The 288,358-nt window shown below is 36.7% G+C and overlaps 3 protein-coding genes and 1 long non-coding RNA gene across 20 annotated transcripts; 2 read left to right on the top strand and 2 right to left on the bottom strand.

Moving 5' to 3' along the window:
* Positions 1-60,279: 60,279 nt before the first annotated feature.
* On the top strand, positions 60,280-82,278 carry GLRX2 (glutaredoxin 2). 9 transcript variants are annotated; one of them, XM_056815675.1, is made up of 5 exons: positions 61,415-61,544; positions 63,355-63,572; positions 67,650-67,713; positions 76,183-76,359; positions 78,226-82,278. In XM_056815675.1, exons 3-5 carry the CDS (start codon positions 67,651-67,653, stop codon positions 78,355-78,357), a joined length of 372 nt encoding a protein of 123 aa, XP_056671653.1. In that variant the 5' UTR covers positions 61,415-61,544; positions 63,355-63,572; position 67,650; the 3' UTR covers positions 78,358-82,278. The 9 variants fall into 9 exon arrangements, with proteins under 9 accessions (XP_056671651.1, XP_007481053.1, XP_007481056.1 ...); XM_007480991.3 differs by lacking the exons at positions 61,415-61,544; positions 63,355-63,572 and adding an exon at positions 60,564-60,777; XM_007480994.3 differs by lacking the exons at positions 61,415-61,544; positions 63,355-63,572 and adding an exon at positions 60,734-61,085.
* A 1,577-nt stretch (positions 82,279-83,855) lies between these two features.
* RO60 (Ro60, Y RNA binding protein) lies at positions 83,856-121,543 on the bottom strand. Of its 6 annotated transcripts, none has more exons than XM_001367390.4 (9): positions 121,282-121,543; positions 111,845-112,508; positions 107,718-107,938; positions 107,405-107,551; positions 103,848-103,985; positions 96,848-96,964; positions 96,143-96,256; positions 90,638-90,784; positions 83,856-89,608 (listed from the first exon to the last, which is right to left on the bottom strand). In XM_001367390.4, exons 2-9 carry the CDS (start codon positions 112,422-112,424, stop codon positions 89,456-89,458), a joined length of 1,617 nt encoding a protein of 538 aa, XP_001367427.1. In that variant the 5' UTR covers positions 112,425-112,508; positions 121,282-121,543; the 3' UTR covers positions 83,856-89,455. The 6 variants fall into 6 exon arrangements, with proteins under 6 accessions (XP_001367427.1, XP_056671643.1, XP_056671644.1 ...); XM_056815665.1 differs by lacking the exon at positions 121,282-121,543 and adding an exon at positions 114,414-114,435; XM_056815666.1 differs by lacking the exon at positions 121,282-121,543 and adding an exon at positions 110,322-110,416 and having other exon boundaries at positions 112,380-112,508.
* UCHL5 (ubiquitin C-terminal hydrolase L5) lies at positions 121,066-175,016 on the top strand. Of its 4 annotated transcripts, XM_007480988.2 has the most exons (12): positions 121,066-121,204; positions 133,848-133,911; positions 136,255-136,370; positions 140,513-140,618; positions 155,714-155,839; positions 155,923-155,984; positions 156,068-156,198; positions 158,032-158,095; positions 159,482-159,584; positions 160,239-160,352; positions 163,997-164,095; positions 173,754-175,016. In XM_007480988.2, the coding sequence occupies exons 3-12, from the start codon at positions 136,345-136,347 to the stop codon at positions 173,796-173,798; spliced, it is 876 nt and encodes a 291-aa protein (XP_007481050.1). In that variant the 5' UTR covers positions 121,066-121,204; positions 133,848-133,911; positions 136,255-136,344; the 3' UTR covers positions 173,799-175,016. The 4 variants fall into 4 exon arrangements, with proteins under 4 accessions (XP_007481050.1, XP_056671649.1, XP_056671648.1 ...); XM_056815670.1 differs by lacking the exons at positions 121,066-121,204; positions 136,255-136,370 and adding an exon at positions 121,655-121,786; XM_001367339.4 differs by lacking the exons at positions 121,066-121,204; positions 136,255-136,370 and adding an exon at positions 121,763-121,900.
* LOC107651278 (uncharacterized) lies at positions 130,262-139,601 on the bottom strand. Its single transcript, XR_008916131.1, has 3 exons — positions 139,172-139,601; positions 133,288-133,406; positions 130,262-130,918 (listed from the first exon to the last, which is right to left on the bottom strand). It is a non-coding gene; the product is annotated as an uncharacterized LOC107651278 (long non-coding RNA).
* Positions 175,017-288,358: the final 113,342 nt, after the last annotated feature.

Genomic DNA, 288,358 nt, shown 5'->3' with positions numbered 1-288,358 from the left:
TAGAGAGAATGATTGTGGAATGCATTTTAGACATTATGCAGTTGTTAGCTCATGTAGGAGAGGAGTTTAATTGATGGGCAAAGACATCTAAAAAGTGCTGTTCAGCTTCATTTAATGCATCTCAGACTGAGATAGGCTGATGGCCAGTGAAGTGACTGGAGTCAACAATCGTGAATTTGAAACGTTGAAAGGGTTCCTCAGCATTTTGAGTTTCAGAGCCACCACAGCATCAGTGCCCTGAGAAGGAACCTTTGGAAACAAAGCTAAGCAGAAACTGAGCAGAAACATAATTCCTCTACCAAACCAAAGTGTAGAGAGAGGAGAACACTATGCCTGGGAGGTGTAGGGGGAAGTGTTTGCATTTTGTTCTGGCTATCCCTTAGTAGTAAACTTTTCACTCCTCAGGGCATTCATCTCCACCAATAAGGAAAGAATTCCATACCAAAGAATTTAGGTGTGAGCAATTTACATTCATCTCTAGGAATCAATCAGAGGCAAGAACATAAACAACTTAGTCTAATTGAAAAGGAAGAAAAAGCCTCAAGTCACTAATTGAAATCTAGGTCATAAGTATTGAGAATGGTTGAAAGAATTAAACACTTTTGGACCTATGGATTTCTGAGAGGGAGAATTCAGCAAAAACTTCAAAGTAACTGCTCTGAGAGTGCTTTGAACTTGTAGCCAGAGGGCAACAAAAGTGGGGAGAATGAGACCAGAGTATCTCCTTTACCCCAATCCTCACTAACCCACCAGACATTGGCCACTTTATTGGAAAGTATGGATCAATAACAAATTAGACTCATAAGCAAGACATGTTGGAAAGGCCAAGTCAGGGATAGGCACTTCATCACTGGAGCAGAAAAAAAAATGCAACTTCCAAGCTCTTTAGGAGTCATCATGACAGTGAATCTTATATATTGGGTATAAAAACCTTGGAAAAGGCAGTTAACCACTGTCTGCCTCAGTTTCTTTAACTATAAAATGGGGGTCATAATAGCATTTACCTCCCAGGATTGTTGTATTTGTAAAGTACTTAAAACAATATCTAGTACATAGTAGACATATAATAAATGCTTTTCTCCTTATTCCCTGACTCCAGACCTAGCACTCTATCCATGATACCATCTAGTTATCCTTCATTATGTTAATGTACCCTGATTCATTTAACCATTCTCTATTATTGAAAATTTATGGTGGATGGTTTTCTAAAAGACTCTTGAAAATGGAATGAATGTGCAATAAGTTCTTCTCTAATCAATGTACATAAAAAATATGAAGACTGGTGTAGGGTTCAAGAAAATCCCCCAAGAATAGAGACATGGAGACAATGCAAGTAAGCAAAGGATCACCATTTATTTCTAGTGTGCTACCATGCTAGGGCTGCTACAAAGAAGGAGCCGCATTGGCTTGGCTAGGGGAACACCTTTTATAGTATAGGGGGCTAGCATGAAATGTTGAACAATAGGATGTGATGATTTGGCAGTTGCAGCTAGCTGAGGGGTTCACAATACAGGGAGTGTCTCTTAGCTGCTGGAATGGTTATGCTGACTTGGGCAAGAGTTTACTCCTGGCCCCCAGAGGGAGTTTGTTCTGGCCTCCTTCATTCCCCACTTCTTCTACTGTACATGAAGAATCTTCCTCATGTGACCATATCCTCATAAAGGGATTCAGTGGGAGTCAGAGTTTGATATTGCTGGTGAAGGACCATAGTTGGACAGTATTAATGTGATCCTTGACAAAGGCTACTAGGCTATGAGGTGATTGAGAATGCATGGAACTAGCCCCGAATGATCAGCATAAAAGCAAAGAATCCTTACACTAGAAGTCACAAGGATGCAAGGGAGCAGAAGAATTTCCCTGTCAATAGTCTGCCCGAGTTTCTGGTGGTACAATGCCCATGTCATCTCCCCCTTCTCCAAATATCTAGGGGATTGGGGGCAATGGTCTCAGTATTCTGTAGCTTCTTCAGAGCTGAGAATGGTTGTAGAGCTGTTCCTGCCTATTGTTAGGAGAGAGTTATTGACTGTAGGCAATGTCCAGGGCTTCAGGCTGGGATAATTGCCAAAGTTAGAGTGGCATCTGGGTGACTCCCATAAGTGCTTCTACCTCATCAACAGCCATATTCCCTCTCTCTCTTTAACTCCTCCATTTCCCTGTCACAAACCTTCCTTTATCCCCAGTTCTTCAATCTTCCCTACAATCCCTTTAATTATTACAAACCCCTAAAAAAGTTCAAGTCCTCTTGTTTTGGCTCAAAATTACATCAATTCCACTGGTATCTGGTCTCTGACCTTGTGCTCTATAGGCACTATGCAGGGGCTCTGTGCTTCCTTAGCACTGTACAGTGGTTCTTTTGTATATTCCTTTCTTCTAGAATCAGGGGTCAATATGAGACCAGAGGCTGCACAGAGGTCCAATCTTGTGCTTCCTGGGGTTGTTCAATGCAAGGAGTGGAGGATTGCTGGGGAAGGAATGGGTTTTTCTGACTGAGCCCTACATTTGTTGCCCCATTGTTTTGAGGGGCCCGAGTTGGGCCCCATTTGAAGTTTCCCTGCTGCATGTTTTGAGGAGGCCTAGTAGGTAATAAGTGCCCATTACAGTGGTATCATGATTGAAAGTATTTGGGCAAATGTTAACCTTTTCTACATCTGTTACAGGGACCTGGTCCATAGTTGAATGTGGGTGGTGGGGTTCTGGTGGGTCTAATGTCACCCTGTGGGCATTCTCTCCAATAGTGCCCTATTCCCCCACATCTGAAGCACTCTTCTAGCTTCTGTATTTTTAATCACCTGAGGATATGTCTTTCCTTGGAGGGCTGCTGCTATGGCCACTCCTTGGACAAAGGAGGGAGTAAAATCCTCACAAGCCTTTACAAAGTCACTGATATTCCCTGATCTTTTTTACGTTTTGGAGCATCCCCTGGCAGGCTTTTTGGCATTTTCGTATACAAGCTGACAGATTACAATGTCAGCCGCATCCTCATGGGGGATGGTTCTCTTGATTTGCTGGATCAATCTGTCCAAAAAGTCTGCATACTTTTCCTCAGAGCTTTGTTTGATATTGGCCAGCCCTGAAGTTAGCCATTTTGATACTGGGATCTTTTTCCAGGCTTCTAAAGCACAAGTAGTACATTGGTACAGAGCTTTCTTGGACAGTTTAATTTGCTCTGCACAGTTTGTCCAATCATCCTCACCCAGCAACATATTTTTAGTGATCCTATTTCCCTTTCTTTTGTTGTTAACTGCTTCTCTCTTAGCGGCTTCTTCATATTCCACTTTCCAAAGGAGGAAATCTCCTCCTGTCAGACATGCTTTAGCAGTCTGATGCCAATCACAAGGGGTCATCCAGTTCCCTGCAAGGGTCTCTACTAAGGTTAAAGTGAATGGGGAAGTGGGGCCATATGAGGCACATGCTGTTTTGATTTCTTTAATCACTTTGTATGGGAGAGGTTCCCACCTGGGCTCCTCTTCACCATCTGAGTCTCCTCCCTCTGCATAAATGACCAGGTAGAGAGAGAGATGTCCATCTATTTGTGCTTTTTGTATTGCCCCCTGAAAACCTACAGTGCGGAGTGGGGGCGGAGGTCGACTTTGCTCTCCTTTTTCCTTCCTTTTCCCCTTGGTATGTATAGGGGGTGGGGGTGGCCTGAGCCTAACTGGAAAGTCCCAATCGGTGTTATATTTTGCTGCCTCTCTGGAGGGGAGTTTCTCGTCATTTTCCTCCTCCTCTTCAGACTCCTGGTCAGAGACTGAGACCCTGAAGATTTCAGCCCTGGAATTTTGCCTAGATAATAAGGGTGTTTTTTCAGTTGCAGACAAGTTTGAGAAAGTCTGCGCAAAGCCTCATGAGTTGGATCTAGTGCTTTGACTCCTCTTTCCTGTAAAGTAATCTTAATAATTCCAGTGAATAGCTTTCTTTCTTAAGATTCACTGTGTCCCATAGTGTCCCTTTTCTTCTCCTAACTTAACCTGTTCTGAAACCACTCCTCTTATATTGGGAGCCCTGGATTACTCCCCCTCAAACTATGCTCTATCCACAGGGGGGCCTGGGACCTCTTGGGGGGGGGGAGAACCTGATCCGTTCGAAACTTTTAGGGCAAGGGGAAGGGGACTTACCTAGCCAGGAATGGTCCTGTTCTGGCGCCAGATAATGTCACGGGCAAAGTCCACCCTTGCCCGAGACTCCAGGGTATCCCGACTGGTGGCGAACAATCAGTCAACAAAAATAAATGGAAGACAGCTTAATCATAACAGCCATGGGATTGCTTTGCATCTGACAGCTGCTCCACTTTCCCGATGTCTGATCTTTATTTTTATACCCATTCTCTTGGCATGCAGATACACAAAATCAAAGAGAGATAATTGGAAAAGTGATACATCAACTTTTAACAAATCACTTGATAACATTCTATATTCTTGTATTGTGATTACAGACAGAATAAGGTTGCACACAAGATAAATTATTTCTGTCACAGGTGGCTTGATTTTCTCATTACCCTGTGAGAAGTTTTGAGCTTACAATCAAGAAAAATTACGTATTGCTTTTTAATAAAATGAAATAATTAATCAGCAGTTCTTAGAAGACAATTCAACAATCATATCATGGAGGCTGAGGGGCCTGGGAACACAATTCAAATTTAGACTGGTGGCTTCTAGGGAGTTACTGATTTGTGTGATCGAGTCACTAAGGCATACTGAAGCTTGATGTACTTGTACTTATCGCTTGGGCCTCTATGATTGATTTATGTGCTGACTTCATGAGAATAGGCTTCTGTATGTGGGAAAGTTTTTGGCTTGGCCTGTAGCTGTGGTTTTGCTGGAAATTATGTACCTAAGTAAAAGTTAACCCATGATAAGTCTTTTTGGGATTGGGTTTAAAGGTCTGATCTTTTGATGATGTTTAGGAGAATTAGGGTACAGGTGTTTTGCTCTTGCATTATTTCTTTGGAGACTAGGGGGAATAATAATCATGTCAATTCATAGGTAAGGATCATTGATGAAAGAAGTCATGCAAGGGGGATAGAGTGGGCAGTCATATCTCGCCAAGGACCACTCTGTGGTCTCCCCGGCTACCATGCGTGACTCTGCCAACGCGTCGTGGACTGATGGCCCCCAGCACTAAATTCTCCAATAAAAGTTTGGGGATACATGCAGGTCTCTCTCTCAATACCATCAGATGAGCATGCACGATGGAGCTCATATTTTTTAACTTCTTGTCTCTGAATCTTTATTCCTTTGTCGCTCTTTCTCTCTGTCTCTCTCTCAATCTCTCTTTCTCACCTCTATCCATTTTGCCTCAGTTTCCAGTCTCTTTCTCAGGTGTCCATCCACAAAAATATTAATATGTAACTGCAGGAGGTTACGTTATGGTGCCCAACAGATTTTAAATCACCCGAGGAGACACATGGGGTTCAAGATTGGAGACGGAGCAGCAGACCTGCACATTGGCCAGTGAGGTGAGTTGCTGTTCCATTCTGGATTATGGGTCAAAGCCTGTCTTCTCATACTGTAAAGTCTTTAAAGCTAGGAATTAAGATCTCAGAGGCTTAGCTTCGGGCATTACTTAAAGTTATCTTGAAATGTTGTCCAGACTTTCCAGAACAAAGAGTATTTACTAAACCAGAATAGCATTTTATAGGGCAAGCTATGAAACAAAGTAAAAAAAAAAGACAATATTACTAGCAGTTTGGATCACATGGAATCTAGTCAGAATACTGCACAAAATGTAACTAAACAACAATGTTACAGAGTTCTTTGAGGAGACAATTCCTCACAAAAAAGCTATAAGAACATGATAAGCCATAAAAACTTTAGTCCATAAGTATCTGATGGCAGCTCAATTTAAAAAGACAGCACTTGTATGCTTTGCCTACCACAAAGCTGGACATTTTAAATGATCATGTCCCAAATTAAATCCAAGGTGGTCTTCTGAATTTTTCAGTGTCCCACAGAACAGCATTGGGTCACACCATGTCTACTGAGACCACAGGCCAAAACAACCAAGCCCAATAACCTACAAAATTTAAACTGATTGGCAGGATAATCCTAAGCCCCTTTAAAATTCAGGATATCAAAGAAAAGGCTAGTGATTCCCAAAAAAGGTAAAACAGGCAGAAATTTTGTTCTCCATCAAAGAGAGCTAGAGGCTTTTCTTTATCAACAAAGCTAAGTGCAGTTTTAGCATATCAAAAGGGGATTTGGGAGACTATAGTAAATTTCTTTAAAACAGTTCCAGAGAATTCAGCTCACCTATTGTTTAAAAGCAAAAATATCATTTCTCAGAATTTACATACTTTAAGCATTGTAAGGGAAAGATACAAATTACAACTAAATCCTTTCATATTTTTGCAATTGTCAATAACAAAAAAAAGTATACACCTGATTCTTTTTTCAAACATCTTTGCTAAATGATGGAGTTATTGTGAAGTCAAATTTAAAATCATATAGCTCAAATTTATATTGGACATAGCAAATTAAAAAGAAATAACTGATGATATTTCTTTATAGGGAAAGTAAAAAAATGTCTGATATTTTTCATATACCATAGTCTCTTTGGACAAGAGATATTTTATCTGTAATGAATTTTAGTCTAATTTTAGTTTAAGTATCACAGTGCAAATAGAATTTTTAAAGCTTTTAATTAGATATGAAGCTACATTTGCTGATCGAGCCAGGTGGCTTGCTTCTAAACCTATTTGGATCTTAAAAAGAAAATTACTCCAGCAGATTGACAAATTAATCCTGCCATGAGGATGGCATAACACCTTAAAAGTTTTTACCACAAGTACTGGAATTAGTCAACAGAAAAGTTAATACTCGGTACAATTGTTTAGATGACAAGCCTAAATTGGTCTGTGCTTCAGAGGAATTTGAAATATATCCAAATTTTAAATATGTAGGGGCAGTTGTTTTTCAATAGGACCTTAGGCCACTAAGAATAGAAATAAGTAGAAATTAAAAAAAAAAAACCTGAATGACTTTCAGAAACTTTGTATGAGGCACATTGACTTAGGCATTTTTAAAAAATTAAACACAGGAAAGCCGATATAATCATTAGTTACTTTAAAAGAAAATTATATACTTTTCTCAGCTAGAAAACTTACACCTGAGGCTAAGAAAGAAATGAAAAAACTTGATACAACTTTATCCAAAAACAAATTATTTAGAATTAATCATTCTCAAACTGTTGTAGCCTCCATTTTAACAATGAGACACACTCTCATTGATGCATTGCATCAGAGTGGACACATTACTCGATGGATTCAAAATTTTAACCAGTAGACAAAGTTACTTATTAGCTGTTTAGACGGGGCAGAATTACAATTTACTCAAATTACAAACATTGGTTCTGATACTTAGTCTAAACCCAGTGACAAGAATACAAGTTTAAATGTTAATTGTACCATATCTATTTTGGCAATTGAAGTTTGCAAAGTTTATAGGTTAAATTGATAATCATATTCTTAGTACCAAAATCTTGCAAATTATGAATTTATATATAATTGTTTTTTTAAAAAATAACATCATTGAACCTTGGTGCTAATGCTGTGAATATTTTCACTGCATCAAATCAGGAAAAAGCAGAAGCTATATATCAGACAGTCCTGCAATGTTGATACATGCCCAGTATAGTTTTTTGCTGAAAGCAGAGCTGACTGCAGTTAGACATATGCTTAAGATCACAGCACAGACTTGTAAAGTCATATGTGATTCATAGTATGTTGTTTATTCAGTTATTTGCTTAAAAGAAACTAATGTAAGATGCAGAACTTGTTCTGTTATTTCACATCACAATGAATACTATCTTGCAAAGTCAGAGTGAAAATTTTATAACACACATTTCGTCTGACATGAGCCTCCCTTGACCTATGTCTGAGGGAATTTCAAAAGTAAATGTCCTAGCAGCCACTGCTTTTTAGGAATCAGGTAATTCACACTTACTACTCTATCAGAGTGCCAGATCTATTGAACCTCAATATTCTAGCAAGTAAAATTACTTGGCAGTGAAAATTTTGTGGACTACATTACCTCAAGGAGATAACTGCAGAATTTTAAGACTTGCACAATTGTGGCAAAGGGATGCATTGTAATATGATCCTGTTGTAAAAATTGAAAAATAATATGTGATTGGACATAATTACTCTCATGATGTATGAGCTAAAACTCAAAATGAAGAAATATGCAATGTTATTGCACATCTTTTAAATAATCTTACACATTTGGCCATTCCAAAACAGTTTTTAAAAATTGGAATAACAGTGCTTCTACCAGCAATAAAATGGCTAAGTTGGACAAATCATGGAACATCTCTCATAAAATTGGTATTCCAGAAAATTCTTAAAAACAAGCAATTGGAGAAAGGGCTAAAAGAAATTTAAAAGTCCAACTTCAAAATCAAAAAGGATATTTTCAGTCACTTTCTAACTGAATAAGACCCAATAAGTCTTTTATTTAGTGTTGAGATTTGCTTCTATTTTCACAGATATCAGAAATCCATGGAAGAAAATCAGAGTCATCAAGCATTTCCAAAGAAAGCCAGCCCAGAGAGAGGAGAAAGCAGATTTCTGTTCAGCACCAACCACAACACAACACAGAGGGCAGACACCAGAAAAAACAGCAGATGAACAAACAAGGCATGACTGTAAGGATAATTTTAGGGTTGTGACCTAATCTAAATTGTTTTTGTCACCAGGGAATATCCCAAATAAAATACCCAAGTGATTTTTTAAATTTATGGTGGTTTAATTAATATAGAGGGAAGGAATTAAGGAGAAGGGAGAGGGAAAAGGTATAGGATTTCTCCCGCCTGGCCTGTGCCAGGGGAAGCTCAAAGTTCTTCGCCACAAGGTCCCTGAAGAAGATTAGTGGCTTTTTAAGATGATAGTGTTTTGGAAGGTAAAGGAGAATGAATCAGCCTAAACTCCAATAGAGCTCAGTAAAGATGACTCACCTGAACTAGGATACTCAGCTTCCTCCAGTATGGTATCAAGGAAAACTCACCACTAAACCCGGACAATGGCAGCCGCCACCCAAGATGCTGAAACACTCAGCACACTCCGCCAGCTACCTCTCCGCTGCCAGAGGCCAGAGAGAGGAAGTGATGTGAAATATATAGACAGTTTTTACATCACTTTCCTGAGTCTTATATGTACCAGTGATAGCTTAAGCTTGACTTAGGATAGTCCAGGGGTCTGTCAATTGTTTCTGATTTGTCATTTGCTAGTACATGCCTTTCATAGGCCATCCTCCTAAATACTTAATCCTTAAGTATGGGTGTAGACATTCCTATTTTTGTTAAGACTAAGTAGGGTGGAGTAATCTAAAGTTCACACAACCACTAACTTAGGGACAGGTCTAATGAACTATCCATACAGATGAACTTTTACTAAAAGGTAGTTTATCTGCAAAAGACTATTATTAATTTGCTTACAGACATTCTATTCTAAAAGTATATTATTGTAAGATCAACTCTTATCATGTACCTGAATACTTCAAATTGTATTTGTAGAATATGTAACTTGAAATTATTTTATTGGAATTGTTCCATGTTACTCAAATTTGATCAAAAAACAAATTGTACAATTAGTGTAAAAAATAGACTCGAATACAGGACTACAATCCCCATGAGCCTTTGCTCCACTTCCCCAGAATGCCTTGTAATCTCACCTGGGCCGAGATCGAGAAGGTATTTAAGTTGATTCAAAGGCTTTTGAGGGCTTTCGGCTGTTTTGGACTTCCATTTTGGAGCAGAGGCGTCTCTTCCATGATGTGAGGTTATTTTGTCTAGGCCTCTAGCCTAGGCACATGTTTCTTACTTGTATATTTTTTTAATCTTTAACCTTTAATAAACCTGTAAAAAATATAATACTCCTTGCAGAGAGAAACTAATTTCTACCTGCCTCAGTCTCCCCATCTCCCCTAAATTTTAACTGTTACAGTTTATGGCGACCACTAGATTGGATGAGAACTTCTCAAAATTTTTTTTAGCCTAGAGAATTTTTTTTAAAGCCAAAGTTCTCCAAGATGCTCTTTAGAAAACCATCTTGATCAGCTCCTGCCTGCGGCCCTCTCCAGCTCCTGCTTCTGCTCCTGGCCTCTCACCTGGCACCTGAGCTGTGCTCCAGCTCCCGGCCCGACCCACCCCGGTGGTCTGTCTCTCACCCATCTGGCCTCCGACCCAGCTGACTCATCACCCAGATCCTTGGAGCTGATCGCTCAGGACTCATTGCGACCAGCTGGTAACAGTATTGGCCATGTGGGCGGAGGGGAGAGATGAGAGGGAAAGGAGAACGGGCAATTTTCCCTTAGGCTAAGCCTCCACGTGGCTGGGGGTATTGGCCACTGCGGGATCAGAGAGGGGAAAGAGAGAAAAGACTAGAGATCAGAAACAGACTTTTCAAACAGAAACCTAAAAAGCAATGGGCTGTCTAAAAGGATTTTTGACTCTTATGGCAATTTCATTGATTTTACCTGCCTGTCAGGGAGCAGACTCAGCCCAAAGATTCAACTTTAACTTTGGGGAGGAAAATGGGTGGCCCAGCGTACTGGAAGCCAGGCCCAGAGACGGGAGGTCTCTAGTTAAAACCTGGCCTCCGATGCTTCCCAGCTATGGGGCCCTGGACGGGTCCCTTGGACCCCATAGCCTAGCCTTTACTACTCTACCTTCGGACAATAGACATCTAAATGGATAATTAAAAACAAACAAACAAACAAAAAAAAAACCCCAAGGAACTTTGAAGAGACTAAAGGCTATATTCGAAGGCATTTCAGACTCCAATGGTTTATACAAATCTCTGTATTCTATAGCATCGTTTTGTTTAAGATATAACTTTGTGATTTTAAGTTCATATATTACTGGATTCAATATTATTCTGCTTGAACTGAAGGTTGATTGAATTTATTTTGAATGTACTGAGTTTTAAAATTCTGTTGTTTTTCCCCTATAACTGTGTTGAACAAATATTATTGAATAAGCCCATATATGAAAAAACAGCTTTTTCTATTTTGCTGAGGATAGATGGACTTCAGAACTGGTTATAATTGTATTAACAACCTTTGGAATTTTAATGTGCTAAATACCTCAAATGATTTGATTTTGAGGGTTTTTTAAATATGATTTTTGGATTTTTTTTTAACAATCTGGTTATTTTTGCCTGCCTCTACCATGAGGTAAGGCCCATTAGCTGAAGTGAAATGTATTTTATAAACCCCCAACCTTTCCACATGTGAATGGAAGTTGGGGCAGTTAATCTCAGGGCATTTGTATCCCTAAAAGCCTCCAAAAAAGGAGCACCCCTTTATTTATGCTCTTCAGCTCACTACATTACTTCTACCAGAGTGATATATAGATTTCTTGATTATGTTCTAAACCCAAGATGAGTTTTACTTTGTTTTAAAAAATATGTTTAAATACCAAGGTTGAAAGATTGCTGTTTGTAAAAATTGTGACAAATGTCCATCAATTCATAGGTTTTAAAAATGTCGTACAGCAACTTATGTGAAATATGAAAGTGTGTTTGTTTGCTATTGTAATTAATTGGGCTATTGAGAATTTTGGGGATTTTGATATCTACATATTTGTGCTACTGTTTTTTTAAAGATGAAAAAATGGTTAACCTTGTTCAATTCATTTGCCTTCTACTCACAGTGATCATGGCCAGATACAAAGAGGAAATGGATCTCATTTTTGGTGAGAAAGCCTTGCATTTTATATTTTCTTAGCTGACACAAAGTGTCAATGATTATAAGCTATATTTTTGAATTTTTTAAAGCTCTTTTATTATTATATTTTTCTTGCATGTGCAATATACTTTTTCAGTTTTTTTTTATTATTTTTTCTCTCCTTTTTATATTTGAAGCACATGTCACCAGCATTAAGATTTTCTTTAACCTTTTGATTTTTAAGTTTAAGATACATTTGCTAAAGCATGCCCAAAAGGCTTGTGACTATAAAAATGATGCCACTAATTATTTAAATAAATTATGGGACTTTGCTTAATGATTCTGTCTGATTCCAGGACAAGAGATACACACAAGAGCCATTTCATAGGGCCAAAGAAAGGCCAATCTAGGATGGATTGATGCACTTCTAGGCCAATACAAAGGTCTTGAACCTAGTGTGAAGACTCGAGGTTACTATGTTTAACATGTGTTAAGACATAGGCTTTCCTTGTATCTACACTCACTCTGAAGATACTCACAGATGAGTATCCCCAAAACCTTGGCTCCTACTTGGCTTCTATAATCTGGTCCCTTTCTTTTCTGCCTCTCATAGTGTGGTACCTTTCTGTAGTCCTGGCACTGACTGGGTAAATGCATCATTACTTAGATCATTTTGATTGGGCCCTGATTGAAGGACCTGTTATAGATTTATTTTTCTTCTACTTGGAATTTTTACACATAAGACTTTGATAGTCTGTATTTTCATCCAGAAATTTTTCTTTTCTTTTGGATTTTCTGATGTCTTTTTAATATCTCTTGCCAATTGATTCATATACCTCATACCTCAGCCATGCATCCCTAAGTGATCCCTTTTTTTTTTATATCACCCTCTTAACGGGGGGAATGTAAAAAAAATCATTATTTAAATTGCAAAGTTTAAATTCCTTTTGAGAAGAATTTTAGGTAAAGAAGATGCTACTTCCCTGAATTCAGAAACTGAACTGTTGGAGAAGCCATCATGAAGAAGCCTCCAGACCACGAACTGCACAAAATGAACTTTGGGTGTGGTTAATGAACATTTATTTGCATGCATACTTTCATGCCAAAGGGGACTGCCCCCTAACTGGCTTTCTGTCAATGCGTCCAGTAATTATTGGTTTTATTCTTTTCTTTCTCTTATCCTCAATTATTGTAATCTTTAAATTGATTATGTTTTCATGATCCTTTGGAAAAAAATTAATTTTTTGCAAACGATCAAAGGGGGAAATGTAAAAAATAGACTCAAATACAGGACTACAATCCCCATGAGCCTTTGCTCCACTTCCCCAGAATGCCTTGTAATCTCACCTGGGCCTAGATCGAGAAGGTATTTAAGTTGATTCAAAGGCTTTTGAGGGCTTTCGGCTGTTTTGGACTTCCGTTTTGGAGCAGAGGCATCTCTTCCATGATGTGAGGTTATTTTGTCTAGGCCTCTAGCCTAGGCACATGTTTCTTACTTGTATATTTTTTTAATCTTTAACCTTTAATAAACCTGTAAAAAATATAATACTCCTTGCAGAGAGAAACTAATTTCTACCTGCCTCAGTCTCCCCATCTCCCCTAAATTTTAACTGTTACATTAGTAATGTTATAACAGTACATTGGATACTGTTCAATTGCAACAGAAGTTGATTATATTGTCCAAAATGTACATATGATAATTGTCTTAACCAGTTCATTCTATATTTGCAAAAAAGTATGTCTTTATTAGAATCAGACTTGTTAAAAAACCAATTTAGTTGGAAATTGCATTTAATCTTTTAAATGTAAAAGGGATGTAATGGTACCCTTGACCATCAATTACTTCTCCATCCCAGAAGGGCTATCTACTACTCCTATGCAAAAGCTTTTTGAGTGTAATGATAAAGAGTATACAGTATAGCACACCTTGGTTTTTGGAGATTACCAGGAGATAAAGACTATAAGGGACCCAACAGGATGATAACATTGGGTCATAGGTTTGCTTGTATTTCTAGAGATAATGGGAAGATCTGGACACCCACCAAGCACATCACGCCATTTCGCCCAGGACCAGGAAGAGAAGCAAACAACACAGATGACATTGATCACCTGCAGACCAGCCACACTCAAGACACACCTGGGGAAATGATCACTGGTGACTACACACATACCACTGACATTACACTTCTCTTAATTATGTTCACTATGATGGACACTTGTCATGCTGAAATCTATTGGTGTGTTATACATAATACCCCAATATTAAGAATGTTAACTTGGATGGACAAGCCCCCACTTGTGTATGTTAATGACACCAAATGGTGTTAAGGATAAATTTTAGGGTTGAGATTGAATATATTATTTAATGGGCACCAGGGATTTAAATTCTAAATCCCAATCAAATACTCCTCAGAATAGAATTTTATGGTGGTTTAATTACAGTAGAAGGAAGAAATTAAGAATGAGGGAGACAGAGGGGAAAAGGTTGAAGATCCACTCTGGCCTGACCTAAACCAGGGGAAGTTCAGAGACCTCAGTCAAGGGTCCTTCTCAGAAGATTAAATCTAGCGTGGCTTCCAGGTACGAGGCTTCCTCCAAGATGAGGGGCCTCCCTGGAGGCTGGTGCCTTCAGAAATCCAGGGAAAAAGGATTCAGCCTTAACACTCACCACATGTTCACCTAAGGGAAGCAGTCTCAGGTCTCCATGCTCCAGTCCTCCAAGTCAAGAACCACTGCAAAAAGCCGCCAAAGTCCCTCTCACAGGAAGTGACACAAAATATAAAGGCAGTTCTTTACATCACTTCCTGCATCTCACATGTACCAATGGTGGCTTAAACTTGGATCTGGACAGCCCAGGGGGTCATTCAGTTCTTTCTGATTTGTCGCTTGCTAGCACATGCGGGTCACAGACCATCCTCCTGTAAACCTTAAAATTTCACAGACTTATGAATGTTAAAAATTTTACTCCACACTGAGGAATCCTCCAATTCCCTACTTGAAATAATTCCCTACCAGATAGTGAGAACTCTACTTGAATGTGAAAACTCCTTGCTATGGGAGGACCTCCATTCCACCCCTACTTAAGACTGCCTTAGGGGAGAAAAATCCTTGCTATGGGAGGACCTCGATTCCACCTGTACTTAAGACTACTTTAGGGCAGAAAACTCCTTACTAAATAATGAAAGTACTTGAAAACCATACTTATAAAGGAAAGGAGTTCTTTGAGCCATGACTGTTTTTGGAATTGATACAATGGGATGCTAGGTGCCTATAAAGGTGGGGAAACTTGTAAACTACTTAGACCTAAAAGGTGAAAACTTACTCAGATGTTTTCTCTTAATGAAATTAGTCGACACAGCAGCATTTTTTCTCTCACTTATTAAAGAGATTAATCTACTCAGCTGTGAATTCAAAATGGGCTGTCTTTTGGAAAACATCTACAGTGATTGGTAGATGGAAGAACTTAGGGGAGGTGATATAGGAGATTTTGCCCTTAAAAATAAGAGCTCAGAGAAGAGCTGGAGGTCATTCTGAAACATTCAGATTGTAAACCTCAAATTTCCTTAGACTTATAATTGTTGAAAATTTCACCATTGGGATATTTCATACTTGGAAAATTTCTTACTGATAGTCTATTGGAATGGGAACTCCATTGGCATGGGAGGTTCCTTCTCTTCCCTTCTTAAGATTACTTTAGGACAGAAACCCTTTGCTGAACAATGGAAAGGACTTTGACCTATGCTTGAGCATAGAACAGGAATTTCTTTGAGTCTTGATTGATTTTAGAATTGATACAATGGAGATACTTGGAATAAATCTCCACCCTATTCAGTCCTAATAGGATTGAGTAAGGGCTGCAGCCTAGATCAAAATTTAATTATTCCAATCTCTACCATACTCAAGTTAACAGGATTTAGAAAGGGCTGTAGCAAAGGAGTATAGATTTAATCATTTGAAAAATATGACCTTCAACAGACATGTGCAAAAGCCAGAAACCTCTGGGCGGTCCTGGGTTAAGCAAGAGCCTCCATTGACAGGGAAATTGATGAAGAGTGATTGGTAGATGTGAGGACTGAGGGGAGGCAACTTGGATGGTTTCCTTAAAGATAGGAGGGTCTGGAGACTCGAGGAGGATTGAGTTTTTGGTCGGTGTGGTTCCTGGGCTCTGAGGAAGCTTGCTCTGAAGGAAGCTGAAGGTGGGGGCCTCTGAGACTGTTTCTCCATTTTGGACACGTGAGTGAAAGGGACTGATCTCTTTTCTTTGCCCCAGCTATCTAAGGGCTTGGGCCTTTTGGCCCAGCCTAAACAGAAGGGGTATTTAAGCCCTATTCCCTTCTCTCCCCTTTCTCTCTCTATATATATCTCTAATTCCTTTCTTGCTCCTATTGTAATTAAACTCCAAAAAAGGCTGACGGCTGACTTGAGTTTTTCATTTAGGAATTACATAGCTGATTCCTTGGCGAACTTAAATTAATATATATCAGTCTTTTAAAGTGATTCCCTTGTAACATTGTGGCTGACCACACGGGAGTCTAAAGAATCCTCTCAATAAAACTTTTTCTTTGCCTTTTTACTATACTGTTTCACCACTTAGTCCTTTTTTTTTAAAAAAAAAAAAACTTGGCTTAAAGACACAGCTGCTAGAACACGTGAGTATAAAAAACTTTTTCTCTTTTCTCCTTAAGTTAAATTGGAATCAGCAGTTTTTTTCTTTTTCTTCCCTTTAATCTTAAGGGACAGCTGGGTAGCTCAGCGGATTGAGAGCCAGCCCTAGAGGCAGAAGGTCCTGGGTTCAAATCGGACCTCAGATACTTCCCAGCTGTGTGACTCTGATAGACAGAAAACAGCTGTTTTTAAATCTCAGCAACAGGACTCTAAAGTCCTGGCTGGAAGAACTGTTTCTAAATATCCTTTCCCTTAAGGAACAACTTCCTGGATTAAAAAAAAAAAAACAAAACCCTGTGGAAAGTTTGTTGCTTTGCCCTGCTCCCCACGTGTTTTGTGAAATTACAAAATATACATATAAAAATGAGTACTACAATCTTTGACAATTATATGGCAGCTGAAGAAGTAGGGGCATTGAGGAATGAAGGATACCTCCAAATTTTTATATTAATAGGTACTGTCATTTTTGTACTCCTCAATACTATATTTAGAGATGAAAAAATAAAAAATATTGAGGATAAAATAAAACAAAATGAGGATAAAATAAAACAAAATGAGGATAAAATAAAACAAAATGAGGATAAAATAAAACAAAATGAGGATAAAATAGAAAATATTGAGGATAAAATAGAAAATGTTGAGGATAAAATAGAAAAAAATGAGGATAAAATAGAAAATATTGAGGATAAAATAGAAAAAATTGAGGATACAATAGAAAAAATTGAGGATACAATAGAAAAAATTGAGGATACAATAGAAAAAATTGAGGATAAAATAGGAAATATTGAGAATAAAATAGAAAAACTTGAGGATAAAATAGGAAATATTGAGAATAAAATAGGAAATATTGAGGATAAAATGGGAGATATGGAAGATAAAATAGGAAAAATTGAGGAAAAAATGCAAGCCCAATTAGAAGATCTAAAATGTTTCTTACAGGATCAATGGGCAAACACCCACTCTACCAGAAACAGACCTGTTTCTGAACCTTTGAATGAGGAAATTTCCTTCCCTGAAATAGAGATGGAAAACACCTTCCCTATAGCCCAGTTAACAGACTGCTTCTCTCGTGCAGTGCAAATCTTGTCTGAATTTAATCCCCAAAACCCTTCCCCTGCAATCCCAGCTTCTCATGTTCCTTCTCCTACAGAAAACCAAATTCCAATGCAAGGGAGATCTTGTCCTCCTAGAGAAACCTGTCCTTGTCAAACTGACCCACAGGTGCAAAATTCAACTAGAGGTCTGTTTCCTCTAAGAGAAGTACCTGAAATAGGACGAAATGGGGATGTGGTGACTTTAAGACATAGGATACCGTTTACTCCCCAAGAAATAAATGAATTTACACGAAATATCCCCACATATGAACAAGATCCTTTTCTAGTAACAAAAAAGATGGGAGACATATTTTTTCAATATAATCCGTCTTACAAGGACGTTGAGAGCTTACTACAGGCTTTTTTAAGTGAACGTGAAAAAAATAAAATAATTGCTCATGTCAACAAAACCCGGGGGCGTAATGCAGCACATTGGCCATCTCAGGATCCCGAATGGGACTATAATAATCCTGAGGACTATCTACAACTATACCGTTGTAGAGAGGCCATCCTCACGGCCATGAAGGAATGTGCGGACAGTACAGATAAGTGGATGGAACTGGAAAAAATTAAGCAAAAGGAAAACGAAACACCCTCCAGATTTATGGACAGAATTATCGAGTTTGGGGACAGATACTTAGATTGGGACTTAAATAAAGAGAATAGTTTAAGACAAGTTAGAAGAATCTTTGTAAATAATTCTTGCAAAGTAATTAAAAATTATTTTAAAACACAATGCCCAAGATGGTCAGATATGGACCTTGAAGAATTGCGAAAAACAGCTATATATGTTTTTAAGGGAAACGAAGAAAAGGAGAAAGAGAATAATGATGACATGGAGGAAATGAAGAAAAAAATGAGATGTGTAATAGATAGGATAACTAAATTAGAAAGTGGGCATGATAATGAACCAATGACAATTGCCCCTCTCCAGAAATCCAATTATCAATCCATTACTTGCCACTTCTGTGAGAAGAAGGGCCACAAAATGATGGAATGTAGAACCTTTCTTAAGATGTTTGGAAGGAATACACAGTTTAATAATGGTTTTAGAAATAATAACTATAGAAATTATGATAATGGTTATAGAAACCAAAATTCTAGAAATTATAATAATGACTATGGAAATAACTATAATGAATATAGAAATAAGAGCTTTAGAAACCAGAATTATAGAAATAGGAATTGGGAATTTAATGACAATGCTCAAATTGAAGAAAATTTTAATGATAATACTCAACAATATATGAGAAATGGCGCTCGTCCAAAAATTACTCGAGGTACTAATGACCCTCAGAGAGGTGCCCTTCAGGGGGGTGCCCAAGGAATATCCCAAACACAATGATGGTGCCCGGGGGGGGCTGGGGCACAGGAATCAGAGGATACAACCTTTGATTTCCCAGACCCTGATGTCCTACTACCCGTTGTCCCTATCCACTGCCCTCCCCATACTAATGAACCCCATGTTACCTTAAAAGTGGGTAATACCTATTATGATTGTCTATTAGACACAGGAGCTTCCTGGTCTGTATTAAAGAGAACACCTGATTTACAATGTTATTCTATTGGCTCAGAGAATGTAATGGGAGTATCAGGAATAACCCAAAGAGTTAAAAGACTTCCTCCTAGAATGGTGTCTGTAGGACCCCTAGAGGTACAACACTCCTTCCTTTTGATGCCTGACTCCCCTTTAAATTTGCTGGGGAGGGACCTTCTATGCAAACTCAGAGCCACAATAACCTGCTCCCCAGATGGCTCATTATCATTAGAAGTACCAGAGGAATCTTTAAATTTACTCCCTGTACTTCTCTCTGAAAACCAGGAGGCAAAAGAACCTTCCATTTTTGAAATACCTAAAGATATACCGGAGTCTCTTTGGGCCACATCTTCTTCTGATGTAGGCTTACTTAAATCTGCTGTTCCTGTGCAGATAAAAACTAAATCTAGCCCATCTCCTTCTATCCCTCAGTATCCCCTCTCAAAGGAGGCAATTGAGGGTATTACACCAGTTATTAACTCATTAATAGAACAGGGAATAATAATCCCTTGCAAATCTGAATACAACACGCCCATCCTGCCAATTAAAAAACCAAAAAAAGGACCTGATGGCAAACACATCTATAGATCCGTACAGGATCTAAGGGCAGTGAATAATCACGTTATAAAGAGACACTCCGTAGTTTCTAACATACATACTATTATTTCATCTATTCCTAGCACAGCTACATACTTTACAGTAGTAGACTTGTGTTCAGCTTTCTTTTCCATACCAATACATGAAAACTCCAGGCATATTTTTGCTTTCACCTGGAAGGGCTCACAATATACCTGGTGTCGGCTGCCACAGGGTTATGTCGAAAGTCCGAGCTTATTTGAGCAAATTTTGAGCCAAGACACAGACAATATAACATTTAAAAATAGCAAATTAATCAAATATGTAGATGATCTACTCTTGGCTTCAACAGATGCAGAAACATGTCAAGAAGATAGCAAACACCTTCTTTTGGAATTGCACAAAAGAGGACATAAAATCTCTAAGGATAAAGTTCAATGGTGTCTCCAAAAAGTAGAATATTTGGGATTCATCTTGACTGCGGGTGCTCGTTATATTTCTCCAAAACGAATTGAGAACATTCAAAAATTGAGTGCTCCTACCACTAAGAAACAGCTGAGAGCAATTTTAGGAGCAACAGGGTTTTGTAGACAATGGATTCCTTGCTATGGGGAAATCACTAAACCCCTTATAGCATTAACAAAGGATTCGGTTCCTGAACCCCTCAAATTAGAGCCTGAACACTTGTCAGCTCTAACAGATCTGAAAAAGGCTATCATGTCTGCCCCTGCTCTAGGCATCCCAGATTACAACAAGCCATTTACTTTATATGTGCATGAGCGAAGAGGAGTAGCCTCTGGTGTGTTAACTCAGACTTTGGGACCTTCTCAGCGCCCAATTGCTTATTATTCTGCCCAACTAGACCCAGTAGCAGCAGGAGCACCACCATGCCTTAGAGGAGTAGCTGCTACAGCCTTACTAGTAACAAAAACCGTTGATTTAGTATTGGGATGTCCATTAACAATAATGTGCCCACATGAGATTGAAGCATTATTGGTAAAACATAGAACACAGGCATTCTCGGATCAGAGAATTACAAGGTATGAAATAACCTTATTAAATAGTGAAAATATTACCTTGAAACGCTGTTCAACTCTTAACCCTGCCACCTTGCTTCCAGATTTACCCACTTCAGGAGAACCACTACATAACTGTGAAACATTAGTGTCCATGGCAGAAAAGCCTCGAGATAATCTCTTGGACACTCCCTTAGACAATGCAGATCTGATTTTATTTACCGATGGTTCCTCTTTTATGAGGGATGGCATACGTTACACTGGAGCTGCCGTAGTCTCAGAATTTGCCACTGAATGGTCAGCTTCACTACCTTCTAACATTAGCGCTCAAGGAGCAGAACTCATAGCTCTAAAACAAGCTTGTATAATTGCCAAGGATAAAAAGGCAACAATTTATACAGATTCTAGATATGCTTTCGGCATTTGTCACTCAGTCGGGATGCTATGGCTCCAAAGAGGATTTTTAACCTCAGCTGGAAAATCCATAGCTAATGCAGAAATTATTAATGAAGTTCTTTCTGCTCTCAAACTGCCTAAAGCCCTAGCTGTAGTTCATTGCTCAGCCCATACAGGTGGCTCTGACCCTGTCTCTAGAGGAAATGACCGAGCAGATGCCGCTGCAAAACTAGCAGCCATAGAAGGACCTGGATTAATTTTAACATTAACAACCACTGATAATTTAAATTTATCACTCTCCTATAATGAAAAGGAAGTGGAAAAATGGAAACAAAAATTTAAAGCAAAACAAATTAATGGAGTATGGGTGTCACCTGAAGGAAAACCCCTGCTCCCTAGAAGTTTCTATAACCAAATTTGCCAATCTATTCATAAAAATGGTCATTTTGGCACCCAGGGCATCGTGGACTCTGTCAAGAGAGTATGGATAGCCCCTGGTATAACTACTGTAGCCTCTAAAGTATGTTCAGCCTGCCCTATTTGCCAGGCATATAACCAACATGCATATCGTGGAAAAGCCTTTGGGGGACGTCCTCTGGCTTACACACCTTTTGAACATCTACAGATAGATTTCATAACAATGCAAAAGGCTGGACGTTATAAATTTTGTCTAGTAATTGTAGATCAACTAACCAGATGGCCGGAAGCATTTCCTACAACCCGAGCCACAGCAGATTTTGTTGCAAAGATACTTTTAAAAGAAATTATCCCTCGTTTTGGCCTACCAGCACGTATTGACTCCGATAGAGGGAGTCATTTTACCGATTCTGTCTTAAATCAAATATATTCTTGCTTGGGGATAACTCCAAAATTCCATGTTCCATATCACCCCCAGAGCTCAGGCCAAGTGGAGAGGATGAATAAAGAACTTAAGACTATGATTGGCAAATTATGCACTGAGACCCATTTAAAATGGCCTGAAATTCTCCCTCTGGCCCTATTTTATCTTAGAAGCAGGCCTAGAGGAGACTTACATATTTCACCATTTGAGATGCTTTTTGGACATCCGCCTATACAGGCTAAGCCTTTCTCCCCGGCTTATACATCGCTATTAGGGGGAGATATTACTATTGCTTCCTATATACAGGAGTTACAGCACAAACTACGTGAACTTCATGAATCCGGAGCTGCAGTACAAGCTGGACCATTAGACTTTTCTCTGCATGACCTGAACCCAGGAGATAAAGTTTATATCAAGAATTTCAAGCGAACTGGAGCAACTGAACCTTCATGGGAAGGACCATTCCAAATATTATTAACTACTCCAACATCTATAAAGATTGGAGAAAGAGACTCTTGGATTCACTGCTCACATGTGAAGAAAGCATCTTCTGCTGAGACTGATTGACTCTATCCTATCATATGAATTGTGACTCTATCTTATCATAAGAATTGGAGATAATAATCCATAGACAAATGGATGCTGGTTTTTTTTCTCTCAAGAATATATTGAATTACTGATTTTTTTCCTTATTTTTTCTTATTTCTTTTCTTTTATTTTTTTATCAGAATATTTGATTTTTTTCTCATTTTTTTGTCCTGAAGGTACACATAATTAATATTAATATTATTTTTTCCCTGCAGTAATACAAGTTAATATATATACTCTTGCTATAATATCAATATATGCCTAAAAGCTTTAAACTATGGGAACCTGCCATTTATTGATAAAATATTATAGGACTGTGATTAATGTTTGTGTCTGATTCCAGGAAAAGGGATAAAAACAAGGAGCACAGACTAAACCTGAATAGTGCCAATAGAGCACACATGAAATATTAAAGTGAGACTCAAGGTTGCGACGCTTAACTTATGTTTAAGTCGTAGGACTTCCTTGTATCTACACTCCTTTCGAAGTACTCAAACAAGTACAAAGCTTGACTATCATGCTGGCTCCCTATATCTCTGAAGGAAAAAAAATCAGACAAGGGAATGACATTTCCCCATCAAAATAGAATTCTAATTCTTTTCTTCTTATATTATGGCAACTTCCTGTAGTCTTGGCTACAAATGGCTAAGTGAAATATTACTGCATTCTGTCCTACATACTTGTGGGATAGAAATTACTTTAAACTGGACCTATACAAGGTCTATTTTGAGTTTTTCTTATGTTTTTGATTATTTTTTCTATTCTTTTGATAATTGACACATATACCCCCATAACTGAACATTGCATTCTGAGCTAAACTTGATATATATATATATATATATATATATATATATATATATTTTTTTTTTTTTTTTAAATACTTACTTCAGGGGGGATTGTATTTTAATTTAAAATCTAAGAATTTTTGAATTTTTTTTTTGTTTGAGATTTTATTTTTATAAAAATCCAAGACTTTTGTTTAAGATTTTACTGTTATAAAAAATTTTCAAAGATTTTGATTTTGTTCGAGAAAAGATCTTCAAGAAAGAAGCTTGAAACTTTTATATCCAGAGAATGAACTGTTGCAGAAAGATGCCAAAAACCTACACTTCATCAAGAAGATCAAGAATGAACTTTGGATGTGATTGATTGGACTGAACTTTTGATTGAACATTTATTGTAACATTTATGCCAAAAGGGACTGCCCCTAATTTGGCTTTCTGTCAAAGCGCCTAGCAAACATTGGTTTTGCTTTCTTTTCTTTTCTATTTCCTCTCTCACTATTCTAATTTCTCCTAGAAAATTGAATATTGTGTATATCTTTAGTTAGAAGTGAATTTAGAACTACAAAATGATTATGTTAAATGATCAATGGGGAGACTAGTCTCCCAATGATCATCAGGGGGGATTGTAAACCTCAAATTTCCTTAGACTTATAATTGTTGAAAATTTCACCATTGGGATATTTCATACTTGGAAAATTTCTTACTGATAGTCTATTGGAATGGGAACTCCATTGGCATGGGAGGTTCCTTCTCTTCCCTTCTTAAGATTACTTTAGGACAGAAACCCTTTGCTGAACAATGGAAAGGACTTTGACCTATGCTTGAGCATAGAACAGGAATTTCTTTGAGTCTTGATTGATTTTAGAATTGATACAATGGAGATACTTGGAATAAATCTCCACCCTATTCAGTCCTAATAGGATTGAGTAAGGGCTGCAGCCTAGATCAAAATTTAATTATTCCAATCTCTACCATACTCAAGTTAACAGGATTTAGAAAGGGCTGTAGCAAAGGAGTATAGATTTAATCATTTGAAAAATATGACCTTCAACAGACATGTGCAAAAGCCAGAAACCTCTGGGCGGTCCTGGGTTAAGCAAGAGCCTCCATTGACAGGGAAATTGATGAAGAGTGATTGGTAGATGTGAGGACTGAGGGGAGGCAACTTGGATGGTTTCCTTAAAGATAGGAGGGTCTGGAGACTCGAGGAGGATTGAGTTTTTGGTCGGTGTGGTTCCTGGGCTCTGAGGAAGCTTGCTCTGAAGGAAGCTGAAGGTGGGGGCCTCTGAGACTGTTTCTCCATTTTGGACACGTGAGTGAAAGGGACTGATCTCTTTTCTTTGCCCCAGCTATCTAAGGGCTTGGGCCTTTTGGCCCAGCCTAAACAGAAGGGGTATTTAAGCCCTATTCCCTTCTCTCCCCTTTCTCTCTCTATATATATCTCTAATTCCTTTCTTGCTCCTATTGTAATTAAACTCCAAAAAAGGCTGACGGCTGACTTGAGTTTTTCATTTAGGAATTACATAGCTGATTCCTTGGCGACCTTAAATTAATATATATCAGTCTTTTAAAGTGATTCCCTTGTAACAAGATTGAGGAGGACCCATTCTGAAACATTCAGATGGAGGAGGGAGCTGGTAAAAGCAGCTGAGATGATGCTGGCCTGGTGTCACTAGAATCCTTGCTTAGGCAGACCTTGTGGTGAGTGTTAACAGACTGACTGACTGATCTCTCTCTCTTAAGACTCAGGTCTAGGCCATGTTGGCTTAAGGCCCTTTATACTTATTTCCTTTTTCTCTCTTTCTCTCTTTTCTTTAATTTCACATTTGTATTAATAAAAATCTCTATAAAACCCAGTTGACTTGGGTATTTGAATAACTGGGAATATTTCCCTGGCGACCACCTTATATTTGATTTAAAAACCAAGACACTGTAGTGAAACATATTTTCTGTGGTCAAATTTACTCACCCTCTCTTATATCTATCACAATTTATATCTTCCACCATTTTAACTCACTATAGTTTATGGGCTGCATTATTTTAAATCTCACACTCCCCCACACTTAATCCTTAAGTGGGGGGTGTATACATTCCTGGTTAAAATACTAAGCAGGGTGGAATATATCTAAAATTCACAATGTCTACTGTACCCAATTTTAGCCAAAGATATTCCCATGGAATCATACGGGGCTAGCTACAATTATTCAGGTACTATTGTATACCCTTCATTTTGTATGTCTATATTATGTACTGACAAAGAGAATTCATTTTGTATACCTTGTAAAATTCAAACTTGGATTATAAGAAATGTTACTGATAACAATTATATAGGCATTGGCATGCTCTCATAGGCTCTCATAGGAAAAGGGGATAGAATATATTAATCACAACATAGACCTAGTAGCCCTGACAACAAAAAAAATGTGTTTAAATCAGGTAGAAACACTGCACAGGGATTTATAATGGACAGATTGTCCTGGTCAAACTCGTAGAAAGGTTGAGATGTAAGGTAAAATAGACTTTGAGATTTTTAATTGGGGACCCAAATCACATTGTAGATTTTATGTTCTATTTATACCTTCAGATGTAAATTAGAAGAAATGAAAGATAGCACATTCCATGAATAACACAGTATAAGATTGAAGAATTTACACAAGCTGATGTATTAGATCCCAGATTGCTATGGAAGCAGGTCCCATTCAAAACACTCAGTGAGAAATCATGGCTACAAACCAGTTAATTTGTCCATTTTAGGTCATTATTACAAATATAGGGATTGATTCCAAAAATGCCACTCACATTAACATCAGAGTTTTTAGTAGGTAGTACACTTAACATCTCTAAAAACAATAAGGGACTGTATGAGATTCAATGCTTAAACTGTTATCTATATCAATGTATAGATTCTCTGCATGATAATACCTATATAGCTGTTATGTATCAACCACCATTGGTGTAGGTACCTGTTAATCTTACAGAGACATGGGCATCTACTCCAACTGTTCATTTCGTTCACAAAGCATTTCATAACATTATGTATCACTCCAAATGTTTTATATTGACAATTATAGGAGCAGTAGTGTCCATCATTGCTATGATAAAAGCACTAACTACAGCACCAATTGCATTGACTAACTCCATATGTTATTATGGGATGTTTAAGGGGAAGAAACAAGAAGTAAACATATAGATATTTTGAGTTTATTCCTGGCGAAATGGGATAGGAATGAGGGAACATGGAGAAGGGAAATTTTTAAACCTTACCCCCCAAACAAATTTTCCTTACTAAATATCCTATTGACTAACTTCCCAAGTTAAATAAGTTAAGTCCCACTTAAGTAATATCTCACAAAATTGAGTCCAAGATGGGCCAAAGTGCAAAAGGAAAGATAACAGCTCCTGGCCAAGTAGATGAATCTTCCTTGTATTATCCAGTCCAGCTGAACTTCAGTCTGTCTGCAATAATCCTTCTCCATAGATGATGTCGTCCAAGGATCAGTGGTATCTTTTATAGTTGAAGTTGTAGCTACCAGTCACACTTACTTCTGCTCCAGAAGGAAAAGCCTGTTGTTAGTTGGGACAAACCTCCCCCAACCTCCTTGCTTGTGTAAAAATGGAGATTTGAACCCCGGACTTCAATTCCCAGAAGTCCTTGGTCACTTCCCAGAATGCTTTGTAACCTCACCTGAATTCTCACCTGGGTCAAGGACAAAATGGTATTTAAACTGACTCCGCCTACTGCTCCCTCTCTCTCCCTGCTTCCACTTCCTAGCACAAGCATCTCTTGAGATGTAGTGTAAGTGAAATTGAATGGGCCTTTTGGCCCTCCTAGGCATGTGCTTTCTTATTTTGTATTTTCTTTAATTCTTAATCTTTAATAAACCTCATAAAAATATAATACTTTTAGCAGAGAAACTAAAATTTTAACTGCTACACTTGGACTCTTGACCAAGGGTCCCATGTGGTTCTGTGTTACATGTCTCTGTAAATCAAAATGCAGTCTTTTCTTTTCATTAATACACATACAAAACCAAGGTTTTATACTAGAGTTTGTGTCAAATTCATCTGAACTGTGGCATAGACAACAAAGTCTTGACCTTGCTTTTAAGGATGAATTAGAAACTTTTAAAGATGCTGTATTTTGGCTAGGAAAAGAAATTGAAACTTTACACACTAGAATTATTTATCCATGTCATTTTAACCAAACAGGATATTGTATTACACCTTTAAAATATGATAATGTTTCATATGAATGGCAATCCATAGTACAGCACATTAAAGATGATTGGGGACATCATAACAACACATTGGATATTATACATTTGCAACAAGAAATTAATAAGTTAGACCAAATTGTGAGTAAGAAGCTGTAAAAATTGCTTCTAAATGGGAAGAAACTTTAGCTTCTATTAACCCTAAAAATTTGTTTGGTAGAATTAATATTACAAACATTGGCAATGTCATACTCTTGGTTGTTATATTGATTGATTTACTTATAGGATGCAAAAGAAGATGTTTATATAAAGCTTATATCAGAAATATGCAGCCAGATGTTGCAATGTCACCTCATTCTCATCATTCTCGTTGTTTACAAAATGATGCTATAGCGCAACAAACACACAGAATGTAATGCTTATGGGAATATTGGTACTTTAATATTTTGCATTAATTGTGGTATTAATGTTTTTGAAAAGTTTTTACATGCTGAAATATTTCAAACTGTAAGAATTAAATTTAGTCTCTAGTAATAAAAGTATTATATTTTAGGAGGTTTATTAAGGATCATTAGAAATCAAGGAATAAAGAAAATACAAAATAAGAAAACCATATGCCAAGGACTGATTAGCCCATGCAAAGCTTACTTACTACATCTTGCAAATGGCTGAGCAGAGAGAGTGGGAAGCAGAAAGCCAGTTAAATACTAATTGTGATCTCATCCAGGTGGAGACTCAGGTGAGATTATAGGGGAATTTTGGGAAATACCAACAACTTCTGGGGATTGAAGGCTAGGGTTCAAATCTCCATTTTACATTCCATCCTGGTCAACTTAAATGAGAGAAATAGAAATCACTTTTGAATGAAAATCCTTGTATTACATACTGGCTTAGCTAAAACATTGCCACATGAAATGTGAGCCATGTGACAAGGGAATCACTTTAAAGACTGATATATATTAATTTAAGGTCGCCAAGGAATTCAGCTATGTAATTCCTAAATGAAAACTCAAGTCAGCAGTCAACCTTTTATGGAGTTTAATCACAAACAGGAGGAATAAAGGAATTAGAGATAGAGAGAGAGGGGGAGAGAGAAAGGGGAGAGAAGGGAATAGGGCTTAAATACCCCTTCTGTTTAGGCTGGGCCAAAAGGCCCAAGCCCTTAGATAGCTGGGGCAAAGAAAAGAGATCAGTCCCTATTACTCACGTGACCAAAATGGAGAAACAGTCTCAGAGGCCCCCACCTCCAGCTTCCTTCAGAGCAAGCTTCTCAGAGCACACTCCAACCACTCCGACAAACTCCTCAACCCCCTCCCTGAGTCTTCAGACCCCTCTATCTTTAAGGAAACCATCCAAGTTCCCTCCCCTCAGTTCTCACATCTACCAATCCCTGTCCATCAATTTCCCTGTGCCAATGGAGGCTCTAGCTTAACCCAGGACCGCCCAGAGGTCTCTGGCTTTGCACATGTCTGTTGAAGGTCATATTTTCAAATGAAATCCTGTTAACCTGAGTAGGGTAGAGATTGGAATAATTAAATTTTGATCTATGCTACAGCCCTTCCTCAATCCTGTTAGGACTGAGTAGGGTGGAGATTGATTCCAAGTATCTCCATTGTATCAATTCTAAAATCAATCATGACTCAAAGAAATTCCTGTTCTATGCTTAAGCATAGGTCAAAGTCCTTTCCATTGTTCAGCAAAAGGTTTCTGTCCTAAAGTAATCTTAAGAAGGGAGGAGGAGGAAACTCTCATGCCAATGGGGTTCACATTCCAATAGTCAAGACCCACTATCAATAGGAAATTTTTCAAGTATGAAATTTCCCAATGGTGAAATTTCCAACATTTATAAGTCTAAGAAATTTTGAGGTTTACAGCCATGAGTTTAAAATTTTGTATTAATTTTAATTTTGTTTTACCTGACTATTTTTTCTGATTATTTTTCCCATATATTTTCTTTTAGGTACTCAAAATACATTGAAAGCAATATTATTTTTCATCCTGAAGGATAAGTTTACAATATCTATAAGATTTAATATACATGCTTACCCAAAAACTTGAGACTGTAGGATCCTGCAAGCATTTATTAAACTTCATGGGACTGTTATGAGTTATTGTGACTGTTTGCAGAAGAAGGGATTGCAGTGGAGGCATTGCACTTTGCCAGAAAGCCCAAGGCATTGAGAGGCCTAAAATCCATACGACATGGATAAATATCGGTTGCCAAGGACTTGTTGGTAAAAGGACACAGTGTTTTGACACCCTCAAACACAGGTCGGCCTGGTACCAAAGTTCCAACCAAATAGCTATGTGGCTGGCATCTTGGCTTTAATATCCCAAGGACTCTATGCATGATCAGACCAAGGGAAAGGAAAGACTTCCCTCTCATCTCAAATTATAGTCCCTCTCTTTAGAATTAAAGGTCTGGCAATTTCTTAAATTCCTGGATGAATATGGGTGAAATGCTATATTAATGCATCTGTCCTACAGGACTGTGGGACTGATATCACATTAATTCAGGATCACTAGTGAGTTAATGTCATTTTTATTATTTTTATTTTTTATTATTGGTCTTACATAAACTTTTTTGATTTAATTTTGCTATTTGATTTAGAATTCATTTTTTATTTTAACTTTTATTATACTCATTATTTTTATTATGTTTATTGTTGTTTTTGTTTAGTTTATAATTTCTTTTTACCATTATACACTCTCGTCTTAATTTTTAAACAAAAAGGGGGATAGGTAGTATACCAGGTATATTAGCATCTTGAAAGTATTATTGGTGTATTGATATTGTATCTTATGTGTTCATATACCAGACTCATGGTCATGTTACTTTTTGATTATTGTATTTCCAAATCTTTGGTCCAAAGGATGAAAGAATTCCTGAGCAGGACATTATTTGCCACAGGGTCCTAGCTCCCACCTTGTCAGATCACATTCCTTACCAAGTCACATGTTTGATTAACTTCCTCCTCTTTGATTACATGATTATCAATTGAGCAAATGTTAAAACCTATGCCATGCCACATGTTCATTAGCTACCTCCCACTCCACATTCCTAAATTCTCCAATAAAAGTATGGGGACAGTACAAATTTCTCAATACCATTAGATGAGCAGGCACGATGGAGCCCATATTTTTTAACTCCTTGTGTCTGAGTCTTTATTCCTTTGTTGCCCTCTCTCTCTTTCTCTTTTTCAAACTCTCTTTCTCACCTCTATCCATTTTCCCTCAGTTTCCAGTCTCCTTCTAAGATAAGCCCAAGTTTAGTGACTCTTTAGCGCAGTAGGCAGCATGTCAATCTCAAAAGCTGAAGATCCTGAATTTGATCCTCAGAAGGAGGGTGTAATATACTGGGAGAGGCTTCTGGAGACAAGAAGAGTCACCTGGCTTGGAGGATTTAGCCTCCACCTCAAGTGGATTGTCTTTACCTTAGGCTCCATTATTCAGTCTGAAACTGGTAGCTTGAGATTCCTTCCAGGGTGGATTCTCACAGGAACAGGAAACAAGTACAAACTTTGGAGTCTCTAACTTAAAATCTAGTCCTAAAACAGGGTTCATCAGATCTTACTAGGTTTAAAGTTTGGGGTTTCTAGATTCCATGTTGAGATGTGAAATATTTGATTATTTAAGTATAGTTATATCTTCTGCCAAGAATAGGATTGCTCTTCTCATCTTCTATGTTTGCCTCATTTCTAATGAATGTTTTTTTTGTAATTAAATCATTTTATTTATTTATCTTTATTTATTTATTTTTTGGTTATAATACTCACTTTATTTACCTCCCTCTCCTCCACCCACCCTCTCCACAGCCGATGTGCAATTTCATTGGGTATTACTTGTGTCTTTGATCAGAACCTATTTCCATGTTGTTCTTTGCACTAGGATATTCATTTAGAGTCTACATCCCCAGCCATATCCCATCGACCTATGTATTCAAGCAGTTGCTTTTCCTTGGTGTTTTTACTCCCACAGTGTTTCCTCTGAATGTGGATAGTGTTTTTTCTAGTAGATTCCTCCAAGTTGTTCAGGATCACTGCATTGCCACTAATAGAAAAGTCCATTACATTTGATTGTACCACAGTGTATCAGTCTCTGTTTACAATGTTTACAATGAAGCTCCCGCCATAAGCTTCTTTGTGACATATAAATTGCAGCATCCCAAGCATATTCACATCTATGAATCATAAATGACTGTATGATTACTGTATCTCCAAGCACAAGGTTTTACCAAAGGTTTGTGAATGTAACCTTGAAATGGCCATGTGGCCCTTGCCTAGGGAAAACTCATGAACATGATCGGAGCCTCCTTTGCGGTGGAAATCGAGAAAGCGCAGTTTATAATCTACACGCCCAAAAAGGTGTTACTCTCACCCCACTATCCAATCCTTATTGTCCATGCTTTGTAAACGTGGTTACTACGTGCTTGAGAATATTTCCCTAATCAGAGGAAGGCAATAAATACAGAGGCGGCAACCATGAATATTCCTCTTGGATCTTCAACCTTCCCTAGCAATCTCTCTGTCTGTCTCTCTCTCTAAAGCCTCTTCCCGAGGCTATGGCCCTTGTCCTCCTGCATTCCTTATCTTAATCTCCTCATCCACCTCGTGTTCCTTTATACTCATATTTTTCTATCAAGGAGAATATCATAGGTCTGCCTGCCTATTCAAACACTGATTTGTCTGCGTCTTTCATTCTTCATCCTGGTTCTCGGTTCCCTCTCTCTCCTCGGGTCCCATCACAAAGGTGAGCCCCTTCCCTTGTGGGACCCTGCTGGTCAGGGAAGTCCTTAAGGAACACCCCACATAAACTTACCCCCTTTCGTTTCTTTTCCCATTTCTTTTAGTATTAACCTCCTTTTTAAACTCTATTTGTACATATATATATATGTATTTATGCATACATATATTTATATACCTATTTATGTCTTGTTATTTCATCCTATACAGTTTGTCACTGTTCCCTCTAAGTATAATTCTTCTAGCTGCCCAGATGATAACAGTTTTTAAGAGTTACCAATGACCTCTTTTCTTATAGGGATACATATAATTTTAATTTATTGAGTCTCTTAAAAAAAGGTTTTTTGTTTGTTTGTTTTGTTTTTCTTTTTCCTCTCTTTTTTAGTTACCTTTAGATGATTCTCTTGATTTCTGTGCTTGGACATCAAATTTCTGTTCAGGTCTGTTTTTTTCTTTACAAATTCTTGGAATTCTTTTACTTTGCTGAAGGACCATACTTTCCCCTGTAAGAATATAGTCAGTTTTGCTGGGTAGTTGATTCTTGGTTGTAGACCTAGTTCCCTTGCTTTCCGGAATATCATATTCCACGCCTTTCGGTCCTTCAGTGTGGATGCAGCCAGATTCTGCATTATCCTCATCGTGGTTCCATGGTATCTGAATGACTTCTTTTTGGCAGCTTCTAATATCTTTTCTTTGGTCTGATAGTTTTTTAATTTGGCTATAACATTCCTGGATGTTGTCAGTTGGGGATTAAGTACAGGAGGTGATCTGTGGATTCTATCAATCTCCACTTTCCCCTCTTGTTCTAGAATATCGGGGCAGTTTTCTTGAATAATTTCCTGTATTATTATGTCCAGGCTTTTTCTTTTGTCATGGTCTTCTGGTAGACCAATGATTCTTAAATTGTCTCTTCTTGAACGATTTTCTCTGTTTTGTGAATGAGATGCTTCATATTTTCCTCAATTTTTTCATTCTTTTGGTTTTGTTTTATAGTGTCCTGCTGCCTTGTGAGGTCACTTAATTCTAGTTGTTGTATTCTGGTTCTTAAAGACTGGATTTCATCCCTGGCTTTTTGGTCATCCTTCTCCTTCTGGTCTGATTTTCTTTGGAGGTCATCTTTCATTCTCTTTACCTCATCTCTCATCTCCTTTGTCTCATCTTTCATCTTCTTTGCCTCATCTTTCATCTTCTTTGCCTCATTTTCAAGCTGGTTGATTTTGGCTTTCAAGACACTATTTTCTGTTTCCAGATAATTTATCTTAATTTTTAAATTATTTTTCTAGTTGTATTCAGCCTCTCTTAATTGTGTTTGGAATTGCATTTTGAGTTCTTCCAAAGCCTGTATCTGATTCACTGCGATTGCTGATTTATCGTTTGATGATGCTTCCTCCTCTGTTCCATTTGCTCTTTGTTCTTTGCCTGTATAGAAGCTGTCTGTTGTAATTTCTTTCTTCTTTTTCTGTTGTTTGCTCATATTTACCCCTTCTTTACTCCCTGTATTTGTCTGTGCTCTTCCTCCTCTCATTTTTTTTTTTTTTTTGGTTTTGGGGCTTTCTGTCAGTCTCCCTTCTTGGAGCTTTTACAGAAGTTCTCTCTGTGCAGTCTGTGGGGAAGGGGTGTTGGAGTTTGAGCTTCCCTGTCCTCTGGAGGCTTTTGATAGGATTAAAGTCCAGCAGTCTGTGGGGGAGGGGTGTTGGAGATTGGGCTTCCCTGACCTCTGAAGGCTTTTGATGGGATTAAGTTCAGCGGGGTGGGCGTGGGGGGTAGGGCTGGATGTGCCCTGAGATCAAAACCTCCTGGAAGGCTGGAGCAATATGGAAGGTCTCCACCACTCTGACCAGGCTGCCCACTCTGCACTCCCCCTCCAGTTCCTTCCCTACCACCTGTGTTTGACGCTCTGGGACTAGAACAGCCCTCCCCTCAAGGTACCCCCTATAGACAAGCGCCTTTGCCAGCCCAGAGGTTTCTGCTACCACTGGAGGCTTAGCTTTCTAGGTTGGGGGGATGGGTCCTGGGACCTTCCTTCTGCCTTCCCCTTAAACCCAAGTGTTCTTGAATTCTGGCTTTTGGGTGGCATACCTTTCAGATTGAGTCCAGTAGGAGGGTTCCTTGGCTATGTCTTGTTGTTAGGTTTGATTTTCAGTCCCCTGGGAGCATTCAGTTTGTGATCGGTAAGGAAGGGTTTTCAGAGGTCTGAACTTTTGCTGCTTCTATGCTGACATCTTGACTCTGCCTCTCGTAATTAAATTATTTTAGAGGAAAACATCAAAAATTCACTATAATACATAATCTGATACTCAAATAAAAATTACATATAGTCTACTAATGCTTCAAGCATTCAGAAAATGACACAATTTTCAATTCAACAAATACTTTTTGAGTGCTAAGTAAATCTCACAAGTACATGCTTAATGTCATCACTTAAAACAAAATCCTTTTTATGAAATTGCACTCTTAACACTGAATTTTCAGTTTCAAAAATTAAACAGCTGCTATAATAGCAGGTCCTGTACATCATATGCTTAATCATTTTGTATTGTCTTTGGATTGCCTTTTCCCCCCATTCACGTTCATTCCAAATTCTGAATTTATCTTTGAACTCTAGAAAATCATACTTTCAATAAAATGATGAGTGAGGTGAATAATATAAAATAAAATACTTAAGAGAAATTCTGATGAATTGTCCATTCAGCCCTTCACAGGCTGACCCTAAGTTTAGATGTTTATTGTGATTGTAAATATTCAGAAGCAACTGAAATGAAACTAATGATTGATGATAACAAATAGAATAATAATAGATAGACATTCATATCAAACTGAGCCAAGCAGAGGAAGATCTAGGAAAAAACAGATGTTTTACAATTTGTAGGAGATTTTGATATTAGAGATGCTTTTTCTAGTGCCTTGTGTTAAGGATTATTTGTAATCCTCAGTATACACCTATTTACTTATTTAGACCAAAGGAATTTATATATTTTCCACATAGGTAAGTAGTTCAACATTTATTATGTGCTAACCATATGTCAGGCACTGTGCTGGGGTGGCGAAGATACAAAGATTAAAAATGAAATAGTTCTTGTCCTTAAGAAACTTATACTCTCCTGGGGAGATACAAGAGTACAAAAAATATAATGTGGGATTTGAGAATTTATTGGCATCCTGGGATTTGTCATTCAAAAGCACAAAAATTCCCTTTAGAGAGACTGGAAAGTAATTTGGAACTATCACCATTTGAGTTGTAAGATGAAATTGAATCATACCCCAGAGTTCTTAAAGGAACACAGACTTCAAGACATAGACTGATAGTATGGATGGGGAACCTCAAGAGCTCAGCAACAGCAACAATGAGGGCCAGCCACCTCAACTTTGACCAGGAGTCAATGGAAGCCAAAAAATATCTGAAGCACAAGGACATCATAAGCAACAAGCAAATGAAGGAGTGCAAAAGGCCTTTCCTGTAGGCATCTCAGAGAAGAAGACTAGACTGAAGCTACCAGGTCTGAATACACTGTTCAAGCATTCAAGGAGGTTTCAATATAAAGATCTATTCTTTCTTCCACTTTTGCTCCCCATGATTATCTAGTCACAGAAATAAATGTTAAAGTATGTCAAAGAACTGTACCTTTGTATGAATGTTATAAATTTGGGAGCTCTGAGCTACTGTAATTTTGCCACCAATTCTTTATCTTGCATAAACTCTGTAAAATATCTGAGGAGACTACCTAGACTCATGGGAATGTTATAATGCTACTAAACTAAAAAATGAGATGTGTTCTGACAGAGTATGAATGATTAGATCTGCAGAGACAACGAAGGAAGAAAGTACATAGAGTAAGGAAATGTAAGAAGAAGAGGGGTAAGTCAAAAATGCTCCTGAGGTTTAGACTCAAGTTCAGGGAGTATTGCTTTTAGGAAAATTGATTTAGAGCTAGAATGGATGGTATCACTAACAGAAATGCAATTCCCAGGTAGTTTGTTAATTAAAGGGGGGAAAATGATAATGCTATCTTGAGGGAACAAGAAGGCCAAGGGAAAATTTATTTTAGTATTTGGAAGACCGATGCATGTTTTTAAGTAGAGTGGAAGAAGTCATTAGGAACAGAGTGATAATGACATATTTACATAGTGCTTTTAAGATTTGCAAATGTTACAAACATGCATTATTTTGGTTCTCACAACTATGTGATGTATAGGTCACTTGCACTATGATCCCTAGTTTTAAAATTTATTCTAATTAAATAAATTAATTAATTTAGAATTCTTTTCCATGGTTCCATGATTCATGATTTTTCCCAACCCTCTTCCCAGCCCCATTCTGGAGTTGACAAGTAATTCCAGTTGTTTATACATATATCATTGTTTAAAATCTATTTCCTTGTCATTCATATTTGCAGTAGAGTAATCTTTTACCATCAAAGCCCAAATCATATCCCTATCAAACCATGTGATCGATGATATGTTTTTCTTTTGCATTTCTTCTCCCACAGTTCTTGTTCCTCTGGTTTGTCCTGGGTCATTGCATTGCTGCTAGTAGAAAAGTCTATTATATTCGATTGTGCCATAATGTGTCAGTCTCTGTGTACAATGTTCTCCTGGTTCTGTTCCTTTTGCTTTGTATCCATTCCTGGAGGTCATTCCAGTTCACATGAAATTCCTCCAGTTCATTATTCCTTTCAGCACACTAATATTCCATCATCATCAGATACCACAATTTGTTCAATCATTCCCCAATCAATGGATGCTCCCTCATTTTCCAAATTTTTACCACCATTAAGAGTGCAGCTATAAATATTTTTTGTACAAGTATTTTTCCTTATTATCTTTTTGGGGTACAAACTCAGCAGTAGTATGGCTGGATCAAAGGACAGGCTGTCTTTTAAAGCCCTTTATGTTTAATTCCAAATTTCTTTCCAAAATGATTGGATCAATTCACAATTCCATCAGCAGTGTATAAGTGTTCCAATTTTGCCACATCCCTTCCAACATTTATATGATCCCTATTTTAAAGAGTAAACTGAGTTGTAAAATGACTTGCTCAAATCGCTAAATAGTGTCATTTGAACCCAGGTTTTTCCAGATTAATACCTTTTCCACTAAACTAAACTATGATAACATAATTAAGTAGGCATCTGGAAAAGGTAAAAGAGGATAAATGAAAATGGAATATTTTATTTTGGAAAACAAGTGGAAACTTTTCCATCTGAGAAAAACAAGGGGAAGATGCAGAGGAATTATGGTCAAGAAGCAAAAAATCGAGGTAATTCACATTGGAAGGCCAGGATTTCACTAAATTAGGAGGTAAGGTCACCTGCAGAGTAAAGGATGTAGGAGAATATAGTGGGTTTAGAAAACAAGAAGGAATTTTTGACATTACTTTTTGGGAATTTGATTGAACTCAACTAAATGAACTTGCTGAATAGATTTGAAGGATCTGGTTGAACTACATTACATGAACTTATTGTGGAACTAATTAGCTAGGTTTTTTCTTCTTTTCTCCAAGAAGGAAGGTTCAAATTATTACAAATACTTCATTTTAAAAAAGTTTTCATTTTCCCCCAATTACATGTAAAAAGAGTTAAAAACATTTTAAAAGAATTTTGAGTCTCTTAAGTCTCTCCTTCATTCCATTCTCTTTCCCCTTCTACCTAAGATAGTAAGCAATGCAATATCAATTTTATATGTGTAATCATGTAAACATTACAAATCCTTTAAAAAATTTGAATATTACTACTATCCAAAACATCTAATGTAATTTGATACATTATAATATACCATAAACTACCCTATCCTATTGTATGTGTGATAGAAACCACATAATCATATCAATTTAGCAGATTCAGTATGAAAAATAATAAGTCAGTATTTTTATTTTTTTTTGCTTTAAGAGATTAAGTATAATCTAGTTTTTGAGCATGTTTAATTTGCTGAAGGTGGAGTCTGTTATGCCCATACCAGGTGGGTGAGGTAGCCTCCTTGATTGGCCCTCTGTGTCTTTAAAAGCAGTACCCCCCCACCCCTGTGCAGTTCACTCTCTTTCCACCATCTTTCTCATTCCTTTCTTTTCTGCTACTTCTTGTGTTGACTTCATGAACTAAAAACAGGAGAGTCTTGCCATACTTCCACTCTCCTTGTTTTATATTAAAAAAGAATGAGTCTGGATGTGTTTGTTTTGGCTTTTGTTTTTTCCTCCATTCTTGCAGGTGGAAGGTGATAGCCATAATATAGGAGTTTGAACTATGAAAACTGTCAAATTTTCCACTAACCTCTGGTCTTTTTATCAGGAATGTTTGAAAGTCCTCTATTTCACTGAACATTCATTTTTTTTCCAATGAAAGATTAAGTTTAGTTTTGTTGGGTAAGTCCTGTTTGAAATCCTAGTTCCTTTGCCCTTTGGAATATCATATTGCTGGCCCATTTATTCTTTACTATAGAAGCTCCTGGGTTTTGTGTTATCCTGACTGTGGCTCCACAATATCTGAATTGTTTCTTTTTGGCTGCTTGAAATATTTTCTCCTTGACCTGGGGATTCTGGGATTTAGCTATAATATTCTTGGAAGTTATCCTTTTGAGATCCCTTTTAGGAGGTGATTGGTGGATTCTTTCCATTTCTATTTTGTCCTCTGGTTCTCAAATATCTGGGCAGATTTCCTTGATGATTTGTGTAAAGATGATGTCTAAGTTCTTTTTCTAATCATGGATTTCAGGTAGTCCAGTAATTTTTTTTTATCTCTTTTGGATTTCTTTTCCAGATCAGTTGTTTTTCCAATGAGATATTTCATATTTTCTTCTATTTTTTCATCCTTTTGACTTTGTTTACTTGTTTCTTTATGTAACATGGAGTCATTAGCTTCCACTTGTCTAATTTCCTCAGTGAATTTTTGTATCTCTTTTTCCAAAGGGTTATTAGATGTATAACATATTAGAAAATATATTAGATGTATAAATGTATATATTGAGATTAGATCCACCTCAGGGGGGGATATATTAGACATATATATATATATATATATATATATATGTTATATATATATATATATATTAGATGTATAATATTAGATATATATATATATATATAAGATATATCAATTGTGTATATAAGGTAAATATTAGATGTATACTGTGTATATATGGTTCTCATTTATTTTTAGCGGTATATAATGTGTATGGAAAGTTCTTGTTTATTTTCCTGTTTAATTTTTTGTGTGTCTAGTAATTGTAAGGTGTGTCTGAAATAACATCTTTAGGTTCTTATTTCTATAAAATATAATAAGAATAGGTTTTATTTATGTATAGTATGAATTTTGTGACAGTAATTTCTGTAACTGTAAATATTTGGAATTATATATTATTTGAGATTTGTAATGCTGCAAGAATTGTTTTGATTTTTTTCCTTTTTCTCTTTATTTTTCCTTATTTATAATATAGAGTGCATATTTTATTTAAACGATCCATTGGGGAGACAGATCTCCCAATAGATCTCAGGGGAATATGTTAAGAAGTTTTTACTAATTTCTACTTTTTATATTTAAGAGGAAAAGGAGCAATAATATTTTTTCAGCAAGAGACCCCCTGCTGTGCAATTTGGTATTTAGAGACCCCCTGCTATGCCACTTGTCAGTTGGTGACAGTTAAAAGGCTATGGATATTTGTGATTTGTAAGTTGCAGATCATTACAAAGGGCTTTTTGTTTCTAGCTCTCCTGGGAAGAGGGTGTTTTTAACAAAAAGATGGAAGCCTTCTGGCAAGTGTGAATTTCAAAACTATTCAACCCTAATCAGACCATTCTTTAGAAGATGTGATTTAGCTATTTCCTGATCAGTAACAATGGAGATACTTGGAATAACAGAATCAGGTCTTGGAAACTCTGCATTCTCCACCCTACTCAGTTTGACAAGATTTTTAAGGTCTTCATCAAACTCAAGATTTAATTTGTCTGAGGAGATGGCTTTCAACAGATATGTGCAAAAAAAAAGGACAGACCTCTGGGCTGTCCTAAGTCAAGCTATGTCCTCATTGGTACAGATGAGATGCAGAAAGATGGAGTAAAAACATCCATATAAGGATGTCACTTCCTGCCTCATGCCTCTTTCCCTAGAGAGACAACTTTGGCTGGCAGCGTGCTAAGTGTTCTGACATCTTGGAGTGTTGGATGGTGAATTTGCCCTGGAGTTAATTTCAGGTTCGGGCATCTTAGCTAAGCCTCTTTGGAGGTCAAGCTGATTCTTTCCTCCTTCATACTCAAACCCTTACTTTCTAGATCTCCTATCTTCTTGCCCAGCATTAGCCCCTTCTTTCCTCCTTCTTCCTAAAATCTTCTCTACTATATCAATTAAATCACAATAAAATTTGGCGGCTGACTTGAGTATTTTATTATTTGGGATTCACCCTTTACACAAGAAAAGTGGGAAACAGTTCAAAGAGAAAATAAGAGTCTGAGAACAATAACTCCCAATGGGAGAAACAGCTAGAAGCCATGAAAAGGAGGATAAACAAAACTGAAAAGGAAAATCAGAAGATTATACCTGAAAATCAGTTCTTAAAGAGCAGAATTAGACAACTGGAAGACAATGATCTTGCAAAACAGCAAGAATTAATAAAGCAAAGTCAAAAGACTGACAAAATAGAAGAAAACATAAAATATCTCACTGACAAGGTGACAGATCAGGAAAACAGGTCACAATGAGACAATTTGAGAATCATTGGTCTACCTCAAAATTCAGAAATAAACAGACACATTGAAATCATACTACAAGAAGTCATCCAAGAAAACTGCCCTGATGTTCTTGAACAAGGAGGCTAAATAGACATTGAACGAGTTCATAGAACATCCTCTACAATAAATCCTCAAAAGACAACTCCTGGGAATGTAATTGCCATGTTCCAGAGCTTTCAAGCTAAGGAGAAAATCTACAAGAAGCCATAAAGAGATAATTCAGATACCAAGGAGTACCAATCAGGATCACACAAGACTTGGCGCCTTCCTCACTAAAGGAGCACAAGTCCTGGAACATGATATTCAGAAAGACAAGAGAATTGGGTCTTCAACCAAGGATCACCTATCCATCAAAACTGACTATACACTTCCAGGGGAAAGTATGGGCATTCAACAAAATAGAAGATTTCCAAGTATTTGTAAAGAAAAGGCCATAACTAAGTGGAATGTTTGATATCCAAACACAAAGATCAAAAGAAACATGAAAAGGTAAATGAGAAAGAGAAGGAAAAGGGGAAAAATGTTTTCTTTTTTATTCAAGCTCTCTTCTTTAAGGGCTACAATTAGATTAAATTAAATATATGTATATACATATACATATATTAATATATGGGGAAATGTTATTTGTATCTCTCAAAATTATATTCATTATTATGGTAATTAGAATAGTCATTCACAGGAAGAGATTGGGGCATTAAGGGCTATAAGATAATATGCAAAAAAAAGGGAGTATGGGAATCAAAGATGGCACCAAGAGATACTTGAAGAAATAAAATAACTAAGATAATCTTTATCACACAAAGATATACATGGGAAGGGGAAGGGAAGAATACTCTCACAAGAAGGAGAGGAAGAGAGTGATAATAGGTAATACTTAAACCTTACTCTCAGTGAAATAAATTATGAGATGGAAGAGCATCTAGATCCATTGGGGTCTTGAATTCTATCTTTTCCTATAGGGTAAGTGAGAAGGGAAAACTAAGGGAGGGGTAGGCAGTAGGGAGTACAAAAAGGGAGGAAAAGAGAGGGGAGAGGGAACTTAACAGACCCCCCCCCAAAAAAAACCAAGAAGGGCACAAAAATGGAGGGGCCAAAAGGGAAGCATATTAAGGGAGGGGATTAGGGGGATTGATTAAAAGTAAACCACTGGTTCAAAAGGATATAGCAAAAAAAAAAAAGAAGAAGAAGAAATGACAGAACTAGGAGAGGATATCGAAATGCTAGGGAATACACAAGTGACAATCATAACCTTGAACGTGAATGGGATGAACCCATAAAATGAAAACAAATAGGAGAGTTGATTAGAATCCAAAATCCTGCCATATTTTGTCTACAAGAAACACACCTGAGGCAGGTAGATACTCAAAAGGTGAAAATCAATGGTTGGAGCAAAACCTTTTGGGCCTCAACTGATAGAAAGAAGGCAGGAGTTGCAATGATGATATTTGACAAAGCCAAAGTAAAAATAGATCTGATTAAAAGGGATAGGAAAAGTAAATACATCCTGATAAAAGGGAGTATAGACAATGAGGAAATATCAGTACTCAACATATATGTACCAAATGGTATAGCATCCAAATTTCTAAAGGAGAAACTAGAGGTGCTCAAGGATGAAATAGATAGAAAACCTATACTAGTGGGAGAACTGAACCTACCACTATCAAATTTAGATCAATCAAATGAAAAAAATAAATGAGAAAGAGGTAATGAAATCTTAGAAAGAGGTGAATGAAATCTTAGAAAAATTAGAGTTAATAGATATATGGAGAAAAATAAATAGGGAAATAAAAAGGAATACACCTTCTTTTCAGCAGCACATGGCACATTCACAAAGATTGACCATATACTAGGTCATAAAATATGCATACAAATATAGAAAAGCAGAAATAATCAATGCAACATTTTTAGATCATAAGGCAATAAAAATATCAATCAGTAAGGGTACACAGAGAGCAAAATAAAAAATTAATTGGAAATTAAATAATATGATTTTCCAAAATCAGTTAGACAACAAATCATAGAAAAAATTAATAATTTCATTGAAGAAAATGACAATGATGAGACATCCTTTCAAAATTTATGGGATGCAGCCAAAGCAGTACTCAGGGGAAAATGTATATCCTTGAGTTCATATATTAACAAATTAGGGAGGGCAGAAGTCAATGATTTGGACATACAAATCAAAAAACTTGAAAGTGAAGAAGTTAAAATCCCCAGAAGAAGACTAAATTAGAGATCCTAAAAATTAAGGGAGAAATTAATTAAAATCAAAAATGAAAGAACTATTGAAGTAATAAATAAATTAGAAGCTGGTATTTTGAAAAAACAAACAAATTAGATAAAGTACTGGTCAATCTAATAAAAAAAGAAAATAAGAAAACCAAATTAACAGTATCATAGATGAAAAGAAAAAAAAGAAAAAAGAAAAAATATATACCATAATTTGTGCAGTCATTCCCCAATTGAAGGGCATCCCCTCATTTTCCAATTACTTGCCACCACAAAGAGTGTAGCTATGAATATTCTTGTACATGTATTTTTCCTTATTATCTCTTTGAGGTACAAACCCAGCAGTGTTATGGCTGGATCAAAGGGCAGACAGTCTTTTAGTGTCCTCTGGGAATAGTTCTAGATTGCCCTCCACAATGGTTGGATCAATTCACAACTCTACCAGCTATGAATTAATGTCCCAACTTTACCACATCCCCTCCAGCATGCATTACTTTCTTTTGCTGTCATGTTGGCCAATCTGCTAGGTGTGAGGTGGTACCTCAGAGTTGTTTTGATTTGCATCTCTGTATTATAAGAGATTTATAACACTTTTTCATGTGCTTATTAATAGTTTTGATTTCTTTGACTGAAAATTGCCTATTCATGTCCCTTGACCATTTATCAATTGGAGAATAGCTTGATTTTTTGTACAATTGGTTTAGCTCTTTATAATTTTGAGTAATTAGAACTTTGTCAGAGGTTTTTGTTATGAAGATTGTTTCATATTTTGTTGCTTCCCTTCTAATTTTGTTTACATTGGTTTTGATTGTACAAAAACTTTTTAATTTGTTGTAATCAAAATTATTTATTTTACCTTTTGTGACTCTTTCTAAGTCTTGTTTGGTTTTAAAATCTTTCCTTTCCCAAAGGTCTGAAAATTATACTATTCTGTATTCACATAGTTTTCTTAGTTTCCTTCTTTATGTTTAAGTCATTCACCTGTTCTGAGTTTATCTTGGTGTTGAGTGTGAGATGTTCATACAAAACTAATCTCTCCCACACTGTGTTCCAAATTTACCAACAGTTTTTATCAAATAGTGGATTTTTGTCCCCATAGCTGGGATCTGGCTTGTCATAGAATGTCTTGCTGAGGTCACTTACCCCAAGTCTATTCCACTGATACTCCTTTCTGTCTCATAGCCAGCACCATATTGTTTTGATGACCACTGCTGAGATCTGGGACTACAAGGTCACTTCCTTTGCATTTTTTTTCATGATTTCCCTGGATATCTTAGATCTTTTGTTCTTCCAAATGAAATTTGTTATGGTTTTTTTCTAATTCAGTAAAAAAGTTTTTTGATAGTTCAATGGGTATGGCACTAAATAAGTGAATCAATTTGGGTAGGATTGTCATTTTTATTAAGTTAGCTCGTCCTACCCATGAGCAGTTAAAGTTGTTTAGATCTAGTTTTAATTGTGTGGAAAGTGTTTTGTAGTTGTGTTCATATAGTTCCTGTGTTTTTCTCGGCAGATAGATTTCTAAGTATTTTATATTGTCTAGAGTGATTTTATTTTGTTGTTGTTGTTGTTTTTATTTTAGACATTATTTTATTTGGTCAATATGAAACATTATTCATTGAATACACAGATCATTTTCTTTTCTTCCCACCCCTCCCACCACCACTCCCATAGCCGACGTGCGATTCCACTGGGTATCACATATGTCCTTGATCCGAACCCATTTTAATGTTATTGGTATTTGAGCTAGTATGTTCATTTAGAATCTATATCCCCAATCATATCCCCTAAAGCTTCTTCAGAGGGGAGAGAAGCTTTAAGGTAGGAAGATAGAGACAGGATAGAAGTTTTAGATACCACCAGGGGGATGACGGAGTCAAATTAGAGATATGAGTTGGCAGGAGTGAGTCTTTATTAATTTTCCATGAGCCACAGCTAAGCTCTGATCAAAGGACCCTTCCAAAGGCTTTTACCAGTCCAGAGATCCACATTTAATACCACACAGGTCAGAGAAGTGAATAGAGAAAGATTAAAGATGGAGCTTGGCCAGAGGCCAAGCTCCTGCCAGGACAGCCATCAGCTAGCCTGAAAGAGAGAGAGAGAGAGAGAGAGAGAGAGAGGCGGAGCTTGCTGGGCTACATATACCCTTTGATATGCAAATATACATAGTACATAGGGATGATCCTCATTGGTTAATGACAAAGCATAGGTGTGGTTTCTCTTAAGCAGGTGAGCACAAAGAAACCTGTTTTCCTGCCTAACCTGGGGGAAGCTGGCATCAAGGGTCAGAGGCCTTCCCAGCCATGTGCAATACTGAGCATGCTCAAGACTGAGCATGCTCTTTTTTAAGGCAATCTGCACATACCAACTGTTCCCCTTGCCCATAGCTAGGGGTGGACTGCTACATCCCTTCAGCCCCTTTGGTCAAACAGTTACCTTTCTGTCTATGATGATTTTAAATGGAATTTCTCTTTCTAATTCTTGCTGCTGAGATGTTTTGGAAATATACAGAAATGCTGATGACTTATGTGGGTTAATTTTGTATCCTGCAACTTTGCTAAAGTTGTTGATTATTTCCACTAGCTTTTTGGTTGATTCTCTAGGATTCCTTAAGTAGACCATCATATCATCCGCAAAGAGAGATAGCTTGGTCTCCTCATTGCCAATTTTAATACTTCAATTTCTTTTTCTTTTCTAATTGCTACTGCTAGTGTTTCTAGTACAATGTTAAATAATAGAAGTGATAATGGGCATCCTTGTTTTACTCCTGATCTTATTGGAAAGGCTTCTAGTTTATCCCCATTGCAGATGATGTTTGCTGATGGTTTTAGATATATACTGTTTATTATTTTTAGGAAAGGCCCTTCTATTCTGATACTTTCTAGTGTTTTCAATAGGAATGCATGTTATATTTTGTCAAAGGCTTTTTCTGTGTCTATTGAAATAATCATGTGATTTTTGTTGGTTTGCTTGTTAATATGGCCAATTATGTGGATTTCCTAATATTGAGCCATCCTTGCATTCCTAGTATGAATCCTACCTGATCATAGTGGATAACCCTTGTGATGACTTGCTGGAATCTTTTTGCTAGTATCCTATTTAAGATTTTTGCATCTATATTCATTAGGGAGATTGTCCTATAGTTTTCTTTCTCGGTTTTTAACCTGCCTGACTTTGGGATCAGTACCATGTTTGTGTCATAAAAAGAATTTGGTAGAACCCCTTCTTTGCTTATTCTGTCAAATAGTTTGTATAATATTGGGTTTAGTTGTTCTTTGAATGTTTGATAGAATTCGTTTGTGAATCCATTTGGACCTGGGGATTTTTTCTTAGGGAGTTCTTTGATGGCTTGTTCAATTTCTTTTTCTGGGGTTGTTTAGGTAATTTATTTCTTCCTCTTTTAGTCTAGGCAATTTATATTTTTGTAAGTATTCATCCATATCACTTAGATTGCCATATTTGTTGCCATATAATTGAGCATAGTAGTTTTTAATGATTGCCTTAATTTCCTCTTCATTAGGGGTGAGGTCTCCCTTTTCATCTTGGATACTGTCAATTTGGTTTATTTCCTTTCCTTTTTAAAATTAGACTGACTAGTACTTTGTCAATTTTATTTGTTTTTTCAAAGTACCAGCTTCTAGTCTTATTTATTAAATCAATAGTTCTTTGGCTTTCAATTTTATTAATTTCTCCTTTCATTCTTAGGATCTCTAATTTAGTCTTCATCTGAGGATTTTTAATTTGTTCACTTTCTAGTTTTTTTAATTTGCATGCCCAATTCATTGACCTCTTACCTTCTTAATTTGTTTATATATGAATTCAAGGATATAAATTTCCCCCTGAGTACTGCTTTGGCTGCATCCCATAGGTTTTGAAAGGATGTCTCACTATTGTCATTTTCTTCAATGAAGTTAATATTTGTTTCTAAGATTTGTTCTTTAACTAGCCAGTTTTTGAGTAATATATTGTTTAATTTTCAATTAATTTTTGATTTATCTTTCCATGTATCTGTAATAATTATTATTTTCATTGCATTGTGGTCTGAGAAAGTTGCATTTATTATTTCTGCCCTTTTGCACTTTTTTGCAATGTTTTTGTGCCCTACTACATAGTCAATTTTTGTGAATGTACCATGTGCTGCTAAAAAGAAGGTGTATTCCTTTTTGTCCCTATTTATTTTTCTCCACATGTCTACTAACTCTAATTTTTCTAAGATTTCATTCACTTCTCTCACCTTTTTCTTATTTATTTTTTGGTTTGATTTATCTAGTTTTGATAGAGGAAGGTTTCGGTCTCCCACTAGTATAGTTTTTTCTATCTATTTCACCCTTGAGCTCCTCTAGTTTCTCCTTTAGAAATTTTGATGCTGTAACAGTTAAAATTTAGGGGAGACTGAGGCAGGTAGAAATTAGTTTCTCTCTGCAAGGAGTATTATATTTTTAGAGGTTTATTAAGGATTAAGGATTAAAGAAAATACAGGATAAGGAAAATGTGCCTAGGCCAGAGGCCTAGACAAGACCTCACCTACATTATTGAAAGAGCCATGTCTACCCCAAAATGGAAGTCCAAAAGAGAGAGAGAGAGAGAGAGCTCAAAATCCTTTGCAATCAGCTTAAGTACCTTCTCGATCTCACCCACCTCAGAATTCTCTGAGATTACAAAGCATTTTGGGGAAGTGGAGCAAGGACTTGTGGGGATTGAAGTCCAGAGTTCAAATCTCAATTTTACCCTCCCCCTTTTGATCCTCTGGGAAGAAGTCCTTACCCAAAGGATCATTAAAACATAATCAATTTAAAGATTACAATAATTTGAGGATAAGAAAAAAAACCAATAATTGCTGAATGCATTGATAAAAAGCCAGTTAGGGGGCAGTCCCCTTTGGCATGAAAGTATACATACAAATAAATGTTCAATCAACCACACCCAAAGTTCAGTTTTGTGCAACTTGTGGTCTGGAGGCATCTTCATTATGTCTTCTCCCACAGTTCAGTTTCTGGGTTCAGAGAGGTAGCATCTTCTTTACCTAAAATTCATCTCAAAAGGAATTTAGGCTTTGCAATTTAAATAACGATTTTTTTTTACATTCCCCCTTTAAGAGGATGATTAAAAAAAAACAGGATCACTTAGGGATGCATGGCTGAGGTATGAGGTATATGAATCAATTTGTAAGAGAAATTAAAAAGATATCAGAAAAATCAAAAAGAAAAGAAATTTCTGAATGAAAATATATACTATTAAAGTCTTATGTGTAAAAATTCCAAGTAAAAGAAAAATAAATCTATAACAGGTCCTTCAATCAGGACCCAATTAAAATGATCTAAGCAATGATGCATTTACCCAGTCAATAGCCAGGACTACAGAAAAGTACCACACTATGAGAGGCAGAAAAGGGGACCAGATTATAGGAGCCAAGGTTTTGGGGATACTCATCTGTGAGTATCTTCAGAGTGAGTGTGGACACAAGGAAAGCTTATGTCTAACAATGTTAAACACAGTAACCTCGAGTCTTCACACTAGGTTCAAAACCTTTGTATTGGCTTAGAAGTGCATCAATCCATCCTGGATTGGCTTTTCTTTGGCTTTGTGCAATGGCCATTGTGTGTATATCTTGTCCTGGAATCAGACAGAATCATTAAGCAAAGTCCGATAATTTATTAAATAATTAGTGGCATCATTTTTATAGTCACAAGCCTTTTTGGGCATGCATTAACAAATGTATCTTAAACTTATATTACTGAAAAATCAAAAAGTTTAAAGAAAATCTTAATGCTGGTAACATGTGCTTGAAATATAAAAAATAGAGAAAAAACAAATAGTATATTGCACATGCAAGAAAAATATAATAATAAAAGAGCTTGAAAAAATTCAAAAATATAGCTTATAATCATTGACACTCTGTGTCAGCTAAGAAAATAAAGATTACAAGGCTTTTTCACCAAAAATGAGATCCATTTCCTCTTAATGTGTCCATTATCACTGTGAGTAGAAGGCAAATGAATTGAACAAGGTTAACAATTTTTTCATTTTTAAAAATACATTAGTACAAATATGTAGATATCAATATCCCCAAAATTCTCAATAGCCCAATTAATTACAATAGGAAACAAACACACTTTCACATTTCACATAAGTTGCTGTATGGCATTTTTAAAGCCTATGAATTGATGGATATTTGTCACAATTTTTACAAATGTAGCAATCTTTCAACCTTGGTATTCAAACTTATTTTTTAAAACAAAGTAAAACTCATCTTGGGTTAAGAACATAATCAAGAAATCTATATATCATTCTGGTGAAAGTAAAGTAGTGAGCTGAAGAGTATAAATAAAGGGGTGCTCCTTTTTTTTGGAGGCTTATAGGGATACAAATGCTCTGAGATTAACTGCCCAACTTCCATTCACATATTTAGAAATTTGGAAAGGTTGGGGGTTATAAAATATATTTCACTTCAGCTACTATTGGCCTTACCTTGTGGTAGGGGCAGGCAAAAATAACCAGAAATTGTTAAAAAAAATTCCAAAAATCATATTTAAAAAACCCTTAAAATCATTTGAGGTATTTAGCACATTAAATTTTTCCAAGGTTGTTATACAATTATAACCAGTTCTGAAGAAGTCCATCTATCTCTATGACAATTTTACAAAGGCAAAATAGAAAAACTGTTTTTTCATGTATGGGCTTATTCAATAATATTTTTTCAGCACAGTTATAGGGGAAAAACAACAGAATTTAACAGTAGTTAACTCAGTACATTTAAAATAAATGCAATCAACCTTCAGTGTAATAGAATAATATTCAATCCAGTAATATATGAATTTTAAATCACAAAGTTATATCTTAAACAGAACAATCAGGAAATGCAATAGAAATACAGAGATTTTTTATAAACCATTGGAGTCTGAAATGCCTTAGAACCTCCAGTCTTTAGGTTCCTTGGGTTCTTATCCATTTAAATGTCAATTGTCCGAAGGCAGAGTGGTAAGGGCTAAGCAATGGAGTCTGAGCGATCTGCTTGGGGCCACACAGCTGGGATGTATCTCAGGCCAGATTTCATCTAGAGACCTCCCATCTCTGGGCCTGGCTCCCAGTTCGCTGGGCCACCCATTTGCCCCTTCAAAGTTAAAGTTGAAACTTTGGGCTGAGTCTGCTCCCTGACAGGCAGGTGAAGTCAATGAAATTACCAGAAGAGTCAAAAGGTATACTTTTAAACAGCCCATTGCTATTAAGTTTCTGTTTGAAAAATCTGTTTCTTCTCTCTCCCTTTTTCTCTCTCCCCTGATATGATACCTCCTCCTGCCCCAGTCCACGTGGAGCCCAGGCCGCCCACGTGGAGTCAATACCCCCGTCCACTTGGAGGCTTAGCCTAAGGGAAAATTACCTGTTCTCCTTTCCCTCTCGTCTCTCCCCTCCTCCCACGTGGCCAATACTGTTACCAGCTGGATGCAATGAGTCCTGAGTGATCTGCTCCAAGGATCTGGGTGATGAGCCGGCTGGGGTCACGCTCGTGGCTCTGGGGTGCAGAAACAGGCAGGAAGGGCTGGGAGATCAGGTACCAGGTGATTGCAATCTTGGTTGAATCAGGTCTGGATGGGGGGGGGGGGGCTGAACGCCCGCAGGCAAAAGTGATTGAGCCGGGTGGGGTGGGCGGCAAACACAACAGGTCTGGATCGAGCAGCAGCTTTGCGAGGGTAAAAAAATCACCTTGACCAGAGAAACATGGCTTAAAAAAATTTCTAGGCACTAGATATTAAAACTGAATTTAAGATCAGAAAAGAAATCAGAAGATTGAGAGTTTTTTCTCCCAAAATGGTTATGCCAACTGTAACAGTTAAAATTTAGGGGAGACTGAGGCAGATAGAAATTAGTTTCTCTCTGCAAGGAGTATTATATTTTTTAGAGGTTCATTAAGGATTAAAGAAAATACAGGATAAGGAAAATGTGCCTAGGCCAGAGGCCTAGACAAGACCTCACCTACATTATGGAAAGAGCCATGTCTGCCCCAAAATGGAAGTCCAAAAGAGAGAGAGAGAGTGAGAGCTCAAAAGCCTTTGCAATCAGCTTAAGTACCTTCTCAACTGCCCACCACAGAATTCTCTGAGATTACAAAGCATTTTGGGGAAGTGGAGCAAGGACTTGTGGGGATTGAAGTCCAGAGTTCAAATCTCAATTTTACAATGCTATGCCAGTTGGTGCATACATATTGAGTACAGATATTTCCTCATTATCTATACTGCTTTTTATCAGGATGTAATTACCTTCCCTATCTCTTTTAATGAGATTTATTTTTACTTTGGCTTTGTCAGATATCATGATTGCAATTCCTGCCTTCTTTTTATCAGTTGATGCCCAATAGATTTGGCTCAATCCTCTTACTTTCATCCCATGAGTATCTACCTTCCTCATGTGTGTTTCTTGCACATGGTAGCACTTTGGTAGGACTTTGGATTTTAATCCACTCTGCTATTCGCTTGCGTTTTATGGGTGAGTTCATTCCATCCACATTCAGAGTTATGATTACTAGCTATGTATTTCCCAGCATTTTGATTTTTACTCCTGGTCCTTCCTTTTCTTCTTTCACTATTTCCTTCTACACCAATGTTTGTTTATAATCAGTCCTCCTAGTTCCCACCCTTATTTTACTTCCCTTTCTACCCTCCTCCCTTCTTATTCCCCCCTTATTTTCCCGTGTAGTCTTTTTAAAATTGCCCCCCCCCACCCTCTCCTTCCCTTGTACTGCTTCCCTCCACACCGTCCATTTTTTACCCTTCTACTCCCCTTTAGGGCGAAAATATATTCTCTGCCCCAATGGATTTGATTGTTCTTACCTCTTTGGGTCAGTTTCAAAGCATGTAAGATTTGAGTATTTCCTATCTCCAACCTCTTTACCCTTCCAGTGTATTGATGTTCTCCCCCCTCCCGCCATGAGCTTCTTTGTGACATATAAATTTACCCACATTTGGTTTTTTTCCCATTTCTTTTAGTATTAATGTATTTTTTTTAGCTCTGGTTGTATATATATATATATATATATGTATGTATGTATATATATATATATACACACACACACGTATATGTATTTATGCATGCATATATCTGTATACTTATTTATGTTTTGTCCTTTCATCCTATACAGTTTGTCACTCTTCCCTCTAAGTGTAATTCTTCTAGCTGCCTAGGTCATAGCAACAGTTTTTAAGAGTTACCAATGACCTCTTTTCTTACAGGGATACATATCATTTTAACTTATTGAGTCTCTTAAAATTTTATTTTTGTCATTTTGTTTTGTTTTTCTTTTTACCCTCTTGTTAAATTACCTTTTGATGATTCTATTGATTTCTGTGCTTAGACATCAAATATTCTGTTCAGGTTTGGTCTTTTCTATATGAATGCTTAGAATTCTTCTATTGTGTTGAATGACCATACTTTCCCCTGTAAAAATATAGACAGTTTTGATGGGTATTTGATTCTTGGTTGTAGACCTAGTTCCCTTGCTTTCTGGAATATCATATTCCATGCCTTTCAGTCCTTCAGTGTGGATGCAGCCAGATTCTGCATTATCCTCACCATGGTTCCGTGGTATCTGAATGACTTCTTCTTGGCATATTGTAATATCTTTTCTTTGGTCTGATAGTTTTTTAATTTGGCTATAACATTCCTGGATGTTGTCAGTTGGGGATTAAATGCAGGAGGTGATCTGTGGATTCTTTCAATCTCCACTTTTCCCTCTTCTTCTGGGATACCAGGGCAATTTTCCTGAATAATTTCCTGTAGTATTATGTCCAGGCTTTTTCTTTTGTCAAGGTCTTCTGGTAGACCAATGATTCTTAAATTGTCTCTTCTTGAACGATTTTCTAAATCGTCTGTTTTGTGAATGAGATGCTTCATATTTTCCTCAATTTTTTCATTCTTTTTGTTTTGTTTTATAGTGTCCTTCTGCCTTGTGAGGTCACTTAATTCTAGTTGTTGTTTTCTTGTTCTTAAAGACTGGATTTTATCCTTGGCTTTTTGGTCATCCTTTTTATTCTGGTCTGATTTTCTTTCAATGTCATCTTTCATCATCTTTACCTCATCTTTCATCTCCTTTGCCTCATTTTCCAGCTGGTTGATTTTGGTTTTCAAGACACTATTTTCTCATTTTCGTTCAAGTGCCTCTGTTTCCAGATGACTTATCTTAATTTTTAAGTTCTTTTCCCAATTGTCTTCAGCCTCTCTTAATTTTGTTTTGAGTTCTTCCACAGCCTGTATCCAATTCGCTGGGATTTCCAATTTATCATTTGCTGATCTCTCCCCTCTCTGTTCTGTTTGCTGAGTAGAAGCTGTCTATTGTAGTTTCTTTGTTCTTTTTCTGTTGTTTGCTCAAATTCATCCATTCTTTACTCCCTGTATTTGTCTGTGCTCTTGCTCCTCTAATTTTTTTTGGTTTTGAGGGCTTCTGTCAGTCTCCCTTCTTGGAGCTTTAACAGATCTCTCAGCGTCGTCTCTGGTGGAGGTTTGTTGGGGACTGAGCTTCCCTGTCCTCTGGATGCTTTTGATTGGATTAAAGTCCAGCAGTCAATGAGGATGGGTGTGGATCCTGGGCTTTCCTGAGTTCTGGAGACCTTTGATGGGATTAACTTCAGCTCAGTTGGACTGGGTCTGTTCTGAGTCCAAAACTTCCTGGAAGGCTTGAGCAAATATGGAGGATCTCCACAGCTCTGACCAGGCTGCCAGGTCTGTGCTCCCTTTGTAGTTCCTTTCCCGAGGTCTTTGTTGGACGCTCTGAACTTGGCACAGCCCTGCTCGGAAGGTAAGCCCTCCAGACCAGCACCTTTGCCTGCCCAGAAGTTCTTGCTGCCACTGGAGTCTCAGTGCTCTGGGTTGGAGGGGGGATGGGTCCTTGGACTTTCCTTCTGTCTTCCCTTAAACCTGAGTGTTCTTGGATTCTGGCTTTTCGGGGGGGTGTATCTTTTGAATTAAGTAAAGCAGGAGGGTTCCTTGGCTCTGTCTTGTTGTTCAGTTTGATTTTTAGTCCCCTGGGAGCATTCAGTTTGTGATCGGTTAGGAAGGGTATTCAGAGGTCTGAACTTCTGCTCCTTCTAGGCTGCCAACTTGACTCTGCTCTTTCAGCACTCTTTCTCCTATCTCTTTTAACTAGATTTATTTTTACTTTGGCTTTGTCAGATTCATGATTGCGACTCCTGCCTTCTTTTTATCAGTCGATGCCCAATAGATTTGGCTCAATCCTCTTACTTTCACCTTATGTGTATCTACCTTCCTCATATGTGTTTCTTGTAAATAGCATATGGCAGGGTTTTGGATTCTAATCTGCTCTGCTATTAACTTGTGTTTTATGGGCGAGTTCATTCCATTCACATTCAGAGTTATGATTACTAGCTGTGTATTTCCCAGCATTTTGATTTTTACTCCTGGTCCTGCCTTTTCTTCTTTCACTATTTCCTTCTACACCAATGTTTGTTTTTAATAAGTCCCCCTATTTCCTACCTTTATTTTACTTACCTTTATACCCCCGTCCCTTCTTATTCCCCCCTTATTTTCCCCTGTAGTCGTTTTAAAATTGCCCCTCCCCTTTCTTTCCCTTGTACTGCTTCCCTCCCCACCAGTCTGTTTGTTAGCCTTCTACTCCCCTATAGGGTGAAAATCTATTCTCTGCCCAAATGGATTAGATTGTTTTTCCCTCTTTGGGTCAATTTCAAAGCACGTAATAGTTGAATATTTCCTATCTCCAATCTCTTTACCCTTCCAGTGTATTGATGTTCTCCCCTCTCCCGCCATGAGCTTCTTTGTGACATAAATTTACCCACATTTGTTTCTTTTCCCATTTCTTCTGGTATTAAACTCTTTTTTTAGCTCCAGTTGTATATATACATATATGTATTTATGCTTGCATATATCTATATACCTATTTATGTCTTGTCCTTTCATCCTATACAGTTTGTCACTCTTCCCTCTAAGTGTAATTCTTCTAGCTGCCCAGGTCATAGCAACAGTTTTTACGAGTTGCCAATGACCTCTTTTCTTACAGGGATACATATCATTTTAACTTATTGAATCTCTTAAAATTTTTTTTGTTGTTGTTTTGTTTTGTTTTTCTTTTCCCCTCTTTTTAAATTACCTTTTGATGATTCTCTTGAGTTCTGTGCTTGGACATCAAATTTTCTGTTCAGGTCTGGTCTTTTCTTTACAAATTCTTGGAATTCTTCTATTGTGTTGAATGACCATACTTTCCCCTGTAAGAATATTTTCAGTTTTGCTGGGTAGTTGATTCTTGGTTGTAGACCTAGTTCCCTTGCTTTCTGGAATATCATATTCCATGCCTTTCGGTCCTTCAGTGTGGATGCAGCCAGATTCTGCATTATCCTCACTGTCTGAGGGACAGTGAACTGGCCCTCTGTGTAAAAAGTTTGGGGACTCCTGAATTAGATGATCTCCATTGCCCTTTCTAGGACAATCATATCTATTAAATTAACATTTCTTAGACTCGTGATTTCTTCTTAGGTTTTTCATTTCTAAATTCCTTCCTCATCCTTTATTTTTCTCTTTAAATTAAAAAAGGTAACAATCCAATCAATATTTCATTGTCCTGACAAAAGAAAATGAGGAATGATTAATTAATATTGTAATGATAAGGAAAGGGGAAAAAGATCCAGAGAATAAATACAATATTCAATACTACACTTTGAACACCAGGTGGCACTGTATCATTTTTCATTCAATCTTTAAGTAATAAAATCTTTGAACAATAGCATCCCACCTCCTATTAGAAAGCATTTTGTTTTTATTTCTTAAGTCTTGAAGGTCTCTGATATTATTAACATACCTATTATGGCTTTAAGAGATATGAGGTTAGGAAAAAATTGACATAAATTGGTTTATTCTTCAATGTACTCAGTTAATTTCTTTTATATTTTGAGTATCTCTCCCTCATCCATCAGGAAAATGAGGCAATAAAAATTATGGAACTTTCAGGTTTCCTTCCATTGAACCTTCCCTTAGCTTTCTTAAGAAGGAAGAGACAAAATTATATCTTTTACTTTTGGAGTGCATCTTGGAAAATTTTGTGAGTACATGGCCTGGGTTGTATGATGTAGGTTCTGGGAAGACTCATCTAATCAGAGGCTACAAAGACTGAGGGTCCTTCCAAAGTGTGGATTCTGGAGCTAAAGGGAAGCTTCAGGATGTAATGCTGGGGGTAGAGGAAAGCCAGAGTGCATCTGGGAGAGTTTCTGGGGGCACAATGCCCATGCTACCGCATAAGCTAGTTATCCCCCTCATGCCCTTTTTCAGTCTTCTTACATCTTATATATCACCATAATCTTTGATCCAGACACTAATCTCCTTGTCATTCCTCCAACAAGACACTATCTTAGAATTTTTTCTCTGGTTGACCTTCATTCTTGAAATGTTTCCCTTCCTTGTCTCTGCCTTGAGATTCCTTCAAGTCCCAACTAAAATTCCACCTACAGGAAGCCTTTGCCAATTCCTCTTAAATAGGAAATAATTAATGGAAATAAGGTACTAGAATTAAGAGGAATATGTTTTCAATGGAACACTTGAGGAATCTAAAAAAATTCCTACATACACCCTCATTTTCTTTAGTAGATAATAGATAATGCCAAATGATAGTCATTTCCATTACTTAGTTCTTACATTGGGTAGGAAGTTGAACTGACTGGACTTCTAGGTTTCTTCTGGTACTTAATTCATGACAGCAGTCCATGATAGTGTCTAACATGAATGTATTTGGTACTTAGAGCTAACTCATTTTCCTTTTATATTAAAAAAGAAAATTTTGTGATTTAAATTCTAAGTAATCTAAAAGTCATTACATAAAGTCATTCTAAATGTGATTCATGTCATAGCATAATGTTCTAAACACCATTATGCTGACTCATGGAAAATTATAGTGACAGAGTGTATTATTTTCATAATCTAAATTCTGAATTCCAGGGCTTAGTACAGTGCTTGGTACATAGAAGATACTTCAATGCTTGCTGACTTCATAGAATGTCCCTAAATTATGCTTACAGGTACAGGGTAATTGAAGAGCCCAGAAACTTATTAATCTACCCTGGAAGCTATCAAAGCAATTTAAAAAAATTCTACCCAAGTAGTTATCTCATTATGGTGAGGAACACATGAGAAAGAAGTTACTGATTGAGAATGTATGCAAAACTGAGGAAAGAAAGATATCTTCCTTTGAAATAGACATGCAAATATGCAGGCACTAAAATAAGACAACCAATTATCTGAAAAAAAAAACCCTACAGTTAACGTAGGCCAGTGATGGCGAACCTTTTAGACCATGTGCCATGCCTCCTTCCCCCCCTCCCACCCATGCCCTGCCTCTCTTACCCCACACAGGGGAGGAAGTACTTCCATTGGCCTGATGGACCAAGGGGTAGAAGTTATAAATGTCCTCAGGGAGTGTAGAGATGAGGAGGGGAGCAGCTCCAACCCTCTGCCTTTCTAGTAACTAGCATTGGGGAAAAGCGAGGCGGAGTGCCCACAGAGCACTTTTATGTGCCATCTTTGGCACCCATGCCATAGGTTCACTATCACTGACCTAGGTTATATCTATAACATGCAACAGCTCTTTCAAAACTGACCCCATTCTCAGGATAGAGTCCTTTTATTTTAATCCAGTACTCGGGCATATAATTATAGTGAAGACATTCTCAACCTTTAGGTTCTTAGAATCATGATTTAGAACTGGAAGATAATGTAGTTTGCTCTCCTTTCCCCTTGTGCATTTTTCAGTTGGTTGGGAAAAACAATAGCATTAAGGGGTAATATCTAGACTTGACTGTGAATTGGATTTAAGTGAGGCAGTTGCACAGTCTCACTCTCTCTTCTAGAATCATATAAGTCTAGTGCTAAAACAGGTCAGGATTGTTGATGGCTTGGGACTGTGGTGTTTGACCTTGACATATTGCACATTTGACCAAGTTCTAAGTGCTCGACAGTGCCTGTTTCAGCTGCCTTCATAGCCATTGAAACAAGTTGTTCTGATTGGTCCCTTCTGCCAGGAAGTCTTGGAACATCTCCCATGACTCACTGATAAATTTGAAGCCTATATGTTTCCCTCAACCTGGTTTAGCCCACCAGTCCAGATGGATTCCCAGGATGTGGCTTCTGTGGATCTTACAACTTTTTGGAGTCATAGGTGAAAGCTGGGTGGCAGGTGGATACCAGAGAAGGAAAACAGCTCTGAAAAGGGCTGGTAAGCCCTTATACCAGAAGTATTTGTCTTCCCTGAATATCTGGTACTATTTATTATACTTCATAATACTTATTAAAGTATAATTTTCTTCCTCTCTCCCCTCATTTCTCAATAATAACAGAATCTCCCTTGTAGCAAAGTAAAATTGAGCAAAACAGGTGTAAACCTCAAAATTCCTTAGACTTATAAATGTTGGAAATTTCACCATTGGGATATTTCATACTTGGAAAATTTCTTACTGATAGTCTATTGGAATGGGAACCCCATTGGCATGGGAGGTTCCTTCTCTTCCCTTCTTAAGATTACTTTAGGACAGAAACCCTTTGCTGAACAATGGAAAGGACTTTGACCTATGCTTAAGCATAGAACAGGAATTTCTTTGAGTCTTGATTGATTTTAGAATTGATACAATGGAGATACTTGGAATAAATCTCCACCCTATTCAGTCCTAATAGGATTGAGTAAGGGCTACAGCCTAGATCAAAATTTAATTATTCCAATCTCTACCATACTCAAGTTAACAGGCTTTAGAAAGGGCTGTAGCAAAGGAATAAAGATTTAATCATTTGAAAATATGACCTTCAACAGACATGTGCAAAAGCGAGAAACCTCTGGGCGGTCCTGGGTTAAGCTAGAGCCTCCATTGACAGGGAAATTGATGAACAGGGATTGGTAGATGTGAGGACTGAGGGGACGCAACTTGGATGGTTTTCCTTAAAGATAGGGGGTCTGGAGACCCCGGGAGGGTGGTTGAGGTTTTGGTGGTGTGGTTCCTGGGCTCTGAGAAGGCTTGCTCTGAAGGAAGCTGAAGGTGGGGGCCTCTGAGACTGTTTCTCCATTTTGGACACGTGAGTAATAGGGACTGATCTCTTTTCTTTGCCCCAGCTATCTAAGGGCTTGGGCCTTTTGGCCCAGCCTAAACAGAAGGGGTATTTAAGCCCTATTCCCTTCTCTCCCTTTTTCTCTCTCTCTATCTCTAATTCCTTTCTTACTCCTATTGTAATTAAACTCCATAAAAGGCTGACAGCTGACTTGAGTTTTTCATTTAGGAATTACATAGCTGATTCCTTGGCGACCTTAAATTAATATATATCAGTCTTTTAAAGTGATTCCCTTGTAACACAGGCAAACAACTCAACAAGTTGACCATGTCTGACAGCCTATGTTTCATATTTCTCTAACTGTATTCTATCACTTAGTTTGTACCACTGAAAGGAAGTACTCACTTTAATGAGATCACAGACTCTCTCAAAATATTTCTGGAGCAGTCTGTGAGCTACTCAGCTATTTTAGCATGATTTTAGCATGAATAAAATAGAACCTAGCTGGTTTAAAGCAGTGTTTCTGAAACTTCATGGAAATTTCTTTCTTTTGGTTTCCATAAAGTCCTTATATAATGTCTTTAAATTATACAGATAATTGCCTTATGGACAAAAGGCAAAGGATGTGTATGTATCTCTCCATAATTATGTACCTGGGTACATTACAAAACCCAAAGGGCTGTTATCATCATTGCTTGGCTTGGGAAATGACGTTTAAATTAAATGCCACAGTGTGTCTTTAGTCACATAGAAAATTGGTTGCTCTGCCTCCTCCCTTCCTCCCTCCCAACAAACAAAAATGAATGCTTCAAAGTTCCAAAGAACAAGTTTGGTTCCCCGGCAAAGAAGCAGCATTTATTAATCTCTTCCTTATTAGGTGCCTGCTACAGTGTTAAGCACAGAGTTAAGAAGACAGTTACTCCCACCAATTAGAAGAGGTGAAGTCCATGAGTGTGGAGTATTGCATATTTTCAATGTTGGGATGTCTGGTTTTGTTTTTTCTTCTTCCTTAGAAAAACTAGTTATAGGAGAGGTAGAGGCGGAGAGTTAAGGAGAGGGAGGGGCAGCTTGTTGTGGCAGTGGATAAGTGTCAGGATGAGAGTCAGGAAGACTCATCCCTATTTCAAATTTGGCCTCAGACACTAGCAAAGTGACCCTGGGAAAGCCACTTTAACTGGTTTGCCTCAGTCTTCTCGTCTGTCAAATGAGAAGCCAGACACGATTCAAAAGTTTGAACAGGAGAAAGCAAGGGAAAAAAGATATTGCTATTTACTTTTTTAATTAGCTTTTTCAAAGCATTATTCTTCCCCACCCTAAGCGCAGGCTCTGGCTGCATACAGTGGCTGTAGTTTAGTGGCCGACTCGGGTCCCAAGCTCGTCATCCCCGGACGTGGTCCAGGCCGAGAGTGAGTATCTCCTTCCTCCCACTGCCTCATGATCCGCCAGGAACTTGGTTCACTTCGCCCCAACAACGGAGAGAGACGCCAGCCTAGCTCCGTGGCCCGGCTCGCCATATCTGAGAAAGCAGCGAAGGCCAAATTCCTAGGGCGCTCGCAGCTTCGGCGCTTTCTCCGCCTGGCGGGTGCTGCTTAGCCGGTAGGGCACCGCGGGAGCGTAGAAAAACGTGGGATGCGACTGGGCGGAGCCATAGCGACGCCGACGCCTAGGACGGCGGCGCTGGTGAGAGATCAGTCTCAGCACGGAAAGCTGGACCTGGGGGCGGGGCGTCCCCCCGTCCGCTTCCCTGGACTAGCTTGGTCTATCAGGAAAAGGGGGCGGCGGGCTGTCTTCGGATCGGGGATTCGACGAACTCCCAGGGCCACGGGCCGCTGGAGGGTCGGGGAGGGGAGGCCGCGCCGCCGCCGAAGGGGCCCTGTCCCTCTCGGGCCATGTCCTTACGCTGCGCGGCGGCCATCTCGGGGGCTCGGCTCCTCTGCCAGAGCCGCTGGGGCTCGAACGCTACAATTCCGGTCTGGTATGGTGCGGAGGTGCGAAGGGGGTGGTGTCGGGGTGGGGGAGGGCTGGAAGTGCTGCGCTGGGTAGTGGGCTGCCCCTACGTTGAGGTGTGGTAGCCTCCGCGACTGGGGTAGGGGGATAAAAGCTTATAGCCCCACACCTCCGGGCGAAAAGCCCTCGCTGAAGTCGAGGGTAGGTAACAGCGGGGCGAGTCCGGGTGCCGGGGAACTGGGGGGTGGGACAATGGGAGTAAACGGCGTGCACCCCAGAGCTGGAGTTGGGGCGTGGGTGGGGGAGGTGACTACATAATTGTGGGTTTGTTCACGTAGAAGTTCTGAAGTAGTGTGGCGGAGGCACCTTTTCTCTCCCAGCCTCCTCCAGCCCACCCCTACCTCAGGACGCCAGAAACAGTCGGGGTGGGGTTTAGGGGGCACCACCACCCTCAAGATCTGTTTTATGGGCATCTGGGCGACTAAGAACTCCCAAGACAAGTAGGGGAAGAAGTTCCCAAACCCTTCCCACCCTTCTTTTTTCTTTCTCTGAACTAAGACTGGGAGGGGAAGAAGGAAAATATATTTTCTTATAGTTTAAATTACCCCTCCCCTCACCGTCACCCTTTAAAAGTAATAGCTAGCTAGTACAACGCTAATTAGCATTTATGTATTACTTTAGAGTTTGTAAAACCATTCAGGAGTTAGGAAGACCCGGGTTTAAATTGGGCCGGATACTAGCTGTGTGACCCTGGGCGTTACTTAATCTGCTTTATTTTCCTTCTCTGTGAAATGGAGGAGAATAGCATCTATCCTCCTACGGTGGTTTGGGGGATAAAATGAGATAATTTTTGGAAAGAGTTTTGTGATATTAAAATGCTGTTTATTGAAACGTTATATATGTTATTTTAATTGCTTAGTGCGGGAGGAGGAAATAGTTATTGTCATACTATTTATATGTGGCAATCCTTTGAGCAACTGTAGTAAAGGAGTTCTCTAGAAATGGGTCATATGGAGTTGAATTTCATAAACGATATCCAAGGGGAATCTGGAAGTGTTTTTTTTGTTTTTAAAGAAATGGAGCAGCTCAGAATTCCTGGACTGTGTGATAAAGGGACATTCAGGAGGGTTTGAGAGAGGGTTGCATTCATCAAGGCTTCAGTAAGGAAAAGGGACCAAAATGGGCCCTGTCTTAGGGGGGAAAACTTAGGCTCTTATAAAGTATCTCTTTTTATTTATATTTGGGGAGTAGAAGAAGAAAGAGAATGCCTACTGCTTGCAGGGGATAGTGTAAATGTTACTGACATAAGAAGACAAACACTTTGGTCTTGTTGTATTTCCATTGGGCTAAGATTCTGTTGTTTAAATAGTAAGTGTTAGAACGAACAATGTAAAGAGGAAATTGCCAGGGAAAATAAAGAAAAGATAGTAATGGAGCACCTTTAAAAGAGATTTAACTGTCCAGGTTTAGTTGACTTACAATAATAACCTCTGGTCCTGAAGAATGTTTGAAGATGAGATATGAAATATACTTTTTAACAATAAAAAAGTAGGAGAAGGCCTCAAGAAATTAGAGGAAAATGTTTGATTTTTCTAAAAGTCAGAAAATAATTGTATCAATAAACTTAACATCAATCCTTAATAGAATTCTAGGCCAGATGGTTTAGGAGTATTGACAGTGCATTGAGGTAAGAAGATACATACCCTTGGGCTTTAAGGAGCTAGATTGTCATCAAAATTGGAGCTAATAAGAAAATATGAAATGAATGAAATTGACTGCAGAAATAATACACTCTGAGGAGATGGCATGCATATAAGAAGTCGACTCTAAAGTATAGAAAATAAGTTATCTACTCAGTTGCATTATTACATATACACAGACTACTGTCTTGTTAGATTGTAAGCTTCTTGAGGATTTTTGCCTTTTTTTTTATCCTCAGTGTTTTGCCTAATATCTGGCACATGTTAGGCCCTTTAAAGATGTTTATGGAATGATTGATCTATATGCAGTCAAGAAAAAGAGGTAAATAACAAGTTGTAGTGTGTACTCTGCTGTGGTCATGGTGAAGTACTAATGCCAGTTCTTTAGACAGAAATTCTCTGGTTCTGAAGAATGAAAGAAGATGAGATATTTGGAATATCCTTTTTTTTTTTTAAACCCTTACCTTCCATCTTGGAATCAATACTGTGTGTTGGTTCCAAGGCAGAAGAGTGGTAAGGGCTAGGCAATGGGGGTTAAGTGACTTGCCCAGGGTCACACAGCTGGGAAGTGTCTGAGACCAAATTTGAACCTAGGACTTCCCATCTCTAGGCCTGGCTCTCAATCCACTGAGCTACCCAGCTGCCCCCTGGAATATACTTTTTAACAGTGAAAAATAGAAGGCTCCAGGAGATTAGAAGATGTAGCAGTCCACCCCTAGCTATAGGCAAGGGAAACAGTTAGTATATACAGAGTGGCTCAGAAGAGAGCATGCTCAGTCTTGCGCATGGCTAGGAAAGCCTCTGACCCTTGACCCCAGCTTCCCCCAGGTGAGGCGGGAAAACAGGTTTCTTTGTGCTCACCTGGCTAAGAGAAACCACACCTATACCTTGTCGTAATTTACTATTACCCAATGGCAATATACTATGTAAGTCATCAATATGTATTGTGCATATTAGCATCATATCAAAGACATTAAAAGCAAGGGCCACAGCAAGCTCCGCCTTCTTCCTCTCTTGGATCTCAGCTTTCACTGATGCCTGTCCTTGGCCTCTGGCCAAGCTCCATCTTTAATTCCTTTCCTTCTCTATCTCTCTCACCTGGGATCTGGCCTTCGGCCAGGCACTTTCCTTTCTCTATCATGCCTCCGACCTGTGTGGTATTAAATTTGGATCACTGGACGGGAATTAGCCTTTTGGAAAGAAGTCCACTGATCGGAGTATTGCTGTGGCTCTATTAATATTAATAAGGCCTGGTTTCTGACTCATTTCTGCCACCTCATATCTCTAACTTGACTCCACCACGCCCCTCGTGGTATCCAAAATTCTATCCTTCCACTATCTTTCTACCTTGGGGCTTCTCGCGGGTTTGGGAAGCCTCAGAAGAGAACAAATGTTTGGTTTTTCTAAGTCAGAGAATAAATTCTACAAACTGAATATCAGTAAACTTAACATCAGTTCTTTTTTTAATCCACAAAATTGTTTCATTTTTAAAATTTTTATTATTTGTAAATGTATTTAATTAATTCAGAATATTTTCCCATGGTTACATGATCGTATTCTTTGCCTCCCCCCTCCCATAGTCAATGAGCCACTGGGTTTTATATGTATCATTGATCAAGTTCTATTTACATTATTAATATTTGCATTAGAGTAATCATTTAGAGTCTACACCCCCAATCATATCCCCACGGAACCATGTGATCAAGGAAATGTTTTTCTTCTGTTAACATCAATTCTTAATAGAATTTTAGGCCAGATTATTATAAGATAGTTTATGAGTATTGACAGTGTAGAGTAGACAAATTTATTAATCTAAACTATTAGTGGAAAAAAGTACCTAGCAGTTATAGATTTCATTTAATTACATAATATATAATTTCATTTAAGATTTCATTATAATAATAGCTAACATTTATAGGAGTTTTGCAAAATGCTTTGCACCTGTTATTTGATCCTTACAGCAACCCTGTCAATTAGGTGCTATTACTATCCCCATTTTACAGATGAGGAAAGTGTCTTGCCCAAAGTTATACTTCTATTATGTATCTGAGGCAGAATTTAAGTTTCTTCATGACTCCAAAGTCAATCATTCTCTTTACTCAGTTACTTTGCTGCAGAAGAACAGGAGCACTTGAGAACATCCAACTACTTTTGCTTTAAGTTTATACTAGAGAAGCAACTAGTTTTTTTTTATTCATGAAAGATTAAAGAGATTATGAAATAGGGGGTTGGGAGAAATACCCTGATAGTAATGAGATAATAAGTAAAGGATTATTGACCTGGAGGATAGGCTCATGATTTTGGGTAATTGTGGGGAATCATGCTATGGTAACTTGATCCTTCCCAAGTTAAGTATGATTTTTTAGAAATTATTTTTAGAAGCAGAAGAATAGAAAAATAGGGTTAGCAGGGACTGGAAGCTTAAACTGAGTTATTAAATGATCAGGTAAACAATCTCTCTTCCCTCAATGAAATTGATTGCCCATACCTTGGACCTACAACCTTTAAAGATTCTAGAAAATGGGTGATTAGAGAAGGGGAAGATGTCCTAATTTTCAAAAAAGAAAACAAAGTGAAAACTGCAAACTATAGACCACATTCTTGGCAAAATTCTCATTTTAAAAGAAAAAAAAAGTCTGCCATGGTCCTTCACTAAAGTTGGAGTACCTCAGAAAACTTGCATGTGATTGTAGGTGGAGGAAGTCTATACCAGTAGAGAGCACAGGTTCTGGCAAGTCTTGTTATATTAGAAAACCTTTTGAAATGGGTTTGGTGAATGGCTGTCATCTGAGAATTAGTTTAGCCATATTTGTGAAATCTTGTCACCACTAAGGTGACTGGTAGGTGATGGTTTTGTCATTTATTTTTGGCCCAGGCAACTCATCAAACTTTTACTAAGGAATCTATTGGTTATAATATGCATCTACTAAAGGGAATAGCTACATGAGATCTTTTGAAGTTTTGAAGTTAAAGACTAATTTATTGGAATGCTGTGGGGATGTTGGTCCTATTCAACATTTTCATCAGTAATTGTACTTGAAGGTATAAATATGCTTATAAAATTTTCAGTTGACACAAAACTGGAAAGAGGGACAGCTATTATAACTGATGATATATTTTTTTTTATTATAATCTTAACCAACAAGATAAAATGGCTTTTATGTGTTGTTTTGGACAAAAAAAAATTCACTTGATAACCAACTTCCTTGTAATTATCCTCTACATGGTGGTCTTTTCTCAATTGAATTATCTTTAAGTTATAGTCTTCAAAAACTTATGCTTATTTCCATACCATAATAGAATTTTATGGAGATAAATTTTTTAAGTTAATTAATTTAGAATATTTTTCAGGGAGAAAATTTAAGAGATGAAAATTAAAGTCCTGGTTTATGTCTAAAAATCAGTGGCACAAGTACAGGAAGGAAAGACACTGGCTTAAAAAGGATCTCATGTTTTAGTTGACCTAATGCATAATATGAATTAGAGATACAATAATATAGCTGCTAAAAAAAGAAAAGAAAAAGTTGTTAAGAGAAATTTAGTTTTTAGATTATGGGAAAGTCAATCTTTACTATTCAGAATTGGTCATACGGCATCTGGAATATTGCTACAATGTGGATGCCTTTTTTTTTTAGTGCTTTCTAGAGTAGGACAACAGGATGGTGAGCTCAGGTTTATAAAGTAACAAAAAATAGTTGAAAAAATCTGTAATGTGTATATAGTTTGGAAAGGAGAGACATTTTACCCAGTTTCAAATGTTTAAAGGTCTTTCACTTAGAAGAAATAGCCTTGTCATATTGTTCTAGAGGTCATCACTGTGAAGTCTACCATGGGCCAGCTGGACAGAACCAGTTAGGGTCCCCAAAAGGTGGGAAGGAAAATGACACTGACACCATTGGGATCAGGAGGGCTAGAGGCACTGAGAGCAACCAAAAGTACTTTTTTGGAAGTTATATCTACTTTTATATGGTGGGAAAGCAAGCTGGGGATTTTGCACGTTTTCACTTATACAGTGAAGGTAAATGATTTACAAGTTTTGGACAAAGGATTTGGTTTACCTCATCCAATCTAGATAGAGTTTTCTATAGGCTCATAAATCAGTATGTCAGTATGTAACCATCTAACCCAGATTCCCAAAGAATGCTTGCATCAGTAGTTTTGGTAAGAACATTCAGTTATGCCGGCCGGATGGAAAAGGAGGGGTTTGGGGCCTCAGGTGAGTAGAGAGCTACGGGTCTAACTTAAGCTGAGCTATGGCTTTGGTTTTACTGAGGGTGTGTGCTTCCCAGAGCTTTGCTCCATGGGGAGGTCCTTGGGCTTTGCTTGCTACACATCACTAGGCCAATATTAATGGAAATTGAAGACAGGGAGAAGTCAATTCAACTTTAAAAACCACAACTAGAGCTGTCCAACAATGGAATGAATTATCACTGGTTCCTGAGAGGGAACTCAGATTCAAAAGAGATTTTAAAACAGTGGCTTTATGACTGTCAGGGAAGAAAAATCTCAACTCTTAGAGAATCTATAATTCTTAAGATGAAATTCATGATGTTCCAGTACGGGATCCTTTTCTCTTAACAGAACTCATGAGATGGTTTTTTTTTGGTTTCTTTGTTGAAATGATCACATCCAGACAGGCATCCAGTGTAGTATAGTAGGGTTAGAAATCAGAACATCCACCTTTCATTCTGGTTCTGTGTATACTCTATCTACCCTGTAGACTCATGGCAATAGCCCCTTTCCCACAGAAACTTCTGCAAAAGAAAAAAAGATGTATATAAAACTCTTCCTCTGAAAATTCAATATTAAACTGCTAAACTTCTACTTATATAAAAAGAAAAGTAAATTTTAGGATGAGAGCAAGTTTATTTAAGTTAATATGAATATGTGTTTTCTTGATTCAAGGATGGGAAACAGAACATCCTCTTCCATGGATAAATCAGAAATTGCTCCTATAAATCAGATCCAGGTGAGTACAGTTCAACATCTATTTTTTTTTATTACAAAAAAGGAATTCCATAATCTTAATTGATTTAGTGGATTTACTAAGTATTTCACTTTACGGCATTGGTAGGTTTAGCGAGGTATTTGGAAATTGAATAAATATTTTAAAATTAGTTACATTAAAAAATCTTTGAAGAAGATGAAGTCCTTAGAACTATTGAGTTCTAGACCTCAAGTAAGTAAAAATTAAGTTTACTAATGTCCTATACATTCAGATATCTAGATAAATCAAGTTGCCTCTTTACAGTGACCCACCTTGATGTCACTCTGGACAGCAACAAAACTGCCACTGGCTTTGTTCTAGTGTGAATGTGGAAGGCTTAATTAAGCTGATGCCTCTTCACTATAGTATCCTTTCTTTTGTCTTAGATTGTGTACATACAATTTTTGCCTCTTCCCTCTCCTGTCTCCCTTTTTTCCTTCTATTTTCTCTCAAACATATTCTTTTTAGTCTCCTCCCATTTTTCTCTTAATTCCATTAATGTATAAATGGCATATTGTACAATATAATCAGCTTAAAAGAGTTGTTAGTGTTAATGCTTGCATCGAGGACTTCCAAGTTTAACCTAAAGAAATTGAATCATAAAACATGAAACTAAGAAAGAACCTTAGAAATCAAAAATTAAAAAGTGTACTCTGTACCTGAGATGAAATCCATACTAGGGGTAGTCATACTAACCTTCACTTCAAGACCTTTAGTGATAGGCAATGCCACTTTCTCCCAAGGGAACTCATTCATCTCTAGTGAAGCTCTAATTTATTAGGGAGTTTTTCCTTAAATAAATTTTTAAATAAATCAAAATCTGCCCTTCTGCAATTTCTATCCATTTCTTAAAATTCTACACTGCAGAAGCAAGTAAAACACATTTATTTGTGGTTAAAAAGCTGTACTTGGAGTCAGGAAACCTTGAGTTCAGTTCCTGCCTCAGGCATTTAACAGCTGTCTGTGACCTTGGGCAAATCATTTAACCTTTCCCAGCCTCAGTTTTCTTTTCTTTAAAAATAGGGATAATATAGCATGTACTTCATAGGGTGGTGGTGAAGTGTAAATGAGATAATATGTAAAGCATTTTACAAATCTTAAAGCAATATGTAAATATTATTATTGTTACTTTGATACAAAATAATCTTTCAAATATTTGATGACAGTCATCAATACATTGTCTCAGCCAAGTGTAAGATTAAATTAATATCCAACATTTCAGGTATGATTTTCTTCAAATCAAAAATGACCAATTCCTTCAGCTATATATTATGGCAAAGTCTCTGATATCTTTATGATTCTGTGATCATGAACAATGATCTTTTTAATTGCTAAGTCTGATAACGTTTCCTCAGATTTCTTGAACTTTTGGTATCATTTGACATTGTTGGCCACTCTTTCCTAGATATTTTTCCTTAGGTTTTATGAAGTTTCTCTTTTTTTTTACCTGTTTCCTTTGCTCATTCATCCACATCACATCCCCTCATTGTGGGTGTAATCCAAGACTCTTTTGGTTCTCCTCTTCTTCCTATACTCTCATGCCTGTTGCTCTGGTTAGTTAACATTGGTTTAATTATGATTTCTCGGCATATGACTCACATAGCAGCCCTATTGTCTTTCTTGAACTCCACTAATATTTCCACCTGCTTTATTGGACCTTACAAAACCAGACTGCCCTAAAAACATCTTAAACACAACATGGATATAATAGAATTTCTCTTCTTTCATCTTCCTCTTTCCCTCCACTCACTTTTACAACCTCAATCTTATTGTCCATTCCTCCTTCTCTCTGATTCCACATACTCAACCAGTTGCCAAATCTTGCTGTTCCTACCTTCCCAAAAACTCTTTTGTTGCTCTCTTCTCTTCTTTTACATGTACACCACCCTAGTTCAGGCCTGTATTTATCTCTTGCCTTTGATAATTACTATGGCCTTATATTTGGGCTCTCTGCTTCATGTCCATCTACTCACACAGCTATCAAAGGAATTTTTCTGATGCCCAAGCCTTACTATATTATTCTCCTACTCAGGAATCTCCAGTGACTTTTTATTGCCTTTAGGACATAAATATAAAATCCTCAGGCTTTTAAAGACCTGCCTAATCTTGCTGAAATCTAACATTCTGTTTTATTAAACATTTTCCTTCTTAGTGGACAGACCTGGTGTAGCCAGACTGGAATTGTGCCTTCTCATTGACTTTTTACCTATTGTTGTTTTTTTCTACTTTGGGGTCTCTCAGGCCTTTAGCTGTGACTCACATAATTCCTTTTTTACTTTCAGAACTGAAGTGCCTCCTTTAAAATTTTTTTAAATTTAGTTTTAAAATATTTCCCAATTACAGTTTACAAAATTTTTCAATTACACATTAAAAACAATATTTAGAATGTTTTTTAAAAATTTTGAGTTCCACATTCTCTCTTTTCCTCCCTTTCCCCCTTCCCTTTCACTGAAAATGCAAGCAATTTGATATAGGTTATATATGTGCAGTTATGCAAAACATTTCCATATTAGTCATGCTATAAAAGAAAATAGACAAAAAACTCCAGAAAACAAAAAAAAAGTAAAAAAATAGTATTCTTTGATCTTCATTCACACTCCATCAGTTTTTTCTGTAGAGGTGGATAGCATTTTTCAGCATAAGTCCTTCAGATTTGCCTTGGATTGGGACAAATTCTGAGAGTTTATGAAAAAGAATATTGTCTACCTCCAGAGAAAGAACTGTTGGAGGAGAAATGCAGATGAAAACATATGACTGATTATCACTTGTTTATTTGGGTATATTGGGTTTGGGGTTGTTTGCTTACAAAAATGAATAATATAGAAATATGTTTTGCGTGATGATAGTACATGTATAATCCAGATTAAATTTCTTGTTAGCTCCTGGAGGGGGGGGGGAGTCAGGAGAGGAGGGAGACAATATGGATAATATGATTTTGTAAAATTTATGTGGAAATTTTTTATTAATATAAAAAAATTAATAATAAAAAAGATTTGCCTTGAATCTTTGTATTGCTGAGAATAGCAAAATCATTCACAGTTGATCATGTACAATATTTTGCCTTTACATTTTACATTTTTCTTTTAGTTTTGCTCAATTCACTTTTTATCAATTCATATCAATCTTCCCAAATTTTTCCAAAACCATCTTTCTTGTAATTTCTTAGAGTACAATAGTATTTCATGACAATCATATGCTGTACTTTGTTCAACCATTTCCTAGTTGATGGACATTCGTTCAGTTTCCATTAGAAGTGCTACTTTTTTTCATGAAGTCTTTCTCTTACTAGTGCTCTCCCCTGACAGAATTACCTTTAGTATATTTTGTACAGACTTTCATATATACATACATACTTAAGCAAACATTCTTAGCTTGCCCTCAAGGTTCTTTTATTTTTGTCATTTTGTATCCAGTATCTTGGACAGTACCTGATAGGTACTCAATAAATGCTTGTTGATTTTTTAATCATGATTCTCCTTCTCAGGACCTCCTTATAGTGTTAAATCTCTGTTCAAAACTGACACCAAATCAGAACACAGTAGGCCATATTTGGGCTAAATACAACAGATTATAATGGGCATTATTTTCTAACTTGTTGCTACTTTGCATCTGCTAATGAAACATAAGGTCTTTTTTCACTTTTTGGCTACTGTATCACACTGTTGATTCATATTGAATTTAGAAGTTACTCCCATATTTAAAAGGAAAAAAAATGACTTCTTATAAGTAATATTAAACAGTAATAGAATGGTACTAATTAACATTTGCTATTTTAATACGTAAAATGTAACTTTAGGTACCCCACCTACAGGACTCTTTATCATGATTTTTTTTACATTTGTTATTTATTTCTCCTATGTTATGAGACTCCTATATTATATATAGTCCTTTTGGTTCTGGTTTTTCGATTTGCTTTCTTTTGTGAGATTCTTTCAGATTTCTTTGTATCTTGGCTTCTTATCAGTCTTATTTGCATTGTATCCCTATTTCTATTGTGGACATCACTGTTCTTCCATTTACCAATATTTGCAACCTTTGAGGGAGGCATACATGGTTTTTCACATATCCAGTCAGTTTCTAAGTGCTGTCTTAATTATCAGTCAGTCAGTAGATTTTTATTAAGTGCATACTATGTGCCAATGCACTGGATGCTCTGAGAATATGAAAAGAGGTAAAAATACAGATCTTGCCCTTAAGGAACTTACAATATAATGAGGAAGCCTACATCTAAACAAATATATACAAAACATGCTGTGTACAGGGTAAATGGGAAATAAGAGAAGGAAGGCATTGGAATTAGGGTGCATATGGGAAGCTTTCTTGCAGAAGGTGAAATTTTAGTTCGGACTTATAGGAAACCAGAGAGGCCATTCAATAATTGAGAAAAAAGAACATTAGACCTATGGGAGAGAGTACCAGAGAAAGTATCTGGAACTGAGAAATTGAGTGCTTCCTTTATGGAACAGCCAAGAGTCTTGATTGAAGAGTATGTGGCAGGGGCTAGGTTGTAAGAAAACTGGAAATGTAGGAGGGGGCTAGGATATGAAGGACTTTGAATGTCAAACAGAGCATTTACTATTTGATTTTTTAGGCAATATAGTTGGTGGAGTTTCTTTATTTTTTTTTCCATTTGAATTAGTTTATTTAGTCAATTTAGAACATTATTCCTTGGTTACAATAATCACATTGTTTCCCTCCCTACCCGCCACCCACCCTTCCCATAGCCAATGCGCAGTTTCATTGGGTATTACTTGTGTCCTTGATCAGAACCTATTTCCATGTTGTTGGTGTTTGCACTAGGGTGATCATTTAGAGTCTATATCCTCAATCATATCCCCCTTGACTCATGTAATCAAGCAGTTGTTTTTCTTCGGTGTTTCTGCTCCCACAGTTTTTCCTCTGAATGTGGATAGTGTTCTTTCTCATAGATCCCTCGAGAGTTGTTCAGGATCACTGCATTGCCACTAATGGAGAAGTCCATTACATTCGATTGTACCACAGTGTATTAGTCTCTGTGTACAATGTTCTCCTGGTTCTGCTCCTCTCGCTCTGCATCACTTCCTGGAGGTTGTTCCAGTCTCCATGGAACTCCTCCACTTTATTATTCCTTTTAGCACAATAGTTTTCCATCACCAACATATACCACAATTTGTTCAGCCATTCCCCAATTGAAGGGCATCCCCTCATTTTCCAATTTTTGGCCACCACAAAGAGCGCAGCTATGAATATTCTTGTACAAGTCTTTTTATTATCTCTTTGGGGTACAAACCCAGCAGTGCTATGGCTGGATGAAAGGGCAGACAGTCTTTTATCGCCCTTTGGGCATAGTTCCAAATTGCCCTCCACAATGGTTGGATCAATTCACAACTCCGTTGGTGGAGTTTATTGAGTTAGGGGAATGACAAAAAAAGACTTTGACTTTTGGAAAATCATTTTAGTGACCAAGTAGAGAATGGATTGGAGTTGGGAGAGACTTGAGATAGGCCGACCTAGTCCAAGCATGAGTGGTGGCAGTGTCAGAGGAGGAAAGAGGGCATATACAAGAGATGCTGCCAAGATGAAATTGACAGGCCTTGGTAACAATCAGTGCAAATGGAGGTGAGTGAGGAATCTATAGTGAGTCATGGAGAATGGTGTTGCCCTTCTCATACACTTACTGTGTATAAGGTAGCAGGAAAAAGGTGAATTCTGTTCTGGACATAAAGAATTTAAGATGACTCTGGACATCCAATTCAGGATATCTTATAGGCTGTTGAAGATGTGAGATTGGAGTTCATTAGAGAGATTAGGGTAATTTAGGTAGATTTGAAAATCATCTGTAAAGAGATCACAATTAAATTCATGAGAGCTGCTGAAATCAAGTGAAGTAGTATAGAAGAGAAGTAGACCCAGAACAGAATTCTGAGGCATATTGTTCCAGTAAAGGAATGGTCATTTAAGCAGGAGGAGAACCAGGAGAGAGAGTAGTGTCCTGAGAACCTAGAGAGAAGAGAGCATCAAGGAGGAAGAGATACTGTTGGGCTGCAGAATGGTCAAGGAAAATGAAGATTGAAAAAAGGCCACTGGATTTGGCAACTAAAAGATCATTAGGAACTTTGGAGAGAGCAGTTTCAGTGGAATTATAAAGTTGGAATCCAGATTATGAGGGTTAGGAGAAGAGAAGGTGGAGGTACCTATTGTAGACAGCCTTTTCAAGGAGTTTAGCCATAAAAAGGCAGAAGAAAAAATTATTGGGGATGAAGTATCAAGTGAGAGAAAAGTTGAAGGGCAGGGAGAGATTGAAAATAAGTGATAAAAGTAGGGACAATTTATTGACAAAAGGGGCAATTTATTGAAGAAGACAAATTCTCATAAATTTAAAGTTAAAATGGGGACAACTAAGGAGGTAAAGTGGATAGAGAACCAGGCCTGGACACCAGAGGTCCTAGATTTAAATCTGGCCTTGGACACTTCCTAACTGTGTGACCCTGGGCAAGTTACTTGACCCCTATTGCCCAGCCCTCACCACTCTTTTGCCTTAAAACAAATATATGGTATTGGTTCTAAGACTTAAGGTAAAAGTTAAAAAAATAAAAGCAAGCAAACTGAAAAACAAAATTGGAAGTGACAGATCATCTAGTCCAGCTAGCTCATTTTGCAAATGAGTAAACTGATGCACAGAGAAAAGAAGGGAAGTGACTCGCCTAGGTAACAGGTAGTAGAAGGGCCAGGATGTAAATTCAGGTCCTCAGATTCCAAGTCTAGTATTTTTCTCCATACCAGTGTTGGCGAACCTTTTCTGAATTTGAGTGCCCAGAGGGGCAAATTCAGGCTAATTGTGAATCTTGGCATTACGGGAGAGAGTTGAGGGAGGAAGTAGGCCGCTGGATGGAGGGGTAGGGCATGCAAAAAATGTCCTCAGGTGCTGGGAAGAGGGAGACTAGAGCAGCTTCCCAGTGCAAGCTCTGCATCCTGAGTATCTTCGCCAATGCTACCCTATACCATATATGGTCACTACCCTACATCCAACTCTTTTCTCTTGCCTAGCCTCCTTATTGATATCTACTTGCTTGAAAATTTCCTGATTTCCTTATAAATTACTCTATTTCATTCACTTTTTGAATTGGTTAACCTGGCTTTCTTTGTTTCATATGTTTCATCTCCTATCCATTCCTTACACAAGCTATCCCTCTTATCTGGAATTAACATTCTTTCTTCATTTGTTTTAGAAATCTCAAAACTTATGATCTGCTGCATGAAGCCTTTTCTGATTCTCCCTACTTCTGTGTACTTCCTTTAATAATTTACTTAGTTAATTTTAATATGCATGTATGTAGATACTTGTTTTCAGTAGAATATAAGCTTCTTAAAGGCAAGCAGCATTTTAGTTTTGTCTTTATAGCCCCAGTAGTCCCAATTAGCACTAGTAGCCCTACAACAAATGCTTGATGATTTATTTTAGCATTTGATCATATTTTTGTTGTCCAGTCATTTCAGTCATGTCTGACTCTTTGTGATCCCCTTTAGAGTTCTTGTGGCAAAGGTAATGGAATTGTTTGCCATTTCTTTCTTCAACTTATTTTACAGATGAGTAACTGAGGCAAATAGTGTTAAAAGACTTGCTTAGGGTCACGCAGTAAGTGGATGAGGCCGGATTTGAACTCAGGCTGGCACTCTTAACCACTGTGCCACCTACTTGGCTTTCATTATGTTAACATTACCTCATTTATTTAATCATGCTCTATTATTTGAATGTTTAGGTTGCTTTTAGAAATGGACATTTAGGTTACTTCTAGTTTTTACCATTAAAATTGCTACTCAGGTGCTGAAGTGATCTTCCAAAAGGTAGGTTGGCCCATGTCACTCTACTTTACATCAAACTCCACTGGCTCCCTAATATTTCAGTTTGCCTTTTAAAGCCCTTCCTAATCTGATTACTTCCTACTTTTCCAGTCTTTTTAAACTTTACTTCCATCTACATACTCTTGCCTCCCTTATTTTTCCCCATCACAAGACCCTGTTTCTGTATCCCCAGCATGTAGCAAAGTGACTGGCATATATAGTAGGTACTTAATAAATGCCTCTTGAACAGATAAATTTTCTTTTTTTTTCATAACATTTTTAGAATAGATTCCTGACATTGGAATTATTGAGTTAAATAGTTTTGTAAATTTTATTTCTTATTAATTAACTTTTGTCTTAAAAAACAAAAACAAATTTGTACTCCTTCACTGATGAAAGTACCCTGTCTCTCACTCTCACCCCCAAGCACTTTTTGTTATTTTTAATTATTTTTTGCCATTTTGATAGGTATAAAGTAGAACTTGAAGAATGTGTTAGTTTTGGTTTCCACCTCTTTGATAATTAGTGTCATTAAAATTTAGCCTAGACCTCATCTTGAGAATCATTTTCACTACAAAAATTCTCTAACTAGAATAAAATAATACTTTTCATTATGTTTCATTTTTATAGGAAACAATTTCACATAATTGTGTAGTGATCTTCTCAAAAACATCCTGTTCTTATTGCACAATGGCAAAAAAGCTTTTCCATGACATGGATATAAAATATACTGCTGTGGAATTGGACATGCATAAATATGGAAGCCAGTTTCAGGATGCTCTTCTAAAAATGACTGGTGAAAGAACTGTAAGTAAATTCTTCAGATTCTGTATTCTTAAAAATATGAATTTTGATAGTATTTAATATGTGCTTCTCTTAGGACATGCTGCTTTGTGTATCATAGTTTTACTATAGCTCATCTTCCTTTCCTTCATTATAATCCTATGCCAGAGTTATCTTTGAATCTCTTTTAGCACCTAACATAGTGCCTGACCTATGGCAAGTCTCCAGAAAGCATTGAGTTGAATCTGTCGTTATACAGAATAGGTCCTCCAGTCAAGTAAGTGGAATTTTCCTGAGCCAACATGCTATTTACTATAATTAGAAGGCAAGATTGGGAAACTACACAGTTAATTCAATGTGTATATTTTTCTCCTGTCCTCTTTTCTTTGGTGAGAGGGTGAAGGGAATGCATCAGAAGTTCTCTCCTTAGAAAGAAGATCTTTGTGTGGCCTTTTAAAATCTCACAGTTTTTCCTCAATAAGTATTCACATGAACACTAGGCTCTATGTAATTTATTCTTTTGCTGCCTTTGGACAATTTTGTTATAAAGCTATTGAGGATACTATTAATTGCATTTTTCTATACTTTTTGTTTTCATTTTTTTCCCCATTTAACTTAACACAATTGAATTTATATAATTTATAGTAATGTTTAGCCAATCTTCTAATTGTTTTGGCCTCAGAAACTTACAGATTTTCCATAATATATAACTGAGGGAATTGGTGTCAATTCATTCAAACACTTTTGAAGATTTGGTTTGTGTGAGCCATTATGCTAAGGTGCTAAAAATGGTACAAAGATGAATAAGATACTACCCCTGCTCTTAGTGAGCTTTTAGTATGTTAGGAAAGAGAAATGTATATTCAAAACACCAATAGGTGCCATATAGGAGAGGTAAGTGCCATAAAAAAAAGTACTCAGTGCTGTGAGAATCAAAAGAAGATTAGGCTGTGGAGAGTTAAGGGATGTTAGTGAGTTGGAGGTTGGGGCATTTCAGAAGAAGGAGGGAGTGGGCAAAGGGGTAGCTAAGTGTATGGAAACATCAAATAAGTTGGCTTGATTGTAGTACATATAATATATGTGAGCAGAATTTTGAGAGAAAAATAGAAAGGTAGGTTGGATCAGATTGTGAAGGCTCTGCTGTGTATATATGAAGCATAACATTTATGTTATTTATGTGTACTTTTTAAACTGTAAAACATATAAAACATGGTAAATAACAAGAAAATAGATAGCATTCATATAACTCTTTTAGTTTGCAAAGAACTTAAATTATTTCATTTGATCCACAATGAGAGGTAGGTGCTATTGTATCCATTTTTATAGAGAACCTGAGGCAGACAAAGGTTAAGGGATTTATCCGGAATCCTTCATCTAGTTTCTGAGATAGGATTTGAACATAGATCTTCCTGACATCAAGACGGATGACATTTTTTTTTTAACCCTTACCTTCCATCTTAGAATCATGACTGTGTATTGGTTCTAAGGCAGAAGAACAGGAAGGGCTAGGCAAAAGGGGTTAAGTGACTTGCCCAGGGTCATATAGCTAGGAAGTATCTGAGGTCAGATTTGAATCCAGGACCTCCCATCTGTAGGCCTGACTCGCAATCCTCTGAGCTACCTAGCTGTCCCTAAGACTAGATAATTTCTAAGTGCCCTTCCATTTTAAAGTTTATGATCCTACGTGTAGAGATATATGTGTGCTTGCTTGCATTTATTTGTATACATGTGGAAGGCCTTTTTATAATGTGCTTTTCTTTTGATGTAAGAATTGTATTTATGTAAAATATTACATGTGATATTTTGATATTTTTAACATATAAGTTAGGCAGAATTATGTATATGTTACTGTAAAAAGATATAACTGACCTATCTTTATATTTTTAATAGGTTCCAAGAATTTTTGTCAATGGGACTTTTATTGGAGGAGCAACTGATACTCATAGGCTTCACAAAGAAGGCAAGCTGCTTCCATTAGTTCATCAGTGTTATTTTAAGAAGTTTAGATCAAAGAATTTCTGACTGTAATGTAGGCTCTCCTTGGCTGTGCTGGCAAATGTCTGCTTTTTAGTCATTTTGCTTATAAAACATTTAAATAATTCTTTGAAAATACAAAATCTTAATCAAAGAATAGTCTATAAAATGAACAATAAAGACCTGTGAAACCTACTATAAATATTCCTTTTCCGATAACACTTTCAGGTGAAGCTAATTTTTTTTTTTTTTGCAACATGGAGGCTGACACTTTGTAGCCTTAATTTTGTAATTTAATCTGAGAAACCTCATAGTGATGGAATACACCTTTTCTTAGAAAACATTAAAATATTGTTAAAACTCTTATTTGAAAACTGAAGTTAAGGATTAGGGATTTGCAGTCTCACAGATTCAATGGGATACCCTATTTTCTGTTAATACTTCCCAACCAGGATTTGGATACTAGATCTGATCATTGGCTATCCAACTTATGTGTAATGTGAGGAAAATAAAATGGGAATCAATCAATATATAATCCTTCTTTATTGTCTATTACTCCTGATCGTAGTACAACTAATTCGTAGACATTAGAGGGATATTGCTTTCAGTATAAGGTGTAAAGAACATTGTAATTATTAGACCTGTCCCCAAATAGAATGGGCTGTTTTGTTAGGAGGGGGTAGTTGGTTTCCCATGGTAAAAAATGTTTAGGTAGAGGCTCCATTACAATTTGTCAGTCATGTTGTAAAGATTTGCTTTGGATAGGAATTTCAATTAAAATTTTTATCACTGTATCTCAAACCCAGTCTAGTAACCCAGAGTTGATTAATATTTCAGCTTAAAACACTCCTTCAGGCCATATTTGAAATGCAAGAAGAAATCAATTTACAACATAAGGAAGAATATATCTTTATCACTTCCTATTTTATCAATTAGTTACACCACAGTCCTAGTTTGTTCAGTGTTTACTAGGTGCAAGGCAGGGTTACTATTTTAGGTTACATGACATCTAGAGAAGAGTTAGCTATACATGGTTAAGAACCCAGAGGATGAAAACAACTTTACATAAAAAAGAAACAGACTTCAGTGGTCAAAGAATGTTACTTCTTTATTCCTGATTACACTCCATTTAAAAAGAGGCAGCTTAGAGTAATCAAGATTTTTCTCTCCTCTTCAGATTTATTTGCACTGCACAGAAAACCCTGAAACACTCTGAAATTTATATAGTGCAGTCCTACTGACATTTATTAAGGGCTCTATCATTCATATGCAGCACTGTAACAGATGTTGGGAATACAAGGACAAAAATGAAGTAGATAGGCCCTGCCTTCAAGGACCTTATGTTTTTTTAGAGATATATGATAACTTGGAGAGGGATGTGAGAAAGCCCTTTACTACTGAAGATCAGGGCATTAAGAACTCTTCGATATTCCAGGAAAAACTTTCAAACATCAAACAGCTTTGCTGTTATGGTCAAATATGAAGGATTTTATTCTCTGCCATTGGTTTAAAAGCAATAACACTAGGCATTTTTCATTCTGCAAACCCTAAATTTTTTTTTAAACCCTTACCTTCCGTCTTGGAATCAGTATTGGGTATTGGCTCCAAGGCAGAAGAGTGGTAAGGGCTAGGCAATGGGGTCAAGTGACTTGCCCAGGATCACATAGCTGGGAAGTGTCTAAGGCCACATTTGAAACTAGGACCTCCCGTCTCTGGACCTGGCTCTCAATCCAGTGAGTCACCCAGCTGCCCCTAAACCCTAAATTTTTTCAAAAAGCTAACCTGTTCTTAGATTTTACAATATTCATGCAATTTGAAAAAAATCCATAATGAATTCTTAGAACAGCTTTTAATTTTATATAATCTACCTGTAATTAGCTGGGCCTAGGGTGGCAACAGTTATTGCTGAACTTTGCATTTCATCTCAGCTCTTCTTTACAGATTAATAAGAATATTAATAAGAGGGTTTATAGATCTCTATAGATGTTAGGAAGGAGGGAGAGGAGATCTGTGTATTCAGATGGGGAAAAAAAATTACAACTTTATTTTGATTAACCTCTTAACAAAATTTTAGCATTTCCTTCAGTTAAGAATTTTATTTCTTTTATTTTTTCAAACCCTTACCTTCCATCTTGGGATCAGTGCTGTGTAACGGTTCCAAGGCAGGAGTGGTAAGGGTTAGGCTAGGTTAAGTGACTTGCCCAGGGTCACACAGCTGGAAAGTGTCTGAGGCCGGATTTGAACTCAGGACCTCCCATCTCTAGGCTTGGCTCGGAATCCACTGAGCCACTCAGCTAGCTGCTCCACCCCCCACACCTACACCCTCAGTTATGAATTTTTTACAAAACATTCTGAGAAGGATCCATCGGTTTTACTATTTTACCAACAGGGTCCATGAAACAAAAAGGTCAGGAACCCCTGATCTTCATGAATGTTATTCTCTGATGCTTTTGACTCCTGTACACAAAGTGTATTTTGTTTTGTGTTGTGGTGGGGTGGTTCTATAAACATTGAAACATTACAGTTATTAAATCTTTTAAATTCATTCTATCAGAATTTTAGAGCTGAAACTCCAGAAGTGTCTTCAGTGTCCTTTATTGAAGGTATAAGGGGGACCTTATACATGATTTGCTTAAGGTCATCCAGCTATTTGAGATTGTTATGCATGTCTCCTGCCTCCCAGGCCAGTGTTTGTTTGTTTTTTGCCTTATACAAAGTGTCGCTTATTGATAATATTTTCAATTCTCATATTGTTAAGAAGTGAAGTTTAGGAGATATAATATATTCTTTCAAAACATAATTTGTCTCATTTATTATCAACCAATTTTGTTTTTACTTAAAATATGAGTTGAAGGCAAGAAGTGAAAAACTCTTATTAGAAGAGGAAAGTATTACCAAAACAAAATTTTAGCAATAAAGTAGAGGGACAATAAAATGGAAAAGATGAACTGACATTTATATAAAGTGATTTCTTACAAGGCTGTGAAAGAGAAAAGAGAGAAAGAGTAAAGTAAAACTATTATCTATGTGAAATAAAATTATTTTCTTATGGTAACAACCAAGTGTTAGAAGTAGTATTTAAATCCTACATTGGGGGGACTTACATCAGGAAATCAGTTTGCCTAGTTTTTTCTACTCGGGTATCACGTTATATTTACATACTGGGGGAAATACTGTTTCTAATAACGTATTCAATAATAAAAATTGATGGTCAAATTTCCTTCAGTTGTTAAACTTTCATATGGAAAAGGATTATTCATAAAGAAAATTGTAATTTTCATTTCTTCCCTTTTCATATCATTAGCTATAACTAAAATATGGAACTATAGAAACAGGTTTCTAAAGGAATTAAACTGGCCTAAATCTTAAATATTTTTCATTGTGTTCAAATGAACACTAAATTATATAATTGAATGGGTTAAGTGTTCTAGGGTCTAGTTTCTAGTCCCAGGGTATTACCATGAACTCAGAAGAAAGGTTAATTGGGCACATATCCCAAAGGGTTTATTTGCCGATAGGTAATGGTTTATTCTTATATGTAAAACAACCTAAGAGAAGTTTTTTATAGCTACAAATCTATTTCATAGCTCTTCAGTATATTTTATTAAACTTTTTTGTTTTCTCAGAGGAATCTAACTTAACTGCCCATTAGAGCTCATGCCATCTGCCTGGGTTCAGTAATTGTATTTTTATTATTTTATTATGCATTCCATTCTTTTTCTCTTATTTAGTCATTATCGCACAATAAAGAGTGTCCCAAGCCATATTTTCCAGTAAAATTCTTAGATGGATTCTAGGTGACTTGTATGGTTATAGAATATTATTATGGTGTATCATGTGTTCAAATTTCTTAACATGAATTGCTATGCAAGGCTGTTACCCTTTTTATGAGACAAATTTGAATGTATTTAAAATACTAAGCACTACAAATATTTCATGAGAAATAAAAATAATTCATGATGTAGTTTATTCATTGTTCATCTGAAGTTCTACAGTAAATGTGTAAACAACTAGCATTTCACAAAGGTTTAATATTTTTTGCCCTACTCTCTAAAAAAGGAATGGTTTATTTATTGTTGTGTTTATCTAGTCAAGGATGAGAAGAGGTATATTGAAAGCCCTAAAGTATCTTAAGAATTATTCATAATACCACAATTAAGACATTTATTTTCTTGGGGAAAATATGACAATTGAAGGTAAGCTAACTTCAGAGGAAACTACAAAGATTTTTTAAAGCATTAATAATCAAATTAGGAAGAAACTCCTTACAGAATTTACAATCTAAATGTGTACCTTAATTTTATTGTCAAGATTATGTTTGGGTATAGCTTTTTAAAAAAGATTTTAAGCTATTTCTACTTTGAACAACTTAACTTTTTAAACAGTTCCTTTTAATTAACTGAACCACTGGCCTGTCTTTTTTTTTTAATTGCAGTTGTCACATTTTGCTTAGATTTTAATTTTTTCCAGCATAGCTTTCTTTATGTGGTTCAAAGTTGGAACGTATACTTTTTTATACTGATTTATACAAGTAATTTGGAACAAAAGGTAGTAAATTGCTTTCTAAAATTCATTGGTCTTGGAGATAGGCTTCAAGAGAGAGGGTATACATGCAGTTCTGATAAATCATCTAATAATCATAATATTCTGCTTAAAATTAGAATTATATAAAGCAGTAAAAAAAATTCACACTATTGAGTGGTTCTTGCATGTAAGAAAATTGTGTTAATATAAGACACTACCCTAAAATGAAATCTTTGAAAGGGGAAAAAAGCTTAGGTTACATGACAAAAATATGCAAAGTTACTGTATAAAACACATTTCAATGAAAGTTAAAATTTTCTTGAAACTCAAAGATTCTAGTAATTCTTATCATTGTTGTCTGTATTTTTTCATCACCCCTCTTTTCTGATCTTTTCACCAGGAGTACAAGTTTAATAAAAGTCAGATTTGGGGGGTGGGGGGGAAAATGTGCTTGTGTTTTGACCAGGCTAGTGTATGCAAAACACTAAAGTACAGGCTTGCCTGCTATAGGGGTAAGTAATTATTAGTCCTCTAAATTGAAAGTTTTTTCCAGTTATTACACAAAATTTGCCTAAATTTAAAAGAACTTACTTAAAGTTCAATAACTCAGCAATGCTAGGTCAACATTTTTAAGGCAGTATATGGTTTGGAGAGACACTTTGACGGTTCTTCTCACCACTCTGAAAATACTTGAATTTTAAACTTGTAACATAAGAGCAAAAGTGACAGTTTTTGGAAAGCAACATCTTATACAGCATATAACTACCAATTCTGCAGAACTAGATTCTTATCTAACCTTCTTGACAGGCAACGGAAGAACAGAAACTCAAGAGCATGATCTGCAGGTGCCTATTCTGACATACACATTACTCATATTCACTTGCATATACACATTCAGGATTACTTAATGCAGCAAAAATCTTATCCAAATCTGCCAATATTTGCCCTGTATAGCAATCATAATTTGTCCTTTTAAAGGGCCATAGTTCCCAAAATAATTACCATTTATAAATGAATAAAACTTGTTTTCATTTAAAAACTTTAATAAATGCTTTGAATTAGTATTTAACTTGCATATTCCAACAATTATGTGTGACTTTTATCAGTTATCAACCCCCACTACCCTGAATAATCAAACAATAGTGTTAACTTTTAAAAAAACTATATGATTGATGTATTTTTGTGTGTTTGGTTACTCAAGTTATTTTGATATAGGTTTTGAGCAGAGATGAGACTCCATTTGAGGAAGCAGAGGAAAAGCTTATCTTCTCTGTAGTATGAGAAACAATAGCTTACACCTCAATTTCAGAGGATTAGCTCATAACCCTGTTACAAATTTCCCAACCTAACTTTCCATAACTTATATGTTTTTAGTGTTCAGTAAAAAGTATTTTATTACACATTTATCCAAAAAGTACAGTTAACTATTCCCTTGTTCCCATATCAGTTTACCATGAAAAGCCACACATGATTATGACAGTATCTTTTCAGGAAAAAATTAAAATGATTTGGAAATAGGAAGATGTTTGCTTATGTGATTTTTCTCATGCCCTAAAGTATACAACATGAGCTTGCTGAGATTTTTAGGATAGGAAGATTTCCAAGTACTGGCTATTTATGCAGGTTTTTATTGAAAGATCTTAATAATGACGAACACAATTTATAAATGCCACTTAAAGAATTATTCATGTAAGTTCATTTCTGGGGCAGAGTAATGTTCTTAGAGGATTGCTTCTACTTTTTTTCCAAGATGACTTGATTTTAAGAAATTCTGGGAAGCTATTAACTTACACTATGCAATGAAATGCTATCATAATTTGATTTAGGGATAGAATATATTAGTCCAGGTTTTCTCCAGTAGATTTGCACATTGTTCAGAGATTGCCAGTATAAAACTAAATGTTAATATTTTGCATTTTAAGGCATTTAAATAGTCCTATAAAATAAAACTTATAATAAGCTTGCTAAAAATAAAATTAATTTACTTTCTGATCCTCATGTACTACATTATAATTGTGCATAACCCTACTAGAGCAGGGTTGGAACAATATATCACAAGGGAAATGTTACATTTTTTTAAAATAAGAGGGTGGGAATGGGAACTGGTATTAAGATAAAGAGAGGACTATCACTAAGAGGTAGAAAAGATGAAAGGTAGGAAAGATTTCTTAGTCACCAAAGACTAGAAGTATGTACAATAATAATACAAAGTTATTATTAATATGGTTTAAACTTTTTCTTTAAATTTACAAATTTTAAACTGATAATACATTTTTGTATTCACAATACCCTTTAACAAAAATATGTCATGAAAACGTTGAACACAGTGTCTTTTCACTAGTTTGCTAAGATATAGTGGTATGTTTAAGGGGCATTAGCTATAACTTAAGCTATATTCAAATTCTACTAGAGGTGACAATTTTTACTTTTAAAATATTTTTATATTTATATTCACTGTCAGATCCTAAACTTAATTTAAAAACCTGGGTCCTTCATCCAAAGATAAAGAACCACATGATTCCTTCTAAATTTTGCATAATTTTTCTGATTTAATCACTGCCCAAACTATATGAAATAAAGATTAAAGTTCCTCAAAATAACTTGCAGTTTAAAGATTAAAATTTAAAATCAAAAGATCAAAGAAGTATTTTCTGATGGACTGTTCCTCAATCAAAATTTGAGTCCTTGATTCTAGTTGAGTAGATTGGGCATTTTATTTTTATGCTTCCACCCCAATCCCAGTAGTTGGCATATAAAAATGATTTGTTAGCCAATGCTCACCTATATGACAGTACAGAACTTTTATGACATTTTTCTATTTCATTTCTTATTTTTCAAAAGGCCTGTTTAAGGAAAGTGGTTTTCAAAGTACACTGCCCATAAATTTCAAAAGGAGAACACAGACTATTTTAAGTGCCAGAATTTATATAACAAAAATTAACAAGTGTTGTAGTTACTAAACAAAATTATCTAATACCATTAAATCAAAACACTTATTGTGTTCACACACAAAAAACCCCCTAAATTACATATCTAAGTATTATAAAATAATGAAATAAAACTGTCATGACCTGCCTAACCACCCTATAGGTAGGGTTAACAAAAACCTAATAAAGAATAATTAAACTATCTCAGTGATGCAAGGGACAAATTACTTAACTTCTGTACCTATTAACTTGTCTATAAATTAAAGAGGCAGAAGAATTTGGACTAGAACTCTTTCTAGTTCATTCTAGCACTAAATTTTTATTATATGGCTTTGTATATAATAGAGTTCCTATCTGAAAAAAATTCTGCTATAAAACAGTGGTCCATCCACTAGGCTTGAAAACCTTTTGTTGGAGGCTGGCATGGGGTCCTACTTCACTGGGAAGGATGTCAACAACTTTTTCCTTAAACCTAAATTTGTCTTTTTGCAGCTTTCTTATTGGTTCCCAGGTTTGTCCTAAGACTAAGCAAAACAAGTTTTACATCCCTTTACCATATGACAATTCTAAATACATTTTTAGATGGCTATCAAGTTCCTGTCTTTGTTTTTCCAAGACTACTTCTCCAGCCTCTTATTTTGATAGATTATGTTTGCTTTTCATGGGAGTATTTATTTAGTACCCTAGGCAATATAGTATTTAAGATGGTAAAAATATCATTTTTTCTCCTAATTGAAGTAAAGTTAAAATTATTAAAAATAGAATTTGTGCCTTAGTATCTTTATTACAGTGAGGTAAAGTTAACAGGATCTTGTTATTCCTATAAACACATTCAAGTCCCAAATTGCCAACATGAATTGTTAGGAAATTGTAAGAATAACATGGCTGTTTAATATTGGCTACAGATTTATCAACACACAACCACTTTCTCTTTCCCCCTCTTTTAAAACACTAATCGAAGTGATAGTTTCCACCAAAAAACAACTTGACTGTCACTAGGAAGCCCCCTCCCCCCAAGGTTTTAAAATCAGCTTAAATGAATTTTCTGGAAAGACTGGTTCTCTTAAAAAAAAATATTCTCTATGTCATGATCTCTATAATTTAATCACTTTAGACTGATGTAAATATTTCCCAGGGTCACAAATTATTTCACTGAATGAGTTTAAATAATTCTTTAAGATACTCAGATACTAAAAAAAAAACATTTTACATTAGAAATAAGATCTTTTTTTTTTTATACCTCATGTCATTGACATCTCTATAAGGAGTAAAGTCATCCTGTATTTCTAGCTTTTCAGCTTAGGGAGCTATACTTATAAAGTAATTCTAATAACTAATTACAGGGGGCAGCTAAGTGGCCCTGTGGACAGAGCACCAAGCCAGGAAACTGGAAGTCCTAGGTTCATATCCTGCCTCTGCACTTCCTAGATGTGTGACCCTAGGCAAGTTACTTTTAACCCCCATTGCCTAGCCCTTGCCACTCTCCTACCTTAGAACCAATACACAGTATTAATTCTAAGACAGGAGACAGGGGTTAAAAAAAAGAAAAACTAATTACATCTATCAAATGTTCTTTAAATCCTATCTGGATAGAATGAAGTCTTAGGTATCAAAAACATCTAATATGTAATCACTTAAAATCAGACAGAAGGCTAAAAACCCCAAATACTTTAGAAATATATCTTAAGAGTTATGATGTCAGAAGTATAAAAAGTAGCAATGCATTTTGAGAAGGAGGTTTTCCGGTAACAGCTTGATTTACTAAAAATATGGCCTATATTCTCACAATCTAGGAAGACAAAGTCTGACAGGTTCTACCAATCTAGAAAGGCTTTTAGATGCCTGGTGATGCCCTATCTAAGGACCAGCTTAACTAAATGCAGATAGACTCATCACCAGGCTGGTTGTAGCAAGGAAGATGATTTTTTTTAGCCATTCTCTCAGACTCTGCCTGGTAATTAACTGATAGACTGTAATCTATTTTGGTGGAGAGAGTACTCATACCAATGGAATCATAAAGTATTTAAGAAATATGTTTGACCCTTGCAAAATTGCAGGAAGTGTTTAAAATTGCTGTCAGACCATCTTAAGTCATGGTTGCTATAATAATAGCTTTATCATGGCTCTAAAATTACTGTTTTGAAAAAAATTTTCTAAAAACTAGGAGAAAAAATATATACTACAATAATGCTGTTTGATCCCACCAAACACATACAAATCTAATGGCTAATTGGAAAATTAAGATCTATATTTGCTAGTTTTATTTCTTGCACATTAATTAAAAAATGAAAAATTAAAGTTTTAACACTGAGACTACTCTTGGAATAATCTTAAAATTATGAACAATAATGTTGAGAACTTCAATAGTTAATTTAAGATGAAGGAAAATTTCCTATCAAGATTATTCTTTAGCACACTTTGGTGTACTAAATATAAATTTTAGTTACTCAATTTAAAAAAAATTTCCCTGAAGATGACAGTGATAACCTATTGCTTTATTCATAAACAATGATTGGCCATAAAGTCCTTTGCAAAACATTTAAACATCACCTTTATGCTTATCTTTCATCAAATATTTTCTAAGATCAGAAAACAATTTACTACATTTGTGTTGCCACAAAAAGAATATCTGGCAATAGGAGATTACTAGCTATTTTACACATTGTAGGTTATTTAAAATGCAATTAGCTAATACTAGTTAAGAAAATCATTTTTTAAAACCCAGGAAAATGTTAAATATCTGAAGATTACTTTTAAATTTTAATAGTTAAACTTTGATGATTATTGGAATTGTCAAGACCAACTAAATTAATTTTTTGTAGTCAATGTAAATATGTGAACGTTCTCATAAACTAGAGTAACAAGTGTTTTTCTCCTCTAAAATACAATTCCTTATTGAAATATAACTTTGTACAAAGCCTCTAAAGAATTTGCCATTATTTCTGATTACCTGCCTTGCATTCTGTGAGTGCTAATTAGAAATTTTTAAAAGTTAATTTTCAACATGTATGAAAACTACTAACAATGTGACCTTAAGAGATCACACAAATTATTTTTGAGGGTGAAATGTAGCTCTGATCACTTCATCAAGTTTCTTGGTGTGATCCACTGGCTCCTCCCCCCACCCCCCCTCCCAAGTAGAAAACTTTACAAATCATTTTTATATTCCATCACAGTCACATGGTCTAGTGCACCCAGAGAGTATATTCAGCAATTGGAATTAAATTCAAACAATGGAAGTTTCATTAAAAGTTATTCTTTTCAAATGAGAATGCAGAAAATTTTAAACACAGCTGGTACACAGTATGATGTAGGACCACTTCGATTTTTGGCTCTCACCTATTAAATAGTATTAATGACTTTCTAAAGCAAAAGTATTCTTCAGTGAATGCATCAGGAGGCAAACTTTTTCTTCTTCTCTTTTAAGCAGAAGATGAAGATAAAGTTTTTCCAGTGAATTTAGCAGTAGGTACTTTATAAAATGTTGGTTGAGTTTAATTTATTAGCAGTTTAAATTACATGTAGTAGATAGGAAAGTAATTTTAGGTTTCTTACTTTCCTTTTGAAAAAAAGTTATAAAAGGTTAACTTTCTGATTTGTCATTTTTTCAGTTGATTAAGTAACTGGTAATTAGGTCTTTGTATCAAAATCCACTGCCAGCAATGGACCTGAAGTGAAGTGCTGGTGCCAGAAGATTAAATCACATCCATAGTGAAATTTCTAATTACATCCAGAGCTCCTGTGTCAAAGCCACATATATCCAACATGCCTCTGTCATCTGGGTCTGCAATGGTAAAACCATTTGAGGTCATTCCACAAACAATCAATTTAGCTGGAATATCCATTTTCTGTAGAAAGAAAAAGATTCATAGGGCAAAATTAAATAGATGAAAATTTTGGTTATTTTAAATAAAATTTACTTTCTACAGTATAACTATATAGTATGTACAATTTAAACTACTTTAAAACTCTTGTACAGATCTAAAGAAGTCTCTTTAGAAGTTCTCTTCCATTTCTAAATCAAACAGCCTTTAATAAGTCATTGAATTAGGTATTTTTGAAAATATGTCAAAGTTCTAGAATTCTGATTATGTAACAATGAGAAATATCTCTTATTATCTTACCATAAGTTTTTTATGCTTTTTTATGACTAACCTCTCTACAAGTGTTTAAGTTGCAAAAGTTTTTTTCTTAATCAAAAAAGTCAGTTATTTATAAAATATTTAAATTATTACATATTATTTGAGGCAGACAGGTCACATAGCTAGTGTCTGAGGCTGGATATTTAACTCAGGTATTCCTGACTCTCCATTACTGCACTATAGTGAAATTTATTCTGAATGCCTTGGTTTTATGCAAGCCTTTTTGCACATTCCCAAAATCCTATTTGAATTTATCATGCATCTTAAAAATGATTAAAATAAGACCAGCCGAGTTAGATGTATTTTAGCGACAATGTTTTAAGAATGGCTACAATTTTAAAAAATTTATCAGACCCAAGAATTTTTTTTATATATCTGCCTAGTCTAAAGACAAAACTAACATTATTGGAATACTATTGCTTTCCTACAAAACTAAGCAAAACTATATACCATCATGCTTTAAAAAAAAATAACTAGGGGGGCAGCTGGGTAGCTCAATGGATTGAGAGCCAGCTCTAGAGACAGGAGGTCCTAGGTTCAAATGTGACCTCAGATACTTCCTAGCTATGTGACCCTGGGCAAGTCACTTAACCCCCATTGCCTAGCCCTTACCACTCTTCTGCCTTGGAGCCAATACACAGTATTGATCCCAAGACAGAAGGTAAGGGTTTTTAAAAAGCAACAACTAATTTCAGGATTAAATGTTATAAGACAAAATATCAGAATCCAATTTACCATTCGGTAATCCCTCAAAGCGACAGCAGGATGGACACTTCCAAAATAGGTCTCATTATCAGTGAAAACAATGAAGACATCAGCAGCTGTGTTTGTCTTCTGAGCCCATATCATGGGAAGAGAACAATCAGTACAACCCATTGGAATCTTTAAAAATGAAGAACATTAAGCGTAAGTACCTTGGAATGGTAAAGGAAATAGAAATTCATCTAACAAATTTGTAATAATTTCACTTACTAATACCTAAGTGCCTCAACTAGGGTGTGATGTTCAAGAGAACTAGTTTATCTGATCAAAGAGGATATATTAGTTTATTATTTAAGATAACAGTTTAGTATACCTGTTGTCATATTTAGATACACAAATTTATGAGCCCTTTCAAGAACCATAATAAAATTGCCTTTATGCCAAAACTAAAAAAAAAAGTCCTCTAATACTCCAATAAATCTATATATTAGAATTTTGAATAACTTTTAAAAAACTTGTTTATATAGCTTCTGTTTGGTTTGAAGGCAGTAAGACGAAGTGACATAAACAGAAAAGAGGAAAATAGGTGAAACGATTAGGACAGCATTTCATCTTCATTCCAGTATGAGATTTCTTCATATTTAGTTCTCCTTGCTTACTTGACTGCTTCTCTACTACCTACAAATACACTCATGCCTTACTAATATTTTTTAAAATCCTTACCTGATTCATTCATTCCTAGTAGCTATCACCTCAAATATCTCCTTGATTTTATGGTCAAACTCCCTGATAAAGGCCCTCTACAACTGATATACCTCCACTTCCTTTTCTCTTACTCTCTTAACTCTTTTGCTGACATCATGAACTTGAAACTGCTCCATCCAAAGTTGCCATTGATCTCTTAGTTGCCAAGTCAAATGGCCTTTTCTCAACCTTCACCTTTTTTGGCCTCTCTCCAGTCTTTGACGTTGTTGAGTGCCCTCTTCTCCCTGATACTCTCTTTTAACGTTTTCATTACACTGCCCTCTCCTGGTTCTTTTACTTTTCATTCTTCTTGGCTGAATCTATCTAAATAACACTCAGTGGGTTTCCCTCAAGATTCTATCCCAGACCTTCTCTTTTTCCTCTATTATTTTACTTAGAAATCTTATCACCTCACATGGATTCAATTATCATCTCTGCTTATGATTATCATATCTACTTATTCAACTTCAATTTCTCTTCTGACCTTCAGAATTGCATCTTCAACAGTTTTATTGTATGTCCAGCTGACATCTAAATTCAACATGTCCACATCTGAACTTGTTATCTCTTCCCCCTAAGCCCTCCTCTCTTCCCAACTTTCCCTTTACCACCTGTCATTCTGATCACTTAGACTTAAACTTAAGTGTCACCCTCAACTCATTCTTTCCACTAATATCTAATCTATTGCCAAGGCTTGCTGATTTTATCTTCCTACCATGTCTTATAACCCTCCCCTCCTTTTTTCCTCCAACATTAATCTCTGTGGTACAGGCCCTTGTCACATTATACTTGGCCTTGAGCAGTAGTTTGCAGGTTGGTATCCCTGCCTGGAATTCTCTCTACTGCCCCCGCCAGTGTCAGTGAACTTGCCCCTCATCCTTCACTCAACTGTAAAGCACAAACACTGAACAGATTGCTCCTGTAATCAGTTAACTCATCCCTATTACCTCTGGGATCAAATACAAAATTTGCAGGCATTCACCAATCTTCATAACCTGGCCCCTTCATTTCCTGTCTTTTGACATCTTTGACATCCTTCAATATACTTTGTTACAATGATATTGGTCTCCTTGCTGTTTCTCACAAAACTCCCAAATCCCAATTCTAGGAATGTCATTGGCTATTCCATATATGTGATTCTCTCCCTCCTCATCTCCAATTTTCAGGCTCCCTTGATTTCAAGTCCCAGCTAAAATCCTATCATCTCTCTTCCAAACCCTCCAGTGACATGCTTCAGTTATTTTCAATTTATCTATCTTGCTTTTATTTAGTTGTTTGTATGTAATCTCTCCCATTAGACTGAATCAGAGAAGAGTCTGGTTTTTACCTTTTTTTGTATTCCTAGAGTTTAGCTCTATCCTTGGCCCCTAGCTGATGCTTCATAAATGCTTGCTGACTTGATAAATTCCTTGGTCAAGTACTTATCTACACAAACCTTGAGAAAATTCTAGTGAGTACTGTCACATTAAAATGTAAGGACTACAATAGCTAGTTGGTAATCCTAACTATCTTTTGTAGGGAAATGGGTGTCAACAGAAATGCCTACTTTTGAAAATGCAGTGAATTACATTCTATCTATCTATCTTTAACCCTATAATTAAATTGTTCATCTCTACACTATCTTCTACTATAGAAGCCCTTGCTCCTGCTGTCTTAATGGAACTCATTCCTTGATAAATCCCAACCCTGAATTACTCCCATCACCTGCCTCTTCTATTACCTATTCACCTCCAATTGAAAGGAGCTGAAAGAATTCATAAAGACCGAATAGATTAGGTGCAACAGGAATTTGTTATTAGATTATCCCTCTCCCCAAAGAAACTATTCCATATTTATTCTTTCTTCAAATCTCCCCTTGTCCCTTCCCTCTCAGTGGAGGATTCTGTCTCTTTACTGAGAAAATTTTGCCATGTAGTCCAAAACTGCTGAGCTATTTTTTAATATTAAAACTCCTTGATATTTTTTCCTTTCTCTTAGTCTGATAAAACACTCCTCCTCCTTGATAAAACCAAACTGTCTAAATGCCTTTGTTCCTATCTCCCATCTTTTCCAGCAGAATCCTGCACTCCCCTCCCCCCACTCTATTTTTCCTCCCTTTCTGAGCCAAACTCTTAGAAAAAGCAATTTCTAGTCATTGCCTTTATTTCCTTACTTTTCACTTCTCATCTCTGCAATTTGGCTTCCAACCACAATATTGAACAAAACATCTTATTTGAAAGTCATTAATGATTTGAATGTTAGAACAAATGTAATTGTCTTTTTCAGTCATCCTTTCTCTTTTTACTGCATTTGAAACTACTGATGACCTTCTCCAGCCTAGTTTCTGTGACAATGTTCTCTTCTAGCTTTCTTCTTGCCTTCCAGACCATGGTACGTGTGCATTTAAACTCTTTTGAGCTTTAGTTACTCATTGTCAGTTTTCTATTGAATGTTTCAAAATAGATGTCCCAAGACACTTCAAAACTCAATGTCTAAAAACTTACCTTTTCTCATAAGCTCAAATTTCCAAATATCTCCCAGGTCTGTAACCTCAGCACTGTCAACTTGACTCTTCACTTGCCCTCAAAACAGAGCCAATAAATTTCCATACATCTACTTTCACAACATTTCTCATATCTTCTTTAATTCAGATCTTATTTTTAAATTGGATTACTGCAATAACCACTTAATTGGTTTCTTTTTTCAAGTCTCTCCCTACTTCAATCTATCTTCCACAGAACTTCAATCTATCTTCCACAGAACTGTCAAATTTTCTTTCATAAGTGCAAATCTAGCTATGCTACTACTGTACTCAAACAGGTTCATAGATTTAGAACTGAAACGGACCTCAGAAACCAGCAAATCCAACCCTTTCACTTTTAAAAAATTGAGAAATTTGAGGCCCAGAGGAGTTGTTTACCTGTTCAAGGCTGTATATATATATATACTACACTAGGAGTGGGATATGAACCTAGGCCCTTCAGTGGCTCCCTACTGCCTATAGAGAAAATATAAATTCCTGTTTGGTTTTCAAAATCCTGTACAACTTGTCCCTAAACTTATCATTTCCGGACTCATTATCTGCCATTCTCCTTTCTACATTCAATGATACAGCAAAACTGGCCTCCTTTCTGTTCTTTATACAGCATTTCTTCTCCTCTCTCTATGCCTTTGTACTAGCTGGTTCTCATTCCTAGAATGTATAGTCTTCTTTCTCTACCTCTGCCTCAGAGAATTTCTCACTACTTTCAAGATAGAACTCAAGCATAACCCTTTCTATATACTTTCCTGAACTCCCACCTACCACCTTGTTCAACTTCTACTACCTTCCTTCCTTTACTATTTTGCATTTTTAAAATATTGTGTGTATAGATTGTCTTCCCAAAAGAATATAAGGTCTGATAAAAGTATAGATTGTCTTAGAGGAGGCACTAAATAATTTAAGTACAGTCATCCCTCAATATTCCAAAGTTTCATATTCATGGTTTTGGTTAATCGTGGGTTGGCAATAATCGGAGATTTGGGGCATACTGAGGAAAACTTTAGAACATACATAAGTAAACAAAAAATGTCATAAATGCATAGATACTATATATTATTAATCTATTTTTATAACTTATAAGAATACATACATGAATTTACTACAAACAGTTAAATTAATAAAAGTTTAGTGTGCTAAAGAATTACCTAGTCTTTGTGAATGCCTCCTCTTTGTCTACTATCCAGATTCAAGTTCTGTGATTTTTTTCTTCTATCTTGTGCTTTTCTTTCTTTTTTTTTAAATCCTTACCTTCCCTCTTGGAATCAATACTGTGTATTGGTTCCAAGGCAGAAGAGTGGTAAGGGCTAGGCAATGGGTCCAGGGTCACACAGCTGGGAAGTGTCTGAGGCCAGATTTGAACCTAGGACCTTCTCTCTCTAGGCCTGGCTCTCAATCCACTGAGCTACTCAGCTGCCCCCTGTGCTTTTCCTAAAAGAAGGAAATATATGAAGCAGTTGCTGAAGCTACACCAGTGACTTTGAAGCCTCTATATAGTGTATGAGATACTAATTTCTCTAGTGCAGAAACTTCAACTTCTTTATGGGTACAATGTAGTTATTTTGTGTGTTAAATATGATCAGAATTATTAAAACAAAGGTTTGGGATAGTCCCTAGAGTCATTCAGTTTTCCACATTCACATATCCCAAATCCTCATGAAATTAAGGGATAACTGTATTATGACCAATTCTATATAATAGTGTCCAGTATTTTGTGCGTATTATTTCTATATTATGAAAAGAGGTAAGTTGTATTCCACAAAACAAAGAAACATGACACAGTGGCTTTGTATACCTGTAATTACCCTGTAAAACCCAGCTTAACAGAATGGTAAGGCCAGTAGATCTCCTGAGCTTGGACTATAATGGGGTTAGCCACTAAGGTGTCTACACTAAGTTTAGCATTAATATGGTGATCTATTCAGGAGTGAGGGTGGGAGGAAGAGAGCCTGAGTATGAAGTTCAGGTTGGAAGGTCAAAGCTACTATGGTGATTAGAGGACGGGCCTGTAAGTAGCCTCTGTACTTCCAGACTGGAAGAGATAGGGATACTCAGTCTTAAAAAATAAAATAAAGCAAGAAAAATTTTGTTTACAGAAACTTACTCATTAATTTTAAGTACCTGAATTATTATGTGTAGTGCCCCGTATACACAGTTGAATCTCATACAATGGAATCTGTTTATTAGTCAAATACTTTTTTATTCTTAGATAAGATTTAATAATGAAGTGAATTATACTCACCTTTAAAATATTATTCATTGAAAATATTGCCTACCTCATCCATAACTTTCAATACTTGACATAAAGTCATATCCACAGTCACTGGGCATGGAACCATTTCATGTGAAAATGCAATTATATGAGAATCTTTTTCTGTTCTTGCAACAACCTGAAAAATCCAATTATAATCATATTTAGTATATTAGGAAGGTTCATCAATTACCACATAAAAAACGCCAAACTGAATAATAAGTACATTTGAAAGTGCTTTTACATTTATGGTTTCATCCTGCATGGCAAATAGTATTTGGAAGGCAGCATTTCTTCCACTTATTGATAATGATACTGAAAATTAAAAAAATTAAATGACTTACATCATTGGAGTTGTCTAATATTTAGATAGTGACAGAATCAGTAGTAGAATCCAGGTCACCTGAATCCTAGTTTACTACTTTTTTCCAAGACTAAGTATATTAAGTTGTTTTTATGAGTATCTAATTCTTCAAAAGTATTACTAACATTTAATTCCTTACTGTTTAAAAAGTATAATCTATAAACCATTTACTACTTGAATTTTGTTGATGTAGCAAAGACTTGGCTTGACAAAATCCAATGAAAAGTATTTAACAATATTCATAAAAAAAGCAAGTAAGCCTAATTTAATCATATCAATTCACATTTAAAAATAATTATTTTTGCAACCTGGATAATTAAAGATTTTACAATAGAATAAAAGCTAAAAAATATTAATCTTTCTCACCATACACATTGCTGCAGCAACTGTACTAGCACTGAGTATACTTCCCAAAACTCTTTGGTCCATGGAACCACTGACATCAACAGCTAGCAAGAAACGTTTTCCTGTTGGCTCGATTGTCTAAAAGAGAAAAAAAAAATCAGATATTAAACTACACAATTGCCAAAGGGATATTACTAAAGCATACACTGGTCTAACTATTATCAATCTATATTATTCAAGAGGCTCCAAAAGTTCCCTCGTTTGGTATTTAAAGCCCTCTAATATCTGGCTCCAGGATATCTTTCTAGGCTAATTGCAGGGCTACATGCTCTTTTTCATATACAAAATTCCACCCTTCTAACTTTGTAAATTTGAACAAATGACAGTCATCTGTGCTTATAACTCCTTCCTTACTTCTGAATCATACGATCTCTAGATTCTTTTATGGCCCAATTTAGATTTAAACTACTAGATTCTAAGGCCTTCTAAGTCCCCCTCCCCCCAATTACTTTCTATTTATCTGTGTGAAGCTCTTAAATATATATATATATATTTTAAATTAAACCCTTACCTTCTGTTTTACAATCAATATTGTGTACTGCTTCTAAGGCAGAAGATCAGTAAGGGCTAGGCAGTGGGGGTTAAGTGACTTGCCCAGGGTCACACAGGAAGTGTCTGAGGCCAGATTTGAACCTAGGACTTCCCATCTCTAGGCCTGAGAGGCTCTTTTTTTCACTCAATAAAGTGCAAGCTATTTTGAGGATAATGATACATTTTATCTTTGTATCACCAGCAAGGTATCTAACATATAGTAAATGCTTAAATAATTTTAGAATGCATGGATGGAAGATGGATTTGTTCTGTGCTTGATCTCAGAAAACATAAATCGGGAAATCAGGCAGAAGTTACAGAGAAGGAAATTTTGGCTTGATGTAAGGAATAACTTTTTAATGAATTAGACATCATGAAAAGAGTTAAGGTGCCACCAATGAAGACAGAATTAAAGTAATCATTAGGAATTATTTTGATCAATTATATGCCATTAAAACCAATAATCTAATTGAAATACATGATTTTTTTTTCAAACTCTTACCCTCTGTCTTAGAATTGATACAAATATCAGTTCTGAGGCTAAAGAGTATTAAAGAGTTTAAACTGGAGTTAAGTGACTTGCCCAGGGTCACATAGCTAGGAAGATTTGACTACAGGTTCTCCTGACTCCAAGCCTTACAATCTATCCACTGAACCATCTAGCTTCTCCCAAAATACAGGAATAGTTACAAAAATATAAACTGCCCATATTAGCAGAAGAAGAAAACGAACACATTAGTAACTATAATTTAAAAGAACACACTGAACAAGCCATAAATGAGCTCCCTTAGAAAAAATATCTTCTGGACCAGATGGAATCCCAAGTGAATTCTACTATATAGAAGAAACAATCCCAACATGATGTAAAATATATGAAAAAATAAGTAAAGAAGGAAATCTTTTCAAATTCCTTTTATGACACAACTATGGTTTTGACACCCAAACTAGAGAGAAAAATTTTCCTAAAGAATAGATATGTAAAAATTAAAAAAAAAAAACCCAGAAAGGAAATATAGTATGTCACAAAGATCATAGACTATGACCAATGTAAAAATGGAGATTTGAACCCCAGACTTCAATCCCCAGAAGTCCTTGCTAGCTCCCAGAATTCCCTCTAATCTTCCTGAGTCCTCACCTGGGCAGAGAGCAAAAGGGGTATTTAAACTGACCGTACACGCGGCTCTCTCTCTTGGCTTCCGTGTCTAGGGCGCTTCTAGGGACAGGCGGCTCTCTACCTAGCTGGCAAGATGTAGGTTGCATGTGCTTTCTTATTTTGTATTTTCTTTATTTCTTAATATTTAATAAACCTCTAAAAATATAATACTTTTAGTAGAGAAACTAATTTTAATCATAACACCAGCTGGAATTTATGTCTGGAATGTAGGGCTGGTTCAATATTAGGAAAAAAATCCACATAGCTGACCAGAAAAATAACAAAAAAATGTATCAATAGGAGAAAAAGTTTTTGCGAGAATAAAACATCCAATCCTTTTAAAAACTCTAATGTTTCTAATAATATAGGAAATGGAGCTTTTCTTCAAATGATAAGTAGTATCTGTCTAAAACCAAGAGCAAGCATTATCTATAACACAGATAAACTAGAAGCCTTCTCAGTAAGATCAGGGTTGTGAAAAGTAAGGATGTCCATTATCTCCACTATTATTCAATACTGTATTAGAGATGCTAGTTATAACAATTAGGCAAAAATAAATTTAAGGAATAAAAGTAGGCAATGAGGAAACAAAACTTTTACTCTTTGTAGATGATATGATGGTATATTTAGAATCCTAGAGGTTCAATTAAAAATTAAACATTTAAATACTTCAAGAATACAGGGTTTCATACAAGTGGGTACTCTACTATTTACTAATGCAGATTATAACTTATCTACAATTTATTAAGAGGTCTTTTAGAGATCCTTAGGCCAAAAAATGCATCCTGTGGCAAACCTGGTTAATAAGTCTCTTTGGAACTAGCCAGGCTGGGCGTCAGACAACAAAGTTCATCATGGGGCTCATACTCAAAACATAGCTTTCAAGAACCCAATTACCTCCACATTTTTCAAGGGATGTCAGAGCTGTAAATTACCTTAGAGGTGACTTTATTGCAAGAAACTGAAGATATGACAAAGACACTAATTATAATTGTTAGATAGTTTCACCAAAGTCAAGTTCCATCCTCCTCCCCTACTTCACAATTTCATCCTATAAATATAAAATGAAACTTAAGAAGGCAGAATCATTTTTTAAAACCTGAACGTAAACATTTCTTCCTACGTAAATGAGACTTCGGCGAAAAAGCAGGATTTTTATTCATGACGACAGTCACAGAATATTTACTAACAATATTATTGGTGTTTTCAATATAAGAGTAGATAGTCTGCCATTCATTACGCTCTTAAAATAATTCCCAAGAAGGAAATGAATTAATATATGAAGAAAACTATCTAAGCCATCAGTAAATAATATGTAAAAGATATTTCTATTTATTTATAGAAGTTCCATAGAGTTCTACTTGAACTGTCTCTGGTGTGGAATTTGCCTTAGGTTCTCTAAGGTATCAAGTATAGTACCAGCAACATAGTGCCTATTTCCCAAAGATCAGTCTGGCAAAGTATTCAGATACTTATCACCAATGGGCTATACAATGCCAACCTAGGACAAAAAAAAGGAAAAATGGTCCTTACTCCTGAGTGAATTCTTCTCAATCAATGATAATGCAAGGGATAGAGGGTGCTAAGTATAACATTTTTAAAAGAGTTTATAAATATTACTTAAATGTAGATAAATTACAGCTAAAAAGAACTATAATTTAGTTTCTCTTGGGAGAGACAAATAAAAGAAGTTGGTGGAGTTGATTTTACTATACATCGAAAGACAAGAAATATAATTTTATGGGAAACGTAGTCATTTTGTATTACAATTCTCATAAGTAAAAGTGCAAAAAGACCATCAAAAATAAATGCAAATATACACCAAAATCTGTTGGAGAAGATAACAAAATAGAGAAATTACATGAAGAACTTAAGATTCTCCAAATTTATTAACATATATACTCTCATACTTGATAATTTCCATGCAATGATCCTAACAGATCAGGATATTGAAAAATGGGAGAAAATATGGTTCTGGAATAATGAACAAGAGATGTCAATGATTTATGAAGCTACATAGAGATCTCAGGCCTATGCACTGTGAATATTTTTCTAAGAAAAGAACTGAAAATTGCTCAACATGAAAAACATCAAGCAATAGCACACAAAAAAATAAAACAATTATATTAACAGATGGAAAATTATATTCCTGATGGAAGAGCTGTTCTTTAAACAGTTGTCTATGTAGTGAGTGAGACTGATGACTTATTGAAGCAAAGATGAAAATTAAGACAAAACTAAAATAATTTTTTAGGAAAAAAATGACATGAAAATTAAAACAGTTTTGACAACTTATTTTATGTTATTGACCCTCTCAACTCAAACCAGAAATAGGAGGAAAAGACATTGACATCCACTATAATGATATCAAAGGAAAGTTTAACTGATCTAAATCAAATGCCATAATAAGATTTTTTAAAAGCCTATCTTGAAAAATACTTGACTTACTTGCAAAACTGGAGATACAGCATCCAAGAGAAATGACAGTTTAAAACAAAGAAATGTTTGTAAAATCTTATGAAATGGAAGCAGTATCATCTCATAAAACAAGAAGCTGTGGAAAGGGACCTAAAAGTCATCTAGAGGACATTTAAGGATGAACCTGAAAGGAGGACAACAAAAAAATATAGAAAAGATCTCCAACAACTTTTAGAACAAACTCTTTTCACCATCATGGTTAATAGAGCCACCACATTTGGCCTCTTTAAAGTCCTCAATATATTCACAGAAGTAGAAATGGTACTAATAAAAACAGACAGAAAAGCAACTGTACTAGTCCCAAGTATAAACCAAGGAAGCTCACTCATGGTGATGACAATCTTGAGAAATGGAAGGATTGAGTTTGTAGGTATATGAATAATGAAAAAAAGAAAAGAGGAGGAAAACTGTCTCACACTTTTATCACCACAAAAAAAGGCAACTTGAAAGAATGTTAATAACCAATGGCCCAGGGCATCTAGGTGGCTCAGTGGATAGGCAGGCTGGAGATAGAAGGTCCTGGATTCAAATGCTATCTCAGATACTTCCTAGCTATGTGGCCCTGGGCAAATCACTCAACCCCAAATGGCTCCCCCTTACCTTGGGAACTGATACTTACTATAAATTCTACGATGGAAGGTAAGAGTTAAAAAAAAGATCCATATGTCTACCCAAACTTTATAAAATTTTAATTATAATATCAATACAGACACTAAAGGCACCTTGATGAGGGTATTAGAAAGAAACAGTAGCTAGGCTTCTACAAATAATGTTCAACAATAAACCATATCACTAGCATTATATAAATGGCTGAAAGATAAGATAAAAGATAAGATACCACTATCTTTGTTTACTGATTACTTTTTTAAAAATTATTTGATTAGGTAGGGTAAAAGATTACCTTAAAGATTCTCCAACAAAAATTTCTTTTATACATTAATACAAAAAATTATGTAAGGTGCTTTAAAAGATATTTAAAAATTGACAAAAGTTGTTAAAGCTTTGATTATTAATAACAAGTAAAGTGTAAAATAATAAAATACCAACTGTTATGAGGTAAATTAAATTGCAGAGTTCAATTTGAGGAGCAGTTCCCTAAAAATAGTGAGGTTGTCCCATCATGTTATTTACAGGTGGTACTTGTGTTGATGATATCAAGCCCTATAAAACTGCTGAGCCTTCTAATCAAGACCCATAATCACACTAAAGAATTTGGTCTAACAGCCTACACACACACACACACACAAAAAAAACAAGTTGATAAAGAATGCTTATTGTTCAGACTATGATTTGTAGCTACAGGGAAGAGCTGTAGAGTTCATCCATCAGTATGCTCATCCTGGCTAGAAATGACAAACAGCAAATAAGCTGGGCTCAGAACTGAATAAGAGGAAGAGTGAAGGTTGAGTGGCTTTTGGGAAACTGCAAAGCTCTTTTAATGACCCTAAGCTTTTCTGTGAAACAAAGGCCTATCTTCTTAATATCATTTCCCTGGTGATATTGTATGGTTATCAGGTACAGAATATGACAATCTGTAAAGAATTAAATTGAGGCTTACTAAAAAGACAAAGAAGAAGCACATGTTTGGTGTGACTAGGATACAATAAATTATAAAAAAGGCAGTATGAAGATGTCGCTAAGAAATATGCACATGAAAAAGATGAACTGTCATATGGTAAGAGATAATAGAACATACATACATATATATATATATGTATATATATATATATATATTTTTTTGTTGGTGTCCTCATAATGTCAAGAGAAAGCAAGGAAAGCTCCAAGCACCTTAGATGGTCTCAAACTTAAGAAAGAAGATTAAGATGCAGGAATTGAAAAGCTTCAGTCTACATCAATGGAATGAGAGCCACATGGATAATATTGCACATCTGACTTCAGAAGCACCGATTTATAATTTCTCCTTTGAATTTAAAAACATTAATTTGCCAAGGTTAAATAATTTTATCGACATTAAATATGAATTAGCCAATCAGTATTTTGAATTTTAGTATTGACATTTAAATTGGCATCCCAAGAGGGAAAATTTTAGGAGAATATTTACACATTTGGGGACTACCTTTAAAAAAACCTGACATTACCTCTTACCATTCTGTGGGACAACAGTAGCACAAAAAAGGTATCTTCTTAAAGTCTGGTTGCCAGGATGAAACAGAATATTTTATCATGTCAATATTTATCAGATTAGAAGCTAGTTAATTAAATGTAAAATTCTACTTTACCAACTTAATTTCATAATGGATCTATCCTAATATTTTAGCATATCTTATAGCAATTAGGCATATTTCAAAATAAGTTGTTAGAATACTTGGTGCAAAAATTATGTATTTTAAACTGACTTGAAATCTAAAAAGTACTTTGTGGGCAGGCAAACTACCTTTAGAAACAAAAACAAAAATTTTAGGAGAGAAATCATATATTGTATTAACTAAAAAATGTTTCATCAAAATTATTTAACTTTACAGTTAAAATTTACAAGTGTTGGGGGCAGCTAGATGGCTCAATGGATTGAGAGTCAGGCCCATAGATGGGAGGTCCTGGGTTCAAATATGACCTCAGACACTTCCTAGCTATGTGACCCTGGACAAGTCATTTAACCCCTCATTGTCTGGCCCTTATCACTTTTCTGCCTTGGAACAATTACATGGTATTGACTCCAAGATGGAAGGTAAGAGTTTAAAAGAATTTTTTTTACAAGTGTTAGTAATGGTATTTCAGCAATATTAAATAACATATCTTTACTATGTCTTTTTAAAAATTTGAGACAAATAAAACTATTACCTTAAATGTTTTATAAAATGCAGTATTCAATGCTTTCAAAATGTCTTCATCAGGAAGCCACTTCAGTTTTCCTCGGAGCCCATGTCCTGTTTTATATGTTTTTAATGCAACTAAAACATGGAATGGATGTATACGAGCCTATCAATAAAATAAAGACATTTAAAGATCATGAATGAAACTTTGAAAGTAAAAATAATTATTAAGATTATGTATTCCTCTTTAATTTTATATCAGTGTTTTAGGTCAAGTAAATGCATTTGTTTATTCTGAATGAATTCCGTTTGCTCAAGGAACTTGAGTGGGAGTTGAGGAAATAGATGGGGGAAGTTGTGAGTGAGAATATGATGTGTACATAAATATAATGTTGAATGCAATAGTAGCAAAGGAGAGCCATGTAAAGTTATGAAAAATGAATGTCTACCAATTCTAGATATTTGGGGTTGATGAGTCCTGAATATGAATGACAGTCTCAAGTGTCAAGGACCTAATACAGATAAAATTCATCAAAGAATAGATGAATTTAAATGTTTCTACCTTAATTTTTAAAACCTTAACTAGAAAAATGGATTTTATAATAGCAAATTAATAAGGGGGATGAAATCTTAGATCACTGACTATAATAAGCATGAACGGTTTTCAAAGTTTAATAATCAGTTACTTCAAGAAATAGCTTGTAAGAAGTACTAGAGATAACAAGGGTGGAATTATTTAATACTCATGAAATGTGAAGATAAACAGAATTTGGAAGTTGGAAGAGATCTTAGGGGTCATCTAGTCCAAACACTCATACCATGTACAATGCACAATCTCTACAATACCATACCTGTCAAGTGGCTGTCTATCCTCTACAGGAACACTTCCAAGGTAGAGGAATCCTACAACTTGAGACAACTTATTCTACTTTTGGATAGATAGAACTATTAGATATTTTTTCCTGATGTCAAACCTAAACTGATCTCTCTACAATTTCTATCCATTGCTCCTGGTTCTATGCTATAGGAAAAACAGAACAAGTCTAATCCCTTTCTCAATGAGACAGTTCTTCAAATAACTGAAAAGAATCCTTCCTCAGTCATTTCTTCTCCAGGCTAAATTTACCTAGTCCCTTCAACAAATCCTCATGACATGAAATCAAGTGCAGTGACAGTTCTCACTGCCCTATTCTGGAAAGTATCCAGCTAATCCTTGTTCCTCTTAAACTGTGGTGCCTAGAAGTAAAAAAAAAAAAAACAAAAACATATCCAGAAAAGATCTGGTAAAAGTATAATCTAGTGAGACTATTACTACCTATCATTTGGAATTGCACTGCCTACTGAATTAGGTTGTCTGCCGTTTCACTTTACTAATACAAATGAAGCCTGTCCATTTGACCCCCAATATTTTTTCAGAATAATAGTTATGTACCTATGTCTCTTTCATCTTGTAATTATACTGATTTCCTATACCCAGATATAAGCATTTACAGTTGTCGCTACTGAACTTTAATTTATTACATCCTGTCTAATGCTGTGGCCTGTTAAGATTCTTTTGGATCTTGATTCTGTCATCTACTATGAATAGCTATCCCTCCCATTTTTGTGTCACTTGCAAATTTGATGAGCATTCCACCCAAGCCATTGTTAAAAATGTTACTAAATAGTACATATCCAAATCATTTTTTTTCTGTTTCAACTGCCAAACAATACACAGAGAGAAAGAAATAGAGAGGGAGGGAGAAAGAGAAAGTCTGTATAGCAATAACAGTTAACAACTGTTAGCAACTACAATGTGTCAAGCACTGTGTTAAATGTTTTATAAAGATTATCTCATTTGATCCTCACAACACCACTAGCAAGTAGATACTAATAATATTCCCATTTTACAGTTGAAGAAATTGAGGCAAATAGCTGTCAAGTGACTTGCTTAAGGCCATTGTAAACCTTAAAATTTCTTAGACTTATAAACGTTGGCAATTTCACCATTGGGAAATTTCATACTTGAAAAATTTCCTATTGAGAGTGGGAACTCTATTGGAATGTGAACCCCATTGGCATGGGAGGTTCCTCCTCCTCCCTTCTTAAGATTACTTTAGGACAGAAACCTTTTGCTGAACAATGGAAAGGACTTTGACCTATGCTTAAGCATAGAACAGGAATTTCTTTGAGTCATGATTGATTTTAGAATTGATACAATGGAGATACTTGGAATCAATCTCCACCCTACTCAGTCCTAACAGGATTGAGGAAGGGCTGCAGCATAGATCAAAATTTAATTATTCCAATCTCTACCCTACTCAGGGTAACAGGATTTAGGAAAGGCTGTAGCAAAAGATCAAGATTTAATTATTTGAGAATATGACCTTCAACAGACATGTGCAAAGCCACAGACCTCTGGGCGGTCCTGGGTTAAGCTAGAGCCATCATTGGCACAGGGAAAATGATGGACAGTGATTGGTAGATGTGAGAACTGAGGGGAGGGAACTTGGATGGTTTCCTTAAAGATAGAGGGGTCTGAGGACTGAGGGGTTGGTTGGAAAGTTTTGGCTCTGAGTGGTTGGAGAGGTGCTCTGAGAAGCTTGCTCTGAAGGAAGCTGGAGGTGGGGGCCTCTGAGACTGTTTCTCCATTTTGGTCACGTGAGTAATAGGGACTGATCTCCTTTCTTTGCCCCAGCTATCTAAGGGCTTGGGCCTTTTGGCCCAGCCTAAACAGAAGGGGTATTTAAGCCCTATTCCCTTCTCTCCCCTTTCCCTTTCTCTCTCTCTCTCTCTCTCTCTCTCTCTCTCTCTCTCTCTCTCTCTCTCTCTAATTCCTTTCTTCCTCCTGTTTGTAATTAAACTCTATAAAAGGTTGACAGCTGACTTGAGTTTTCATTTAGGAATTACATAGCTGAATTCCTTGGCGACCTTAAATTAATATATATCAGTCTTTTAAAGTGATTTCCTTGTCACACCATATATCTAATAACTATGACTGGATTTGAAATGGAGTGTTTTGCTGACTCCAGGTCCATCATTCTACCTACCCATTGTGCCATTTAGCAGCTTGGTACATATTTTACCTTTGGGGGAGTCACTTAAACTTCTCAGGGTTCTAATTGGGTATCAAACTCAAATAGAAAGATGGCCTCTAATGCATACATGAAGATCCTTGAGGGTTACACACTGACTTAAGTTTTAAAATGTAACATTATCTATGTTTTAATATATTTCCCAATTACATTTTAATCTGGTTAAGGTCAAACTTTGGAATATATAGGTCATGTGGCCCACATTGTTTGGCGCCTCTGCCCTAGGCAAAGCTCCAAGATTCTAAATTGCCGAGAAGGTGTGGATGTGATTTGGTAGGGGGTTTCCTCATTTAGTGTTAGCAGTGAAATCTTAACTCCAATAATTCCTATCTCTCCCCTCTTCCCCTTTAAATAGATATAGAACCACAGAATAAAGAAGTATCAGAAAAGCTGGCCGAGTTTATGTCCATTTAGAATCATAAAGACACAGAACTCTATTTAAGGAGTTTAACATCTAACATCTAACATTTTTATGGTCAGTCAAAAAGAATTCAGTTTTAAAAATCTTTACCTTTTTTAAAAGTTTATCATTACACAGTCTTTCACATACTGAAGAAACTTCTGAACTTCCTGGCTCCAGCACTGAATTAGCTGTCATCTTCCCTAAATTCCTCAGCATTGCAGTAAGAGGCATCTCCTGTAATAAGGCTTTCCACACCTGTTACATTTATATGAATAGACATAAATAAATGAGAGAAAAGCATCCATTCACTTATACCTAGATGACAACAGTATTAATGATGTAAATGGTTATTTTTGAACATGGAAAAATCAGAGTGCTATATAAAGTTCATTTACTGAAAATCATAAATTGATTTACTTACCTCTTTAGATTTTAGATGATTAGTCAGAAGATGTTCTCTAACTAATTTATGCTCTTCTATCAGATGAATCACTTCCAATTCATCTTTTGTGTGCTTCACTCTCTCCACAGCTTCCAGATATTTCAGTAATTTTTCAGTCTCTGGAGAAACAGCCTTATCTTTATATGCTTCTTGCACCTCCTTCCAACCCTTTGTAATATACTTGGTCACAATAGCAAGTCCTTTAAGAAAATGAGAAAATTATAGATAGTATGTGAATCTAAGATTAGCACAGGAATAAATGAAAGACCATACAAATAAATCAATGACAGAGATCTTCAAAAAAGGTGCTACCCTTTATTTTTACCTATACAGAAGATTTAAGCAATTAAAGATAAACTAATTAAAATATTCAAGAGTTTGGTAGTTGGTATTTCCTAAGACGCAGTAATCCCAGGATGGTTGGCTCTGCGTAGTTTTTGTGACCATTATCTCCCTGGTTCTGATTAAAAGACCTTAAATACTACTCAGGTAGTTTTGATTATTTTTCAGGTTAAGTTATTATTAACTGTGCGTTTCCCTCCATCTTATTTTTTTTCTGTTTATCCCTTCTGACTTTTTAATTTGTTGCTCCTCAAAAGTTTCTTTTGCTTCTGAGTAACTGCCTCCCTTAATACACCTTCACTTTTATTATTTCTCTCTGTCTCCTAATATTTATTATCCCCTTTCTCTTATTTCCCTACTAGGTAAGATAAAGATCTCTCTCCTCTCCTTCTTCTTCCATTTCTTTTTTAAAACAATTCCAATGAAAATGAGACATTGCCTACAACTCCCTCCTTTCCCCTCTAAAAATAAAGCTTTTTCATGTGTGCCTCTTTTATGTGAGAAAAATTTCCCAATTACACTTATCCCTTCCCCCTTCTCCTAGTGCATTCCTTTTCTCAACTCAACATTTTTTTGGAGGTCTATAACAGCAGGTGTTCTACAGCCTATCTAAGGGTGTTAATATCAGCTTATCTTTGTGATTAAAAACTATATGTAAAGTTAAAAAAAAGATTACTTTTTATGTTTACTCTTTCAGGTTTCATCTCTAAGGCTATATATGCCAGAATAATAAGAACGATTGATTTAAAAAAAAAAACAACACATGCTTTAGATTTCACAAGCCCTAGAGTTTTCCTTGTTTTTCTTCCTTGAAAAGAACCAATTCAATAGAAGCTGAAATCAATACACAATAAAGCATTTACTATGTACCAAATATACTTGAGTTGAAATAGATATGATTAAAAGAGTTAGAGGCCCAACCTTCAAAAAACTTTTAGTCTAGAAAGACAGTATTACTTTGACACAAATAATACAAACTAGTATACCAATTATGTTAGGCCAAATGGTGGTCTGTGAAGATCATTATGAAATGGTGCATTAGGGAGATATGAAAAAGCTTTGTGAATGAAATTTGCTTCTTCATTTCTCTTTGGATTCTACTTCTGACTGGTCTGTCCTCTTTCACCAACAGAACTCAGCAACTTTCTCACCTTGGAAGATTAATCTTACCCTTCTAGTCCCTTCTTCCTTTGATAGATCAGCTCCTTTGGGAGCTTCCATTTTTAATAAAGCTGTCCAGGGCATCCATGTTCAGTTCTTTATTCCCACTTGGGCTCCAATTCTCCAATTAAAAATCCAATTTTACCCTAGATTCTATTTCTCCCACCTTAAAGCTTTGTTTATATATTGACTTTCCAAGTAGTTTTATAAATGCTTATTGACTAGACAATGTATCATTTGAGTTGTACTTTAAGGAATAAATAGAACTTTAAGGGAAAGTTAAAGTGGGGAAAAGAGAAGAGGCATTCTAGACTTAAGAAATAGCCAGAACAAAGGCACAGAGGCAGAGAAGTGCTGAATGTTTATGGTTGATGGTGATCAGTCTTGCTTGGTTGCAGTTTTACATAGAGTATGTAGAAAAAAATATATGAAATAAAGATGGTGAAGTAAAGGGTTACTATATTGTAGAAAGCTTTGATGCCAGGTACAAGAGTTGAAACTTTATTCAGAAACAGGAATCCATTGAGATTTAATAGTTGCTAACTGAGCAAATCTGTTTTAATAGTAGAGTGAAAAATGGATCAAAAAGGGATGAAAGGACAGTGTGTAGAACAGGAAGACCCAAATCACAGAATCTCAAGAGTTGGAAGTCATCTAGTTAAAACTATTTACCTGAAAATAAATCTCCCTTTATAAAGATAACTGATGTTTATTTATTTTTTGTTTGATGATCCTCAACCCTTAGGTAGCTTCATTCTACTTTCAAATGGCTGTTAGATTTTCCTAAAATTGGACCTAATTCCGCCTCTGAAATTTCTATTCATTGTTTCTAGTTCTCCCTTTGACAATAGAACAAATTGTTTTTCTTCTTTATAGAGTAGAAATGGTATCTAGACTTAAGATACTTAAAGTGAGTTTAAGTGACTTAAAGAAAACCATTTTTGTTGCTGTTGTAAAATCACTGTCAACTCATATTAAGCAGTCCCATCAAGTTAGGGTTAAGATGGATTTTTAACCAAAGTCTAAGACTTTAGGTTCATACCTATATTTCATCTAAACAGTATAGAATTAAGAATGTACCTCCTGAAGTAGAGCTGACTTCACTGGGAGAGATTTCTTTCCAAGCTGACATTGACTACTTTAGGACTGGCTATTCCAATAGTTATGAATCCACCCTAAATAAATGAGTTAACATATATAAAGTGCTTTGCAAGCCTTAAAGAATTATGTAAATGATAGCTATTATTATTAGCCATGTCTATACTATATCCCCATCTTTTCCATAATAGCATAAAAGACTCTTACATTGCATAGGTAAACTACTAAAAGCAGCATGGCATAGTAGAAAAAGTACTGGATTTGCTGTTGGAGGACCTGAGTTCAGGAATTTATTATCTTCCTGGCCCTCATCTTCATCTGTAAAACTGAAGAGGGTAAGATGACCTTTAAGGTTTATCTTCGATGTTTAAATCTATAATTCTCTTTAAAAAAAAAAAAGCATTTTTATAATCTACTATTATAGTGACCCTATTCAAATGAGGTAAGTTTAGCATTACCTTTTCTTTTCTTTTTTTTAAAACCCTTATCTTCTGTCTTGGAACCAATATTGGCTAGGCAATGGGGGTTAAGTGACTTGCCCAGGGTCACACAGCTGGGACATGTCTTGAGGCCAAATTTGAACCTAAGATCTCCCGTCTCTAGGCCTGACTCTCAATCCACTGAGCTACCTGGCTGCCCCTGCTTTACCTTTTCTTGATGAAGTTCTTTTGTGATCACTACTTCCTTTCCCTTAGTCACTATACCTTTAATAACAAATTATATAATTCTGCCAGGAGCTCAAACTCACTGGCCAAGTTTGCCAACTCTCTTCTGTCCTTTTGTGAAAAAATGCAGCATGTGCCCTGCTCCCACCCTGTAGCAACTCTCTTTTCTATGACCTTTCAAATATCACTAATATTAGTCATATCCCTTTAGTTCTTTCAATACTCTAATTCTGAGGTTTGGGTCAGATGATTTCAACTACTTAACATGGGGAGAGAGTGAAGGGGGACCTAGATGCTGCCTTTCTATTTTCTAATTCATCTGAAGTGGTATAATAAACACAGAATTGGGCTTGGAGCTAGTAGGACCTAGGTCTAAATTGCATCTATGATATATACAATCTACTGTTACCTTGGACAAATTCCTTAATCTCTTAGTATTCTAGACAACTTTCAAAGACTAAATTGCAGAGAAGTTGCTTATCTGTATTGAAAGTGGTTACATTATTTAGGATTTCCTTATGAACAAAAATGCAGGATTAGTCCCTATCCATTTAATTTACTTTTAACTTTTTTTTTGTCCTTTTTAATCCAAGGTTTTTTACTTGGGAAAGAAGCAAAATAAAAAGTCAAATAGCTACATTATTACTTTGTTATGTGTTATCAAGGTCTCATCTACCCATAGGAAGGATCCTACCCTTTGATCCTCCTTGTTTTTCTCAATATGGCTTTTAAAAAATGCTATCCTTACATATTCATGCCTAATAAAAATATATCACATTTGTGCTGTTTGCTTCCTTTCATTAGGACAAAATTAAAATACTAAAAATGAAACATTCTTACCTTCATTAGAAGGTTTAAGATGAGACAATCTTAAGAGATCTTTGTGTGACCAGCCATTTCTTTGTTTATATTTTGTTATAGCCAGGGCAACTGCCATGCCACTTTTCCCATTATACCAGTCTGCTATGGCTTTCCTGAGGGCATGGCCCCATATACCACATTTCATGCTTTCCTTTAGATCTTTTTTAAACTGAATAAACGTGAAGAGGTGAGTAGGTATTTGACAAACTTCAGGAACTGCTTTAAATGCTGCTTGTTTTGTGTTTATATCAGAACACTGTGAGCAAATGGCGAGAGCAAAAAGCATTGGTTCCTGCTTTGCTGTTCTCCCTTCTTGACTAAAAGTCTTTATTTCCTGAATCACCTCACATCCTTTGCCATCTTCAATCAGTCTAATTAAAGCTTTGGCATTTTCAAGGCCCAATTTCTGCTCTTTGATGTAGTAAGTACCACCTTCAGAACCAAAACATAAGAAACGGTGTAGTCGATTCATGTCTGTGACCTGCCATACATAGCCACTGGCAGAATTGGTCACCTGTTTCTCATTCAGTGGCTGCATTTGGTTTACTGATTCCTCCATCCTTTTCTCTTCTCTTCTCTTCTCTTCTCTTCTCTTCTCTTCTCTTCTCTTCTCTTCTCTTCTCTTCTCTTCTCTTTAGGAAACCTGCCAAGAAGACCACAATGTTACAAGTGGAATATAAAATAGCAAAGCTCAAATATATAAAGTATCTTCAATTCTTGCTTATTTTCATTTACATACTGGTACATTCTAGGAACTTAGAACACTTCAAATAAAACAGTGAAGCCATATTGTACAGCAGAGCCATTCCTAGCAAAAGCACTCCTAGGTGAGGTAAGTACTATTATCTCCATTTTACAGATCAGGATATTTCCAACTTCACTTGACCACCAAAGGAATCCATAACACAAAAAATGGTTAATAACTCTTATTTTAGGATTATTAAAAAAAAAAGATTAAATACAGCTGACTTTCTAAACCATGTTAGTTATCTAGTGTGCTCAATAAATGTGTTGAATATCTAAACATCTGAATATTTTATATGGGTTATGGGAAGACCAGAAATTCTTTGTTTTAAAAAGCCCTTTCCTTATAACTTTTATTGGATTCTAATGCCTAATAAAAGTAAATATATCAACAATGCATCTGAATCAAAAGAGATGTGATAGTTTGACAATGAAAGTTTAACTTTGTTTTAGATAAACAGGTACTAAGAAAATTTGGTTAGGACACCTGCCTTTCCTCTGAAATTACCTTCCATTTCCTCTGTACATATCTTCTATTTAAATGGTTGTCTATTTAACTGACCTGCCAGAATTTTTTTTTAATTCTTCAAAACTCATCTTAGGGCCATCAGTCAAAAATAATCCTTCTTCTGTAATCTCAAATATATTTCTTCATAACATACAATTTTAAAAAATGTTTACATTTGTTACATTAAAATTCTCAGTTAAGTCCCTCCCTCAATCCTTTCGTCTAACTAGAGAAGGCGTCATTTGACAAAAAAGACATATGCATACACACACACAGAACTTATGTCTTGTTTGTTTCAGTTTGCCAATTCTCTGGAAGTGGACATATACCAAGTTATTCTTCAAACAGTATTTCTGTTACTGTATATATTGTTCTCTTGATTAAGCTCATTTTACTGAATAATTTCATTTAGGTCTTTCTGTGTTTTTTTTTTCAATTAACCTCATCATTTCCTATGTAGTAGTATTCTATCTCAATCATATGCCACAACTTGTTTAACCATTTTCCAATTGATGGACATCATCTTAATTCTAGTTCTTTGCAATTACAAAAAAAGCTGCTATATTTTAGAACACATAGATTATTTTCCTTTGTGATTAAAATTCATGTTTTATAATCATAGGTTCTTAGATATAGTACTGGAAGAGACCTTAGTATTCTGTCTAATCCAATTTCACTTTCAATTTTAGATGTTGCAGTATAAAGAGTGATGCACACACTCGGGGAGTGAGTCACAGAATCTAGGTTTGAATTATGCTTTTGCCACTTACTTCCTGCAGTATCCTGAAAAAGTCACAAAACCTGTCTGAGTCTATTGAGGAGGGATTACACCTCAAAAGTCCTTTCCCTCTAGAAATTTATGAGCCTATAATCCTGACTCTAAATTCAGAACTCTACTATAAAAAGCTGTAGCAGAGTGTATTATTCAAAAGGAGAAAATCACAAAAACTAACAAGACAGGACGATTATTTTTTGAGCATGAATATTTACATAACACTAGTACCAAGTATATGGAAGCATAAAGAAAAACAATCAAGTCCCAAGAGTCTGTACAAAGGCTTTAATTATACTAAATTGTTACTGTAAGAAATTCTTCATAAAACAAGTTTTGTTTATTGGAAAATATTTTTTTTATTATATTAAGATTTTCCTTGTAAACACATTTGTCCCTTTAGTTTATAATTTTGCTGGGGAGGCAGAATACCTGTATATAAACATCCAAAGCATATGTTAGCAGCATGGCACAAAGGCAAGAATTCTGGATTTTGAGTCAGAAGGTCTGTATACAAATCTTACCTTGTATTAATTATGGGAACTCAGGCAAGCTGATTAACTTCTTTTAGTCTCAGTTACTTCATTTGTAAAAAAAAAATATTGTGATGGTAGTTGACATTTATATAGCATTTCAAGAATTGCAAGTTTTATAGTATCTCATTTGATCTTTACAAACATCCTGTCAGTTATGTACTATTATTATTATTATTCCTATTTTGTAGATGAGAAAACTAAGCTAGTTAATAGCTGTAGGATTTGCTCATAGTTAGCAAGCTAGTTCAAGAAGGGAAAGCAGTTCAGCAAAATTAATTGAAACATTGACTCCAAAAAAATATGTAAAAATCTATATGCATAGTGTGGAAAGGAAAACTGGGATTGAGCAGCCTTCCTTTGTGAATGTGACAGGAGGGGGAGGGGCAGTTGGAGTGGGAGAAGAGGCTCCTGGGAGAAACTGCTGAAAAGAAAGGTCTTTGCCCTCTGAACTCTACTAAAAGAGGAGCTAGGACCCTATGTCTGGATCCCAACCTGTGGGAAAAGCCTTGCTTCAATTTCCCTTACCCAGAAAAAGAGAGAAGATTCCTGAATATTTGAGAGTGTCAACTAGAGGAAGACCAAAACAACTGCTGCTGAAAGGGGCTGATCTCTTAACTTCAAGGGGTCACCCTGAAGATCCTTTCCATTCATGACCTTCCCAAGAAGGACACTTGCCATCTGTTTACTTAGGATAGTGATTAGAGAAGGAGAAAGAGAAGCTGAAGCTGAGCCATTTTGGCTCAGCTGAAGAAGAAGCAAAGACAATCTGTAGGGTCTCCAATTCCCACAAACCTAACCCCTTTCTTTTATTACTAGATTAAACCACTTTATAAAATAGAATCTTGCAGTCAGATTCGAATTGAAGGAAGAACAAAGAAAGAGAGGGTGGTGGACTAGGCTAGCCATTTAGCCTTGGCTAAACAACTAAAGCCAACAGTAATATTCTGCCTGTCAGACAAGGGGGACTTCTGGGGTTTCAAATACCAGTCAAGCCTTGAAAGAAGTAAACTCCATTATTCCCCAGAAGTCTACTTGACCCTGTCATCCTTAATTAACATTACCCAGGGGTACCTCTGTTGTGGGTTGAGTGTGAGGGAATTACAAAGATTATCTCTCAGCCCCTGTGGGTACACCTTCCCCTTTACCTCACCAGCCCTCCCATTCCCTGTGACAAACCCTTCCTTACCCCCTTGGTACCTCAATCCTTACAATAGTCATACCACAAGTACAGAGGGGAAGATGTTACAATTTCTCATCCATTTCTTCTTAGGAGCCAACTTCAGTAAATATTATGTATATACATATATGTATACAGATACATATAATTCAGTTTTTTGCTGTTGTTTTGTCACATAGTCTTGTGTATATTGCTACATAGTCTACTTAGGATCACAAAGCTAATAATAGTAATAGTCTTAAGTTGGATTTAAACTAGAGTCTAACATCAAGTTGACACTCTACCTCCTTCGTCACTTAAGTTGTCTCTAATGAGAGGGCAGGGTTCAATGAACTGAAAGGTCCCTTCCAGCTCTAATATAAGATCTATGAAGCAAAATAACAATAAATACCAACTGAGAACAATATCAGCTGAGAACATTATGGCTAATAATTAAGGATGACTGGAAGTTATTTATAAATGGTATTGTAGAGGCAAAAAAGGCAGAAGGGTGACAACGAGTTCCAGGAAGACATGCAAATACAATGATAGGGATGAATACTTTGCTAGTAAAAGATTATCTTGGTAGTAGCAGTTAGATAAATTAGGGTGCTGGGAAAAACAGAGTTGGTAAAAGATCTTTAATAATCTGTTTACTTTTTTTAACCCGTACCTTCAATCTTAGAATCAATACTATATATTAGTTCCAAGGCAGAAGAATGGAAAGGGCTGGGCAATGGAGGATGACTTGCCAAAGGGTCACACAACTAGGAAATATCTGAGGCCGCATTTGAACCCAGGATCTCCTAACTCCATAGCTATCTATCTACTGAGCTACCTATCTGCCTCCAATAATCTCCTTAATTAAATGAAAAATTTTACTTACCTTCATTTCCAAATATTTCCTCTTACCCAAAGAGTCAATTTTTATAACAAGAAAAGGGGGGGACGGACAACTCAGCAAAATTAACACCTCATCTCAGTCCAACAGCATATGCAAAGATATATACAATCTTCCACCTCGGTTAATGGAAGGTAGTACATTTTCTCATCATTTACCCTGATTTTTGTTATTTTCCTATTTAGGTTGCTACAGTCATTGTGTATATTATTTTCCAGGCGTGCATATTACTGTTAAGTTCACACCCCATGCTTCTTTATATTCATTTTATATGATAGTAATATTCCATTAAAGTAACATATCACAATTTATTCCTTTCTGAAAGGCTAGGAATCTGTTTTTAGTTAACATCTCTAAAGTAATTTTAACATTCAGCTATATATTTTAAGGCAAAAATTTGGTGTCTTTCAATATTAACTCCTTATTTTAAAAGCCTCTCTTAAAACAAAAGTACTTTTAAAAATGTTTTTGAGGAGAAAAATTTAATTGTTGAATTGAAATTTTTTTTTCTACTGTGATTGACTCAAATTCAGGTCTTCCAAATGCTGAAGCCAGCTTTCAACCCCCCATACCATGTTTTACACAATTTAAAAATTGTGATTTTTAACACCTTCTACTCCCTTTTCCAACCACAACCATTTGACTATTTTCCTATATTTTCCATTTCCAAACACCCTTACTTACCCCTCAATGTCACCCTGCCCATTTACTCCCACTATTGTTTTTACTCACTTCACTTCTTGATTTTCAAACCTCAAGTTCCCTAGAAAACCTATTTTCTTCTAAAAGTTGTGGGGTTTTTTTAGTCCTGCAGGTGGCAATATATCTATTATAAAAGTTGTGTGTGTACACACACACACACACACACACACACACAAAGATACACACATACACAATTATTTTTTGTTTTTGTTTAAAAGATTTCCATGGCCAAAAAATTCTTCACCTAGTAGTTACCCTACCAGGGATTAACTTCCCACATTTGGCTAGAATAGTTCTTGGGAAGTAGAAACACAGTCTATTACCAGGAGTATATTCAAAGTTATTAGCATTATCAAGCCTCCTGAAACTTATATTGTGCAGATTTTAAGAACCCAGGGTCTTCCTTCATGTCATGTCAGAGTGAGGTTGTGATATCTGAGATAATTTTTACTGATTTAATATTTTTTGTTAGTCACAGGATCAAAAATTTAGAGTTGTAAAGGACTTTAGAGGCCATGTAGTCCAACTTCCACATTTTAAAAATAAAGATACCAAGACCTAGAGGGGATAAATGTCTTGTCCAAGATCAATTATATACATAGCTAGTAACCAAAGTGGGATTTAAAATGACTCCAAATTGTTCTTTTTTTTTTTACTGTATCATGCTGCCTCTGTGATATTATATGCCCCATCTACTTTATGAAGATATGAGAATAAGGTGTTATGTACAAAATATCTGAATTTTTTGGAAGTTCTATATTTGTACTATAATTATTTATTGAAGTGAACTAGGAAATAACTTAAGAATGACATCTGTCTAAAAAAACAAAAAACAAAAAAGAAAATCTGATTAAACCAAAATGAGAAATAACTGTCCATATCTATTCCTCTAAAAATAGGCAAGAACTGAGATAATTTCTTGCTATTATTAAAATTTTGCTATCCCCAAAACCAAGAATTTAAATAATTTTTGGGTTGACTGTAAATTATGTACTCTGTTGATAAATAATTCAGGGTTTTAAAAAATAACATTTCTTTTGAAAATTAGCCTTAAGACCTCAATCTGATGCATTATAAACTATATGTTTATATATGTGTAATAATTAAAATTGAGGCTGCTAGTAGCTTTATAACTTCTGTGGATCTTTTTATTTTTTAATTTTTAAAAAAATAAAAACCCTTACCTTTCATCTTGGAATCAATACTGTGTATTGGTTCCAAGGCAGAAGAGCCATAAGGGCTAGGCAATGGGGCAGTGACCTGCCCAGGGTCACACAGCTGGGAAGTGTCTGAGGCCAGATTTGAACCTAGGACCTCCCATTTCTAGGCCTGGTTCTCAACCCACTGAACAACCCAACTGCCCCCTGTGGATCTTTTTAAAAGATGGTACCATGATCCTTTTGGGGGCATTACTCTCCATAGTCTCTCTTGAAATCTGTACTCCATCAACAAAAAAATCCCCAACTTTTCAAAATAAGCCTAATCCATCCATTGGTCATATCTGAAAATATATGTCTCCACTTACAATCTGAATCCCTCACCTATTACACAGGCAAGAAGTGGATAACATGATTTACATCTGGTCCTCTGGATGATTTACTTAGTTTGACTAACATTAAAGTTATCAAATTGGTATGGATAAGAACACAATCTTTATAAGTACATTTAAATATGAAATAAAAAGAAACACATTAATATTGGTGATGTTGACAACCAAAGAAATAAACAAGGAATTATCAGTAATCTATGGATTTACTAGTATTCATGGCCATTTTTGTATTCCAGGTTGTGATATTCCCCAGTTCTAGGCAAACTTCCCCCACCATAACTGAGTAAATGAAAACTAAATTTATTGTTAGGCTAGGCAAAACATATTTAGGAAGGTAAATGATCCATCCTACCTTTACTCATCCTAATGTATTAAGGTGGTGACTACATAAAAGATTGTTAAAAATGGCAGATAGGGAAAGCAGTGTGACACAAACCTATATTTATTCATTCCTTCTGGACCCAATTCTTTTACTCTCTGGTTAGCCTCATAATCATCAGGCAAGGAGAGAGAAGGGCAATAAAAAGAACAGAGGCAATATGATGGAGCAGTGGACAACACCATTAATCCTATAATTAGATAACCTACTCATGGATAAGCAGAAGATTGTTTAAAATAGCAAAGTCATTAATTTTTCTTTGAAGTTGGCATGTAGTTATTCTAACAACTACACCATCCTAGAGCCCTAATAAGGATTTTCACTCTTGCCAGTTTAAAAAAAAACTTTTTAAAAAATAATGGATTATGAATGAAATGCTGATTTGGATAGTAATTACTGAGATTTTCCCACTGTGGTACATATTCTGCATAATCAAAGTTCTAAGTAGTTTAATTCTGTTCATTAATTTTTAATGGAAACGCATAGATCACAATTAGTAAAAACAATACACATGCAATGAATCTGTTTGGAACTCTCTTAGTTTAGGACTAGTAGATCTAGTACAAACAAGATACAAACGGGATAAATTAGAGATACTCTTAGGAGTAATGAGCATTATGGCACTAGCAGCTAAATCTTAGGGAGCTGCTTCAGGTGACTTGTCCAGTCACATTCCAGTATCACAAACCATATCTGAACCAAAGATTTCCTGCTTCTAAATCTAGCTCTCTCTCCTAAAACTTAGCCAAGCTACCCTCACATAAAAAGCTGGTTTACAAATTCTGGAATCTCAGCTACCAAAATCCTACAGGATTTTAAGCATAATAATAACTAGCTAGTCTTTTTTTCTTAATCCTTACTTTCTGTCTTCAAAATGCTTCCAAGGCAGAAAAGCGTAAGGGCTAGGCAATTAGTGTAAAGTGATTGCCCAGGGTCACACAGCTAGAAGGTATGAGGCCAAATTTGAACCCAGTACTCCTGACTCTATTTAGGGAGCAACCTAGCTGTCCCCTATTCCCGAATATTTATAAGTGTTCTGAATCATCAGTAAAATTTGTTTTCTTAAGCTGAGAATGGGGGTCACAAAACTCTTATCTAAGTTCTAAGGTCCAGGTGCATGGTATGCAGGACCCAGAGTCTGAGGCTGAAATATTACTTCTCACCCTGGGCAAGTCACTTGTCTGACTGTTTCATCTGTAAAAAAGGCAAGAAAAACACATACCTCCCAAGGTAGGAGTGAGGATCAAATGAGATAAATTTTGAAAAGAGCGCTAAGTAAATGCTATTTTTATTTTAAGCTATTAAGGCTTAGAACAGCACCAAACATTTTTAAGGTTGGCTCCCTAAGGCAGTGCTACGCTAAAATCCCTTGACGAGATTTTAGATTTATAATTCAGTTTTTGCAAAGAAAGGGCCCTTTCTCCATAACTCTCAGGACCTTTAGAACATAACTGCGCGGATAACTTTAAAGGAACGACACACCAGACCGTGGTCATTATCGGTCATTTCGATTTTAACTTCTATGAAGAGGTCATTGTTATTTTCTGCAAGAGACTGATGGAGACGGTAAAAACTCTAAAAAAAAAATACCAGACCGCTCCGTCACTTCCATTAGGCATCCGGCCACCGGCCAAAGAGATGTCCTTAAATCAAAACAAGCGCACACGCGGCGCCACCCCAACGCGGATCTCTTTAATTTGGACTCCCGAGAGGCCGCTGCAACAGCAACGCTGTCGGCACCGCCCGCCTACCCGTCACGAGCCTCGGACAAAGCCGAGGCCCCTTCTCCCCCATCCCCCATCCCCCATCCCCCCCCCCTTTCCCTCTCCTCGGAATGGCGGCAGGCGCAGGAGGTGGGGAGTGACCGCCCCGCTCCGTGGGAACGTAGGCGGCCATGGCCACCGCGGGAGGCCCGGGCCCGGACTAGCAGGGCTCAAGGTGGTCTGGGTCCATAACCGACGACCCTGGCCCTGACCCAAGACGACTTCTTCACTACGCCGAAGATCTAGACCCTCTCGTCCACGCCCAGTCGCTGCTCGAGGGACGACCACCCAGCAGGAGGCCAGGCGGCCGCCAAAGGATGCAGACCAAGGTGCGCGGGTCCCGCGGGCCTCACTCCGACCGCACAAAGCCCCTCCAGGGGGGAGCCGCCTCCCGTAGCTTCCTCACCTGAGCGCCGCCGCACAGTCAGACAGGGCGCCTCAGGGCAGGCGGCTCCTCAAAGGGGCGCCCGGCCGAGGCTGGCCTCTGTGGGAAGCAGCTATAGAGGCGGCTACGCCGGCAGATGTTTTCCCTTTCCCTACCAGATTCCGTCCCGCCCCCTTTCCCCCCACCTCTTTAGAGGATCCCGGATGTTACTTCTTCCCCCCCCCCCCCAGTCGAAATCCTTCCCCCTCTTTTGCTCAACCCCTCCCTCTCCTTCTCTGACAGCTACGGGTCGTGAAAGGGGCCTGTCTTAGATTGGAACTCGATTCCGCGTTTTAGGCTAGAGTGGCCCTTTGCAGGCTAGGGTGCTGCAGATGACGGGAGCCCCGAAGGTTGTCGGGAAGGAAACGCGCTGACGTGGGGTGGAGGACTGCCGCGGCGGATTTGCTGAGCTCGGAGTCTGCCGCGGGTATTTGGGTCGGTGTCGGGCGGCGGCGGCTTGCAAGCAGCTTCCCAGAGTTGAGAGGCGGTGAGAGAGAGGAGAGGAGGAGAGGAGCGGCTGGGGCCATGGCGGGCAGCGCCGGGGAGTGGTGCCTCATGGAGAGCGACCCCGGGGTCTTCACTGAACTCATTAAAGGATTCGGTGAGAGCGGAGGGCACCGCGTAGCCTCTGGAGCCTGGGAGGAAACCAGGAGGAAGCGGCTGAGGCCGCAGCCCCGGGACCCGGCGTGAGCTTGACCCGAAGCTCCAGCTCGGGGCGAGGACTGAGCTTGGCTCCTCCAGGATCCTTCCCGCTCCCCGCCCCGGGCCGGGGCAAGGTCCGCGGCGCCTTCTCCCCCCAACCCCCACCCCTTGTCCCAGGCAGGTCTTTTTTTCTTCATCTCATTTCACTCTGGACCTGGGGCAGCCCCGGAATCTTCCCCCCCATGGCTGTCGGGAAGGCGGGTTCTGGGTTCGACAATCTGCCCCGTGGTGGGGCCCTGGACAGGCCCACGCCCGGAGGGAGACGGAGCGGAGTATTTCGGGATGAAGCCGCCCCCTTTAGACTTCCTGGCGAAACTGCCTTCGGGACTGACTCTGTGCCCCTCTGATGCCCCGCCCCCTTTCTCCTCCTCTTCCTCCTGCTTGTGATGCAAGGCCTCGTGGCCAGTTTGGTCTCGGGGAGAAAGTGATCTTCCCGCCCCTGAAAAAAAAGTTTCCCTGCCTCACTCCTGCAGAAAGCAATCTGCTAGCTCTTCAGCCTCATATCTTCACCCCCTTAGTTAAGGCCTGCCTGGGTTATTTTTAACAGCATTCTAATTGGATTCTCGATTCCATCACCCTAATTTCTATCCGTCTTCCCATAAAACTTCCAAAGTACTCTACTTTTAAACTAGTCAATCAACGGGCCCAGTGGTTAGGGACCTCTGGACTTGGAGTTAGGAAGACAAGTCACTTAACTTCCCTATCTCAGTTTTCTCCAACTTCCCAGGGTTGTGAAGATAAACTAGATAATATTTGTAAAATGCTTTGCAAACCATAAGTGCTATATAAATGCTATTACCAACAAGCATTTATTTAGTAGCTCAATATGTTAGCCACTGTGCCATTAAAAAGAAATAGTGACAAGTACGTTATAATAAAAAAATAATATCAAGCACTTATAGTATTTTAAAGTTTGCAGAGTGCAACAATCCTGGGAAATAAGGACCATTATCCTCATTTACAGATTAGAAAATTAAGACCGGAGTTGGCTAGGTGATGATCCCTAGGTTGTACAGTTAATTGTCTGGGGTGGATTTGAATTTAGGTGTGAGAAAAGTGAAATTTACTGACAATGCTAAGTGCTGGGGAACTGAAAAAAAAAACAAACATCAGTCATCAAATTGAGGATTTATGTGTCAACCACTGCTAAACCCTGGGAATACAAAGAGAGGCAAAAATAGAGTCCCTCTATTCAAGATATATACATTCTAGTGGGGAAAAGGACATTTAAGTAATCACATATACAAAATATATATAGAAAGGTGAAAGATAGTCTTAGAAGACACTAACATGGGGGAATTGGGACAAGCCACCTACAGAAGGTGGAGTTTAAAGGGAAGCCAGGAAGGCAAAGGGTGAAGGTAAGAAGGGAGAGAATTCTATGCATAAAAAATTCGAGTTACCATATTAATCATTTTTTCAATAACATAGTGGTTATTTCCTGTAGAATAAAATACAAATTCTTTAGTTTGGTACTTAAAAAAGCTAGGAAGCACAATGAATAAAGAGGCAGGAAAGAAGACTTTCTTGTGGACTCAAGTCACTTAACACCCATTGCCTAGCCCTTGCAGCTTGTTCTTCTCTCTTAGAACTGATACTAAGACAGAATGAATGTAAGGTTTTAAAAAAGAAAATACATTATAAGCTGGAGAACCTTTCTTTGTAGGTTTATATCTTAACTCATTATTAATAGAGAAATTCTTTGTAACATTCTTTGAGGCAAATTGTTCTCCAAATTCAGCATTTTTGTCTTTTGCTTCTGCTATTACACAGGATATCCTCAATGCTTGATTGTACTTCCTCTATTCCATCTATTAGAGTCTGTTTTCCTTCAAGACTCAAAATTAGGACCATCTCTCTGAAATCTTCTGATCCCACTTATTGCTGGTGCTTTCTCGCCCATCAACTGGCCTTGTATAAATTCTCTTGTTTATCTGTATCCTCCAGCAGAAAATAAATTCCTTGAAGGCTCAGAATGATTTTTCCTCCTTTGTATCTTCAGGGCTTAAGCATAGTGACTTGCACATTGAGAACCCAGTAAAGCTGGAGCTCCTTATATTAGATTGATTGGATTCTCTACATTATATATTTTACTTTATAAACTCTTGGTTCCAATTTTTCTTTGGGTTACAAGTTTATTTAAAATGTTATCTTTTTCTTCAGGCCAAATTCTTTTTTTTTTTTAATTAATTAGTCAATTTAGAACATTATTCCTTGGTTACAAGAATCACATTATTTCCCTTCCTCCCCTCCCCCCACCCTTCCTGCAGTCGATGCACAATTTCATTGGGTATTACATGTGTCCAGGCCAAATTCTGAACTGTTAATTAGATCACTTTGTGCTAAGGCTAAATTCTCATATTGATGTCTGAGACATTTACTATTATGATATTTTAATTGTTAAATATACTTTGTGAAATATATATATAACAGTGGTTTTTAGAGGTAATTAAGTTGGTACTGGAAAACTTGAGATCATTAAATATCAAGTAATTTGCAAAGACAGGTATGCTTTATTTCATGCATTAAATATGTTTAAAATTTCATTTGCCAAATTATTGTATGCAAATGTAGTATATGAGAGGCTAGATGCTAGGGGTGGGAAGGCCAGTTAGATGAATAGATGAAGTGTAAAACATTCCTACCTTCAAAATAATTTAAATCCTATAAGGGAGATGTATGTACACAAATCACTATAGGAGGTATGTGGTATTAAAATAAGACCACTTAACATTTTTTATTGATATCTTTTGTTTTTATGACATTCATTTCCAGATATGTGTATGTGTTAAGAGAAGGGGCAGGGGAATCAAAGGTCTTTATCAGACGGGAGGGCATCAAAGATACAAGCTGAGCCTTTTCCCCAAGTGAGGACAGGGTCAGGGCCTTGCCACAGGCCTGTAAGGGGGTCTCGCCAAAGGACTTTTGCCAGATCAGATGTGTGGTATGTGGATGCCAGTGGCGATCAGCAGCAGAGCGCCCCTCCTCGTCTAGAGTGAGGAAGTTAAGAACAAAAAGTGCATGTGCAAGAAGCAGGGTCTGATTGCCACACAGTGGGTAAAAGGTCTCTTGGGTCTTAAGTTTGAAAAGGGTGTTCTTGAGGGTTTGGTGTGCACGTTCAACAATACCTTGTCCTTGTGGGTTGTAAGGGATACCTGTAACATGTTTTATGCCTAACTGGGAACAGAATTGTTTAAAGGCCTGGCTGGTGTAGCCAGGGCCATTATCTGTTTTAAGGGAGAGAGGTTCCCCATCATGGACATAGCAAGGAACATATGTTTGATAACGTGCTTTGTGGCTTCGCCAGATTGCGCAGATGCAAAAAGAAAGCCGCTAAACGTATCAATGGAGACATGGACATACTTGAGCCTAGCGAAAGAGGGGACGTGAGTAACGTCCATTTGCCATAGATGGCCGGGGAGAAGACCTTGGGGGTTGATCCCCAGATGGGGTTCAGGCAAGAGAGTAACACAATTCTTGCAACCTTTAACAATTGACCTGGGCTGTTCCCTGGTAATTTTGTAGGCCAGGCGAAGGGTTTGAGAGTTGAGGTGGTGCAGTCTATGTGCCTCTGTTGCAAGGGAGACAGGATCTGTTGAGGGATGGGGAGAGGGGGTAGTCGCGGTAACCAAGGCAGCTAAGTGAGTGTGTTGATCCGCAAGATCGTTCCCGAAAGACAAAGGGCCTGGGAGGCCGGAGTGGGCACGTATGTGACCCGCGAAAAAGGGACGGGACCGCCGTCTAATGGCTTGTTGAAGCTGGGAAAAAAGGGAAAAGGTAGCGGTTGTTGGCTGAACAGCGGGAACAATCTCAAGGCGGAGCAGAGATTGAACAATGTATCTGCTATCCGAGTAGAGGTTAAATGGGGTAGCAGGCAGGGAATGGAAGACAGTTAGAGCAGCATAAAGCTCTACCAGCTGTGCGGACTCATAGGGGGTTTTGATAGAGCGGGGGCGGTTATTCATAACTATGGCGGCAAGGCCAGTTTTAGAGCTGTCCACAAAGACCGTGGGTGCCCCCGGATAGGCGAGGATCGGGTTTGGCATGTAAGTATGAAGGGGGTAAGAGAGAAAAACTGCAACAATTTATTACTGGGCATGTGGTTGTCTAAGATGCCCTGGTAGGTAGATATGAGTATAGCCCAATTATCATTTTGAGATTTGAGCCAGTCAAGCTGCTCCTTGTTATAGGGGGAAACCACATGGTCAGGGGAGCGGCCGAAATGCCGGGTGGAGAGACGGATGCCCATCATTGCTAATCGGGCGATCAGGTCAGGATAAGGGGCGAGAATCTTCCGGTTATACATAAGGAGGTGGATCCAGATGAGGGGAGAGGGATCTTGCCATAGAAGTCCCGTGGGGGAGAATTCAGTGGGAAAGATGAGAAGGTAAAGGGGAAGGTGGGGAGAAAAATACCCAATGTTCTGTGTAGCTATAGCTTGTTCTACTTTCTTAAGGGAAGCTTCCCCTGCTGGGGTTAGGGAACGAGGAGAGGAGGGGTCAGCATCCCCTCGAAGGATGTCTTCCAGAGGGCGAAGGTCCGCCTTGGCGAGTCGTAGATAGGGGCGTAGCCAATTGATGTCCCCTAGAAGTTTCTGGAAATCATTAAGGGTTTTGAGAGTGGAGCGTGTGAGTGAAACCTTATGTGAAAATAAGAAGTCAAGCTCAAGACGGAATCCCAGGAAGGTGAAGGGGTACTGGGTCTGGACCTTGACAGGGGCTATTCTAAAGTCACAGGCCTGAAGTGTGCATACAATGGTCTGAGCTATAGTCTGTGTTAAGAGGGAGGATGAAGCTGCTATCAGGAGGTCATCCATATAATGAATGATGTAAGCTGAAGGGTATCATGTTCTTACAGGGTCAATGGACTGAGCTACAAACTTTTGACATAAGGTGGGGGAGTTAGCCATGCCCTGGAGGAGAAGGGTTGGGCCCTATGTGATTAACTACGGGGATGGAAAATGCGAAGCGGGACTGTCGGCTGGGTCAAGGGGAATGGAAAAGAAACAGTCCTTGATATCGATGACTATTTTACTAAAACCTTTTGGGATGGCAGTTGGAGATGGAAGGCCTGGTTGTAAAGTCCCCATGGGAAGCATAGTTTTATTGACCTCTCTTAGGTCCTGCAAGAGCCTCCATCCCCCAGATTTCTTTTTGATAACGAAAATGGGTGTGTTCCAAGGGAAGGTAGAAGATTCGAGGTGACCCAAGGAAAGTTGCTCCTGCACCAGCGTTATGGCAGCCTGAACCTTCTCAGATGTTAAAGGCCACTGATCAATCCAGACGGGAGTCAGATTTCCATGTAATTTTATCAGCCTGGAGTGCAGGAGGATCAGTGGCCCTTATGAAAAATTTTGCAGCCCCAGACCTTTCCTGTTCTTATGAGGTTGAAAGGAAATGGGGTAGGGGAGGCCTTGTTCCCTTTTTCCGAGTCCCTTTCCTGGAAGGTATCCAGATTTTAACATCATGGTGGTGACAGGGTCACTAGGGCTAACCATGAGAAGTCGCATTTGGGCTAGGATGTCTCTGCCCTAGAGATTGACAGGAAGCCTTGCAACTACATATGGGCGGGTAGTGTCACAATTGCCCTCAGTATCTTGCCAATTAAGGATCTTAGAGCTCTGAAGGGTGTCTTGGACTTGGCCTATTCCTGATAGATGGGTAGATGAAGGTTGAAGGGGCCAGGAGCGGGGCCAGTGAGCCTGAGAGATAACAGTGGAATCCGCTCCTGTATCTAGTAATCCAGTAAAGGTTTTCCCTTCGATTTTCAACTGGAGAGTGGGCCGGGACTCAGTAAGTTGCTGCACCCATTAATATTAGAGGAGCCTGGGGAGGAAGGGCCCCGTGTGTGGGCTACCGCAGGAAAATTGCCAATCATGGGGAGGGGGAGGGCTTGGGCTAAGCGTTTGCCTGCAGGGATGCTAACAGTGCCATGTGGGGATTCTATGATAATTTTTATTTCCCCTGTGTAATCATTATCGACAAGGGTGGGATGTATTACGACACCTTGCAAAGTGGTGAGTGCTCTACCTATGACCAAGAAAAACATACCAGGGGGTGGTGGTCCGAATTTGCCAGTAGGGAGGACTATTGGGCCCTCTTCAGGTGTCAATATTCTGGTGGTGGAGGCACAGAGGTCCAGGCCTGCGCTACCTGCTGTGGCTCGAGTAAGGGAACTGGACAGGGGCTCCCGAGGGAGCCCCGCATCCCGTTTCCCTGTACCGGGGGAAGTATCTGCCCATCAAAGGTGGTTCTGGATCGGCAGTCTCGGGCCCAGTGCCGGCCCTTCCTACACTTCGGGCAAATGCTAGGTGGTGGTTTAGGGGAGGCTATTATTGGTGCGGGGGCCTGCCTAAGATTTTGTCCAGAAGGGCATTGACGTGCAAAATGGCCAAGTTGCCCGCATTTAAAGCAGTTACGGGGGGTGTTGGGGCGAGAGGCCTGAATGGCTGCCCCGATGGCCAAAGAGATGGACTTGTTTATTTTGTGATCATAAGCGTCAATATCATTGCATAAGCAGATCATCCCATCTAGATCAAGATCTCTTGCTTTTCCTCTTAGGGCGGCCTTACAGGCAGAATTAGCATTTTCGATTGCCAAATGTCTCACCATCGGGTTATCTGCTCCATCTTGGCCCAAGACCCTTTCAGCGGTTTCTAAAAGTTTTGCAACAAATTGAGCATATGGCTCATTGGGTCCCTGGAGAATTTTTGAGAGGGGTGCTGTGACTGACCCAGTGGCAGGAACTGCCCGCCAAGCAGCCATAGCGGCATGTGCAGTTTGCATGAGCAAGCCAGGGGGTAATCTCATCTGCTGGTTTTCTAATGCAAAGCGGTTAAGGCCGATGATTTTGTCAATCGTCCAAGTGGCTGTCTGGGCATTTTTTAAGTTAAGTTTAGCCTGATTTTCTGCCCTTTCAAGGAATTCTGCCTTCCAAATTAAGAATTGTCCCCTGGAGAGGAACAGACTGCACTACCTTGGACCATTCGGAGGGGAGCATGTGTCCTTCTCCTCCAAGCCCCTCCAGAATGGAGAGCGTAAAAGGAGCGTTAAGGCCATAATTTTTAACAGCTGAATGGAGGTCTTTAATGTTTTTGAATTTTAATGTTTTATAGATCGGAGTACGGGACTGTGGGGAGCCAGAAGTATCAGCCCCCTTAGGGTTTTCTCCTTCTGTCTCATTTCCCTTGGAGTCAGAGGATTCGTCAGAAGGGGGGAGGGAAATGTCTTTGGGTAGAATCTGATCAGCCTGTTGTTGCCTAGTAACAACCGGGAAGGCGAGAGTGGTCTTATCTTTTAATCGAGGTGGCTTGGACTTAGGGATCAGAGGCCGGAAAATATCTATTTGCAGATCATGTAATTGGTTAGTTAATGTATGCACCTCCTTTTGAAGTCCTAGGAAATTTTTAAGTTCAGTAACTTGCTGGTTGAGTTGTTTTGTGGCCTCTTTAAGATTCTCAGAGCCAGGGAGTACGGGGAAAACAGGAGAGGTGAGGCTGCCGCTGAGATTGTACGGGGGAGACTTGTTTTTACACTGCAGGGGGGGCCTGTTTTCCAGGCGATTACTGTCCTGATAGTGGGCGGCCTCTTCTTCTAGCTCTGTCTGATAAGTGGGATTAAGTATGTCCTCTGATTCAGGGTTTGTATATAGAACAGGATAAAGGCGGGGTTTGGATTTGGAAGGGACAAGGGGTTCCCTAAGGGAGGAATTTTCAATTGGTTCATCTAAGAGGGAAGGAGGGCGTTTGTCTTTTTCTGGTGTTATTTCCTCCTCCTCAATTTTTGTTTTATGGTCTAAGATAGCATCTTCAGCTAAGCTAAGGAGGTGGGAGACCTGTTTATTAGTGTCGGCTTCTTTAAGAATATCACGGATTAGTCCGTAGTAAGAAAAATATTCATCGGAGATCTCTTGGCCTGATTTTATTAGGCCGTTCAGTTCTTTGCCCACTTTGTTCCAAGTAAGGGGGTGAATTCCCGGGCCATGTAGAATGAGCCAGGGACAACGTTCCTCTATAAAGCAGAAGAACTTAAATAAATTTTTCTTTTTTACCCTAATACCTCTCTCCCTGAGACTATTTTTTAACTCTTTAACAAATAGAGTTTCTTTTGAGAGTGTCTTCCCCATCTCATTCATACAATTATTACATACGCTTCCCCACTTTCTCGCCAATCCTCTCGCGAGGGTATGGAAACGGATACTAATGGGTCAACACTCGTGAGCGTTTTGAGGGCTCAGTCAGAGTCGGTCAGGCCGAAGCCTTCCACTCACCCCAGAACGGGATGGACCACGTCGCTTGAGCTTAGGCGGATGGTTTAAACCCCCATCAGGAGATCGCCCTGTTACTCGTATGCGAATCGTGGACTGAGTTTTCCTCTCCTCTCTGCAATCATACACACAGTCACACACAGTCACTCTGGGGTAATCACTCTCAATTTTTTATGCCTATGGGGGATGGGACGACTTACCCTTATCTCAAGGCTGTCCGTTCAGCCTCTACCGTTACTTTGTCCGCGGAATTTGTTTCTCAGTCATCCGGTAAGCTGTCTTACTCAAACCCCAACACGTTGGGCACCATCTATATCCGGAGCCGGCCGGATGCAACGGTGGGGTCCGTGAAGCAGCCACCTAAAAAGACCATAGGGGGAGAGAGGGGAGACCAAGCACGCAAGAGAGAGACAGAGTCTGTCTGATAGTGTCAAGGCTCATTTATTGCAGGTGCAGGGCAAGAATATATATCCTTGAGGTGGGGGGGGGGTGGTGATTAAGGACGGTTTGTACCAGGAGGTAACGTGAAGAATTGTTATGGTTTGTGGCCGTTGGTCTTAATGACGCCAGTTTTCAGGAGGTAACTTGTTTGTTCAGATTCCAAAAGATCTTTATCTTGTTCCTGGTCATGAGTTGTCCCCAAATATGGTCTCTGACAAGTGGGGAAAAGGACATTTAAGTAATCACATATACAAAATATATATAGAAAGGTGAAAGATAGTCTTAGAAGACACTAACATATGGGGGAATTGGGACAAGCCACCTACAGAAGGTGGAGTTTAAAGGGAAGCCAGGAAGGCAAAGGGTGAAGGTAAGAAGGGAGAGAATTCTATGCATAAAAAATTCGAGTTACCATATTAATCATTTTTTCAATAACATAGTGGTTATTTCCTGTAGAATAAAATACAAATTCTTTAGTTTGGTACTTAAAAAAGCTAGGAAGCACAATGAATAAAGAGGCAGGAAAGAAGACTTTCTTGTGGACTCAAGTCACTTAACACCCATTGCCTAGCCCTTGCAGCTTGTTCTTCTCTCTTAGAACTGATACTAAGACAGAATGAATGTAAGGTTTTAAAAAAGAAAATACATTATAAGCTGGAGAACCTTTCTTTGTAGGTTTATATCTTAACTCATTATTAATAGAGAAATTCTTTGTAACATTCTTTGAGGCAAATTGTTCTCCAAATTCAGCATTTTTGTCTTTTGCTTCTGCTATTACACAGGATATCCTCAATGCTTGATTGTACTTCCTCTATTCCATCTATTAGAGTCTGTTTTCCTTCAAGACTCAAAATTAGGACCATCTCTCTGAAATCTTCTGATCCCACTTATTGCTGGTGCTTTCTCGCCCATCAACTGGCCTTGTATAAATTCTCTTGTTTATCTGTATCCTCCAGCAGAAAATAAATTCCTTGAAGGCTCAGAATGATTTTTCCTCCTTTGTATCTTCAGGGCTTAAGCATAGTGACTTGCACATTGAGAACCCAGTAAAGCTGGAGCTCCTTATATTAGATTGATTGGATTCTCTACATTATATATTTTACTTTATAAACTCTTGGTTCCAATTTTTCTTTGGGTTACAAGTTTATTTAAAATGTTATCTTTTTCTTCAGGCCAAATTCTTTTTTTTTTTTAATTAATTAGTCAATTTAGAACATTATTCCTTGGTTACAAGAATCACATTATTTCCCTTCCTCCCCTCCCCCCACCCTTCCTGCAGTCGATGCACAATTTCATTGGGTATTACATGTGTCCAGGCCAAATTCTGAACTGTTAATTAGATCACTTTGTGCTAAGGCTAAATTTCTCATATTGATGTCTGAGACATTTACTATTATGATATTTTAATTGTTAAATATACTTTGTGAAATATATATATAACAGTGGTTTTTAGAGGTAATTAAGTTGGTACTGGAAAACTTGAGATCATTAAATATCAAGTAATTTGCAAAGACAGGTATGCTTTATTTCATGCATTAAATATGTTTAAAATTTCATTTGCCAAATTATTGTATGCAAATGTAGTATATGAGAGGCTAGATGTGGGAAGGCCAGTTAGATGAAGTATAAAACATTCCTACCTTCAAAATAATTTAAATCCTATAAGGGAGATGTATGTACACAAATCACTATAGGAGGTATGTGGTATTAAAATAAGACCACTTAACATTTTTTATTGATATCTTTTGTTTTTATAACATTCATTTCCAGATAAATCCCCCTCCTCACTAGCCATCTTATATGATAAAGACGTTTTCGAAAAGAAAAAAAGCCAGTTACTATATCAGTCATGACAGTAGATTAGTATTCAATACTGATACCTCTCCCCCTCACAATACTATTGCTTCAAAGAGGAGAGGGAAGTAAATTTTCTCTACTTTTTACAGTTCAATTTTTTAAAAAATTCCTTACCTTCTGTCTTAAAATCTAACCTTTCCAAGGTAGAAAAGCATTAAGGACTGGGCGATTTGACTTAAATGACTTGCCCAGGGTCACACAACTAGGAAGGATCTGAGGCTAGATTTGAACACAGGATCTCCTTTCTCCAGCCCTGGCTATATCCATAGAATCATCCAGCTGTCCTAAAAGATCAGTTTTCCTGAATAATAATAGAAAACTTCTGGAAAAGTTGGCATTTGATTTAGACATTGAAGGATGGTCAGTTTTGATAGACTATCAAACTATTGGCCAGAGGGTTAGTAACCACTTCCTAGTCTAGTGGGAGCTTCAGTCTCTGTAAACTTGTTTCTTAGCCTTCCTTTTCAGTATGTTAGAACTTGTTAATTCTTAGATGCCTTGGTCTCTCCTATTCTTACCTTGGTTTGACCCCAGGAGGAAGAAGACACTTTTGAGCTCCTCTGAAATTTATGCTGTTCTGCACTGATACACCTTTTCCTAGAGGTGTTATAGAATTCACATCCTAGAAGTTCTCTTAGTTAAAGTATATTCATCATTGATTTATTAGGACTGGCTCTACTCAGTGACGAAGCTAGTCTTTATGATTACTTTTTAAGGTAGTACCTTCATTTTCCTTATGGTCATACGGCTTTGGTGGAGGAGATAATCTTTTTTGACTTCTTCTGCATCATTTCAATTCCTTCTGGCAGCCAAAACAGTCATACTCTCTTACTCTGATAACTCTTTACTCAGATGTTTCCAAGGAAGAAATAGAACATTTATTTACTTTTAGTAAAGAACCATATTATACATAATTCTTATCAAAATAAGAAAGCTATTCTGTCATAAGAAGTTGAGGTAGGTTGGTAAGAAAATGATGGCTAAAGATTGATAGGGTGCTTAATAAAATCATTCTTTTTTATGATTATGTGCTTTCATTTGTTACATATATTCATGTTGGGAGGAGAAAGTAGTATTTAGCCTTTATAAAAAGTTGATTAATGCTCTGAAAGAATTTTAGAAATCTGGCAACTTTCGTGACCATCAATTTTGGTGGAAATTGTAAAGGATGATAATGCATATTGAAATAAATCATATACATAATTTAAAAATTATTTTATCTTTAATTTTTGTGGTTAATGTTATTTGTAAACTTTCCGAAAATTTTTTTTCCTTTATTTTAGGTTGTCGAGGTGCACAAGTAGAGGAAATATGGAGTCTGGAGCCAGAGAATTTTGAGAAATTGAAGTAAGCTTTTTTGGGGGGATGGGATTTTAACATCCATCTAAAATGAAAAAGTACAAATCTGACTTGATAATTCATTTTAGTAAGATGTATATATGTGTGTATAAGTTTAGATGAGTATATATTGTGTGTGTGTGTGTGTGTGTGTGTGTGTGTGTGTGTGTGTGTGTGTGTGTGTATCCATTATAGTATTATAGTTGCAGGCCCATGTTTTTAAATTCCATAGGATGAACAGTCTCGACTTCAAAGTTCATTTTTTAGAACTTGAAATTTATTTTCCATATTCATTTATTCATTCAACAAATTTAAAGTGCCTACTTTATGCAGAGCATTGTGCCAGGCACTGAGAGAATCACAGTTTGATAAAACATAGTCCCTGTCCTTATGGAGCTTAGAGTCTAGTAGGGGAGTAATATACTAGCATATAGAAAAATGCAATATAGAATATCACATGACTGGTTTGGTAGAGAATTGAATTCCTGCTCTGAAATGAAATAAGAAGAAAAGTTGATTATTGACCAGTGGAAAGTTTCACTGAAGAAATGGCTTTTGAAGAATACTTTAAAGATTGGCTAGGACTTAGAAAGACAAAAGGAAAAAGAAGAGCATTCCAGACATAGGAAACAGTTCATTGCCTTTACCTTACAAAACCCTCTCATCCTAACTTCTTCATTCCTGTTAAGAGTACCACCTTTCTTCTAGTCAGCTAGTTCACAACTTCTGAGTCATCCCCTTCTTTATCATCCTTTATCTACAGACAATTGGCAAAATCTTTTTAATTTTACCACCATGAAATAGCTTGCATTTTTTTCCATTCAGTCATCATTATATTTCAGTCCTTCATTTGTCTCTCTCTCACCTGGACTTTTATAATAGCCTACTTTAATTAAAAGAAACAATTTTTTCATCTCATTTTCCCCCCAGTTAGTGACTTTTGCAATACATTTTTTTTTAAAAAGGAAAAAAAATGGCTTAATAAAACTTACCAAAACCTCAGCCATGTCTAGTGGTTTATGTAATATTCCATATCCATAGTCCTCCCTTACAAAAGCCTCCTTTTAATTGGTTTTTCTGTAGCTGGTCTCTTTTCCAATATATAATTATCAAATTGATACTTCTAGAACACAGATCTGACCATGCCGCTCCCCTCCTCAAGAATGTCTTATATCTACAATAAATTACCAATTCCTCTCAGGTTTTTAAAGCCCTTTGTGTTGTGGTTTCAGCCTACCTTTCCATGGTTATTTGTACATAGCACAAGCCTGACATTGCAGCCAAATGGGCTAGTTTGTCAGTGCCTGCACCTGATCTTCCATTCTTGCCTCTGTAACTATGTGCCTTTTGAGGTGTTTGCCCCATGTCTGGAGTGCATTGCTTCTTTCCCTCCACCTTAGAGAATCCTCAGCTTCTATCAAATCTGGGCTCTGGTGCTGCTTCCCACAGAAAGCCTATCCTGTTCCCCCTAATTGCTAATATCCTTTCCCCAAGAAATTGCTTGGAATGTATTTTATACTTAATTTGCTGTGAATGTGTTATTTTCCCATAATAGGATGTAAGCACTTTGAGGGCAGGGGCTATTTTGTTTTTGTCTTTTGAATTCCTAGTGCCTAGCTCTGTGACTGGCATTTAGTAGACACTTAAACACTTATTGGATTGAGAAAATGCACAGATATGGGAGAGAAAAGCACATGGCACATTCTTGGGAATAGAATATGGTCCAATTTGTTTGGAACATGAATTGTGTTGAGGGGAGCAATCTGAGATGACGCTAGGGTGGCAGAATCAATTGGGACCCTGAATGCCAAGTAAAGGAGTTTAAATTTCACTCACTAAACCATAGGCAGCTACTGAGAGTTTTTGAGTAGTGAAATGTAATCAGAGATATACAAATTTCAAAGTTGGTAGAGACCTTAGCAGCCAACTAGTGCAACCCATGTCTTAGAGAGCATCCCCAACAGTGTCCACATGACAAGTGATCATCCTTCTCCCATCAAGAATTCCAGTGAGGGAGAGAGCCTGATAACCTGCTGAGGTTTCTATTCTGCCTTTGCAAAGCTCTGACTATTAGAAAGTGCTTCCTGACTTCAAGTTTACTATTTTGGAAGTTATTGGTTCTGTTCTCTGGGGTTAATCAGAATGAGTTTAATCTCACTTTCATATAATAGCCTTTCTAATACTTGAAGAGAGGCATCAGGTTCCCCCCTGAGTCTTCATGTTAAATATCTAGTTACTTCAGTAGATCCTTATATGAAATAAACTTAAGGCCTTCTTAAGGGCTTTGAAAAGTTATTCTCCTGTGGACATTCTCCAGGCTTAACAATGTCATTCTTAAATTGCGGCACCTAGAACTGAACACAATACTCCAGATGTGGTCTGACCAGGGCAGAGTACAGCAGGACTAACTCTTCCTTATTCCTGGAAGCTGTGTCTCTCTTAATGCAGCCTCACAACAGCTCTGTGAGGTAGGTACTATAGGTGTTATTATCCCCATTTTACAGATGAGGAAACTGAGACTGAGAAGTTAAATGATTTGTCCCTCAATACACAATCAGCAGATATTCAAGTGCTAGGCACTGGGGATACAAAAACAGGAACGACAAGGAGCTTACATTTTTTTGAGAGGAAACCTCCTGCACACAGAAAATTAAATATAAAGTATATACAGAATAATTTCTTGGGGGAATATCTTAACAACTGGTGAGATTAATAAAGCTTTCTATAGTAGGGGGCACTGGAACAAGCTTTGATGGAAGTTGTGGCTTCTATGAGTTGGGGGTAAGGAGGGAGACCACTCCAGTAGGGAATGGGGTAGAGCCTGTGCAAAGACAGGAAATGGAATGTCTTTTACAGGGAACCACAATCCATTTTGACTGAATGTATAGGATATAAAGGGGAGTGATGTAAAGAAATCTGAAAAGGTGAAACCGGTGCCAGAAACAAAGCTCTTTAAGCATTAAACTGAGGAGGTGTTGTTTTAACCTAGAGGTTTAGGGTGTTACAGAAGACTCTTGAGAAGGGGAATGATATGGTTAGACAGGTTTTTTTTTTTTGGAGCAGCATTGTCAAGGTTGAATTGGAGGAGGAAACACTTGTAGGGGAGATCAGAGAGAAGCTGCTGCAATGATGTAAGTGGGAGGCATGAAGCCTGATATAGGGGAGGATAGCTGGGGATAGAATGTGGAGGTAGAATGGGCATGTGGTGACTGAATGGACAGGATGAGTCTTTGATGTGAGCCTAGGTGACTGGAGGAATGGTGGTACCATCAATAGAAATCACAAAGTTAAGAGAGAGAGGAGGGCTGGGGTAGGGAAGAGAGAACAAATTTTGTGTTGGACATGCTGAGTTTGAACTTTTCACGAGCATGTCAGTGTCCCTTGTCTATATTGCCCTGGTTGAAAATTTTTAGTAGCTCTCTATATCTGTAGGATAAAATGTAGATTCCTTAATTTTTTTATTTAAAGACCTGCATCATTACCTGGTATTCATTTAAAAAAACAAACCAAAAACCTTTATTTTCCATCTTAGAATCAATACTGTTTTTTTAGTTCCAAGGCAGAAGAGCAAGAAGGGTTAGGCAAGTGGGGGTTATGTTACTTGCTCAGGGTCACATAGGTAGGAAGTGTCTGAGGCCACATTTGAATCCAGGATCTCCCATCTCTAGGCCTGACTCTCAATCTGCTTGCTGAGCCACCCAGCTGCCTCCTGCTTCTCGCTTTTTTATACTTCTTTCACATTACCCTCTTTACCTATTCTAGCTATACTGGCTGCCTTGAAATTTCCCACACTTGAAGTTCTTTATTTTGACTGTCTTTACTTAGGTTATCCTCCATGCTTAGAATGTACTGTTTTCCCACCCTTTGCCTTTTTGAATGCTGAGCTTTCAAGATTTATGTCTTCCTTGAAGCCATTTCTGATCTCCCTAGTTGTTAATTTTACCCCCCAACCCCATTTTGTATTTATTTATTTTTTGTAATTGTTATGCCCTCCACAGTGAACTTGAGGTCAGAGATTTTTATTTCTTCAGTATCTTGTACATGTACTTGTACAATAATAATGCAATTAACAAGTGGTATTACTACATTCTTATTGAATTGAGCTTCATTCCAACTATGCATATCCTTTGTTTAGGTTTCTGGATTAGGCCATGAAGACCATTTTAACCCATAATGTAATAGAACAATTTAAAATAACACAGAATATTTCTGTTTCTACATACATACACATGTGTATCGCTCAGGCAGGAGGTTAATCAAAAGATTATCCTCTCTCACCCTCTGAGGAGAGGGAAGAAGTGAGCTATGGGATCACGGAGAGAGAATAGCCTTTTGAGTCAAATAATTGTGAATTTGTCCCAACACTTTAATTTGCTATGTGATCCTAGGCAAGTTACTTAACCTCTTAGTGCCTCAAGCAACTTCATGAGACTAAATAAATTGCATGGCAGTTACTAATATTTATTAGGAGAAAAAATAAATCCTAGGCCCAGACAAAAAAGATTTACACATGCACAAGCATACATATCTCTATTATTGTCATAGGAAGTTATATACATTCCTTTGAAACTAATGTTATCTTTAAAGTTATTACTATTCAACAATGCCAGCTGGAAACAATAGGAATACTTCCTTTCACCAATTTCCTTTTACCAACTTTTATAAACAATTTACTTTCATCAAAGTCTCAGTACCTAGAGACTGAGCACTAGACCCTAGAACCCCATTACTTCCACAGATTTATTTTCTGTATTACATTATAAATTACATTTACAAAACATATAAATATATTATGTTTTGGGGGGGTTTCCTACAATACAACACAGGAAAGATGAATATAATTTGTAGGATGGGCTCTAATGGTCAGGACTTCTAGGGTAGAAGGTCAGGATATGGTTTCTGATTGATGGGAATAGATAGTTTTAGTGATGAGAGGATCTTTGACAACTGAAGCGTGAAAGAAAAGTAGTAGAGGCTCTGGTAATAGAAAAGAAGGGCCAAATAGAAATGGATACTAGTGGGTCCACACTCAGAATGAGCCGAGGGAACAGTCAAAGTCGGTCTGGCCAAAGCCTTCCACTTACCCCAGAATGGGATGGACCACGTCGCTTGAGCTTAGGCGGACGGTATGAACCCCCGTCAGGTGATCGCCCTGTTACTCGTATGCGAGGCGCGGACTGTATACCCTCTTCTCCTCTCAGGCACACACACAGACACTCTGCGTTGATCACTCTCAATTTTTATGCCTATGGGGAATGGGACGACTTACCCTGCCTCAAGGCTGTCCGTTCAGCCTCTACCCTTCCTTTGTCCGTGGAATCTGTTCCTCAGTCGTCCAGTAAGCCGTCTTCTTCGGGGCCCCACATTGGGCGCCAGATATCTGGGTCCAGCCGGATACAACCGTGGGGTCCGTGAAGCAGCCTCCTAAAAGACCATAGGGGGAGAGAGGGGAGACCAAGCACGCAAGAAAGACAGAGTCAGTCTAATAGTGTCAAGGCTCGTTTATTGCAGGCGCAGGGTAAGAATATATACACATGAGGTGGGGGGAGGCAGTTGGGGAAAGAATGAGGAAGGAATGTAAAGAATTTTTATGGTTTGTGGCCGTTGGTCTAACCGTGTCTATTTCCAGGTAGTAACCTGTTTGTTCAGATTCTCAGAAACCCTTATCTTATTCCTGGTCATAAGTTTTTCCCCACACATGGTCTCTGACAGATTTCTGTGGTAAATGTCTCTGGCATAGTGAGCATTCAAGATGGAGGCACTGATAATAAAAATGGAGAGTTCTCTGAGGACAGTGATTTATGTCTTATCTAATTTTGTATCTTCCCCAGTGTCCAGGGGAGTGGTCTGCATGAAATAGAAAGAGATCATGAAGGAGGTTACATTTGAGCTCAGTTTTGAAATCATTTCTACCTTCAGAAGCTGGAGAACCATAGCAGAATAGGGATTTGGGAAGTGTGCTTACTAGAACAGTGATTCCCAAGATTGGGGTGCTAAATTACAGGGATTTTGAAAGCATTAATTCCAGCTTCTTCAGGCACAGTAGAAGTTGGCTTCCATTGACTAAAAAAACTTTTGGGGCTGAGAAACTGGCTATTCATATGCATAATTCACTTATGTCTAGTTTTCATACATAAGGGACTGGCTGAATTTAGTAGGTTGTATTTTCATTAGTTTTTATAAATGCACTTCAACTGGTGAGTTTTATACATTCATTTAATTTCACATATAGAATTTTAAAAGTAGCTCTAGTTTTATCTTGTACTTACTTTTTTAAGTTTTAAGTGAGTTAATATAATTTAGGGCTAAATAGTTCTTGTATTTGGGGGCAAGGCTTTCATTACAATTCTGTTTCTTATTACATTTAAAAAGCAAATAATCTAGGATTCGGTGGATACATCTCTTTAGAAATAGTAATCTGTGCATAGTGAAAGCTACCCTTTTGTGGTGGGGGCGGGGCAGAGAAGTTGAGGCCTAGGGGGTGAGAAGGGAAGTATGTTTAAGAGAAACTTCCTATTTATTGTTAGATTTTATAATTAGCTAATCATAACTTAATCTACCAAGACTATTTGGCACAAAAGACACCATTAATTTGTATTTTATTTTGTAGGCCAGTTCATGGGTTAATTTTTCTTTTCAAGTGGCAGCCTGGAGAAGAACCAGCAGGCTCTGTGGTTCAGGATTCCAGACTTGACACAATATTTTTTGCAAAACAGGTATGATAATTCTTATAATAATAGAGGAAACTTCATGTCATCTAATACAGTATTCTTGTGCACCAACAGAATTATACCCTATTTAGCCACATAAAATAATTGTATGTTATTCTGATAAAATTTTATTTTTCATGTTTTATTATTAAGATTTAATTTTTCTTAATGCATTTTTCCTCCAGCTTTTTCTAGAATTCTTAATGTTTGCAGAGTATTGAGAATTTTTTGAAACTATAGTCCATACTTTAAGAATTAATTTTGAACTGATAGCTTGAAGGTAGTTCTTATGGTAATAAGCAAATAAGGAAGCAGGGGAAAGTAAACCTGTTGGAAAAATATCTTCTAAAAAAGGAAGAAAAAAGATGGGCTGGCATTTGAAAAGAGGAAGTAGGATTCAGTGATGATTTATTTAAGATTATAGCTCATAATAGGGAAGGAACATGCAATAAAGAGGAGGAAATTGTTATGATAGAATTCATCATTATAAGAGACCTTTAATTTGGCTCTTAGGTGTAGTGTGAAAGCATATTTTATCTGCTAATAGTACAGTGATCCCTCACCTATTGTAGGAGTTATGTTCCAGAGACTCCTGCAGTAGGTGAAAATCCATGAAGTACAGTCACTGAGCCAATCAGCACGGTGACAAGGGAATCACTTTAAAAGACTGATATATATTAATTTAAGGTCACCAAGGAATTCAGCTATGTAATTCCTAAATGAAAACTCAAGTCAGCAGTCAATCTTTTATGGAGTTTAATTACAATAGGAGTAAGAAAGGAATTAGAGATAGAGAGAGAGAAAAAGGGAGAGAAGGGAATAGGGCTTAAATACCCCTTCTGTTTAGGCTGGGCCAAAAGGCCCAAGCCCTTAGATAGCTGGGGCAAAGAAAAGAGATCAGTCCCTATTACTCACGTGACCAAAATGGAGAAACAGTCTCAGAGGCCCCCACCTTCAGCTTCCTTCAGAGCAAGCTTCTCAGAGCACACTCCCACCACTCAGACAAACTCCTCTACCACCACCGAGTCTTCAGACCCCCCTATCCTTAAGGAAACCATCCAAGTTCCCTCCCCTCAGTCCTCACATCTACCAATCACCTGTCCATCAATTTCCCTGTGCCAATGGAGGCTCTAGCTTAACCCAGGACCGCCCAGAGGTCTTCTGGCTTTGCACATGTCTGTTGAAGGTCATATTTTCAAATAATTAAATCTTTGATCCTTTGCTACAGCCCTTTCTAAATCCTGTTAACCTGAGTAGGGTAGAGATTGGAATAATTAAATTTTGATCTAGGCTGCAGCCCTTACTCAATCCTGTTAGGACTGAATAGGGTGGAGATTGATTCCAAGTATCTCCATTGTATCAATTCTAAAATCAATCATGACTCAAAGAAATTCCTGTTCTATGCTTAAGCATAGGTCAAAGTCCTTTCCATTGTTCAGCAAAAGGTTTCTGTCCTAAAGTAATCTTAAGAAGGGAAGAGAAGGAACCTCCCATGCCAATCGGGTTCACATTCCAATAGTCAAGACCCACTATCAATAGGAAATTTTTCAAGTATGAAATTTCCCAATGGTGAAATTTCCAACATTTATAAGTCTAAGAAATTTTGAGGTTTACAGCACCCAGGATACAGAACACAGCACAGTGGTTGATTGCCTTTCATTTTATTAGCCAATAGTGTGCCATGTACAATCTTACATTGGCAAACTTATGCAAACAGTAGTGGCATACTGCATTTCTATTGTGTACAGTATGGTATTCATCTGCAAAATCATGCAATATAGTGAAAACTCTGCGATACAGAATTAGCTGTGATAAGTGAACCTCAATATAGCGAGGAATGACTAACTAGTTTTTGAAGTATTCTTGCATATGTTAATTAATTGAATACTCTCAACAATCTTTTATATTTAGGCAAACTCATATTTTTAACTTTGCAGATGAGGAAACTGAGACTTCCAAGAAGTTAAGGAACTTGTACAAGGCCATATTTTTTTTCTGTTACACTGAATTTCCTTCCTACATTTATTGTTTTCTGTTCTTGGTGTTGTATGTTTGTGTTTCTTGTTAATTTTTCATACCAATGATGTCTTGTATATCAATCTTTCAGCAGACGTTTAATGATTGAGGTTACTTGTCTAGTACTAAACTAGGAATTTGGGGTAATACAAAAGAAGTATAAAAGATATGGTCCCTAGCTTTGTGGATAGAGCTCAGTGTAATTAAGGAAGCAGTATTAGCAGCTCTGAAACAACTAAAGAAATACTATGGCACAAAAGAGATCTGAGTTAATTGTCTTTTTGACATTTATTTTCATTTTGCTCTGTGGTCACCTCTTCAAATTCAATGTGCTCAAGACTAATCTCATCTACCCAAGCAATTTCCCAGGGATGCCAATACTACTGCCAATTTTTTAGAGGAGAAACCTTGGGATTATTTCTTGTTCTCTCTTTCACCCTTCATATCTAAATACTATAATTTTTTTCTTTAAAACATCTCATATCCCTGTCATTTCCCCTCCATTTCTGCTGCCACCATCTTTATGGAGAGCCTAAAATAACTTCATTCTTAAAATTACTATAATAATCTTACTCATAATCCCTTTGTTTTTTGCCCCTTTTCTGTTCTGATTATCTTATACATTGGATCCAGCTTACTCTTTCTAAAACACAGCATTTCTTATTTTATTCCCCTATTCAGAAACCTTTATTGGCTCCATGCTAGTCTCTGAATCTATAAGCTCCTCAGAGTATTTTCATCATCCTCATACTCTGGCCTGATTCCACACATTCTCTAATGTGAATTGCTTTAATTAGGCCAGTCTTTTTATTGTTCCTTTAAAATCTTTCCTACCCTTCCTTTTCCATCTGCTTGGAATGCCAAAACCTTCTCTTTTCTGTATATTTAAATCTCATTCTTCTTACTAGGTTCAGCTCAAGTCTCAATTTCTCCATGAAGTCTTCCTGACTACTGAACCCTTATAGGACTTATTGTCTCCATCAGAGGTGTCAAACCTATGGCCACTGAGAAATGGTTACAAAATAAAAATATAGTACAATATGATAAAGTTAATTTGTGGTTTTCTAAGTCAATATGCTTCCCCTTTCTATTTGAATTCGATACCACTTACCCATACTACTTAATTTAAATACTCATCTATTTCATAAATTTTTTGATAGTGTCAACTCCTTGAAGGCAAGCACTTTGTTTTATGTAATTTTTCCATCTTCCACATAGCTCAATACAAAGTAAAGTCCTCTAAGCATAGGACATTTTTCTGTTTCTTTTACATTTTTCCCAGAATAGGTAGCTAGTATGGAGATTACTTTGTTGACAGCTGTTGAATTATTAATACTACAGACAGGGTGATGTAGTAGAGTGAATTTTTGATTTGGAGTCAGTTAAAACTGATTTCAAATTCCATCTCCTACCATTAACTAGTTGGGCAGCCTTGAGCAGGCCACCTAATCATCTTTTTCCTCAGTTTCCTCATCTTCAAAAATGGAAATGAAAATTGAACTTGTCTCATAGTTTGTAGTGAGGCCCAGATGACAGTTTGTAAAACTTTATGAACTTTCAGTGTTATATAAATGTTAGATATGATGATTTTGAACAGTGTATTAAAAAGCCTATAGAAAGGCAGCAAACAAAAAATAAAAACATCAATTAGATTTGTAAATGAGTTAACCTTTTGGTAATTTACATTTCCTTGTGATTTCTAAGGTTTCCAGAACACTTTTTCTCTAAACCTAATGAATTAGGTAATATAAATATTAGTTCCATTTTCATTTAAAGCTTAGAAAAATAAAGTGACTTGCCTACATATGACAGTATAAGAGCTTGATTTTGAACCCAGGTTCTCTCCTCATTATAAGACTATTATTTTATACGGTGTTTTTTCCCTTTTCTTAATTACCTTTTGTGATTCTCTTGAGTTCTGTGTTTGGGCATCAAATTTGCTGTTCAAGCCCAGGCTTTTCTTTACGAATGCTTGGAAGTCTTCTATTTTATTAAATGACCATATTTCTCCCTGAAAGAATATAGTCAGTTTTGCTGGATAGTTGATTCTTGGTTGTAGACTTAGTTCCCTTGCTTTCTGGAATATCATATTCAATGTCTTTCGGTCCTTCAGTGTAGATGCAGCCAGATTCTGTGTTATCCTAACTGTAGTTCCATGGTATCTGAATGACTTCTTAACAGCTTGTAATATTTTTTCCTTGGTCTGGTAGTTCTTGAATTTGGCTATAACATTTCTGAGTGTTGTCAGTTGGGGATTAAGTACAGGAGGTGATCTGTGGATTCTTTCAATCTCCTCTTTTTCCTCTTGCTCTAGAATGTCAGGGCAGTTTTCTTGGATAATTTTCTGTAGGATGATGTACAGGCTTTTTCTTTTATCATGATCATTCAGTAGACCAATGATTCTTAAGTTATCTCTCTTGGACCTGTTTTCTAAATCTTCTGTTTTGTGGATCAGGTGTTTCATATTTTCCTCAATTTTTTCATTCTTTTGATTTTGTTTTATAGTTTCCTCCTACCTTGTGAAGTCATTTGCTTCTAGTTGTTGGATTCTAGTTTTTAAAGACTGAATTTCATCCCTGGTCATCCTTCTCCTTCTGATCTTCCATCTCCTTTGCCTCATTTTCAAGCCAATTAATTTTGGCTTTCAAGATACTATTTTCTGTTTCCAGATGATTTATTTTTATATTTTTCTTTTAAATTCTTTTCACAGTTGTTTTCAGCCTCTTTTAATTGTTTTTTTAATTGTATTTTGAGTTCTTCCAAAGCCTGTGTCCAATTCACTGGAGTTTCTGTGTTTGTGCTTGGTGTTCCTTGATCCTCCTCTATTCCATTTGCTCTTTGTTCATTGCCTGGGAGGAAACTGTTGATTGTAATTTCTTTTTTCTTTTTCTTTTGTTTACTCATATTTTTTTCCACTTCTTTCCCCCCCCCCCCCCCCATAGTTTTCCTGTAGTCTTGCTCCTATCATTATGTGCTAGATCTGTGGGTTTGGGCTGTTCTGTCTTGAAGGGGCTTCTCTATTCTGCTGTTTGATCAGGTTAGTAAGATCTTCCCCAGCTGACAGCAGAACCTGAAAAGGCTTCCCGCCCTGTCAAGGCTATTGCTTGTAGTTTGTTGTTGCCTTTGCCCCTTGGAGCTTAGTCAGCAAGGCTCTCAGATCAGTCTGTGGGGAAGGGGTGTTGGAGTTTGAGCTTCCCTGCCCTCTGAAGGCTTCTTATCTGCCCTATTGATGAGATTAATCTATGGCAGAGGAGTTGATCTGAAAAGCTGGATGTTCCCTGAGGCCAAAACTTCTGGGGGGTGGAGGGTAAGATGGAGTGTCTTGGTTGTTACTGGGCTGCCTCTTCTGCGCTTCTCCTCCAGCTGCCTCTACTGTGTTCTACTCCCTGAGCCTGGCATAGCTTTGCTGTCAATGTACTCCCTCCAGACTAGCATCCTTGCCCACCCAGAGATTTCAGCCACCGCTGGAGGCTCAGCGCTGTAGGTGGGGGAGGGGTCCTGGGACCTTCTTTCTTCCTTCCCCTTAAACCTGTGTCTTCTGGAGTTCAGGCTTTTTTGGGGGTGTACCTTTTAAGTTGGGTCTAGGAGGAGGGTTCCCTAGCTCTGTCCTGTTGTTAGATTTGATTTTCAGTCCTCTGGAAGCATTGTGTTTTTGATCAGTGAGGAAGGTTTTACAGAGGTCTGAGCTGTTGCTGTCTCTAAGCCGCCATCTTTGCTGTTTTATAGTGTTGTGTCTTGTTCTTATTTGAGTTTAATTTGGGTCTTGATAATATGTTTTTTAAAAGTTGATATATGCAATATAAACTGGTAGAATGGATTGTTATTTTTCAATTAAGAAAGTGGGTATAAATATAAGATGAAATTAAATTTAAAAAAAGTCATAATGACTAGTTGAGAGCACCACTATCCTTCTAGTTACCCAGATTTGGGTACACAACCTTGGTGTGATTATTGACTCCTCATTCACCTGTACTCCACATTTCTATCTACAGTATTTCTCATAAGTTCCCTCTTCTCCAAAATCTTGGCTACTGTCCAGATTCTGGCCCTCTTGGCTGGACCAGTAATTTAGTTTCCTAATTGATTTGCTTATTTGAAGTCTCTCCTCCCTCACTTACATCTTCTGTACTAATACTAAAATGATTTTTTAGGTTTAATCATGTCTCTCCTGTTCAACAAACTTCAATGAATTCCAGTTAACTAAGGATCAAATATAAAATTTTCTATTTGGCATTTGAGTCTCTTGATGATCTGAATCCTTCCAAGTTTCCAATATCCTTATGTATTACGCTCCTCTATGTGTTCTGATATATTGGTGTTCTCACTATTCTGCCCACAGTTTTTCCTTCATCTTTGTGTGTCTTTGCATTGACTGTCATCCATAAAATGCACTTGCTCCTTACCTCCCCCTAGTTTCTTTTGAGATGCAGTTCAGGTGCCACTTTCTACATGATATTTTCTGTCCTATCAACCTTTAATTCATTAAAAAGAAAAAAATACATACATATATGTCATATATATGTACACATAAAAAACCATACACACACACACACACAAATTATATAATAGATATCTGGCTATTTGTATTTATAATATACATTTAGTGTATGTACTTATGTACATGTTTTCTCTTCCATTATATAAACTTTTTGAAGGCAAGGACTCTTTACTGTTGTCTGTGTATCCTTAAATCTCTACAAGGTTCTTGGTCCTTAGTTTAAGCCCTAATTAAATACTTGGTTGAATGATTGTCTTCAAGTAAATATCCTATAGATTTCACCCATTTTTCTTGATTGTAATGAAATACAAAATGCCTTTTAAGTACAGTTACTTCTGATGATCCATTAAGATAGAGAACATTTTGTGTTTTTAAAAACTTGTGTTATCTTGATTAAAAAAAAAAAAACTCACAAGAGAGGAAGCATATGATAAAAAGAACATAGAGTTTTGGAGTCAAGAAGCCCTAGAGCCTCAAATCCTCTTTCCTATTCTTCACTAAGTTTTGTTGATTCTCCCTACACAACATTTCTTGTGTCTTCACAACCATTCTTGTTTATCACTTGGCATTTGGACTATTAGATGAGCTTCCTAACTGTTTTTCTCCATCATGCTCCAGGTGGGTGCCATTTCCCCTTACCTATCATGTCTTTCATGTTCATTATACTGTAATTTGAGAAAAGGGATCGCCTTTTAAATTCTATTTCCAGTGCTTAGCATAGTGCCTAGTATATTAAGTTTTTAATAAATGCTTGTTGATTTGGTCTCACTAACCTCTCTGCATAGCTGCTGAAATAAGTTTTTTGTTTTTTTTTTAACCTTTGATTCTAAGACAGAAGAGCAGTAAGGGCTAGGCAATTGAGGTTAAGTGACTTGCGTAGGGTCACACAACTATTAAGTGTCTGAGGCCAGATTTGAATTTAGGTCCTGCTGGCTCCAGATCTGGAACTCCGGCTACTGTAATATCTGGTTGCCCATAAAATAAGTTCTGAAGTACAGGTCAGACCATGACAGTTTTCTACTTAAAAGGCTCTAATGATACTCTTTTGTCCATATGTTAAATAAAATGCAAAACCCTATTAATGAGCCTTCCTTTTCAGAATTTTACATTACTCGCTTTCACTCATTCTACATTTTAGTCAAATTGGTCTTATTTTTTACATATTGTATCCCTCATTTCTGTGCCTCCATATGGATTGTCCTCTTGGATTGCTAGGTGCACTGTGAAGCATAAGTGACTTGCTCAGGGTCACATAGCCAGTAAATGTTAGGGCAGGACTTGAACCTTGGCCTTCCTTGTTCTGAGACCAATTCTCAATTGATTCTAACTCTCAAATAAAAAAAAAACCCAATGTAATTCAGGGAATAGGAAGTAAAGAATAGATTATGAAAGACCACATGAAAGAAGCAAGCTCTGAAGGAAACTGGGGATTCTAGCATAGAATCCATCCCCAAAAGAGTCTGTGTTGGCACAATTGTGGGTAGGAAGGCACATTGTTACACTGTTGGTGGAAAGATGAATATGTCCAACCATTTTGGATAGTGATATGTAGGAAAAATGAATTGATTGTTCATAACCTTTGACTTAGCTAGCCTTCAACTGGACATATGCAAAAAGCTAAGAATAGCCAAAGAGAAGACTGCTTATAGGAAAGGGGTGGAAAATGGCTGATGAGGAAATTGTTTTCAAGTATTTGAAGGACTATCAGGGAAGAGGGTCTCTAGAGTCTGTCAGCTGGCAGACTTTTTTAGGTTTTATTAGGTATTATTAAATACCTAATATGTATGGGCAACTGGGTGACTCAGTGGATTGAGAGCAAGACCTAGAGATAGGAGGTCATAGGTTTAAATCTGACCTCAGACACTAACTAGCTGTGTGACCCTAGGCAAGTCACTTAATCCCTATTGCATGGCATTTATGACTTTTCTGCCTTAAGACAGAAGGTAAGGGTTTTTTAAGAAGTTATAGTCTATTTCTGGTTTTATTTCTCTTTGGTTTTATTTCATTCAAGATCTTCAGGCACATGACTAGACTTGACATTTCCAGTTAGGCCTTCTTGTTCAGGTACATGTTGAACTTCCTGCTGCCAGGTCCTTTCTTATTATACATTGAGATTTAGAATTTAATGTTGAAAGATTGTTTGAAAATTAAATAGTCTGGAGAAATTTATATAACTGGATGTCAGAATCAAAATCCCAAAGCTTCTTGGCATGCATTGGTCTGAATCCACTAAGATAAAATTCCATAGGATTAGATATACATGGCTACAAAAAAGTAAACTTCACAAGTGTGTCTCATTAAGATGAGAAAGCTTACATAGTATATAAAAAAAAATGTGATGGTTTTTGTGCACTACAGACTCAATGAATCAGCAACTGTGATGTGAATTTCCCCCCAAAGTTATTGTAGTTTTGAGCTATGTTAAAAGGGACAAGGGTTCTAGAAATAAGAAGGCAATAGTCCCAGTGTACTCAATCTTTTTTGTCAGATCTCATCTGGAATATTTTAGACAGTTTGGGGCTTTGTAGTTTTAAGAAGAAAATTGATAAGCTGGAGATTTTCCTTCTGCCTCTAAGTCTATGATTTTAAAGTGACTAGAGAGGGATATTCAGGCAGATGAAGTGCCTTGACTCCATGTCATATTAGGATTTAGTTGAAAGAATCAGGCCTATTTAGCCTAAAGAAGAGATAGCTTCAGGCAAGATGAGATAGAAGTATTTGAAGGTCTGTCATGTGGAAGGTAGGATTAGATTTTTCACTGTTTGGCCCAAGTGAGTAAAACTATAGTTGATAGAAGGTGCAAAAAGTCCCCATTATGCTTGATATCAGAAAAAACTTATTAACAATTAGAACTGTCCAAAAGTGGAATTACCTTGTGTTGAAAGTGGTTTCCCTCTTCTTGGAAATCTTTAGGCAGAATTTGAAAAAACTACCCATTAAGTATGTTTTGATGGGATTGCCTTTCATGTATGGTTTGTACTAGATTCATCTTGATGTTTCAAGTTTCAAATTCTGTGATTTTATGATAATACTTTAATAGTTGGAAAATACTTTGCATATATTATCTCATTTAATCATCCCAACAAACCTGTAAGATAGATACTGTTATGCCCATTTTATAGATGGGGAAATGGAGACTGAGTGGTTGAGGGATTTACCTAGAACCATATAACTGCTAAGCGTGTGAGACAAAATTTCAACTCATGTCTCAGACTCCCAAGTTAAGTACTATATCTACCTACCATTAGCAAGTTAAACTGTGTACTTTTAGTTTTTAGATTAGTAATATATAGTTCAACCACTTGATGGCACCAAATTCATTTTTAAAACCTGAGAAGATTTTTTTAGAAAACCTAGCCTAGGCAGATTGATAGGTTTTTATTTTACAAAACTTGCTTTATTAACTAGAACATTATTTTCATAATGGTTTGATTACATTGAAAAATGTAATTTATTATTCAACATTTATTTTAATGATTTGTCTGCTATGTTCATGCTATTGTGTTAGGTACTGTTAGAGGTATAGAGATAGACTTCATCTATTTTGTAGAAGTAGACTTCATCAAATTTATAGAGATGAGATAAAAGGGGAATATAAATTGTGATAACATACAGTAGGATCTATTCAGTGCTTTTATAAGAGAGTTATAGTATACTTTGGGACTTTAAAAGAGGGAAAAGATCAGTTCTAGCTGGGGGGGGTTAGGAAAACTTCATGGAAGAGATGACAACACAACTTGGTCTTGAAAAATGAATAGGATTTTGACAAGCAGAGATGTCATATCACAGGCAAATGAGAGTAACAAATACATCTCAGAGATCAGAACATCCATATACCACGTATTTAGAGAATGTCATATAGTCTAGTTTGGCTGGAGCATAGATGGTGGAATAAATATCAGTGCGATGCCTTAGAGAGAATACTCTGAAATCTGTATTTGGTACTAAGACTTAGGGAAATAAGTCAGGATGTTATAATAACTTTCTGAGGTAGAATGGTGGTAATGATAATTTCATGGAAGAAATTGGAAGCATGAGACATTATAGCACTGAGATTGAGAGGAAATGATAACTGATTAGATGTTGGAAGTCCTAAGAGAAAAATGAGGATTTTTTGAACATTAAGGAATGAATATTTTGTTTTTAAACTGGAATTTCAAATTTGGGTAACAGAATTTTGATTAACTTTACAGAGAAGTTAGAAGCAGTAATAGGTTTTTAGAAGAAGAAAAGTTTGTCTTGTATTTTCTGGGACTGAGTAGAATCTAGTCAGAGATGTCCAGCAGGTTTTAAGAAATGTGAGTGTGGAAAATTAATATTTGAGAGGGATCATTATTGAATAGGATGAAGCTATGAGTATATATGAGACGGCTAAGGAAAATTTGGGGAAAAAAAACTTGCATAGTTTTCTTACACAGAGCCAATTCTTTTTTTCTCTATCTTATATTGACTAGGTAGACTTTTTCCTTTTTAAAGGTTTACTATAGATTATAGCCTGAATTTACAATTATTTATGCTTGAGTTCCTCTCAGTGCTCGACGGGAAGCTATTCATGAAGCAGACTTTTGATGCAGTGTGATTTTTTTTGTTACCATACATAGTAAATATAGTCCATCATGAACTTTTGTAGGGGTAATGCTCCTAGAAAATGATGTGAAAGTCAAAAATGCAAATATTAATACACTGGCACAAAGGACCACCAAAACCTATAATCTTTCACTAGAGTTTACTGAAAATACATTATTCTGCATAAAATGCTTTATAACAAAATATTCTGATAATATGTACACTATGAACAAAATAAAATTTATAAAATGCAAAGCATTTTTCTTGCTACTAATTCCCTAGAATTCTATCATCTTTTGTACACATATCTCAATTATAAAAAAATATTCACTTTTCATAATATATGAAGTCTATAGTACTATAGATATTGCACTGCAAATAAAAGAATTAAAATTAAAACATTTTTTAACCTGAACAAACCTCCTTTGTTAGAAAGCACCATGAGGGCATTGTACCGTATACTATATTGCTGTGAATCTCTCTACCTTGGATTTTCTCTAAAAACAAAGGGAAGGGTTGCTAGGACATTAATGACTACTGCTCAGTAAGACATCAAGCCTGGGGTAAACTCCACATCACTTTCAACATTGTCCTTCATGGCTTGTGGATGAGGTTGGAAATGAAGGATGCACCAGCTTGATCAGATAAGCCAGGAGTATAATTGCAACACAGAGCTTGAGTTTTAAAAGCAAACAATGAAAATATGCAATGAATGCACAGGGGGCTTCTTTACAGTGGAGGAGTGGACAAGCCCAGTGATCAACCTAGTAGAATACTCATCACTCCACAAACTCAAGTGTTACATTTTTCGTTTTTTCTACTGCACATAGCCTCAAATATATATGGTTGTCAACACAAAAGTGAAAATGTTACTCATAAAACCATATGAATATTTAAAGATGTAAAAATTAAGTGAACTAATGTTGAGGATTGACTGTACAGTATTTATTGTAAGCCCTTTTCCACTTCTTGCACATCTTGCTTCTTAGTGAATCAGACATCTGAGTTTTTATTTTATTTAGCAACCTTCATTAATTATTAATTGTAGAGGGTTTTTAAATTTTTATCATAAGGCATTTACAAAGTGGTAATTAGCAAAATTAATTGGAATTTAGCTTTAGCACTTCCAACAAGTATTTATTAGTTCCCAGTCATTTATTAAGCACTGTTAGCTAAAAGCTGGAGATTCAAGTACAAGCAAAATGATAATACCTGCCCTTAAGGAACTTGCATTCTAATATAGGAAGACATTACATAAATGGGAGCCAAAAGGCAGAGTTGGCATTGTAACAAAATCTGGAGGCTAGTAAGACTGAGAGAGGAATGATGGCAAGCCTGGTCCCCTTTTCAAAGTGGAGGCCCTGGAGGAATTCAGCAGTGAGAGAAAAGGGCAGAGGTGAGATGACAGCTAAGTTGGAGAGACCAGAAAGTTAAAAGATTTAGGAAATAAAGTCAGTTATGGCAATTCCTTGAGTTACAGAAAAGTCACATTTTGGGTGAAAATATTTTAAGGAAAGGTAATAGTTTAAAGTCATTATTCTTTTTGTTTGAGGACCTAGGGCATGCAGAGTGTTCTCTTTCATTACTAGAAAGGCAGAGGGACTTGGGTGGGGCTGCTTCCCTCTCTACCGTGCCTGATGACATTTTTTTCATATTACCTGCCTCTCTGTCCAGCATCCCAATGGGAGTGTTTTCTCCCTTCCCTGTGTGAGGTAAAGGTGGGGCAGAGAATGCCCCCACACTTGTCAATCTGGGACAGGGTGGGGCCAGGGCCCATCACTCCATCTCTAAAAGTTTTGCCTTCACTGACCTAGGGATAAGGGAGAAGGCTTCATTTAAAGGATGTTTTTTTAAAAAAAGTTCAACAACTTGGCAACAATTTCTCTGATAAGAGAAAAGTTATGTTTTGTTTTGAGAATGGTGATACATAGGAATTATGTAAAAAAAAAATATATATATATGTATGGAAAATAAAGGAGAAGAGAAAGTAATTCATGCCATTAAATCATAACACTGGAATAATTATTAGAAAAATCAGAATCAGAAAATGATTGCATTTTAAATTGCTGACTAGCATTAGAATATGGTTTTATCACATAAGTTCTATTTACTATTGACTGCTTTGACTATTACATATTTAGCAAGGGTTAAGTGCCACTTGCTGTGGTCAACATCTGTATAGGGTATCATAGGTAGTCCCTGTCCTAAGAAAGCTTATAATGTTTTTAGAGAACTGTTTATGAGTAGTTTAATGATATTATGAGGCAATGTGCTACACAAGAGCAACTATGTAACACAGCAGATAGAGTGCCAGTCCTGGAGTCAGGAAGAATCCTCTTTCTGGGTTCAAATCTGCCTCAGATAACTTACTAGCTGTGTGACAGGGTGCAAATCAATTACCTTTTTTTACTTCAGTTTCCTCATCTGCAAAATGAACTGGAAAAGGAAATTGTAAATCACTCTAGTATCTTTGCCAAGAAAACCCCAAATGGGGTCATGAAAAATCAGAAATGAATGAAAAAAGCTTGAAAGACAACAACATGCTATATAAGAGACAGATTTTAAAATATATCTTGTAATTTAATAAGCATTTATTGAATACTTACTGTGTACCAGGTGTTATACTAAACTCTAGGGAGAAAAAGTAAAAAAATATGATGTCTTCCCTCAGCAAGGTCAGTGGAAAAGTAGGAAAAAGCTAGTTTGTGAAAGGCTAAACATCATTTCTATTTGATCCTGATGGTAATGGGAATCCACTGAAAATTATTGAACTAGAGAATTGACATGGGCATCTGTACTTTAGGGAATTCACTTTGGTAGCCGAGTGGAAGATGGATGGAGATTGAGGCAGGGATATCTGTTAAGAGACTTTTGGAGTAGTTCAGAGGTGTGATGATGAAGGTCTATACCATGGTGGAGGAGGTTGTGTGAGTAGAGAGAAGAGAATATATAGAGTGACAATAATAGGAACATTGGAAACAAGGTAGAGTTTGAAGAGAAGAATAACGAATTTTGTTTTGGATGTGCTGAATTTGAGGGCCATCTCAAATTCAGGATGTCCAAAAACGCATTGGGTGATGTAGTACAAAGCTCAGGAAAGAGATTAAAGCAGCGATTCTTAACCTTTTTTTGTGGAGTAGATGTCTTTGGCAGTTTGAAGAAGCCCTTCGATTCCTTAGAATGCTTTTAAATGCATAAAATAGATAGGATTACAAAGGAAACTAATTTTATTATAATGTAGTTACCAAAAAAAATTATTTTAAGTTTGTGGGCTTGTAGACATAGAGAGGAGAAAAGAATCTCAGAATGGAGCTTTAAAGGATAGAACATTAATGGTTGGTGAGATTGTTATGGATGGAAATTCTAGCAAAGAAAATTGAGAAGGAACAGTCAAACTGATAGAAAAGTAGAATGTAGTATCACAAAATCTAGAAAGGAAAAGTATCCAGTAAATAAATATAATTGAAAATGTTGAAGAACAATGAAGATTGAGAAAGGGCCATTGAATTTGTCCATGAAGTGCTAATTGGAGTTTAGAGAAAACAGTGACCAATTGACCTGTAAAATCATTAGAGGGAATCTTTATGAAGGAGATGGCATTTGAGTTGGATTGGAAGATTAAAATATTCTAACTTTGGGTAATAATATCAGTAATGATGGGAAGAAGAATGGAAGGTCAAATTATTGTTTTAACTGGCTTAATTTCAGAAATGGAACCTTGAGAAATAATTTTCTGGGCACTTTTTTCAGATTTTGAGATCACAAACATATTCTGTGTATTGCATGTACTAGTATCCCAGATTAATTGCCCAAAGGGGTTAGGAAAGAACTAAAATTAATTAAATTAAAATTAATCAGTTAAAACTAAATGTCTTTTATAATTATATTTTGAAGGAATCCCTATTCCTCAAGGAATCCAGAAAGACTTTGAAAGCCATTGTTTTAATTCCTATGGAATGTGACTAGTGTTTTAATTAAGTATTGGTATAGCAATAATATTTCTCTTTTTTTTGTATTAAAGGTAATAAATAATGCTTGTGCAACTCAGGCCATAGTCAGTGTATTATTGAATTGTACCCATCAAGATGTCCATCTAGGGGAGACACTTTCAGAATTTAAAGAATTTTCACAAAGTTTTGATGCTGCAGTAAGTATGACACATCATTTTTTAACATCATTTTGGAGGTGAATTCTCATTCTAATTTACTTAATTTTTTAAAAATATTTTAGATGAAAGGTTTGGCATTAAGCAACTCAGAAGTGATCCGACAAGTTCACAACAGTTTTGCCAGGTAGTGGGAATTTATGTACTAAAGACAATATTTATTTTAAATATTTTATTCTTTCTTTAACCTTTATCTTTTGCTTACTTTAGACAACAGATGTTTGAATTTGATGCAAAAACATCAGCAAAAGAAGAAGATGCTTTTCATTTTGTTAGTTATGTTCCTGTCAGTGGAAGACTATATGAATTAGATGGATTAAGAGAAGGACCAATTGATTTAGGTAAGCACATACTATTATATGGCTAATAACAATTTAAATTGGCTAGTTGTTTTTTATCATGTAATCCAATCACTTTTTGGACAAAATTTGAATATATTGTTTTCCTAATTCTGTTTATTTCATTTTACAGTAGTTCATATTCTTGTATCCTTCCCATTAGACTGTGAGGTGCTTTAGAGCAGAAACTATCTTTGTATCCTCAGCAATTGTCTCAATGTCCAGCACTTAGGAAACACTTAATAGGTGTTTCTTAACTTTCCATTTTTGATCTTCTTGGGGTACATATATAACAATGGAATCTCTTGAATTAGATTATTGACATTTAGTCACCTTTTTAAGCATAATTTCCAAATTGCTTTCCATAATGATTGGACCAATACACAGCTCTACCAACAGTATATTAGTCTTTTATAGTTAACTTTTACTTAATTTCGTAAAGATGTACCTGCTTGTCATTTCCACTGTCTTCAGTTAAGAATATAAGTATTCATATTGTCATTTTATATTAAAATATTTTAAGTTAGAATTAGATTTTGAATCATAGATAAATAGTAACTTTAATATTCTCCTTGGAGATTATACATTTCTCATAACATTTTTGTAATGCTTATGTTCTTGATATACATTAAGATGATACTGCTGATTTTCTACAAACTGATCTTGCCAAAGTTTACAGTGACCTTTTAGTTGCAACATCTAATTGCTTTTTCTCAGTCTTCATCCTTCTTGACCTCACTATAGTATTTGAAATTGTTGACCATTCACTTCTGATTACTCTCTCCAGATTTTCATAACCCTGTATTCCTGTTCTACTTTCTCAGTCTCCTTTGCTAGCTCATCATCCATATACTACCCCTTAACTGTGGACAGAATTCAGTTCTGAGTCTTCTCCCTGGTTGATGTTAACACCTTTTGTGGGTTTGTTATCATTTATTTCTATGTGGAAGTCCCCCAGATTGATATATCTAGCTTTGGATGTCTCTCATGAGTTGTTCTGCTACACCAGCTGTATAATAGACACATTTAAAACGTCTTGAACAAATCAAACTGAACATATGAAACAATAGAAGTCATTATCTCCCCCTGTCCCCTTTTATTCCCCAACCACCCCTTTTCTAAAATTTCTTATTTCTGTCAAGGGCACAGCTATCTTTGTAATCTCCCTGTTGCCTCAAAGATCATATTGTAGTCTTCTCTACTTGGTATTTAAAGCACATAACAATTTAGTTCCAATTTATTTCCCAGGTTTATTTTTGTATAAAGATAAAATAAATATTTGCCTTTTATTTAAGATCTCAAACAATTTCCAACTTAAAAATTTCTATATTTAAAAGTTTTATCACAATATTAATGCTATTTTGTTGATTCTTAATTTTATTGAACCTGATTTTTCCAGTATCTGAATTTTCCTATCCTTGAATTTCTTGCCTCATTTTATCTGAACAACTGCCTATACATATCAAAGGATATATTGAAGAAATAAAAGATGAAACTCATCAACCAGATTTTCCTACCTTGTTACTCTGCTAAGAGGTTAGAATTAAAAGTAAAATTAGATTTGAAGTTACAAGTAGAAATTAGATTTATATTTTATATTTCCAAGTTATTTCTTAGGTCACATTCTCATTCTGTCTCTGGTCCTGGTTACTAAACAGACAATTCACTGTTAAAACTACAAGTAGTTATGTTAAAACAATTTTTTTTCCTACTTTCTTCCACCTGCAGTTGTCTCTGTTTCCTGAAAAGAGATATTTTTAAACCAACCTCTGTCAAGAAGTTTTGATGAATTTTTTTTATTTTTTATTTTACTTAATGCTTTCCATTTTGCTTTAGGCGCATGTAATCAAGAAGATTGGATTAATGCAGTAAGACCAGTTATAGAGAAAAGAATACAAAAGTAAGTGTTCATCTAAATCTCATGGGTACCAAAGTCTACTTTTAAATTTTAGTTTAGAAAAAAAATTAGTTCAGGAGTATATCTCTTTTATTTAAAAAAATCAATTTTAGCAATCAGAATAACATTTCTATTGCATAAAATCCCTTAATTTTACATGGTGATATGCCATGTCTCTAAGGAATAAAAATATATGCTCTGACATAATAATATGTTGTGCTAGTAAATAAAGTTATTTCTTGTATAGCTACATATATATGTATATATATTTTAGAATTGGAAAATTTTATTCAATTAGTTAATTTAGAATATTTTCCATGGTTACATGATTCATATTCTTTCCCTCCTCTCCTCCCCCCACCCCCATAGCCAACACAAATTCCACTGGGTTTTATATGTATCATTGATTAAGAACTATTTCCATATTATTGATAATTATACTAGGGTATTCATTTAGAGTTGTAGCTATGTATTTTTGACAAGAATTTATTTGGTGAAGCTGGCTGTATTGTACATAAAACACTTTGATAAAATCTTTTAGGAAATGAAATTTAGTAAATTTCACTTAAAAAGTTCTTTTAACTGTCTTTCCTTTGCTTGTCACTTTAGATGTTTGTTATTCATCCTTGCTCTGAACAGACTTATGAATAGAATAAAAGCTAGAAATTTCAGAATAGGAGGGAACTGAACACAAACACAAGATACCTAGTTTAAAAAAGTTTTGCAAGAAATCTGCTTTTAACTCTTATCATATGTGTTGCCCCCCCACCCCCACATTTGTTTTCATCTTGTTCTTTGTGGTAAGGAGAATGGATAAAGATATGTGTTTCATATCATAAATGTTTTGATGAAAGATGAAAAGATTTGGTCTAAAAAGCAGATAAAAATTTAATCCTATTTGGAATTTGGTTTAGCCATAGTCAGATTGTTCTTGTTTTGTGAACCTTTAAAATCTGCTTATACAGGTTATTCGATTTAGGATATTTGTTTTGCTTTCAAAGGTAACTTTGAAATAGATTTCAGTAAGACTCCTGTATCTGCAGGGGATACACTCTTAAGACTGGCTGTGAATATAAGTGAACAACTGCATTCCATGGCCTATCCCCATTAAAAAAAAAAAAGCCAATCCTAAAAAAGGGTGCTTCCAAATGGAATCATTGAAAAACCACCACCAGTGGTGGACAGATAAGACTTCTGTCACTTTGAGTGCAGACCTCTAGTACTTTTGGTTGACTGTTGATAATTGAAACCACAGAAACAAAACTACAGATAAGGGGTCCTACAGTACCATAATACTTTCTGTCACTGTGATCACTGTCACTGTGATCAGTATATTATTTTATTTCTGCTATAATAAAATGAGAAATAATTTTCAGAAATCTTTTTTAGATACAGTGAAGGTGAAATACGATTTAACCTGATGGCCATTGTGTCCGACAGAAAGATGATATATGAGCAGAAGATAGCTGAGTTACAAAGACAGCTTGCAGAGGTTGGTTGTCAGCAATTATGTATGTACAATTTAACAAACACTTATTTTTAAAAATTATTTTAAATTAATGATTATTATTAAATTAATTTATTTTATTTTCAAAGCTTTATGCCTAGTTGCTTGGAATACAAAGAAAAAGTGAAAAATAGCCCCTGACCATAACATTTTACTGGAGCATATTAGTTTTTTTGTTAGCTTATTTTCCCCAGAAATACCATTTTTACTTCATTCTTCTAGATTTTAAAAAAGTGTTATAGGAATGGTAAATATGATTAAGATCTGTAAAAAATTTTTACCTCATTTTTAGATTATCTTTCTGACTTAAGAGGAAAATTACTTATAATAGTGAAAACATAATACAATAATTATGGTTGTTTACAATCTAGGTAGACTTTTACTGACTAAAATTCATAAATTTCATTATGAAAAATAGAAATATCTTCATATGCCAAGTATTTTGTTTCATGCAACATATTTTTTGTACTTGAAGATGTTTGGGCATCTCTGTTAGAAGTTATATTTTAGAATGGTTTTACTCAGTTAGCCAATATTTAATGTTAATTTCAGGGTAATTATTCTATTAAATACTTATCTTTTAAAAAATATTAACAGTGTTAATGTTTACTTATTAGTGTTGCTGTTTTTTCCCCCAAGGAGGAACCTATGGATACAGATCAGAGTACTAATATGTTAAGTACCATTCAATCAGAAGTTGCCAAACATCAGATGCTAATTGAAGAAGAAATTCAGAAATTAAAAAGATACAAGGTATGCTTCTTTTAAAATTATTTGGAGATTTTAATTTGTTCTGCCTAGTTCTTTAGTTCTCTTTTCCTTTCCCCTCTTTCCTTCCCTCTCCCTCCCCTTATTCTCCACAAGAATCTAACTTTATTTTTTATTGTTGGGTTGTTGAAGACAGTATCAATGGATTGTAGATTCTTTGTTAGGTTTTGCCAAGCTGGAGTAGGCTTCAAGTACAAACCTGGGTTGTGTCTATGCTCAATCTATAACCCTAGCTAATTTTAGAAAAGTTCATTACCAGAAAGTTGGCCAAAACAGTAGTTAGTTAATTTTTTGGTAATTAGCCATGAACTAAATAACAATAGGAAATGGTGTTTTTTCTGTCCTGTTGTTTGCCATATACCTGAAGAGAGGAGCTAAATATAATAAAAAAATGTTTTACCTATGTGAAGGAATGAAATCAGAAGAGTTGCTAAAGTGGAGAGCCATCAAGTCCTGCTAGATATCAGTAGTCACTAAATGGTCACATGTAGATCCAGATAGCTGCTCTTGGAAAGTAGCATGAACTGAACAAGCTTTTTGATCCTAGTCTTGGAGAATGAGAAGAAATAAAAGTAGTAGTAAAAGGCACTCTTAAAAACATCAAAAAGATGTTTGAGAAAGTGTTTATAGGTTTGCCTGAAACTGTAAATGAAATGGTGAGTGTTATAGTCATAAGAATCGTGTGTGTACATACAAGTGTACACAGTGAATAGAGGTTTTAATTTGACATCTTGATCGTTGCTGTGAACTATATTGATTTGTGCTTTGTAAGTAAAGTTGTTACTTTATAGTTGAATTTAATAGTTTCATTTGACAAATGTATACTAAATACTTTATAGGTATATTGCATTGTTTTGTGTATTCAGGTTAAAAGAAACCACTCTACATGCTTTTAAAGAACTTAGTCTAGTAGGGGACTAAACCAAATTATAATAATATAAGTTGTGACATTAAAATTCCTACTAAAATCTATTTGGTATAGAAATGACCATTCTTTATCCAAGGCTATTATGTAAATGGAATGTAGCAGCCTAACAGTTTAGAAAAGCCATGAGGATGGATCCAGTGATGGGTTGTATACCTGTCATCAGGCTAGAGGCTTCTTACCCCAAAGCCATAATGTAATGAACTTCTGAGCCACAGTACGTCTTGGCCAGCTAGTGAGTTGTGGAAGGTTTGTGATCTGTGAATAGAAGGTGGACGCAAACAGTACTTCAAGTATTGAAATAAAGTATTCCAAAGGATACTATGGAAGTGAAAGGCACAGAACGATCAGGTACTAGGGGAAGTGGAAGGATTGTATAGAGATGAGTACAGGAAAGGATTTCTTTTTTTTTTTTTAATATATTTTATTTGATTGTTTCCAAGCATTATTCGTTAAAGACATAGATCATTTTCTTTTCCTCCCCCCCACCCCCCATAGCCGACGCGTAAGTCCACTGGGCGTTAGATGTTTTCTTGATTTGAACCCATTGCTTTGTTGATAGTATTTGCATTAGAGTGTTCATTTAGGGTCTATCCTCTGTCATGTCCCCTCAACCTCTGTAGTCAGGCAGTTGTTTTTTCTCGGCGTTTCCACTCCCATAGTTTATCCTTTGCTTATGAATGGTGTTTTTTTCTCCTGGATCCCTGCAAGTTGTTCTGGGACATTCCACCGCCACTAATGGAGAAGTCCATTACGTTCGATTATACCACAGTGTATTAGTCTCTGTGTACAATGTTCTCCTGGTTCTGCTCCTCTCGCTCTGCATCACTTCCTGGAGGTTGTTCCAGTCCCCATGGAACTTCTCCACTTTATTATTCCTTTTAGCACAATAGTACTCCATCACCAACATATACCACAGTTTGTTCAGCCATTCCCCAATTGATGGGCATCCCCTCGTTTTCCAGTTTTGGGCCACCACAAAGAGCGCAGCTATGAATATTTTTGTACAAGTCTTTGTGTCCATTATCTCTTTGGGGTACAGACCCAGCAGTGCTATGGCTGGGTCAAAGGGTAGATATTCTTTTGTCGCCCTTTGGGCATAGTCAGGAAAGGATTTCTACCACGTGTGGCAGGGAGAGAAAAAGTTAGTCTTGGGCAGGGTAGGAAGAGGGGAAATACTGAGCTAACTAAGCTAACAGAAAAACATGTAGAAATAATGAGTTTTCAGGTGTCAGTTAAAGACTGGTGTCTTAGATGAATTTACTTGAGCTTATTGTCTTGGGCTGGGTAACAGATTCCTTTGAAAGGAATCTGAAATGCTTGTGAGTCTCAATAGACTGCAGGATGCAGATGAATTTATTTCACTTGAGTATAAGAGTGGAACAGAATAACTCCTTTATAATTGCTGATGGATTTGCATATCTATGATTCCTCTTTCAGAAGCTATATTGTGGACAATGGCACCAAATTTGTGTTTGTTTTCATTTACAGGTGAACTTCCAAATTTGTTATAATCCACATTTTTTCTCTTTTTTTTTTTGAAAAGATAAATTATTATAAAAAAGATTTGAATTTAAGCCTTTGGTCAGCTGTTAGCTTTATTTTAATTCAAGATCTTTATTGAATCTTTAGAGATAGTATAACTATCTTGTTTTCTACTCTCTATAACTATCTAGGCACAAAAATATAGTTAGATTTTAGCTTTTTCTGCAGTTGTTGATTGTGAATAAACATTTCCCAAAAAACAAAATGGAATGCCATACATTTTTTTTTTTGGTATATGAAGGTTAATCTCAGAATTGAGTCATACTTTTATCATCTTAATGTTCTAGTCCTGCCAGACACATCCATCTGAATATCTCATTCAACACATCCAAAATGAAACTCATGTTTCTGTCTCTGCTTCCAAACTTTCCCTTTTCTATTGAGATATCATCATCTTTATTGTTATCTGGGTTCATACTTATCCTTGACTCTTGTTCTCCTTTACCTCCTATATTCAATCATTTTCCAAATTTTATTTATTTGACTTCCCTAACATCTCTTACAACATCATCTTCCACTACGCTAACTATCATTATAGAAATAAAAGGGTATAGAACAGGACTGAGAGTTGTTTTACTTTTTCCTTTGTTTTGTAAGTTGCCATAACCAAAGAATTTGTTACTAAGTGTTCAATGTAATGTGCTGGGCTGGTCCTCAGAAACAGAAATAGTCTGTTGCTGGGACCATTCTCAATAGATAGAATGATAAAATCTATTAGAACTTTAATTCTGTTCAACCAATCATTATTTCCATATGGCATGGAATTAGGACCTTGTGAAACTTAATAAGAATATTAAATTCATTTTTTTATTCAAGTCAGAATGCTATGCTATTATAATGTCAAATGATGTATAATAGATGCATATGATTTGAAGAGGTGGATATTTCTTTTAAAAAATGTAATGTCTGTTACTTTACAGGTCTCTATTCTGGGTTGGTACTTATTTGTTAGATGATATCTATTTGAATCTACTTTTTTTAATCCTTACTTTCTATCTTAGAATTGATATTAAGTATTTGTTCTAATGCAGAAGAGCTTTAAGAGCCAGACAATTACAGTTAAATGACTTGCCCAGGGTCACACAAGTAGGAAGTATGATGAGTTTACTTTTTAAAATGAGTACTGATTATTTGTCAATGTTTGTCATTCAACTTTCAGATTGAAAATATTAGAAGAAAGCATAATTATCTGCCTTTCATCATGGAACTATTAAAGACTTTAGCAGAACACCAGCAATTAATACCATTAGTAGAAAAGGTAAGTCATGATTATTTTGTATAAGTTTTCCCAAAATGCATATGAAATCTTTATTTTATCATGTATAAAAATTAAATTTTTTATAAGTTTCATTTAAATCTTATGGTTTTACTTTTAGTTATTATGCCAGATGTGATAGTTAATTATAATCCAAGTTGAGAGAATACAGAAAAATTATTTTTTATACCAATTCTGTTTTAATAGTTTCTGAATTTTCAATATTGAACTCTAAGATAGAGTTAAAAAAATAAGCTCCATATTTGTCTTATCCTTTATTATTTTTTCAAACTGTCTCTTGTAGGGTTGATACTAAATATTGATTCTAAGGCAGAAGGAACAGTAAGAGAAGGCAGTTGGGGTTTAGTGACTTATCCAGGGTCACATAGCTAGGAAATGTTTGAAGCCATGTGTTCCCAGCTCTAGGTTTGTTCTAGTCACTGCTCTCCAGCTGCTACAAAAAATTGGTTTAAAAAAATCTTTTTTAAGAGTTGCAAGTAGACATTTCTTGCCTTAATTTCTTCTTGAACTTTTTATTACATGTGTGATATGTCTTCTTTCATGACTTGAAGAATAAGGAAATTTGTATTAGGTGACAAAACTAGAAAATATATCAGATTGTTTATTGCCTAGGGAGGGAAGAAAAGAATTTGGATTGCAAAAGGTCAGAAAGTGAATGCTAAAAAAATTGTTTCTACATGTAATTTTTTTTAAAAGCCATAGAAAATGCAAAAAAGAAAATTGGAAGTAGAGTAAAACACAAACCTGAAGTGGAATGAAGATGGATTATTTTAAGCTTGAAAAAAGCCATCTGTAGTTCAATTCCCATATGCTACAGATGAGGAAACTCAGGCCTGAAATGACTGTCCTAAAATTCCACTATTGGCCAGGACAGTAATAGTGGTCTCTACTTCAAACCCAAATTTCTTTTCTTGGGGTGGTTAAAAAAGGAAAAATCAACTTAAATTATAAAAGTCTTAATTATAAAATGTTAATAAGAAATACAAATTTAATATTTTTTGGTATATAATAGTAAGTCAAACTAGACTAATAAATAACTCGCCTAAGAAACATATCAGTATGTTTGATAGTATCTGAAGTGACTCAGTGGAGTGAGAGCTAGGCCTAGAGACAGGTTCTGATTCAAATGTGGCCTCAGATACTTCCTAGCCATGTGACCTTGGGCAAGTCACTTAACTCCCATTGCCTAAACCTTTCTGCTCTTCTGCCATGGAACTTATACCTAATATTGATTCCAAGCTGGAAGGTAAGCATTTAAAGACAAAACAGAATAAAAACAGTCCTTGAAAGTAATTTTATGCTTTTAAACCTAATTTCTTTAGTTTTGTACTATTAATGTGAAAGTTTACTAAGCATAATTTGGCCCTGTCAGCATTATCATAAATTCCTTATTCTGGCATGAAAATTAACAGGACATTCTAGCATTTTGTCTTATGAAAAATAAGCTCTTCTCAAATCTACTGTGCTCTTTTTTACATATGAATATCATGAAATATCATTGGAAAAGGGAAGTTGGGACTATGAAATTATAATTTTAAAATTTGCTTTCAATTAGCTATAATTATTATACACTATCTTCTTCCTTAGAAATCAGAATACTTCTTTGCCTTTAACCTTGAATTAATATTACATACAATTTTTGGACATGAGATGGCAGTTTACGAATGATAATATTATAAATTTGATTCGGACTGTAATAAATTTTTTTTTATTTTATTGTTTTGGGGCTTATTGAGTCACCTTGCCTTTAATTTTTCCTCTTGTGCTTTTTAAATGTGTGTTTATTTTTTATGCATTAAAAAAAATCTGTTAACTTCTCTTTATGGAAGGAACATGATATTTTCAATTGTTACTTCTTTAACTGTGTTTCCCAGAACTGGATACTTTTTAAAAGTATCCTCCTATAGAATGCAATCTACTTGAGGTCAGGACCTTTTTTTATTTCCTTGGTGTCTTGCACTTAGAAGGTACTTTACAAATGTTTGATTGGATTAGATTTTTGTAATCCTTTAATGCTAGTTATGATTCTGACATACTTTGAAAGAGAGTTCTTGACGAATAAGCTTGCATCTCTTTAAATATGTACCAGAAATTAGATACCCAGTACATGTAACAACCACCATTGGTCATACAAGAGTATTATTGCCACTGTTTTTTAGAAAATATTGAGCTAGAGGATAACTGCCTCTCCTTCCTGTATATTTTTTCCTACTTTGGCTTCCTCATGCTGCTGTTATTTTCTGGTTTCCCTACCTGTCTAATTCTCATTCCACTTTGTTGAATCACTGTTCATCTCTTCCTTCCTGGTTGTGTTTTAATACTCTGTTCTTAATCTTTTCATCTTTCAAATTCTCTCCCTTGGTTACCATATCAGTTTCCATGGGTACAAATTTAATTTCTACAGAGTTGTCTATCTCTCTTCTGAACTCTAGTCCCACCCACCTCATCAACTTCCCACTAGATATCTCAACCTAGATGTACAACTTCCTGCTAAACATTTCAGTTTAGGTATGCTATAGACCTCAAAGTCAACATGTCAAAAATGAAACTTATTCACCCATGCCTCTTTCAGATGTCCTTCTTTTGAAGGTAACATCATCTTCCCTGACATTCAGGTTTACATCCTTGTAGTTACGCTTAGGCTTCTTCCTTTCTCCAACTCCACATATTTGGACAGTTGCCAAGCCTCATAGGTTTTCTTCCCCTCTACCCCCTTTTTAAATCAAGTTAACCAATTGCTTATCGATTTTATTTATTTTTTCATAAAACCAATTCCTTGTCTCATTTATTAGTTCAATGGTTAATCTTTTCCTCGATTTTCAGGTTTTCCAATTTTGCATTTAATTAGGGATTTTTAATTTGTTCTTTTTCGAGTTTTTTTAGCCCAATTCATTTATCTACTCTTTCACTATTTTATTGACGTAAGCACTTAGAAATAGAAATTTCTCCCTTAAGTACTGCTTTGGCTGTGTCAAATAAATTTTGATATTGCCAGCTTCTTTAATGAAATTGTTGATTGTTTCTATGATTTGTTCTTTGGCCCATTTGTTTTTTTTTTTTTTAGTATAAGGTTATTATTTAATTTCCAATTAATTTTTAGTCTTTCTGCTGCCCTTTGTTAAGTGTAATTTTTATTGCATTCTGGTCTGAAAATGATGTGTATTTAATATTTTTGTTTTTCTATATTTGGTTGTAAGTTTATGGTCACTTTTTGTGAAGGTGTACAGCTGATAAAAAAACATCTATTATATCAAACTTGTCTAAAGTTCTGTTTACTTCTTTAATGTCTATTTTTTGGTTGGATTTATATAGTTGAGAGAGAGAGAGAGAGAGAGAGAGAGAGAGAGAGAGAGAGAGAGAGAGAGAGAGAGAGATATGTGGGTCTCCCACTAGCATGGTTTTTTACTATTTCCTCCTATAATTCATTCACTTGTCCTTTAGGAATTTGGGTACAAATGTTATGCCATTTGGTGCATATGTGTTTAGTGATATTGTTTCATTGTCAACAGTGCCTTTTATTAAGGTGTAATTTCCTTTCTTATTTCTTTTGATTAGATTGATTTTTGCTTTTGCTTTGTTGGAGGTCATGATTGCTACCCCTGTTTTGTTTTGTTTTTTTACTTCAGCTGAGGTATAGTAAATTCTGCTTCAGCTTCTAACTTCTACTCTATGTGACTCCCTGCTTTAAATGTGTTTCTTGTAGACCACATCTTTTGGGATTCTGATTTTTAATTCACTATGGTATCCTTTTCTGTTTTGTGAGTGAATTCAGCTCATTCACACTCACAGTTATGATTACTATTATGGGTGTTTCCCTCCATCTTATTTTCTTCCTGTTTGCTCTTCTCTTCCTCCCTCTCCTTTTAGTCTTTCCCTGTTTACAGATATTTTATATTTTACTACCACCTCACCCAGTTTGCTCTCCTTTTTGTCCATTTCCCCCACCCTGTTTTCTACCCTCTCACTTCCCTGTAGATTAAGATAGGTTTCTGTAGCTGACTGAGTATGGGTGTAATTCTCACTTTGAATTTATTCCAGTGAAAGTTAGGTTCATGTATGGCCCACTGCCCTCCCCCCATCTTTTCTTCTACTATATTGACTCTTATGTGCCACTTCTTTTTTTTTTTTAATAAACTCTTTACCTTCTGTTTTAGAATCCATACTATGTATTGATAAGGCAAAATGGTGATAAGAGCTCGTCAATGGGGGTTAAGGGACTTTCCCAGGGTCACATAGCTAGAAAGTGTCTGAGGCCAGATTTTAATCTAGGACTTCCCATCTCTAAGCCTGGCTCTCAAACCACTGAGCTACCCAGCTGACCTTTATGTGCTGCTTCTTGAAAGATGGTTTACCCTCTTCTTTTCTTTTGTTTCTTTTCTCCCCATCTGTTCCTCTTTCCTGTCCCATCCCATTTCTTAACCTAGATTATTGCAACCCTAATTGGCCTTCCTGCTTAAAATCTGTAACACTCTAGTCTACTTTGCTATCAAAGTTAACTTTCCTTAATGTATATCTGATCTTATCTCTCCTACCCAGTCAACTCTAGTGGCTTCTGTTCTCTCTAGAATAAAACATAAGTTTAAATGTTTAGTTTTGAAAGCCTCACACCATCTGGCGGCTTTGTATCTTTCTGGCCTCATTGGATATTACTACCCTACACTCTGATATAAGTTGGCTTTGTTCTTCTCACATAAGGGACCAGCTCCTTTCTCCTTGCCTTTGAACTGGCTCTTTCCCTGTGCCTGGAATAGCTTTTCTCTTCCTTAAAGATGCAGCTCAATCACTGTCTCCTGCATAAAACCTTTACTTATTTTACAACTGTTCTGTTTTATATTTTAATTATTTGTGCATGTGGTTTCTAGCATGGTGTTCTTCCCATAATAGATGTTTAATACATTTAAATCCAAATTGTTACATTGATTCTGCTTGAGTAATCTGTAATATATCTTTTCCATGTTTATTTATGGAATTTGTAATGAGCATATTATACCATGTTTTCTTTCTTTCTGTAGTGTATTGTGACAGTGCAGTCTTCTCTATGCATTGTAGCCTGATGGCATGTCTGACAAAATGTAGCAGTCTAGTGTAGGAAAACAGGGCTTCCTCACAATTAGTAATCCGATATATATTTCCAAAGAGAAGTGATACTTAATCTGGCAACAATTTGGGAACTCTCCTTTGGAACTTCTTTTGTGTGTACATATCTTCTTATTAGGTGTGCTTTTATATATAAGGAGTAACTAAGCCATTAATGTTTATTTTAATTTATTAAAATTATCAATGACAACATCTCAATAATTTCCTAATCATACAAAGGTATATTTTGTTTTGTGGTAATATATTACATTTTGCATAAATTATTTTAAAGGGATACTTTCGTTTTTCTTCAGGGAGTTATTTTTTTTTATTTCTATGATTGTATTTTGCTTTCTATACCCCCCTTAATTTTATATTAATCAAGGTCACCCAAGGAATGAATGACCTTAAATTCTTAGTACAACTTTTCATTTGCTCTATTAAGGATGTTGCCAAATTCATTCTTAGGCTTTATTTTTCTTTAAGTTTGTAAATATATTCAGGAATGAGTCAAGAAAGAAAAAATAAGCATTTATTTTTCAAATTATGCCCAAAGTATAATTGAATTTTCATTCTGTGAAATGAAGCTTTGTTTAAAATTAATGGTTGTTTATAAAGGCAGGTAGATGGCATAGTTGATAGAGGTTTGAACCTGGAATCAGGAGGAACTGAGTTCAAATGTGGCCTTCTGACATTTACTAGCTGTATGACCCTGGATCAGTCACTTACCTCTATTTCTTCAGTTTGAGGATAATAATAGTACTTGCCTCCCAGGGTTGTCACAAGACTCAAGTAGGATAATATTTATAATTAAATAATAAAAATATTTAATATTATGTATTTCCATACCTATTAAATATTATGTCTACATATATAATATAGAAATATAAATAATATAGGGAAAACTATAAACATAAATAAATGCTATAATAACATAATATGATAGATAAAATAATAAAAAATCTAAGGCTTAGCACAATGTCTGGCTCACAATAGGTACTTTAATAAATGCTTGTTCCCTTCCTTATCCTCCCACTCAACAGATGGGAAAATGTGAGTACAATAGCTCAATAAACCATTTTTTTTAACATAAATTTAGACAATATGATTTCATTTGACATTTATGTGACACATTGTCTATATGGCCTAAAACATAGTTATGGCTTACTCTTCTCTGTTTTTAAGTTGAGCAGCACTGTGTAGAGAAAATTTTGTTTAATCATGTTAAATTATATTACAATTTGCCCAATACTTCAAATTTAACTTCCTCTATCTCCTATTTTGTACGTTGGCAAAGATTTTCAATTTGTGTAATAGAAACTTATTTCATAAAATTGTTTTTAGAATCTGTCCTAAAGTATATTACTTTCCTATATACATAATTATTTAAAGACCTTGTAAGAGAAGAGAGCAAATTCACCATGCTGGAAGAATATCTTGAGAGAGGAAGAAGAGAGCAAGAAGGAGAGAGAATTCTGGAGAAGGAACAGAGGAATTGAGAAGATCCAAATAGCTGAACTCACTTCTCTTTGGGAAGCCCACTAGGGAGGTTTATCTGAGTGAACCTTCCTCCTGTGAAGCCTGACCCTAGTAGTATCCAGTGAAGACAAACCAGAGTGAATAGGACTTTGCCAGAAAGCTATTCAGCACCAGAAGATTTCCTCTCAATCCCTCTAGACAGCCTTGAACCTGATATCATAGCTCAGACAGCTAGGAATCAGGACAGCTCTCACAATTGACCCCAGAGGGTCAGGCAGGCAAAACCTGATCCAGCAGGACTTGGGGAAAAGGGGTTCACTTGTTATTTAGGGACTTACTATTTCCCACCTTCCTATTACCTTATCCCACAACTCACTTGCCCTACCTTTCATGTGTTCCTTTTAGAATAAATAGCTATTTACTAGATCAAGTGCCTGCTTCATAGTATCCAAGAAGGGAGACTTGGAGTTTGGTGGGGAGGAAGTTACACTGCTCTCCTCAGAGAGGGAGAAGCTGTCTGTCCTATACTTTATTTCAACCAAGTCTTTGAGGGAACAGTGATTTGTGATTCTGAAGGCAACCAGAATGGGGTTTACCAGGGAAAGAGAAAGGGAAACCAATCTATTCCCTCTCTCTATCTCTTGCCTCCATTCCATCTATACCATACTCTGGTCCTGCATTCAGTGGTGGGAGATTCCATTCCTCTCCCTCCATTACAGTGGTATCCCAGAATACAAAAGAACCCATCAACAACAGTCACTGACTGGCAGTTGGAAGAGACTGCGTAGGGCAGCCGTCTTGGGGCTACAGATTCTAAAACAGCTACATATAGGAGCACAGCAGACATCTTGATTCCTATATAACAGAAAGAGAAAGAGGAATAGATAAAGGAAAGAAACAATATGTTCCAAAAAGTGTTATGGAGTCTACTGGTGGTAGCCATTTTGACACACTGGTGGTACTATTTTATATTTAGACCATTGCTAACATAATCAATGATATGATAGGGGTAGCAGTCAGCATTACAAAATACTGGGACCAGATATCAATTGAAATAGCTACAAAATGGCTAACCCTCCCAGCTGGCTATGGTACCATTGTAGTTCTCTGGCAATTATATAGCACCATCAAGAAAGGAACGAAGATAATTATGGGCAAAAAGATAATCAACAACGACATAGATAACAGACTAGAGCTATTATTCTCCCAAATGACAGCAATCACTGACATGTGCCAGGAATTCACATTGAAGAAGAATGAGAAACTGGGGAAGGGAAAGGAACTAGTCACAAGGGAGTGTATGAAGGATACTGATAATGATAAAGACAAATGCAAGGACACTGAGACACCTATTACAACAACTCTAACAGTGGAGGTGTGCACCAAGAAAATAATGGTGGACAAACAAACACTGAGCTTGAGGAAGACCCAGGGGCACAAAAGATCATGCCTTTCAGAGATTATGCCAAAGTTACCCCAGACTCTGGCGTTCTCCATATGAAGATGCTAAGTCTTTCAGCATCCAGGACTTGGACTCTCTGAAACAGAGATTGCCAAAATTTTGTGTTGAACCATTCACATGTTTAAGGGAGCTGAAAAGAGCATTTAAATTATATGACTCTAATTTCCAAGATGTAGAAATCCTACTGTCAGAACTATTTAGCCTCCAGGAACATGCAAACTTTATTAAGAGAATGATAGAGGACGATAACCTGATGAACTGGCCAGAATATTATGAGGACTTTGATTTTTTCAGACCATTAAACATGACATTTCTAAAAAAGGCAAGAGAAGATTTGTTGGAGGTGATCAAAACCTTTTGCAATAGACCAAATGCTTGGGGAAAATTTTAAAGACTGAGGCAGGAGCAGACAGAGCATCCTTCTCCAACGACAGATTGATGGAAAATGCTGAGGCTATATTGGGTTACCCTCAGGATAGCCTGGAAGCCGCCCCCCATGTAAAGAGGCAATTTTTAAAAGGATGTGTTCAAAATCTCAAACATTTTTTTAAGAACTACTACTTGAATTTTGAATTTTTATCCCTCTAAGACCTGAAAGATTCTGCCACATATTTGTATGAGATCCATACAGAACAGCAGAAGGAAAAGGAAGAATTGAAGCAGAAGCTAGAAGAGACTAAAGAATCCCTTAGGCAGAAAGATAGAGGAGTCAATCTTCCTGGTGGGCTTCCCAAAGAGAAGTGAGTTCAACTGTTTGGATCTTCTCAGTTCCTCTGTTCCTTCTTTGGAATTCTCTCTCCTTCCTGCCCTTCCCACACTCAAGATGGTCTTCCAGCATGATGAATTTGCTCTCCTCTCTTACAAACTTATTGCAGTCAATTTTCATTTAATCAGAAAGATCAAATAATTGAGGTTTTCCTGACTTCTGCTCTTATGGGGGTGGAGGAACTCACAACAAACAAATAAGTATTGGGATTAACTTTTTTAAAAGCCATTTTTGAGGGTATTTCATGGAATTGTACAATGCTAATATTCATAATGATAACCCAATGTGCTTTTTTTTGAGATTCCAAATAGCACAAAATTATGTTCATATATTTAGTATTATAAGTTTCTATAAGAACATACAAGTAGTTTGGTATTGCAGTAAAAACATTGAACTTGGAGACCTAGATTCAAATTCTGTCTCATATTAATTGTATGACCATGGGTAAGTCACTTAAAACTAAGTCTCAGTTTCGTCGATAAAATGGGAATAATCCCTGTGGAAACTACCCTTATTGCATCTTAATATTGTCAAAGTAGATCATGATTATATAACATTTAATACCTTTAAAGCATTAAATAAAGGTTGCTTGCTATTATTATAATTGGAGGAAAGATCACTTTTAAATGGAAAAGAGCCAGAAATTAAATATAATTTTATGTGGGGGTTTCTACTTACAAGTGAAGGGGAAATGTAGGAATGATCTTTATAAATGATTTCACAGAAAGGCCTGGAAAAGTTTTTAACAAAATGACACATTCAGTATATCCTAAAACATGTATTTCCACTTATAAGGGGAAACCTTGTATAATTGTTGCTCTTGAATTTGTGCCATAATTTTGTCTTTTAACTTCTAGGCAAAAGAAAAACAGAATGCGAAGAAAGCTCAGGAAACCAAATAAAGAGGATGCTCGGAGGAAGATGATGCTAATCTTAGTTTCATGAAAAAACAAGTATATGAGTATATGAGACTTTTAACAACATATCCTATATCTGGTCCAGACTTTTAACATCTTCTGGTTCAGTATACATTTGACAATAGTAACAACCTGTCTCACCTTGAATGCATGGATTCATACAATCTTTTCCCTTTACCTGCATCATGTGCATGTAGTGCATATTAAGTAAAAGTGGTGTTTAGAGTTGCTTGACCAAATTCCATTATTTGACATTTATATCTGAATTCTTGATAGCTTCTCTGAAAATAGAACTACTGTATTGCACCTGAAATGCACAAGTGATATTCTTTAGTTCTAAACTGTTCCTAATTTGTCTTTTAGGCTTTTGTTCCACAGTTAAAAACTAAGATTTATAATAAAACAGAAAAAGGTCAAACATTAATAAAATTTGGACTGCTTTTGCTTTCTTAAATCTTATCATTAATGGAACAGTTTGCTACACCTCTTTCTCTTTGGTACTTATTGTTTGGAGGTTTTAAATAGAATTTTATTTTTCATTTTCTATACTGAGTAGTTGATAATATTTTAATTACAAACCCATTTAATAAAGGCAAATGTGTAAGGATTTCCATTTCTATCAGTGGAAAAAATAATAAAAGAGCCCATTTTTATTTTGGGATACTTTGAATTTTTGTTTTGGGTAGAATTATTTTTGTGGAATGTATGAGAGTATCATGTATTTTGAGGCATACTTTTTCCTTAATGATAGTCATTTTATATTTTAAAAATTTTCACAAATTGTTTGGCCATATTATTTTTTAAACTGTTATCTGTGTCCTGAAATGGTTTTTTAATTTTGTGATTTTACACTTCTGAGGATCTTCTTTGAAAATGGGGATGTGAGTAGAAACCAGTAGGATCTTAATGTCACTTAAGAAAAAGTGTAGACTGGAATGGCTCAATATATCCCCATAGTGCTATTTAAAAACACCTTTGTAATATTGGGCTTCATCAAATTTTACTTTATATGATATACTTTGTCTCTTTGTTCATAAATGAAATCTCAGAAATCCTATTTATATCAAAGGAAATTCCAATTCTCTTTGTGAATTAGGCCCATTACTAATGTGAATTTTCAAAGGAGATTGTTTTAATACCCCAACACAGTGATTATAGTACTTTAAAATTTGATGAGATATTAATAAAACAATTTAATGACAATTTTTTCTCTGTGTGAATAATTTACTAATTTTGATCATTTAATATATTAGAAGAGTAGCATATATCTCTCCACTCCAGTTGATCTTTCATAGTTAACAAAAAGGATTTTTTTTATTTTAATTGCAGATCTGACCATATTCTCTGATCCCACCTTAATACTCAATAAAATCAAATGACTCCTAGTTGCTTCAAAGATAAAACATAAATTTCTCTTTTAAAGCACCCTTCATCTTGGACCAGACCTACCTTTTCAGTTTTTCGCCTATCAGACAAACTAAACTTTTTGCCATTCATTACACATGGCACTTCATCTGTAGCCATTGTGCCATTCATTGGCTTACTCCATGCCGCAAATATTCTCCCTCCTAATCTCCATTCACAGAATCATGTTCTGTTTCAAAACTTAGCTCAAACACTACCTTCTTCATGGACTTTTTCCTGATTTTCCCACAATTGCCTCTGTCCTTGCTCCCTAAACTATCATATTTGTCTTTATTCTCTCTGTGTGTGTGTGTGTGAGTGTGTGTGAGTGTATGTGTGTCTTGTCTTTCATGATAGAATGTGAACTACTTGAGAGGAATTATTTCATTTTTTCGTCTCCCTAGCACCTATCACAATGCCTGCATATAGTAGTAACTTAATAAATGTAATGCTAATAGATAGATAACTTCCGGCTAATAGCTACTTTGGGAGGTGCATTAACTTTTTCAACCTAGTATTTAATAAGCAATTTACTTAAATATTCACTACCCCTGCAGCATCAGTGTGGTAGGACCTGATAGAACTTGTGCCTTTGCATACATAGAAAGGCTTTGAGAGGCTAACTTTATTGAAAATTATTGAAAGAATGAAATTTTTTTTTTAAATGGACTTTGGTCAGAGGGGTGAAGTTGGGATCATTGAAAGCACTTCACTTTCCATCCCAAAATCAATTTAATCTTATTTCCTCCTATTTACTTCGAAGCCAAATTACATTTCTAAATTACATATCTATCCATTGCCCATCTCCAAAATGTGTCTTAGAAGCAAAGTTAATGTATAGTGGATAGAGTACTGGATTTAGAATTAGGAAGACCTTGGTTCTAATCCTGCCTATGATGCTACTAGCTTTGTGACAATGGGAAAGTCACCTAAACACTGTACGATGAACGACTCTTTAATACTATTTTGTTATAGACCTTCTGGAGGAAGTCCCCCCCCCCCCAAAAAAAATGAAATTATGGATTCTTTTAGTAGTAACAGTGGACTGTCCTTATCTATCTTGGAAGTTCCTCCATCACTCCTGATTAGGCCATGACATTCTAAAATAATGTTTTATTAAACTGAAATTGTAGAATGATGATAAAAAATGACAGTAAACCATTTCAAAGCAGAGATGTATGTATATAATTTTCTACAAGAATTTCAGGGCTGAAAACTGTTCCAGTGTTTAGTTTTTTGACATTTAATTAGGATTTTAAAAGAATCACTTATAAAACAGATGATTTCCTTATCTTTTTATACAGGTGATTGTCCTTTAAATAAATATTCCCTTTCATTCTCCTTTTTAGCACTTTGTGAAAGGTTTATTACATTGGACAACCTCTCTTCCCTTTCCTACATCTCCCTCTCTCCCTTCCCCATTATAGCTGAGTCTAAATATAAATTTGGTTGTATGATTATTAAATTAGGATTAGAATATATGTGTATAAATTATTGGTATTAATGTATGCATACATATATGCCAATATGATTACTGAAGCAGTTTTGGTGCAGGAATAGCTAGAGCTAAGAAACTCCTATGGTATAAATAAGAATAGGCAGGAACATTTCGGCTTAACTATCTTATTTGGCAGTTTTCAATTTTGTAAAGCAATATTTATGTCTCATTCCTGTACAAAAAAATTACTTTTAGAAAATGAATCCATTTTTGCATGCTTTCTTAGACACAGGATGATTTTTCAAGACATGAAGTCAGAATTCTCATATCTCATTTTATGTAGATATATATGACAATCATAGATATGTAGGTAGAATACAATTTTTAATGCTCCAGCAGTTCTTATATTGGGAAGAACATAGGGCTTAAAAACAGTATTCATTTGAGCATATGCGAGTCTTGTACAACATTTTCTAAAGGCCCAAGATTGGCCCAGTACTTAGCACAAACCTGGCACATAATATAGGCATTTAATGTTTCTTGACTGACTGACTTTTACCTTTGAGGAGGATGCAAACAGTGGCAGTTCAATTCAACAGTTTTGAATTGCTACACGTGAAGTAAGATACTAGTGATGATAAAAATTAAAAACAAAAAACCTAGTCCCTGCCCTTAAGGAGCTTACTCCTAAAGAATACAGATATTGGAAACCAAATAGGAGTAATAGCATCAGGAAAAGTAACTCTTAAGAGGGCAAGAGTCTGCAGAATTCTAAAGTAAGACAAAAGAATCCATTGCAAACATTTGTGCTTTAAACATGTTACAAGAGTTCATATCTATTAAAGAAAGCAATTTGCTCTTTTTGACAAACCCTTAACTTCTATCTTAAAGTCAATACTAAGTATTGGTTCCAAGGTATGAGTGATAAAGGCTAGGCATTTAGGATTAAATGACTTGTCCAGGGTCACACAGCTAGGAAGTATCTTGAGGCCAGCTTTGAACCCAGGACCTCTTGTCTTTCGGCCTGACTGTCTGCACTGAACTACCTAGCTGCCCCAATTCATATTTTAGAAACATGTTGGATACCTTGCCTGCATTTCTGTGCGATACTTATATGTGGGCATGATATTTTGTTAGATGACATTTTTTATAGCAGAGTAGGAATATCTATCTATAGTGCTGCTGCTGATGTTCTGTTGGCTTCCTTCTTTCCCTATTTCCTTCCTTAGCTACCCTACAAACACTTCTTCCAAAAAAATGTAAAAATCATACTAGTCAGAATTCTCATTTGGGAAATCCATGAAAAAGTCAGTCATTTTCCGAGCTAAGGTATCTAGGGAGATTGGCAGAGATATCTAAAAAAATGGGGATGAGGCTTGACCCAGAGACGTCAAACTGAGCATTCAAGGATTGAAAGCCTACAGAGACTGGACAGCAGGTCGGGAAGCAGCAAGGCAGGAAGAGATCAGGATCCCCAAACTAGTGCATGTTTCAGAAAAGAGTGCCATCTGGAAACTGTTGTCTTCTATCCACTTCTGAGTCTCAGATAGATGGCAGATTGAGGAGTGGCAGGTCTGAGCAAAATATAAATTCAGAATCTTCAGATGCTCAGTCTGAACTCTGAAAGCAGCAGATGGACCCAAGTTCATTCCAGACATTCTCCTGAGAAGTACACAGCACTTAGTCCTAACATAAAGCCCAGAGCAGAAAATAAGCTGGGTTTTACATCAGTTTTTTAGTTTGTTTTTTTTTTGTGATGGCAAAGAATTGGAAACAGGGAATGACCATCAATTGAAGAATAGCTGTGGTATACGATTAGAATGGAATACTATTGTACTATATGAAGTGATGAACAGGATGATTTCTGAAAAGCCTGGAAAAGACCTATGTGAACTGATCAAAGTGAGCAGAACCAGGAGAACAGTGTACACAGTAATAGTAATATTGTATGGTAATCAATTAGAAAGGCTTAGCTATTCTTAGCAATACAATGATACAAAATAATTCCAAGGGACGCATGATATAAAATGCTATCCACTTCCCAAAGAAAAAAAAAACTGATGGAATCTGAATACAGTTCGAATAAACTATTTTTCTCTTGATTTTTGTTGTGGGTTCCTTTTTTTTTAATATGAAACTTCTATATAACATGATCAATATGCAAACGATTTTCATGTTCACATATGTAGATCTTATATCAAATTGCTTACCACCTCAGGAAGAGAAAGAATTTGACTCAAAATTTTGGAAAACAAGTGTTTAAAATTGTTACTACATATGATTGAAAAAATAAAACAATACATTACAAAAGTAGTCCAGAAGAATGAGCAAACAACAACAAAAAACCCCCCACTATAAAGAACTATTATTGGTTGCTCTTTGTTTCCTATTTAATTGCCTAACATTATCTTTTGGTTCTACACAATGTAATAGATATATTAAAAAAATGTAAAGACTTGTCAAATATTCAACAGCCTCATTTGCTCTTCCTAATGTTATAACCTCACTTAACATTTATGAGTATCCTTTACCTTTTGTCCTCAATGTTGTATGTAACTCAAAACATTCAGAATTCAAACATTCAATAGAAAAAATCCAACAAAATATTTATTATGCATTTATGTGTACAAAATGTGCTATGCCTTAAGGAAGTATAAAGTGTGGATACAACAAGTTCCTAATCTTGATGGAACTGAAAGCTTAGGATCATCAAGTGTTATAATGGAAAGAACTCTAGATTATTTAGTACAACCTTGTTTTACAGATGAGGAAATTGAGGCCCAAAGAGGTGTAAATGATTTTCCAAGAGTCATCTTGGAGTAACAGAGCTCATATACAGGTAATTGTAATGAAAATAATACATAACGTGCATTAGAATAGTATAAAAAATTAGACCGAATATTAATTTATTTCAAAGAAAAGTGAGAAAAAAAACTTTAGGTTGGTGAAAGGCATAGAAAAGAAAGTCAAAGTACTTGAGATAGAGAGAAGATAAATGTTTGACATCTGTGAAGAGTCAATCAAACTTAGGATTGGGATCTGGGGTATAGTTACAAGCTATTGAAAGATTACTTTCTCTTTCTTTCTTCCTTTTCCCACCCATATTTCCAAATAATAAACTAAGTGTTTTGCATTTAATAAACTGTGCACTGGGTTTTGTTCAAACTCCTAGCCCCCAAATTTAACCCTCCACACCTTCCAGTGAGTCTCTCTTGAGTTTCCCAGCTCTCTTCTCTTTAATCTTATCTTATACACAGCTACTAAATTGAAATTCCTAAAGCATAGGTGTTACCATGCCATTCCACTACTCAAAAATCTTCAGTAGCTTCTAGTGCCTGAAAAATAAATTACAAAATTCTCAGCCTAGTATATAAGCCTTCCATAAAATTGGTTCCATCTCTCTACATGACCATATTTTATATTACTCCTAATCATGTATTCTGTACTTGGATGAATTATTTAACCTCTATCTACTATCCTTCCTTTTCCCAAGTTCCCCCTATAACCAAACGATTAGTTAGATCCATCAATTTCACCTTTCCACCATGCCTCCAATAGGCCCCTCTTTTCGCACCACCATTCTGATGCAGATCATCATTGCTTTATGTCTGGAATACTACAGTAAACTGCTGCTGGATATGCTGGTCTCAAGTCTATTCTCCCTTACAGCATATCCTCCACTGTGAAGATTAAAATTAACTTTCCCCTGATTGTGAAGATTAAAATTGTAATCCCTGCCTATTTTCAGAACACCCTACTTAAAGTTGAGTGGGAAGATCTGCCCATTTTTAGATCTAATCACCAGAAGTGTAAACATCCCACTTAATCATTAAGTGGGGAGGTCTGTGACCCATGTGTGCAATAGTGGGTGACAAATCAGAATCAACTGACTGCCTCCTGGGCAGTCCTAAGCAAGGTTTTAGACTATGATTTGTCCACATAAAAAGTGGAGGAAGACAAAGGAAGTGATGCAAAAGAAGTGTCTTTAAAAGGAGCAGTCACTTCCTGTGAGAGATACTTCTTCATTCTTTGGAGTGGAGGCTGAAGGCCAAATTTGCTGACTGGACCTGAGACTGTTCCTGATGAAACTGTTGGACAGGTGGTGAGCAAAAGAGCTGACTCTTTTCCTGGAAATTTTCTGAAGAAACTAGCCTCAGGAGAGACTAGCCTCTTTGAGCGAGTTTTCTCCCAGGTCCTTGGCTTTGTCAAAGCCAGCTAAGAACCAACTCTCCCTGCCCAGGTTGGGCTAGGGGCTGGAAGTAAATTACTTAGTGTTTAGGCTAGATATCTTACCCTATCCTTTCTCTGATTTTCCTTACTTCACTCTTTCTACATTTTGTAAATAAATTGTAAATAAATCTCTTTGGAATTAATATAAATTCCTGGCGACCACACTCTTAAATAATCCAGTTCAATCCTTTTAAAAATAACCCCCTTCCCCCCCAACACCACTCAGCTATCAAAGTGATTTTCCTGAAATGAAAGTCTGGTCATGTGATCCTCCTCAATAAACTCCAGAGGTTCCCTATTACCTCCAGCATCAAAATCCTCTGGCATTCAAAGCCCAATATAACCCTTTCCTACCTTTTTAGGCTTCTGATACCTTATTCACCACTATCTACATTTTGATCTAGTGGCACTGATCTTTTTGTTATATGAACAAGAAACTTCATTGCTAGGTTCCAGTCATTTTTTCTTGTTATTCCCCATGCCTGGAATACTCTTTCTCCTTTTCTTCACTTTCCTTGGTTTCCTTTCAGTCCCAAATAAATCCCATTTTCTCCAGGAACTCTTTACCAATCGCTCCTAATTCTAGTGCCTTCTTTCTCTTAATTATTTCCTTTTTCTTCAGTATAAAGCTTGTTTTACATTCTTGTTTACTTGTTTCTCTTAGGTTGTGAGCTCCTTGAGGGACTGCCTTTTACCTGTTTTGTATTTCTAGTTCTTAGCACAGTGTCTGGCATATAGTAGTTACTTAATTAATGTTTAATGACTGACTCACCCTCAGTTTCCCCATCTGCTAAATAAGGATGATAATAGCATCTACTTCAAAAGGTTCAAAGGAGATATATCTAAAGTGTTTTACAAGTCTTAAAAGTTTTATATCATTCTTAGCTAGCTAGCATCATTTTGTACTATGTGTTGAATTATGTAAGACAGCTAGACACTTTTTCTATCTTTTTTCTGTCTCCCTATTTATCTTAAGTTCTTGAATATAGAGCTGGTAGAGACATCAAAGGTCATCTGTTTATCCCTCTTGTTTTATAAATTAGCCATTTTTGTTCCAGCTTTTTTAGTTCAAAGATCAATGTTCTTTTGTCAGAGAAAACTGAAGCAAAGTGAGAAATAAGAAATTCTATTTTCTTTTGACAAATATTTTCATGCCTAGAAGTGATCCTATTTTTTATCTATCTGCCTGTCCATTCATTCATTTATTTATTCACTTATTCATTCATTTTAGGAAAACTATCACTTATCCCATTAGGAGAGTTCCTTTAGGCCAGGGACTCTTTACATTCTCAGTGCCCGGCACATAGTAGGCACTTAATGTGTATATGTTGACTGGTTGTTGGTTGGGCTGTTGTTATTCTACTCTTAATGCAGCTATGCAACCCCCAATATTGTTCTTTGCCTTTACTCTGACCTCTAATACATTCATCTTCAGTTCTTTCCCAGATTTTTTGAGAAGAATGATTTATTTATTGCTCAGTGTAAGGGTTAAAAATTAAAGGTTGGATTTGAACCTAAGACCTCCTTGTTTCTAGTCCTGGCTCTCAATCCATTGAGCCATCTAGCTGCCCCCCCCCACTTCCAGTCAAGATAGCAGATTAGAAGCAGGAAAAGTTCAGACCTCTGAAAACCCTTCCTTACTAATCACAAAGTGAATGCTCCTAGGAGACTGAAATTAAAAGTTAACAACAGGACAGAGGCAAGGAACCCTCCTTCTGGAATCAAATCAAAAGGTATGCCCCCTAAAAGCCAGAATCCTACAACCCTCGGGTCTAAGGGGAAGGCAGAAGGAAGGTACCAGGACCCCTCCCCCCCAACCCAGAGTGCTAAGCCTCCAGCAGCAGCAGGAACCTCAGGGCCAGTAAAGGTGCTGTTCTGAAGGGCTCATCTTAAAAGCAACCTGGGCCAGTCTCTGGGCATCCAACACAGACTACAGGGAAGCAGCCTGAGAGAGAAGGGGGCAGCCTGTAGCCCCCCGGCTGGGTCCTTCCATCAGAGTCTCACCAGAGGTTTTTGCCTAGGGGCACATCCAGACCAACCCAGTTGAACATAATCCCATCAGGAGCTCTCAGAGCTCAGGGAGGCCAGGACCCCTCCCCCCTTAGAGTGCAGGACCTTCTGAAAGGACAGGAACTTCAGGGCCGGCAAAGACACTGGGGTACCTTGTGGACAGTGCTGTGCCAGGCTCAGAGTGTGGAAGTAAGGTAGCGGAGAAGCAACTGGAGAGAACTTAGAGCAGTAACACCCGAAACTCCGGCAGGCAGGGGAGGGCAGACCCTGGGCTTCCTTGGGAAGACAGTCCAGCTGTGGAGAATGGACAATTTGCCTGGGGCTAAAGCCTTGGATCATCAGAGAGATACACTAAGAGCCAGTTCTCCTCACTCAAATTTCTGACGAAATGGGAGAAAAAAACCATAGAGATGACAAACAGTGCAGAGGTGCAACAGCCTACAAACTCCAAGGAAAGCAGGAAGAAGGGGGTGACTTTGGACAAATTTTATGGAGCAAAAATACAAAACACAAAGGAGATAGAAGAGGAAACACAAACAAATGTGCCAATAACTTCCAAAAGAAATGGAAATTCTCCACAAGCTCTGGAAGAATTTAAAGTGGAAATTATCAAAAAGATGGAAGCCTTCTGGCAGGAAAAATGGGAAAGAATGCAAAAGGAACTCAGCAATCTGAGAGACCAAAATATGCAAATGCAGAAACAGTTCGAAGCCTCAAAAAACAGGTCAGACCAAACTGAAAAGGAAAACCAGTCTTTAAAGGTTAGAATCAGGTAACTAGAAGATAATGATCTTGCAAAAGAGCAAGAATTAATAAAGCAAAGTCAAAAGACTAAAGAATTAGAAGATAACATAAAATATCTCACTGACAAGATGGCAGACCTGTAAAACAGAGGGAGGAGAGACAATCTGAGAATCATTGGTCTACCAGAAAAGCCAGAAATAAACAGTAATCTTGATATCATAATATATGATATCATCAAAGAAAACTGCCCAGAGATTCTAGAACAAGAGGACAAAATATGCATTGAAAGAGTTCACAGAACACCCTCTATGCTAAATCCCCAAAAGACAATTCCCAGGAATGTAATTGCCAAATTCCAAAGCTTTCAAGCAAAAGAAAAAATCTTACAAGAAGCCAGAAAAAGACAATTTAGATATAAAGGAATACCAATCAGGGTCACACAGGACTTAGCAATTTCCACTCTGAATGACCGTAAGGCCTGGAACATGATATTCAGAAAAGCATGAGAGCTGGGTCTTCAAGCAAGAATCAGCTATCCATCAAAACTGACTATATACTTCCAGGAGAAAGTATGGGCATTCAACAAAATAAAAGATTTCCAAGTATTTGTAAAGTAAAGACCAGAGATCTGCGGAAAGTTCAACATCCAAACACAAAGAGCAAGAGCAAGTTGAAAAGGTAAATATAAAGGAAAGAGAAAAGGAGAAAAATGCTATATTTTTCTTTTATTCAAACTATCTTCTATAAGAACTACATTTATATCAAATTATACATATTAATATGTGGGGAAAATGTAGTGTGTATCTCTCAAAAATTGTATGCATCATTAGAGTAGTAAGAAAAATCACATATAGGGAAAGTTTGGGGCTTCAAGATGATATGGAGAAAGGGGGGGGATAAAAAGAAAAAGGGAGGGGGGAATCTTTGATGGTACTAAGATATACTCCAAGAAATAGAAAAAAAAACTAAATAGAATAATCATTCTCACACAAATACACACATGGGAAGGGGAGGGGAAGAAATCTCCTATAAGAAGGAGATGAAGAGAGTTTTTACATAAACCTTACTCTCAGTGAAATCAACTCTGAGAGAGAAGAGCATCTAGATCCATTGGGATCTTGAATTCTATCTTATCCAACAGGGTAAGGGAGAAGGGAAAACCAAGGTGGAGGGAACACAAAAAGGAGAGGGGGAGGGGAAGGGAAGAAAAAGGGAGGGGCTAGAAAGGGAAACATCAAGGGAGGGGACTAGGGGGACTGGTTTAAAGTAAATCACTGGCTTAAAAGGTTATAGCTAAAGAAGAAAGGTCAGAATTAGGGGAGGATATCAAAATGCCAGGGAATCCACAAGTGACAATCATAACTTTGAATGTGAATGGGATGAGCCCACCCATAAAGCGTAGACAAATAGCAGAATTGATTAGAATCCAAAACCCTACCATATGTTGTCTTCAAGAAACACACATGAGGCGGGTAGACACTCACAAGGTCAGAATAAAAGGATGGAGTAAGACCTTCTGAGCCTCAGCTGATAGAAAGAAGACAGATGTTGCAATCATGATATCTGACAAAGTCAAAGCAAAAATAGACCTGATTAAAAGGGATAGGGAAGGTAAATATATTTTGTTAAAAGGGACTATAGACAATGAGGAAATATCACTAATCAACATGTATGCACCAAATGGCATAGCACCCAAATTTCTAATGGAGAAACTAGGCAAATTGAAGGACAAAATAGACAGTAAAACCATATTAGTGGGAGATCTGAAACAAACACTATCAAATTTAGATAAATCAAATTAAAAAAATAAGAAAGAGGTAAAAGAAATGAATGAAATCTTAGAAAAATTAGAGTTAATAGACATGGAGAAAAATAAATAGGGACAAAAAGGAATACACCTTCTTCTCAGCACCACATGGCACATTCACAAAGATTGACCATACACTAGGTCACAGAAACATGGCATTCAAATGCAGAAAAGCAGAAATAATAAATGCAGCCTTTTCAGATCATAAGGCAATAAAAATAATGATCAGTAAGGGTACATGGAGAGTCAAATAAAAAATTAATTGGAGATTAAATAATATGATACTCCAAAATCTGTTAGAGAACAAATCATAGAAACAATTAATAATTTCATTGAGGAAAATGACAATGGTGAGACATCCTTTCAAACCTTATGGGATGCAGCCAAAGTAGTACTCAGAGGAAAATTCATATCCTTGAGTGCATATATTAACAAACTAAGGAGGGCAGAGATCAATGAATTGGAAATGCAAATAAAAAAACTTGAAAGCAAATAAATTAAAACCCCCCAGAAGAAAACCAAACTAGAGATCCTAAAAAAATCAAGGGAGAAATTAATAAAATCGAAAGTGATAGAACTATTGAACTAATAAATAAGACTAGAAGCTGGTACTTTGGAAAAAAAAACATACAAAATAGACAAAGTACTGGTTAGTCTAATTAAAAAAAGGAAAGAAGAAATGCAAATTAACAGCATCAAAGATGAAAAGAGGGACATCACCTCTAATGAAGAGGAAGTTAAGGCAATAATTAAAAACTACTTTGCCCACTTATATGGCAATAAATATACCAATCTAGGTGATATGGATGAATATTTACAAAAATATAAACGGCCTAGACTAACAGAAGAAGAAATAGAATTCTTAAATAATCCCATATCAGAAAAAGAAATCCAACAGGCCATCAAAGAACTCCCTAAGAAAAAATCCCCAGGGCCTGATGTATTCACAAGTGATTTCTATCAAACATTCAAAGAACAGCTAATCCCAATACTATACAAACTACTTAACATAATAAGCAAAGAGGGAGTTCTACTAAATTCCTTTTATGAAACAAACATAGTACTGATTCCAAAGTCAGTCAGGTCAAAAACAGAGAAAGAAAATTATAGACCAATCTCCCTAATGAATATAGATGCAAAAATCTTAAATAGCATACTAGCAAAAAGAATCCGGCAAGTGATCAGAAGGGTCATTCACCATGAGCAAGTAGGATTTATATCATGGATGCAGGGTTGGTTCAATATTAGGAAAACCATCCACATAATTGACCACATCAACAAGCAAACCAACAAGAATCACTTGATTATCTCAATAGATGCAGAAAAAGCCTTTGATAAAATACAACACCCATTCCTATTAAAAACACTAGAAAGCATAGGAATAGAAGGGTCTTTCCTAAAAATAATAAACAGTATATATATGTAAAACCATAAGCTAACATCATCTGCAATGGGAATAAACTAGATGCATTCCCAATAAGATCAGGAGCGAAACAAGGATGCCCATTATCACCTCTATTATTTGACATTGTACTAGAAAGACTAGAAGTAGCAATTAGAGAGGAAAAAGAAATTGAAGGCATTAAAATAGGCAAGGAGGAGACCAAGTTATCGCTCTTTGAGGATGATATGATGGTCTACTTAAAGAATCCTAGAGATTCAACCAAAAAGCTAATTGAAATAATCAACAACTTGAGCAAAGTTGCAGGATACAAAATAAACCCGCATAAGTCATCAGCATTCCTATACATTTCCAACACATCTCAGCAGCAAGAATTAGAAAGAGAAATCCTATTCAAAATCACCTCAGACAAAATAAAATACTAAGGAATCTATCTCCCGAGAAAAACACAGGAACTATATGAACACAACTACAAAACACTCTCCACACAACTAAAAGTAGACTTGAGCCACATTAACTGCTCCTGGGTAGGATGTGCCAATATAATAAAAATGACCATCCTACCCAAACTTATTTATCTATTTAGTGCCATACCCATTGAACTTCCAAAAATTTTTTTTACTGATTTAGAAAAAACCATAACAAAGTTCATTTGGAATAACAAAAGATCAAGGATATCCAGGGAAATAATGAAAAAAAAATACAAAGGAAGGGGGCCTTGCACTCCCAGATCTCAGACTATACTATAAAGCAGTGGTCATCAAAACAATTTGGTACTGGCTAAGAGACAGAAAAGAGGATCAGTGGAATAGATTTGGGGTAAGTGACCTCAGCAAGACAGTACATGATAAACCCAAAGATCCCAGATTTTGGAACAAAAATCCACTATTTGATAAAATCTGCTGGGAAAATTGGAAGACAGTGTGGGAGAGATTAGGTTTGGATCAACACCTCACACCCTACACCAAGATAAATTCAGAATGGGTGAATGACTTGAACATAAAGAAGGAAACTATTAGTAAATTAGGTGAACACAGAATAGTATACATGTCAGAGCTTTGGGAAGGGAAAGATTTTAAAACCAAGCAAGACTTAGAAAGAATCACAAAATGTAAAATAAATAATTTTGACTACATCAAGTTAAAAAGTTTTTGTACAAACAAAACCAATGTAACAAATCAGAAGGGAAGCAACAAATTGGGAAACAATCTTCATAAAAACCTCTGACAAAAGTTTAATTACTCAAATTTACAAAGAGCTAAATCAATTGTTCAAAACATCAAGCCATTCTCCAATTGATAAATGGGCAAGGGACATGAATAGGCAGTTTTCATATAAAGAAATCAAAGCTATTAATAAGCACATGAAAAAGTGTTCTAAATCTCTTATAATCAGAGAGATGCAAATCAAAACAACTCTGAGGTATCACCTCAAACCTAGCAGATTGGCTAACATGACAGCTATGGAAAGTAATGAATGCTGGAGGGGATGTGGCAAAGTCAGGACATTAATTCATTGCTGGTGGAGTTGTGAATTGATCCAACCATTCTGGAGGGCAATTTGGAACTATGCCCAAAGGGCACAAAAAGACTGTCTGCCCTTTCATCTAACCATAACACTGCTGGATTTGTACCCCAAAGAGATAATAAGGAAAAAGACTTGCAAAAAATTGGAAAATAAGGGGATGCCCTTCAATTGGGGACTGGCTAAACAAATTGTGGCATATGTTGGTGATGGAATACTATTGTGCTAAAAGGAATAACAAAGTGGAGGAATTCCATGGAGACTGGAACAAACTCCAGGAAGTCATGCTGAGCGAAAGGAGCAGAACCAGGAAAACATTGTACAAAGAGACTGATACACTGTGGCACAGTGGTCTTCTCCATTAGTTTCAATGCAATGTCCCAGAATAATCTGGAGGGATCTAGGAGAAAAAACACTATCCACAAGCAGAGGACAAACTGTGGGAGTAAAAACACCGAGGAAAGGCAACTGCTTGACTACAGGGTTTGAGGGGATATGACTGAAGAGAGACTCTAAATGAACACTCTGATACAAATACCAACAACATGGAAATGGGTTCGAATCAAGAACACATGTAATCCCCAGTGGAATCACCCGTTGGCTATGGTAGAGGTGATGGGCGGGGGGGGGGAGGGGGGAGGAAAAGGAAATGATCTTTGTCTCCAATGAGTAATGTTTGGAAATGACCAAATAAAATAATGTTCAAAAACTAATTAAAGTTTGGACTATATTTATTAGAGTGTGGTCTTCAGAAATTATTACGCAAGTCAGATTGACTTTTTAGCAATTTATTTAAAATAGGGGGAAAGAGTGAAAGTAAGAAAATGAGAGAGAGTAGATATTTAATCCAGCTGGTTAGAACCACGCATGGCTTCAGAGACCCCATCAAAGGGTGCCCAGAGGTAAATTAAACAAGGGTTTTATCCACCAGGCCTCCTACAAGAGGAGGGGCCTTTCTGGAGACTAGTACCTTCAGAAAGCCAGGAAATGTAGTCAGCCCTTTTCATTCACCCACATGGTAGTTCTTTTTTTTTTTCATTTGAATTAGTTTATTTAGTCAATTTAGAACATTATTCCTTGGTTACAATATACACATTATTTCCCTGCCTCCCTTCCACCCACCCATCCCACAGCCAAAGCTCAATTTTATTGGGTATTACTTGTGTCCTTGATCAGAACCTATTTCCATGCTGTTGATGTTTGCACTATGATGTTCATTTACAGTCTACATCCCCAACCATATCCCTTTGATGCATATATTCAAGCAGTTGTTTTCCTTTGGTGTTTTTACTCTCACAGTGTTTCCTCTGAATGTGGATAGTGGTTTTTCTCATAGATTCCTCCAAGTTGGTCAGGGTTACATTGCCACTAATGGAGAAGTCCATTACATTTGATTGTACCTCAGTATATCAGTCTCTGTGTACAATGTTTTCCTGGTTCTGCTCCTCTTACTCTGCATCAATTCCTGGAGGTTGTTCCAGTCCCCATGGAATTCCTCCACTTTATTATTCCTTTCAGTGCAAGAGTATTCCATCACCAACATATACCACAATTTGTTCAGCCATTCCCCAATTGAAGGGCATCCCCTCATTTTCCAATTTTTGGCCACCACAAAGAGTGCAGCTATGAATATTCTTGTACAAGTCTTTTTCCTTATTATCTCTTTGGGGTACAAACCCAGCAGTGCTATGGCTGGATCAAAGGGCAGACAGTCTTTTAGTGCCCTTTGGGCATAGTTCCAAATTGCCCTCCAGAATGGTTGGATCAATTCACAACTCCACCAGCAATGCATTAATGTCCTGACTTTGCCACATCCCCTCCAGCATTCATTTGTCAGAGGTTTTTGTAATGAAAATTGTTTCCCCATTTTTTGCTTCCCTTCTAATTTTGGATGCATTAGTTTTGTTTCTACAAAAACTTTTTAACTTGATGTAGTCAAAATTATTGATTTTATATTTTGTGATTTTTTTCTAGCTCTTGCTTGGTTTTAAAGTCTTTTCTTTCCCAAAGATCAGTCAAGTATACTATTCTGTGTTCACCTTATTTGCTTATAGTTTTCTTCTTTATATTCAGGTCATTCACCCATTCTGAGTTTATCTTGGGGAAGGGTGTGAGATATTGATCCAAACCTAATCTCTCTCATACTGTCTTCTAATTTTCCCAGCAGTTTTTATCAAATAGTGGATATTGGTCCCCAAAACTGGGATCTTTGGGCTTATCATAGATTCTTCCTGAGGTTGTTTACCCCAAGTCTATTCCACTGATCCTCCTTTCTGTCTCTTAGCCAGTACCAAATTGTTTTGATGACCACTGCTTTATAGTATAGTTTGAGATCTGGTACTGCAAGTCCTCCTTCCTTTGCATTTGTTTTTCATGATTTCCCTGGATATCCTTAATCTCTTGTTCTTCCAAATAAACTGTGTTATGTTTTTTTCTAATTCAGTAAAAATGTTTTTTGGTAGTTTAATGGGTAAGGCACTAAATAAGTAAATTAATTTGGGTAGGATTGTCATTTTTATTATGTTAGCTCATTCTGCCCATGAGCAATCAATGTTTTTCCAATTGTTTAGATCTAGTTTTAATTGTGTGGAGAGTGTTTTGTAGTTGTGTTCATATTCCTGTGTTACTCTTGACAGAGAGATTCCTAAGTATTTTATATTGTCTAGGGTTATTTTAAATGGAATTTCTCTTTCTAATTCTTGCTGCTGAAATGGGTTGGAGATATATAGAAATGCTGATGACTTATGTGTGTTTATTTTGTATCCTGAAACTTTGCTAAAGTTGTTGATGATTTCGACTAGCTTTTTGGTTGATTCTTTAGGATTCTTTAAGTAGACCATCATATCATCTGCAAAGAGTGATAGCTTGGTCTCCTCATTGCAGATTTTAATATCTTCAATTTATTTTTCTTCTCTAATTGCTATTACTAGTGTTTCTAGTACAATGTTAAATAATAGAGGTGAGAATGAGCATCCTTGTTTCACTCCTGATCTTATTGGGAAGGCTTCTAGTTTATCCCCATTGTAGACGATGTTTGCTGATGGTTTTAGATATATACTGTTTATTATTTTTAGGAAAGGTCCTCCTATTCCTTTGCTTTCTAGTATTTTCAATAGGAATGAGTGTTGTATTTTGTCAAAGTCTTTTTCTGCATCTATTGAGATAATCATGTCATTTTTGTCAGTTTGCTTCTTAATGTGGTCAATTATGTGGATGGTTTTCCTAATATTGAACCATCCTTTCATTCCTGGTATGAATTCTACTTGGTCATAGTGAATAACCCTTGTGATGTCTTGCTGGAGTCTTTTTGCAAGTATCCTATTTAAGATTTTTGCATCTATATTCATTAAGGAGATTGGTCTATAGTTTTCTTTCTCTGTTTTTGAGCTGCCTGGCTTTGGGATTAGTACCATATTTGTTTCGTAAAATGAATTCTGTAGAACTTCTTCTTTGCTTATTCTGTCAAATAGTTTGTATAATATTGGGATTAGCTGTTCTTTGAATGTTTGATAGAATTCATTTGTGAATCCATCTGGACCTGGGGATTTTTTCTTAGGGAGTTCTTTGATGGCTTGTTCAATTTCTTTTTCTGACATGGGGTTGTTTAGGTAATCTATTTCTTCCTCTGTTAGTCTAGACAATTTATGTTTTTGTAAGTATTCATCCATATCACCTAGATTGCCATATTTGTTCCAATATAATTGGGCATAATAGTTTTTAATGATTGCTTTAATTTCCTCTTCATCAGAGGTGATGTCCCCCTTTTCATCTTTGATGCTATCAATTTGGTTTTCTTCTTTCCTGTTTTAAATTAGACTGACCAGTACTTTGTCTATTTTATTTGTTTTTTTCAAAATACCAGCTTCTTGTCTTATTTATTAAATCAATAGTTCTTTGAATTTCAATTTATTAATTTCTCCTTTGATTTTTTGGATCTCTAATTTAGTCTTCATCTTAGGATTTTTCATTTCTTCTCTTTCTAGTTTTTTAATTTGCATGCCTGATTTATTGACCTCTGCCCTCCCTAATTTGTTAATATATGAACTCAAGGATATAAATTTCCCCCTGAGTACTGCTTTGGCTGTATCCCATAGGTTTTGAAAGGATGTCTTATCATTGTCATTTTCTTCAATGAAGGTATTAATTGTTTCTATGATGTGTTCTTTAATTAACTAGTTTTGGAGAATCATATTTTTTAATTTCCAATTAATTTTTCATTTGCCTCTCCATATACCCTTACTAATAATTATTTTCATTGCATTATGATATGAGAAGGTTGCATTTATTATTTCTGCTCTTTTGCCTTTGTTTGCAATGTTTTTATGCCCTAATACATGGTCAATTTTTGTGAATGTACCATGTAGTGCTGAAAAGAAGATGTATTCCTTTTTGTCCCTATTTATTTTTCTCCACATATCTACTAATTCTATTTTTTCTAAGATTTCATTCATTTCTCTAACCTCTTTCTTATTTATTTTTTGTTTGATTGATCTAGTTTGGATAGAGGAAGGTTCAGGTCTTCCACTAGTATTGTTTTTCTATCTATTTCATCCTTGAGCTCCACTAGTTTCTCCTTTAGAAATTTGGATGCTATGCCATTTGGTGCATACATGTTGACTACTGATTTTTCCTCATTGTCTAGTCTGCCTTTTATCAGGATGTAATTACCGTCCCTGTATCTTTTAACTAGATTCATTTTTACTTTGGCTTTGTCAAATAGAATGATTGCCACTCCTGCCTTCTTTTTATCAATTGATGCCCAATAGATTTGGCTCCATCCTCTTATTTTCACCCTATGAGTATCTATCTTCCTCATGAGTGTTTCTTGTAGACAGCATATATTAGGGTTTTGGATTCTAATCCACTCTGCTATTCACTTGCATTTTATGGGTGAGTTCATTCCATTCACATTCAGAGTTATGATTACTAGATGTGTACTTCACAGCATTTTGATTTCTACTCCTGGTCCTTCCTTTTCTTCTTTCACTATTTCCTTCTACACCAATGCTTGTTTTTAATCAGTCCCCCTAGTTCCCATCCTTGTTTTACTTCCCTTTCTACACCCCTCCCTTCTTCTCCCCCCCTTTTTCCCCGCAGTCTTTCTAAAAGTACCTCCCACCCTCTCCCTCACTTGTACTGTTTCCCTCCCCACCATCCTGTTTGTTACCCTTCTACTCTTCCATAGGGCGCAAATATATTCTCTGCCCCAAATGGATTGGATTGTTCTTCCCTCTTTCAATTTCAGTGCATGTAAGAGTTGAGTATTTCCTGTTTCCAACCTTTTTACCCTTCCAGTGTATTGATGTTCCCCCCTCTCCCACCATGAGCTTCTTTGTGACATATAAATTTACCTCCTTTTGTTTCTTTCCCCTATTTCTTTTAGTATTAACCTCTTTTTTTTAGCTCTAGTTGTGTGTATATATGTACATATATATGCACATGTATATGCATTTATGCATATGTATACCTATATGCCTATTTATGTATTGTCATTTCACCTTGTACAGTTTGTCACTGTTCCCTCTAAGTATAATTATTCTAGCTGCTCAGATGATAATAATAATTTTTAAGAGTTACCAATGACCTCTTTTCTTATAGGGATACATATAATTTTAACTTATTTAATCTCTTAAAAATTTTTTTTTGTTTTTCTTTTTTCCCTCTTTTTAAATTACCATTTGATGATTCTCTTGAGTTCTGTGCTTGGGCATCAAATTTTCTGTTCAGGTCTGGTCTTTTGTTTACAAATTCTTGGAATTCTTCTATTTTGTTGAATGACCATACTTTCCACTGTAAGAATATAGTCAGTTTTGCTGGGTAGTTGATTCTTGGTTGTAGACCTAGTTCCTTTGCTTTCCAGAATCATATTCCATGCCTATTGGTCCTTCAGTGTGGAGGCAGCCAGATCCTACGTTATCCTCACTGTGGTTCCATGGTATCTGAATGACTTCTTCTTGGCAGCTTGTAATATCTTTTCTTTGGTCTGAGAGTTCTTGAATTTGGCTATAACATTTCTGGATGTTGTCAGTTGGGGATTAAGTACAGTAGGTGATCTGTGGATTCTTTCAATCTCCTCTTTTTCCTTTTGTTCTAGAATATCGGGGCAGTTTTCTTGGATAATTTCCTGTAGTATTATGTCCAGGCTTTTTCTTTTGTCACAGTCTTCTGTTGGACCAATAATTCTTAAATTGTCTCTCCTCAAATGATTTTCTAAATCCTCTGTTTTGTGAATGAGATTTTTCATATTTTCCTCAATTTTTTTAAAATTATATTTTATTTGATCATTTCCAAGCATTATTCATTAAAGAAAAAGATCATTTTCTTTTCCTCCCCTCCACCCCCCATAGCCGACACGTGATTCCACTGGGTGTCACATGTGTTCTTGATACGAACCCATTTTTATGTTGTCAATATTTGCATTAGAGTTTCGTTTAGAGTCTCTCCTCTGTCATGTCCCCTCAACCGCTGTAGTCAGGCAGTTGCTTTTCCTCGGTGTTTCCACTCCCATACTTTATCCTTTGCTTATGAATAGTGTTTTTTCTCCTAGATCTCTGCAGATTGTTCCGGGACATTACACCACCACCAATGGAGAAGTCTATTACATTCGATTATACCATAGTGTATTATTAGTCTCTGTGTACAATGTTCTCCTGGTTCTGCTCCTTTCGCTCTGCATCACTTCCTGGAGGTTGTTCCAGTCTCCATGGAATTCCTCCACTTTATTATTCCTTTGAACACAATACTATTCCATCACCAACATATACCACAATTTGTTCAGCCATTCCCCAATTGATGGGCATCCCCTCATTTTCCAGTTTTTGGCCACCACAAAGAACTCAGCTATGAATATTTTTGTACAAATCTTTTTGTCCATTATCTCTTTGGGGTACAGACCCAGCAGTGCTATGGCTGGATCAAAGGGTAGACATTCTTTTGTTGCCCTTTGGGCATAGTTCCAAATTGCCCTCCAGAATGGTTGGATCAGTTCACAACTCCACCAGCAATGAATTAATGTCCCTACTTTGCCACATCCCCTCCAGCATTCATTACTTTCCTTTTCTATCATGCTGGCCAGTCTGCTTGGTGGGAGGTGATACCTCAGAGTTGTTTTGATTTGCATCTCTCTGATTATAAGAGATTTAGAACACTTCTTCATGTGCTTATTGATAGTTTTGATTTCTTCATCTGAGAACTGCCTATCCTTGTCCCTTGCCCATTTATCAATTGGAGAATGGCTTGGTTTTTTTGTACAATTGATTTATCTCTTTATAAATTTGAGTAATTAAACCTTTGTCAGAGGTTTCTATGAAGATTTTTTCCCAATTTGTTGTTTCCCTTCTGATTTTAGTTACATTGATTTTGTTTGTACAAAAGCTTTTCAATTTGATGTAGTCAAATTGTTTATTTTACATTTTGTGATTCTTTCTATGTCTTGCTTGGTTTTAAAGCATTTCCTCTCCCAAAGGTCTGACATGTATACTATTCTGTGTTTACCCAATTTACTTATGGTTTCCTTCTTTATGTTTAAGTCATTCACCCATTTTGAATTTATCTTGGTGTAGAGTGTGAGGTGTTGATCTATTCCTAATTTCTCCTATACTGTCTTCCAATTTTCCCAGCAGTTTTTATCGAATAGTGGATTTTTGTCCCAAAATCTGGGATCTTTGGGTTTATCGTATACTGTCTTGCTGAGGTCGCTTTCCCCCAGTCTATTCCACTGATCTTCCTTTCTGTTTCTTAGCCAGTACCAAATTGTTTTGATGACTGCTGCTTTGTAATATAGTTTAAGGTCTGGGACTGCAAGGCCCCCATCATATGTGTTTTTTTTTTTCATTATTTCCCTGGATATCCTTGATCTTTTGTTATTCCAAATGAATTTGGTTATGTTTTTTTCCTAAATCAGTAAAGAAATATTTTGGGAGTTCAATGGGTATGGCACTAAATAGATAAATAAGTTTGGGTAGGATGGTCATTTTTATTATATTGGCTTGTCCTATCCATGAGCAGTTAATGTTTTTCCAATTGTTCAAGTCTAGTTTTAGTTGTGTGGAGAGTGTTTTGTAGTTGTGTTCATATAGTTCCTGTGTTTTTCTCGGGAGATAGATTCCTTAGTATTTTATTTTGTCTGAGGTGATTTTGAATAGGATTTCTCTTTCTAATTCTTGCTGCTGAGATGTGTTGGAAATGTATAGGAATGCTGATGACTTATGCGGGTTTATTTTGTATCCTGCAACTTTGCTCAAGTTGTTGATTATTTCAATTAGCTTTTTGGTTGAATCTCTAGGATTCTTTAAGTAGACCATCATATCATCCTCAAAGAGTGATAACTTGGTCTCCTCCTTGCCTATTTTAATGCCTTCAATTTCTTTTTCCTCTCTAATTGCTACTTCTAGTCTTTCTAGTACAATGTCAAATAATAGAGGTGATAATGGGCATCCTTGTTTCGCTCCTGATCTTATTGGGAATGCATCTAGTTTATTCCCATTGCAGATGATGTTAGCTTATGGTTTTACATATATATACTGTTTATTATTTTTAGGAAAGACCCTTCTATTCCTATGCTTTCTAGTGTTTTTAATAGGAATGGGTGTTGTATTTTATCAAAGGCTTTTTCTGCATCTATTGAGATAATCAAGTGATTCTTGTTGGTTTGCTTGTTGATGTGGTCAATTATGTGGATGGTTTTCCTAATATTGAACCAGCCCTGCATCCCTGGTATAAATCCTACTTGATCATGGTGGATGACCCTTATGATCACTTGCTGGAGTCTTTTTGCTAGTGTCCTATTTAAGATTTTTGCATCTATATTCATTAGGGAGATTGGTCTATAGTTTTCTTTCTCTGTTTTTGAGCTGCCTGGTTTTGGAATCAGTACCATGTTCGTGTCATAAAAGGAGTTTGGTAGAACTCCCTCTTTGCTTATTATGTCAAGTAGTTTGTATAGTATTGGGATTAACTGTTCTCTGAATGTTTGATAGAATTCACTGGTGAATCCATCAGGCCTTGGGGATTTTTTCTTAGGAAGTTCTTTGATGGCTTGTTGGATTTCATTTTCTGATATGGGATTATTTACGAATTCTATTTCCTCTTCTGTTAGTTTAGGCAGTTTGTATTTTTGTTTATATTCATCCATATCACCTAAATTGGTGTATTTGTTGTCATATAATTGGGCAAAGTAATTTCTAATGATTGCCCTAATTTCCTCTTCATTGGAGGTGCTGTCCCCCTTTTCATCTTTGATGCTGTTAATTTGCTTTTCTTCCTTCCTTTTTTAAATAAGATTGACTAGTACATTGTCTATTTTGTTTGTTTTTTCAAAGTACCAGCTTCTTGTCTTATTTATTTTATCAATAGTTCTATCACTTTCAATTTTATTAATTTCTCCCTTAATGTTTAGGATTTCTAGTTTGGTTTTCCTCTGGGGTTTTTTAATTTGATCGCTTTTGAGTATTTCCAATTGATTGATCTCTGCTCTCCCTAGTTTGTTGATATATGCACTCAAGGATATGAATTTTCCTCTGAGTACTGCTTTGGCTGCATCCCAAAAGGTTTGAAAGGATGTCTCGCCACTGTCATTTTCCTCAATAAAATTATTAATTGTTTCTATGATTTCTTCTCTAACTAAACGATTTTGGAGTGTCATATTGTTTAATTTCCAATTAGTTTTTGATTTGGTTTTCCATGTACCTTTACTGATTTTTATTGCTGTGTGATCTGAGATGGATGCATTTATTATTTCTGCTTTTCTGCATTTGTGTGCTATGTTTCTGTGACCTAATGTATGGTCAATGTTTGTGAATGTGCCATGTGATGCTGAGAAGAAGGTGTATTCCTTTTCATCCTTATTTATTTTTCTCCATATGTCTATTAATTCTAATTTTTCTAAGATTTCATTCACTTCTTTCACCTCTTTCTTATTTATTTTTTTGATTTGATTTATCTAAATTTGATAATGGTTGGTTTAAGTCTCCCACTAATATCGTTTTACCATCTATTTCTCCCTTCAATTCTCCTAGTTTCTCCATTAGAAATTTGGGTGCTATACCATTTGGTGCATACATGTTGATTAGTGATATTTCCTCATTATCTAAAGTCCTTTTAACCAAATATAATTACCTTCCCTATCCCCTTTGATCAGGTCTATTTTTGCTTTGGCTTTATCAGATATCATGATTACCACTCCTGCCTTCTTTCTGTCAGTTGAGGCCCAGAAGGTCTTTACTCCATCCTTTAATTCTGACCTTGTGGGTGTCAACCAGCTTCATGTGTGTTTCTTGAGGACAACATATGGTAGGGTTTTGGATTCTAATCCATTCTGCTATTTGTCTACATTTTATGGGTGAGTTCATCCCATTCAAGTTCAAAGTTATGACCGTCATTTGTGGACTCCCTGGCAATTTGATATCCTTCCCTAGTTCTAACCTTTTCTTCTTCGGCTCTACCTTTTAGTCCAGTGATTTACTTTAAATTGGTCCCCCTTGTCCCCTCCGTTGATATGTTTCCCTTTTTAGTCCCTCCCTTTTTGTTCCCTCCCCCTCCCCCCTCTCTTTCCCTCCCCTTTTGTTTTCCCTCTCCCCCACCCACCCTTGGTTTTCCCTTCTCCCTACCCTTGTTGGGTAGGATAGAATTCAAGATCCCAATGGATCTGGATGTTTTTCCCTCTCAGAGTTGATTTCCCTGAGAGTTAGGTTTAAGTAAAAACTCTCTTCCTCTCCTTCTTATACGAGTTTTCTTCCCCTCACCTTCCCATGTGAATCTTTGTGTGAGAAAGATTATTCTATTTGGTCTTTCTTTTCCCCCTATTTACACATTACATTTTCCCCACATGTTAGTATACATAGATTGATATAAATGTAGTCCTTATAGAAGAGAGTTTGAGTAAAAGAAGAAGATAACAATGGGATCAGGGCTAGGGCTCCTGATAAGAAGATTAGCTTTCCCTGGGTTGAACTGAGATTCGGATGGAAGGTTCCAGCCAGGGGGTTACAAGCTCCCCTGTCTCTCTCTGTTTCCCTGCTGTCTGGGTGCCCCCGAGACTGGGTCAGGTTGTTTTCAGGGTGTGGCCTTCAGAATAGCCGGCCCTGGGGTCCTTTTGCCAGCCCTGAGGTTTACTGTTGTTTCAGAAGACCCTGCTCTCTGAGGGGGAGGGGCTGTAGCTTCCCAGAGCTCCAAGGGCTCCTCCCAGGGGGTTACGAGGTCCCCCGTCCCTCTCTGTTTCCCTGCTGTCTGGGTGCCCCCTTGACTGGGTTAGATTATTTTCAGGAAGGGGCCTTCAGAATAGCAGGTCGTGGGGCTCTGAGGTTGCCTCTGCTGCCTCGGACTCAGACTTGGAGCTCTGGGTTGGGGGGGATGGGTCCTAGGACCTTCCTTCTGCCTACCCCTTAGGTCTGAGTGGTCTCAGGTTCTGGCTTTTGGGGGGGGGCGTACCTTTTGGTTCAGGTCCAGGTCCAGGAGGAGGACTCCTAGGGTCTATGCTGTTGATTGTTTTGAATTTTGGTGCCCTAGGAGCATTCGGTTTGAGATCGGTACGGGAGGGTTTCAGGAGATCTTTAGCTTTCTCTAAGCCGCCATCTTGACCGGAAGTCCTTTCCTCAATTTTTTAATTCTTTTGGTTTTGTTTTATAATGTCCTGCTGCCTTGTGAGGTCACTTAATTCTAGTTGTTGTATTCTGGTTCTTAAAGACTGGATTTCTTCCCTGGCTTTTTGGTCATCCTTCTCCTTCTGGTCTGATTATCTTTGGAGGTCATCTTTCATTCTCTTTACTTCATCTTTCATCTCCTTTGTCTCATCTTTCATCTTCTTTGCTTCATCTTTCATCTCCTTTGCCTCATTTTCATGCTGGTTGATTTTGGCTTTCAAGACACTATTTTCTGTTTCCAGATAATTTATCTTAGTTTTTAAATTCTTTCCCCAATTGTCTTCAGCCTCTCCTAATTGTGTTTTGAATTGCATTTTGAGTTCTTCCAAAACCTTTTATCCAATTCGCTGGGATTTCTGCTTACTGGTTTGATGATCCCTCCTCCTCTGTTCCATTTGCTCTTTGTTCGTTGCCTGTACAGAAGCTGTTGATTGTAATTTCTTTCTTCTTTTTCTGTTGTTTGCTCATATTTACCCCTTCTTTGTTCCCTGTATTTGTCTGTGCTCTTGCCCCTCTCATTTTTTTGGTTTTGGGGCTTTCTGTCAGTCTCCCTTCTTGGAGCTTTGGCAGATCTCTCAGTACATTCTGTGGGGGAGAGGTGTTGTAGTTTGAGCTTCCCTGTCCTCTGGAGGCTTTTGATTGGATTAAAGTCCAGCAGTCTGTGAAGGAGGGGTGTTGGAACTTGAGTTTCCCTGACCTCTGAAGACTTTTGATGGGATTAAGTTCAGCTGTGTTGGGCTGGATGTGCTCTGAGGCCAAAACCTCCTGGAAGGCTGGAGCAATATGGAAGGTCTCTGCCACTCTGACCAGATTGCCTGCTCTGCGCTCCCTCTCCAGCTCCTTCTCTGCCACCTGTGTTCAATGCTCTGGGCCTGGCAAAGTCCTGCCCGCAATGTACAACCTCCAGACAAGAGCCTTTGCCCACCCAGAGGTTCCCACTGCCACTGGAGACTTAGAGCTCTGGGGGGGGGGGGAATCCTGGGACCTTCCTTCTGCCTTTCCCCTAAACCTGAGTATTCTCAAATTCAAGCTTTTAGGGGATGTACCTTTTGTATTGAGTCCAGCAGGAGGGTTCCTTGGCTCTATCTTGTTGTTTGGTTTGATTTTCATTCCCATAGGAACATTCAGTTTGTGATTGGTAAAGAAGGGTTTTCAGAGGTCTGGCCTTTTGCTGCTTCTATGCCGCCATCTTGACTCTTCCTCCCACATGGTAGTTCTAAGGGAAAGTTCAAGAGAAGTTCAAGCCCCCTAGCTGGAGCTCCTCTAGGGCCAAGCCTGAAGGCAAAAGAGTTGGCCAAAGGGAGTTCTTGCCACTTTTAAAGAACCTTCCTTTCATCACTTCCTGTGACTTCCTTCCACTTTATGTGGACCAATTGAAGCTATAGCTTTGCTTAGGACTGCCCAGGGGTCAGTCAGTCAGTTTCTGATTCATTACCCACTATAGCACAGACCTCCCCATACTTAAGGATAAGTGGGGTTTATATACTTTTAGTGCTTAAATCTAAAAATGGGCATGGGAGAGTTAATCCCAACTTCACATTAGGAAAAAAAATTTTTACTGTTTAAATCCAACCTTATTTGACAAAAGGTTAATTATACTCAGAATATTGCTTGATTCCAGTAACTCTTTAGAAATTGTGTGAGAAATCTTAGTCAAAATCCTAAATGTAAATCTTTCAAAATCTGAGTAAAGGGAGCTATACCTCATTTCTTGCTTGCTCTCCTCTACAAACGATTTAATAAATTAATTTTTTAAAACTATTTCATTTTTGGGAATCATTTCTCAGGAATAACAATGTCAGCTGTGAACTGGCTGTACTCTCCTCTGTCCCCCATGCAGACCTGTTGGTAAACCACTTCTATTCTACTCTCTCCTCTTTTGAATTCCTTGTTTCTTTAACATATAATTGATCTTGACCACTCAAACCTCAGCCTTGAATTATCTCTCCTATTCTCAGAGAATGCTCACTTAATCCATATATCCCAACTAGGTGATATCTTTTTTTCTATTTTGTGACTAAACTCCCTGAGAAGGCAGCCTACTTCCTTTCCTCTCTCTCTCTTCTTCACTCACTACATACAGACTGACCTTGGTCTCTTAATTCAACTGAGACTACTCTCTCCAAAGTTAAGGTTCATGTTATTTGGCAAATCTAATGATCTTTTGTCAGTCTTCATCCTTCTCGACCAATTATACTGTAAATAACTTCCTCCTAATTAAGAACCTCTACTTGCTCATTGTCCTTCTCTAGATGTTTGTTTCTTTTTGGTCAGTCTCCTTGGCTGGATTTTCATCCTGATCGTGTCCTCTTTGCCTTTCCTTGTTCAATATCTTTCTTTGGCTAATTAAAAAAAAAAGCTAAAAAATTTTTTTTAAAATAAATTAAAAAAAGTCCCATTTTGCACTAGTATTGAACCTAAATAATTAAGGCACTGATATATCAGGCCCAGGACAGCGCATACCCAACACCTACCATAGTGCCCAGTTTTGTAGATTATGGAGATCCTTCTTCCACATCTCTTGCATCCATTTCATTCTTCTTTTCACTCATTCTTCCTTCACTTTCTTCAGTTCTTTATTGTTGTAATAATCTCTTACCTCATCTTCCTGCTTTTACTCTCTCTTCTCTTTAATTCATTCCTATACTGGCTTATAAAAATAACCTATGGCACAGGAGTGATTAGGTCTCTATCTGAACCTTTAGTGGCTTCTTATTATCTCTAAGGTAAAATACAATCATATTATGGAGGGCCTTAAATGTGGTCCTGCCTACTTTTTGTGCATTATTTCATATTTTTTCCTTATATACATTCTGGGCTACTATTTGAATCAAATATACCATCTTTTTGCTTTCATTACTATCTCATCTCTGCCTTTTAAAATCCCTTTTTCTTAGAAGCTCCATTCAAATATCACCTCCCCTATGACAACTTTTCTATTTGGTTCAGTGGATAAAATGTTGGATTTGGAATCAGGAAAACTTGAATTCAAATTCAGTTTCAGGCATTCAGTAGCTATGCAACTCTGGACAAGTCACTTAACTTTTGTCTGCTATAGTTTCCTTGACTGTAAAATTGGAATAATAATGTATCTATCTCCCAGAGCTGTTGGGGGGATCAAAATATTTTAAAGTACTTAATATAGTGCCTGGTGCACAGAAGGCACTTACTTAATGATACTTGCTTCTTCTCCCTTCCCTTCCCTTCCCTTCCCTCCGTTTCCCTACCCATAATAATAGTAATAATAATGAAAGCAGCATTTACATAGTACTTTAAAATTTGCAATGCTTTTTACAAATATTTTATTTGATCCTCAATAAACTTAGGAAGTGGTTATTATTCTTATCTCCATTTTACAAATGAGAAAACCAAATAGACAAGAGTTTGTTAAATAACTTGTCCATGGTAACATGAATTTGCAGCCAAATTTGAATTCAGGCCTCTCTGACTTTAGGCTCACTGTGGTTGCATTTGTGAAATATTTAAAGATATAGAGAAGGACCTTTAGTATTTGAGATATATCCACAGGGGAACACTGAAATACTATGGTGAGAATGAGCTAGGAAGAAAAGACACAAATGGATTCTGACCTTCACTGGTAGGAATAATATTTGTACCATTGAAATATCCAGTGTCTTTCAAAGTTAAATTAGCTAATTGGGGATGGGACGTGAAGAAAGAAAGACACTCAAGGCTATTGGAAGGTTGGTGAGTGAGTACAAATATCCTGATGTTGGTGCTTAAAAAAAAAAAAGATGAGCACTTACAAAAACATTCTATTTTTAGAAAGCCTGAACATGTTTATTTTTCAAAAACTAGGATAGCTCTTGCACACATACTAGGCATCTCGCTATTGAGAAAGTTTGGGTTGAAAATAGAATCTCATAATATATTCCTAATCATAAATCTTTAACATGCTATCCAATATTTTAGAGTTTTCATAGTGTTTTCTGCCCTGGTTCTAAACTTTATATATCCTTGACCTCTTGGGCTTACAGACTAATTTGTGTTGTTTGAGGGAAACACACCAGAGTGCTATTTTTGATTTTGTGTTTGACTTTTAGGTTTGGAAACACTGTAACACAGGATAAAATTAGAATTTTGCTACAAAAATATGTATTTTGCTGACTTGACTGGTCAAAAAAGTATTGCCAAGTGTGTATCTCCCACATAGATTAAATGATGAGTATAAAAATAAATACAAAATGGCGAAGATACATAAGGTCAAGGATTCAAACTTTTTCCTTTATCATTTACACCTTCTTTTTAAAGTTCAAAAGCATAGGAAAGACACCCAAAAAGCTTATAAACCATACCTTTTCCTTTGACTAAAAAGAGGAATGGCTCAAAGCCTGTTAGTTTCAGTACCTGTCCTTAAAATGAGGGAGTTGGATAGTAGTGATAACTAACACACACACACATATATATGTATGTATATACACACATACACATTACATATATATAGCACTTCAAGGCTTGCAGAGCATTTAAAATATATTATCATGTTTGATCCTTCTAAAAGCCTTGGGTAGTAGGGACTATAATTATAACCATTTTATAAAAAAGGAACCTGAAGCTAAGTTAAGTATCTTTAACTAGGCTCCCACAGTTTATAGTGTCTGAGATAGGATTAGAGCTAAGAATTTTATAACTCCAAGTGCAGCTCTCTAGTAGTGGTAGTCTCTCGGTGACCGAGAATGACGATTGTCTCTGTGCATTATCATCTATTGATGTACCCTCATGTGGCTTTGGAGTCCAAAGGCTGAGGCGCAGAGTCTGTGGCACATGGTACATGGGACGCCAGTTGTTACGGGAGGTGCGGTTGTGGCCTGGTGTCGGCGTTCACATGCAGCGGCAAGATGTCGACGTCGCTCATCTCAAAGGTGGTGGCGGCATGGTGAATGTGGGTTCGCCAGCTGCTTCTGTCAGAGGCAGCGAGTTCTAGTTGCTTTGGTGTAATGCCAGCCCACTTCAAGTTTGACTTTAGCTGATCCTTGAATCTTTTCTTTGGTCGGCCTTGTTTCCTGAGTCCAGATGACAGTTCACCATAGAATACCTGTCTTGGTATTCGCTGTGGGTCCATGCGGATGACGTGTCCAGACCATCGTAGCTGGTTTTGAGGACCATCACTTCGATGCTGGTGGAGTTGGCTCTGTCGAGGACTTCCTGGTTGGTGATTTGGTCCTGCCATTGGATCCTCATGATTGACCAGAGGGAGCGTTGGTGGAATTGCTCCAGCTGTTTCATGTGCTTCCGGTACAGTGTCCATGTCTCACAACCATACAGGAGCGAGCTGAGGACCACTGCGTTGTACACTTTGAGCTTCGTCGCAGTGCTTACACCTCTGTGTTGGAGGACTTTGCAGTGCAGCCGCCCGAGTGCCTGGCTGGTCTTTTGGATCCTGGCATTGATCTCGTGGTCTAGGGACCCATCACTGGCGATGGTGCTGCCCAGGTACTTGAAAGTGATGACATTAGAAAGCTGCGTGCTGTCGATTGTAATGCACAGCTGGTTAGTTGGTTCCCTGGTGCAGGCTGGAACAGCACCTCTGTTTTGCTGAGGCTGATAGTCAGGCCAAACAGTTTTGTTGCTGTAGAGAACCTGTCCACAATGGTTTGAAGATGATTTTCTTGGTGGGCCATGAGAGCACAGTCATCTGCGAAGAGAGCTTCCAGGATGAGTCTCTCTGTTGTCTTTGTTTTTGCAGTCAGGTGGCGAAGGTCCAATAGTGAGCCATCCAGTCGGTATTTGATGTAGATGCCCAGGTCTAGATCCATCACAGCGTGTCGTAATACTTGTGTGAAAAATAGGTTGAATAGCACCTGAGCGAGGACACAGCCTTGTTTCATGCCATTGGAGATGTTGAAGCGATCGGAAGTCTCTCCACCAGATAGGATTTCCCCTGTCATGTTGACATGAAAGAGCTGGATCAGTTTGATGAATTTTGTTGGGCAACCGAGCTTGCTGAGGATCACCCACAATGCATCCCTGTTCACTGTGTTGAACGCCTTCATCAGGTCTATGAAGACAATGTAGAGACTCAGGTTCTGCTCAAGGCATTTTTCCTGCATTTGCCTCACCGTGAAAACCATGTCGATGGTGCTATGATCTGGTCGGAAGCCACATTGTGATTCAGGCAGATTCTGCTCTGAAACAGATGACAGGAGTCTGTTGAGTATAACACTGGCAAGGATCTTTCCAGCAGTGGAGAGTAGTGAGATGCCTCTGCAGTTGTCACAGGCTGCTCGTGAGCCTTTGTTCTTGTATAGGGCTACGATGGAGGCATCTCTGAGTTCTGGGGCCATGTCTTCCTCTTCCCATATGCTGGTCAGCACTATGTTGAATGCCTGGAGCTCCTTTCCCTTTAAAGTCTTTTACACCTCAGTTGGGATCCTGTCTTTACTGTGTGCCGGTTGGGATCCCGTCTTTACTGGGTGCCTTGCCTGCACTCATTTGTTTAATGGGTTTTGAGACTTCCTCTATTGAAGGAGGGACATCAAGTTGTTCAATGGTGCGGTTTTGGGGGATCTGGTCAAGGATGCTTTGGTCGACTGAAGGGGGTTGGTTGAGAAGCTGACTGAAGTGTTCTTTCCACTTGTTGCTGATGCCTTTTTTATCTTTTATGAAAATGTCACTGTCAGAGGATAGCAAGGGAGTGGTGGTGGGTTTTAATGGTCCATAGACAGTCTTGAGGGCACTGAAAAATTGTTTGTAGTTTTTTCGTATCAGCAAAGCACTGGATTTCTTCAGCCTTTTTTTTCTCACCATCAGTCTTTTTTTTTTTGAGGGCCAAGGCTTGACTTTTATTTCTTTTTTAAAAAATTTTTATAATATTTTATTTGATCATTTCCAATCATTATTCATTAAAGACAAAGATCATTTTCTTTTCATCCCCCCAACCCCCATAGCCGATGCGTGATTCCAGTGGGTATCACATGTGTTCTTTATTTGAACCCATTGCCATGTTGTTAGTATTTGCATTAGAGTGTTTGTTTACAGTCTCTCCTCTGTCATGTCCCCTCAACAGCCATAGTCAGGCAGTTGCTTTTCCTCGGTGTTTCTACTCCCACAGTTTGTCCTCTGCTTATGAATAGTGTTTTTTCTCCTAGATCCCTGCAGATTGTTCAGGGACATTACGCCACCACTAATGGAGAAGTCCATTATGTTCGATTATACCACAGTGTATTAGTCTCTGTGTACAATGTTCTCTTGGTTCTGCTCCTCTCGCTCTGTATCACTTCCTGGAGGTCGTTCCAGTCTCCATGGAATTCCTCCACTTTATTATTCCTCTTTGCACAATAGTATTCCATCACCAACATATACCACAATTTGTTCAGCCATTCCCCAATTGATGGGTATCCCCTCGTTTTCCAATTTTTGGCTACCACAAAGAGTGCAGCTATGAATATTCTTTTACAAGTCTTTTTCTCCATTATCTCTTTGGGGTACAAACCCAGCAGTGCTATGGCTGGATCAAAGGGTAGACATTCTTTTATCGCCCTTTGGGCATAGTTCCAAATTTCCCTCCAGAATGGTTGGATCAATTCACAACTCCACCAGCAATGAATTAATGTCCCTACTTTGCCACATCCCCTCCAGCATTCATTACTTTCCATAGCTGTCATGTTAGCCAATCTGCTAGGTGTGAGGTGATACCTCAGAGTTGTTTTGATTTGCATCTCTCTGATTATAAGAGATTTAGAACACTTCTTCATGTGCTTATTAATAGTTTTGATTTCTTTATCTGAAAACTGCCTATCCATGTCCCTTGCCCATTTATCAATTGGAGAATGGCTTGGTTTTTTTGTACAATTGATTTAGCTCTTTATAAATTTGAGTAATTAAACTTTTGTCAGAGGTTGCTATGAAGATTTTTTCCCAATTTATTGTTTCCCTTCTGATTTTAGTTATATTGGTTTGGTTTGTACAAAAGCTTTTTAATTTGTTGTAGTTGAAATTATTTATTTTACATTTTGTGATTCTTTCTATGTCTTGCTTGGTTTTAAAGTTTTTCCCCTCCCAAAGGTCTGACATGTATACTATTCTGTGTTTACCCAATTTACTTATGGTCTCCTTCTTTATGTTTAAGTCATTCACCCATTCTGAATTTATCTTGGTGTAGGGTGTGAGGTGTTGATCAATTCCTAATCTCTCCTACACTGTCTTCCAATTTTCCCAGCAGCTTTTATCGAATAGTGTATTTTTGTTCCAAAAGCTGGGATCTTTGGGTTTATATATAGTTCCTGTGTTTGTCTCAGGAGATAGATTCCTAGGTATTTTATTTTGTCTAAGGTGATTTTGAATGGGATTTCTCTTTCTAGTTTTTGCTGCTGAGCTGTGTTGGAGATATATAGAAATGCTGATGATTTATGTGGGTTTATTTTGTATCCTGCCACTTTGCTAAAGTTGTTGATTATTTCAATTAGCTTTTTGGTTGAATCTCTAGGATTCTTTAAGTAGACCATCATGTCATCTGCAAAGAGTGATAACTTGGTCTCCTTCTTGCCTATTATGATGTCTTCAATTTCTTTTTCTTCTCTAATTGCTACTGCTAGTGTTTCTAGTACAATGTCAAATAGTAGAGGTGATAATGGGCATCCTTGTTTCACTCCTGATCTTATTGGGAATGCATCTAGTTTATCCCCATTGCAGATGATATTAGCTGATGGTTTTAGATATATACTGTTTATTATTTTTAGGAACGACCTTTCTATTCCTATGCTTTCTAGTGTTTTTAATAGGAATGGGTGTTGTATTTTATCAAAGGCTTTTTCTGGGTCTATTGAGATAATCATGTGGTTCTTGTTGGTTTGCTTGTTGATGTGGTCAATTATGTGGATGGTTTTCCTAATATTGAACCAACCCTGCATCCCTGTTATAAATCCTACTTGATCATGGTGGATGACCCTTCTGATCACTTGCTGGAGTCTTTTTGCTAGTATCCTATTTAAGATTTTTTGCATCTATATTCATTAGGGAGATTGGTCTATAGTTTTCTTTCTGTTTTTGACCTGCCTGGTTTTGGAATCAGTACCATATCTGTGTCAAAAAAGGAGTTTGGTAGAACTCTCTCTTTGCTTATTATGTCAAATAGTTTGTATAGTATTGGGATTAACTGTTCTCTGAATGTTTGATAGAATTCACTGGTGAATCCATCAGGCCCTGGGGATTTTTTCTTAGGAAGTTCTTTGATGGCTTGTTGGATTTCATTTTCTGATATGGGATTATTTAAGAATTCTATTTCTTCTTCTGTTAGTCTAGGCAGTTTTTATTTTTGTTTATATTCATCCATATCACCTAAATTGGTGTATTTGTTGCCATATAATTGGGCAAAGTAATTTTTAATGATTGCCTTAATTTCCTCTTCATCGGAGGTGCTGTCCCCCTTTTCATCTTTGATGCTGTTAATTTGCTTTTCTTCTTTCCTTTTTAAAAGGAGATTGACCAGTACTTTGTCTATTTTGTTTGTTTTTTCAAAGTACCAGCTTCTTGTCTTATTTATTAAATCAATAGTTCTATCACTTTTGATTTTAGTAATTTCTCCCTTAATTTTTAGCATTTCTAGTTTGGTTTTCTGCTGGGGGGTTTTAATTTGATCACTTTTGAGTTTTTTCAATTGCATTTCCAATTGATTGATCTCTGCTCTCTCTAGTTTGTTAATATATGCACCCAGGGATATGAATTTACCTCTGATTACCACTTTGGCTGCATCCCAAAAGGTTTGAAAGGATGTCTTGCCATTGTCATTTTCCTCGATGAAATTATTAATTGTTTCTATGATTTCTTCTCTAACTAAACGATTTTGGAGTATCATATTGTTTAATTTCCAATTTGTTTTTGATTTGGTTTTCCATGTACAATTACTGATCATTATTTTTATTGCCTTGTGATCTGAAAAGGCTGCATTTATTATTTCTGCTTTTCTGCATTTGTGTGCCATGTTTCTGTGACCTAATGTATGGTCAATCTTTGTGAATGTGCCATGTGATACTGAGAAGAAGGTGTATTCCTTTTTATCCCTATTTATTTTTCTTCATATGTCTATTAATTCTAATTTTTCTAAGACTTAATTCACTTCTTTCACCTCTTTTTTATTTATTTTTTGATTTGATTTATCTAAATTTGATAACGGTTGGTCTCCCACTAATATGGTTTTACTGTCTATTTCCTCCTTCAATTCTCCTAGTTTCTCCATTAGAAATTTGGGTGCTATATTATTTGTTGCATACATGTTGATTAGTGATATTTCCTCATCATCTAAAGTCCCTTTTAACAAAATATAATTACCTTCCCTGTCCCTTTTGATCAGGTCTATTTTTGCTTTGGCTTTATCAGATATCGTGATTACCACTCCTGCCTTCTTTCTGTCAGTTGAGGCCCAGAAGGTCTTACTCCATCCTTTAATTCTGACCTTGTGGGTGTCAACCCGCCTCATGTGTGTTTCTTGAAGACAACATATGGTAGGGTTTTGGATTCTAATCCATTCTGCTATTCGTCTACGTTTTATGGGTGAGTTCATCCCATTCACGTTCAAAGTTATGACTGTCACTTGTGGACTCCCTGGCATTTTGATATCCTTCCCTAATTCTAACCTTTCTTCTTTGGCTCTACCTTTTAGTCCAGTGATTTACTTTAAATCAGTCCCCCTTGTCCCCTCCCTGGATATGTTTCCCTTTCTCGTCCCTCCCTTTTTGTTCCCTCCTCCTTCCCCTTCTTCTTCACTCCCTTTTTTGTGTTCCCTCCCCTCTATCCCCCTTGGTTTTCCCTTCTCCCTTACCCTGTTGGATAAGATAGAATTCAAGATCTCAATGGATCTAGATGCTCTTCCCTCTCAGAGTTGATTTCCCTGAGAGTAAGGTTTAATTAAAAACTCTCTTCCTCTCCTTCTTATAGGAGTTTTCTTCCCCTCCCCTTCCCGTGTGAATCTTTGTGTGAGACAGATTATTCTATTTGGTCTTTCTTTTCCCCCTATTTACCCATTACATTTTCCCCACATATTAATATACATAGATTGATATAATTGTAGTCCTTATAGAAGAGAGTTTGAGTGAAAGAAAATGATAATATTTTTCTCCTTTTCCCTTTCCTTCATATTTACCTTTTCAGGTATTCCATGCTCTTTGTTTTTCGATATCGAACTTTCCACAGAGCTCTAGTCTTTTCTTTGCAAAAACTTGGAAATCTTCTATTTTGTTGAATACCCATACTTTCCCTTGGAACTATATAGTCAGTTTTGCTGGATAGATGATTCTTGGTTGAAGACCCAGCTCTCTTGCCTTTCTGAAAATCATGTTCCATGCCTTAGGGTCATTCAGAGTGGAACTTGCAAGGTCTTGTGTGACCCTGATTGGTATTCCTTTATATCTAAATTGTCTTTTTCTGGCTTCTTGTAAGAGTTTTTCTTTTGCTTGAAAGCTTTGGAATTTGGTAATTACATTCCTTGGAGTTGTCTTTTGGGCGTTTAGTGTAGAGGGTGTTCTGTGAGCTCTGTCAGTGGCTGTATTGCCCCCTTGTTCTAGAATCTCTGGGCAATTTTCTTTGATTATATCTTGTATTACGATGTGGAGTTTGCTGTTTATTTCTGGCTTTTCTGGTAGTCCAATTATTCTTAAATTGTCTCTTCTCCCTCTATTTTCCAAGTCTATGACCTTGTCACTGAGATATTTTATGTTCTCTTCTAATTTCTTGGTCTTTTGGCTTTGCTTTATTAATTCTTGCTTGTTGTCTTCTAGTTGCCTAATTCTGACCTTTAGAGTCTGGTTTTCCTTTTCACTTTGGTCAAACTGGTTTTTTTAGATGCATTAATTTCTTTTGCATTATTTCCCACTTTTCCTCCCAGAAGGCTTTCATCTTTTTGATCCTTTCCTCTTCCAATTCTTCATGGGTTTGTGGAGAGTTTCCTTTTCCTTTGGAAGGTTTCGGAGCATTTGCTTGTGTTTCCTCTTCTATCTCCTCTGTATTTTGTGTTTTTGCTCCATAAAATGTGTCCAGATTCGCCCCCTTCTTTTTGTTTTTCTTGGAATTTTGAGGCTTTTGTGCTTCTGTGGAGTTTGCCATCTCTATCTGAGTAGGGAGGACTAGCTTTTCTTATCTCTGTCTGTTGTTCAGAGGTTTTATCCCTAGGCAAATTGTCCAGTTCTCCTCAGCTGTTCTGTCTTCCTGGGGAGGCCAGGAATTGCTGGCGTTTCCGTGTTACTGCCCTCATCTGTTCCCTTCCGATGCTTCTCCATTGCCTTACTTCCATGCTCTGAGCCTGGCTCAGCACTCTCCGCGAGGTTTTTCAGTGCCTTAGCCAGCCAGAAGAGCCTACACTCTGAGGGGGGAGGGGCCGTGGCTTCTGGGAACTCCGAGGGCGAGGGCTGGGCTGAACTGAGTATTCCCTGAGGCAGGGACCTTCCGTGAGACTGGAATGGAATTATCCAGCCAGGGGGTTACAGGCTCCCCCATCTCTCTCTGTTTCCCTGCTGTCTGAGTGCCCCCGTGACTGAGTCAGGTTGTTTTCAGGAAGTGGTCTTCAGAATAGCCTGCCCTGAGGCTCTGAGGTTCCCTCTGCTGCCTTGGACTCAGCGCTCTGGGTTGGGGGGGGGATGCGTCCTGGGACCTTCCTTCTGCCTACCCCTTAGGTCCAAGTGATCTCAGGTTCTGGCTTTTGGGGGCCCCTAGCTTTTGGTCCAGGTCCAGCAGGAGGATTCCCGGGGTCTATGCTTTTATTCATTTTGAATTTTGGTGCCCTAGGAGCATATAGTTTGAGTTCGGTAGGGAAGGGTTTCCGGAGATCTGAACTTTAGCTTTCTCTAAGCTGCCATCTTGACAGGAACTTCCCCACCATCGGTCTTGCATCTTCCTGATCTCATACTGTGCCGTGGCTTGGAGAGACTTGAATCTGTCCTTTTTAGGAGCAGAGTTTGGGTTATTTTGCCACTCCATAGAGGCTTTGTTCTTTTTGTTCAATATGTCTTCAATAGCAGTGTTGTTCTCGGCGAACCAGTCCTAGTGGTTGCGTTGTTTGGGGCCTAGGACTGCCTTTGATGTTTCCTTCACTGCGTCTCTGAACTGGTTTCATTTCTCGGTTGAGCTTCCAGTGAGTAGTCCCTTGGCAGACAGCTTGTCATCCAGGCAGGACTGTAATGTTTGCAAATAAAATGGATCTCTAAGACGACTCATGTTGTAAAATGCGAGAACTGTCTGGGCTTGTTTTCGATGGCGAGGCGCAATGCGCATTTGAAGAGTCACTCTAACCAATCGGTGGTCTGTCCAGCATTCAGCTCCTCTCATGGCTCTGGTGATCTATACATCCTGGATGTCTCGCCGGCGTACAATGATGTAGTCAATGAGATGCCACTGTTTTGATCGTGGGTGCATCCACATTGTTTTATATTTGTTTGCCATTCTGAGCAGTGTTTGTGATGGTGAGTTCAAACTCTGAGCATTGCTGAGTAGCAGTAGGCTGTTGTTGTTTATTTTGCCCACGCCGTGTTTTCTGAGCACTTCTTTCCATCTTTCATGGTCCTGGCCAACGCGGGCATTGAAGTCTCCCAGTAGTATCAGCTTGTCATTTGTGGGCACTGAGTGCAGGACGGCATTCAGGTCAGAGTAGAACTGCTTGATGGTCTCCTCTGTGCTGGTCAGTGTTGGGGCATATGCACTGATGATTGTGGCATACCGGTCTTTGCTGAGAGGCAAACGGATCTTCATGTGCTTCTTGCTGATGCCCACAGGCAAGTCTGGCAGCTATTTGAGCAAACTGGTCTTGATAGCCAGGCCCACACCGTGGAGTCTGTCTTCATTTGAGGCTCTACCTTTCCAGAAGAAGGTGTATCCAGTGGTGGGTTCGCTGAGTGATCCCTCTTCTGGTAGGCGTGTTTCACTTAAGGCTGCGATGTCGATGTTATATCGTGTCATTTCTTTACTGATTAGAGCTGTTCTTCTCTCAGGTCTTGGGGTATTCTCTCTATCAATTAATGTTCTGATGTTCCATGCTCCTAGTAGGAGTTTCTTTGTATTTTTTCTTTGATTTCGACCACTTAAAGCGATGATCCACCAGCTGCGGTGTGCTGACCGGGTGTTTGTAGGGCAGGCAATGTTTGGGACACCTTTTCTAGTCCCCTCCCTTGATTAGGGTGAGCAGTGCTGTCCTAGAGAGGGCTGCTCAGTCGCCCAGGATGCTGCCGAATATCCCTGCTGCCCACAGGGCCGAGCGACCGCTGGTCCGTGGGCTGCCTACGTGCAGGACCGTGACTACAACTGCCAGTGGTCACCTCCACCTGTTGTGTCACCACTCCCCCATTGCCGCAGGTCTTGAAGAGGGTGGACGGGGTTAGGACAGATGAGTGTGCACAAAGATACTTGTGCGTGAAGAAGATTTAATTGGAAAAGCCGATGCACAATGACAGTCCCACTCTCTCGGCGTTGGAAGCCTGGGTCCAGTGGCTCGAAAAGTCATTACACCTGGAGACTTCCTCACATCATTGGATAGCCGTGTTGTCTTTTGTGCTCTAACACACCCTGAGCACTCCACAGTGCTTTGCTGCATTGCCATTTCAGCCGTTGAACCTTTTTATTGGTTTCTTCTGCCCGTTCCGCCAAAACAGTCTTCACATGCTGGTTGAGCAAAGCCCTGGTTCACCAGGGGTCAATGACTCGATGGCTACCCTCACAAGGTTTAGCTGGCCTGTCGAAGTCGTTACCTGGGGTGTGGCCGCTGCCGCATGCTAGCAGCTACTGGGAGCCACAAGTGAGAGCTGGGTGTCAGGTGGGGGTCAGAGGCATGAGAGCTACCCTAGAAGGGCACGACAAGCCCTCCATAGCAGAGATACTACCCCTCCCTGAGCACCCCATACACCTGTTAACTAGCTAATCAATGACCTCTATGGAGCCTTCCAGCTCTGACAGTCTATAAAGTGCATGATTTCTTAGAATGAAAAAATTTGCAAGTATTGGATTGACACTAAGTTGAATTAAATGTCTGAATGGATGTTTCCTTTTTGAAATAACAAATAAGTAGTTACTCTAGGCAATTATCATAATGCTCTGACAAAGGATCCCAACTTGAAGAAGAGATATGTCCAATAATTTTATAATAGATCTCTAGTGGTTACTCATGCCATATCTTCTTATAAAAGTCAGATTTCCATGAAGGAAAGTCTCTCAGCTAGCAGTTGTATGCCCTATTCACTAATAATTTTACTGCTTTCAGCATTTCCCTCAAATATCCTTCCTAGAATTTTCCCAGAGTATTTTGTGTGGAGCTCTCCTTTGTTCAGATTATATTTTACCTTGTGTTAGACTTATTTGTGTATTATTTATCCTTTGTACTGTCAAAGTTTGGAGGGTGAAGGTTGAAATAAAAGGGAAGGGTATATCCACCCTTCTGATCCCCTACTCTTGGAATTTTGGTGTTATTTTCCTGATATAGACAGTCTCTTTCTCCTTCTGCTGGACATGACCTTCTAGTCACTGACCTCCATGTTGTTCCTTTTGAGAGATTTCTCATGCGTGTGAGAGGGAGAAGCAATAGACAGGGTAGTGGGATTTGACAACTTGTTTTCTTATCAGACAGCAACAGCAACTGTTTTCTTGTGCTTTGATCATATTTTTCTTAGGTTACATTTTATTAAGATTAAACTGATATTAAAGTAATAATATCAGGGATTATGAACAAAATAAAAAAAAATAGAAAACCTGAAATAGAGTTTTGGATCCTTGGAATAGATTAGGTATACAATACAGAATAATAAATGACCATAATTATTTAATGTTTGATAAAGACAAATATCTAAGCTTCTGGGGACAAAAACTGAGTATTTGACAAAAACTTCTGGGAAAACTGGAAAAATTTTTGGTAGAAGCTAGGTATAGATCAACTTCTCATAGCATATACCAAGATAATGTAAAAACAGTACATGGTGGTATTATTTGTATGTAATACACAATTGTACTATGGTATGTGATATCAAAAGAATAGATATGTCAGATCAATGTCCACACAAGAGATAGAGGATATTTGAAGATATAAAATACATAGTTATAATTATAGTAAATTAAAAATATTTTATACAAAAAAGACCAGTGTTAGAAGAAAAGCAGAAAGCTGGGGAAAATTATTATATTGTTTCTCTGATAAAAGCTTCATTTCTCAAATATATAGAGAACCGAATCAAATTTATAAGAACACAAATCATTCTCTAACTGATAAACAGGGAAAAAGTTTTCAGTTGAAGAAATAAAAGCTATTTAGTAGTATGAAAATCTCTCTAAATCACTATTGATTAGATAATTGCAAATGAAAACAACTCTGAATTTCTGCCTCATACCTCTCAGAGTTCTGCCTCTTACCTTTAATATGCTAGAAAAGGAAAAAAGACAAATATTGAAAGTGATATAGGAAAATTGGGGCACTAAAGCACTCTTGGTGGAGTAATAAATTGATTCATTCTGGAGAGCAATTTAGATCTGTCCTCAATGGACTATAAAACTGTGCATACTCTTTGACTTAACAATACCATTACTAGATCTGTATAACAAAGAGATTTTTTTTTACAAAGGGGTAAAACATCCATTTGTACAAAAATATAGCAGCTCTTTTTGTGTTGGCAAACAACTGGAATCGGAGAGGATATCGATTAATTGGGGAATGGCTGAACAAACTGTAGAATATGAATATCATGGAATACTATTGTGCTATAAAAAAAGAATAAGCAGAATAATTTCAGAAAAAAACATGGAAAGACTTGTATGACCTGATGCAAAGTGAAGTGAGCAGAACCAGGAGAACATTGTACATAGAAACAATACTGTATAATGAACAACAGTGAATGGTTTAGCTATTCTCAGCAATACAATGAGTCAAGACAAACCCAAAAGATTGATGATGACAATTCCAAAGGACTGATGATGAAAAATGCTATCCACCTCCAGAGAAGAACTGAAAGAATCTGAATGCAGATTGAAGCATACTATTTCTCATTTTCTTTGGGGAGGGGTTTTCCTATATTTCTATCAAAACTAATAATGTGGAAATATGTTTTGCATGATTGCACATGTGTAACCTATATCAAATTGCTTACAGTCTTAGGGAAGAGTGAGGGAAGGAAGAGAAGGAAAGAATTTGGAACTCAAAAAAAATTTTTTTAATGTTAAATGTTAAAATTGTTTTTACATGCAATTGGGGGAAAGTATTGTTGAAAAATAAAAAGTAAAAATAGAAAGTAAAAATTAAAAATAGAAAATCTTTATCTTAATTTTCTAAACAGAGATAAGGGGTCAAGGGAAATAAAACACATTTATTCTTCATCAGAACTCACATGTAGAAAAGTTCTGGAAGCATTTGTATGCTTTAGGGACACCCCCTTCTAATGTTTTACTTTGCAAGATAGAAGATGTGGAATCAATCAGAGGGTTAAACTTAGCAATGTAATTGTCTGACTGATGGACTTTACTGAGAGGCAAATGAGGTGAGAGAGGTGGTGGTATAATAGCAAGGCTTTATTGTGGGAAAGGAAAGGGGGGAAGGGGTATAGATATGGCCAGGGAAGAAGTAACAGGGAGTGCCAGTGCCAGTAAAGGTGGCTAATACATAAGATAAATCTTAAAGGAAGCAAGAAAATTCTAAGAGGCTAGAAGTTTTAAAGAGAGAAAGGAGAATATTCCAAACAAGGGAAATAGAATCTCTGTTTTTTTTTAATCAATACTGTGTAAGGGCTAGGCAGAGGGGGGTTAAGTGACTTGCTCAGGGTCACCCAGGTGGGAAGTGTCTGAGGCCAGATTTGAACCTAGGACCTCCCATCTCTAGGCCTGGCTCTCAATCCACTGAGCTACCCAGCTGCCCCCTATGTCTTTTCTAATATAGCTTAAGATTGCATTTGTGTTTTTGTCTGTCATATCACTTTTGACATACTTTGTCTGATATATACAAATATGCATATGATGCATAATACATATGTAAGCAATATACTTATATATAGATACACAAGTATAACTATATATGCATATGAATATCTTATAATATACATTTTATGCTATATATAACTTGTATAGAAGTATGGTGATATGTTTATCACAGAGAAATTCCATATCACACATTTTTAAGAAAATTTTAAACATTATTTTATTTGGCCATTTTCAAACATTATTCATTAGGAACAAAGATCACCTTTTTTTCCTGCCCCCCCTTCCCCCACCCCTCCCATTGGCGATGCGTGATTCCTCTGGGTATCACATGCGTCCTCAACCTGAGCCCATTTCCATGCTATTGGTTCCATAGTAGGCTGTTCATTCAGTCTCTCCTTGATCATATCCCCTCCACCCCTGTAGTCAAGCTGTTGTCCTTCCTCAGTGTTTTTACTCTTACCATTTGTCCTCTGCTTGTGGGTAGTGTTTTTTTTATTTTTTTCTCCTAGGTCCCTGCAGGTTGTTCAGGGACATTGCATTGAGACTAATGGAGAAGTCCATTACATTCGATTGTACCACACTGTATCAGTCTCTGTGTACAATATTCTCCTGATTCTCCTTTCTCTCTGCATCACTTCCTGGAGGTTGTTCCATTCTCCATGGAATTCCTCCACTTTATTATTCCTTTGAGCACAATAGTATTCCATCACCAAAATATACCACAATTTGTTCAGTCATCTCTCAATTGACGGGCATCCCCTCATTTTCCAGTTTTTTGCCACCACAAAGAGCTCAGCTATGAATACTCTTGTACATGTATTTTTCCTTATTATCTCTTTGGGGTACAAACCCAGCAGTGTTGACTGGATCAAAGGGGAGTCGGTCTTTTATCACCCTTTGGACATAGTTCTAAATTGCCCTCCAGAATGGTTGGATCAATTCACAACTCTACCAGCAGTGCATTAATGCCCCAACTTTGCCACATCTCCTCCAGTATTCTTTACTTTCCTTTGCTGTCATGTTAGCCAATCTGCTATGTATGAGGTGATACCTGAGAGTTGTTTTGATTTGCATCTCTCTGATTATCAGAGATTTAGAACACTCTTTCATGTGCTTATTAATAGTTTTGATTTCTTTGGCTGAAAACTGCCTATTCATGTCCCTTGCCCATTTATCAATTGGAGAATGGCCATATCACAATTTTTATTTGGTATTGCAGTACACTTTAAATCCCCAGATTTTTTCTAATTGTTTACACTAGTAAACTAGTAAACTAGGAACTCTACCATCTTATTTTTGTATAATTAATTTTTGAACCCAAATGTATGAATTTATACTGTTATTACTAATTAAATATATAAAATCTTTAATCTAATGTTCTAGTTTAAGATCTTTTAAAACCCTTCTCTTTCTTTAAGTGTTAGCTATCATTCCTAATTTCATGCCATCTTCATATTTGATAACCTTATCCTTAATGCCTTAATCCAAGTATTTGACAAAAATATTAAACTGTATTGGAAAGCACAGATTCCTGGGCATTCATTAGAACTTCCCTTGCAAGTCAACAGTGAACAATTATTAGTTAGAATAGTTGAAACTAACTATTCAACAAGGTTTTAAAAATTATCTATTCAAAACATTCTTTAAAAACTTTTTTGAGTTCTGTATTCTCTTCTTCCATTTTCTTTCCCACCTATTCAGAAGGCAAGCACTATAATATCAATTATGCCTGTGAAATAATGAAAAACATATTTCTATATTAGCCACAACAAAAATAAAAGCAAGAAAAATAAAGCAAAAAATTATATTTTAATTTATACTCAGAATTCATCACTTTTCTCTCTGGAGGTAGCATTTTTCAGCATGAATATTTGAGAATTGTCTTGAATCTTTGAACAAGCTGTTAATTCTCAAACTATTTTTCTTATATCATTCTTATTTTCCTCCCCAATTTTTCCTCCATCACTTAATTTTTTCTTGAATAATTCTTGGAATTCTTACTGGATTTGTATCCAATTTGAATTTTAAATTGAAGCTTTCCTCATAGCAGTTTTCACTTTTGAAGCTTTTGCTGCCGTGTCTGCTGTCACCACTATCAAAGTTTTTGCTATAGTGGCAGCTGCCTTCTAGGCCCACAGCTGGTACTGCTGCCTCTCTGGGCTAGGCCCTATCCCACTGTCACAGATGTTTCTTCTAATCTCCTAAATTGTGCTGGGCTAAAACCTTTTTGACATTTTATTTTAAAGTTGTTTGGAGGGGAATGTTTGGAGAATTTGACTGGGTTGCTGTCTCTACTCTTCCATCTTCCATTCCACAAGTTTTGAATACTGGTGACCCTACTATCATCTGTGAAGCTAAAAACTACTCAGACTCTACTTTAGAAGATTTGATTAAGCTATTCCCCATTTTTAACAACAGAGGTACTTGATCAGGAATGTATTAAGAACTTTTAAAATTACTCCACTCACTCAGACAGTGCCTTAGGGGAAGATAAAGTTGCAAACTCCTGATGGAACAAAGAAAAGTCCCTAACTCATACCTTATAGTGAAGCTAGAACCTTAAGCTAAGTCTCTTTTTAGATCTAATACAAAAGGATGCTAAGTACCTATAAAGGTTAAATTAGTACCTAAAAGGTCAAGGAATTTACAAAAGGCAAGCTTAACAAAGAGGTGTGAAGTACTCAGTAGATTTAATCTAACCAGAGAAGGTGAGAACAAAAGAAGATGAGAACTAAGAATGGGCAGTCCTGGGAAAAACCATCTACTGTGATTGGTAGATGTGAAGATTTAGGGGAGGTGACATAAGAGAAAATTTCTTTAAAAGGAAGGGGTAAAAAGGTAATTTAGTTGGTTGGAGTTCAGAGTTGAAGTGAGGACATTTTGAATGGAGTTCGCAATTGAATTCAGTGTGGAGTTAGACTCTGAACTTAGTTCAGGAGATTCAGTGGAGGACTGGAGCTTGCTTGACGATGGTCTTGTGGTGAGTGATAAAGACTGACTTGCTCTCCCTTAGGCTCAGGCCTAGGTCCTTTTCTACTGCTTGGCTATTCTCTCTCTCTCTCTCTCTCTCTCTCTCTCTCTCTCTCTCTCTCTCTCTCTCTCTCTCTCTCTCTCTCTCTCTCTCTCTCCTTCCCTTAATTCCTTCATTTATATTAATTAAAATATCCATAAATCCCCAGCTGACTTGGGTATTTTTCATATTTGCGAATTTCCCATGGCGACCACTTATTTAGATTTTAAGTCAAAACACTAAAATTATCCTTACAGTTTGGACAAAACCTTTACAGTTTGGCTTTACAGTTTTTAACCTTTACACATCTACCCCACATCTTTCCATATGTGTGTGTGTGTGTGTGTGTGTGTGTGTGTATTTTTAAACCTTTACCTTCTGCCTTGGAACCAATTAGTTACAAGGCAGAAGAGTGGTAATGACTAGGCAATGGGGATTAAGTGACTTGCCCAGGGTCACATAGCTAGGAAGTGTCTGAGGTCAAATTTGAACCTAGGACCTCCCATATCTAGGCCTGACTCTCAATCCACTGAGCTATCCAGCTGTCCCCTCTTTCCATATTTTTGACAAGAATAATATGAGACTATCAAAAATGCTTTGCTAAGTTCTATACAAACTGTATTTATTGCATTCTTCTGATCTACCAGCATAGTAATCCTTTCCAAAAGGAGATGAAGCTAGATTGGTATGACCTGTTCTTGATGAAATCATTTGGGTTCCTTCACTGTTATGATATCTTTTTCTAGATGTTCATAATCATCCCCTTCATATATATTTTAGAATTTTTCTATGAATTGAAGTCAAATTTGTAGATTCCATCTGTTTCCCTCTTTTGAAAATAAAAAAAAAATTTCCCTCTTCTAACAGGGTATATTTTTCCTGTTGTTCCTGATCTTTCAAAGGAGGAGGAAGAAGGAAGGAAAATCTAATGAGACTGTTGCATTCACAGGGAACTTATCAAGTAACTAAGTTTAAAAAATTTTTTTCATTTAGAATATTTTTCCATGGTTACATGATTCATGATCCTGACCCCACCCCCACAAGCTGACAAGCAGTTCCACTGGGTTATATATGTATCATTGTTCAAAATCTATTTCCATGTCATTCATATTTGTAGTAGAGTGATATTTTAACATCAAAACCCTAATCATATCCTTATCGAACTATGTAAATTGATTTTGTGTTTTTCTTCTGTATTTCTGTTTCCACAGTAACTTAGTTTCTTAAAAGGAATACATAAAAGATGCAAACAATTATAGATAACAAAAGCTGAATACCATTATGATTCCTAGTTATTTCAGTGCCTATAGATGAGTGTGGCCCAGTTGTATTCAATTCATCAAGGAAAAAAGGAGACAGGCATATATTAAAACACTTAAGTGAATTCCCTCATCGCCTATCTATTCAAATTTTTAAAAAGTTTTTAAAATTAATATTTTCTTTTTTTCCAGACTGCTGTAGTTGTCCCAGGTATTCTTACTCTTATTCCTCCCAAAGGACAGTCTTATATGATAAACAATGATTTTTTTTTTAAACCCTTACCTTCTGTCTTGGAGTCAATACTGTGTATTGGCTCCAAGGCAGAAGAATGGTAAGAGCTAGGCAATGGGGGTCAAGTGACTTGCTCAGGGTCACCCAGCTGGGAAGTGTCTGAGGCCAGATTTGAACCTAGGACCTCCCATCTCTAGGACTGGCTTTCAATTCACTGGGCTACCCAGCTGCCCCCGATTTTTTAAAGAAGGAAAAAAATCTCAGTAGAACTGATCGATATGTTAGAGAACACCTTTCTCTTTAAATAAACATTTTGAAACATTCTACCTGAACCATAATGACCAGTAAGGCAGTAAATAGTAATAATAATAGCTCGCACGCATTGCTTAAAGTTCAAGGTGAATAAAATTTCCTTCTTTGGTCCTTTACAGTCACACCAGGTTCTGTAGGAAGTGGGCAATGGAGCAGTGCCAGGAGTTGTGGTAGAGACCACAGATCTGCTGATGCCACAGATCTCTGGGGCCTTCGCTGGTGCTCATTAACCTTTGATAAAGGGCACTGAGCTATCCAGTGTATATCCTATTGTTGGTAACAAGTTATAATGTAGCTGAGATGAAACAATTTAATTTGTTAGCAGAATAATATCAAAAGGAAGCAATGCTTATTTATCCTTTCATAGTTGTGGAGAAAAACACGACAGTGAAGTGAATCAGAAGCAAATGAAGCAAGTTTGGAACTTTGGTGAATTTAATTGGTGACATTTTCCTGCAATTCTTTTTACATTAGTAAGGTGTTAAGAGGCATAGAAGAATTACACCAGACAAGAGAGAACAAGATTGAACAGTTTGACCAAATATAGTATTGAAAGAGACTGTAAATCTTGATGTTGATTTTTTTTTTAAAGAAAACAACATTCCAAGAGGCCCTTATACTATTTCTATACTTTTTGTTTCATTTTGGACTATGATACATGATAAGAGAGGCTACAAATTGTTGTAAAAATCAGAAGTCAATAAGTTTTGGGTTCAAGTTCTGCTTCTGCCACCTGTTGTCTGTGTTCCTTGGGACAAATTATTTAACCTTTTGGTGCTTCAGGTAACTATAAAACTCTAAATTGTAGAGCCACTGTCACGTCTGCTTTTCGCTAAAATCCTTATCTTCTGTCCTAGTATCAATTCTAAGAGAGAAAAGCTGCAAAGACTAGGTAATAAGGGCTAGGTGGTTTGCCCAGGATCATACAGGTAGGAAGTGTTTGAAACCAGATTTGAACCTTGAATCCTCCTGATTCAAGGTCCAGTGCCCTGTCCACTGTCCTACCTTGCTGCCCTATGCCAGTCTGCTTTTGTAGAGAGATCTTCTTTCCTTGGAACTCTACACCAATGAGATTATAGGTCCAGGCCAACTTTCCTTGCTTCTTCCTCCCCACCTTGAACCTTAAAATTATATAGTACCTGACAGTTTAAAAGATTTTTTTTCATTATAGCACTTTATTTTCTGATTTACTCCTTATAACAATCAAGATGAAGAAAACTCAGAGTTTATGTGACTTGCTCTGGGTCATATATGGTTAATGATGGATTTTGGAATAGTTGATAAGTAACTAGACTGAGGGTGGATGTGGATAAAATTAATAAAAAGAAAGACAGTAATGGCACTCAACAAGCTTACAATCTGAAAAAAAAGGAAACAACACAAAAGGGGAATTGGGAAAAGAAGAGTAACAGAATACCAGATATTCAGCTTGGGGACATCTGGTTCCCTGGAATTGAAGCCAGACATGGAAGCAGATGTAAAGTGGAGTTATTGGAGAATCCAGTTCCTGTCCTTTATAAAGGAAGGCATTGGGAGGCAGTCAACATTGAAATGCCTACTTTATTCCAGGCATTTTGAAATGAAGGATGTGAGGAAAAGGTACCAATTATTCATTTATTTCATTTCCTTTTTGTAGATCATGAAACCTCAATCTTGAGGAATCTGTAATAACCTTTTCCTTAGAAGAATTGTAGTTTTAAATAAACAAATATATATATACTTACATGTATACATTTATATATATGTACATATTGAATATACCTATCAAGTATGTGTGTGTATAAATACACATATTTTCAAATTGAATGATTTAAAAACCTCTTTTGTATATATATAGAAGAGGAAACTTCTCCAGGGAGCAACTATACTATATATTGTATTTCCTTCCCAGGCTCCCTATATAAATCTCCCACATGGATCAAAATGTAAGAATTAAAATTAATATTTAATAACTCAAGTCATATATTTATAAGATTTATTAAAATAAAAAATAAGTTAAAAGGGACCTAGCTAACTTAAGCCATGATCTTGATCAAGAAGAAGAGAGAGAGGGCAGCTGGGTAACTCAGTGGATTGAGAGCCAGGCCTAGAGGCAGGAGGTCCTAGCTTCAAATCTGGCCTCAGACATTTCCCAGATGTGTGACCCTGGGCAAGTCACTTAACCCCCTTACCTAGCCCTTACCACTCTTCTGTCTTGGAACCAATTCCAAGTCAGAAGTTAAGGGTTTTTATTAAAAAAAAAGAAGAAAAAAAAGAAGAAGAGAGAGGGAGGAGTTTCAGAAAACTTACAACAAATCATGCAAATGTTAGGATGCCGGGAAAGGGATGCTGGGAGATACAGAAGGAATTTTTGGGGAATGTAGTCCTGGGGTTCAAGATTTTCCAACTATACAAAAACTCAACACTGTATGTGTATTTGTATAACCTATGTATGCTTGCGTATGTATCAAACATTGCTATGTGCACATCTATATAGAATGTTAAGTGTACATAGTATGTTAATATGTGAAAGGTACATAGAGTCTTAACCCATGGATAGGATTTCTACTTGATGCACTAAAAGAAGTTTTAACCTTCATTTAAGAAATGCCAATGTTTTTTCATTAGAACCCAGTTTATTATGATTCATTGTCAACCCCAGTGGATTATTAAAATACATTTTTCAGAGTTTCCCCATGATTGGGTAAAAATTAATTCAAATTCAAATTTTATTCAAATTTAAAATTCAAACATTACCTTTTGAAGCTTGCCAGCAGCTACACAATATTTTCTCATGGGTGCGCACCTAAAAGGGAAGCTGAAGACTGTGGGGGTGGGGGAAAGGGGAATGGGTGAAGGGGGTTAGAGATTAAGATAGAGAGAACAAAAAGCGAAGAGGAAGACACAGAGACAAAGGGTTCAACAGCATGGGATTCAGTCTGTCTTGCTCCTTTGATGGTTAAAGAGAAAGAGAGCCACATGTGAATCCAGTTTTTATTGTAGAATCTAGGAATGGGGAATGGGAGGTGGTTAATGAACATGAGACATGGCAGAGAATTAACACTGGCTGGCTTTACAACCATAAGATCAAAGAGATGGAGGCTAAGATGATGTAGAAGTCAGTTTCCCCCCACCCTCCCAGAGGTCCAATTGACCTTTGGACTGAAGGCTTGGGGAGTACTTGGCCTACCATAAGATTAGAGCTTCATTTTGTTACAAGGCTCAAAAAATCAGTCATTGTGAAATATAAGGATTCTAACCATAAGTCTGGTACATGAGTAGATTGATCATGAGTCAGCCTTTGGGTACATCTATAATATTTACATGATTTGTTCATGACTGGATCCCAACACCTTTTTATTTGGAAATTTCAAAAAATTCTAAATCCCCATTTAGTTGAACTCAAAGCCTAAATAATTGCAGTAATGATAAGAATTACTCAATTTAAACAACCACTTATATAACTATTTTTTTTTCACAATAATTTTAGAATAAGCATAGCTAGGCAGAATAACTACACTAATTAAATTATGACTGTCTTTTATTGATAAGGTGGCAGATGCTCAGATAAGTTTAGAGGGTTAGCTGAAGTGATTCTTTTTTTACACTTAGGAGAATAGATTTCGTTAGTGCAGTTATTCAACACCGATCATATTATATACCATTTTATGTTATGTTTGTCATGCTTTTTGGAGAGCAAGTTGTTAAACATTTACTAGCACCAGCTATTCTCTATGCTCACAATTCAGGCTAGTATGACTACTTTGGAGAAAAACCAAAGGAAACCAAGGAATGCCATTCCCCTGTCCAGTTTATCAGGAAGAGTGGAATGTCTCTTAAAATGATATGAAAACTTCAATGTAAAAATTGAAAAAAACAACAACAACTCTGGATGTAATTTTCTGACTTGCTCTGTTGATGATAGTGACTGAGCTTCCAGACTTATCAACCATTTCTCTCAATTGAACTATATTCCAACATCTTCCAATCTAAGACTCACTGTAGTATTAGGGAAACCCCCCAACCCTTTTACCTCCATTCTTTATCCTTTCCTGTCTTCCCCAAATGAACCCCTTACATAAGATGAAGAGGAGAAAGAGTATTTCATGTGAAACATCATAAGCTTACCCTGAGTGATTTAAAAGAAGAAAGAAGAAGGAAGGGGGAGGGAGACTGAAGGGAAGAAGGAGGAGGAAGGGAGGAAGTAGGGAGGAGTGAAATACAGAAGAAATAGGATAACTGCCTGATCTGTTAGTTATCAATTACCAATCAATATAGTCCCTTATTATTATTTATTATGATCTAAACTGATGTTTATTATTATATCATTAAATCATAATGCCATAGTCAAAGACATATGTAGTATGGTCCAAGACTTTGAAAATCCAATCTGCCTAGGTACTCAAAAAAGTCAGATTACACATCAGATTACAACCCTCTACTTCAGCAAAGGGATGAGGAGTCAGCTGAATGTTTCTTCTCAGGCAGAGGAGAACCAGATCATCTTCTTGAAGATTTCCCTCTTCAAGAAAGTAAAGTGTTTTTTTTTTTAATTGTGGCTTACTATATAACTTCTGTTCTATATATGGCAAAAGCTAAAGCCACTCTGTTGCCAATGGAGATGTCATAAATCTATAAGCTTCATGAATATTTAGATATATTCCAGGATGCTAGATGCACACAACTCCCTTTGGCAAAGATGTTTTTGCAAGGCCCTGCAAGGGATTTTCTTTGTTATTTTGCTCACAATGTGATTGTTGATTCTCATACACAATTATTTATTTAATCAATATTAATAATTGGAATTATTCCTTACAACTTGCCCTGGCATAGCTCTGATTCTCTAGTGAAATTACATGCAGAAGATATAAGGCTGTCTGTGGAGACATTAAATAATGAATATAAGTTGAAGTTGCTTAATTAAATTATCCTTTACAATTTCCCCCTTCAGCACACCTTTGCTCAATCCAAAGAATGGGGCAATATGATCTAAATGCTTAGAAGGTGGTCTTTAATGAGGAGCAGTTCCAGAGAGTACACTCTCCTTCTAATATGTAAAGATGACAAAGAAAAAAAAAGTTTATACAAATGGAGACTATATCAAACCTTTAATATATGCACTTGTTATTTTAAAGCAGGCATAATTTAGAAATTTCCAGTGGAGAAATTAAAATATTTCTCTTTGTCATATATATAATTTCAGATTATTTTAATATCTGTCTCTTATTTTTATGTGGCCATTCATTGAGATTAAGGAGAGAGACAAAAAAGGACACATACACATATTTAACAATAATAAAAAAAACTTTCCTATTTATAATCTTCCCTCCACCTCCTTTGGCTGATCTGACTGAGGGCACAAGACAGAGGTAAGGTAAAACTTGAAAGTATCTGCCAATATGAGTCGATACAGATGAATAAAAATAATGAAAACACTGCATTAGAACATCCCCTTATTTTTAACAAGGGAGGAAAAATAAAATGCTGATTAAAAGCACAAGCGCAAACAAGACAGCTACCGAAGATTTTGACACAAGCAGGTCTCTTTGGATGACAATACTGGCAATAAGAGGCTTTTTAATTTTCTCTTTCTTTTCCTGAGTTACTGTGTTACTGTCACTGTCACTGCCCTGATCACTGGCATTAAGTCTATCATTTTCATATTCTTCTGTGACCACTATCTTCTCTGGGTCCCCAGAGCCAACAACTTTGCCTCTGTTTAAAAAGACATTATATAATATGGAAATAGATATCAAATGATAACATTTGTACTACCCAGTGGAATTGCTTATTGGCTCTGGGAGGTGGGAGGGAAGAGGGGCGGGAAAGAAAATGAGTCATGTAAACATGGAAAAATATTTTTAAAAATAAAATTTAAATTTAAAAAAGGCATTATTTTTTTTGATTCTTCCCTTTTTTAAAACATTTTTTCTGGATTTCATGTCTTTTTTTTTTAATCACAATAGTGACAAATCAGAGACATTTCTTTCCTTTTGGCAACAGGGACAATTTAGAGAAGTATGTTTCTTTGCCTTAGACTTACAGTTTGGCTTTTTTGCCAATGTGGATTCTATCATTTGACTTATTGAAGTGGTTGAATGTGGCTCCATTTGTTTACTTTCCTGAAGTAAAAGCTTTATGGTTCTGGCTGAGACAGCTTTTTTCTTCTTTCATGATTTACTGCCCCTATAAGGATAGCTCAATAACCTAGGTTTTTCTATTATGTTTCTCCTACTCTATGAGATACACACTATATTTTTAAAAACTTATCTGTAAGTTAATATGTATATATATGTATAATGGTTCTAAATCAGGCCTGATAAAGTTTATCTTTTAAATTTGAAAGCTGTTTTTCTTTGTTCGATATATAGTCCATATTACCAGATTTAAATGATAAATTTTAAGTCCCTAACTGATTTTTTTTTCTCTAAGTAAAGCTAATCCTTAAAAAAAATTACTGGTGACCAGGTACACAATTCTTAAATGTAATCTCTATAGACTCCATTTTTTGGCTAAGTACAGTTCTTTAGGTGGTTAGCTACCTTACTGAAAAACTTCATAGACTTTTGAAAAAAGCTTCTTTTAAAATCAAATCACTTCCAGTGCTTGTATATAGTTGACAAGAAATAGACAAGAGACAGACATAGACATACAGACAAAGCAACTCAAGTTAAGTTATTCCTCCCTTTTGTTCAGGTCTCTGCTAAAAATATTTGTAGTCAAATAATTTTAGATCCTTTACTTGACCACAGAATGACAGAGCAGTTTTGACAATTCTTGCTCAAAGAAACTAATGTTTATCTGCTTAGGAGCCTTTTCTGACTGACCATCAGGTTATTCCTCCCAACATATTTGATGTCTAATATTGCTATTATTCAAGAGTGGTTATTATTTTAGGAACTTCTATCATCAATGACTAAGAGTTCTCTTAGTGAGAAGTTCCTACTACTAAATGTAAAAAATCTAAAACTCTTGTCTACCTACCAAAGTCCATGCCTCACAAAACTTTAAGGTACCTCTTTCCATTCAGTAAATATAAATCTATAAAACACAAAAAGCAGTATAGAGGATACACATAACAAAATAGAAAAGGGCTCAAAAGAAAAAGGGAAAAAGAGGAATTTCCTAATAAAAAAGAGAGAGATTTAGAAAGCACAGATAAGGAGTTTGAAGTTTGAGCCAGATATTGGCAAAGGGAAATGTGTGCTTTTGTAACTTTTTCTGATCAGAGGTCTCAGGGAGTGCTTCATAAAGGAAATGAAGATTTGAGAAGTGAATATTTGGTTCAGAATAATGAGATTTTGAACTTCTGAACCACTACTTATCTTCTAAGAATGATGAGCCAAAGAGAATGATGAACCCTGTTTTTCAAAGCATGGTGTGTACTTATCAAGGACTTGAAACATGTTTGCCTAGAATCTTACAAATTAATCAAAAGGAAAAGAACTGTGAATGGAAGATATTAAATTTAATTGTGGTTGGACTCTGAATATTTTAAATAGGTGGTCGTCAGGGATTTAATTTCTAAATCCCAAAATGAATTACTAAAGTAAATGGATTTATGGTAGTTTATTTACAATAGAGGGAAGATATTAAGGAGAGAGAAAAGAAGAGAGAGAGAGAGAGAGAGAGAGAGAGAGAGAGAGAGAGAGAGAGAGAGAGAGAGAGAGAGAGAGAGAGAGAGAGAGAGAGAGATCTGACTTCTTCTGATATCAGTTAGAATTTCTAAGCCCCAACCAGGGGAAGAAAGTCTCAAGACAATGGGCCTTTCTCGGAGGTTTAGACCTCCAAGAAAGGCAGGGTCACTAAGTCAGCCTTTCACTTACCAACAGTGACCATAGAAAATGGAAAAGCAGTCTGAGGTCTCCTGCAAGAGTTCTTCCAGGGGCCCAGTTCCTCCAGTCCAACTCTGAGTCAGAGAATCCTCCATCCAACTCGAATATTAAATCGAAATAATCTTTTCTTCTGGCCTCTGATCCTCATTTTAAAGATCTTTTTCTCTTGTGTCACCTCCCCTAAATTTCACATCTACCAATCACAGCAGATGCTTTTCTCCAGTACTGCCCACTCTTTAGTTCATACCTTCTTTGGTTAGATTATACCTTTTTGGGTTACTTAACACCTTTTTTGGGTAGTTCACCTTTTGTAGTTACTTAACACCTTTTTGTAGCTAAAATGGGTAGATCTACTTAAAATACTGAGTTACTACCTTTTTGGGGATTAAATAAACAAATAGAGGATCACAATTCAATCTTCCCAATAAAGGAAGAGCTAAGTATCTTCACTGTTACAATCAGGGGAGAGCTAAATCCAATTTTCACAAAGACTACTAACTAAATACCATAAAGAGTTGCTACAAAGTAGAAAGAAGAATAAGAGTTGTTCCTAGAAATTCACAGAAGACAAAAATCTAGAAAAGGAGGCAGCAATAAAATCTAATTTTTCAAATATAAGTACACAAATGCACAATATGTGTGTAGCAGGCAGAGCTCCTAAAGAGTGAAGGCAAATGTGGCAAAACTGGGAAACCAATACAGTGCTGGTGGAGTTGTGAATTAGTCAAACCATTCTGGAGGGCAATTTGTAATTATGTGCAAAGGGCTTTAAAAGACTTCCTGCCCTTTGATCCAGCCACTGTTGGGTTTATACCCCAAAGAGACAATAAAGAAAAAGACTTGTACAAAAATATTCATAGCTGTTGTCTTTGTGGTAGCAAAAAATTGGAAAATGAGGGGGTGTCCATCTATTAGGGAATGGCTGAATAAATTGTGGTATCTGATGGTGTTGGAATACTATTTTACTGAAACAAATAATGAACTGGAGGAATTCCACTTGAACTGGAACTTGAACCTCCAGAAATTGATGCAGAGCAAAAGGAGCAGAACCAGGAGAAGATTGTACACAGAGACTGATATACTGTGGCACAATTGAGTATAATAGACATTTTTACTAGCAGCAATGCAATGATCCAGGACAATCCAGAGGAACTTGTGAAAAAGAACACTATCCACATCCAGAGAAAAAACTGTGGGAACAGAAACACAGAAGAAAAACATGATTAATCACATGGTTCAATGGGGATATGATTGGGGTTTGGGCATTAAAAGATCACTCTACTGCAAATATGAATGACATGGAAATAGGTTTTGAACAAGAATACATGTATAACTCAGGGGAACTACTTGTCAGCTCCAGGAGGGGAAGGGGGTGGGATCATGAATCTTGTAACCATGGCAAAATAAATTCTAAATAAATAAAGAAAAGAAAAAAAGAAAGAAGGCAAAATTTGACCTTAGAGATATCCTTGAGATTTGGTGAGATGGACCCAATGATTGCAATATAGTTCTGGATGGGTTTACATAAGCAATTGTTTCATTGGTATTTACTATTTACTAAATGGAGGAACTAGGTGGCACAATGGATAGAGTGCCAGGTCTAGAGTCAGGAAGACCTGAGTTCAAATTCAACCTCAGATACTAGTTGTGTGACCGGGGGGGGGGGGGGGGAATCATTTGTTTCCTTACTTTTAAAATGAGCTGGAGAAGGACATGGCAAACCACTCTAGTATCTTTGCCAAGAAAATCCCAAATGGGGTCATAAAGAGTCAAACACAAATGAAATCATTAAACAACAAAAATAACTACATGAACAGAAAAGGTAAATCGACGAGGAGTCCAGTGAACAGATCCTAGCCTAAGACAGAGGCATAATAGTAGTTACACAAGAGAGCTCCATTATCTCCCTGACAAAAGCAGAGAAGCCAATAACTTCAATTACCTTAATGAAAATTTTATCCTTTGTCAGGTGAAGGAACCAACAAGGAAAAATTTCCTCTTCAGTTTGATTCTCACTAATTTAGGAAGAACTGGTTACTGTGACAGAAATGACAGGAACTTTGAAAAGAAGTGGCCACTCATTACTGAAATTTGTGAAAGTGAAAGAGGAGAGAAAAGCCATGCATAATCTGACCTATAGCCTACGTTTTTGGAAGGTAGATTTAGAAGTTAAGAGAGAGGCTAAATTGGATCCTATGTTCTAATAGTCTATAGGGGAAAATAATAATAATCAGTGTTTATATAGTACTTCAGGGTTTGAAAAGTGCTTTGTGTTATCTCATTCAATGCTCATGACAACTCTGGGGAACAGTTGCGATTATTCCCATTTTATGAATGAGGAAGCGGAGACTGGGAGGGGCTGTGATTTCCAAATGTCACACAGCTAGTAATTATCTGAGGCCAAGTTGAACTCAGGTCTTCCTGAGTCCAGGCTCAGTGCTCCATCAACTGAACCATCTAGTTACCCCAGGAAATAAGGAAAACATCCAAAATGAAATTCAAAAGAAATAGTTCTAGTAAGAAGATAAAATGAAAGTTGTCTGAAAAGACCAATGTGGATATATAGAGAACTTACTAACCAAATCAGATTTTAAAAGAGCATTTACTGAAAATGGAAAAGCAGGAAATGGCAATTATAGATGCATGACTTGCTCCTGTAAGAATAGTGTTAATGCTAATAAACAGAATGGAGTGATTTGGTGAGGAATACCAAAGATAAGAGAATTTTGGTATTGCATATATTAGGTAAAAAGGATAAACAAAGGAGGGATAGTATTATTGCTCAATACATATGGCATGATGATAATTGATGATGTAGGCAATGTAGGTAGAACTATTAAACTCTTACTTTGCTTCTATTTTCTCTGCCAAAGAGAGGGTCCTCTGGACAGCAAAGGAAGTAACAAAAATGATTAATAAGGGATTGAAAAGAAAAATAAGGAGATAGTAAGAGACACCAAAATGCATTTGAATGAGTTCAGACCTGCATAAATTAATATATCAGTCTGTTGTGCTGATTCCCCCCCTCTGAAAAAGAAACACCCCCAAATCCCAAATAGACCACTATCATATGCAATGGTTCTTGGGGATGAGGAAGGATATATGGGATACTATGGTGATGGAAGAAACAGAAAATTTATTTTAAAAAATTAATTATTTTATCAATTATTATTAAATAATAATATTATTAAATAATAATAATTGATAAAATAATATTTGACAAATAATAAATATTAATAATACATGATAAAATAAATAAAAAGTAAAATAAAAATTATTTAAAGAAATTTACGCCCCCCAAGGTACTAAAAGTATTTTAGATGTGATTCCTAGGCCACCATCAGTAATCTTCAAAATATTGGGGAAAATGAGAGAGGTACAATAAGACTTCAAACAGACAAATGTCTTGAATTTCAAAAAGGGAAGATAATAGAACCTCTTTCTCCTTCCTTTATAGTCAATACCTGACATATCTCTGTAGATACTTCTTACTCAGATCCACATCACGTGAAGACAGAAGTGTCTTTATTTTGAAATTTTGGTTTATAAAATACTGTGAAAGAAAAAGCAAGGCATCAAGCAACTGAATGAACTAACCAATCAGTTGAATTTTTTGTCTTTGATTATTTTATACTGATGTCCATTATGATGGCCAAGAATGGTATCTTGAAAGAACAATTTTATCTTGAGTTGGTCAAAGAATTAAAAGTTTTTAGAATGAGCATTTCTTTTCCAACACTTCTGAGGAAAAAGAAATTATTATAATCCTTATTTTTTTCTGAGAAAAAATGAATTAGTAAGCACAATTTAGAAACTGTAGTTGAGTTGATGCTTGATACCCAGAAAATGTTTTTTTTTAGGTAAAGAGGAAGAGTTTTCACATTGGCTTTAGAAGTAATAGTTTTAAAAATTAATCCTGAGTCATGAATGAAGAAATTTTAAAAATACCGTTGGTCTAGAATCTGTCCACACCAAAATGCAATTTCCTATTAATATAATTTTTTTGTCTTAACTTATGATTTTATCTTTGTGGGGGAATTCCAGTGTGGAAATGCCCTTAATTGATGCAGGGTATCAACTTATCTGTAATTTATAACCTTAGAGTTTCCTCAGGCACTAAGAAGTTACAGGACTTGTCTGTCCATAGTCACTGCCAGTATATGTGGGAATCTAGGCCTACACCTAAATCAACTTTCTGTTCATAGTCCCCTGATGCTTCTGAGTACAACCTTAGTTCAGTGGAATTTTCTATCTTAAGTTAGACCCTAACTTACTTAGACTTTGAGTCTCCATAGATCTCTAGTAGGATCAGTACCCCATTTAGAAAATGACAAGGTTGGACTAGATGTTCCCAAATGCTCTTTCTAGCTCTAATTGTCTGTCCTTTTATATCTGTTATCTATAAAATACTTTGAGCTTTTTCATAAAACAGCTTTCAGCTCCTCAGAACAAACAGAAGAAACTAAATAAGTTTCATATGAGAAACCTTAGTTCTGATCCTTACTCTTCTGCTTACCAATTGTTTTATCAAGTCATTCAACCTCTGGGAGACTCAATTTCCTTCTCTGTAAAATTAAACATTAAGTAGCTTCTAAGGCTCTTTCCAGCTCTAAAATTCTATGATTTGTATGTTCATCTAAATGATTTTTTACCCTAAAGATGGGCTCACTGGATATATATCAGGAAACTTACTAAATTTTTTTTTGTCAAGGGAGCTCAAAATAAATATTGAACAATCAGAGTTAGGTACAGTCTGATTAGGGAAAAGCAGACAAAGAAACAAAATGACCTTATCATTTGATCCTACAACCAGCATCCAGTGAGAATAAGCAAAAGAGCTCCATTGTTCTTGAATCTATCTCTGCACAAGGATGATACACAAGGATGCTTAAAAAAGTAACAGGAAAAGAGATACAAACAAGTGGTAACTTGGAATAATTGAATAATGGTGGGAGCAGTTTAGGCAACAAAATTTCGATGTAAGTTCTAAAATAGGAGCATGAAAATCTTCATAGACACGACGTTCTTTTTTTGTAATAAAATATTTTATAGCGTTTCAAACATCAGCTGGCCTTGGAGTGAAAGTTAATTCCACTTTGAAACAAGATACACAGTAAATGTATCAAGAGGCTCTGCTGTAACAGAGACCTTTGTAAATAGATGCAGACTGGCTCTGCTTAGGCAGCTCTATGGAGCGTGCAAGTCTTGACTTGGCAGCTTGTAGAGCTTCAGACCACAAGGTCTTGTCAGGGTGAGAGCCGGGGAGAGGGCTTGATGGTCATGCTCTCTTGGAATGGCTCAAAGAGGCTCGTGGAATATTGCCTGTCTATTATTAGCAATAGTTCAAGAGAGCAGGTTCAGGCATTGAGGGCAGGGGGAGGCTCCCTAAAAGATAGCAACTGACAGGTATTCAGCTTTGCAAGGGTCCACATAGTAAACTGGGTAGATGGGTTGGAGGAAACTCATGCTAAAAATGGAGGCCATTCTTTTCTCTGGAACTGAGTCTTTCCCAGAGCACTGAGAAGTATGATTTCCCCAGGGTCCCACAGCAAGGATGGTTTACAGATTGGACTGTGCAATATGAATGAATGGATGGATAAATGAATATTGAAAAAAGCTGGGGATAGAGACAGAAGAAACAAGACAATTCCTGCCCTTAAGGAGTTTCCTTTCTAAAGGGAAATTTTGGCTCAAAGTCCAATGGAGACCCCCCCCATTTTTTAGTAATAAATATATAAAAATACCAAAGCAATAGTAACACATATGTTTTTTAATGTTTTTTTTTCCCCCAACTGATAAAACCATACCTATTTTTAATGCTAACCCATTTGAAAGTGCCAAGACTTTGGTGGAAAGGATTTCTTTTTAGTTGTAAGTACTCAAGAAGTGTAAAAATTAAAATTAATATATAATACTTAAAATATTATATTTTAAAAGATTTATTAATAATCATTAAAAATAAAGGAATAAAAGCTAACAAAATAAAACCACGTGCCTATGGCTAATCTACCTGTTCAAACAGCCCACTCCACCACAGTCATGACAGGAAGCAAAAAAAGTGAGACCAGGAACCCCACCCAATATATCCCTTGTCTATATCAGCATGTAACGACAGGAAGTTAGTGGGCTCCTGGGAAATGTAGTTCAAAGGCACAAGATTTCAATTACACAGAAACAATGGCTTCAAAACCTACAGAAGCAGCTATCAGGGCTATCCACAAGACTTGGTTCCTTATATGATGGCTACAGGGGCTCAATTGGAATCAGGGCTATTTGTTCAGGGACTACTACTGTTCCAGGGTCTCTTGGACTCAGGATCCTATGCCATACTTCTTTCTCTCTGTCTTTCTGTCTTTATCTCTGTCTTCTTGATTCCAGGCTTCTCATAGCATCTATGTATATGCATGTATATGTAAACCCATGATTTTGTCAGTGTATAGAAAACCCTGTGTAGAAATTCTCTTCACTAATCCAGATGTAACAATTTTTCGTGCCAATGGACCCAGGCTTCCAACGCCTAGAGAGTGGGATTGTCTCTGTGCATCGACTTTTCCACTTAAATCTCTTTCATGCAGAAGTATCTTTGTGTACACTCATCTATCCTGACACTGTCCACCCTCTTCAAGACCTGCAGTGATGGGGGAGTGGCGATGCAACAGGTGGAGGTGACCACTGGCAGTTGTAGTCACAGTCCTGCACGTAGGCGGCCCACAGACCAGTGGTCGCTCGGCTCTGTGGGCAGCAGGGACGTTCGGCAGCATCCTGGGCGACTGAGCAGCCCTCTCTAGGATAGCACTGCTCACCCTAATCAAGGGAGGGGACTAGAAAAGGTGTCCCAAACATTGCCTGCCCTACAAACACCCGGTCAGCACACCGTGGCTGGCAGGTCATCCCTTTAAGCGGTCGAAATCAAAAGAAACAAAATACAAAGAAACTCCTACTAGGAGCATGGAACATCAGAACATTACTTGATAGAGAGAATACCCCAAGACTTGAGAGAAGAACAGTTCTAATCAGTAAAGAACTGGCACGATATAACATCGACATTGCAGCCCTAAGCAAAACACGCCTACCAGAAGAGGGATCACTCAGCGAACCCATCACAGGATACACCTTCTTCTGGAAAGGTAGAGCCTCAAATGAAGACAGAATCCACGGTGTGGGCCTGGCTATCAAGACCAGTTTGCTCAAATAGCTGCCAGACTTGCCTGTGGGCATCAGCGAGAGGCTCATGAAGATCCGTTTGCCTCTCAGCAAAGACCAGTATGCCACAATCATCAGCGCATATGCCCCAACACTGACCAGCACAGAGGAGACCATTGAGCAGTTCTACTCTGACCTGAGTGCCGTCCTGCACTCAGTGCCCACAAATGACAAGCTGATACTACTGGGAGACTTCAACGCCCGTGTTGGCCAGGACCATGAAAGATGGAAAGGAGTGCTTGGCAAACAAGGCGTGGGCAAAATGAACAACAACGGCCTACTTCTACTTGGCAAATGCTCAGAGTTTGAACTCACCATCACAAACACCTGTGTTCAGAATGGCGAACAAATATAAAACAATGTGGATGCACCCACGATCAAAACAGTGCATCTCATTGACTACATCATTGTACTCCGGCGAGACATCCAGGATGTACAGATCACCAGAGCCATAAGAGGAGCTAAATGCTGGAAAGACCACCGATTGGTTAGAGCGACTCTTCAAATGCGCATTGCACCTCGCCATCCAAAACGCGCCCAGACAGTTCACACATTTTACAATGTGAGTCATCTTAGAGATCCATCTTATTTGCAAACATTACAGTCCTGCCTGGATGACAAGCTGTCTGCCAAGGGACTACTCACTCGAAGCTCAACCGAGAAATGGAACCAGTTCAGAGACGCAGTGAAGGAAACATCAAAGGCAGTCCTAGGCCCCAAACAACGCAACCACCAGGACTGGTTCATTGAGAACAACACTGCTATTGAAGACCTGTTGAGAAAAAAGAACAAAGGCTTTATGGAGTGGCCAAACTCTGCTCCTAAAAAGGACAGATTCAAGTCTCTCAAAGCCATGGCACAGCATGAGATCAGGAAGATGCAAGACCGATGGTGGGAAAAAAAGGCAGAAGAAATCCAGCGCTTTGCTGATATGAAAAACTACAAACAATTTTTCAGTGCCCTCAAGACTGTCTATGGGCCATTAAAACCCACCACCACTCTCTTCCTATCCTCTGACGGTGACACTCTCATAAAAGATAAAAAGGCATCAGCAACAGGTGGAAAGAACACTTCAGTCAGCTTCTCAACCGACCCTCTTTAGTCGATCAAAGCGCCCTTGACCAGATCCCCCAAAACCGCACCATTGAAAAACTTGACGTCCCTCCTTCAATAGAAGAAGTCCAAAAATCCATTAAACAAATGAGTGCAGGCAAGACACCCAGTAAAGACGGGATCCCAACCGAGGTGTACAAGGCCTTAAAGGGAAAGGCGCTCCAGGCATTCCACATAGTGCTGACCAGCATATGGGAAGAGGAAGACATGCCCCCAGAACTCAGAGATGCCTCCATTGTAGCCCTATACAAGAACAGAGGCTCACGAGCAGCCTGTGACAACTACAGAGGCATCTCACTACTCTCCACTGCTGGAAAGATCCTCGACCGTGTTATACTCAACAGACTCCTGTCATTTGTTTCAGAGCAGAACCTGCCTGAATCACAATGTGGCTTCCGACCAGATCATAGCACCATCGACATGGTTTTCACGGTGAGGCAAATGCAGGAAAAATGCCTTGAGCAGAACCTGAGTCTTTACATTGTCTTCATAGACTTGACAAAGGCATTCGACACAGTGAACAAGGACACATTGTGGGTAATCCTCAGCAAGCTCGGTTGCCCAGCAGAATTCGTCAAACTGATCCAGCTCTTTCATGTCGACATGACAGGGGAAGTCCTATCTGGTGGAGACTTCCTATTGCTTCAACATCTCCAATGGTGTGAAACAAGGCTGTGTCCTCACTCCGGTACTATTCAACCTATTTTTCACCCAGGTATTACGACATACTGTGATGGATCTAGACCTGGGCGTCTACATCAAATACCGACTGGATGGCTCACTATTCGACCTTCGCCGCCTGACTGCAAAAACAAAGACAATAGAGAGACTCATCCTGGAAGCTCTCTTTGCAGATGACTCTGCTCTCATGGCCCACCAAGAAAATCATCTTCAAACCATTGTGGACAGGTTCTCCACCGCAACAAAACTGTTTGGCCTGACTATCAGCCTCAGCAAAACAGAGGTGCTGGTCCAACCTGCACCAGGGAGGCCAATGAACCAGCCGTGCATAACTATCGATGGCACGCAGCTTTCTAACATCAACACTTTCAAGTACCTGGGCAGCACCATCACCAATGACGGGTCCCTAGACCACGAGATCAATGCCAGGATCCAAAAGGCCAGCCAGGCACTTGGGCGGCTGCGCTGCAAAGTCCTCCAACACAGAGGTGTAAGCACTGCAACGAAGCTCAAAGTGTACAACGCAGTGGTCCTCAGCTTGCTCCTGTACGGTTGTGAGACATGGACACTGTACCGGAAGCACATGAGACAGCTGGAGCAATTCCACCAATGCTCTCTATGGTCCATCATGAGGATCCAATGGCAGGACCGAATCACCAACCAGGAAGTCCTCGGCAGAGCCAACTCCACCAGCATCGAAGTGATGGTCCTCAAAACCAGCTACGATGGTCTGGACACGTCATCCGCATGGACCCACAGCGAATACCAAGACAGGTATTCTATGGTGAACTGTCATCTGGACTCAGGAAACAAGACCGACCAAAGAAAAGATTCAAGGATCAGCTAAAGTCAAACTTGAAGTGGGCTGCTAAAGTCAAACTTGAAGTGGGCTGGCATTACACCAAAGCATCTAGAACTTGCCTCTGACAGAAGCAGCTGGCGAACCCACATTAACCATGCCGCCACAACCTTTGAAGATGAGCAACATCGAAGTCTTGCCGCTGTGCGTGAACGCCGACACCAGGCCACAACCGCACCTCCCGTAACAACTAGCGTCCCATGCCCTATGTGCCACAAACTCTGCGCCTCAGCCTTTGAACTCCAAAGCCACATGAGGGTACATCAATAGATGATAATGAACAAAGACAATAGTCATTCTCGGTCACCGAGAGACTACCACTATAATCCACAATAATAATTTATGTCACTTATATATATGTTTATATACACACACACACACACATATATATGTGTGTATATATATGTATATATATATATATTTTTTTTTTTTTTTACTGGAATGATTTACCATTTCCTTCTCCAGCTCCTTTTACAGGAGAGGAGGTGAAGACAAATAGGATCTGAGGCTGGATTGGAACTCAGGCAGAGGAGTCTTCCTGTCTCCAGACCCAGGGCTCTATCCACTTCACCACCTAGCTGTCCTTGTCACAGTGTTGAAGTGGGGACACACTTGAGGGAGGGAGATCAGGCATTCCATCTCCCAAGTCCATATCTTTGCATTGGCTGTCTCTTTCTTCAGGATTTGGCTCAGGCATTAACCTTTTTTCTACAAGAAGCTTTCCTTAGTCTCTCAAGCAAGTGTTTTCCTCTTCATTACTTTGTAGCTGAACTACAATGTATTTATTTGTATTCTGTACATTCATATATGTATACATATTGTCTTCCTTGGTAGAATATAAGCTTCTTGTGAGAAGAGACCATTTCATTTTAGGTACTTTAAAAAGTCTTCTTGTTTGGTTACATTGCTTAAAGCAATGAGTGTTTAAATGAAATTTGACCATCTTATAACTAGATGTCAGATAGAACTTGAACTCAGGTCTTTCTGACTTTAAGATAGTTACTTAAGTTGCCATCAAATGTTGTGTGTATAATGAATATAAGTAGATGGCATACACAACATATATAAAATAATATACATTTCTCTTTCTAATTACTAAATGAAATTTAAAAATTGAAGGCTATTGTTTTCTTTAAATATAGTAACAGGTGGTAAGGTTTAGACTTATTGGATTCTATTCTAGTAAAGAATTTCATCATGTTCCCTTCAAAGTTATCCATTTTTTCTGTCTGGAGAACTGCTGGTCAACAAAATGTTACTTTAGTGAACTTCAATATATCATTAAGTTTGGCAAAAACATCCAGCATTAAGATTATTTTTTATTTGTAGCAAGCATGTTTCATGGAACAAAAAAAAAATAAAGAGATCAAATATTTCTTGCTGGCCTCTTTAGGTGAATCATCCATTATGGGTTTGGATGTATTCGCAAACTTGCGACGTGATGTACCCCAGTAAAGGCCTGTGAAACACAAGCCCTGCACATGGCTAACTAGCTCCAAACTTCTAAATAAAACATTCCTATCTCTAAAAAGTTTGCCAAAATAATGAATCATAGTAGGATGCTGTCAAAGAGCCAGCAGTCGCTGACGTACATTCTTTTTGCTTTCCTTTAACATTATACCAAGTGGTTAGAGTTGTTATCACCAAAAACTGAGGAATCTAGAGCATTCCAATCCCTAGTATTTGTACCAAACAGTCAGTCTTTTACCCAAATGCACCAGTATCCCTTCACTGACCTGCTTACATTATAGGACATTTGAGGCAAAATGCCAACACTGTGCTCCCCTGTCTTTCCGCCTCCTCCCCCTTCAGTCTCTAACTCATTTCCCAGCTTCCTTCCTCAGTCATGCCAGAATAACGTGGGGAAAGACCTCAGGGAATGATTGTTAGAAATGAAAATGCACTTTTTAGCTCTTTTATGGCTACGTACTACTGCTGCTAGATCCCAATCACATGTGGACTCCTTAGTTTACCTGCAAGAAACTTATATTCTGTATTACAATGGAAGATTGTTAATTTTTAAGTCTACTCCCAATGCCTCACTGTCAGGGTTACTGTAGCACCAGAAGAAAGATTTGTATTGATTTCCCCCCTCTCCCATCCCACCCAGTCTAGTAAGAGAAATTAGATTAGAAAATGCACCAAATATTGACATTTTGGGAATTGGAGCCATTATACAACCATGTTAGCATAAGAACTCACGATTTCACTGCTTACACCACTTCAAATTATGTACAACAGATCTTAGAGTGACCTTTGATAATGAGGTAGAGGAGTTGAAAAATGGAGGCTTCTCAAACCTGTGAAAATTCCTCCTGAATTGACTTCTGCTTAAGACTACAATAAAAGGATTTATTCATATTCATAAAAAACATATATGGTACTTTACTGTGTTATATATGTATGCACTCAATAATAATTTACAAACCACTTTCATGTTTGCTAAGTGTTTTACACATAGCATCTCATTTTATCCTTAGAATGACCCTGGGAGATAGATATTATTATTATTATTCTCTTTTATAGATAAGGAAACTAAGGCAAACAGAAATTAACTAACTTGCCCAGTTCTCATAGCCAGTAATCTCTGCATTCAAATTTGAGCTCAGGACTTCCTGGCTCCAAGTCAAGCCTCCGTACTTTATCCACTGTACCACTTAACTCCCCATTATCAGGTCCTAATGCTGTATGTCAACATGCTTCCTTGGTAGTGAATTGATACATGTATGTGTGGATGAAGAATAGAGAGGAGAAGAATTTAACGAGATGGTCAGTGGAGTAGAGCTGAAGAACACTATTGGTAGAGGCTTTCATACAAAGCTCATAATATTTTATGAATTTTGAATTTATGAGTTATGAAATTTGAATTTTAATAAAAAATGTGATTTTTTGGACTTGAAACCCTCATTTTATTTGCATGATATGTGATGTGTATATATATGTATATGTATGTATGTATATATATGTGTATATATATACACACACATAGCTATCTGTGCCAGGGGTTTGGAGCTCTTGGCTCAGAGCATGGAAAAGGTCTTAAGATACTTTGGAAAGAGAGTGCTTCTCTTGCAACCTGACCCTCAGTCACCAAATGTGCTGAGGGATACCCAGGGAAAGCCCTCTAAATCTAGGAGAGCAGCTGTCTAGATTCACACTTTGTTGCAATGACTTGCGCCTGAAACCCGATGAGATTGGCAGTCATATGTGCTGCATGCTATTTAAATTTAAGGGGGTTCCGGAGCACTGGGGAGTCCTCAGACCATTAGGGAAACTTAAGAGGTTGGGTGACTTTTTGCGCAATGGTTTGTTTTTCCAAGTGGAGTCCTGTAAGCTTGGCTTTTCAGTTTGATTAATCTAGTATAAAATCTTTTGTGAGGGAGTTGAATATAGAATGCTGTGAAATTGTTAATATTACCCATGGTGACATTAATAGAAGAAAGTGAGAATAAAGCAAGAATCCTGAATAAAAATGATCAAACATAAAAAATGACAACTGATTTGTTTAGCTGGGGACAAGAGAAGGTTTAAGGAAGGATTTAATCATCTTCAAGTCGATGGATGTTTTGTTAGGGTGATGGAGAACAGTTGTTGGTTATTCTCCATATGTCTTTGTAGACACAGAATAAGAAGAAATAGGCCAGATTGTAATAATATAGACTAAAATTGTTATTGACACTGAAATGTATTGCCAGGGTGGTAGGTTCTTTTTCTTTTAAAACATTTAGTTTTTTGGATATATTTTAAACATATTAATGATTTCCCCAAAGTCTTTCCCCTGATAGAACTTTCCCTTATAAAAAGATTAAGCATAACCATTTATAATGTTACTTATTGACTCAAGATAGAATTTCCAATCTCATATTTTGTCATTTCTTAACAGAGAGGAACTTTATTTAATGTCAGATACCTGGAAACAACATTGAACTTTGTATTTTATTTGAATCCTGTGGTTTATTGTAACAATTGTGTATGCCATTCTTTTGATTCTTGTTAAATATTTCATCTGTTTGTACATTTTCCAGTGTTTATCTCAATTCCGCTTATTCATTATTGCTTACAAAACAGTAATATTCCGTTACAGTTGTCTACTATATTTAGTCTAACCACTCCCAATTGTTGGGTATATAATTTATTTCCAACATTTGTAATTACAAAGTGTTGCTGTGAATATTTTGTTTCACATGGTTTCTTTCTTTTTGTTATTCACATCCTGTGGGTTATAAATCCAGTAGTTGGATCCCTAGAATAAAAAAGTGAATAGTTTAGTAACTTTACTTGCATAATTGCAAAATTTTTTCCGAAATGGTCAGACCATTTCATAGCTCCACTAACAGTCTATTAGTTTTATTTGCCTTTCCGACACCCTTAAAATAGTATTTTGATCTTTGTAAACTCTTGATTGTGGGGCAATGCTTCTGAGCTATTTTTTCTTTTTTTTCCCCTTTGATCATTATATTTCTGTAATAGCTTAGATGTATTTCTACAGAGTCAGGAAGCTAGCTAGAAGATAATCTTTTGAGGTCTCTTTGGTCCCCATGATTCTATAGCTATATGAACTTTGATGTTTTGAAAATTTCTCAAGCTTCCTACTGAAGTTAACTGGATTCTGTACCTGACATGAAATCTCTTTTTTGTTATATTGTACAAGATCTTTAGCATCTGTTTTTATTTGGACTTTTTGCTTTTCCATAGTTACATCTCTTAGCCTAGCCAGACATTTTGAAAATGCATGCTGATGTTATAAAGATGAGATGATGTGGATGAATCTGTTCAATTTCACATTAAGTTTAGGCTTCAGCAAGATCTGCCTGTTGTGTGTGTCTGTGTCCTTTATCCCTAGTCGTAATGTTCTAAATTTATAATTAGACTCCATGTATTATAACATACACATATGAATGTCTCATTCTTATATTCTGTCTTTCATCTCTCAGGAGGCAGACATCAGGTTTCCTCATTAGTCCTCTAGAACTGTGATTGATTATAATGCTGAGTTTGTAAGTCTTTTGAAGTATTGAGGGAGGCCAAAATGACCAGCCTTGAAAATACAGGAAAGCCTTAACAAGCTGGCTAGCCTTGGAAGTTAGGAAGACCCCAATAAACATGCCAAACCCCAGCTGCAGTAGGTACCAGATAAAGGCCAGGAAGACCCCAATAACATAAAATTGTCAAGGTCCCAAGAATAGTATGTAACCAATAAGGGCTGAGGGGAGCCAAACATGCCGGCAACATTCCAAGAATTATATATAGCAGATAAGGGGCTGGAAGGGGGTGCCATACATGCTGGAGAGTACTTAAGGCCTAGCCTCTCAGAAGCAACTTGGAACTCTGATGGCAGAGGTTACCACTGATGCGCGTATCAGTTCAATAAATGGCCTTTCTCTGCCTGTTTGCATTGTCCACGGGTCTTCCTTGGTGGTGGGTAAAATCCCGGACCTTAAACAGTATATCAGAACTTGTTCAACTATTTCCCAATTGATGGGCACTCCACAAGATTCCAATGGAAAGAGAAACTATTCTCAATATTTCCCTATCAGTTCCAAAACAATGGTCCTGCTTTCTTCTTCCCAATCAGCCTACCTTCCTAATTTAAGGCAAGGGCAAGGACCAGTCAAAGGCAAGGGACCTTTGATTGATATATTTTTACCAGATCAAGATAACGATCCACCTAGGAGTAGGAGCCTCTTTCCTCATACCTCATTGGAGCGAATGAAGAGGGAATTGAAAGATTTTGGAAAATTATTCTCCAAGGTGAGCCAAAAGTTGTGACTATTGTTCTATTTAATGAATAAACTATTAACTGAACTGTTACCTAAACTCTATATCCTTGCTCAGCCATGGCTATGAAATATTGCTTGTTTAAGAATTCTAGTTACCTCAAAATGACTTGGACTGGAGACATAATCAATTAGTCAACATATATTTATTAATTACCTACTTTGTGTGTGCTAAACAGTGGAGATACAAGTACAGAGAAAGATACAGTTCTCATTAGCGAGGAACTTGCATTCCAATGGGGAAGACAACTATGTATAATAACTAGTATTTATTCTGCCCCTTGAGTTTTCCCAAATCCTTTACAAATATCTCATTTTATCCTCACGACAATTCTAGGAGGTAGGTGCTAACATTTTTTTCATTTTGTATCTGAGAAACTAAAGCTCAGAGAGGTCAAGTGATTTGCCCAAGATTAATTGATTTGTTGCTACTGTTTTCAGCAATTTCAGTTCTGTTTGACATTTCATGACCCCTTTTGAGGGTTTTTGGGCAAAGATAGTGGAGCAATTTGCTATTTCCTTTCTCAGCTAATTTGAGAAAGATGAGGAATGGATGCAAACAGGGTTAAGTGACTTGCCCAGGGCCATGTAGCTAGTAAGTATCTGAGGTCAGATTTGAATTTGTGCAGATAAATTTTCCCAATTCCAGGTCTGACACTTTATCCACTATGCCACCTAGCTGCCCTGTGGTAAATAGCAATACATATAGAATAAGTAAAAAGTTAACAAATATAAATATACATAAGACAATTAACTGCAACATCATTTGGGAGAGAGAGAACTATGATTTGGAGGCATCTGGGAAGACTTCATGCAGAAGATGGTGGTTGAGCTGCATCTTAAAAGAAGAGAGGGATTCTGCCAATTTGGATTTTTCTCTTCCTAGGCAAAAAATACTTAAATTTAAAATAATCATAAATTAATTTTAAAATATTTTTAGCAATCTTGTGACTACAATTTAATGAAGTGTTCATGTTTTTCTTCAGCACCCTTGTTAGGCACCCTTATTTTAACATGTTCCAGGGGCTCCATTTTTAAAGTAGGAATTCTGATCTCATGTATGCCTAAGAATTTTTTTCTTCCTATTTCAATTAAATTAATAATTGAACTTAATTAAAATACATTTTAATTAAAAATTGTAACAATTAAATTAAATTGATTTCAATTAAAAATAACAACAAAACCCCTCTTATGACAAATATACATCAAGTAAAACACATTTCTGCAATTGTCCATATCCTCAAATGTTTGCCTTATTTTTCATCTTGAGTCCATCAACTTTGTCAGGAGATGGTTACGATTCTGCCTTCTGGAATCATGATCAATCATTGCATTTATTAGAGTTAAGTGTTTCAAAATTGCTTGTCTTTACAATAATGTCAATGTATAAATTGTTCTCTTGGTTCTGCTCACTTTACTTTGTATCAATTTTACCCAGTGTTGATTGCTTGATTGATGTATGTGGCTTGTCTTCAAGGTCAATCTTTGAAGAGATCAAAACAATTTTTGGCTTTTTGGTCATAGAATTGTAGAGTGAATAGAACCTTAGTAAATATCTAAAACTCTTTGTTTTATAGAGGAGGAAACCAAGGTTGAGAGCATAATTGATGAGATTTAAATCCAGACCCTGTGACTTCAAATCTGGGCCTCTTTCCATTGATGATTGTGATTCTTTTAATTACTATAGTAGAAGGTTCTATTTAAGTCCTGTGTCTATGTGTTGGGGCTTCCAAATATCATGAACACAAAGTGTCTTTTGAGTGACATGTCCTATGTACCATAAACATTTATTATTGGAAAGATGGCCTTTGAAGGACATTTGGGAACTGTAGATAATCTTTCAGATACTTGCTTCTTCTTTCTTTCTTTCTTTCTTTCTTTCTTTCTTTCTTTCTTTCTTTCTTTCTTTCTTTCTTTCTTTCTTTCTTTCTTTCTTTCTTTCTTTCTTTCTTTCTTTCTTTCTTTCTTTCTTTCTTTCTTTCTTTCTTTCTTTCTTTCTTTCTTTCTTTCTGTCAAAGACAACATATAAACAATGTACTTAAAATCAGATATTCTCTTAGACCAGCCTCATTCTCTACTTACTCAGTAAACATTTACTAAAAATCTACTTTGCACTGTACTGTGTGCTAACTATTCAGAGGTGTAAAGATAATTAATATATCATAAATATAAGTAATAGACAGATAAATACATAAGAATTATAAGAAAACATTCTTAACCACAAAATAAAAGCCTTTTATTACCATCCCCTCCCCACCAGTAGTCAAGAATTGTCTTCATGATATTTCCCCCTCAATGTAGCCTATAATTATTTTGTATATTTTTTATAAATACTAATAATTACACATTTTAGAATATAAGACCCTTGGCTGCAGGGAGTGTTTAACTTTTTACTTTTGTATCCTCACAGCCTCACTTAATGTTTGATGGATAGTAGGTACTTAATAAATATTTATTGATTGATTAGGGGATAAGACAACTTTAGATAATGTAAGGACTCTGGCCTCATGGAGTTTGCAGTCTAGTTAAGGAAAAAGACACAAGCACAGCTAAGTATAATACTCAAATTTGTAAGAAAAGTACCTTAGAGAGACCAAGCATTCCCTGAATGAGGTAGAAAGTCAATAATGACCAGGAGAATAAAGAAGTCGGGATTTTAAAGGATGGATAGGAATTCATCAGGTAAAAGGGGGAATGATATTCAAAGTCCAGGGAAGAATATGAGCAAAGGTACAAAGTCACAAGGTAAATGTATATTCAGAAGGCAGAAATGAATCTCTGCTGACTTAAGAATATGGGCAGCATTTTTCAGTTTGAGACACTTTAAACATTTAAATACCTGTAAAATAGATAAGATATAAACCCTGATTAATGAATGCTTTTCACTCAAGGTCTACTTGAGTAATAAGTATTACATGATCTTAGTGTAAGGGTAGAGGCTGCCATATCCAGTGAGGACCTATAGTTGCTAAAACAGGGAGAGGTATTAGTATATTGACTTATCAGAGAATGAGACTTTGAAAGTATTTGGGCTAGGAAAATCATTCACTGAAAACATTAAATATCTCTCCTCCCTTTTGTGTCTAAACTCCTGGAAAAGGTCATCTATAATGGATACCTTTACTTCCTTTCCATTCACCATTCCAACCCCTTTTTAAATTTGGCTTCCAACCTCAACATTCAAATGAAACTTCTCTCTCTAAAGTTGTCAGTTGATATCTTAATTGTCAAATATAATGCCTTTGGTCCTTATCCATCTTGACCTCTCAGCAGCCTTTGACACTGATTATTATTTTTTTCTCATTTGTTCTCTTTTCTAGACTTTTGTGATACTACTCTTTCCTAGTTCTCCTTGTCTAATTGCTCCTTCTTAGTCACTTTTGCTGGATCTTCAATTAGATCATATTAACTGTGAATGTCTCCCAAGACTGTGCCTTAGACCTTCCTCTTTTCTCCCTCTATATTATTTTGCTTGGTGATCACATCAACCTGTATAGTCAATTATCATCTCTATGCAAATTATTTCTAGCTCTATTTGTCTAGCCTTACCCTCCGTCTGGATTTACAGCACCATATAACTAACTGCCTCTTGGATATCTTGAACTGGATATTCTGTAGGCATCTCAAACTCTAGTATGTCCAAAACTTAACATTGTTGTCTTTGGCTTCTTAGAATTCCTGGATATCTTAAATATTCAGCTCAAATACGAGGTTCTATTGGAGACCTTTTTGAATATATGCCTCCTAACTTCCCCTCACAGCCTAGAGCCTTCCTCTGAGATTACCTTCTATTTTCACTAGGAAAATACTGTATGTGTGCAGGCTGGATGTTGTGTCCTTCCATTAGAATGTAAGTTTCTGTAGGACAGGGACTGTGTTTTTGTCTTTCTTTGTTTCTAGAACTTAGAACAAAACAAAGCACCTAGAAGATCCTTAATAAATACTTACTGATTGTATAATTTGTAACCATACTTAGTTTGCAGCTTTATCTGACTATTTTACATAGCTTAGTAATTTTGTTTTTTCTTGAATATAGTTATGCCATTCTACAAGAGTTGGAATGGCTTTTGGGTAAGCTAATAAAGAAGCTGGGAGACAGGGAAGAAAAAGGAGAGATCAAGAAAGCCCATTGGCCCAGGAGGCATCTCATAACAGAAGATTCAAACTGATGCTATCAATTTTTACCCATCTCTTTAAGGACTGAGTCAAATTCCAGGAAACTTCCTCTCCTAGAATCTGCATACAGATGTTGTAAAGTACACTTATTGCTTCTCTTCCCAAATATTTCTGAAAAACTGAATTTGCCTCAATTACAAAAAAGACTAGGAATTACCTAGAGATAAATGGAAATTTCATTAATTCAGATAAGTCAAATCTTTGCCTAAATGTTAAGAATTTTTGTAGGAGGGATTCTGAGCAATTTTAATTATGCTCCTAATGCTTAATTTAATATTAACTCTCAAAAGCAATAAGGGAGGGACCTGAAGATATACTATATTGATCTTAGGCTTAAAACAAGCTAACTATTTTTTTTTAAAAAGTTTATTTAATTAGATGATTTAGAATATTTTTCCATGATTACAAGACTAATGTTATTTCCCTCCCCTCCCCCACCCCTTCCTGTATCTGATACATAATTCCACTGGGTTTAACATGTGTCATTGTTCAAGACCCATTTCCATATTATTAATATTTGCACTAGGGTGATCTTTTAGAGTCTACTTTCCCAGTCATAGCCCCATTGACTCATGTGATCAAGCAGTTGTTTTTCTTCTGTGTTTTTTTTTCCCCACAGTTCTTTCTCTGGATGTGGATAGTGTTCTTTCTCATATGTCCCTCCAAATTGTCCTGGATCATTGCATTGCTACTAGTAGAGAAGTCCATTACATTCAATTGCGCCACAGTGTATCTGTCTCTATGTACAATGTTCTCCTGGTTCTGCTCCTTTCACTCCTTTCTGGAGATCATTCCAGTTCACATGGAATTCCTCTAGTTCATTATTCCTTTGAGCACAATAGTATTCCATCACCAACATATACCACAATTTGTTCAGCCATTCTACAATTGAAGGGCATCCCCTCATTTTCCAATTTTTTGCCACCACAAAGAGCGCAGCTATGAATATTCTTGTACAAGTCTTTTTCCTTATTATCTCTTTGGGGTACAAACCCAGCAGTGCTATGGCTGGATCAAAGGGCAGACAGTCTTTTAGTGCTCTTTGAGCATAGTTCCAAATTGCCTTCCGGAATGGTTGGATCAATTCATAACTCCACCAGCAATGCATTAATGTCCCAATTTTGTCATATTCCCTCCAGCATTCATTACTTTCCTTTGCTGTCATCAAGCTAACTATTCTAATAGAGTTTCAGATATAATCTCCAGAGACACAGTGGGGCAGGGAAGAAAGGGTAGCTATGATTTTCACTGGTTATTCCATGAACCCACATCTTCTTATGCTAATCCACCTTCTTTTCTATCATATAATGCTGCCTCTTATGGATTTTATGTATCATAAACCCCTTTCACCTCTTTCTATCTCCAGACATTTATTCGCCAGTTTAGCTGCTTGTTCTCACTTCAGAGGGGGTAGTTGAGTGGCTAAATTTTGAAGAAGAGGATATTCCATTGAATAAATTATTAGTAACTTTGTTATGAGGAAGATGCAGAAATTCTGGAACTATCACTGAATATTAGTTATTTAGACTTTGTGGGATAATGGAAAGACTACTTGAATTTGGAGCTGGAAAGTACGGATTCTATTCCTAACTCTGTAGTTACTTAATTGTATGATTGTGGACAATCATTTAATCTTCTTATGACTTACTTTTCACATCTGTAAAATGAAAAATATGGACTAGATGATATCTGAGGACAATATAAGCCTAGAAATTCTGTGTTTCCTTAATTCTAAAAGCTTAGAGTCTAAAAAACAAAAAGTTTATACTCAAAATTATTCTGATGGCTCCATTTAATGTGAATTACAGTTCTTGTCCAAAGATTTGTTTAACAAAAAACTCATCTAGACTCATTTATTTGAGATTAGTTAAAATATATTTAAATATGAGGAATATGTGTAGTATAAAATATTTAGAACAATAGATTTAGATCTGAAAGAGAGCTTAGAGACAATCTAGTCCAGATCCCCCGTTTTAAGACAAAGAAGATATGTATCCAAAACTGCACACATAATGAGTTCCAGAGTGAGCATTTGAACATTAGTCATCTGATGCCAAATCCAGCTGTTTTCTACTGTACCACTATGTTTAGCTCAGGATTTTCCTTCTGAGAAGTAGAATTAGTCAGTTGTCTATATCGAATGATTTAAGAGAGGCAGAACAGGATCTTCTGTCTGATAATATTTCATCTACTGAAGATTAATTTGTTTGGATTTGAACTTGGATTTGGAGTTGTTTAGTTCTAGGTGGAAAACAGCAACTAAGTGGCACAGAGAGTTATATTTGGAGTAAGGGAGGCTCAGGGTTAAATCTGAGGTTAAAGCCTCAGACAATTCATTACAATGAGACTGAGAAAGTTACTTTCTCATATGTAAAAAGAGGAGGTTAAGCTCCATGGCCTCTAACAACCCTTCTACATTTAAATCTGTCAGACTATGAGTCTCTTATTAAAAGGTCAAGACCCCCCACTGCCTAACCCTTACCTCTCTTCTACCTTAGTACCAATACTTAGTATAAATTCTAAGGCAGGAGGTAAAGATTATAAAAAGCCAAACTCCCCAGTTTATATTATTTATATCAACAACTAAAAATTTAGTGGACATTTATTTATGCCCCCCCCCCTCTCTCTCACACACACACACACACACACACACACACACACATAGTCTAACACCCTATGCCCTATGCCACAAGTTGCTCAAAGCCAACACTACTTAGAGTCATAAGCTGATTAAATGCAAATCAGTTATTATTTCTATTTGAGGTATAGGCTTATGCAACAGATCACAAAAATCAGGTCCTCATTTACTTCTTGGCTGTCATTCTCACACTCTAGATGTTTACTGTAAGTAATGGAGTCCAGAGCAACTTATTTGTCCTACAAATACCTGGATTTTGCGTCATATCACAGTGCTTGGCTTCATGTGCCACAGAAGAAAAAGGTGTACTTTGATGGACTGAATATCCTATAACATAGAGTTCTTCTATACTTTAAAGACAATACGTAGTAAAATAGTAAGTTTCTTCCTATTGGTATGGGTAGATAAAATGGAAAATTTACCTTGTACAGCAAACTCAAAACACAAGCAAAACACAAAACACAATCTGATCTCATTTCAGTACCAATTTTTTTTTCTCATTTAAGGACATAGGCTTTACCCAGAGAGAGGAATTTCAGAACTCCCAATATACAGACTATCACTTGAGGGGTATAAAGTCCAAAAACTTCAGTTTTTTTTCTCTTTGTCATGGTAACTGTACAGATAGTAACTAGGAAATGAGTCCATGAGTGATAATCAATTCTTTAACCCTATAAAATGCCACAGATGGAAGCCAGTTTTTTCAAATTAACAGCCAGTTTATTTTCACTGTTAGGCTCTTTCTACATGTAAACAGTGTGTCCTCTTGCAGAGAGAAATAAGTCTAAAATTGGAGAAATCATCCTTTGCCAAACAGAAAGAAAAGAACTCAGTGCTTACTTAGCTTTGTCCTATCTAAGTCAGTTCTGGGAACAAGTTGGAATATCTTTTAGGCTGCATAGGCTTTTGTTCTTTTTTTGTTCAGTTATAGCTGCTTTGTTGCTTGACATTCAGATTTGCTATTCCTTCAGGGTGTTGTAGTGGATAGAGTCCTGGCCTTAGAGCCAGAAAGACCTGAATTCAAATCATAGCTATGTGATTCCAGGCAACATCATTTATTTTCATTTCTAAAATGGGGATAATAAGAACAACTAATTCCATTGTAAATTCTTAAAATGATGTAATATATGTAAAATGCTTGGCAAATCTTAAAAAACTATATAAATGTACATAACTATTATTATTCATGGTAAAACTTGGTAGAAAATGTTCTTTAGTACTGTAATTTTGCTGAAGTTATGGTTCTTTTTTTAGGCAGCTCATATTTCACCTTTTTTACAGTCTCTTTTTGATATCAGATGTAAGTTGAACAATGGTTCTATTCTGCCTCTGTATTCATTGTCCAGAGGAAGTGCCGACTGACCTTCATTTGCTCTAACTTTCAACATCATTAGAACATTGCTCATTTACCATACACACTACACTGTGCTTTCTTTGCTCATTTCCCTAAGCATGATTAAAAAACAAGTGAGGTCAAAAGCAAACAGTTCTTTTCCAAGGAAAAAACTTATTTTGTTTGGATGGTGCTTAACCCAATGTTCTTTCCATTCCTACCTGATTAACCAGGAAAGAAATTTCAACTAGTAATTTTTTCAAATATTTTCCCCATCAGTCAATATTAATCAAATCTCTACTGGACAGTCAGTACTGTTCTTTGGACAGAGTTGGTTTTTAGATCTTTATTGTACTCCAAGACACAAAATACATGAACAAATGCATCCTCCTGTATCTTCTGAAAGATAAGTATTTTTAGTCCTTGATTTGTTTTCTTAGTGTCTTCTTAGTGTGCCTGGCTTTGGAATGTACTGCTTGTTGACTGCCTGGAGCCATAATGCTAGTACAAATGTGATGAATAGGTTATTATTTCAGGGATCATCAGTTTAGAACTTGAAAGTACCTTATATGTCTAACATCCTTATTTTACAAATGAGATAACTGGAGCACAGTGAATACAAGTGATTTAGCCAAGGTTTCAGAGAGAAAGTAGCAAAGCTGGAATTTGAAACCAAAATCCTCTATTTATCAACCCAACAATCTTTTTGAAGTATGCTGCCACCACGATGTTCATAAAACACCTTCTACCAAGACTTAAAAGAGACCAATATGATCTGAAACTTTTTATGACATAGTAAGACACCCAAAGCTTATTTTCCAATTCTGAGTCTGAATTGATGCTGTAGACTTGGATACAATGGAAAATTTAGGTAATCCAAATACACCACTCTGGATGGTTTAGTCACTGTCATTTATTACCATATAAGGATCCCAGGACAGCTGAAATGTGGGGCCACAAGCAGCAGCTATAGATCACATCCTTAAGAATGCATCATCCTTGCTCCCAATCTAAGTCTGGTTGCAGGCTGTAGATAAAACCTGAGTAGAAACATAACTTGTAGACTAGTATTTTTATGCCCTCTCATTATGCTCTTATGACAGAATTGCTTATCTTGGGAATAATGGGAAAGAAAAAGCACAAATGTACCAAACAGACCTCTTCGTGGTAAAACAGTAGGATTCTGGGGGCCTGTTGAACCTGGGTGGCTTTCCCTGTGATTCTCTGTGTTCCACTGTGTTGTGTGAGTATTCCTGGAAAAGTCTTGTGTGTCAGACCATGAAGCATACTTCCTGAAGTCCTGAAAGCAAACTCTAAAGGGTTTATAGGGAAATGGTTCTTTTGCTTAAGTTCAGCAAATACTGTTTCCTTTAAAAACACTTTCCAGGTGGCAGCTGGGTAGCTCAGTGGATTAAGAGCCAGTCCTAGAGACGGGAGGTCCTAGGTTCAAATCTGGCTTCAGCCACTTCCTAGCTGTGTGACCCTGGGCAAGTCACTTGACCCCCATTGCCTAGCCCTTACCACTCTTCTGCCTTGGAGCCAATACACAGTATTGACTCCAAGACGGAAGGTAAGGGTTTAAAAAAAAAAATAAATAAAACACTCTCCAATCCTGTCCCAAGTCTCTTGGGGATGTTTCTTGTCAGAGGTCTCTGGACCCTAAATGTACTATAAACATTAGATGTTGCCCTGGCTGTGCATGGAATCTTATAATCACCTTGTTGAGGGGAAGTGTATAGGAAGGAAAAGAGGAAAATAGAGCTGTTCCTCTCTCTCTTCTCTCTTTTAAGTAGGTTGCCTGGATTATCATCATTTTCTTGGATTTATACTGAGTCTGGGGGTAGAGTATAGAGGGTGTGCCACCGTAGCATCTCAGAGGGGCTTCTCTGGTTTCTCCAAGTATAACTTCATTTTCTTTTTTCAAGTGGCAAGTAACCAAATGGCTTTTTGACCACCTTCTAGGTGAGGTCACCTTAAAACAAATTCCTTTAGTAATTTATTAACTAACTTCTTTTGGAAAGGATCCAGGGCAAATTGGAAAGGATCCAAGGCAAAATTGCACAGGGTTCTACTTATAGCAAGCACTGTTATAAGGAAGTTTTAGTGTATTAATGATGTTATTGTTTTCCTATTGAATACATATAAAAGGCTCTCCTATATGCCTAAGTGGTGTGTGTGTGTGTGTGTGTGTGTGTGTGTGTGTGTGTGTTTAGAGAGAACTTTTCCAGAAACTATATCACTAATTGTATGAAGTTAAATATGGTTCAGCATATAGAATTTTAAAGAATATACTCTTCAGGAATGTCTCTTTTGAGCATTATGATACACAAATATAACACATTTGTTTTATTGCTACAACCAAATTGGGGGAAGTAGATATCATCTAATTTTTTCCTCTTTGAATTCATTTATAGAACAAATTCAGAAAAAAATCCAAATCAAAACAACACAAAATATAGCAATGTCAGGCAGCAGAAGTAGCCACTAGACTTTCTAGCAATTGTTGGAGGGGCAATAATGCAGCAATGACTGTAGTTGTTGTGAAAGGAAGAATCAATTGATTAATTGATTAAACTATAGGCATTTATTAAGTAGCTAAAAATATGCTAGGAAATGTTCTAGTCACCGAGTGACTAGGGATATGATTACAAAAGTGAGGCAATCTTAGTCCTCTAGGGTCTTACATTCTATAGCATCCCTGGATCTCTGGTTGATGCTTTTTACATTTTTTTTCATCAAGTCTTTAGAAGTAACTTCAGGCTGCAGCTGGAGTCTCAGGATTTATTTTTATTTGTAGGAAAGAGTAAGTGAACCATTTTATTAATCTAGTAAAAAAAACAATTAAGGAAAAGAAGAGAATGGTTAGAGAAAATGTGATGTTAAATTGTTCTGATGCTCCTTTCACAATTTTCTTCTTTTTATTTTTTCTTTATCAGAGGAGGTGGCTAAAATATACCCTGTTCAGGATTAAAACTTCTAAAACAATCTACCACTGCTCAGTCAAAATAGACCAGCTGGATTGAAGAGCTACGTACTCTCTTGGGAGGATAAACAACTCATAAGGCTGTCATTTTATGGGGTTTCATTTTGCTGAATTGAATAGTTGATTAAAAGTGATATTGTATAAGCCAGGGAAACTATGATGTGGAGATGGGGACAGAGACAATGCCGGTCAAGGAGGACAGCCAATGAAAATGCCTAAATTTAGGAGAGGGAGTGTCTAGTGTGATATCAAAACCAAAATCAAAACAGTTCTGAAGATTTGTTCTATGCCAAACAAATAGACAAAGATGACAAAAATGGAGGGACTGTAGGAAGATCAACACATTAATTTCGTTACGGAGGAGCTATTTATTGATTCAATCACTGAGAACAGTGCAGAATTACACTTAAAAATCACTAAAAATAGACATATCCTTTGAGTTTTAGATCCTATTACTTGGCATGTTACCCCATGAAAAGCAAAAGCAAAAAGAAGTGTGTGTATGACACATACATATGTGTATTGGGGATTTTTGTGGTAGCAAAACCTCAAAATCCAAAACAAATCCAATAAATTTGGAAACAAAGTAAGTGCCCATCCACTGCGGAATAGCTGAACATGTTTTGATACATGAATATAATGGAATATGCAGAAACTTAGGAAAACTTATATGAAGCTAATGCTGAACCAAATAAGCATAATAGGAAAAAATACATAGCAGGCAAGGCAATAAGGCAACAAAAATTTACTAAGTATTAAATATATATTAGGCACTGTCCCAAGGCACTCACAATAAAAATACCATCAACAACAAAAATGAAAGACGTTTCCTGTCCTTCAGTAGCTAACATTCTAATGGGATAAAAGTATATACAACAAGGAACTAAAATTTTGATGGGCAAAGGGAAAACATACATCAGGGCATTATGTTGAAGTCTAGAAAATCAGAAGTACTCAATGACTACTATCTATTTAAACAGAAAGAGAAGTCATAGACATTTCAGATCTAGTCTCTAACCGTAGGACCCTATTTGGATTTCTTTTTTTAAAAAACAAATAAGAAACCTTATTTTCTGTTTTCAAATCAATGCTAAATATGGGTTTCAAGGCAGAAGAGTGGCAAAGGCTAGATAGTTTGGGTTAAGTGGCTTGCCCAAGGACACATAGCTAAAAAGTATCTGAGTCTATATTTGAATCCAAGACATCTCGTCTCCAGCCTATTCACTGAGCCATCTAGTTGCCCCTTGCATTTCTTTTCTAATAGTTTTGTAATTTATATATCTAAATGAATTTACTACATATGTTAGGAAATAGATCTACCAAGATTTAACTAAATCTGAGCTTTTAGATTTTTTTTTTACTTGCAACTTACTTTACTTATTTCATTTTTTGCACTTATACTCCCTATGCCAAAAAACAGTGCTTGTCACATAGCAGGTGCTTAATAAACACTTGTTGATTGATTAATTGATTGGTTTTGGAAAGTTCTGTCAAATTTCAATTTTAAAATAAGTAAATAAAATTCCTCCACCCTCAAGTTCCTCTTTTTATTAGGGACAGGACATCCGTTCTGTTATTTTTCGTTTTTGGTTAACACAGGGAGGTGGAAATGTTGCAACAGTCAGTTTGTTTGTAATTTTTACCCAAAGAGTTGGGATTATAGATCTTGGCTTTTATGTGTTTTTTAGAATTGTTTTATCATCTAAAATAAATTCTTCTTAAATACATTTTATATAACAAGGACAAATAAGGGACTAATTGTGCCCCCCCCCCTTTTCTGAAACTCATTTCTAATGCAGTTGTCTTATTTGTTATTTAAGAAGGACCTCTGGAAATTAAATGACTGAATTGATAAGTACAATGTATTAATCAATTTTGCTAATAGTTCAGAACCTTGGCAGTTGTGTTTTCCAAATAAGAAGAATGCTTTCTCAAAGAAGTCCAAAAATAGCTTTACCTTTTCTTTATCTAGCTCTTAAAGAAAATTAGATAATTATTTAGAAAGCAGTTTAAAAAAAGCTTAGTGGAGTTAAATGGTTGCCATCACATTATTGTAGAATTAGAGTGTTGCTACATGAGATAAGTCATGTTTGGAGAAGAAAGTGTGATGAGGGTTGGGGAACAGGAGAGAGGAAGGGGTTGAGAAAAGAAACAGCTCTATTACTTTGTGCCTTAGTAGCTGTGGGCAAGTGACTGACTTTACCTCTTTGGACCTCATTTCCTTCACCTTCTAGATGAAGGAGTTAGCTTAGATAACTTCTAAGGTGTCTTACAGATCTAATATTCTGTGATATTATAATGTACATTTCCTTTAAAAGAGAAGATAAGTATGTTAATCTGAATAGAAGTGACTAGAAAAAGAGAAATACATACAATAAAATATTATTTGTTTATCTAAATTCTCTTTATCTTTTTTCTGGTGTTATTAAGGGTATATAACAGATAACTTGTTTGGTTAATTTTTTTCCCATGATGGAAAAACTATTGAAATTCACATCCTTTCACTAATATTTGCTCTTTTGGAAATGGACAAGTAATTAAAATTCCAAGAACCTTAGTGTCCTCTTTGTAAAATGTGGATAATGATGTATGAGTGCTTAACTCACTGACACAGTCACAACTAAGGATTTTTGAGCCTAAAACAATGATGAATAATTGGAAGAGTGAGTAGAACAGAACCTTCTATGGTGTAGTTTTTGGAGGAAGAGTGGAGAAAGTATACCCTGGAACAATATTAATGGAATCTTTTAAATTCTAGGGCCCTTGGACAAATCAAAGATTGCTCCACCTTAGTTAAAGATTTTTGACAAAGTTGTTATGGGGAATGTGAGATTGTGTATGCAAAGAACTTTATAATCTAAGTGCAGTGGATAGAGCACTGGGTTTGGAATCAGAAAGACCAGATTTCTGATTTTTGGACACTTACTAGCTGTGTAACGTTGGGCAAGTCACTTTAACTCCTATTTATTATAGTTTCCTAAGTTATAAAATGGGGTTAATAATAGTACCTTCCTTTGAGGGTTGTTGTGAGGACTAGATGAGATATATGTAAAGGATTTAGGATAGTGCCCATAGTAAACATTTAGTACATGCTAGCTATTGCTATTGTAGGAATAGATGGAAATGAAGAGCAGAGATAGAACATACAGGAAGAGAGATGATGGAGAGACAGAGAGATGGAATGCACAGAAAGGATGCTGGGACAGTTCTCAACTGACACCGGGGGAAGATTCTCTTGAACCCTGGAAGAGAGTAGAAGGTGTATCCTGAGCTCCGATATGAAATCAATATCATCTAATAGCCTGCAGTGTCCCAAAATGGTTGTTGTAACTCTGATATAACATCAATCATCTCAGAGATCTTCCTGTGAATATTGGAAGTCAGACAAGTCTTTGGAGATTGACCCAAATAAGATTTTATCCTAGGAGGGTGATCTGTGTGTCTGACCAGAAGTTTTACTATCTCTACTATTGCTGTAGACTCAATTATTTACTTAGCTGCTTAGGCATATTATAATTTAGATTAGGAAGAGAAGAATTTCTGGTAGGACTTATCCCAGCTGCTGGCCACAGCTGAGGACTCTGGATCAGTCTGAAGGGAATATTATAGGGTATCCTGATAACCTCTTTCCTATACCTTTCCCTAATTTGTCTTAGAAATGAACCACTGTTAGTTCCATCTACTACGCTGTCAGATAAGTCATTGGATATCTTATAGAGATAAAGGGAATAGGGTGCTCTAGGGTGTCAGCTCTCAGAGACAATGGCCAAAGCAAAAGGTCCTGGAGGTGGCTGCCATTGATGACATCCTGAAAGGCTAGTATTAGAAAGATATCAAAGGGTGCTTGGCCTTTCACTAAGTCCAAGAAAAATGTCCAATTTATACCTTTTTGATGTCTTTATTTGAATACTAGATCCTGTCCCTTCCTGTACTGAACTTCCATCACAGGGACACGCCCTTGAAACTCTCTAGTCAGGGAGACAGACAACCCAACTAGGCTCAAGTCTAGCTGAATAACATCAATATAAAGTTGTTTCCAGTCTCCTTTATTTTTTCACTATTAATTCTTAAAATGCTATGGAAACATCAGTTGCTATTATCATTATCATCACTATCATTAATATTATTAGAAATTATTTACATTGTTTCTGATTTTTTTTTGCTATTGTTGCCACCATTTTTGTTTTTCTGGAAAAAGAGTCAGGAGTTGTTTCATTTGTTTCTAATATTAAAGAAACATGATGAAGATAACCAGCATTTTAGATTGGCTTCCTGTGGAAGATATATGGGAGGACATAAACAAGAGTTCCCTAGGATAGGTAGCATGGATGTATTGGAGTCTTCATCATTGGAGGGAATATTGCCATTGATGAAATCACAGGTCCAACGCAGTATTGGAGGACTATATACATCATTATTTTACTATAAACAAATTGAGGCAACTAATTATGGGAAAGTTGTTTAACCATGAGTGAGAGATTGAGATTTGGGTAGGTGTGGGATTCAGATTTTCATTTTTCATATTAAGGATAGTGCCATAGAGTAGAAAGAGTACAGGGCTTAGAATCAGGAGAGATATAAGATTGAATCGCACCCTAAACATCTAACCTGAATAATTAACAAAATATGAGCGAGTCATTTAATGTATCTGAACCCTAGTTTCCTAATATATAAAATGGGTAATGATTCTGCCATACCTATCTCATAAGCGTATGTGAACATCAAGTGACAAAATATATACCAAGTGCTTTCTTGACCTCAGAGCACTATAGAAATCTCATGATGACTGGATAATGATAATGATGCCTGTGGTCAGTTGGCAAGACCAGTGTTATACTTGGGATTCTCCTACTCAGTACAAGATTCCCAATCCACTGGATCAGAGATCTAGAGCTGGAAGGAGCCACATAAACCTTCTAGTGAAACTTTTTCCTTTTACAGATGAGGAAACTGGGTTCTAAGGAGGTTATGTGACTTGCCCAAGATCACATAGCTAGTACCAGAGGCAGAATTTCAACCCAGGTAACCCTAATACAGAGTCAGTACTCTTTTCTTATTGACTTTGTCTCAAGTGCATGGCAGCAGTGTCTTTGCTATGTTGCCTGATCCTAGGAGTGGGGTGGTTCATGTTGGTTCTGGTACAATTCAGGTAATATCTATAGTGGAAGTCCTAGATTCTGCTTACATGGACTTCTGAATCTACATGGAGTTTCTTAGATGAGTGTAGAGTGAAAGGACCATCCCCTGCCATGTCCTCTATCCAGCTAAACCTGGCATAAGTGCACAGATGAGGGATGCCTTAGTGCATTAGCTGACTCAACTGAATAATATTGCCTTTCACATCACATTGAAGGTAATAAGCAAACAAACAGTGAAATTTAAAACCTACATATTTCTTACTTCAATCTCTCTCTTAACTTTGAACTATTAGAAAAATTTTTTGGGGTTGGTTTAATATCATTCTTGAAAGGCCTGACTTCTACTTCCAGATCTGTCCATTACTCTGTGTGAGGTATTTTCTTTAGATTTCGGTTTCTTGATCTGTAAATGAAGGCATTGAATTATATGGAGCTAGTGTCTACAACATGGAGAGCACTGGCCTATGAAATAGCACTATGATCTGGTGAAGAAATTGAAGGACATATTTCTTTGGTAAAGAAAGACATAGAGCTCCAACATTTGGAAGAATTGTGTTGAGTGTGGAAATTGAGTTCTTTCATTTCAGGGTTACTTTAAATTTATTTACAGGACAAATTTCACAATAGTTCACTACACAGCATCCCGGGTGTAGAATACAAGTTGTCACAAAACACACAGATATGACTCTTATAGTTAGGGTGGTACATTCATTTCCAGGGTACAAGATAGAGGCACAGTAATATTTCTCTAACTTCCTTCCTTTTTTTGTGTGTGTGGCTAGTTCATTGCTACTCTTCCCTAGATCACTTAATATACTATGAATTTGTATGTTAATGAATCTTTGCTTTCTGACTGATGAATCCTAAAGGTGCAAGCTTCTGTGAAGCTAAGGGATTCACATCACCTTGTAGAGTTCATTTTAATTAAACCTTCTTTATTCTGCCACATTTATATCCCAATGTCTTAATCTTAGAGTTAGAAGGGACCTTAAAGGTCATCTAGTCCAACCATACACTTGAACAAGAATCCTTTTTATCATAATCAATAGAGGTTATTCAGACTTTTCTTGAGGATCTTCAGTGAAGGAGAATCCACTCCCTCCCGAGACAATCCATTATACTTTTGTAGAGCTGTAATTGTTAGGAAGGTTTTTTCTTACCTCAATCCCAAATTGGTATCTTTGGAAATTGCATCTATTTCTTCTTCCCTCTTGGAAGAAGCAGTAGAAACCCAATCTTTCTTTCATGTTATAGTCCTTCAAAGGCATTAAGGGCCCCAATACATTTCTTTTCCAGGCTAACCATTACCATTCCTTTCGATCGATTCCCATATAACATGAAATTGAAGCACTTCATCATTGGAGTATTAAGTGGTGAATTGAGTGGTGAACAGAGATTTTCTAATTTCTTATCTTTGGCTCATCATGTATAGCTAGCCAAGTATAGCTAAAGGAGCAGGGGCCATTTTTTTGTTTATCTTTGGATTCTCTGTAGTGCCTAGCACAGTGAATATAACAGGTACTCAAATGATGGTCGAATCACCAATGAATTGGGAGACCTAGGTTTTATACACACACTTATTTTTGGACTAATTTCTGTGATTCCAAGATCTTGTCTTATGCACAATGCTTGTTATGGCTTGCTTCCTTACATCCTTACACATAGCATAGTGGATATTTAATAAAGGCTTGTTGAATTGAACATAAATCTTATCTCACATTAATATTTTCTGTCAATCCACTTAATCACAACATGATTACTGCTCAATTCTCCCCAGATGTTACCAACCATCTTTAAAAACAATAAAATCAAGCTTAGAATAACAGAAAACAAATATTAACATAATATAGAAAATAAATTCTCATAGTTTAGGATGGTGAGAGCAAAGCTTTTATCACATCTAGAAAGAAAATGTGACAGAGAGAGAAAGATAGAGACACAGACAGAGACAGGGAAGAGACAGACAGACAGACACACACACACACACACACACACACACACAGAGAGAGAGAGAGGGAAGAGGAGAAAGAGAGAGAGCGCTGACCTGTGATTTTCATTCACATAGGGAACTTGTAGAAGAAACTCCTAACTATTTAGCTATGCACTTTTTCTGCTATTTATGACCTTGGAGAGTGGCCTAATACCCTAAGATGTTAAATGACTTGCCCAGGATGACTCAGTAATTCTGTATTAGGGGTGGAACTTGAACCCAAATTGTCCACATTTGGAGGTCAGCTCTATCTGCTACATCAGACTTGGAAAAGGCTACTAAAAAAGTGCATATCATCTGGTAGGGAATAATATATCAAGCTTTTAATGGATATTAGCAACTTGAGAGTTAGTTTTCCAGATTGCTAGTGATCTAGAAAGGCTCTAAAAGAATCAGACAATGAATAGGTATGAGATGGTCAGAAAGAAGAAAGGGACTCTGTGGGTAAAGGTATTTATTGGAAGTAGCTGATGGACAATATGTTAGCACTAAGTATCTAGACTGGTAGGGGGTTGTGAAATATTAAATTGTCTTTGTGGTCTATTGGAACAAACACTAGATTCTAAATAATGGCTCTATCATTTGCTGGCTTTGTGGTCAAATACTGCCTCTTCTAAGGATTTTGCCTTGAGTAAGGATTAAGTGATTCAAGAGAGATTTTGAGTTTTCATCTCTATTGTGAGGCTTTAAAAACTGCCATTTATAGCATTTTTAGTTTTGGTTTTCTATGCTCTGCCCAGGAAGGAGAAAAATGAGAGCCACTACCTAACTTCAACTAGGAAGTGGTATTGTGAGGAAATGTTGAACTCTAAAGTACGCAACTCAGTTAAAAAACAGGAAATAATAAAGTGATTGAATATAGAAGTATGTGACTGTATGAATTAAAATTATTTAATTTAATATTTTACATCTGTGATATGACTAATGAATGGGGCACTGAGCATTTCAGAGAAGGAAATGAGTGTATATTTTACTTCAGTACTTTTTTATGTGCTTCCTTTAATTTCAGAAAAGAATTGTAATGTTTGAGAAGTGATGCCATATGCCCCAGATCTTCTGACCTGGAAAAATTAATATAAAATTTTTTTTATTTTTAAAAATCCTTACCTTCTGTCTTGGAATCAATACTATGTATTGATTCCAAGGCAGAAGACTAGTAATGGCTAGGCAAAAGTGACTTGCTCAGGGTCATACAGCTGGGAGGTGTCTGAGGCCAGATTTGAACCTAGAACCTCCCGTCTCTAGTCCTGGCTCTCAATCCACTGAGCTACCCAGCTGCCCCCAAACATATAAATTATAAGCTCCAAATATACCTCCCGTATACTATGTATTCTGAATGAATTCCTCGGAAACTTTTATATCAGAAATATTATGTGACATGAAAAAATAATTCATTCCAACAAAAGATTGTGTTCAGTTTTGTGTCCCATGCTTTAGCAAGGACATTGATAAGCTAAGGAATGTCCAGAAGAGAGTAACTAAAATACAAAAGGACTGTGAATTCATGCCACACAAAGATCAGATGAAGATATTTAGTTTGGAAAAGCAAAGGCCAAGGGAAGACATGATAGTTTTCTTCAAGTCTCTTTGAGGCTGTCAAATGGAAGAGATTAGATTTATTGTTTGTCCCTAATGGAAGAGGTAGAAACAATGAGTACAATTTGCAATCAAGCAAATTTAGAATGGATGTTAGAAAAAAAGTCCAAATAATTAGAGAAATCCCAAAGTAGAATGGACTGCATCAAGAGGTAGATTTTTTGAAGGAGTTGAACTAGATGACCTTTAAAGTCTCTTCTAGTTTTGACATTCTATGATGTTCATTTTTTGGTTCTGTTCTTTCTATTATCTTATCTTTCCACTTTCATAGATTTGGAACTGGGAGAAAACTTTGAAGATACCTAGTCCACTCCTTCATTTTACAAAAGGGGAAACCATGGTACAGAACCATGAAGTGGAATGGCTTGACTATAGTCATAGAAGCCATTCCTTTCTCCTCCCAATAAATTCTAACTCCACATGGCTTTCTTGTTCTTGTGTTCTGTTGGCAACTTAACAGAGAAAAGAGAACAATGCCCTGACCTTTCTACCCTTTGTGCTCTTTTTACTGTCCCTGTCAAGTTTTGTGATACTAAAAAATGACTCCAGTTATCTCAAGGGATGTCACAAAAATTTAAAGCAAAATTTAAATTAGTTTCAATTCACCTTAATTTTTTTTGAAAGAAAGGTGAGGAAATCACAAAATTCTATTAAAAATGGTAGGCTATAAGTATATCCAGAAAAATAAATGCTCTAGCTTTTGTTCAGTTTAATCCAATCAATTCAATTCAACAAATATTTATTAACTACTCATTGTGTATGAGACATTATACTAACTGAAGAGAAAGAGATAGCATTGAGAAACAATCATTAACATCAACCTGGGTTCAAGTTCCAGTTTTACCACTAACTTTAGGACCTTGGACAAGTCCTCTTCACCTCTTAGTTTCTACAATCATAAAATGAGGGGGTTGAACTAGATGATCTCTGAGATTCCCTTCATTACTTAGTTGCCCTGAAGGGCTGCAATTATCCAAGTAAGAGATAAGGAACCAAACTAGGTGGTTACCATATGAGTGGGAGAAGGGGACACATTTCTGAGATGTTGTGGAGGTAGAATCAATGAGACTTGGCAACTGTTTGGAGGATCAAGGATTGTCTTTGAGAATGGGGAGCTGGGGAACAGGAAGAGTGATGGTTCCCTCAAAAGAAAATTGGAATATTGGAGGTAGGGAGGGTTTAGAGGGAAGAACAATAAGTTCTATTTTGGTAGGTCAGCCACCAATATTGCTCTGTGATCTTGATTCCAAACATCAGTTCTTCTATGGGGAAAAGGGTCATAATTTGTTATAAAAGAATAGCTTCCAAACATTTGAATGATATTTTTTCTATTAATCAAAATTTATATTTTCCCTGTAATAACTAACACTGTGCATAAAGTAACTTAGAAATCCATTTAAAGAATAATAGTAACTGTATGACTCAGAGCCCACAGTAGTAGAGTTATATCAGTATACAGATTTTCAATGAATTCACTTTAACTCTCTGCCTTTATCTACTTCTGCCTCAAGAATGCAGAATGTTTGAATATTTGGAAATATTTGGAAATTTTAGAAGCAGCAAGATACAATGGAAGAAGCACTTGTGCTGCAAACAAAGGACTAAGTTCAAATAATTTCTTATCCTACCTTACCTGAGTGATGTTGGGCAATCACAACCTCCCTAAATCCTCAGTTTTCTCACCTTTAAATGAGCTTTTGGCCTAGATGATTTCTGAGATCCCTTCCAATACTAGATTTCTCATCTTATGATGCTGATATGATTCGATTTCTTTTTTTATTCAAGTGTTTAGTGTTCTTAAGATATAGTCTTTGTGATTAGAATTCATCATTTTCTTTTCAATTTGTCTATATACTTCAAATTTCCTTATTTTTATTGGAAGGCTTTATCTGTTTCCTTTAATACCTTTCCTTTGTTGATTATTTCCAATTTAGCCTGCATAGAGTTAATTTGTATGTAGTTGTTTGTATATTATCTTCCCCATTAAACAATTAGCTCTTTGAGATCAGGGTCAATCTTTAAGATTTAAAAAAAATCCATTATATTAATTTTATTTTTACTTAGTTTTAATTAAAAAAAAAACTTAACACTCCTCTTCTGTCTTATAACTGCATTGGTTATAAGGCAGAAGAGCAGTAAAGTCTAGGCAATGGGGATTAAGTGACTTGCCCAAGGTCACACAGCTACCAAGAATCTTAGGTCAGATTTGAACCCAGGACCTCCTGTCTTCAGGCCTGGCTCTTTTTCCATTGAGTCATATATCTGTCCTTAGGGACTATCTTTTACCTTTTTTTAGGGTCCCTTGTTCTTAACACAATGCCTGTCATATCCTAGGTGCTTAATAAATATTTACTGACTGAATGGCTATACACTGCAGTTCTACTAGTCAATTAGGTTTAATACTTCTGAGGCATCTTTAACGTTTCCCTTTCTTTCACCATCCCATCCAATGTCAGATCACTAGTTCTTCCCATATTTCTTGAACCTGTCCCCTTCTTTACAATAAAACAGCCACCACTATAGTTCATGTTCTTCCCTGGAATGTTTTTAAACTCCTCCTAATCAGTCTCCTCATGGCAGAGCTCTGCTCTTACCATCCCATTCTCCATTTAGCTGCCAAAATAATTTTCCTAGGGCTTACATCTGAATAAAAAATTTTCCTACTCAAAAATCTTTAATAGCCTCTAAGCTAAAATGCAAACTACTCAGCCTGATATGTGAAGCTTTCCATAACCCCAACTACCATTCCCAGTCTTGTTTCAAGTCACTTCTCTTTGAACACTTGATTTTGCAGCCGGTTTGGACTTTCCCAAACTCATCCTGCCACTTCTTCCTTCTATACATATATACACAAAGATACTCTCCACAAAACTATAGTGTTTTTACTCCTCATTTCACATTCCAAATCTTTCTCTTTTTTTCCAAGTTCAGCTCAGATGCCATGAAAGTTCAGATCTCCCAGGAAATTCTCTTAATCCTTCATGTTGAAAGCATTGCTTCTTTTCACATTTTCCTAGAGTCCTTTGCTTGAATCTTTCTTTTGTCTCTATCATAGCCTGTCTTGTAATGGAATAATTATAATTATGAGTGTACAGATCATATCACAACCTCTGTATCTCAACTCCAGATAGAATTTAACTTCCTTGAGAGTATCACTGCATAATTTTTATCTCTGTACCTCCCCCCATAACTTTGTGAAAAGATGAATATGTCATATGTCTCTTATGCAGGGATGATTTCTAAAAGTCTACTGAATTGAATAAATACAATCAATAATTCAATTCTAAAAATTATTAATTGCTTTTCTACCACATGCAAAACTCATAGAGACACAAATTTATGACTTCTATATTTTCCATTGACCAACATTAGTGTACCTAGTACATAGCATTGTATTGTAAAGGACTTTATTTTATTTTTTTTAAACACGATTTAAATTTTACCAGATTATTTTCAATCCTATTTTGCCCATTAAAAATGTCTTAAGTGAACTATGCCAACAGTTGTGTGTTCATTTTTTTACAGCAATAAAGAAGGAATGGAATTTAGAACATAAAGCATAGCATAACTTTTTTTTTTTTAATTTTATTTAGTCAATTTAGAACATTATTCCTTGGTTACAAGAATCACATTCTTTCCCTCTCCTCTCCCTACCCCTTCCCATAACCACTGCACAATTCCACTGGGTTTTACATGTGTCCTTGATCAAAACCCATTTCCATGTTGTTGATGTTTGCACTAAGGCAGCGGTTCTCAATCTCTCAATTTGTAGCAATGATATTCATAATGCATATCAGCTATTTACATTCCAAATTATAACTAGCAAAATTACAGTTTTGAAATAGCCACCAAAATAATTTTTTGGTTTGGGGTCACCGCAACATGAGGAACTGTATTGCGGGGTCACAGCATTAGAAAGGTTGAGAACCATAGCACTAAGGTGATCATTTACAGTCTATATCCCCAATCATATCCCCATGGACCTATGTGGTCATGCAGTTGTTTTTCTTCTGTGTTTCTACTCCCACAGTTCTTCCTCTGTAGGTGGATATTGTTCTTTCTCTTAAATCCCTCCGAGTTGTTTAGGATCACTGCATTGCCACTAATGGAGAAGTCCATTACATTCGATTGTACCACAGTGTATCAGTCTCTGTGTACAATGTTCTCCTGGTTCTGCTCCTCTCTGCATTAATTCCTGGAGGTTGTTCCAGTTCCCATGAAATTTCTCCAGTTTATTATTCCTTTGAGCACAATAGTATTCCATCACCAACATATACTACAATTTGTTCAGTCATCCCCCAATTGAAGGCATCCCCTCATTTTCCAATTTTTTGCCAACACAAAAAGCGCAGTTATGAATATTCTTGTACATGTATTTTTCCTTATTATCTCTTTTGGAGTACAAACCCAGCAGTGTTGACTGGATCAAAGGGGAGTTGGTCTTTTAGAGCCCTTTGGGCATAGTTCCAAATTGCCCTCCAGAATGGTTGGATCAATTCACAACTCCACCAGCAATGCATTAATGTCCCAACTTTGCCATATCCCCTCCAGCATTCATTACTTTCCTTTGGTGTCATGTTAGCCAATCTGCTAGGTTTGAGGTGTTACCTCAGAGTTGTTTTGATTTGCATCTCTCTGATTATAAGAGATTTAGAACACTTTTTCATGTGTTTATTAATAGTTTTGATTTCTTTATCTGAAAATTGCCTATTCATGTTCCTTACCCATTTGTCAATTGGGGAATGGCTTTATTTTTTGTAAAATTGATTTGGCTCTTTATAAATTTGAATAATTAGTCCTTTGTCAAAGGATTTTGTTATGAAGATTTTCCCCCCCAGTTTGTTGCTTCCCTTCTAATTTTGATTGCTGTAAAGGACTTTAAATGTCAAACACAGTTAATACTTTATCCAAAAAAGAAGTGGGGAGCCACTGAAGTTTCTTGAGCAGCAGATCAGTGTGCTATTCTACATTTCTCTCTCTTCTCATACGATCCCAATAAATTAAACAGAATAAACTATTGAAATGAAAGGATAATGAAAGAGAATGTTGAGTGCTACATAATGCTCAGTTGGGTGGGATATGGGATATTTTTACTAATTTGGACATATGCCTCTACATATACATGTGTATATTATTTATGCATGTATACATACACATACCTATATATACATATAAATGTATATATGACATATGCTTTTGTCTGTGTACTTATTCTACAACCTTTAAAAAAATTATCATTTATTTTCTGAGGCTCCTTTCCAGAGTCACTAGCTGGCACTCTGGGATTAACTCTGGACAAAAAGATAAAGTGAGTTTGTCTCTGAGTTCCTCATAAAAAAAATGTCAGCACTCTGGATACTTCTAGTGACCATAATATAAACAACTTTTAAAAGGAGTTTGGGCTTGACTCTGATAAGTGTGACACTCCTATTTATAGGTATCAGAATAATCTTATCTTTTATTGCCACATACTGATAAATTCACTGAAGAATTATTTAAGCTTTTAATAGCATAGCATATAGGGAAAAGTACTGTAAATCTTGCTATTTTTGGCTCTGCAATCTTTAAACTAGTTAATGATTATAACAACAGGGGCATAGTGTTCTTAATATAGCTGACTGATTAATGATTTGCAGATTTTGATAAGGTCATCATTTTTTCCAACTAAATGGTCTGATTCAACACTGTCATCCTAGAGATGTGGAAACTGAGGCTTTAAAGATTTATCAAAGAGAACAAGAGGTCAAACAGCTCATTAGTGGCAAAGTCAAGGCAAGAACCCAGTTCTCTTGACTCCACACCAATGTTCTTCCCATTGTATCACTGAGAACTTCTGTGTGTTGATAACTAGTATGAGTTCACAATGTTAATGCATGCAATTTAGCATGGAAATTAATTCTTAAATCTACTCTTTTTTTTTCCCTATTTTATGTTATCAGAAGATTAGCTTGATTCCTGAGAAAAGAATTAAAAAGGCAGGGTAGAATAATGGAAACAGTTCTGAACCTGACATAAACAATGGGCTCTGTTCCAGATTGTGCCATTTACAAGCTACCAGACCTTGGGCAAGTCACTTCACCTCTAAATCTCAGGGTTTTTACCTGAAAAAAATGAAGATAATAATAATTTTATGATCTATGTCACAGGATGATTATGAATGAGAACAAGTATGCAAAACACATTTGAACTTAATGTTCAAATACATCTATGAACTTATCAAAATGGGTACTTCCTCGAGTGATGCAGATGCCACCCCATCTAAGCCTGCCCATCCAGTATGATTCTTATCATGACCCACCCAATGTGAATTCTTGGATTTCTTTTAATATCATGATGATAACAATGGAACACATAACATAGCAATCCATTGCCCCCAGTTTTGGTCACCTACCTTATTCAGATATATATTTCTCTGTTAATAACCTTTAATTTATTCCTTTTAGGAGATTTCTTATTTATTATATGTGATAGCTTGCTCATGCCCACCATATGCCTCTCCATTTTTGAGCAATATTCTGATATTCATTTTTCTCAAGACCAAACAGCCTTTTGTGACTTGCAACCATATAAGAACATTGGTAGACTATTGTCAGAAAAATATGGTCCTTTATTTGAAGGATTTCAGGATTGCACTTTTCTAAAGGGGATTCCTGCATAATTTCCTCCTCTTTAAATCCAAGTACAACTCAAGTTCCATTTCCAATATCTCTCTAAATGTACATTCTCTATTTTTGTCTCTGTATCTTTTTGTCTTTATTTCTGCCTCTTCATTGTCTCTCTCTCTCTCTATTTGTCTTCCTCTGACTCTCTCCCTCTACCCCTACCACTATTTCTCTTTTTTTTAAGCTATTGAGCTATATATCCCAATATAGAATAATGGTCTCCAAACTTTTTTGTTCACTCACCTCATCAGGAAAAGTTTTCTGAGCAGCTACCCCTAATATGGGTAGATTTACTTATTATAAATTATACACATGCAATGCTTTACTAATAATTGTAGAAATTATAAAACATACCAAAATAGACATTAGAAAAGACTGAGAAAAAGACAAAGTAATATTTGCCATTAGAATTAATTGGGAGCCACTGGAATTTATTGAATAGGAGATTGCCCCAGTCAAACCTGCACTTTAGGAAATCGCTTTGGCAGCTACATATGGGATATATTGGAAAAGGAAGAGATTTGAGGTGAGAAGAAAATTAAGAAATATAGCAATAGTTCAGGGGAGTGGTGAGATGGGACTTAAAAGGGATGGTGTCTGTGGGAGGAGAGAGTGTTATGGATTTCAGAGATGCACATGTAGAAATGACATGGTCTGGCAATTGATTGGCCATGGAAGGAAGAATAAAGAAAGGAGTCAGACACAATGCCAAGATTGTGAACCTGGGTGATGTGAATCTTAAAAACTACTCAGACTGTACTTTAGAAGATTTTATTTAGCTATTTCCTTATTGTAACAATGGAGATACGTGGTCTAACAAGAATCAGGAATGTCTTGGGAACTTTACATTACTCCACCCATACTTAGACATACTTTAGAGGAAGATAAAGTTGTAAACTCCTGATTGAACAATGAAGGTATTTAGCTCATAACTTATAGTGGAAGCTAGAACCTTAAGCTAGGTCTATTTTTAGATCTAATACAAAAAAGGTGTTAAGTACCTGTAAAGGTTAAATTAATCACAAAAAGGTCAAGTAATTCACAAAAGGCAAGCTTAACAAAGAAGTGTGAAGTACCTCAGAAGATATAATCTAACCAGAGAAGGTGAGAACTAAAGAGTGGTGAGAACTAAGAATGGACAGTCCTGAAAAAAAGTGTCTACTGTGATTGGTAGACGTAAAAATTTAGGGGAGGTGACATAAGAGAAAATTTCTTTAAAATGAAGGGGTAAAAGTCAGTTAAGGGAATTCAATTCAGAGTGGATATTCTGAACTCAGTTCAGAAGATTGAGTTCAGTGGAGGACTGGAACCCAGCTTGGAGACAGTCTCATGGTGAGAAGACTGACTTCCTTACCCTTAGGCTCAGGGAGGCCACTTTGGCCAAGGCCTTTAACTACTGCCTGGCTCAAGCCTGAGCCAGAGCAGTTTAAATTAATTCTCTGTCTCTGTCTCTGTCTCTGTCTCTGTCTCTGTCTCTGTCTCTGTCTCTGTCTCTGTCTCTATCTCTGTCTCTGTCTCTCTCTCTCTGTCTCTCTCTCTCTGTCTCTGTCTCTCTCTGTTTCTCTGTCTCTCTGTCTCTCTCTCCTTTCCTTAATTCCTTCTCTCTATATTAATTAAAATCTCCATAATTTCCAGACTGACTTGGGAATTTTATTTGGCAACCATTTAAATCTAGGTTTCAAGTCACAACACTAAAATTATCTTTACAGTGACTAGATAAATGGTGGATGCTCTCAGCAAAAATAGGGAACTTAGGAAGAAGGACATATATGGGGGGAAAGATTAGATAATTATACCCACACCTACTCATCCTATGTTACTCACTTTTTCCCACTGAAAAACAAAAAGTGATATGTGTATGTGTGTGTGTGTGTGTGTGTGTGTGTGTGTGTGTGAGAGAGAGAGAGAGAGAGAGAGAGAGAGAGAGAGAGAGAGAGAGAGAGAGAGAGAGAGAGAGAGAAAGAACTTACTGATTGATTGCTTCTTTAAGGTCTAATAGCAGGTGGAGGCTAAGACACTCCACTTACACTAGGGAGGAACTGGCAGTTCAAGGCTGTTCAGGTCTAATGAAGGCCAATGGAAAACTGGAGAAGGGGATAGCTGGGTGGCTCAGTGGATTCAGAGCCAGACCTAGAGACAGAAGGTCCTGGGTTCAAATATGGCCTCAGACACTTCCTAGGTGTGTGATGCTGGGCAAACCCAAATTGCCTAGCCCTTACTTCTCTTCTGCCTTGGAACCAATATGCAGTATTGATTCTAAGATGGAAAGTAAGGGTTTAAAAAATGGAGAAATTGTTAATTTTTTCCTGCCTCTGCTGACTTCATTTTACTTCAAGTGGTTAATTCACTTAAAATATATATAAAAGAATTGGATATAATTATGCCTTAATTGTTATTGTCCAATCATTTCAGTTGTGTCCAACTCTTTGTGACCCTATTTGGGATTTTCTTGGCAAAGATTCAAGAGTGGTTTGCCATTTCCTTTTCCAGCTCATTTTACAAATGAAGAAACTGAGGCCTTAGAAAATGCTTTCAAATGAAATGTGGCAGAGCAGTATGAAAGTATTGAGTTTGTGGGAGTATAGTTCAACAATACTCAGTTTGGATTGGTTCCCAGACCAGACAAATGTTTCTGCCTATAAAAGGGATAAAATAGGAGAAAGGGAGAGACAGAAAGCTCTTTGAGAGCTAAAAAGAAATTGGCAGTTTCAAAGAATGTCCTATTGTGTTGGGTGGTGCTTGTAACAGCTGGACATGAGTGACTGACTGACAAATGGAGGATTGAATACATTTAGATATTTCTATACAGCATGGGTTCTCACTCTTGTGTGTGTGTGTTTGTGTGTGTACAAATAGCATCATGTACCCTTTTTGATAGTCTACGGATGCTTATTGGCCTTTTCTCAGAATAATATTTTTGCTTATATTCATGAAGGAAATGATAAATTTCAGTTAGAGGTTAATGACAATAATGATGGAATTTTTTCAACTCTATGTTCATGGCACCCTGAAATCTATTCCTCAAGGGGTATTGATCTCAGGTTAAGACCTTTGCTCTACAGTTATCCCTTTTTGTGATGGTCCTTAGGGAGAATTTAAGAAAGGGTGGGGTGATATTGAGTTATATATTGGTGATGTCAAAAACAAATGATATCCTCAAGACCTTAAAAAACTATCTGCAAAAAAAAAAAGGAAAATAGAATAATATTGATAATACTTGCCCTTCATACTATAAAGCATTGGTTCTCAACCTTTCTAATGCTGTGACCCCGCAATACAGTTCCTCATGTTGCAGTGACCCCAAACCAAAAAATTATGTTGGTGGCTACTTCAAAACTATAATTTTGCTACAGTTATGATTTGGAATGTAAATAGCTGATATGCCTTATGTATTCTCATTGCTACATATTGAGAGGTTGAGAACCGCTGCTATAAAGGATCCTGGCAAGTCTCAAATGTGATAGTATTATAAAAAAATTAAATATAGATATACAGCACTAAATATATACCATATTATATATTATATACTATATATACTACTATACTATTATAAAGGGAAAACCTTGGCAACTTTAAAATACATACTGTCTTAGTTCTCACATATATGTTTAAATAGGTCAAATATTAAATCTAAAAAAGACTCATTGGACAAAAAGAATCACCATTACAATTTTTTAAAATTTCTTCACAGAGGCTGTTGATGACTCCAAGGGTGTGGTGGTGAAAAGAAACATCCCATTTAATTCATAGTACCAAGTCTTGTGTAATACATGAGTGCAATCCCCAATCACCAGTAACTATTCTTTAATACTATTGTGCCAACTTTTATAACTCGCAAGGCAGACAAGCTGTGCCAAGCTGACGCATTTTCATTATGCTCTGCCGAAACACCTGGCAAACAGGATGTGAAAGACTGCTAAAAGTGAGGAACCCCATATTCCTTTCTATCATTTCTAAGGAACTTATAAATTAGTGGTTCTATCTTCCCAACAACATTTTGCTTCACCTTATCTTCTTGGGACCTGAATTCAGACTTAGCTTAATGAACAATTAACAGAATTTAAAAAAAATCTCTTTTCACTCCAAGAATATTTTTTATCTCATTTAGAGTAAAACCTGTTGCCGTCTTTTCAGATTCTGATTCCAACATATTTGCTATCCCTCTCAGAATCATGTCATCTGCAAATCTGTTCAACATGTCAGTTAAAACTTTACTCCAATAAGCTTCACTTATCAATAAAACTGTTTCACACAAGAGGAGCAATACTGACTTCTGAGGGAGAAGCAGTGAGGAACAAGAGCAGAACCCTGAACCTGGAGGGAAAGGATCTGTATTTAAATCATGCCTTTTTGAACAAGTATTTTAACCTTTTGGGGTCTCTTTCCTCATCTGGAAAAATCAGGAGGTTAGAGTAGAAGGTTCTAGAAACACTTCCAGCTCTAAATTCATGAACCTATTTATTTAAGAATAGGTTCATTTTATTTAAGAATAATTAAGAAGTGATTTGATTAATTCTTTGAAAATAGGAGAGCACCAGCTATGTTTCTATCTGGATCCTGATAGGGAAATTTATATTTGTTACATTCCTATCCTTCATAATTGGATTTGATTGCTCTTGGTTGCTTTTGAAAATTACAGCACAAAATGTATTTAAAGGAAATGTAGGGACATTAAGAAATGTGTTCCCTCCCCCCCCCAGAATTGTAGTGATTTCATAGTATTTATTTTCCTTTCCTCTTCTGCCATGCTTGCTTCAAATAATTTATTCATTTTTCTCATTTAATTAAGCACCTCTTTCATAAGGCATTATGTATGTACATGTGTGTATGGGGGTGGAGTTAGGCAATAAAACATAAGGTGGAATAAACAGGGCTTGGTTCTGATCCATGAATGTTATGATTAAGTTGGTGATATAACACATGTACATAAATGACTATAGAAGAAAGTAGAAATCCAAGTGACAGCTATGTAAAGTTCTGGTCCAAGAGAAGGAGGATTCACATTTCAGTACACATTGGACTAGATGACCTCTGAGCTTTCTGCCAATGTTGAACTTCTATGATCCTGGTGATTTAGTTTTTTTTTGGGGGGGGGGGAGTTGCCAGTATGCCAGGAGTATGTTTATTACATTTTTAATCCGATTGATAATGTGAAAAACAAAATTTTAATTATGACTGGCTAATGATGAGGATTATCCAAAGTTAAGTCTACTCTAATAATTTTTCCATGGTCTCCCAATTAAGAAGTAAAACTTTAGTAGTGTGCCATTATTTTGAGTCCAGTGATAAAATATGGAAAGTAGAGTGCAGGACTTGGAGTGAGGAAGACTTAGATTTAAATTTCCTCTTTGACACTGGTCAGATGTATGCTTATGGGCAAATTACATAATCTTTCTGAGTCTCAACTTCCTCATGTGTAAAATAAGATTAATAATATTGCAATATCTATATCCTAGGGTTGTGGTGGGATTCAGATGAGGTAATGCATATACTTTTCAAACCTTAAATGCTTTGTAAAATCAATTATTATTCTTTGTAATATGGCTAGGTGCTAATGGATAGTCAGGAAGACTCAACTTCTTGAAGTACAAATCTATCCTGTTAGCTATATGACCTTAAACAAGTCACTTGTCCCCATTTGCCTCAGTTTTCTCATCTGTAAAATGAACTGAAGAAGGAAATAGTTGTCATTCCAGCAGCTTTGCCAAGAAAATCCCAAAGGGCTTCACAAAGTCAAATACAACTGAAAAATTAATGAAAATCAACAGTGTTTTGAAAAATACTCTCATCATCCAGTAAGAATCCTTTATAGAATCCTCCTTTTTAGCAGTCCACACAATGTCCCCCAAAGCAGTTCGTTCCTATTTTGTTTAGCTCTAATTTCATGTCAGTGTATCACCTTATCTTAAGTTTAAAACTACCTTTCTAGTTTCTCATGATGGCCCCTACAAATCACCTGACACCTGATAAAATTACTTGAAATAAAAAATTGTGATATGTAGGATATCATTTTGATTGGGTTTTGCCCCTGCTTGGCAGTCCTACATCACCCTTATCAGTTTCTGTCCTCAGTCTTTGTAAACATTATGCCAGTCTTTCCCCCCTCCTAAAAAAATGGAAAACATATCTCCATAAATAGTTGTGTCAACTTGACTAAAATATGAATTAGGTCCAGAATATTCTTTTTTTTCTCTTCATTTATTCATGCTTCCTTCTCCCATTGGTAAATTCCTTACAGGACCTCCATATTGGAGAGGGGCCCAAACTGGCCGTTCTTCACTCTTCTCTCAGCTGTGTTTCTGACCACAGACTTCAGCATCATTGTCTCCCCACACTCCTCTATATTTTTTCCTTTATTATCTGTACTACCTAGATGATACCAAAAATAGATGTGTCAGTATAAGAATAGACTCAACTAACTTTAGTATATAATATTTCTTGATCAGTGATTTAGAAACTTAATTTTCTCTATTTAAATTCCTAATATCACCTCATCGCTCTCTTGTCTCTCTGTCTCTGTCTGTCTGTCTGTCTGTCTGTCTGTCTGTCTGTCTGTCTGTATTCCCCTTAGCCCCTCTCCTGGACACATCTACTTTTGATGTCAGCTAGGTAATACAGAGAAGAGAATCCTGGGTCTGAAGTCAGGAAGATTCATGTCCCTGAGTTCAAATCTGATCCCAGACACTTACTAGCTGTGCAACCCTGGGCAAACTACTGAATCCTGTTTGTTTAATTCTTTATCTGTAAAATGAGTTGGAAAAGAAAATAGCAAACCACATTTGTATCTTTGTCAACAAAATCCCAAATAGGGCTAGGAAGAGTCAGATATAACTGAAACTCCCAAAGAATAAAATCCCTCTACCTAGACTTTTTCTCAGTGTGCTGATATCCAAAGGTTCTCTGGCAACTTTATCAGTTAATTTACAAGGTAATATAAAAATAGATTTAAGTATCTCATAAAAGTTTAAGGTTCACCTGAGACCAGAGCTGATGAACAACAATTTATGCTCCATTGTTATCATTATCAAACAGTAAAGATAGTTGAAAGTAGGAGAAAAAGCCATGTGCTGGAAAATTAATGACTCATGTTAGCCTTGTTAAGGCTAAGAAAAGAATGTTAGATTAATACAGATGAAAGTCAATTAATTATAAATAAAAAATGTCCAGTTATTTGATTCTGTTCTTGAGACATTTAGATGGCCAATGTTAACTCACTGAACTGAATGGCATTGAAGGACTTTCTAATTTAGCCCCTTAAGTCTATAGATTAGGAAACTGAGATCCAGAGAAATTAAATGATTTGCTCAGAGTTAAGCTAGGTAGCAAAAGAGGCAGAACCCAAGTTTTCAAGACTAATCTAGGACTCTGTGCATATCCTTCTGCCTCTAGAACTAGATGTTAGTTATTCCTTTGAGATTTCTTTGGTTGTTTTACTTTATATTTATTTATTTTTCTTTTGGAACCCAAACTATAAATGAATGTTTTCTGTTATTCTAAAAGTCATTTTCTGATCATGTCATGATAATACTTGACTTCACTTTATCTTTATCTTTATTATACTCCCATGACCGTTCTAGGACAAGGATAGTAATGATAAAATCAAAAATAGTCCTTACCTTAAAGAAGCTTGTATTTACCCAGAAAGTGGAATAATGTGTACATTGATTAAGTAAGCATAATTATATTATTCTCCAAGGACTTTGCGTTCTTAGGCTTTTCACTAGAAGCCATAATTAAAAAATTCTCTCTTCTTCCCTTCCCCATGTCTGTCCCATTCTCTTTAAGGAGTACCCCACAATTATTTGTTTTTTTTTCCTCTCTCAACACTTGCAGACCATCTAGGTGGCATAGTTCATAGAGCACCAGACCTGGAGTCAGAAAGACCTGAATTCCAATCCAGTCTCGGATATTTACTAGCTGTGTGACTCTGGGTAAGCGGGTTAATTGTTTGCCTCAGTTTCCTCATCTATAAAACGAGCTAAAGAAGGAAGTGGGAAAGTATCCTCATATCTCTGCCAAGGAAACAAATGGGGTCATAAAGAGTTGGACATGATTGAAAAAACTGAACAACAGCACTCACTTATTCTACATACCATTCCCTCATTATTGCCAACCAATATATAATCAATAGAACACCCAAAGATTTAAAAAATGCTTAATATACACTATCTCTCAAAATTTCAGAGTTGGACAGGACTTCAGCAGTAATGTAATCAAACTCCCATCTGAACAAGAATCCTTTCTATAACACCTCCTATAAACTGTGGTCATCCAGCCTCTTTTTGAAGACCCAGGGAGAAAGAAATCATCTTGTTCTATATTGAAAGAGTTCTACTGGTTGCTCTCTGGGTCTACCCCAGCTTGCCAGTGTCTTAGATTTCTTAGATTATGGTGTCAAGAACTGAATACAATGTTCTCGGTGTGATCTGACTTGGGCAACATACATTAGCATTATCATTTCTTGCATCCTGAACATCATGCTTCTCATAATATGGCTAAAGATCACATTAACTTCCTTGGTTGTTATATCACTCTATTGACTCAAAATGAACTTATGATCCACTAGAATCCATCAGTTTTTCACCTCTTATGTTGTAGTCTAGCCATGCCTTTTTCATCTTGTATTTACGAAGTTGATTTTTTGGATATTACTTGTAAGATTTTATGCTTAATGCTATTGAGTTTCAATGTGTTGGATTTGGTGGATGGTTTTTGTCTTTCAAAATAGTATGGGGTCGAGATTCTAATCTACTGTTAGCTGTTTCTCTGTGTTGTTTTATTTGTAGTTTAGAAAAATCCCATGCTATATATGACTTGATATCAACCTGATAAAATATCTAAAAGTATAAGGCTCTTGGAGTCCTTTATTAGCAATTGCCTCCATGTTGCATTACTGGTAATTCAATGATTCCTTCCAGGGAGCACATCTGTATTATAATAAGCATCCTTGATAATACCATGGCTAAAGCTAAATAAGTGACTTGAATGATGGAGAAATGTTTGAGTAGAGTTGGATCTTTTGGCATCTTTCAAAAATTACCACAGAGGATTCTGCCTATTCTAAACAAATTACAAATCCTATTTGGCATAACAGTCAAAACCACACTTTGGAAAGGATTTTTAATTTTTAAAAGTTAATGTGTATATTGTAATATAGAACAGATAATTCACAGATGCCAACATCTCAATATTGGAAGAGCATTTGGAAATCATTTATTTGAATCCATTCTGAGCATGAAACACTCCTATGACATACCTGGCAAATGGCAGTCCAGCATTTTCTTAAAGTCCTCCAATGAGGGGGAACTCATTACCTCCTGGGGTAACGAATTCCATTTATATTTATTTTAAAGTATCTTATATTTGTTATTATAAACTTGACAGTTTCCAACAAGCATGAACATTGCCAGATCAGAAAAGGATTTCATACATCTCTATGACAAGCTTATTTCCTTCAAAAAAGTATATAATAAATACAAATGTTAATTTCAAAGTTGTCCTGCTTTTCTTTGTTCCTTCTATATTTCCTTCTCTTCTATGTGTACTTTAAAATGTTGCATGACACTCTTTTATTTCTTTTCCTTTTTTGATATGAGCTTCACTCTGAAATCTGTACCTTGCAAAAACTTAAAAAACCCCTCTTCTAACAAATAAGCATAACAAAACAAAATAGACCCATACATACTCTTATCATGTCCAAAAATGTATATCTTATTCTGTAACAATATGCTACTTTTATGTCAAAAGGTGGGAAGCCTGCTACATCATATGTCCTCTGGATTTCTGGTTGGCCAATTCTCAAATCTTTCCAAATTTCTTTATGATGTGTAGTCTTCTGGGTACAAGTAAAAGTTTAGCCCTTTTGGCACACCACATCCTTTCAAATTCTTGAGGATTCCATAGCCTCTCCTTCCTACACCTTTTCTTTGCAGGTTCCTTCATCTCATCATCACACAGCATGAATTCAAGTTCCTTCACTATCTACTTTGGACACATTTTAGCTTGTCCTTTCTAAGCTAAAATGCCCAGAACTAAATATAATACTCTGGATATGGACTGGTCAGGGCAGAAAACAGTGGCAATAGCATCTTTTTTGACTTTGAATGCTGTCCCTTAAGAATTAGCCCAATATTGGTTCACTTTGCTTTTTCTTTCTCTTCTTTTAATATATACTGTATCACACATCATTCATTATGTCGCTACTTCTTTAGCCCAACACAATTGGTCCCAGCTCTCTTTTCTGGGATATTTCTTATATTCACCATATTGCCTATCTAAAAATAAACCATTGAGAAAAGAGATTCCTTGGGACTATGAGTCAGTGGATTAACAATATGAATTGTGTCTGGGTGTCCTCCCAAGACCTAAGACAGCTTGTTATTTAATTGCCCTCTTGGATAATGACCAAACTACAATATGGTTTTCATTTGACATTTAGTTGTGCTCATGATGGGACGATTAGGATATTTGTTGAGGGGTTATATCTTCACAGGAACAGTACAAAACTATTAAAAGATATGAACTTCCCATGAACTTCTATTCCAAGATCAGGTCTTTTCAGTTTAGCTGTTTTTTAATCATGCCAAACTCTTCATGACCCCAGTTAGGGATTTTCTTAGCAGAAATACTGGAGTGGTTTCTCATTTCCTTCTCTATCTCGTTTTACAGATGAGGAAACTGAGGCAAACAGGGTTAAGCAACTTGCCCAGGGTCACACAACTAGGAAGTATCTGAACTCTAATTTAAACTAAGGAAGAGGGATATTCCTGGTTCTAGGCCCTGCACTCTATCCATTGTGTCACCTAGCTGATCCCCTTAGTTCTCAATATACTTTAATCTCAATTATACTACTACTGCTTTTCTCTATTTGGACAATTGAGATCAAAGTCAGATTTGGTTTCAATTATCTAAAAACTTTGCATCAATAGGTCAAGGCTAAATGACTTCTAAAATGGTTTTCATTATGGGAAAGAAAATATATGTTCTAAAATATTTATAGCAGCTTCTTGTAGAAGGTAGAATTTTAGCTGGGACTTGGAGAAAACCACAGAACCCCGAAGATGGAGATGATGAGAGAAAAAATTACAAATATGGAAGTCAGACAGTGAAAATGCATGGAAACAAGAGACAGAAAACATTGTGAGATTTAAAGTTGGTAATTTTGATTACATTAAGTTAAAAAAATGTTGTACAAAGAAAACTAATGAGGCCAAGATTAGAAGGAAAGCAGAAAATTGGGGGAAATTTTTTAAAGACAGTTTCTTGGATAGAGTTCTCATATCTAAAATATATAAAGAATTTGTCAAAGTTACAAAAATAAGTGCCATCCCTCAACTGATAGTCAAAAATATGAACAGATTATTTTTGGATGAAGAAATAAAATTTGGATGAAGAAATAAAAGCTATATGTAGGTATATGATTATATAGGCACTATTGTATAGGTATATGATTATATAGATATAATATATATAATATATAGATATAATAAATACAATAGATATAATGATTAGAGAAATGCAAATAAAAACAATTCTGAGATATCATACTACTATCATATTGGCCAAAATGACAAAAGAGCAAAATGACAAGTATTGGAGAGGACGTGGGAAAAAGGGGCTACTAATATGCTGTTGGTGGAACTTCAAACTGAACCAGCTGTTCTGGAGAGCAATTTGGAATTATACCCAGAGAGTTATAAAACTGGGTATGACCTTAGACCCAGCAATATTATTGCTGACTTTATTTCCTAAAGAGAATAGGGAGAAAGGAAAAGAACCTATATTTTCCAAAATATTTATATCAGTTCTCTTTGTATTGATGAAGAAATAGAAATCAAGGGGATGTCCATCAACTAGGTAATGGCTTAACAAATTTTGGTATATCATTGTGATGGAATACTACTGTGCCATAAGAAACAATGAGCTAGTTAATTAAAAACATTTTTTGGTAAGTCTACATGAAATAAAAAATGAAATGAATAGAGCCAGGAAAACATTATACACAGTTACAGAATTAATATTTTCAGAATAACTTGTGAATGTCCACTTTCAGAGAATGAACTGATAAATAGAAATATGAAAGATATAATTTATATATACACATCTTTTAGTCAAGTGATACGTTCTTTGATTCAGGGAGAGGAGGCAGGGTCTGAGATATCTGGAAATAGATTCTATTAGAACTGACTAAATTAAAAAAAAGAAAATGCATAGAATCAGGATATATGGTGCCTTGTAAAAGGAATAAGAAGGAGACCTAAGTTATGGTACTACAGAATAAGTATGTGTAGGGTTGTTGGGTATAAGACTGGAAAGAGAAATTACCAGGTGACGAAGGACTTTGAATGCCAAACAGAAGATTTTATATTTTATTTTGGAGTTTATAAGGATCTACTGGAATTTTATTGAGTGGGTGGTGGTGGTGCTGTTGGTAGAAATTTATATGATCAGATCTCCATTTTTGGAAGAGAAATTTGAGAGCTGTTTGAAAGTGGACTGGGATAGGGAAAGACTGGCAGGAAGAGCAATCAGAAGGCTATTCGCAATAGTTCAGGCATAAAGTGATGAATGATTATACTAGAGGAGTGACAGTGACAGAGGAGAGGGGGGCAGATATACAAGAGACTGGAAAAATTAACAGAACATAGCAACATATTGGATATGAAGGTGAGAGAGGGAGGAATGGAGGATGGACATATAGATTGTGGACTTGAATGATGATGGTACTCTTCACAATATTAGAAAAATTAAATGGAACAGTTTGGAATAGGGGAGAAGATAATGAGTTCAGTTTTGCATGTTTCTGGAACATCCAGTTTAAGATGTACAAGATGAGAGACTGGGGGTTAAGGGAGAAGTTAGACCTGAATAAGTACATGTGAGACTCATGATAATTGAATCTATGGTGGACATCATCAAGCAAAATAATCTAAAGGGAGAATAGGGCCTGGTGCAGATCCATGGGGGACACTTGTAGTTGTTGGAAATAAACTGAGATAGTGATTCTGCATAGAGACTGAGATGGAGAGGTCAGACAGGTAAAAGGAGAACCAGGAGAGTGTAGTGTTACAAAAGCCTGGAGGGAAGAGAGTAAAGTATGAAGGAAAAGAGAATGATTAACAGTGTTAAAGGCAAGAAAGATGAAGATTTTAAAAAAGGGTATTAGGTTGAGCAATTTAAAAAATCATCAGTAACTTCTGAGAGAGAAGTTTCAGTACATTAAATATGTCAGAAGTCAGATTGCAGAGATGTAAGGAGAGAGTAAGAGATAAGGCCACCTTCTCACAGATTTTAGCTATAGAAAGGAAAAGAGATATTGGGCAATATTTGGGGGGGGGGAATGGATGGATTAGGTGATAATTTTTTGAGGAAAGGAAAGACATGTTAGTATGAAAGTGAAGACATTAATGATAGTGAGATAGTGGGGATGTTGGAGGGGGCAATCTACTGGAGGAGACAGGATGAAATGAGATCTCTTGTACATAAATAGGGGTTACCTTTGTGCAAGGAGAAGGACTACCTAGGCTTTGTGATATTTGTAAAAGAGGAGATAGTGACAGAATGCCCCTGACTTGTGAAATGAGGAGAGGAGTAACTGCAATATTGTGGAATAATCAAACGTGATAGACTCTACTATTAACAGCAATACACTGATCCAGGACAATTCTGAGGAACTTAATGACAAAGAATGCTCTCCACCTCCAGAGAAAGAACTGTTGGAATAAGAATGCAGATGGAAGCACACAGTTTATCCCTTGTTTATTTGGATATATATTTTGGGGTTTTGATTTATAACAATGAATAATGTGGATATTAAAAAATAAACTGAATTAAAAAATCAAAATAAATAGGGAAATGTAAAAAGAAAGAAACGAGGAGAGGAGAAGAAAGAGTTATCCGTGAATCTTCTCACTTTTTTTTCCAGTGAAATATGAGGCAAAGTTTTTAGCAGAGAGGGTAGGTGGAAGGAAAAAGGTTTGCAAGAGTTTCTGTGGTGAGTGGAATAATGAGTCAATAGGGGAAATGGTAAGATGATTGCTTTGCTCAGTGAGTGTCTAGGTGAGGTTATGGAACATAAATTTGTAGCAGACTCAGTGTGGTTTTGTGATTTTCTCCATTTTTGGTCAGCAGCATGTGTGGAGGAGCAAAGACATGGATAGGATGGTAGAAATACTCCAAGTCTCAAGCTGTTAGCAGCCAGTATGATGTTATGCACAATGTGAAGCATCTGGTAGGACCTGGTCATTGACAGGGATTCCCTTTTCCTTTTGGTTTTTTCTCAGGATATGATCCATTTATTAAGCAATCAGCAAATACTCATGAAGCGTGAACCACTGTGCTAGTTGCAGATATGGAGATAAAACTACAATAGTCCCTGTCCCCAGGATATTTTATCACTTAAACATATACATATATAGCTATATACAACTTAGAGGGATACAGACTTGACCTATGATTTCACTGGTGAGTGAACTCCCTTTTCAGATGCAGCTTTGCACCTTCTCTGTTATTACATGGTTAAAAGACACAACCTAGATACAATATCCTTTATGTGGAAGATGGGGAGCCTTGAAAGAAACTAAAGATCCCAGGAACTAGAGGAGAGCAACAAAGACATTCCAGACATGGAGGATAGCCAGCACAAAATTATTAGCAGAAAGATGAAATGTCAAAATAAGGAAAGGAAAGAAGGACAATTTAATGAGACTGTAGTATATGTGGAGGGAGTAATGTTTTATAAGACAGAAAAGCCAGGTTGGGGCACAGCTGTAAAGATTTCAAATGCCAAACAAAAGAATTTAGATTTAAAACTAAAAGTAATTCACAACATTGCTTTAACACTTTAGGCAAGCACATAGCTCATCTTATTTTTTAACTCATTTAGTTTTGATAATCAAAACTTTATTACCAATGTTATCTCCATTTTTGTATCTGTCAAACAATCTTATAATATTATAACATATATAAGGGAACCAGCATTTACACAGTATCTACTAAGTGTCAGTTAGGTACTGTGCTAAAGGCTTTTACAAATAATACATCAGTTGATATTCACAAAAATCCACCAGTTGTTGTCCTCATTTTACAGTTGAGGAAACTGAGGCAAAAGAGTTTGAATGCCTTATCTATGGTTACACAATTAGTTAGTGTCTAAGCCAGATTTGAACACAGATCTTCCTGAACCCAGTCTCATGCTCTATCCCCTGCACCATTAGCTGCCTGTCTAAGGGAGACATGTTGAAGAAGCTTTAGGCTTGCATTTGTTCTTACTGAATCAAATGCTTAAGAACAATCAATAACTATACCTTTCAGACAGATGTGGGACTGCTTCTATAGAAAACCTTTTGTAAAAGCTTGCTTGTTTTATTCTCTAGTTGCATCAAAGATTCCCTTGATATTGGTATAGATCACTCTCTTAATGGTGAGATAAGAAAATTGATCATTGGTCAGTTGGTACTGATCTTTTAATTGCCATTTTCTTTGTCATAATTCCAGTTATTTGGTGTCTTCTGTTCTTTTAGATATCTTGAAAATGAATCCTTCAAAGCTATCAAAATTACATCACCCACAGGGAAGATTTTTTTGCTATATTTACTTGATCTTATCTATTCTTCCCAACTTGATTCTCTTTTTTAAAAAGTATTTTATTTTTCCTTAATTATATATAAAGACAATTTTAGCA

The sequence above is a fragment of the Monodelphis domestica genome, chromosome 2, assembly GCF_027887165.1.
Source record: "Monodelphis domestica isolate mMonDom1 chromosome 2, mMonDom1.pri, whole genome shotgun sequence".
In the NCBI taxonomy this organism is placed as follows: domain Eukaryota; kingdom Metazoa; phylum Chordata; class Mammalia; order Didelphimorphia; family Didelphidae; genus Monodelphis; species Monodelphis domestica.
This window is presented reverse-complemented; position numbering and strand designations above follow the sequence as displayed.

Coding starts and splice junctions, on each gene's coding strand:
- RO60 (XM_001367390.4), bottom strand. CDS start 112,424: ATGGAGGAATCAGTAAACCAAATGCAGCCACTGAATGAGAAACAGGTG. Junction 90,785..96,142: donor TATTGAAAGTTATGGATGAG/GTAGGCAATATT, acceptor TCATTTTTAAAG/ATTCCAATGGGTTGTACTGA. Junction 89,609..90,637: donor CTTTGAGGGATTACCGAATG/GTAAATTGGATT, acceptor TTCTTTCTACAG/AAAATGGATATTCCAGCTAA.
- GLRX2 (XM_007480989.3), top strand. CDS start 60,987: ATGTCCTTACGCTGCGCGGCGGCCATCTCGGGGGCTCGGCTCCTCTGC. Junction 61,073..67,649: donor AACGCTACAATTCCGGTCTG/GTATGGTGCGGA, acceptor TCTTGATTCAAG/GATGGGAAACAGAACATCCT. Junction 76,360..78,225: donor AAATGACTGGTGAAAGAACT/GTAAGTAAATTC, acceptor TATTTTTAATAG/GTTCCAAGAATTTTTGTCAA.
- UCHL5 (XM_001367339.4), top strand. CDS start 121,825: ATGGCGGGCAGCGCCGGGGAGTGGTGCCTCATGGAGAGCGACCCCGGG. Junction 155,840..155,922: donor CACAAAGTTTTGATGCTGCA/GTAAGTATGACA, acceptor AAAATATTTTAG/ATGAAAGGTTTGGCATTAAG. Junction 160,353..163,996: donor AGAAATTAAAAAGATACAAG/GTATGCTTCTTT, acceptor TTCAACTTTCAG/ATTGAAAATATTAGAAGAAA.